Raw genomic sequence first — 288,358 nt, forward strand, 5'->3', positions numbered from 1 at the left:
ATGCTCAACCAACTGAGCCAACCCGGGCGGGCACTCCCTTTTTAAAGAAAGTTTAAAGCTTCTCACCCTCTGTACTGACTACAGATAGTTACAGGAAAAGGAAGCGGCCTGGGTAAGTGGTGTCCGAGAACTCGGTAGGCTGCCGAAGCCTGGATGGCGTGGGGGCTCCCCAGACCTCCGGCGGCCCGTCTCTGGGCGGGCGGCGAGGGCGAGGGCGCCTCGAGGTTCGTCGGGTGAAGTACGCAGCGGCCAGCGGCGAACGGGCGTGTGCCGGCTCTGCGGGGCGTCCACCGGGAAGGAAGCCGAGAACCGGGCAGAGAAGCCCGAGGTGCAGAGAGGGCGGAAGTCCTAAGCTCCGAGGTGAGGTGGGCGGTGGCTCTGGTTCATGCTCCCGCCCACTTTCGCGTCACACGGCTCCTCCCACTCTACTCCCGCCGATCGGGCCAATGAGAGGGGCGAACGGGTGCGCGGGGCGGGGCGTGGCTGGACGCGTGGCTGACGCGCAGGTGCAGCCCGGAGCCCCGCCCACCGGTTCTGCCGCCGCCGTCGTGCGTGCCGCCGGGCGGAGGGGCCGGGCTTGCGTGTCTCCTCCTTCCTCCCCGCCTCCCGCTGCCGGTGGGACCCGTCTGCCACCGCCTCTGGGACCCCGTGTCATCGCTTTGCCCCCAGCACGGTGAGCCCCGCAGGGAGGCTAGGAGCGCGCTCCCCGCCGCGGCTTCGGCGCCCCGGTCTGTTGCTCTGAGGCCGGCGTCAGGCCAGGTCCGGGCGGCCGGGACGGAGGGAGGGTGGCAGGCGGCGTGGGGCGTGCGGATGAATGAGACGCCCTCAGACTAGGCCGCGCGTCCCCAGCGGGCCCACGCCGCACGCCGCGCGCTCTGGGGCCAGCCTCGGACGGCCGTGGCCCTGTGCCGAGCGGGCACATGGTGGGTAGCGGCCCGCTCTGGCTGGGCGGCCGGCCATCCCTCGGTAGGAGGCGGCCGGAGGGCTGGCGGGGCTCTGCTCTGGCAGCTGTGCTCCGGAGGCCTGGGGTCTGGCCGGGAACAGGTGTGAATCAAGACCTGAGAAGGGGGATCCCTGGCTCCCGGCGTCAGGGATCTGAGGCTGGGATATCACTTCCTGAGCGGGGCCTCAGCATGGCCCCAGGAGGGCTAGCTGGACCCAGAAGGCAGGACGGTTTTAGATCCCAGCTTCTCCAACGGGAGGCTGGCAGTCCTCCTGAGTTCCGTCTGCAGTAGTTAAGTTAGGTTCATTCTGCACGGAGGAGCTTGGAGGAGCAGAGGCACGGGGACTGATCAAGTTTCGACTTGTAAATAAAAAAGGGTTGGTGGGTTCATTTACGGCTAGAGATTAGAGTTGTAGATTCCGGAGGTTGCTTGATGATGCTCAGTGCCAGAGTTGGGAGAGACTTGGTTGGGAAGACCTTGACACTTGGCGTGGTTCATCCACGTGAAAAATAGTGCTTTTGAGGGAGGGAATGGGAAAGAACAAATTCCAAATAAGAGAGATAGATGGTTTGGTGTAGGTGACTTGGTTACGGGTGGTTCTAGAATAGATTTTCTTCGACTCTCTTGTCTGCTCCTGCTTCCTAATGTTTTCATTCATTTGGCCTTACGTTAAGAAATAAAAAGTGTTTCTGAAGAGTCTAGATGCAGTTAAATTTACTTTTGACTTACGACGCCACATATTTTTTAGGTCAGTCTTTCCAGAACTTATCAGGAGCAATTGCTTTGACAACTATCAAAATCAAGTTTGTTTGTGAAACTTGAAGTTTGTTATTGTTGAAAAATAAAGTGGATTTAACTGCGTCAGTTTTTGATTGATATACACAGTATGCTGTATTCTTAATCTGTTATTCAGTAACATATTTTGTATGATGAAATGTATTCTTGGTTGATGGGGATGGTAATGAGTGTTGTTTATATATTTGCTTTGATATTTCAGATGCCCCCAAAAAAGGGAGGTGATGGAATTAAACCACTCCCAATCATTGGAAGATTTGGAACCTCTTTGAAAATTGGTATTGTTGGATTGCCAAATGTTGGGTAGGTGAATGTTGGGCTTTTTTCAATTTCATCTTACAAATATTTTGAGTCCTGTTGTAGAAATGGGAACTCATGAGGTAATTAAAATTTAAATTGAAGGAAAGAGTCTAGGTAGCTGGAATATTAATATATTGCAAAACAAGGTTTTTGTTTAGTTGTATTTTATATTTGGTTTTCTATATAGATACTATGTTGAAACTTGAGTTACTTATATTGTTTGTTTTGCTTAAACTCAGGAAGAAGCAACAGAGTTAAAACATTGAGTTGAAACAGATTAGCTATTTTTTCGAAGCTGTTGGGAGACACACAGTATTGAATTTAAATGTATATGGAGTAATTTAAATTTGATTTTGGTGTTGGCTGGCTATGTAGAATATCTTCCTAGCTACCCGACGCCATGTAGTAGAATACTTTAGGAAATAGTTTTAAAAGCCCCATTATAAATTTGATTAGATTTTTGGGAGATCAGGGATTGGATGGCTAAGTCTTTACTGGAGAAGGAAGTAATTTTAAATGAAATACTGGAAGCTGCTAGATAAAAGGGTGTTTGTTATAAAGTGGCTAAATTTGAAAGCAAAATTTGAGTTTTGTAATGTTTAAAATTTAAGTGAATCATTTATTTGTAAATAAGGCAGTGATAGGAAATATAGATGGGGTTTATCATATAAATCTATACACTGGCAACTTGAATGTTCAGTCTACTTCTTTTATTATTTTCCCTTCTATTTTAATACCTTTTATTAACTATCCTATATAATAAAAGCCTAATATGCAAATTGTCCCCTTGGGCAGTCGTTCCACTGGGAGACCGGGAGTTCGACCAACAGGGCTGGCACAGAACATGGCGGGCGTTGGTGACGCAGCGCTGGCAGTGGGCGGCAGTGGAGGCGCTGCCGGCCACCATGGGCCCTGATGAGAGCAGGACCATGGCGGGATGGTGGAGCAGGCCAAGGCAGGTGCGAGCAGGGGCCTGATCGCCCTGCTGATCACCTCACTGACCATTGATGGCGACCACAGGGGTAGGGTGTGGGGGGAGGAGGGGGATTAGGGGGTTAAGGCGGGGTAAGAGGCAGGGCTACCCCTTGGCTCCCAGGTGCTGAGGTGGCTGGGTGAGGCCCTGGCCCTGATCTGTCGCCCAGCAGGAAGGATGGTGGAGCAGGTGAGGGGACAGTGCCAGGCCAAGGCAGGGTGCCAGGCAGGGCTGCGGGGCTGTGAGGCTAGGGGAATGAAATGGAGCCCCATCTTCACAGGCCAACCCGAGAGCCCCCAGCCATGCATGAATTTGTGCACTGGGCCTCAAGTAAAATATAAAATGTCTCAAGAGTGATTAGGGTGTGGTAATGGATTTATTATGGTGACTGAAGTATTTTGACATGTGCTTTAGGCTTTCAGATTGGTGGCAGGTAGGGCAACATGTTCTTTCATGTGGAAAGAGCCCCTTGGAGCCCCTGTCAGAGAGATTGCTTAGTGAATGGAGCATGACACGATCAAATAAAACAGTTCTTAAATTTTTGTAATGTAAAACATAAACAAGTATGCCTGTCCTAATTTCTATTCTGAAGTCGGAGAGGTTTCCATTTTGAAGGGGCTTCTTGCTGTGATATAGGCTGCTTGCAAAGTAAAATGAAATAGAGAGCATGGAAATATAAAGCAAAACAAATAATTAAGCAAAGTACTGTAGGGTGCTGTCAACAAACTTGAAAGCATGATATCGTCATTATGTGTGTTTGAGCTCTATTGCACCTGAAAGCAAGACATAGTTTTTAGATATTAACATACTTCTCTTATTCTAGAATCACTGCAGTCAGTGCAAGTTGACATTAGATGGGAGTACTTTAAAATGGGCCACCTTAATAAGTATTTCCTATGAGATTTTAAATCATAAAGTATATGAGAATTAATCTCAAATATTTTATTGTCCAGTATAAATGTGCTATTTATGCTTTTAAATTAAATACACCTTCAACTACATCCCCCAATTTTATTGAGGTACTTTACAAACAGTAAAGTTCACTCATTTTAATAATGTACAGCTTGATGAATTTTGGCAATTGTGTTTGGTTGTGAACATACCCAGTATATGATGATTTGGTTCCTAGATTTGTTCTGCTTTTTCTTACCTGAGTGACAGTTTATAAATTATCTCCTCTTGGGCCAGTGTATTATTGTAAGTGGAAGTCTTGGATGTTACTTTAAAAGAAAAACCTCCTTAAAAAAAATTAATTTTCTTTAGAGCAGTTTTAGTTTCACAGCAGAATTGAAGGATGGATGGTGCAGAAATTTCCCATATACTGCTTGCCCTCGCACATACATAGCCTTACCCCTTTCAACACCCCCCAGCTGAGTGGTACATTTGTTATAATGGATGAACCTACATTAACACATCATAATCACCCAAAAGTCCATAGTTCGCCGTAGGGTATACTCTTGGTGTGGTACATTGTGTGGTTTGGGACAAATGTCTAATGGCATGTACCCACCATTGTAGTATCACACAGAATAGTTAAGTTTCCTCCATGTCTTTTCATGGCTTACGTAGTTCATTTCTTTTTAGTGCTGAATAATATTCCGTGGTCCAGGTGTATCATAAGTTTATCCATTTATCTTCTGTAGGACTTGTTGGTTACTTACAAGATTTAACAGTTTGAATAAAACTGCTGTAAACATCCATGTGCAGGTTTTTTGTGGACATAAAAACTTGTCCACAAGTTTGTTTGAGTGCATACCAAGGAGCACAATTGCTGGATTATATGGTCAGACTGTTTAATTTTATAAGAAACTTCTCAAGTGGTTATGACATTTTGCATTCCCACCAGTAGGGAATGAGAGTTTCTGTTGCTCCACTTCCATATCCTTGTCAGCATTTGGTTTTCAGTGTTCCGGATTTTGGATATATTAAACAGGTGTGTAGTTGTGCCCCACTGTTGTTTTAATGTGCATTTCCCTGATGACATATGGTGTGAGCATCTTTTCATATGCTTATTTGTTATTTATATATCTTTGATGAGGTCTCTGTTAAGATATTAGGCCCATTTTTTTTTTTTATCATGTTGTTTGTCTTCTTACTGTATATATTGTAGGAGTTCTTTGTACATTTTAGATAATAGTTCTTTATCAGGTGTGTCTTTACAAATATTTTCTCTTAGTCTGTGGCTTGTTTTCTCATTCTCTTGATGTAGTCTTTCACAGAGCAAAAGTTTTTAATTTTAATGAAGTCTAGTTTATTCTCACATGGATCATTTCTTTGGTGGTGTATATAAAAGTCACTACTATATCCTATGTCATCTAGGTTTTTCCCTTAGTTCTTAGGAATTGTATAGTTTTGGGTTTTTACATTAGGTCTGTGATCCATTTTTATTTTATTTATTTATTTATTTTAAATCTGTACGTACATACAGTTTTCTCTAATTTAAAAAAAATGTATTTTATTGATTTTTTACAGGGAAGAAGAGAGAGGGATAGACAGAAACATCGATGAGAGAGAATCATAGATCAGCTGCCTCTTGCACACCCCTACTGGGCACGCACCCGCAGCCAAGGTACATGCCCTTGACCGGAATCGAACCCGGGATCTTTCAATCCACAGGCCGACGCTCCCTATCCACTGAGCCAAACCGGTCTTGGCTGTGATCCATTTTTAGTTAAATTTTGTGAAGGGTGAAAGGCCTGTATCTAGATTCTGTGTGTGTGTGTGTGTGTGTGTGTGTGTGTGTGTGTGCGCGCGCGCTTTTGGATGTCCAGTTGTTCCAGCACCATTTATTGAAAAGACTATCTTTGTTCCATTGTATTACCTTTGCTCTAGAAACTACATTTTGATATTCCAGACTTCTTTGCTGTGTCATGGGACAGCTCTTCTTGTTACCATTGCACGAGGTGGGATTAGTTTCAATTAAGAGTGTTGGAAAACCCCAAATAACATTTGCTTAACCAGAAGTTTCTTTTTATGAAAAGTGTGAATTTTGCAGTTAGAGATTGGTATACTGACTCTGCTTGTGAACTCCGCAGGAACCCCAGCTGCTTTAATTTACACTTCGGTGATCCCAAAAGTGTGGGCTTCATCTTCGTGGTGCAAGGTACAATTTCCAGGCAGCTGGGTATCTGAAGGGTCAGATAGGGATTTTTCCCCCCATGTAAACTGTCACATCCTTTGCTAACTCCTGCTAACATCCCTTTGTCTAGATTTAGTTGCAAGAATTTATTTGCAAGGAAGGCTAGGAAATCTCTTTATTTCGATGCTCATACGTTCAGTTAGCAATTCCATTACCTGGAAAAGAGAGAATGGATATTGGACAACTGTATATTCTGTTTGAACACTAAGTAACTGTCCCAGGGAGTACTTGTCTTGCTTAGTAGATACTTCTGAGAATGTGCTTTGGTTGTTCATTCAACTTGCCTTTTCCCAATTTGACATAGACCAACCACAAATTCTTTTTTTCCCTATGCTGGTGACATTGATTTATATTGCAACCACAGAGTCTTTAAAAGCTATTTACTGCTGTTTAGGGAAAATATTGTAGGAAATGCTAAAAAAAAAAATAATAATCACAAGATAATTATGTTTAGTGTTTTAGATTTCTATTCTTGTGTAGCAAACCATTCTAGAGTTCATAGTTTAAACCAGGGGTGGGGAACCTTTTTTCTGCCAATAGCCATTTGAATATTTATAATATCATTCAAAGGCCATATAAAATTATCAACTTCAAAATTAGCCTGTTATATTTGGTCAAACATTTAATTAACTCACTCCTAATGCATGGCAGTGCCAGACCTAATTATTTTACAGGCCTTATATGGCCTGCAGACTGGACATACCCTACCCCTGGTTTAAATTATAATAATTTATTTCATGACTAGAGGCCTGATGCATGAAAATTTATGCAAGAGTAGGCCTTCCTTCCTTGGACTGCTGGCACCAGCTTCCCTCTGACACCTGAGACCCAGGCTTCCCTTCTCCGGCCGCTGGCAGGCACCCAGCACTCAGGCTGGCTTCCCTTAGGCTGCCCGCAGGCACCAGGGACCCAGGTTGGCTTCCTCCAGCCCTGGCTTGGTCAGGAAGGATGTGCAGAATGATGCTCGGTCTAATTAGCATATTACTCTTGTTATTATAGATTCTGTAGGGTAGTTGGGTGAGTCTTTGCTGGTTTCACTGTGGATTTCTCATGCATTGGAATGGTGGCTAGTCAGTATTAGAAGGTCCATGATGGCCACACCCACAGTCTGGGGTCTTATCAGGGTTGGCTGGAAGTCGGGCATTTCTGTCCTTTTTTACTGTCCTCTTTCTCTCCTAGTGGTCTCCAGCCCAATTTTTTTGTAGCATGGTGGCTAGCTCCCAAGAGAGTGACAGTGTGGCAAAGAAAAGATATTTTTTATTAAAATGTTCTATTTTACTTTAATGACTCATTTATTTCAGCCCTTTGTATTCAGCATGTCTCTATTGAAATAAACCCACCTTTCTATGAAAATTGAAGCTTTTGTTTTTTTGAGGCCCACATAAACTTAAAGCTTGTTTATTTGGCCCATGTTAGCCTTTGAGTTTGACTTGCTTGCTGTAGACTAGAGGCTCCATTCTATGCCCTGAAGGAAGATTATTCTTTAGGCTGCTAATACTGGTGATGAGAGCATTTTCATTATAAAGAGCTGATAAAGTTAAGCTGCAAAGCAGAGATTCCCATGTCTGTGAATGCACAGAGTAACAAGCTTTTAAAACATTTTAAAATGTATAAATTCATGCACTGGTGGGGTCCCTTGGGGTGGCCTTCAGAGACTGGGCCCCCACTCGTGCCTCCAGCTTTGTAGCCCCAGCTTGTGCCCTCAGCCTTGCAGCCCAGCAGCCCCGCCTGCCATCCTGCCTTGGCCTTGGCACCACCCCTTCACCTGGTCCACCATCCTGCTGCGGTCCTGCTCTCCTCAGGGCCCATGGGGGCCAACAGCACCTCCATTGCCGCCCACTGCCAGCGCCATGTCACCAATGTCCACTGTATTCTGTGATGCCCCCTGGTGGGCAGAGTCTGTCATATTGAGCAGTCAAACTCCTGGTTGAACTGCATATGGGACAATTTGCGTATTAGGCTTTGATTATATAGGATACTAGGTGATCAATAAGTATTTTTTTTCATGCTGACCAGATTTTCCCCCCAATATTTGATTATAAAAGATTTCACATATGGAAAAGCACTGAATTTTTATATGTAATAATGTTTATGTACATTATATACAAAGAACAATAAATAATTATGTTTATTCAATTATGTTTAAACTAAATTTTTATTTTATAGTTGTAAATCTTTTTTTTGAGAAAAATTTTTTAATTTAATAAATCTTTATTGTTCAGATTATTACCATTGTTTCTCTTTTTTCCCCCATAACTCGGCTCCACCTGGTTCCCACCCCACCCTCTGTCTTTACCCCCCACCACTGTCCTTATCCATAGGTGTATGATTTTTGTCCAGTCTCTTCCTGCACCCCCACACCCCTTTCACCCCCGAGAATTGTCAGTCTACTCTTTTTCTATGCCCCTGATTCTATCATATTCACCTGTTTATTCTCCATCAGATCTTTTATTTACTTAATTTTTAGATTCACTTGTTGATAGATATGTATTTGTTGTTCATATTTTTATCTTTACCTTTTTCTTCTTCCTCTTCTTAAAGAATACCTTTCAGCATTTCATATAATACTGGTTTGGTGGTGGTGAACTCCTTTAGTTTTTTCTTATCTGTGAAGTTCTTTATCTGCTCGTCAATTCTGAATAATAGTTTTGCTGGGTAGAGTAATCCTGGTTGTAGGTTCTTGCTATTCATCACTTTGAATATTTCTTGCCACTCCTGTCTGGCCTGCATAGTTTCTGTTGAGAAATCAGTTGACAATTGTATGAGTGCTCCATTGTAGAGAGCACTCATACAATTGTGCATACAATATTAAAAGCAGCAAGAGAAAAACAGTTAATTACCATTGTAGGTAATTAACTGTTTTTCTCTTGCTGCTTTTAATATTCTTTTTTTGTCTTTTGCTCTTGGCATTTTAATTATGATGTGTCTAAAAATTTTTTTAATTTAATAAATCTTTATTGTTCAGATTATTACCATTGTTTCTCTTTTTCCCCCCATAGCTCCCCTCCTTTAGATCCCTTTTGTGTGGGGTTCTGTGTGCTTCCTGGACTTGTAAGTCTATTTCTTTCACCAGGTGGGGAAGTTTTCTGTCATTATTTCTTCAAATAGGTTTTCAGTGTTTTGCTCTCTCTCTTCTTCTGGCACCCCCATAATTTAGATGTTGGCATGCTTGAAGTTGTCCCAGAGGCTCCTTACACTATCTTCGTGTTTTTGGATTATTTTTTTCTTTTTGCTTTTTTGGTTGAGTGGTTTTTGCTTCTTTGTATTTCAAATCTTTGACTTGATTCTTGCGATCTTCTAGTCTGCTGTTAGATCTCTGTATAATATTTTTTTATTTTAGTCAGTGTATGTCTAATTTCTAGTTGGTCCTTTTTCATATCCTCTAGGGTAGGGGTGTCGAACTCAATCAGAGAAGGGGCCAAAATCTAAAATCCAGCCTAAATCGCGGGCCGAATGGTTTACTGAACAGTCATAAACTGTCATTGTGATGGAAACGCAGCGGAGTGCAGTGATGACAGTGCGGTGCGGGCCACATTGCAAGGCCTGGCGGGATGGATTTGGCCCACGGGCCTTGTGTTTGACACGTGCTCTAGGGTCTCACTAAATTTATCAGCCTTTACTAGAAAATTTTGAAAAACCTTATAACCGTGGTTTTGAACTCTATATCCAGTGGTTTGCTTTCCTCCATTTCTTTCATTTGTGATCTGTTTCTTTCTTTCATTTGTGATGTTTCTTTGTCTCCGCATTTTGGCTTCTTCCCTGAGTTGATAGGGCACAGTGGCTCAGCCTCCCCAGTTACCTCCCCAGTTACTTTTGGTGCATGCACCCCTTTGTGGGCCGTGTGCACAGTCTTGTTGTAGTTAAGCCTTGATTGTTGTTGGTATCACTGGGAGGAATTGACCTCGCTGTGAGGATCAGCTGTGTCTATGCTGGGAGAACTTCTGTGCTGGAGTCACGCTTATGAGACAAGACTTGCAGAAGCCTCTGTGCTCAGCTTGGATGGGGTGGAGTCTCAGGGCGGAGCAGATAGCATTGATTTCTCATCAGCCCTGCCCTAATAGGTCCCTGTGTCTCAGTGTCCCATGGTATTCACTGCGAGCACCTCTGAGAGAAAGCCGCCCTTGTGTTCCACCCATTGCTAGACAGTCCAGTTTCTCCCTGAATGAGTCTGGGTCTCCAGAGTCTTGCCCAGAACTGGAGTTCAGTGCAGTCAGGAGCTTTTGTCTCGCTTCCATTGAGAAAGCAAGTGTGTATTTAGTTGCTTGCCCTTTCCATGTGTGCACCTCAGTACCTCTGCCTTCCACAGTTCCTCTGAGTCTCAGTGTGCTTTTCTCTTTCCTGACAGTCCAGTTTCACCCCAAATGAGTCTGAGTCCCCAGAGTCTCGCCCAGAACTGGAGTTCAGCGCAGTCGTGAGCTTTTGTTTCCTTCCAGCTAGAGGAAGCCAGCCACACACTCAGTTGCCAGTCCTCTCCACATGTGCGTCTCAGTACCTTTGTCTCCTACAGCTCCTCTGAGTCTCAGTGTGCTTTTCTCTTTCCTTCTAGTTATAGAATTTACACTCAGCCAGCCTTTCTGTGGTTCTGGATGATGTCAGTTTTGTCTTTTAGTTGTAGTTTTGAAATTGTTGTGTGAGGCAGCAGTTTTAAGTGTTTACCTGTGTCATCATCTTGGTTTCCTCACTAGTTGTAAATTATTAGCATTAATATCTTCCACTTATGACTACTGATTTTTTTGCAAAGAGTGCTTGCATGAACTAGTTTGAAATTGATGTGGAAGTGAAGGTACAGAGTGGTGCAAATTTTAGTTTTTAAAAAAAATTTTAGGTCTTTTAAGGCCTTTAAAAAATGTTTGCTTTTGGAAGAACTATAGCAAAAGACAATAGTGAACTGAATGCCAAAGCTGACACTTGTTTTAAGTAAGTACTTAACCAACTTAAACTCTGTGCCCTATTTGACATTGTCAGTAACTCCCCACCTCTTTTGCTCTTCCTTCAGTCTTTTGTTTGCTATACTTCCTGTATTTGCTCCTTAATAATAGGTTTCTGGTCTTGGTTGTCTTCTCTTTTATACTTTCTCCCTAGGTGGTCTCATCTTCTCCTGATTTTAATAATCTACTGGCTTCAATTTTCTAAATTTATACATTTTGCTCAGGTTGCATCTGAGTTCCAGATTCATGTATCTTCTCCCCTGAATATCTCCAGTTAAAATGTCTCCACTCATCATGATTAAGGCTAAGCTCATTGCCGCGTGTATTCCCTATTTTTGGCTAATAATACTACTTTCCATTCAGATATTATACTTGCGAGATTTATTTTTGCATCCTTTTCCTTTAACTCTATTTTTTTTAGTAGGGCACTAAACCTGTCTATTTTCCTCACATCTTCATTTCTTACTTGAAGTATTGTAGAGGCTTCTGCTTTCTTCTTTGTACTGCTCCAGTCAGTGAAAGGGAAACTTTATTGAGGCCCCAGGGACAAGGGTATTCAAAGGTATGCTGGCGGAGCGGGTGGTGTGTGGAGGGGCCTTATTTGACCTTCTTGGGACACAGGTTGTTGGTGTGACCCTCTGTCTTGTGGGAGTTGACAACACTGGGGTGCAGGTGGGCAAAACAGTTGAGATAGGTCATATTGTCACAGTTGTATTTTTAGGCCAGCTTATATGATTTGCAGTTATTTTTCTCCCATTCTGTAGGCTGTCTTTTTACTTGGTTAGTTGTTTCCTACAGAGGTTTAATTTTGTTATAGAGTCATTTTTCTATTTTTGCTTTTGTTTCCTGTGGTTCTAATATCTAAGAATCTAATAGCATGACTTCCCCCTGTTTTAGGAATTCTATAATTTTAGATTCTGTATTTTGAGTTAATTTTTGCATATGGTATAAGGTAAGGGTCCAAGTTCATTTTTTGTATTTGGTTATCCAGTTTTCTCAGCACCATTTGTTGAAGAAACACACTTTTCCCCATTGTGTGGTCTTGGAATACTTGTTAAAGGTCATTAAATCATGTATGGGAGGCTTAATTTCTGGGCTCTATTTATTCCCCTGGGCTATGTGTCTATCTTTATGCCAGTTTCACAGTTTTGATTACTATAGTTTTGTTATATGTTTTGATATCAAGAATCATGCTATAGACTTCTAGGAAAGAATACCATGGAGATAAAGTGTCTTTTCTTGTTGCATTATAATTGAAGGATATATAGTACCATCATGACATATTACTGGTGATAATAACCTTGATCACTTGGTTAAGGTGGTGTCTACCAGATTTTTTCACTGTAAAATTATCCCTTTTTCCTTTCCAAACTCTGTTCATTGGTAGCAGGTCACTAAGTCCAACCCAATAAGAAGGAAATTAAGCTCCATCTCCTGAAGTAAAAAAATATCAAAGAATTTGTAGACATTTGTTAGAACCACTACAGTAAATTAATTAGTATGTGGGGGAAAGATATTTTGAGTTATTCAAATATCGTGTTTTTCTTTAAAATTTCCCCTACTAAATTTTATCATTCCTCAGAACGGATTTTGCAACAATTATTAGTGGTGTTTTAATGGTGATATTTTAATTTCCTTATTTGTTTTACATTTGTTATTTGGAATTCTTCTATGGGAAAGATTTGTCTTGCCCCAACATTTTGTTATTTATTCACCCCACATTTCATTATTTATTCAATCATTTATATAGTTATGTTTGGGCTCACTGAATTTTGTTTTAGTCTTTGGGTTATAACCCAATATTATTAGTACTATTTATTTTGTTGCTAAGATTGTTCTGGCTTTGGCCATTAGGAGGTGTTCCTAAGAAGCAAGTCATTAAACCCAACCTCCACCCAATGGGAAGGGAATTAAGCTCCACCTCCTGAAGGAAGAAATATCAAAGAATTTGTAGACATTTGTTAGAACCACTACTGTAAATTAATTAATATGTGGGGAAAGGTATTTTGAGGTTATTCAAATATTGCCTCTTATATCCCTTTGACATATCTCCATCATATTTTCCCCCTTGTTTTAAACACTAAAAGGTATTTCAAACTAACATTGTATTTTTCCTGTCCCAACCTTGACTCAAGAGAGCCCAGGTTTCTTTTACTGGAGAATGGTAGTTAGAAACTAAGATCCAGGCTCTAGGTATTTGTGCTGCTGTATTGCTTTTGCCCTTTTTACTTATTAGGATACATAATGTGGTTATATTAACCTATGTATATACATATTGCTATTTACTATTTCTGTATCTAGCCGGTAGATATATTTTTTTTCTTAACAGTTTATTTGTAACCAAATTAAAATCATATTAAAAGAGCATTGTTCTTTTTTTCACGTTTTAGATGTGTGTTCTATTAATGTGGATTTGCATTGGTATCCTAACTTCCTAATACATATTATAATTTTGCATAAGATTTTAGATAAAACACCTATTTAGACAGATTTACTTATAACAGTAAACTATGCAATTTAAAAATAAAGTATTTAGGTCCTAAATGGAGGGGTCATACTAGTACATTAAGTCTAACACTTTTTTTTTTTAATGTTATCATTGCTGAAATAATAGTTATGTAAACCCATTCTTGCAAAATAGAGATATATACAATTTTGAACCTCCTACTTTCAAGTTTTAATAATAATCTTAAGGAAAAGAAAGACTTTACATGATCTAAATGTATGAGTGTGTGTCTGTGTGTGTGTGTGTGTGTGTGTGTGCCCGCGCAAAACCCTCATTTCACAAAAAGCCTTATTGGCTTTTAACACTTCAGGCTTAAGCCAAATTTTCAAATTCTTTGCTTTTGCAAGGCTTTTCTTTAATAGATTTGAATAGATCAAAATGTTTTAACTTACCACTGAAGCCTATAGTAATAATCTTTAGAAATTTTTCTTTTTTTTTCTTCTTTATTTCTTTGTGCCTTTTTTTTACTTACAAAGCTATTGGAAGGAATAGATAACTTTATGAAATTTAAAATCCATGCCCAAGATTAGATTATCTGTGAAAATGGAGATTTGTCTTTCATTTTAGTTGGTATGTAAGATTTTTTTTTTTGCTTAAGAAATAATGGAACTTTTTTTTACCTTATGATATGTTTGAAGAGTTAAACTTTTTTCTTTTTTAAAAAAAATTTTTATTCATGTAGACAATAAAAATTGATATACTTAATAGCCATAAATTTTAAAATAACTTCATAAATTTCTTGCAGTGTTTTTACATTTCAATTACTATGACTGTGGTAACAGCAGTGAGCACACTGCTATAGTTTTTAAAAACTAATGTACAAAAATACAGCTACACTTTTTTTTTGTCCCCTCCCTCACTCGAAAAAGGCACAAGTGTTCTATAAGTGTTTGGATTAATTAATATATTTAATCCTTTGCACTCCGCTGTCCCCTCTCAGGGGACATCGGAATTCTAGCATATCACTCGGATGTCCCCTCTCAGGGGGGACATTGCAGTTTATTAGTGATTACGGGGAATTGAGTTAATTCAGTGCACATGTCCGCCACAAAGCGTCGAGTAGCTGGTAGCCAATGTCCAGAATGGTTCGGAGTGCAAAGGGTTAAATTTTGTTTTAAGTACTTTTTTGGCAACATTATTGTGTAATGTTTTACAGGTATAGCTTATAAATAAAAGGCTAATAGGCTAATATACAAATTGACTGGACGGCAAAAAGACTGGTCGCTATGACGCACACTGACCACCAGGGGGCAGACGCTCAAAGCAGGAGCTGCCTCCTGGTGGTCAGTGCCACTCAGCCAGATGCGGGGCTCACAGCTGGCGAGTGCAGCGGTGGTGACAAGAGCCTCTCCCGCCTCCCCGGCAGTGCTAAGGATACCCAACTGCCAAGGGGCCCTAAGCCATCAGTCGGACATATCCCGAGGGCTCCTGGACTGCGAGAGGGCACTGATCGGCCTGAGGGGACCCCCAAACCCACCCCGTACACCCCACTCCCCACCCCCAAATGCACTAATTTCATGCACCGGGCCTCTATAATATATAAATAAGGACCCATGGACTATTCTGGCAACTTAAGTATCACTTTTTGCTTTTGTGGGAAGGGGAATAAGGAAGGGAGAGTGTCACCATTTACTTCACATTTTTGTAGTTTTCCCTCTTGGGGAAATATCCTAAGGATTCTAGTTGTGTTCTTGAGGTCCTCTTAAGTTTCCTCCGAACCCTTTGTTGGGTTCTCTGTCCTCCAGCATCAGCTTTCCATGAGTGTAAAGCCTCTTTTTCTGCCTAGAATGGGCATAAGGTTTCTAGGGTAAAAGACTGTGGAGGTCAGAAGCACTTCTTTGAGACTTTTTTCAAACATTTTCAGATTCCTAGCCCCTTCAGATGGCTTCTGTATTCTGCATGTATATGGCTTTTCTAGTTCTGGGTGGGAATTCTAATCTCCTGTTAGCTTTTGCATCTCCCCCAGAAGCAGAATTTCTTTCCTCCCCCACTTAAAAAAAAAAAATCTGGTTATTTGTCTACAGAATTTTCCAAAGTCTGAATTTTGTTGATTGCATCTGTGTGGTATCATTTAATATGCTCTTGTGTCCCCTTTATTTCCTGTAAAGTGGTAGTAATATCTATTAGTAAAGGCTTGATCTGATTAATATCAGATAATTTTTGATCAGATAATTTTGTCAACAGTATATGAATGATGATATATATATACTTGTATTGTTAGGTGGTACTATTTCCCCCCTCTTTTTGCAGTATTAACTATCATTGGTGATCATTACCCAGCTCCACTAATTCCTTAGGGGTTGCAGAATGGTAATAGTCTTAAGTTTTTGTTTTGTTTTTTTCATTTATTGCCTAGACTATGTCTATAAAATAATATCACTATCAACTCTTTGTTACCCTATCTTTAAGGATGCATCATCTAGCATCCTTAAAAGGTTATCAGAGAGGGTTTTTGTTTTGTTTTGTTAAGGTTTATTAACAATTCATGGATATAAAGTTACTGTTGACCCTTGAACAACAAGGGTCTGAGAGGATAGGCATGCTTAGAAGGACCCACCTACAGTTGAAAATCTGCCTCTAATTTAAATTGGCCCTTTGCATATGCAGAAACCCAACTTCGGATTGAAAATTGTTTTGTTACTGTTTATTGTAGCTATTCTTATTGATGCTCAGATTGATTCATTTTGGCCAACAAATCTATTCAAATTGGTTCCAGAGCGCTTTTGATAGGACTCTAAGGCTTTTTACCAATTTCCTTGTTTTCCCTTGGGAAAAATCATTTAAGACTCATCCATAATAATAAAAGCATAATATGCTAATTAGACCAGACAGCCACATCCATCAGCCAATCAGGGCAAGTATGCAAATTAATCCAACCAAGATGGTGGTTAATTTGCATATCCAGGCCAAAGCAAAGACTGAAGATGGCATAGAAAGAAGCCAAGTGCTGCAGAAGGGAGCAAAGCTGCCGAGAAGCAAGCAAGCAGGGCGGTGGAGAAGTAAGGGAAGCAGGCGGGTGGGGAGAAGGGAGAGAAGCCATTGGGCCTGCAGAGAAGGAAGGGAAGCAGGTGGGGCTGTGGTGAAGGGAGGGAAGCAGGTGACCACAGCAGGAATCTTCCTGCAAGGGACCTGCAATATATCTATATCTATGTCTATATCTATATCTATATATCTATATCTATATCTATATCTATGTCTATATCTATATCTATATATCTATATCTATATCTATATCTATATATCTATATATCTATCTACATACCTATATAGTCCAATGCTTTAAAAAAAAAATCTAGCTCTGTGGAAACAAGTGATGTCATCTTAATTATCATTCCTAGGGGTCTGGAATTGTTACCAGGCTCTTAGAGGTTGCCAGTATAAATTCTACAACAGTCAATATTTTTGAGTAGGTTGTTAGCTGAGGCTGAAACATCTGCATCACCTGAGATATTTTTAAAATATTAGGGCCTACACCACATCTTGAAAGAGGCATGCATGCCTTTACATTCTCAGCTGATTCTGTTATAGGCAGGCATTTGAAAGCTACTGGTTTGACCAATGGTGCTCTAAGCAACCAGTAATGACTTAAGTGGCTGTTTTATCCATTTCTACATTTTTCTGAAATGTTTTGTCTGAATGTGATATAAGAAGCAATAACACCAATATTTAAAGACATATAGGCTGTTTTAAGTATCTTGTTTCCAAACATGCTTCTCACCAGTAGTATTTAGATAAGCTTTGATTATTGGCTTTTGTTCTTTACTCTCTTATAAGATTCTCAGTTTTAAAAAAAAGGTCTGATTCTTTGGGTTAAAAGTTCAATCAAATGAGTTAACTTAGTGTGAGTTAATTTCTCCTGAAAAATGTACTGGTAGGCTTACATCTCATATTACTAGGCATTTTACGTTAAAAAATATTGGAAAAGAAAATAATAATTATCCATAATCCCATCATCCTAGCACAACCATTTTATTTTTGAATATTCTTTTGTTATCAAATTTAGTCTATATGCAAACATTTTTACATAATCATGTCTAGCTGGAGTTAGCAAGCATCAGTCTCAGAATTCTCATATAATCCTTTACTTTCTCAATTTCTCCAGTTATATATGATATTAATTTTTATTTTAAATTATCATGTGTGTTCTGTTTTTGGAGCAAGGAAAAAAAAGTCACTATAATGTGTCTGTATTACTGATGAAATTGAAAAGTAGTACAAAACAGATTAACAAACCTTTAAAATTCCATTTTTAAAAATTTTAATCTGTTTTTTGGCACTGCAATCATATTATTTATTTTTTAAATATTTGTTTTTATTGATTTTTTTATATAGAGAAAAAGGGAGATGTGGAGAGGGAGGGAGAGAGGGAGAAATATTGATGAGAAAGAAAATATCTTTGGCTATCTCCTGCAAGCCCCCTATTGGGGATCGAATTGTATCCTGGGCATGTGCCCTGACTTGAAATGCAACCAGGAACTTCTTGGTGCGTGGGATGGTACTCAATCAACTGAGGCACACTGGCCAGGGCTCATATTTTTTAAAATATGGTTGCTGTAGCCCAGCCAGTGTGGCTCAATGGTTGAGTGTGGACCTATGAACCGGGAAGTTGTGGTTCGATTTCAGCTTCAGGCATATGCCTGAGTTGTGGGCTCAATCCCCGGTGTCGGGTGTGCAGGAAAAAGCCAGTCAATGATCCTCTGTCATCATTGATGTTTCTATCTCCCTCTCTCTTCCTCTCTGAAACCAATTAAAAACATATATATATATATATATATATATATATGTATGTATAAAATAAAATGTGGCTTGTATTAATATGAGTTGGTATTCTCTGAGTATGTATTACCTGATAAAAATCAGATAATTAGAAAATTATCAACCAACTTATTAATTAGTAATAGATGTTAAAATTTGTTATACCTTGAAAAAAATTTACATTTTAACTTTCATAATTCACAATTCTAGACTTAGTATTAATCTTTATGTACTAATAATTAGAAGGAAGTCTGAGTTTTAAACTCCTATTTCCTATTAGACAATTAGCATCTAGTTAACCAATTCAGAATGCTTGGGAAGTGATTGACCTAACTAGATACACATCTATCTACACTTATGCTAGAGAAGATTATATTAGATATAGGTGAAGTGATAAATTGGTACTACCAGGTATTTTAGGAATTAAATAGATTTGTGGTGTGACATGGGACTAGCTATCATTTATAACAAAGATTCTTTGGGAAAATGCTTTTCAAGGTCCAAATACACTGAGATAGGAATATAACCTAATTATACATCATTGTTGTAAATTCCATTAATTTCTGTTAGTAAAATTGTATTCCTCCTCACCTGCATCCTAGATTGGTTTTATAAATCCTCATAAATCTTATTTGAGCATTGAAATTAGAGAATTTTTTTCTCAGTGTTAGTCTAAGAATTGATTCAATTGTTTTTATTCATTTTAGGAAATCTACATTCTTCAATGTATTAACCAATAGTCAGGCTTCAGCAGAGAATTTCCCATTCTGCACTATTGATCCCAATGAGAGCAGAGTACCTGTGCCAGATGAAAGGTTTGATTTTCTTTGCCAGTACCACAAACCAGTAAGGTAAGAAAGTCTTTATGCCATTTTTTATTTGGTCACCCTGTATAAACTGACTAAATATCTGTTAGTCATATATTTAAAATCATGTAGAAAGTTTTACTTCCCAAAATTAATATAGCAGTATTGTTTTGGGTTGCAAAATAAAGCAGAGCATGGACAAGGGTGAAGGATATATCTGGTTGTTAGCAATTGCAATTATTTTTTTCTGGGGAATATGAAGTAGAGGGAGTAACTAATCTTATATGATTTCATTTATGTAAAATTATACATATATGTGTATATTCATAGGAAAATGTATGAAATGAAGATAAAAAATTAATTGATGTTTATATCTGGGTAATAGAATTTTAAGGTGATTTTTACTTCATTTCTTAAATTCCTCTGCGTTTGAAATTTTTATTACAATACGAATTATTTCTTTAATTATAAAAAATAAGATAATACAGGTTTTTTTGTAGGAGGTTCAAACAATATGGAAATGTTTAAAGAGAGGAATAAAGGTCACCTATACTTTACCTTGATATAATAAACTAGAGGCCTGTTGCACGAAGATTCATGCAAGAATAGGCCTTCCTTCCCCTGACTGCTGGCACCAGTTGTCCTCCAGCACCTGGGACCCAGGCCTTTGCTCTGGCCGCTGCCTTCTGTCTTCACTTTGGCAGTTGGTTGGAGTGGGGGCACCAGACCAAGGTGGGGCATTGGTTGCTGTCATCTGGTGAGCCTCTGGTAGTTACTGAAAATTCTTCGCTCTTGCGTGCTGCAGTTCTGCCTGGTGCTCGTACCTGATACCAAGGCCGGCCCCGCTCATACCCACAGCCAGCACTGCCGCTTGCACTTGTTGCCTGGTGTCAGTCTTGATTGCTCGGCGCTGTCAGCAGGTGCGAGCAGTGGCTTCCGGCCTTGATTACCCCTGAGGGCTTCTCCACCTCCTCCTGCTCTTACTTTGTTTTAATATATTTTACTGATTTTTTACAGGGAGGAAGGGAGAGGGCTAGAGAGTTAGAAACATTGATGAGAGAGAAACATGGATCAGCTGCCTCCTGCACACCCCCCATTGGGAATGTGCCTGCAGCAACCAAGGTACGTGCGCTTAACTGGAATCGAGCCCAGGACCCTTGAATCCGCAGGCCGGCCACACCCTATCCACTGAGCCAAACCGGTTTCGGCCTCCCCTGCTCTTCAGGGGTGATCGGAGCAGCAGCTGATGCTCACACCTGCTGACGGCCCCACTTGCACCTGCTGCTGGCGCCAGCCCCAATTGCTTTGCGCAATCAGAGGGTGCAAGTGGGGCTAGCGCTGTCAGTGCATGGGAGTGGGAGCGGCAGGAGCAGGGCTGCTGGCATACGGGACTGGGGGCCACAGCAGGAGGGGCTGGGCAGGGGTGTGGAGGATGGGCTGAGTCCTGGCCCTGTGCCCACTGCAGCCTCCTGGCCCACAGTTTCTTTCAAGGTGCACGAATTTGTGCACTGGGCCCCTAGTTGTCTTATAATAGGTAGCAGGATGTTTAGTGTTGGTTTCAGCAACTCAATTGTGTTGAATTGGTGTCTTTTTCTCTTTCCATTTTACTCTCTTTATCAGGTTGATCATAAGATTGCTTTCTCCTTGTGGTCACAGGCTGTTTCTCAAATCTTGGAATAGGATACTTTCTCATCCATGTTCATTCAGAGGGAAGGAGGAGGGGTTTGCTTCTAGAAGCTCTCTCAGAAGACTCATGAGCCATAACACTGCTCAGCCCCTTTGGCAAATCTCAAGTCTTTCTAGGCAAATAGAATCATTAATCATGCCTAGGGGAGGAGATTAAACTGCCTGGTATAGGCCTAAAGTATATGCCACCCTTTTAGAGGTAGGGGTAGAGCCATCTTCTTCAAAGCTCTGGGTTATCTTGGGGAAGTATGGCTAGCGAAATGAATATCAATATAGTTACCAAGAGAAGGGGCAAAGGATTCTGGGGAGGCAACCACAATATCCAACAACAAAAACTAACCACATTTTGTGTGTATTTCCTGTGGATTTGTTAATAACAATTGCCATGTAATTACTATATGTATAAAAAATTTTTATAGAACAGTTTTTAAAGAATTACTTTTAAAAGATTCATTTTCCATACAGATAATAGGGAAATATTTTGTGGAACTTTTCATTTTGTATTTTATCATATGGTGAAACTCACATTCTAAAAAATGAATACTTCTTTAAAAATTGACGGAGATGACATACATGCACACATACATACATACACCTCTAGCATACACCTTTGTCAGATGATGTTAAAAACTATTTACTCTTAATTTCCATTTCTACATGGCTGATTGGTTTTTCTAACTTGGTTTCTGATTTGTGTTAACTGTGCCTTTACTTTGAGCAAAGCAAAGGTTATTTTATATATATGTTTAATTCGGTTGCTGTTGTTAACTGGATTATTACTATGATGGTAACTGGATCACATCATTACGTGCAGTTTTAGGCTATATAATCTATATGGTGATTAAATCCTGTGTTTGAATCCCCACAACTGGTTTCTTAACTCCTCTAAGGCTTAATTTCCTCATTTGTAAAGTAGGATTAATAAATAATATCTACCTGATAAAATTGTTTTGAACATTGAAATGATAATGCATGTAAAGCATTTAGTCTAGGGGTGTAGAACTCAATCAGAGAAGGGGCCAAAATCTAAAATCCAGCCTAAATCGTGAGCCGAATGCTTTACTGAACAGTCATAAACTGTCATTGTGATGGAAACGCAGCGGAGTGCAGTGATGACAGCGCGGTGCGGGCCACATTGCAAGGCCTGGCGGGACGGATTTGGCCCGCGGGCCTTGTGTTTGACACATGTGATTTAGTCCAATGCCTGACACAAGGTACATTGGCTTATTCTATGATGATTACCTTGCATTGAATCAGTGTATTCTTAAATGTTCTCTACTGCGTGTGTGTCTGTGTGTGCGTGCTCGGGTGTGCATATGCAGTGTATATACCAATTAGAATAGGATAATATTTGTTAATCTTTAGAGACACAATAAAAACAGCTACTCTGCTTTATAACACTTCCCTAGGTAAGGAAGTCCTAATGTAATAAAATATTATTTATTTTTTGTTTTGTTTTTGTTATTTATTTACTAAATAATTATTAAGAGTCTTCTAAGCATTATTTTAGAAAGGAAATAATTAGGCCCTGGCCAGGTAGCTTAATAGGGTAGAATGTCATCCCAATACACCAAGCTTTTGGGTTCACTCCCTAGTCAGGGCATATACAAGAAGCAACCAATGAATGTATAGGTAGTGGAACAGCAGATTGATATGCTATCTCTCTTTCTCTTCCTTACCCTCTCAAATCAATAAACAAGAAATTAAAAAAGAAAAGAAATACTTAATTCATGGGAAATGTTTGGGAAATCTATTTGGTTAACTAATAGATTTCTTTTTAAAAAATATAATTTTGTTGATTTTTTTTTTTTTCATTTTTAGAGAAAGAGAGGAAGGAGAGGGAGAGAGAAAGAGAAACATTGATGTGAGAGCAGAACATTAATTGACTGCCGCCTGTACATTTCCTACTGGGGCTGGAGCTTGCAACCCAGGCATATACCTGACCGGGGATTGAACCAGCAACTGTTTGGTGCATGGGAGGATGCCTGACCAACTGAGCCATACCTGCCAGGGCAATAATAAGTAGGTTCTTAGTACTGTTTTACAATAAAACCATCTTTCGTTTTTTTTCCTCAGTAAAATTCCTGCCTTTCTAAATGTAGTGGATATTGCTGGTCTTGTAAAAGGAGCTCACAATGGACAAGGCCTGGGAAATGCCTTTTTATCTCATATTAGTGCCTGTGATGGAATCTTTCATCTAACACGTAAGTACAGTTGCTTATATACTTGATTTCATTATGATCAGTTTTTTCTTTCCATTGCTCAAATAAAATTAGAAATGACTGTTTAATAGAAGATTTGCTTTACTTCACAAGATGAAATGTGGATTCATCTGTTAATTGTGACTCTAATGTTATTTAGTGTAATCTCCATATGAGAGTGCTTATTCCATAGCAAGTATATGATGTGTTGATATTATATTCTAATTTAATATTGACCCCTGTTTTGGATTAGATTCATTGAGAAGTTTTTATGTGGAAGTAATTTTGTTAATTATAGAGGCATTTTGAAATTTTCTTAACTTGTCAAACTTTTATTCATTCTTGCTTTTCCATGTGCCAAGAAGGTGGAATTGATAGAGGAGGGGATTCCATTATTTCAGAGGAAAGAAGGGTGCCAGGTTATTAATTAGACACGAGAAGATTAAGGAAAGATAGAAAGCTGAACAAATAGGTAGGATTATGTGTTGGCTTGTGTTCTTTTGATCATTAAAGTGAGCTAAAGGCATATATTAAGTAAATCTCTGACAGAATAGAAAGATTTAGGTTAAGATTCAAGTTAAGGCTGCACGTTAGATAATAGTATTATAATGAGAAAATTAATGCAAACAAAGGAAACAAATGAGAAGTAAGGGCTCGTGTGTTTTTGTTTTGTTATTGTTTTTGTTATTTACTGTGGTCTGGTTTAGTGTTTTGTTTTGTTTTTGTTACTGCTTCTTGACTATATACCTATAGCAATTGAAAATGAACATCTAGAAATAGATATGTCATTTGACTAATTTTTTTTTTGTCATTTGGATTTAATAAAATTGTGCTGGTTTTTAGAAAAAAATTCACTTGCATAGTAACTCATTTTTATTGTATTTTATAAAAGCTCGCCACTAATGGTTTGAGAAGCACTGATCTGGGTAGCTTTACCTTGGATGAAGGAATGGAGATATCTTCTGGAAGAGTTGTGGTACAGACAAAGAATAAGGTTATGGGTGGGGTAGAGATGGTGGAAATTTTGTTATATCATGTACATTGGTGAGAACCTCTTATTTTCTGACAGATTGTTTTTTTCATTGGTTCTGGTGACCCATATGAGAGTTTCAAAGAGAGGGTGGAATCAAGTGTGACTCCTGGGTTTCTGGGCTGGGCCATTGGAATTATTTTTTATGTTATTTACTGAGATATTAAATATAGAAGAAGAGAGAGTTGGGAGAGAGTTAATGAGTTCCATTTGGACAGTTTTTTTGAATTTGTATACCTAAGACATCCATATAGGAGATGTCTGTAAGGAAGTATGATTGATAGGGCAGGTATGACAGGAATATGGGGGCAAGGAAACTGAAGGTTTGGGTCTAAGCATGATTACACTGACAGGTAGAGTAGAACTTAACACAGGGTAGGAGTGAAAATAGGAGAGGGCTGAAAGGTGGAAGGCTCATTGATCTGATTTCCTGATGTGCTTCGAGAACAGATATGAGTATAAAGGGGGTATGTGGTTAGAGATGGATATTTGACTTAAATTTTCAAGAGCTGGAGCAATTTAGGATGATGGTAAGATCCTGATAATGGCCTGAAACCATTAATAAATGTAACCAAATCTTTTGTTTTATTGTCTTTTGTATAATATTTATCTGACTTGTTTTCCTAACTCTCAGGGGGAAATGAATTTATTTAGGATTATACATACTTTATTGTATTTCATTTAGGCTAAAGGTAGTGTTAACCCTACCAGACCTGAGGCCCTAAACGTAACTGTCCCCTATACCTGGTCTCCTGAGCATTAAAGAGAAAAAAATCAACATGATATAGGAAAATGTTAGTTACATGGAAACAAGAGGTTAGAATAAGATGGAAGAATTCGGAGACATTGTAGAAAATAGGTCTAGGCAAAGTACCGAAATTTAGGTACAGCGGTATAGTGGCAGATTCGGAAATTACTGAAAAATCGGTACAGCAGTCTGGAAAAATATTGCTAAGAAAGGAACAAAATAGATCAGAGACAGAGAAGCATGGAACAGACTGGCGAATCTCACAGGGAAGGCATGGGTGAAGAGAAATTAACCAAAGAAGTTATGCATACTAGAGGCCCGGTCAATGTTTCTCTCTCATCGATGTTTCTAGCTCTCTATTTCTCTCCCTTCCTCTCTGTAAAATATCAATAAAATATATTTTAGAAAGATAACTGTTCCCTTATAATAGGTTGAATTATATGCAGTTAGGGTACAAAAATTTGTGCGTTAGAAAAAATGAGTATCATTCCATAGTGCATATAAAATTATAATTTAATTTGTTTGCACCCTTTTCCTTCATATCTTATGAGTACCCAGTTTGTTTGTTTTTTATCAGATTTTACTCTATCTTTTAATTATAAATGGCCAGATGTTGTTACTTAAAAAATATTCATTATATATAAAAATTTCTTAATGATATAACGTTATTATGAACAAATTGGAAATAATTCAGATGTTCAAGTAAAATTTCATGTTTGTCCCCTTGTTCCGTCTCCAGAAGTAATTATGTTTCTTTTTTAAAAAATCAGAAAGGATATATGCTTTTTTTCTTCTACTGATTATATGCAAGAGGTTAGTTGCTATTTGAATTTATTCTTCAATGTTTATTTTCCTTAGAAAAGGGAGTCTACTTTATAAAATAGAGCATTTCAGTTTTTGGGATAACTGCTAATGGTACTGTTCGATTTTGATGTAATTTCTTTTTGTTTTGGAAGGTCTATCCAGTTTTATAATTCTTAGAAAATACTTGTCTTCTCCTGAGCCCCCCCAATGTGATTTTAAGTTATTCATTGATTTTATTTATATCTCAGCCTTCACCCTTCTTAAACTGGGCAGACAAGTTTTTACCCATAGAGAGCTAAGACAATCTATATAGATGATTTCTGTGCAGATGGTTAGAATTTTTGTCCAGGAAAAATAAAAGTCCTCTTCCTTCTACTTTGTTATTAATGACAGATGCATTTTCATTCTGTTTTATATTACTGTCTCTCTGTATCTCTTTGAATTTAAATATCTAAATTGCTTAGCCTTAGAGCTTTAATGTAAGATTCCAGTGAGCTCCTTTAGTTTTTTGTTGCCTATATTTGCTAAAAAGAGATGAAGGTAGCACTGATGGAAGAAATAGGTTTTAAGTTGCCTTTCTAGTTTATATGGAATTGGAGCCCTCTAGGCACTTCAACTTTATTGAACTGCTAAATGAGAAGGTAAAAATGCCTTCATTTAATTGCCACCCCCTCTTAGGTTAAGTTGGGTGTTTATATGTTTTGTAAATCACCTTTAATTACCACAAACATAAATTACTGTTTTCAAGTGCCCCCCCCCCCTGATAAGCACAGTCGTTTAAAAGTTTAAAATGAGTCACACATTTTTGCATAGACACAAATTGTCAATATAAAGCTGTCTTTGATTGTATCCTAAAATAATGGAGTTTTTTTTTGTTGGATCCTGTAATTTTCTTTTTCAGCAGTATTTATTAATTTAATCTAGTATCGGATTGCAGTAAACAATCTGACCAAAAATCATATGTTTTCTTTGTTTCTTTGGTACAAATTCAACGGATTAAGTAATTATGCAGTGGTTCTCGTCTACATATACAATGCATTCTAATAACCAATTCTGTTTACTGTGGAAAATATTGTAGCAGAAGGAAACTCTTCCTTCTACTTTGCATTGTAATATTGTATGAAGCTATTTAATCTACTAGCTATTTCCAGTTTAATTGCTTGAATATATCCTCATATTCATAGTGGTCTTATATCTACTTTAGGTACATGAACCATTCTCATTTTTTCTTGAATGTCTTTTTGACATGTTTTAGAGAGCTTGTGTCCTGTCCTCTTTGTTCAAAATAGCAACTATATGGATTCTTTTTAAAACTCTTCTTTCACTAATGAGTTGAAATTACTCAGGGATGTGAGGGCAACTTCTAAGGTCCTGGAGAGTCTCTTGATCTTTAAGCATCGAATTTTTGAACTGTATTTTTCTTAGTTGTCAAAACACTGTCATTATGTTAAGTTAAAAATGTAAGTATTGAGACTGATTTGGTTTTGAAAAACCAATGCATTCATTGTTACATTTAACTTGCATGAATGAAATCAGATGAGCACTTGTGTTTTATTACATGAGCCTTCAATTTCCTCAAACTTCTCCTTTTGCAAATTTTACACTGAAACCCTTAAACCATCCATTGTATCTTGGACACAGTTTTCGTACATCAGTGACTTATAATTTTTGAACCTGTGGTTTGGTAGTGTAACTTGTCAGCTCAGGCATTTGAAGAAAAGGTGGGGCTTCTGCCGAGACCGGTTTGGCTCATTGGATAGAGTGTCGGCTTGGGGACTGAAGGGTTCCAGGTTCGATTCTGGTCAAGAGCATGTACCTTGGTTGCGGGCATATCCCTAGTAGGGGGTGTGCAAGAGGCAGCTGATCGATGACTCTCTCTCATCGATGTTTCTAACTCTCTATCTCTCTCCCTTCCTCTCTGTACAAAATCAATAAAATATATTAAAAAAAGAAAAAGAAAAAGTGGGACTTCTTCTAAGGGCTACGGGTTGTGTAGCAGCACTGGTCCTTTAGAACCTTAAGTTTCCTCTCCTCTGCATTGGTGAAGTCAAGGTGTCCATTCAGAACTCCCAGACTGGCTCTGATATGGAATTTGCTTGTCTGATCTGTGATATCCTCTTCCTGGTCTACTTTCTCTGCTCCAAATCTGTCTTTGCTGTCCGTGCTCCCCCTGTGGGAGGAAAGAAGGAGCCTGCCTGGCTGGCCTGGACTTGAGTGACTCAGCTCTTACCATAGTACCTAAACAAACCCATTGTGCCACCAGACCTTCAGATATTTTGTACTTTGCATAGGTAAGGAGTTGGCTTAGGGGAAGATGGTTTTGTTTCTCTTCCCTTGAATCTGAGATGAAAGGGACAACAGTATTTACCTTCTCTTAAGGCCAGTTGGTCTTTTTCTATTTCATGCCAGGTTGTCAGATAGATAGAAAAACTGAAACTGTGGGTAATTTATAGCTTTCTGGGAATATTGGAATATGTTTTCAGTTATTCTGTTATGATAGACTAGTGGCCTGGTGCACAAAATTTGTGCACGGGGGTGGGGTGTCCCTCAGCCCAGCCTGCACTCTCTTCAATCTGGAACCCCTCAGGAGATGTCTGACTTCTGGTTTAGGCCCTATCCCACAGGGACATCCTTCTCGCAATCCAGAACCACTGGTTCATAACTACTTACCTGCCTGACTGCCTGATTGCTTCTACACTCTGCCTGCCGGCCTGATCAATCCCAACTGCCCCTCCCTCCTTTGTGGTCTGATCACCCCTAACTGCCTGCCCCTGCCGAACTGATTTCCCCCAACTGCCCCCCCTCCCCACAGGCCTGCTCACCACCAACTGCCTCCCCTGCCAGCCTGATCACCCCCGACTGCCTCCCCTGCCAGCCTGCTCACCCCCGACTGCCATCCCCTGCCAGCCTGATCACCCCTAACCATCTCTGCCTCGCCCCGCCACCATGGCTTTGTCCAGAAGGTCTCCTGGAAGGTCTCCCAGTCTAATTAGCATATTGCCCTTTTATTAGTATAGACAATTCTCCAGTGAATGACTTCATTATATATCTTTTTGCCTTTTCTGTATTACAATATTTCTTAAAGTATTTATTAAAGAAGAAATTGAGTCAAAGGATACTTATTTTACCGTATATTTAACTTTTGCTGGACATTGCCATGTTGATTTTCAAAAGGAATACTTGAATTTGATTTTAGTAGAATTACCATATCCTGTTTAAGCAACTATAAATGTAAATTATACAGTATATATTGGGAACAACAAGTGTATATAAATCAGTCAAATAAGACTACCACATAACTATTTACCCTATGGAGAGTAAAGGAAGAGCTGGGTGACTTGCGTAGGGAAACAGCTAGAAATGCCTGAAGAGTGAGACTTATTTCTAAAGCCTATATAACTAGGCAGTTGTTGGGAGAGAATAGAGAAGTCTGAATGCCCTGGAATTCATTAGGGTGATGGTTTGTACGTGGTCTGCTGTACTTGGCAGGGTTTTGCAATTGATCTCCGAGTTAAGTTTGATGTAAATTATGACCAGGCTATAATTTTAATCCTTCTCTGTGATAATTTCTGCTTTTTTTTTGTCAGCCTCTCTTTGCTAACTTTGTGATTAATGGATGAGAATTTAAAAGTTTGCCTATTTTACTTGTAAATAGAAGGTTTGTAGTGGGTATATGCATCAAAGGATTATTATATTATAAACACCACTACACATGTGTAGGAGCCAACCCATTGATGTGTCTCTCTCACATTGATATGTCTGTTTGTCTGTCTGTCTGTCTTTTTCTATTTACCCCTCCCTCTCTTCCATTCTCTAAAAATCAATGGAAAAAATATCCTAGAGTGAGGATTAACAAAAAATTAAAAAGTTTAGATTGAGGTGGTAGTTGTGGTGGGGCGTGCTAGTCATTTTGGCCATTTGTTTCATTTATTTGCATCAATGAGAAAACACCTCTAACACTGCTGACTGATAAGGCCTAAAGAACTTAGGTGTTTCTTTGTTTGCTTTTATGGGGATATTTTTTTCTCCAGCACTGAATCACAATATCCAGATGTCAATTAATAATGATAGATATTTTTATAAATTTTTGGAAATATTTTAACCTAAATTATGAAACTATGAAATACATTGGTAATATCAATACATTTTCTCTTATAAACATTTTTAGACCAGTATTAATCCTAGTGTGTGTGTGTGTAACTTATCCTCTTTTTTAATGTAAAGAATAGTATATTTTGCTGAAACCGGTTTGGCTCAGTGGTAGAGCGTCAGCCTGCGGACTGAAAGGTCCCAGGTTCGATTCCAGTCAGGGGCATGTACGTTGGTTGTGGGCACATCCCCGGTAGGGGGTATTCCTCTCTCATCGATGTTCCTTTCCCATCGACATTTCTAGCTCTCTATCTCTCTCCCTTCCTCTCTGTAAAAAAATCAATAAAATATATTTTTAAAAAAAGAATAGTATATTTTCCTGTATAAGATGTGCTTTATCTATTCAAATATCAAAGCAGATATTCTGACAAGACATTATAAAATGTTGATTATGAAAATTTTAAGAGCTTCTCTTCAGTATTTTCTTTTTATAAACCACCTGTTGTCTCAAATGCATAGTGTATACATTTGAACAAAGTGCTCATCACTTGTCAGCCGTCAGTGGCAGCATAGAAATTACTTGTGGTACTTGCTTTGCAAGAAGTTCTTTTGTATTTGTGACATCAGCTTTGTTTTATACAATTAAAGTGTTACACGCTAGAATAATCTAAATTGGAATCACTAAATGGAAACGTAGTTCTTGCCTTGAACTGAATTTGTTTACTGATTATATGCAGCTATTGACTACTATTTAACATGACAGTTCCATAAAAATTTTCTTTTCATAGCAAATAAGGAGGTGGTTATATTATTAAGGGTTTTTCTCAATTTTAAAATTTGCCTTTAATAAATATTACATTAAGAGATAAAATGTAGAAAACCCTGTGTGTGTGTAAAATCCTTCAATTATACGATTTGATTTTCAAATGAAGTTTAATGCTCTTAATATGATATATTCATGATCACTTTAATAGTATTGTTCTAATTTTTAAATTCCCAGTTAAAAAGATTTTGCATTCATTTTTATTCATTTTCTTCTATTAAAAATAAAAAAGTATAACTGATTAAGACTTAAGATTGATACTAGAATAAATATTTAGACTGTTAGATAACTTTTTTTATTCTTATGATAACATTACTCTGCATGGCAATCTGGGTTAGATAATTTTATCAATGTATTTTAAGGAATCTGAGTATTTTTCCTGTGGTGTCTTGTTAATAATTCTGTTGTAATTTATTTAACTAAGTTAATAACTCTAATATATTGGCATTATTTCAATTAACAAGATTTTTTTTAGATAAATTTTTAAATATATATATATTGATTGATTTTTTTTTTTTACAGAGAGGAAGGGAGAGAATTAGAAACATCAATGAGAGAGAAACATCGATCAGCTGCCTGATATTGGGAACCAAGGTAATGCCCTTGACCAGAATCGAACCTGGGACCCTTCAGTCTGCAGGCTGACGCTCTATCCACTGAGCCAAACCAGTTAGGGCGAGATACATTTTTTAGTGAACCTATTTTTAGAACTAATAGAATAAAATCACTCACTTAAAGCAAATTTATCTTGTGCTTTGTAAAAAGCTTTAGGAATATCACTATTTGGTATTTATTTTAATAATAAGTGAAAGGTAAAGTATAATGTAAGTGCCTTTTCTAAGATAGTCAGTTGTATATCTCAGCAATATAATTGGCTTGCTACACTTTGACAGTTGTTTTAAACACAAAATCTACATGAGTCCTGTGAGTCAGAAGCAGAAAACTGACGAATAAGACTTTTTTTGTTCTTTTCAGATACAGTCTAATGGGAACTTTATATTTGCAGGAGCAAAATTTGCAGTTTCTTTTTCACTGCTTTGTTGTTCTGATGTAAGTGATATAACATAGTGGACATTAGTATATAAGTAAATGACTAGATGAGTCATAATAAGATGGAACATCTGCCTCAGAAGGCCTTTCAGACTGCATAAGTTATGTTGTTTAAGTCTCTAATCAGTGCATCTGTCCCTGATACTTGAGTTGGTGCAAGGACAGTTTTCTATTTTAGATTAGTTACTATATGAAGACTGCATACTGAAAAAAACTTGTCATGCATGCAACTAAAAAATGTATGCCTGTGATATCTGAATTTAAAAAATTAGTTTAAAAAATATATATGTTTTATTGATTTTTTTACATAGAGGAAGAGAAAGGGATAGAGAATTAGAAACATCGATAAGAGAGAAACATCAATTAGGTACTTCCTGCACACCTCCTACTGGAGATGTGCCCACATCCAAGGTACATGCCCTTGTCAAATCATGTAAATCATGTAAATATTTGGGCACAGAGGCAATAGCAGATATAGGGGTCCTGAAGCCTAGAAGTTACTAAGTCAAAGGATGCATGCATTTTAAAGGCTTTGGCTACTTGTTAGTAAGCTGCCTCCTTACGAACACATGATATTAACATTTATTTTTAAGGCTTTAAGCATTTATTGTGAATACCTCTGAAATACTTTTACTATTTTATATTTGTATTTTTTCTCAAATTGTCAGGATCAAACTATATATGCCTGAATTCTAGTATAACTTGGAATTTCATAATTTAATATTCTGTCAGGGCTACTCTAATAGAAGAGAGTCTACCTGAACTTTTGCATTCAGAGTATTGGTGACTTAGAATATCTTGGAAGCAGCATTACTGTCTTTAGGAAAGAGATTTTAGCCATTATACTACATTCTGCCATCTTACCTGAGGAACAACACATTTACTAGAGGTGCTTTCTTTGAGATTGCTGTCCCAATCTGAGGTCGAGTACTGTGGTAACTACACTTTTGCTATATCGAAGAAACAGATCATTCTCCCTCTCTCTCTCTCTCTCTCTCTCTCTCTCTCTCTCTCTCTCTCTCTCTCTCTCTCTCACACACACACACACACACACACACACAGACACACAGACACACACAGTTATACTCTGATTATATGGCTGAATTTCTGATGCTGGACTTAAAAGCTGAATAGTCTAGTCCAGTTGAGTTACTTATATGTTCCCTAGGCTGCTATACTCAGTGGTTGTATATTAGCTTATTGTTAGGAACAGGTTTCTTGTACACTTTGAGAGAGAAGGGGAAGCTAAAAGTAAACAATAAAGAAATAGCAAGATATTTTCTTTCATTAAGCTTTCTCAATAAATAAATCTTTTTCCATTTCTGGTTCTCATTGGTATATAAAACGTAGTTTAGATATCAGTCCAGAATGTTTCAGGAACATGGCGTTTTTGAATTATAGCCATCACTACTATCTAATAATTGATAACTAACATTTATTAAGTGCCTTTAATTTCGGATATAAAGCCCTAAGGACTGGGTTAGTAAAATGTATAATATATCTGTCCTTTAAAAGTTTACAGTCAACTGGGAGAATCAAAGACTAATGATGGAATTCGTAACTCAGAATGAGGTGAATCTGCTTTGTATTCTAAGGGATATGTTGTTCTAGAAAGTTTATTGTAATATTACCAACAATATAAATGTCCATATAACCTTAATATGAGTCTCTGTCTGTTTTACTGATAGTTGAGCACAAATATTATAGGCTTCATATTTATTGATAGTGAAGAATTTTTAAGTATTCCTAAGTTAAGATAGATTGTCCATGAAAGAGCCTTATAGGTCAACAAAGATATTTATTTGAATATCCAGCATGATGGCATAAAATTTGGAATATTTAATAAACTGAACTCAGATTTTATGAGAAGAGTCTGTTTATTTAAACTTAATAGCCAGCAATTTTTCACTTTGATGTCAAAGAACCATTAAATTGTTCTTTGAGTAAGAATTAGTGAGAGTTTCACTAGTAAGTATTTTTGTTTTTATTTGTTTTTCTGATACCCTTGGTTGTACTTTTGCCCCTCCACCCCACCCTACCTCCCACCCCCGATCTGAGTAAAATAAACTACTGTTAAATAACAGAATTTCAAACAAGTTAAATTTAAGGACTAATTGGCTTTATTCAACAATTCATGAATCAGGCAGCATCCCATCTAACAAATAGTAAGGGGCTCCACCACACTGTAGAAAAGAATGTTTTAAAGGTGGAAAGGGGGTAGAAAAAAGTTATTAGCCAAGAATGTATCGTTTCAGGCAGGGTTGCCCTCCTAAAGAGAACAGAAGCGGCCTATTGGGCTGTAGTGCTGACCGGGTAATTCCATGTTGACTGGTTAAGATTGCATTCCTGGGAGGCTGAAACTTGGCTAAGTTTAAGTCTTAAATCTTGGTTTGCTAATGGGGTGACTCCATTTTGGGCCTGTTGTCTAATATTACGTACAGTTAAAACTAGAAACTGCATGAATAAATATATATAATTTTTCTTATTATTCTTTTAATTTGAGCAATATCTTTGGTTTAAATTTAAGTTAGATAGCTCAGATTATAAACTAAATGAGTCCAAAATAAGGCAGGTAAGCTTAATGTATGGCTTCTTCCTTACTCCACTCTTCTATACTTCCTGGTTGGTGGAAGTAGACATTTTGAAAGTAAGGGGATATTTCCAAGGAGGAAAGTTTAATGTTGCTATTTTTGAAATAATTGTTAAATTGTTTATTATTTCTAAAAAAAATTGAAATAGTTTTCAAAAGTCAGGAGTTTATCTAGTTTGTACCAGTTTTGTGGAACTGATTCTACAACATAAAATAATTTTGCTATCTTCTCTTTTTGTAATTAGACATTTAAACCGAACATAAAGGTTAGGTTAAAAATATTGGGCAGAAAATAAAATATATATGTGTTTGGAAATATAATTACTTTTTAGTTTTATATTAAGACAATTTAAATTAGCTGGCACAATTTATGCAGAAAGTAATAAGAGTTTGAGCATATGAAGTGTGTGTATGTCTGTGTCTATAATTTTGTCTTAAGGAAGTAGAATAAGTATGAAATTTTTTTGCTCATGAAATGATTAATTTTAGATCTTACTTTTTCCAGAGACCGAGGCTATGTAACTGCTGCTTGTTTATAATACTCCTTTGTGGAAGGAGATGGATTCATAAATTAAAATTGGCTTCGTTCAGCAGTCATTAACTATATGAAGACACTAGGTGGTCTCATTTAGAAAGCCATGTATATTTCCATGGTCTATTTTATATTTGAGGTTATGCAAAAATAGTTAATATTTATATTCTGATGTTTTTAAAAATTATCATCTGCTTTGGATTGATTTAGTGATTTATAGATTGTAGCTGTCTTGTTTTACCAGTGTTTTGTTTATTCTTAAAGTTAGTTTAGCTCTTCATTGGGAGCTATGTTTTAATTTGATTAGCAATATGCCACTAAACATCTGTAAGAAATATGGAAATAAATACCTATATTTTGTTTCTATATAATTCTGACAATTATTTATTTAATGAATTATTGCACATATTTCAGTTTTCAAGTATGAAAGGGTTTGTATAAAAACTTAAGTGTATTTATTAGCAATTTGAAAGTATAGCTTTTCTTATGATTAAACTCAATATTTTAAAGAAAAAAGGTAGTATATTTTGAAACCTTTGGAGAATTGGTTGAATTGGAGAAAAGTCAATGACTTTTTGTAAATTAAGATTTTTGTTTTAAGCTTTGCCTTTTCCTCTTAACTAGTATTAATTTCCTGAGGACTTGTTATTTTCTGATTAAGCATGTCAGGGGTTGCCCAAAATTTAAACGATCAAAATGTACTTGATTTATTAAACTGAGTTTATCAAAAGTCTATTGCCTTTTGCTTATGGTTTCTGACTCTTGCAAGCAGAGAATAATATTGCACTTAAATTAGATTTATGCTGACTTTCAAGAAACATTATTTGTTCCAAGCAGTCTAAGAAGTGCAAAGATTCATGTCAATATTCAGAAATCATATTTTCCTTGAACAGAAGGCTGTGATAAAATGGTACATGGTGTGTTTTCATTGCCTGTTGAAAGACTTTCATGCAGTTAAAATAAGCATTTTGATGGTGGTTGAATTAAGAGTTTTTTGTCAGTCTCTTCTCATCATGGATGATTAGACTAAAATGTCTGCTTGTCTTGACTTAAGATCACCACAGCTTCAGATAACATGCTTTGTGATTGAAGGTCGAAATATTTTGAATTCTAATAGGCTGCCAGATGAATTGCTTGAAATAGACTGTAAAATTTCAAGGCTTCCTTTTCCATCTGCTGTGAAAAGAACCATTGGGAATGGTTGAGCTTGATGATCATAGAATTACTGGATGGTGATTCTAAAACCCTCAAAGGGAAGTTGCTATGGAGATCTAGTTCCAAACTGTGAAATGATTCACCTTTGAAAGGATGCAGGGTCTGAGAAGCTGAACACATCATTGTTCAGGTGGTCATTGGTTAGGAAATTGCTAGTGCCTGTGTAATCAGCACTCCTGTGGTAGTTAACGATCTAAAAAGGTTTGTTCTGAATGATGTGGGACAACAGCAATGTGCATAGATGGCTTCTCTCAATCATGGTTTGCTCAGCCTGGTGCTTGTAAAAATACAGTGAACTAAAGAGCACAGAAATGAACTGCTTCATTGAGGAAATTTTTTGAAAAACAAAATTCTGCATTGATGAGTTTGCTATCTGAAATTGGTTCCTTTTGAAAATAAAGTTGTTACAAAAAATATGCTTTGTTTTCTTTGTTTTAATCCCCTCCCCCTTTTTTGTAATAAGAAGCTTTTTAAGTTCTTTATCTCTCTAAGACTAGGGTCTTACCTTGGTGAAATGTTCAGTTTTTAATATCTTAAGTAATATATCTTAAGCTCCAAAATCATAGGGAAGGGAATCTAGGAAAATTCCTAAAGCGCTAGGAGTAGCATGTTGTTCCCCTCTCTAGGAATCGTTCCCCTAAAATGTTCATTATTCAGTGTTTGTGACAACAGATATTTGAAATTGGTATTTTTAAAATAATTTTTCTTCTATTTTTACTAACTTGATTATCACCTTTCACTTTTTTTTTCCTCTAGAAACCTGAGACCAGAATAATTTGAAATTTGAAATGAATTGATGGCAAATCATTGTAAACTGTTCTCCCATATTAAGATTTCAGAATAGGTGAAATTCAGTCTCAATTTCTTAAAAAACTATAGTGTTGAGCTTTAATAATCAAGTATGAAACCTTAACATAGATAATTTTAAATATCAAGTTTTTCTAGATAATGGAGTTTTCACCACACATTTTATTGTTGTTGTTTTTAATCCTCACCCAAGGATATTTTTTTCCATTTATTTTTAGAGTAAAAAGAAGGGAGGGATAGAAGAAGGGAAGGAGGAATATCAGTGTGAGAGAGACACATGCAGTAAAGCCCCATTTTAAATAAGAATTGTATGAATTTCTTTTATAGTTATGTGTCCACCATCACAATAGATAAATACAATGTTTTAAGCATCCTAAAATGCTTCCTCATATTCTCTTAGTTGATTTCCTCCCTCAACTTGGTCCTCTGGCAACCCTGACCTGCTTTTTATCATTTGTAGCTTTGTCATTTTGAAAATTTCATGCAGTATCATATGGTATGTAGTCTTTTATGTTTGACTTTTTTTTTTTAATCTAGCATAATGTTTTTGTAATTCATTCATATTGTGTATATTAATATTTTTCCCTATTGGCTTGTAGCCTTCAATAGTATGGATTTATTATTTATTGCTTATCCATTTGTTAGTTGATGTACATTTGAATTTCAAGTTTCCAGTTCACTTATGAATAGTTGTGTAAAGTCTCTGTGTGAATATGTTTATTTTTATTTTTATAAATACCTAGAAGTGGAATTACTGAAGTGTCTGCTAAGTGTGTGTTTAGCTTTATAAGACACTGCCATATACTGTTTTCCAAATGGGTGTAATCTTTTGCTTTCTCACCAGCAATATGTAAATTCCAGGTACTCCACATCCTCTCCAACATTTGATATTGTCAGTCATTTAAACTTTAGATGTTCTAGAGGGTTTCTCATGTGGCTTTAATTTCTACTTTCCAGATGATTAGTGATGAGCATCTTATGTGCTTAATTGCCATCTATATATCTTCTCTCGTGAAGTATCTATTCAAGTCTTTTGCTTATATTTAATTGGATTGTTTGACTTCTTTGAGCTAAAAGAATTCTTTATATATTCTGGATACATGTGGCAGGTTCAATTCCAGGTCAGAGCACATACCCAGATTGGGGATTTGACTCCCTCAGTTAGGTTCCTGTCAGAACTTCCTAGTCCTCTGTTGTGTTTACCAATTCATAACTAATAAAGTGATATCTGTCTTTAGTCTGCTAGGAAACTGCTTCTCAGAGGCTTTGTTATATCTTTCTGCTGCACAAGAGGCAAATTTAGGTTTTACTTGTAAGTTACATTGGCTTATTTTTCATTGGTGAATTGAAATTCCCAAAGTTGAGTCAAAGGTAAAATATTCATTAGATACATAAAAAAACTTACAGGATGTAACATTTTAGCTATAAGTAATAATTTGCTAGAAAATGAAAAGAAGAAAGATAGTCTTAGTATCTTTATAAAGTACATTTTTTTTCTTCTGTTACTGATTTATTTAATTTGACAGACTAAGACAATTTATTTTTTTATTTGAATATTTTTATTGGTTCTTTTCTGTTTCTAAAAAATGGATTATGTTATATATAATACTAGAGGCCTGGTGCACGAAAATCGTACACAAGGTCCCTCAACCCGGCTGCATCCTCTCCAATCTGGGACCTCTCGGGGGATGTCCGACTGCTGGTTTAGGCTCGATCTCACATCCCTCTCATAATCTGGGACCGCTAGCTCTTACCCACTTGCTTGATTGCCTCTGGCTTCTGCCTGCCAGCTGATCACCTCCTAACCACTCCCCTGCTGGCCTGATCACCCCCAACTGCCTTCCCCCTACCGGCCATCTTATGGCAGCCATCTTGTGGCAGCCATGTTGTGATGACCCTTGTGCAAGGGTATGATGCCACCTAGGCTTTTATTATATAGGATATCATGTTGTTATTTACTTATTTTTTACCTAATATATCATGGACATTATTTCAGGTGAATATATCATTCTTTCCCTTTTGCTTATTGATTGATTCCTTTTTAATTTTTTAATTTTTCCTTTTTCTCTTTTTTAGATAGCCATGTAATATTCCAGAGAATGGAAGTAAAAAAACACACAACTAATAACTGACAAAGTGATGGACACTTAGTAACATGGTCTTTTAAAATTAAATTAGATCATCATGCCTTTTTCCTTCAAAGTCTTTTTTTCATAAAATAAGGTCTACATATCATAGCCTGCAACAGCTCTAGAATGACTTGGCCTTTGCCTCTCTTTAAATTCACCTTACCCCTTTTCTGCCCTTGCTCACCATTGCCCCCACAAGTTTCTTTCATAAGTGGTACTCTTGCATATGATCGATAAGTGCTTAAACATCATTTAAATGGATCATTTATGTTTAAAGAGGAAATAAAATTTGAACTTGATAGGCTTTGATTAGATGAAAGGGACCAAGAATTTCCTTAGCATGGAGTTTCCACTTGTTTTGTACCTTCTTTGTATCAGAGATTTTGCTACACAATTTTTTAATAGATAATATCTCTCTTTAGAGATGAGGAATCTAGGAGTCGGAAAAATTGCTATAGCTATAGGACCTTAGGCAAGTTCATGGCAGAACTGACAGTTTCTGAAGTTCGGACTGTTGGCTTGAACATACCCTTTCCACAATATTTTATACCAATTGGATGCATTATTTTTAAAATATGTGATAATAGATACTCATTATTACAGTGTTATGCTTATGGTAGGAAGCATAATTTCTGAGTTGTGATATTTCCAGGTACAATAGAATTTCATTTTGAAATGGCTTAAAAATAATCTATCAGAGTATACTGCTGAGCAGATAAAATATATAGTTTCAGAGCTGTCCCTAAGTACTTAATTTCTGTCTATGTCTGTCCTCTGCCTTGAACAACTTGATCTTATCCTAATAGGTGGCTTCCAGCATCTCACTGGCCATGTGGTTTATAGTTCCCATTTATTAGAGAAGAAAGAGTGACTTTGGCCTAGCCTTCCAATAAAAGGTCTTTAGATTACTTGGACCATGCTTAATCTTTGATCACTGTGGCAGATGGAATAATCTAATGTGGAACTGCTTAAACTGTAAGAAATAATTGGGAGGTGTGGGGAGATTGAAGATCTAGATTGGGGTTGGGGAGCTGACAACAAATGTGTATGCTCCAGAATCAAACTTGAACATTATTTACAACTAGAGACCCTCTCACAGTCCAGGACTGCTGGCTCCCAACTGCTCCCTGCCTACCTTCCTGATTGCCCCTAACTGCTTCTGCCTGCCAGTCTGATCACTCCCTAACCACTTCCCTGACAGCCTGATTGATACCTAACTGCTCCCCTGCCAGCCTGATTGCCCCTAACTGCCTTCCCCTGCAGGCCTGGTCCCTCCCAACTGCTCTACCCTGTAGGCCTGGATCCCCTCCAACTACCCTTTCCTGCAGGACCAGATGCCCCCATCTTCCCTCCTCTGCCAGCCTTGTCCCTCCCAACTACCCTCCCCTCTGGCCATCTTGTTGTGGCCATGTTGTGTCCACATGGGGGCAGCCATCTTTGACATATGGGGCAGCTATCTTGTGTGTTGGAGGAATGGTCAATTTGCATATTACTCTTTTATTAGATAAGATTCTGTTAATTTGGAACAGAGTAAAAATGCCTGTTAAATTTTATGTTTAAAATTTTTGAGGAACCTGTTTACTTTGTTTACTGAGAAGTTTCAACTTTTCATGCTAATACCTCATAATACTGGTTTAAAACATCTCATTATTGAGTTAAAACAGTATAATTCTGATGAAATTTCAAAACTAGAGCCATAATAAAAATGTTTCCTTTTCATCAATTATGTGGTGAAATTTATTGTTCATGAAAGTGAAACTGATCTGTTACTTGGTGGGATTAGCAGACATAAAGCAGAGTGATATTAGAGCCTCATATTGCTCTATGTTGGGTTAGAGAAAATTTTAAGAGTGTCTACATGAAAAAAGGCAGAGTACAAATATAAAGCTTCATTAAATGCCATGTTTTAAAGGTTTTATATTATACTATTTATTTTTTAATAGTTTTTGTTTATTTGGTTAAATGAAGTTCTGTTCTCCAAATGAAAAAAAATTTTTTTTCAAGTTAAAAAAAAAGTCTTCTGGTATCTATATTTTTTATTAGTTTTCTAAGTAGGCACCCATACTTTTGTTTAGAGGTAACAGTGATTTACTTTATATGTATTAGTGATATAATTGGTCATCAACTTCTGTTGGTGTTTTCTAGAATTACTTCTTTTTCTACTTCGTTCTATTTATACTGCTACTTCTTAGTTCAGGCTGTTATGCATTATCACTGACCTTAGTAATACGTTCTTGCTGGGACCCTCTGCTGATCATTGTAATCCTGGGATCATCTGCATCAGACACATTTTTTTTTAAATACAGAATTCTAAGCAGTACCCTAGTGATCCAGAATCATAGAGATGGCTGAAAATCATCTGTACCCTGGAGATTTTGAAAATATGTGTTTTAATCTCTCCAGTTTCATCCTTCAAGAGTAGTGGTTCTCAACCATTCTTATGCCCCATAGTGACTATGTCCAAGCATTTGGGTCCCATATCATGGAGGGAGAAAACAATGCCTGTTTTTCACAAAGCAGAAAATAATCGTGTGCATTTTGTTAAATTTCCTACTTCTGTTTTAATAACATTGCAGTGTTATTTAGAAGTATATATATTTGCTATGGTTTTAAAATATGCACAAATAAAAATCTATCAGTAGCTGAAAATTGTAGTGAATATTTTGTATTATGCTGATTCTAAGCCACAAGATAATGGATACATTAGGATTCAGTTATTAAGTAAGAAGCATTCCCTTCTTAGCCTGGTATGAGGCAAGAAGAGGGAGATATTGGTAGTATTTCAGAGGACCACATTTTTAGCTTATCACTTTTACTGGTGACATAGACATTGAGAAATTAGATGTATCACTGCTTGTGTGTGAGTCATGGCATTTGATTATGTTATTGCCGTTTATGAAACATTCATGCCTTCCTTGGGAATTCCATTTTCTGGCTAGTCCTCACTGCTTTTCATTGTCAAGCTTTAGTATGTTTTTCAGTGCTTTCTTTTCTGTTCTAAATTTTCCTCAGATGGATTTGTTCTTTGTGTTCTGAATGTACCTTATGCATGTCACCCTTGTCTTTGCTGTACCTCTAGCTAAGTATTATTCTCTAAGGTCCATATCCTCTGTGATCTTACTCCCTTACTCAACCCTTTTGCTCTTTCTTCCCTATCTTTGAGATCAGGAGCTCTCTACATTTCATGTAGTCGTGATTTAGTTACATATGCTTGTCTTATTTCTCCAGCTAGACTATAAGCTCCTTGAAGGTGTGAGCAATATTATATAATTTCATCTTTTCCCAGATACTGAAGTATGTTTTTCTACATTGTATTTAATAAAAGAAGGGTATCAGTTTCATTGCTAGAAATTTTTTTCCAGCTTTAGAGTAAGCTGGTTTAAATTGCGATCTAGCAAATTTCTTATCCTACTTTGTTTTTTTGTCTAAGAGAATATGCAAGGTTTAAATGGGAGTGCTTTTATTGTTTTCATACAAACCTGAGGATCAAGCAGTAAGATTTTAGGTAAATAAAAATAAAAATCTTGTGTTTTAATGTTTTACATTAATGCTAGGTTTCTGTTTTTTTCTGTATGCTAGTCACACAATGCAGATTTATCTATGACTATACATGTAAAATACATTTATCATTACATTTTTAATTTGTTTTTATTACTGTAACTTCAGTGTTATATTATCTCCAATATTATTAATACTTTTATTTAGGGTTAAAACTTACCTAGCAAAATAATTTATGATGTGTATACTATTGTGTTTGATATAGTTGGATGAATTCTTGTAGGTAAAAAAAGTATATGTTGGGAAGGAAATCTTGTTTAAGAAATGAACTGTACTATTTAAAATAGAAAACTGAGAGCTCTTTTTAACATTGCAGCTGAGTTAAACGAATAATCTTTCCACCATTACTAAGAAGTGCATGTAGTTAAAAATACATTTATACATATTATTTTTTTAAAAACCTAGTTAACTTTAAAATATGTAAGTTTTCTTGTCGTTTAGGGTTCTGTGAAGCTGATCATCAAGAGGGTTGCAAATCATTGGTGGTTTCTATTTTCAGATTTCCACATCCCGGAGTAATTTGCTTTAATTTCACCCAATTTAACCTATACTTCACACCATCACCATTCAGCTTTAATAGCTATGTTCTATGCATAAGAAAAGCAGATAAATGTCCACAATTAGGCTGCAAATGATTACAACTAGTTAGGGCTTTATGAAGACAAAACTTAAAGGACTATGGCGCCAAACAAAGCCACAAAAGACGGCTGAAAATGCTGTCTCCAGAAGTCAAGTCTACCATGGCATTTGATTTATCACTTTTGTAGTTGATTTTACTTATTTTAATATATTGGCAGGTGTGCCTACTCAGAAATATTCATCTTTAAAGAATATTAGTTGTCTTTTGTTAATGTTTAGTTTTTAATTTATATGCTTTCTTAAATTTCAGCATAGATAACCAAATTTAATATTTTAAATTTTTATTTAAATGGTAGTATATTTGTTTGGAAATTCAGCATAGTTGGTTTGAAATGTACTAACATTTATATACCTTCTCAAAAGCATTTGTGAAATTAAGACTTTCCTGAAATGTTTGTCTATGTCTTATAGTCCTATCAGACATTTGATGGAAGAATAATTTTACAATTCTGTATAAAATTTTATTTCTGGATGGAGTCTTAGCATGCAAAATATATGCCTATAGAGTATTATGCAAAGTTATATGCACACATATAAAAGATTCTGAAATTGTTTTAATCCTATTTATGCGTTATGTTTTTTTTTCCATATGTAAGTTCTTATTGATAGTTAATGACAGCATTATTTTAATGTATAAAGAATTTGGTTATGCTATAAGGCTTTTAAAAAGCCAAACTTTTCATTTTAATATAAAAGCGTTTCTTCTTCCTATAAAATAAAATTTGTTCTTTTTGTTAACATATTTTTATATTTAACAAATTAAAGGATTGGATCTCATCTCCAAGGTTTTGACATAAATCCTTTCTTATTTTTTAGTGACTAAATCAAGGTTTCAGCTTAGTGTGTAGATTTTACTACTTAATCATTTTGTTAAATATTCTTTCAGAAATTCTATATAAATAAGAGCAACAATACTGATGGATAATAATTTTATTTTACAATTTGTGCGCACCCAGAATTATTCTTGTAATTGAAATACTCCCCATTTTATAAATGTAATGTCTACTGTTTCATTATATGAAGGAGGGGTAACATTTATTTAAAACATGTATTCATTTTAGATAATCCTTATTTCTTAATAATCAAATAATTAAGTAATGTCCCTTTAGTTTATTGTTGCTTACAAGCCAAAATAAATGTAGATTAAAAACCCAAGCAATTGTAGTTTTATACACATGTAACAAGCTCACATGTGTATGTGTGCATACAGTTGCTGACTTTAAAATTAATGCTTAAGAATTAATAGCTTGTTGCCTTTTCTTATAAAACCAATGTATGAGGGAAAGTGTACTGAAACTATGTTTAACATATCCTTATTTTAAATAAATTAGTTAATTGTCTAGCCTACAAAGTAGACCAATATAGCCATGACAAGACAATATAGCCACAGTTTCACAGTTGTATTAAACTAGTTTCATATGCTATATCATAAAACTTTCAGTCCAATCAGCAACTAAATTTAAATACTGCAAATTGTAGCAGCAAAACAATAATTCTGCTGATTAGCCCCTTTCCATTTCTTGTAAGTGAACTGTTTATGCTGTTGAGTACCTTTTGAAAAAAGAAAAAGCCAAAACAGCCTTGATTAGTCAAGGAGTAATTGGATGACTTGATTTTAGCAAGAGAATGAATTGGTTGATGATAGCCTGTAACTAAGTGTAGTGGTTCTGTTCAGATGAATACATAACATACAGTCATCAGATCTTGACAGGTATAACATATGAGCATTGCTAAAATCTGGTGGTGGGGGAGATAGGATGGAGATGGAGAGTAGTAAGTTTGCCATGAAGTCTTGTACTGGAAAATTTGAGATGAATCTTAAAGAAATTAAAATTTGTTTTCATGTATATATATATATATTTTCACATTGGGGAAGGATATGGAGATTTGCCTTACTCTTATGATTGTAAGTCCCTATGTTTTGTGCTCTAAAGACGAAAGAGGTTTAGGATTTTTTAAATTTCTGCAAGGGGATCATTGATATTATATCCTTTCACTCTTGTTGAAGATTATGGTTCATTAGTAGAGCCATGTAAGAAAGTCTAGACGTTTTAATTGTGTTCATATTTAATTATTTAAAGTCTTGATTAGTCAGAAATTTTTGTACGCTGGATTCTTTATGATTTCCTGATTGTTTTTAAAACTTTACCTGAGTTTATATTAAATAAGTATGGCATCAAACAAAAAAAAAAATTAATTCATAAATAAACTCAAGCTGTCACCACCACCCCACCTCAAAGAATGTATATTACAACCACCTCCCCTCCTCTGCTATAATATGTTACATGGGTCCTAAAGCTTCCGCTGTATAAAATAAGAGGTAACTGTATTGCTAAATGAAAGAAGAGGTGAACCTGCATCACTAGCTTTTGGGGGTGAGGGTGTGGCAAGGTGCACGCCTAGCCAAATCCTTTCTAGGACTGGCTTTGATTTGGCACCACCTGGTGGTGATTGTTTGTTCAGGCTTAACTATTTAAGGTGATGACTAGATCTTGAAGACTAGGGTACTTTTAGGTAGTTGGTACCCATTTTGTTGAGCCAGTTAGAGTGGATTGGGTTGGAAGACTGCCGGGCATGCAGTGACTTTCCTTACACAGTCTGCTCCCAAAGATGTAGTTACTTGCCTGTTCTTGATCTCTCTAGGACTTACCCTTCCTTCCATGTTTCTGCCTTTTTTTTTTTTTTTTTTTTTTTTTTTTTTTTTTTTTTAGAAATGTGGATTGTTGTATTTAAGGGTGTAATTATTTTGTGAGGCATGTTATCTGGTTTAGAACATCTATCTTCATAGAACTTTTCATTTGGACTCAAGAATATGATTCCTATTGTGCAATGTGGATTTAGTTAAACCATCATTTTCCTATTGTAATACCAGATGTTGTAGGTGACTTTTCCCTTTTCCATCTTTCTATCCACTTTGCCTGCCTCAGTACAAGGTAAAAAGTCATAATCTGCCGAAACCAGTTTGCTCAGTGGATAGAGCATCGGCCTGCGGACTGAAAGGTCCCGGGTTCAATTCCGGTCAAGGGTGTGTACCTTGGTTGCGGGCACATCCCAGTAGAGGGTGTGCAAGAGGCAGCTGATCGATGATTCTCTCTTATTGATGTTTCTAACTCTCTATCTCTCACCCTTCCTCTCTGTAAAAAAAAAAGAAAAATCAATAAGATATATATTTTTTAAAGTACATACTCTAAAAAAAGTCATAATCTATTGATATTATGGATAAAGCTATAAAATAGTTATTTAAAAATTAATAGATAATTTATTTAACTATTTAATACCTGTCACATGTTACTTTTTTAAGCATTTAAACATTAGTTTCACACTTTAGTGGACCCAAGTGTACTTATCACAGCATCAGTACACTTAAATGTGGAATTAAAATATTTATACTTACTTCAAAACATGTACATGAATCTTAATCTAAATTTTAAATGGCATCTATACATCAATGTTCCAGTTTGATGCCTTGAAGCTGTCTTTTCCCAACGCATTGTACTGAATACTGACACTCTCTTTGCTCTCCTTCATCCTGGATTTACTTTTTTGTACTTATTATGTGCTGGTCTGTTTCCCCTTTTAGACTATAAACAGCTTTGGGGGAAGAAATTAATCTTTCAGCTTTTTCTCATCTGAAATTCCCTTTCCAGCTCCTGCACAACTCTCTTTGTGATTAGCATTCAGTAAACACTTGTTAAATATGCTACCTAAATAAATGTGTATCTTTAGGGATTATACACCTCCAATTACATGACTGACCATATTTCATTTCTTTTCCACTTGATATAATTCTTCCTAACTACTAGAAAAAGAAATCTTTGTAAAGATTTTCTTTAATTTCCTTTTTAGATTTGACCTTACTTTTGTTTTTATTTCTAAACTTGTACCCAATAATCAACTGCTTTGTTTGTGATCATCAGTCTTTCTCCAAGCTTTTAGATCTTGTACATAGTGAGCAAGAGCAAGATCACAAGAGCGCGTCTCTGAAAAATCTACATAAGAATTTTATAATAACCCTTCAGTCAGTGTTAGAACCTTCCCATCTGTTGATATCTGCACATTGGAACCTGTGGCAACATCTTTTGGTTGCTACCTTTGTATTTTAGTGCACACCAGTGCTTCTCATCTATGGCTTAGGGAAGTCTGGACACATATTTGGTCTTCACAGCTGGGGAGGGGGTGTCTGTATGCACATGCCCATGTGTGTTACTGGCATCTAGTTTGTAGAGGCCAGGGATGCTGTTAAAAAAACTACAGTACACAGGTCAACACTCCCCCGTCCCTACCTCCCCCCCCCACACACACACACACAGCAAAGTATTAATCTGGCCCAAAATATTAGTAGTGCCAAGGTTGACAAGTCCTATCAATAGTATATACTTTGTCTATAGGTTTTCATATGTAATCATAATTAATATTTTGGGTGCTTACTGTGTACTAGGCACCATTCTAAAATGTTTACATATATTATCACTTTCAATCTTCAAAACAATCTGTGAGGTAGGTATCATTGTCTATATTTTACAGACAAGAAAACTAAGCCACAGAGAAATTCAATAATTATACAATTAATGAATCAAACAGTCTGAAATTCAAATTTGAACCGAATAGTCTGATTTCAGTCTGTGCCTTTGGTATATTTACACTTCCATCCTGCCTGGAATGTTCTCTTAACTTTGCTTCCCTTTGCTAATATCTGTCTCAGAAAGATCTCATCTATATTTAAACTTTCCTTCCTTAAGTCTGATTCATGCTGATCCTTTGTCTTGATTTTTCTTGTATTGCTGTGTTTATTGGTCTTAGTTATAGTATACTAGAGGCCCAGTGCATGAAATTCGTGAACTCGTGGTGGGGTCCCTCAGCCAGGACTGGACCCTTTCACAGTCCAGGAGCCCTTGGCGGATGGATGTCTGGGAGTCTTTAGGGGATGGTAATTTACTTCCTCTTGGCCAGGATTTAGTTTTAAAGCTTTTCCCTGTATGAGAGAAGAGGAGGGGAAAGCTCTGGAAGAGAAGCAGAGCAAAAAGCAAATCTTTACACTACCCATAGTTCTATTTTCTATCCTGAAGCATTAAACAATTAGCCTGTGGCATAGACTGGATTATTTTAGGGTTTTTTTCCTATATCTCAAATAATAGGTTTTCCTCTGGAAAATGAAGGTTAAAGACTTTAAAGGCTACTTTTGATTGATTTGTTGTTGTAAATAAGTATAACCCACCAAATCTAGTTATGCTACTCCATTTATGCTAGTGCATCAAGTAATTAGCAGTTTACATTACTAGACCAATTATTTCCATTTTTATATGTTTACAAAATATTTTATTTTTCCAGAGGCCTATAAATATAACCACTTATAGTAATTAACATTTGATGGATACAACCCTTTTCATTTGCTTTAAATTCTGAAAGCTTAGAAATTTAAGCCTACATCCTTTTTAGCAGAATTTTGTTAGCAGAATGATTTATTAGTTCTTTTATGTGTTCCTGGATATTTTTAAGAAAGCAAATTGATTTTTGAAGTAAATATAATAAATTGAGGTGCTCTTCTCTCACTTTCTAACTTAAGAAAACTATTTAAAACTACACATTTCATTTAATATAAAGATTTTTTTAAATTACACAAGTTTGAGGTCCAGCTATGAATTAGGTTCTGGTTTTGCTCAAATCACTTTTACTGTCAAGATGAGAAGGGGCTTTATTTAGAATAAGACTAGAGTTTTAAAGTGCATCTGTAAATCTGTGCTTAAAGGGTATTTCTAAATCCAAGCATTCGGAGTGTGCAATAAACAGCTTTAACTCTCTCTTTAAACTACTCTTTTCCCCAGACAATAAAGAATTTTTGTCATGTCATTTATGGAAAGTAAATAGGAACTGGCATGTCCCCATGCTATGAATAAAGCTATAGACATTAAGTGAATTACCAATGTAAGTTTAGCTCTCTCCTGTCTCTTTAGAATGAATTAGGAATTTGAAAAGAAAGATTTTTTAGCAGTATATCTTTGCTTTCTAACACGTATTTAAAAATTTATCTTTTACTGGTTTAGGAATGTGGCGTTATTTTGGTAGTACTCTGGATTTGAATATAGATAAAAACATTATTTGCCACATAAGACAAGCTGGAAAGAATGTGAAGTCATATAGCATACAGGATGTTTTGGTGCCATGAATAAGATTCAATCTTTCTTCATCTTCTTTAGCCTATACTATTGTTTTCTATATTTAAGGACCTTACTAATTAATTATTGTTAAACCTATATTTAAAGTTCTTGCTAGTGAGTATTCTCATTTTTTTAAACTGGATTAAATTTGTTTACTTAATCAAGATTGTCCAATCATTGAGAGCAGGGTCTTACTATTTTGATATATCCTCACTTGAGAATATTTTTTTTCCATTGTTTTTCAGAGAGAGTGGAAGAGAGGGAATGAAGGGGAGATAGAAAGAGAAACATTGATGTGAGAGGGAGTGGTTGCCTCCCAAATACACCCCAATCAGGTCTGGGGAGTGCACCTGCAACCCAGGTACATGCCCTTGACTGGGAATCGAACTCATGATCCTTCTTTGTGCAGACTGATGCTTTAACCACTTAGTAACACTGGCCAGGACTTGATTTTTGTTTTTAATTCTCATAAGACTTAGCATATTGTTAGGTATGTAAGCAAACTTTCTTTAAGTAGAGAGCTTCTACTTAGCAAGGCATCTTGTGGTTTGCATATGTGTTAAGGGATGGCAGTTTGTGCATTGGTGTATATACCAAAGGATTCCTTATCTCTACACTGTATAGTGTTAAAGAATAGAAAAACATAATTATAATATTATTATTAATTAATCATAAATTCATCTTGACCACATATCTTATTTCCACCAAAACTCTATAGACATGCTATTTGGAATATCAAAGTTTCCATGACAGGTGGTTTATGAAGTATTGCTCTGGAATATGTACACTTAAATATATCATGTATTTAAAACTGTTTCTAATTCTAGCTGGGGATGTTTTCTTTCTAAGACAGCCTAAATTTAAGTAGCAGAGCAGTTAACTAAACTCTTGAATTTCCAAAGTATATTTTTATTTCTAAAGTTCTTTGCAGTTAGATTTAGCATCCTAAACAGAGTATAGATTTATCCTTCTTACTTATATCTTTATGGAATAAGATAGGTTTTGAATGAATGAGTAAATTGATCAATCTTCAATTGACGTATAATAATTGAAAACAGCTAACTCATTTCTGCCACATCATACCAAGAAATAAATATGCAGAATCTCAGTACATATGAATAGTCAAATGTGTCTCACCACAAGGTTAGCTTAAATATTCACTTAGTGAATGAATTTTTATAATATAAACTAGAGGCCTGTTGCAGGAAGATTCCTGCAAGCATAGGGCTTCCTTGGGCCTATTCCTGCAAGAATAGGGCTTTCTGCTGCCTGAGTGAAGTAGAGAAAGGAGCTTTCCTCCTTTCTCCACTGCCTTGCTCCCTCCTGTCTCTGCTGCCTTGCTCCCTTCTGTGCCACTTCGCTCCTTCTGCAGCGCTTGGCTTCCTTCTATGCCACCTTCAGTCTTCTCTCCGCACCTTTGTATGCAAATTAACCACCATCTTTGTTGAGTTGGTTTGCATACTTGCTCCTGATGGGCTGGTTGGCATAGTGGAGGGACAGTCAGTTTGCATGTTTCTCTTTTATTAGTGTAGATACTTTATATATAATAACTAAAATAATTTTTTTGACTCCTTTTATCTATTACTTCAAAGTATACTAAAGCTACTCGGGGGTTATTGGGTTACAAATTATGTTAATTAGTATATAATAGAGGGATAAGAGAGCTAAGGGAGATATCAGAGAAGAGAGCTAAGGGATATATCAACCTTTATGGGATAGTTGGAGCAAGAAAAGGAATGGTTTAAGAAGATAGAAGAAAGTTAGGATATGCCATTGGAAATAAGTAGTGAAAGAGACTTTATTGCTCTCAAATTAGATCCTACTGAGAGAGATCATTCATGATTCCTGAACAATGGCTCTTTGGTTTACCTCCATGAAGGCAAATTATTGGTGTCCTTTTTAAAAATCAATTTCTGATAGTATGGTAGGAGCATATTCCAAACTGCAGTGTGTTAATTTTTAAATGGGATATAAAGAATGGAGAGAGCAGATATAAACAGCCCTTTCAAGAAGTTTGACACTGAACTGGAGGAAAGAAAACAATAGCTGAAATGGGAATTAATGTCTAATGGTGACTGAAATGATTCATTTACTTTAGAATCTTAGATGTGAGAGTTATTAGTGGAGGTGAAGATGATACAAATGATATAGGAGAGGAAGGCATAATAGGTTGAGGTCTCAGGAAATACAAAGAAGTTTGTGGAGCAAACTTCCTTGGTAGAACATAAAGATCCAGAACAGAGATGGTAGAGAAATTGGTCATAATTAGTGAAAGGTGGTATTTTATTGCTGGAAAGAAAAAGAGATTGAGTAAAAACAAAAAGGGGTGTTGGTGCCGAGACTGGTTTGGCTCAGTGGATAGAGCATCGGCCTGGGGACTGAAAGGTCCCGGGTTTGATTCCGATCAAGGGCATGTATCTTGGTTGCAGGCACATCCCCGGTGGGGAGTGTGCAAGAGGCAGCTGATCGATGATTCTCTTTCATCGATGTTTCTAGCTCTCTGTCCCTCTTTCTTCCTCTCTATAAGAAATCAATATTATATATATATATATATAAAAGGGGTGTTGGTGTTCCAAAGATGATATGCATTTTTCCTGTGAAGTGGGAAATAGTAGGTTATCTCTGGGTAACAGGAAAGAAGAGGTTTTTTTGTGTTGTTTTTTTAAGTTAAGCGGAGTTATGTGTGTCTGCGTGTATGTTTAATTATTTTTATTGATTTTATTGATCTGATGCTTCTCTCCTACGAAGAAAGGGGGTAGGTGGAAGAGAGAGAGAGAGAGAAAGGAAAGCATTAGTTTGTTGTTCTACTTATTTATGCATTCATTGGTTAATTCTTGTATGTGCCCTGACTGGGTATGAACCTGCAGCCTTGGTGTATCGGGATGACGCTCTAACCAGTTGAGCTACCCAGCCAGGGCTGTGGTTTTGTTTTGAAAGCATTGTAAATGTGAGAGAAGTCACAAAAGTTTTGGAAAAGGTGCTTTGTTGTAAAAGGAAATGTTGTAGGATAGCTCTGTAAAAAATCTTTGTGATAGAATCCAGACTGAGGCTAGCTTATGGTTAATTTTCTCCTATAGCAAATCATTTAATGATGAAGGTTTACTATAATTAGTATTATTTTCAGCCACCCATTTATTTATTTTATATGTATATACTAGAGGCCCAGTGCATGAAATTAGTGCACGGGGTTAGGGAGTCCCCTTAGCCCAGCCTGCACCCTCTCCAATGCTGGGGATCGGGTCTAAACTAGCAGTTGGACATCCCTCTCACAATCGTGGACCATTGGCTCCTAATTGCTTACCTGCCTGCTGGCCTGGTCACCCCCAACTGCATCCTCCCCCCCCCTCCCCCCGCTGGCCTGGTCTCCTTACTGCCCCCTTTTCTGGCCTGGTTGCCCCCAACTTCCGGCTTGGTCACCCCTAACTGCTCTCCCTTGCTGGCCTGGTCACCCCCAACTATAGACCTGGTTGCCCCTCATGGCTCCCGTAGGCCTGGTCTCCCCACACAGCCTGCTGTTTAGTTGTTCGGTTGTCCCTCACTAACCCCCCTGCTGACCTGGTTGTCCCACTCAGCCTGCTTGTTCACTTGTTTGGTCATCCCTCATAACCCCCTTGCCAGCCTGGTTGTAGGCAGCCATCTTGTGAGGGTGTGACATTCAATTTGCATATTACTTCTTTATTATGTAGGATATGTATATATATATATATATATATATATATAGAGAGAGAGAGAGAGAGAGAGAGAGAGAGAGAGACATGTACACACACATGCATATGAGAGGGGAGAGAGACAGAGACAGAGAGAGAGAGAGAGAGAGAGAGAGAGAGAGAGAGAGAGAGAAATATGTATAGATATAAAATAAATTTCATGGTAATAGTGCTTTTCTCTTTGTGACTAGAAACTGCAAAACCAAAATGTTGACTAAGATTTGTGCAAATTTCTCTGTAAGTTATTTTTTATTGTGTTTCAAAAAGAATGACTTTTTAAAATGACTTGTTTTGGTCCTGCCTGGTGTGCTCAGTAGTTAGAGTGTCTGCCCGTGTATGGAAGGATCACAAGTTTGATTCCTGGTTTAGGCCACATATCTGGGTTGCAGGTTCGATCCCTGGCCCTCGTTTGGCACATACGAGAGACAACCAATTGACGGTTCTCTCTCACATCAATGATCTCTTTCTCTTTTTTTCCTCTCCCTTCCTCCCTACCAATCTCTAAAAATCAATGGGAAAAATATCCATGGGTGAGGATTAACAAAAAATAAAATAATACAAATGATTTGTTCTGTATGTACAATGCATGTTCATTATAAAAAGTTTAAGCAAGACAAAAACTTTTAAAGAAAATTAGCAAAATTGCTCACTGCCAAGGAATTATTTTCATTAACATTTGATCACTTTTATTAAGAATGATCTAAGATTTTATATAAATGTGATCATCAGTACATCTGTTATTTTAAATAGAACACTAAATTTTGTTTTTTAATTAAGTTTGAAAGAGAAAAAAAAAGAACTGGAGTAATATAGAAGAAATCAGTGAACTTAGATGATCCTACTATAGGATCATGGAAACACTAAAAGGTTGGAGAAAATATTTTAATTACATGTTTCATCTTTATATGGCATCTATTGATTCCTTACTCTGAAAGATGAGGAAATGAATACCATTATGTTTTTATTTCCCCTCTCCTCATCTTTGAGTTTTTATATTACTATTCCTAACTTTTCATAGTTTATAATACAGTACTTATGTTCTGTTTTGCTAACATAATTTCTGTAGTTGTTTAGTTTTATATGTTACAGAACATTAAGCTCAGAGTCTATTTGCCATTGGTTTCTATTTCTAACAGTAAAATACCAGTTGGCTGGATATAAAATTCTGGAGTAACAATTTCTTTCCTTTCGAACTTTGAAGACATTTTCCCACTGTTTTTTGGTATAGAGCTCCCTTGTAGAATTCTAAAGCCTTATATGTGACTTGATTTTACTGCTTTTGATATTGGTGACATGTGTGGTGTTGATGTTTCTCTATCTGGTTGACCAACTGCAAGTTTTATTTCGTTGTTTATTTATGCCAGCTTACCTAGGTTTGCAACTTTGAAAGTGACTATGATTTCTTCTTGATTGGTAGGATCTCTCTTAAAGATATGAGAAATCATATGCTGTTTTTACCTTATATCATCAGTCCACTTAGATTATATAGAGAGAGGAATACTTTTAAATACTGAGTGAACTTAGAGATGCTGAAATTTAGCCCTTTTGTACCCATGAGTTATAAGAAATAAGAGGATAGGTCCATGTTTTATGTCCTTGGGTCATAGTATTCACATCTCTTTTATATGGAAGAAATAGACAGTAGTAAAAAGGGATATAACTATTAAAGTATTTCTCAAAGAGCCACTTTTTACTATACTTATCTTTCTTTATCTCTAAACAGCATCTGACACAGTTGAATACTTCTTCCTTCTTAAAATATTTTCTTACTTTTACTCCCGGGGAAAGCATATTATTAATACTACCTTTTCTCTGACTTTGTCATCCCTTCTTATTCTCTTTTGCCAAGACTGCCTTCCCTATCAGACATCGAAGTGTTGGGGTGCTGTCTCTACAAGATGTCATCCAGACCCATAACTTTAAATAAAAATATCAGGTAACTCCTAATTTTATATCTACAGTCATGATCTTCCTTCCTACATCAAGTCTACCCTCAACAAAAACTTATAATTTTCTCTACATTTTCTGGTCATCTCTCATCTGCACTATTACAGCCACTTCCTAACTTAGTCTTTCTGTCATCACTCTTGTTCCTTCCTTAGAGTCTGTTCTTTTTAAAGTGCCAAGTGGCCCCTCTTAATCATAAATCTTAATTACCCACCCCTTTATTTAAAGCTCTCCAATCAATGGTTTCTCATTACAACTAGAACAAAATCCAAACTTCCATATCCTACAAACATATGTGAACTGCCTTAAACTCTATTTACCATACTCTGCTTGGTTCACCCATACTGATTTTATTCCTATTTCTGAACATTTCAATATTGTTCCCATTTTAAAATTTTTATATTTACTTCTTAGAACCCTCTTTTTCAGATCTTCATATTGCTACCATTCATATTCTGGCCATTCTGGTGTCAGCTCTAATGTCATCTCCTCAGAGGCCTCCCTGACTCTTTTAGCTGAAGTATTACACAGCAATGTGCCGTCCTCCCCATCCCCCAGCACATACAAGCTCTATTGTATTATACTATTTTACACAGAATAGTACAAAATTTTTTTTTAAGTTAGATAACATTCCACCACCAAAATGACCATCCTATATAATAAAATCCTAGTATGCAAATCGACCAAACGGCGGAATGACCAGTCACTAATACGCACACTGACCACCAGGGGATAGACACTTAACACAGCAGCTGCTCCCTGGTGGTCAGTGTGCTCCCACAGGGGAGTGCTGCTCAGCCAGAAGCCTGGCTCATGGCAGTGAGCAGGCCTAAGCCAGCAGGTGGCTATCCCCTGGGGGGCCCAGATTACAAGAGGGTGTGGGCGGGGCTGAGGAAACTACCCTCTTCCCCTATTCCCATGACAAATGTTGTGCACCGGGCCTCTAATAGTTAATACTTCTCGCATTTCGTGATTTTACTCCAAAATTTACTTAAACAGGAATTTTTGTCTCTAATGTAAGTGGAAAATGAGTATCGCCAATATTGAAGAAAATAAAAATACAGGGAAAACTACCGATTTATTACAGCTTTTAGTCTTTAGAAGCACAGAGGCTGAGGCCTGCTCTGTTCTTAAAAAGATAAATTTATAAACGTTAGCTATTAAAGACCAACAGCATCAAACTGAGACTTTCTTTGACATAGAAAGGCTGAAGGAGAATTGAAATGGAAATAACTTTCTCACCAGGCAATTCAGTATGCTATAGTATAGTCTTCAAGGTAAATGAAATTATCTTTACCAGTACAGTGTTTTTCTCAAAGGAGAATTGTGATAATTATTACAAATATTTATTAATTACAAAAATTATAACTGTTTTAGTAATGTGCAATTGAAATAAATAACTTTGGTCATAGAGTAGGGTAAAAATGATCTGCTGAACTAGCCAGAATTAGTGGGGTGGCAAAGGGGAAACCCTATAAACTCACAAGTTTCTTTTGACCAATTCTAAAATACTGAGTAACATGAAATGTTATTTCTCAAATTTAATGTTTGAGTGCATTACTTTGGAATTTCTTCTAAATTACTAATTCCTTCATCTTAAAAAAATTAGTATATGTTCCAGTTACTTAAAATAATTCTAAATGTTGGGCTCTTTGATTAGCACTTTGTTATCATGATTTAATCATATCCATTCTCTGAGAGGTAGAAAGATCTTCATTTTAAAAATGTGAAAATGAGGTCCTTAGAAGTTCAATGATTTAGCTAAAATTTTATGACCAGTAAGCCTGTCTGACTTTAAAGCCCTTTTTCTTAACCAATAAAGCTATAATAATGTAAGTGTACGGTAAAGTCTGTTAATGAACCAGGAGCATGTCTTTGAAAAGCTTATTCAATAATTTTTCAGTTCTAAGAAATGGTAAGTTGCCCAAATGGGCACCAAATTTTCTATAAGCTTAGTATATTAGGCTTTTATTATATAGGATAGCCAAGATTTGAAAGCAACCTAAGTGTCCATCAATAGATGAGTGGATAAAAAAGGGAAATTTTACCCTTTGTGACAACATGGATAGGATAGACCTTGGAGGTCATTATGCTAGGTAAAATAAGCCAATCAGAGAAAGACAAGTACCATATGATTGCACTCATATGGAAAATCTAATCAACAAAATGAACTAACAAGCAAAATAGAGATAGACATAGATAGAGAACTGACAGTTATCGGGTGGTGGTGGTGGTTGGTGGTGGAAATAAAGTTTTTATTCTTATAGAAGGGGCAATAGATTAGTGATGATCCAGTCACAACTCCTTTCCTAACCTAATCCTTGGCAGACACCAGGCAAGGTGCATTCTAGAGAATAATTTGAAGGTTGTAAGATAGACAAGTGATCCCCCAACCTTTATTCTAGGTTTTCTGTTTGGATTAGTTCAGATTATCAGAGTGCTTTATTTTCTTTGCTTCCAGGAGAGTTGGGATTATTGTTTCTCTCTGTTACCCACTTGGTTAAAATTGAGGGTTTTCATTAAGACATTGCCATTTAAAACCTGCTGATACATTTACTGTAGGGATGTTATTGAGGACATTACTATAGTAGTTGCTCATTGCCCCTACATAATGACAACTATTTAGGATATTTTTCATTTTGAGTGTCAGAAAAAGTTTAATTATTTCTATAAGTGAACTAACCCTGTTTTCTTTGTTGTTCAGACTGCCAGCAAGCTAACTTTTATTTTTATGTTCCTATTGTATTGTGCCATTTGTGTAAGATGCCTCAGATCATGACAAGAAATACATGATGCTGTCCTTCCAGGGAGACTTTTTGCATACTTTTAAAATACCGTATTTTTCGGACCATAAGATGCACTTTTTTCCCCCCAGAAGTGGGGGGGAAAAGTCCCTGCGTCTTATGGTCCAAATATAGCCTACACATATACTTTAAAAAAAAAAGTTTTTTTACTTGCCCGGCTCTGTGTGGTCTCTGTGTGCTTTCCCGGCTCTAAAATGGTTCTAAATGCTGCTGTTTACTTTACAGGGTTGATTACATGGGTTTATGACTGTGATGTTGGATTTTAATGCACATAAAATATTTTAGGACACTATTTGTTTCAGAATCTTTTTTTCTTCATTTCCCTTCTCTAAAAACTGGTGCGTCTTATGGTCCGGAGCATCTTATGGTCCGAAAAATACGGTAATTAAAAATTTACCTAAATCCTGATCTGTCTCATATGTTTATTAATAAGACATAATGCTGCCAAAACCGGTTTGGCTCAGTAGATAGAGCATCGGACTGCGGACTGAAAGGTCCCGGGTTTTATTCCGGTCAAGGGCATGTACCTTGGTTGTGGGCACATCCCCAGTGGGGGGTGTGCAAAAGGCAACTGATCGATGATTCTCTCTCATCGATGTTTCTAACTCTCTATCCCTCTCTCTTCCTCTCTGTAAAAAATCAATAAAATATATTAATTAAAAAAAAAGACATACTGCATCTTCTTCTTATTTCTTCCTACATCATTCAGTATTGTTCATATGAATTTGGCACTGTATAATAAAACCTCAGTTGTATGTCAAGAAAACTTAATTACTATTTTAAATACGTATGTTTTAATTGCAGTAATATATGTATGCTTTATTATTAATGAATAATTCCATATTGAGATACAAAGAGCTTAATTATTTTTAATTTGAGGAAATTATATTTTAAAACCCTTTGTAACCTGTAATGAGAATAGTTTGGTCTTTGGTATGTTGAATGAGCTATATTCATTGTTTTTCCATCAAACTCAAACTGTCTTATGATTCCTATGGTACCTCTATGTAAAATAACAATTCTTTATGTTTTAAAACATCTCATTTTGGGAGCATAATCTAATTTTTAATTTAATTAACAATTTGTTTATGAATTTGTTTATTGTTTATGGGTATGTCATTGCTCTCTATTTGTAATATTTCTTAGTATTTGTTCATTTTTGCAATGCTGTTCTTTATCTGGTAATTTGAGTAAATCCCAGTTGAATTATGTTGCCACATTATGTCTTCAAAAGGGCATAAAGTCAGTACACATGCTTCAGTAATATCTGGTTGTTTTACCCTTATGTTTCCAGTTGGCAATTTGAAATTATGGCTTCAACTGCACTTTAAATATGTGATAATAGCATGTGTTTCTAATAAGGGCCAGCACCATTTTGTTCAGATAGTGTGAATGGTTGTCACTCATATATGACAAATGCACCTTCATCTGCTTCTTTGATAGCCCCCTAAAAACCATACCCTCAAATCAGGCCGATGAAATTAGCTGCTGTGTAAATTGTGTGTCTGAGTGGTTCATTATCTAATCACCGTCAGAACCACAGTGATAAAGTAGATTGAAGCAGGGAAGAGGTCTGCCAGATGATTTTCCTGCCTCCCTCAAATTCGGTTTCCCTTGGAAACCCTAACAGTCTTAGAACTTCAGGCTCTCAGCCTGGAATTCAGTACCTTAATGTACCAAACCTGAAAATACCAATAGTTCTGGAGCATAATTTTCTTTTTGTAAAGATCATTATTTTAGTCAGTTTTTTAAATGTTGAAGCTCTTAAATTACTGTTTTGTTGCTAGTGCCCTAAATATTACTAAATAGAAAAAAATTGTTATATCTTACTTGCAAGAATTCAGAATAATTTATATAATTATTAACCTTACAGGGATTTTTATTCTAATAATGACTTTCTGGATTTTTAAAAATTATTTAATTTTTTCCTTTTAATTGATTTTAGGTGCTTTTGAAGATGATGACATCACACATGTTGAAGGAAGTGTAGATCCTATTCGAGATATAGAAATAATACATGAAGAACTTCAGCTTAAAGATGAAGAAATGATTGGGCCCATTATAGATAAACTAGAAAAAGTGGCTGTGAGAGGAGGAGATAAAAAACTAAAACCTGAATATGTAAGTAAAATTTATAGCTTTAGATACTGTAAGTTCATTTTTCTTGATTAAGATTTTAAAATAAAATATCTAATATCGGTATAGAATTTTACAATCCAAGGATCTCTTTTGTTAAAAAATTATTGAGAAACTTCATTTTCTTTTGGCAACCAAGTATTATGGTGACAGGCTATTTAAGGTGTTCATTAAAAAAGTCATGTTTAGCTGTAATCTTGAGTGTTTATATGGTTGCTATGTATATCTTCAAAGTGTTAGTGATAGAGAAGTGTGGTCATTGTAGATATAACATTTGTTAAAATAAATTTTTGTATTGATTTCAGAGAGGAAGGGAGAGGGAGAGAGAGAAATATCAATGATGACAGAGAATCATTGATTGGCTGCCTCCTGCACACTCATTACTGGGAATTGAGCCCAAAACTTGTGCATGTGCCCTTGACAGTAATTGAACCTGGGACCCTTCAGTATGTAGGTTGATGCTCTATCCACTGTACCAAACCAGCTAGGGTTGGAGAAATTATTGAAAATCACCTAGAAGGAAATGTTGTGATAAAAGAGGCTTAGGGAGGTAGAGTTACGAGTGCTTTCCCCTTAAATGTTTTTATATTTTGATTTTATTGCTTTTATAAAAATAAACTTGGAGAAATGAACCCCAAAGTTAAAACTGTTTATTAAATATAGCAGACCATTTGAAAATGCAGGAACCAGGAATGTGATTAGAAGTTAGGAAATGGGTTATAAAATTTTCAAAATAAAAATGACAAGTTGCTTAATTTGATTTGGGAATACCACTGTGGGAGTCAGACTGTGGTAGGTGGGACTACTTCATGGCTCCTGGAGAAACAGTTATCATAGTAATTATTCTCAGCATAAATGAGGGTTGTTTGTTTTTGTTTTTTTTTTACAATGATACTCCTAGGCCAGTGGGAAGGATTGAGATAGAATCTCCCTTTTCTTGAATGGGGATGAGAAGCATGAGAATCCATATATATAAAAAAAGGTTAATATGTAAAGTGTCCCCTCGGGAGTTCTACTGGGATACCTGGAGTTCGGTCACTCAATATGGCATACATTGACCACCAGGGGGCGATGCAGAGTGAAGGAAGGCCCCTGCTGGCACCCAGAAGGCCCTGATTGGCCCTGATTGCTGACCAGGACTAAGGACCCTACCCATGCATGAATTTCATGCACCATGCCTCCAGTGTAAGCATAATTGACCAGGATTAATTTAACACTGCATAAGAAATTTTACTTTATTGGCTTAGAGTAATTATTTTAAACAAATCATTGTGTTTAACCATAATGCATTTGTAATATAGCACTTTGATCTTCTCCTTATAGGAAATGTTGTTACATTAGCTACTTTTAAACATTTATGAGTGAAATTCACTTATAGCAGAGTAAAAGTGATTATTCTTAAGCATAACATGTTAGATTTCATTACAAATAGTTAGCTTGCCCCTTCCTTGTTAAAATTTGTGGAAAGTCCTTTTTCTAGAGTGTTTCAAGTCAGCATCTAAGGATATAGGACTTTTTCCTTATTTTTCTGTTGGTAACAAAATTTGGGAGAAAGATATACTAAATATCAAGGTAATTTATGTAAGTGGATAGTTATAGAAGAACTGATTTATGGTAAAAGAGGAAAATACATCACGATGAAAATAAAAAAAACACCCTATTATATCATGTGAACAAATAGGTATGATTTGATAGACTTAAATCTTAAGTCACTGAATCTGAGAAGAGTTGTTGTATTTTTTAATTGGGGGCTTTTTGTTGTAAGGAACAGAAACTCAGCTTAGACTGTTTTAAGAAATGAGTTTTTATTTTTAAAATGCAATGTGAGAAGGAAATCCAAAAATATTGAAGAGCAGGAAGTATGGTATAGTCAGGCCTTTTGGAGTTGAATTCTGTGTCATCCTAGGACAGCCCCAGGATGTTTCTCTGGCGGTGCTCTGCTGTTCATCTGCTGTTTTATATATTGCTTTTGTTCCTGATTTCTGCATCTTCGTTACTTCTGCTTACTTAGAGTCGGCTTATTTATCACATCAAGGTTGTGTGTGTGTGTGTGTGTGTGTGTGTGTGTGTGTGTGTGTGTTTAACGAGACCACTTCATAGGTCAAGTGCCCACTAGTTCTGGCCAGGAGACTATGTGGACTGAGTCAGATTTCTTTAGGAAAATACTGGGAGTAAAGCACCATGTTGAATAATGTATTTAATATACTGTGTAAAATGAGCAGCTGTACATTGTAAGTCCTCAGTGCTCACTGTTATTTGAGAATAGCAGTTCAGAAGTGCAACACTGCTTAAGACTTCCAGGATAATACAAAAGAATGTATTGTGTTTGAGGCAAGTGTCACAAGAATTAGACTCATTTGAGGCCAGACTACTTTATTTTTTTTTCTTAATTCCATTTTTTTTTGCATTTTTTATTTATTTATTTATTTATTTATTTATATTAATTTTATTTTATTTTCCCCCCTCCCTCCCTCCCACCCATCCCCTCCCTCCCCAGAGCTTTATGTCCATTGGTTGTACTTATATGCATGTATACAAGTCCTTCAGTTGATCTATTATCTCCCCCAGATCCTCCTCCCCTCCCCACTGAAATTTGACAATCTGCTTGTTGCTTTACTGTCTCTGTATCTATCTTTTGGTTCATCAGTTTATAATGATCTTTATTATCCACAAATGAGTGAGGTCATGTGGTGTTTCTCTTTCATTGATTGGCTTATTTCACTCAGCATGATGTTCTCCAATTCCATCCAGGTTGCTGCAAATGATGAGAATTCCTTCTTTTTTATGGCAGCATAGTATTCCATTGTGTAGATGTACCATAGTTTTTGGATCCAATCATCTGCTGACGGGCACCTAGGCTGTTTCCAAATTCTGGCTATTGTATATTGTGCTGCTATGAACATAGGGGTGCATATATCCTTTCTGATTGGTGTTTCTAGTTTCTTGGGATATATTCCTAGGAGTGGGATTACTGGATCAAATGGGAGTTCCATTTTCAGTTTTTTGAGGAAATTCCACACTGTTCTCCACAGTGGTTGCACCAGTCTGCATTCCCACCAGCAGTGCACGAGGGTTCCTTTTTCTCCACAACCTTGCCAACACTTGTCGTTTGTTGATTTGTTGATGTTGGACATTCTGACAGGTGTGAGATGGTACCGCATTGTTGTTTTGATTTGCATCTCTCGGATAATTAGTGACTTTGAGCATGTTTTCATGTGCCTTTTGGCCTTCCTTCTGTCTTCTTTTGAAAATATTCTATTTAGGTCCATTGCCCATTTCTTAATTGGATCATTCACCTTCCTTTTATTTAGTTGTATCAGCTGTCTGTAGATGTTGGAGATTAAACCTTTATCAGTGGTGTTATTAGCAAATATGTTCTCCCACACCGTGGGCTTTCTTGTTGTTTTGTTGATGGTTTCTTTTGCTGTAAAAAAGCTTTTTATTTTGATGTAGTCCCATTTGTTTATTTTCTCTTTAGCTTCCATTGCCCTAGGGGCAGTATCAGTGAAGAAGTTCTTTTGGCATACGTCTGAGATTTTGCTGCCTGTGGATGCTTCTAGTATTTTTATGGTTTCCCGTCTGATGTTTAAGTCCTGCATCCATTTTGAGTTTATTTTTGTGTATGGTGTAAGTTGGTGATCTAGTTTCATTCTTTTGCATGTGGAGGCCAGACTACTTTAGATCCATCTATGTATGTGCATCCTAAGGGAAATTAACTCAGATAAGAACTGATGCTATGGTGCATACACTAAAGGCATACTTTCTTGGATATTCCCACCTGTCTACTTTCTCTTTGCCTATAGCCAACCAAACACATGAAGAAAATTAAAAATAGGATGTTAGTATCTCCATAAACTCCTTATATTAGTTACCTTTCCTGTAGAAAGAGGAAGAGTCAGAGATCAGTTCTCTGATCTTTATAAACAGCAACACTCATCTAGTAGAGAGCAACAAATGCTTAATATTCTGATTCAGGCAGATCCTAAATCTTAACTTATTGATAGAATATACAATGGAAGTTTATTTTATGAGAGAAAGCCCAGCTTGATGTTGTCTCAATTTAGAATATTTAAAGGGAATACTTGGGCTGAAGCAGGAGAAAGCTGTATTAATGGACTTTCTAGCCAGACTATTTTGAGCCGAGGCCTTGCTGCCATTTTTCTAATCTGAATGCATTGTTGGCTGTGCTTTGTTAAAGCCACCCAGCCAGCACAGGTCAGCTCATCTGAGTGTCACCATCGGGTATTAAGGTAACGGGTTTAGCTAGAGAAAAGTATCAGGCTTGGAGGCTATAATTATCACAGAATAAGAGTGAGTCACCTTGATAAAATGCCAAGTCTATCCATTTAGCCATCAAATTTTAGGATTACAGATGGTGGGCAGAGAATAGATGAAGTCCTTCCTTTACCCTCATCCTATTAATACAGAATGTTTAATATCCATAGGCTTTTAAAAATAAGGCAGAAAAGGAGAGTCCTCTATAATCCAATCTTGTAAATGTTTCTGTTGTTGACAATTTGATATAGCTCCTATTCAGTTTCATTATTTGAGTACATTTACTATTACTTATTATATATAGTTTCAAACCACAAATGGAATCACATTATGTGTTCTGTCATAAATAGTAATACTTAATGTCTATTGAACTGTGGCAGTTACTTTACATGTATTTTCTCATTTAATTCTTAAAATCATCATATTTTAAATTGGGGTTATTCCCACTTTTATAGAAACAAACTTATGTTAAGTAGCAGCCCCAAAGTTACACAGTTAGAAACTGGCAGAGCCAGGGCTTATATCCAAATCTGTTAGATGATAAAATCCATATTCTTAAACTTATTCTGTTGTTCTGAACTTACTTTTTTCAATAAGCAATGTATTTTGGACATTTTTGCATGTGAATGTATATATAGATATATCTTGTCTGAATGGATAAAAACTGTTCTAAGAATACTCCATAATTTATTAGCAAATCTCCAGTTTATGGGTTTTTAGGTTGTTTCTATCTTTTTAAAAATTGATTTGAGAGAGAGAGAGAGAAAAAAAAAAGCGTTGATTTGTTGTTCTACTTATTTTATACATCCATTGTTTGCTTCTTGTATGTGCTGTGACTGGCAATTGAACCCACTACCTTGACATATCAAGACGATGCTCTAACCACCTGAGCTACTCAGCCAGGGCAAAGGTTGTTTCTAATTTATACCTCTCTTCTGGTGCTAGTATCATGCTGTTCTAATTACTGTAGCTTTGTGGTTTATTTTATTTTTTTAGTCTTTTTATTTATTTTTTATTTTTTGAATATATGTGTATGTGTGTGTGTATATATATTTTTTCTTTTATTGTTTAAAGTATTATAAATAGTAGTACATATGTCTTCTTTTTTTCCTCCCATTTACCTTCCCCTGGCCTCCCCTACCCACTGGCACAGACCCTCACTCCCCCATCCTCCAGTGTCTTGCATTCATTGGTTATGCTTATTTGTATTCATACAAGTCCTTCAGTTGATCTCCTCCTTTCCCCTAGCCTTCCTGCTGTAATTTGACAGTCTGTTTGATGCTTCTCTGCCTCTGTATCATATCTTTTTGTTCATTCTATATAATAAAAGGCTAATATGCAAATCGACTGAACAGAGGAATGACCAGTCACTGTGACACGCACTAACCACCAGGGGGCAGATGCTCAACCCAGGAGCTGCACTTTGGTGGTCAGTGCACTCCCACAGGAGAGCGCCGCTCAGCCAGAAGTCGGGCTCACAGCTGGCTAGCACAGTGGCGGTGGGGGGAGCCTCTCCCACCTCCACAGCAGCACTAAGAATGTCTGACTGCTGGCTTAGGTACACTTCCCATGGGCTCCCAGACATCCCCTGAGGGCTCCTGGACTGCAAGAGGGCCCAGGCCGGGCTAAGGAACCACCCAAGTGCATGAATATTGTGCACCAGGCCTCTAGTCAGTTTATAATGTTCTTTATTATCCATTAATGAGTGAGATCTTGTGGTATTTTTCTTTCACTGACTGGCTTATTTCACTTAGCATAATGCTCTCCAGTTTCATCCATGCTGCTACAAATGGTAAGAATTCCTTCTTTTTGTAGCAGCAGAGTATTTCATTGTGTAGGAGCATAGTATTCCATTGTATATTGTGGTTTATTTTAATATATAGTAAAGCAGGACACATTTTTCTCTCTAAACATTTTTATACTCTCACGCAAGTCATTCTTTCAGAGTAATGATATATTCAATTTGTAATGTTCTCCAACATCCCTATTGGGATTTAACTGGAATTATGTTAGATAAATGTAGAATTTTTATCTGCAAAGTGTTGATCAGGATAGATGAAAATTGAGTGCAGGGTCTGGCCGAAGCAAGTTTTAGGTCAGTGTCTGAACCTCACATCTGGGAGTCCATGGACCTGGAACATTTACTTTATTGGCTGTTGTTGCATTTGAGTATTGCCGCAGAAACACTCAAACCTTTGTTCTTCATTTTTTGGATAATAAATCCCTTTTAAAAGCATTTGGAAGAAATGCGCCATCATCCTTCAAAGGCACATAAACAGAGAACTTTAAATACAGTTTTAGCCCTAGTTGGTTTAGGTCAGTGGGTAGAACATTGGCCTGTGGACTGAAGGGTCCCACGTTTGATTCCTGTCAAGGGGCATATGCCCAGGTTGCGGGCTCAATCCCCAGTAGAGGTGTATAGAAGGCAGCCAATCAATTTTTCTCTCTCCTCATTGATGTATCTATCTCTCTCTCCCTTCCTCTCTGAAATCAATAAAAAATATATTTTAAAAAATTCAATTTCAGGGTGAGGGAACCACTGATTCCATGGATTACAGATGAATAATTTCTGCTATGGAAACTGAAGAATATCAAAATAGAGAAGACTAGTAATTATTCTTGGAATCTAATAAATAACTGGGTTGTATTATTTTATGCAGAGAAAAATATTATTTTTGTGATACATGAATTGACAGATTGTACCTAAAAAGTAAGGATATTGAATTTCTCTGATGACCTTGGGAAGAGAATGAAGACTGAATGACAACTTTGGAAATTGCTAGGCTAAAAAAGGAGCAATTTGAAAGGCAGTAAAGAAGACAAACAGACCAAGGTGATAGGATAGAACTTGAATTTCGAATCACTTAAATCTGAATTTTAGTCTCAGCTATGACACTTACTAGCTATAGGAATTTGAGCAAGTCACACATCCTCCCTGATTCTAAAAACATTACAGGTGCTATTAACAACAACAATATAAAATGCATAAAACATAGAGCATTTTAAAAGTGAAATATGAGGTTTTTGGTAAGATGAGTCAAAGTAGAAGAGCAAGGTATCTGAGTTGTGTTTGTATTAAGGTGTTTTTTTTTTTGCAGTTAAAAAATAGTTCAACAAAGCTAGCTAATTCTTATAGAATGTTAAGACTAGAAACCTGAATTGAGTTCACTGAGAAAGCCATTATTGTTGGTAACCTTCAGTAATTTGGAAAAAAGGACTACTGGACAATTGTTCATTTGTGAAAAATGTATACTTATTTGCTTTAAAGGAGTGCCCAAAGAAATATATTGCCATTTTGTAGATCACTAACATTTAATCTTTCAACAATCATAATAACAATAGCCACAACTCACATTGACTGAGAAGTTACTCTGTGCCCAAAACTGAACTAAACTCCTTATATGCATTATCTCTTTTGATGATCATAGCAACCCCTAGGAGAGTAGATAGTATTCCCATCTGAATTTTATCAGTGAAGTAATAGGTCACAGACCTGGTGAGTGGTAGACCTAGGATTTATTTCCACACTTATCATTAAGCTGTTAACTCTACAAATAGTAGTATACACACATCACTGCCTTGTAACAAAAAAAGTTCAAATGGCCAGGAATTTTTGTATAATCTCCATCATGTGCAGGATTTATTTTGAAAATGAGGAATTTGCTACAGTTATCAAAACAGTCCTTCTATATCTGTATTTCTACATCACAATTGTTACTAAAGAAATACAAAATCCTAAAATAACTTCTGAGTCATCAAGCATTAAAATGTTTTATTTTATGTTCTTGCCGTATTCTAATTGTTAAAAGTAAGTTAGGTATGTACTAGATTATTTTTTCAGTTAACGAAATTCGCTGAACTGGAACCCTTTCTTGTTCTAACCATAATTTTATATATACAAGCATAAGAAAAAAAATTCAGTTGATCCATTAAATATTATATACAAATAAGTCCAAATGTGTGTTGTTGTTGTTGTTGTTTTTTATCTAATTAGAAGTCTTTTAGATAAGGAACATAATATCTTTTAATTTCTTGCTAAAATTTAATTTTTACTAAAAGTAAGAAAAAACAATGCATTGCAACTGTACCATATAATGATCACGTATGTAACATAATCTTATCTGATCAGTCTATATTTTGTCTATAGTAAAACTGACATCTTTTGCTAATCTGTCTTTTCCTGGCTATTAAATATTTTGTGGGAATAATGAAGAGAGAACTGAGTACAAAATAAAATATCTTAAATTTTAAGGTATTTTTATTTTCAACTGTTCAAAGATAGTGACAAATTTTCTAAAAAGATTTCAGTGTGGCTTTAATTAATACACTATTTGGTAACTTTAGTTATGAGTTAATTCTCTTTAAAATTTGAGTGCTTCTAATTTACAATACAGTATTTAGGTGTAAGGAGGTGGGGGATGCTAAAAGCATTTGTGATAAGACTTTTATGTCTGAAGGGATGGTCTAGTTAATTTAAAATGAGCGAGATATACTGGAATTCCTTCACTGGCATCCAGCATTTATTGAATCCCATTCATTTTGTAAAAGTGTTTATAGTTATAAAAGTATTTTATACTTTTTACATAATTAAAATTTAATGTCCTTTATTTTTGGTTTGGCTTTCTTTTGTCTATTTTCTTCTCTTCTCTTTCTTTAATTGAAAAAAAAAAACTAATGAAACCAAATATAAGATGGCACCACTGTTTTCTTCTATCTTGTTGCGTATCCCTACATAAGCTGTGCTGGCCACTCATCATAGTAACCAGCTGGGCCATTTCACCTGCTGGAGCCATTAAAGAGGACTCTCTCCCCCTAGATTAATCCCCTCCGACATTAGTTTTTTACACTGACAACTGGAGCAGGCATTCAGAATTTGCAGGTGGCCAGTGTGACGCACATAATTGCCTACAATTTTAGGCAATGAATAAAAATGGTCTACATTACTTGTCAAAGGTTGTATATGCAGTGCCAAGTGAGATCTATGGGAAGCCTTTTAGGGTTTAAAGAACAGTTAATAGCAAGGCTGCACAGGGCTTTTTTAATCATAATGCATTTGTAATATAGCACTTTGATCTTCTCCTTGTAGGAAATGGTGTTACATTAGCCACTTTTAAACATTTATGAGTGAAATTCAGTTATAGAAGAGTAAAAGTGATTATTCTTAAGCAGAGCATGTTAGATTTCATTAAAAGTTTTTAGCTTGCCCCTTCCTTGTTAAAATCTGTGGGAAGTCCTTTTCCTGGAGTGTTTCAAATCAGGATCTAAGGATATAGGACTTTTTCCTTATTTTTTCTGTTATTAACAGCAAGATTTGGATGGAAGATATAGTAATATTGAGGTAAATTATATAAGTGGATATTTACATAAGAATAACTGATTTATGGTAAAGGAAAATGCATCGATGAAAATTAAAAAGACCTATTACTAATAATTGTGTATTACAGATTTTTTAAATTGCATGTTTTAAACATCCATAAATTATCTTTAACAACAAAAAACAGATGACTCTCAAATGCACTTCTTCTGGAAGAGCTAAGTTTGACCTTTCAGACCCTAGAGCCTTTTATTAACACCTGCCTGTAAGGGGAACCTTGCCACACGCAGCTTTTAGATTCAGAACCACAAAACTGATGAGGAAAGGCTTGAAGGGTTCAGTTTGTGTCACTTGCTGTTTGCCGTTTCCATTTCACAGATGATTAATCTTTCTGTGAAGAAAGGCCAGAGAAACAAAGCACATTGGGCTCTTCCTGCAGTTACTCCTTCTGAATGCACACTAGCTTGCTAACTAAAAGGCCTTTAGATTTCCAGCAGAGAGAGATGTTCTGAAAGTGAATGCAGCTGGTTGGAGGTCACCAGTGCAGGGCTCTTGCCATTGTGTAATGGAGGCTTTGGCAGGTTGGAGGGGGATTGTTGGAGTGGGGACAGGAGAAGTGGGCAGGGAGAAGGTGTTGGCAAAAAATTAATTCATATTAAAAAGGGTTATCAATAATAGATTCAAGTCCATCTATTTGTTTGGTTTTCTTTTTAAGAAAGAAATTATAATTCAGTCTCTCTCTAGTGTTCCCCCTCCCCCCGCCCCCAATTTCCTAATAGTATGTTTATCTTGCAAGTGGCATCACTTGGTAATGTTGAAATATTACTGTCTTTAATAGTTGAATTGTCTTAAAAATGTTAAGACCTTTACTAATTTTGCTAGTATTTCACATTTTATATATTAATATTTTAATGCTACAATGTTTCATTGAGATGAGATAATTATCTGTATGTCTTAGTTCCCCCTTTAATTTTAGTATTTAGTTGGATTTTAGTCTAAATGCTTAGTAGTATTCTTGTATTTACTTTTTCTCTCAATTGTATATAGGACATAATGTGCAAAGTCAAATCCTGGGTTATAGACCAAAAGAAACCTGTTCGCTTCTATCATGATTGGAATGACAAAGAGGTAAGTTATAAATATTATGCCATTTATTATTGCCTTTGCTTTGATTTCTTAGAAAACAAATTAGAGTTATTATTTTACACTAATTATTATATCTAGTTCTGTCAATGATTGTTTATTCCCAGGATTGTTAATTCTTTTCTCCTGTTCCTGATATTTTATAATAACTAATCTTTTAGAAAGAAGATTTATAAAAGTGCAAAGGCTACTTGTTTAAACAGTTAAATAGTTATCAAGTTTTAAAAGGGATTATTTTTCTGTTTCTCACTTTAGATTGAAGTGCTGAATAAATACTTATTTCTGACTTCAAAACCAATGGTCTACTTGGTTAATCTTTCTGAAAAAGATTACATTAGAAAGAAAAACAAATGGTAAGTTTTTCCTCCTCAGGTATCCAGACATATCATATCTGTATACAAACACATACATATGTATATACTGCTATGTTGGATTTTAATTCCCCCCCCCCCTTATTAAAAAATTTAAAATGGATGAGAAAGCTTTGCCTGGGTTTAAATTCTGAGATAAATATTTTAATTTATTTACACTGAGAGAACTAAAAAAAACAAACAACTAAATTAGATAATATTGAATCATACATATTTACTTTTCAAATTTAAATTTAAAGAACATTTGTTTTCTTTGCAAAATGAGAATAAATGTAGTTAGAGCAATAAAAAATTTTAAGCTAGGAATTTTAGCTGTGCTGATAAGTGACTTTAAAATATCTACTTGGGATTACAGTTGGACATAAATTTTAAAATCCAGATCGAATGCTTTAAAAAAGTTATTTTTAATTTAGAATAAAAACAACTGTGGGGCAGAGGGAGGACCAAATATATTTCAAATACTTTAAAAATGTGGCAAAGTTAAAAACTATGTATCCATGTATTGATTATAATTGTTGACATGCAACCAAAACGTGCAGTTTCCTTTCACTCACTAATAACTTCAAAAAAATCTATATTTTCATATAACATGTGAACATATACACATTTGGCATAATACTTGCTTTGACTTGCCCCTCTGGGCTCTCAGTATTTTATACAAACAAATTAAAACTATCCACAACAAAATATCTAAATTCCCCTAAAATATATTGTCGGTTTTTTCCTGTACTTCATTAAGTACTTAGATGCACATGGTTTCAATTTTCCATTAAAAATTCTCATTTCCATATGATATCAAAGAGTGAGAAGCTTTAAACTGAAAAATAAACATTCATAGACTGGAAGCCAAAACAATAATTAATGTCAGATGGTTAACTCCAATAAATCATTAGAATAAATTCTGTGAAATTACTGCAACTAAAAATGTCCTGTTAATATTACTATAAGATTTTGTGATCCTGATAGAAAGTTGAATTTGACCTCTTTATTGGTAATTCTAGAAAGCATAAACTTAACATGAAAATTTTGTTCTCACTGGTCAGTATCCTCCAATAGATAAATTTAAAATAAACACTTGTGTCTTATTTCAAATTCTTATAAATTTGATGATTAATGTGTTAAAAATTATTACCTTTGGGAAAGAATTTTAAATTTATTGACCTTAGTTAATAAATCTTCTCATTATGGTATAAATGGTAAGGTTTCCTGAGGTTCCGTGAAACAATACTGACATCAAAGTATCTATGAAAAGGGATGAGTCAGTTTCCTTGCCCAGAGGGGCTTCTCACACCTGTATTTGGATGATTACAGGTAGAACTCCCTGGCTCTAATTGTATAGTAAATACTATTTCCCATACCCTAATGGTAGACAGACTGCTTGGGAGACGCCAGTCTGTGATTTAGCTGTCGCCAGACACCCCATGTTTTTTTGTGAGACCAGTTGTGATGATGATATGGTTATAGCCAATTGAAAGTAAACCAGCTCTTGTCTAAATAGCAAATTTTAATTTATAAACATGTAGAGGAATGGATGGTCCTACTTATAAAATCAAATTTTAGATTTTTATGTATAATTAATGATCTGGTTTGGGTTGTGTGTAAGTTTGGGGGGCTGAAGGGGGGGTTAGCTCTTGTGGAAGTTAGTGTAATTGTAGCTGAAAGATCAAAGACTGGGTAACTGAGTGATGTTCCAGAAGAGAATTTACCACATAGCCATTTTCTGTACAGTTTCTGCCGCCTGCTGTTCCTATTTTCCCTCAGGCTAGCCATTGACTACCCCCTGTGCATCCCTGCTCGTAAAAAATGATTGCGGAAGTATTTGTCATGTATTTATGAGTGGGAAACATTGTGTGATAGGGAATGGCATCTACTGGAGCCAGAAAGATTGCCATTTGTCTTTCATTCACCCACTCTGCTACAGCTTTAAATCCTCTGTTTCTGCAACATAGCCTCTGTATTAAAGTGCAGAATAAATTTTTATTATGAAGGATTTGAACACTAGGTTTTCACCATTTATAACACTGCAAGCAGATGTAAATAGTTAAAATTCATTTTCAATACTAAAGCCTTTTAATTGTTGCTAGCATCTTGGTTTATTTATTTATTTATTTATTTGGTAATGTTTATATCTAAACTTCACTTGCATTAGCTGCTCCCTTAGCAAAAGAAAAGATTTTGCTTTTTAAGATTATTATGTAATGCTACTGAAGCAAATTAAGACTGATGTAGGAAGCAGCAATAAATATTTTCCTGGGTCTTTTAGGTCTATAAAGCTATTTTAAATGGTCAGGAAAGAGGAGACAGGGTTTGTGATTTTGGCCACAAGAGAAAGACTAAAACTGTATTTTCGTGTGTTCAGAAGTAATAAACAATTTAATTATTGAAGTTCACTTTAAATGGAATGTTATTTTTCTGTGTTAGAAAAATGGGACACATTTTGAAAGCTAAAATCTATTGTTAGTGAGTAGGTGTATTGACCCTTTGAAAGATGTAAAAACTGGAATGGCTCCAAGCATCTACTCCCTGGTTTTAACAATGTTGAATTAGTCATTCTATTGATTTAATACCTATCCCCTGAAGAGAAGCTGACATGATAGCAGAGTTACAATTATGTTATGATCAGTTGACAGTAATCAAGATGTAAGGGAATCCACAGAAAGAGGGTTTTTTTATATTATTATAAATTACTATTATTTGAATGAATAAAACTATAGGGAAGTAATTGTATTTTTCATTGGTGGGAGCCAGTGATTTTTTGAACACTTGAGGATTTCTTTTTTTTTTTTTTTTTAATCAGTATTACTTATATAATTAAGATGATATTATATGCAGTATTAATTTTCATTTGCGATTGCTACTGAGTCATGGTGTCAAGCAGGTATAGGACATTAGAACTCTGAAACCTTTGCTTAATTAGATTTAAATTCCAATCTTTGCATCTTTGCTATTCTGTTAATGGTATAGTCCATCCAATTATGAAATCTGTAAAACTAATTTTAGATATAGTAGTTCTCCTCTTATCAGCTGGATATGCATTCCAAGAGCCCCCAATGGATACCTGAAACTACAGATAGTATCAAACCCTATATATGCTGTTTTTACCCTACATACATACTCTCTGATAAAGTTTAATTTATACATCATACTGTAATAAAAGTTTTGCAAATGTAGTCTTTCTCTGAAGATATTTTATTATATTGCACTTACCTTTTCACTTAAAGGAAGCACTTTACAGCTCCTCTTTAACATATCTGATTTGACAGCATCACTAGTCTTGTGTTTTGGAGCTATTATTAAGTAAAGTAAAGGTACTTGAACATGAGCTTTGCAATACTGAGACAGTCAAACTGATAACCGAGATGGCTACTAAGTGACAATGGACAGGTAGTGTATACAGCGTGGCGATACTGGACAAAGGGATGGTACATGCCCAGGGCAGGCGAGCAGGATAGTGTGAGATTTTATCACACTACTCAGAGAAGTACACATTTTACAACTTGTGAATTTTTTTTCTGGCATTTTTCCATTTAATATTTTTGTTTGAAGGTTTATTGCTGCTAATTGAAACTGTGGGAAGCAAAACCTTGAAAAGGGGAACTATGTATTTTGTACACCTATGTGGCTTCCAGTTATGTTTCAATGTTGTATTCTCTTGCCCCCATCTGTCTTAAAAATTATTGATAAAAGATATTTTATTTTTTAACTACATGATCTTACTCAACTGAAAAATACAATTGATATTTAGGTTTTTGTATGTGTGTATAATACACATTTACATATGTCCTAATGGGCTTGTGGTCACTGAATATTATATATATATATATATATGTGTGTGTGTGTGTGTGTGTGTGTGTGTGTGTGTGTGTATATATATATATATATATATATATATATATATATATATATATATATATATAAAGCCAGTGTCTGTGATGACCAGGACGACCAAATGACTGGTCATCCTGAGGTACTTTGAGTACCTCTCCCCCCTGGCCTGTGAGTGGGTTGGGGTTGGGTGGGGAGGGACTGGGGCCTGGCGAGTGGGCTGAATGGCTGACCTGCTCCTGGCCTGTAGGCTCTTATGTATCAGTGGTGGTGAACAGGGGTGGGTGGCAGGAGGACTGGGCTGACTGTCAAGCCGTTGGGATCATCTCATACCTGGCTGCTTGGGCAAAAGCAGGCGCCAGCGACCTCACCTCCATGCTTGTGCACTGGGCCAGCCGCTGATGTAACACGCAGCTGGGGATGAGCTGGTGATCCCAACAGCCTGACAGCCCAACAGTGGAGGCGGCATTTGGCCTGCAGACAGCCATATAGGCAGAAGATGGTCCTGATCACAGGAGGCTAAGCCTTAGGGGCCCTACTCACAAGCCCTAGGGGCTCTACTCACACGATTTAATGCACTGGATCTCTAGCCTACACTAATAAAAGAGAAACATGCAAATTGACCATCACTCCGCTATGCCCTCCAGCCAATCAGGAGCAGGTTAACCCAACAAAGATGGCGCTGGAGTGTCTGAGCCTGTCAGCCTTGCTGGGGGCCACAGGAGCCCAGCAGCGAGGCTGGATCCACCGCTAGAGGGGGTGGATCCAGCCTCGCTGCTTGTCGCTGCTGAAGTGTTTGGGCCTGTTGGCCAGGCCAGGGATTGAGGGGACTAAGCAGCAAGGCTGGATCTGGGGATGGATCCAGACTCGCTGCTTCGCTGCTGCTGGAGTGTCCAGGCCTATTGACCTGCCCAGGGGCTGCGGGAGTCGTCCGGGCCTGTCTGCCTGGCTGGGGGCCACAGGACCAAGTGGCAAGGCTGGATCTGCTGCCGGAGGGGGCAGATCAAACCTTGCTGCTTCACCACTGCTGGAGTATCCAGCCTGTCAGCCTGGCCGAGGGCCATGGGAGCCCAGCAACGAGGCTAGATTTGCTGCTGTTGGAGTGTCTGGGCCTGTGAGCCCCTCCATGAGGCTGGGTGCTGTGTCCAGGGGGCACATGTAAATTGTCCCTTCAAGAGTTCTATCACTTGCTATGACATGCGCTGACCACCAGGGGATGGCGCAGAACGAAGGAATAACTCAGCTGTGGAAGGGAGGCCCTGGCTGGCAATCAGAAGGCCCCGATCAGCCCTGATCGCCGACTTGGCTTAGGGACCCTACCCATGCACGAATTTCTTGCACTGGGCCTCTAGTCTATAATAATAAAAGCGTAATATGCTAATTAGATCAGACATTCTTCCAGACAAAGCCAGGGCTACAGCCGGGGGATCCAAGCAGCTGCCGAGGCTGCGAGGGAGGTTATCCAGGCAGCCACCTTGGCTGTGAGGGAGGGATCAAGGCAGCCACTGTGGCTGTGAAGGCCTATTCTTGCACGAATTTAGTGCATCGGGCCGCTAGTATTATATAAGAGTCAATTAATCTGAGTGTTGAAATTGATTTAGAATAGGTGGACAAATATTTGTAAAGTCTTAAAATGTTGTATACTCAGGGGCAGTGTGTCAGGCTCACCAAACGAAATTTAAAAAGAAAAAAGTTTTATTAGTTTTTACTATACTATAATTCACTCTCCCCATGTCCACTTTTCTTTTTTTGTTAGTTTTCCACATAATTTGTATACAATAACTAAAAATAGTTTGGTGATACTTTACATTATGTGCTGGGTTAGTGGGAGAATTGTAGCGTAAATTCAATATTCTTCATTTCTTGAAGCATTTATAAGAATTGCAAGTACTATATCTCAGCAACTTTGTATGAAGGGGAAAGTATGTCTTTTTTTTTAACCTAACTTTATATGTACATTTATCTATAGATATATACACATATATCTATAAATAAAAAACTTTCTGTAAAATGATTTTAAGAAGTCATGAATTTCTGACAAGATTATTCATTGAAGCTAGAAATTTAACACATGTTGCTTTTTTATATAATCATATTGTTATATATTTGATTTACTTGAAACAAAATGGGAATGATTAATTATTTTTAAATAAGTTATTTATTTTAGTTCAGGGGGCTTCTTAAGTAGATTTGAAATTAGGTTCACTTTCATATAAAGTTCAGGATATTACATAAAGCAAGATTCACATGTATAAGATTTTTTAAATGTTTCATTTTAACATCCACTAGTCTGGCATAGTAAAAGTTCTGAAATATCCATGCAATGTTTCTTTGGGGTTATAATTTCTATTTTTTATCACTATGGTTCACAAAATTGGGAGAGGACGGGTTTGTGTTAGCTTCATGTTGACATACCTAACTTTATGAAGACTGTGGGAATGTGTTTCACCTACTTGAAATCTATATAAATAAAAGCCTAAGTGACCGTTTAACTGTTCGACCAGTAGCTATGATGTGCACTGACCACCAAGGGGCAGATGCTCAATGCACAGGCATGGAAACATGGAACAGACTGATAAATTTCAGAGGGAAGGGGGTGGGAAAGGGCGGGAATTGATTAACCAAGGATCTTATATGCATACTAGAGGCCCGCTGCACGGATTTGCACACCAGTGGGTCCCTCAGCCTGGCCTGCGGGGATCAGGCCAAAACCGGCAGTCTAATATCCCCTAAGGGGGTTCCAGATTGCAAGAGGGCACAGGCCAGGCTGAGGGACTCCACTGGTGCGCAAACGGAGCCTCTAGTTATAACATAATTTTGGTAGGTTTATTTTAACATGTGAGGAGGTTTTTAGTGGAACTACATTTTATAAGCTTTGATTTGTAAGTTTTTTCATAAATTAAATACTTTTTAGTGGTGATTTCTTTGTAGGGGTGAGTGCTTATTTGCTTCTTTGACAGATATTAAGAGGGTGAGAGAGCAGATGAGGAGTATTCTGGAATTCCAAATTGAGTAATTACCTTTTTAAAAAAAATGGGATTGATTAAATCAGTAACTCCTATACAAGGTATTTTTAGGTTTACTAAGGTAAGTTATAAATGAATCTAAAAAGAAAACCTTTAAGACCCTTTCTCCATGTTATAATTTCTTGTTTAGGCTACTGGATATTTTAAAGTTACATTTGCTTTTTAATTTGTATTATAATAAAACTTTGAAATAGTATCATATGCACTATGAGTTAGGATTTTTTAATTTAATTTTTTTTTTACAGAGAGGTGGGGGGATATTAATTTGTTGTTCCACTTATTTATACATTCATTGGTTGAATCTTGAATGTGCCCTGACTGGGAAACAAAACTGCAATCTTGGCATACTAGGACAAGTAACTGAGCTACCTGACCAGGGCTGAATTAGGATTATAAATAATTTCCGAATTTCCTTCTAATATATGGATTAAGTAATAAAATGCAATATATACACACACACACACACACACACACACACACACACAGTTGACCCTTAAGTGACACCAGGATTAGAGGTGCCAAACTCCCTCCCCATCATGCAGTGAAAATTTGTATAGAGCTTTTGACTCCCCCCAAATTTAACTATAATCGTCCTTAGTATCCAAGGGGGATTGCTTCTAGGACGCCTGCAGATGCTCAAATCCCTTAAATAGAATGGTGTAAAACAATGAATACAGTTGGACCTCCATACCCATGGACTTTCCAACCTCAAATCAAAAATTGTTTTCAATCTATAGTTTGTTGAATCTGAAAATGGAAACCAAAGGATATGAAGGGCTGACTGTAAACTTTTTTAAAAATAACCCACATATAAGTAGACCTGTACAGTTCAAACCCATGTTCTAGGGTCAATTGTATTTTACAACTGTAATTCCATGCTTTGAAACTATTGTCCTCCAAAACAAAACTAGCAACTGAGAGCCATCTTTATTGTGCAGTAACAGCAGTAACAATAAGACTTCCTTGATACAACCATTTTCCATGTGACTTTGCCCCATCTCGCTCTCAGATTGGGCCCTATGACTTCACCATTTGCAACTTAGAGGATTTTATCGTCACTCCTTGACTTTCATTAGAGTACATCATTCTTTAATTGTTACAATAGCATAATTTTATGAAACAGATGTGTACTTTTATAAAGCCTTCTAAAAGTTATATTGTGATCTCCTGCATCTGTTTCTATATTTTTTGAGTTTACCTATGTTTGTTGGAGGTAAAGGCAGTGAAGGTCAGTAAAGAATTAAAGGAGATCACTCCTAAGGTTTCATTCCAGTGCTAGAATTTAACTGTGGAACTATACAGAGTATTCCCAAGGTTGTAAATACACAATTTATGAGCAACTTCTCTGGTTGGGTTGGTGATAAGACTCTTATTTCATCTCTCATATCTCTACCCCTTGAAAATAAGTCTTTTTCTGGATCTCACTATGACTTTCTGTTTCCTCATAGTGGACACAGTTGTTGCTCTGGTTGGATTGAGAACAAAGTGGAAATAAAACCTATTTGTAGCATTGGCATATCTACATTTCATACTAGTTACATTTTTCAAACTATTATATTTCCTTATTCTAACTGAACTAGAAAGCATTTCCCTATCAAAAACATTAGCTTATGAAACATGCTCGAAAGGCTCCTTAATTCACAAGGTAGTAGAAATAGTGCAATTTGGGTGAGGCATATTTTGGTATTTGTGACCGTTTTTGTCACCAATTTTTAAATTCTGCTTTAAAATGTGTTCCAAAATAACTGACTTGGGAACTTTTAGCACACCCTGACTCTAAGTTTGGGGCTGCACAATAGTTTTTGTTCATTCTTTTTAATGTTTTATCAAGAAGAGAACTTAACTTTCAAATTTATGTTCCTTATGAAGACATGAGCTCACTGAGGAGGTATGTACTATGCTTTCTTTTTCCTTTTCTAAGCAAATAATCATTGATCCCTTTTTGTGTCACATATCGTATTAGGTAGTGAACAAGAAGAGCCTGCCTCCCTCCATAAGACATATAGTCTCATGGCATTATAGACGACCAACAACCAAATATTTAATATAGTGTCAGTAAGTGATTAGGTTGATGAATGAAAATAAAGCAGGGTAAGGGGGTGCTATTTTAGTTAGGGTGGTCAAAGAAGGCCTTTGTGAAGTTAGGGAGTGCAGTATGAGAGAATTTGAGGGAAGCTCAGTTCAGGGAGAGGGAACAGCAAATGCCAAGTCAAGTCCGATGGAGCATCAAAGAGAAGAAAACGTGAAGACACCCAATTGAAAATACCTTGAAATTCTTATTCACATACATTGTGGTTAAATATATATTAAAACATATCCTAAATTTGTTCTAAAATCTAATTTGGGGTTTTAAGAATGACCTTCATTTATCTTCTAGTTTGCTATAGTTAATCCTATATTTTGATTGCTGTGTTTTAAGCAACCTTTAAAGTAATATTTGCAATTATATAGATTTATTTTTAATTTCATCTTTTTTTTTTCATACTTGTCTAGAAACTTGCTGATCAACAATATCACTTAAAGCATTTTTATTTTTTTTTTTAAATCCCTAATGGCTCGGTCTGTGTTGCTCAGTAGTTGAGTGTCAACCTATGAACCAGGAGGTAAGGGTTTGATTCCTGGTCAGTGCACATGCCTTAGTTGTGGGCTTAATCCCCAGGAGGGAGTGTGTAAGAGGCAGCCAATCAGTGATTCTCTCTCACTAATAGAGCTTTTGATGTTTTTCTCTTCCTCTCCCTTCTCTCTGGGAAAAAAAAAAAAAAAAAAATATATATATATATATATATATATATATATATATATATATATATATATATATATAATATTTAAATCCCTTGATGTATGGCCTCAAAAAAGTAAATTGAACTGATACTAAGAATAATAATAACCTACATTTGTGAAAACTTTACAGTGTTTCAATTTACATTACTTCATTGGGTCTTCAGACAAATCCCGAGATGGCCCATTTGACACCATATTATTTTGGCCTTAAGTTGAATTTTTACTAAAATGAAGCATTTTCATCATTGATTTAAGCGATCTGCATTTGAGCTTAGGAATGAGGTAAGCTAGCAGAGAGATAAATAAGAGTTCTGTTTCCTGATAAAGACACAAAAAGTATATTTTCAATGCTTTAAATATTTGTCATGAAAATCAAGTGGCAGGGTTCTGAGTTGGTGAATATCCAGGGAGCATGGAGTGCCTGCAGAGGACATGGAAACTCCATGCTTTTCTGCATACTTTGCTCTGTGCATCTCTCCAATCTGTATTTTCCTGAATCATATACTTTATAATAATCTAGTGATTTAGTGGGGGAGGGGGTAGATTAAGGGGTAGTCATTAATAATTCTGAATGATTATCAACATTTTCCTTAGGAATTATTTAAAAAGAATAGCATACCCAGTAGAAAATACCTTGGGTTTAGTCCATTTTTAAATTTAAAAGGAAAAGATTGAATAATATGTCTGTTAGTAATTCTTTTTTAACTTTTTAAAAATAATTTTTCAGAAAAATTTTTCCAAATAGCATATCTGGATGTTTGAAATATGAAGGTCAGTAGTACTTTTCATACCTAACATATTTAAAACTAGAGGCCTGGTGCACAGATTCGTGCACCCGGGGGGTCCCTTAGCCTGGCCTGTGGGGTAAGTGTACCTCTGCGCCACCGCAGCCCAGCATTTTACCTGCCAGCTCGTTGGGCTCCAGCCTGCTGTCCCATCAGTCCTGCACAGCACCAAGTAGTACACAAAGTGGCAGGCAGCCGGGGAGGAGCCCAAGCCTGGGCTGGGCACTGTGCAGCTCCTGCTCATCCTGGCCCCGCACACCTGCTGCTGCTGCCCCTGCTCAGGTGTGTAGAGGAAGTATCTGCAGGAGAGGCTTGTGCTGCCGCACCTGTGCTCCCCAGCCATTAGCCCGCTGTCTGTCAGCTAAACAGCGCTCCTGCTGTGGGAGCGCACTGTCCACCAGGGGGCAGCACATGGGTTGTGCATCTACCCCCTGGTGGTCAGTGTGTGTCATAGCTACCAGCCAGTCATCTGGTCGTCCGGTTGCATAGGCTTTTATATATATAGATTGTTACCTTTCAAATTGTGCTATATTTCTTTTGTCTGTTCGCCCTATCCTCTTATTAAGTGACATTGACTTAGCTTTTTCTGTACCAAATCAAAAGACATATATAGCAAACCACCATGATTATTGAATTCCTGCAATGTGGCAGGTACCCTTGAGCTTACAAATTAGTGAGATGTTAATAGAATAGATGAACTTTATATGAAAATTTTACAAATATTTATTTTTAAGAGAGAATCTTTTTCTTTTTTTTAATATATTTTACTTATTTTTTACAAAGAGGAAGGGAGAGAGATAGAGAGCTAGAAACGTCAATGAGAGAGAAACATCGACCAGTTGCCTCTTGCACACCCCCTACCGTAGGGGTGTCGAACTCAATCAGAGAAGGGGCCAAAATCTAAAATCCAGCCTAAATCGCGGGCCGAATGGTTTACTGAACAGTCATAAACTGTCATTGTGATGGAAATGCAGCGGAGTGCAGTGATGACAGCGCGGTGCGGGCCACATTGCAAGGCCTGGCGGGACGGATTTGGCCCGCGGGCCTTGTGTTTGACACATGTGCCCTACTGGGAATATGCCCGCAACCAACGTACATGCCCTTGACCGGAATCGAACCCGCGACCTTTCAGTCCGCAGACCGACACTCTACCACTGAGCCAAACCAATTTTGGCAAATTTTACAAATATTTTTTAAAACAGGTATTATCATGACTATTTAGGGCAGTTGGAGAAATACAGAGTATGCCAAGTTCTTATAACAGCGAAATAGTAGAAATAGACACATTGACTTGAAAGTTTGTGCCTGTTCCACATATGACTGTACAAGCTATATTTGTGAATCTTTAGAAATCTTTGAAAATATTGCTTTCATTAATTTTTCCATTCTGCTACATTTTATCTCAGAAAATAACATCTCCACCAAATTGTTGTAGTTAATAAATGGAAACAGTTCTCAAGATGACAACCGTGCTTTTCTTAGGATAATAAGCTTCAACTGCTGTCGTTTTTGCCTTGCCTTATAATTTTGTTAACTATATAATATTGTTATAGCAATATATTTTAGCACCACTTTAGCATCTATTTTTAAACATACATAAAAATTTTGGTGGAGTAAATACAGTGGCTCGTATTGAAACCAAAACCAAAAATTGCATCATGTTGCCAAGTCTAAAGTAGTACTACAGAACCCCAGAAAACATAGCTACAACCACAGGTCAGTTTTTATATGTTAATATAAGTAGAATTTGATTTGTTTTTTTCCTGCTAGCATGCCATAACATTTGTTAAGGATAATTCTTCACTGCTGAGGGTGAGGGAGTTGTGTAAAGGAACAAGGAATTGAGAAAACATCATGAGATAGGACAGTGGCAGGTAGTTCATGTGCCTAACGTGTTATTGTATTAGTAGGCAGTATCATCAACATTTACTGAACACTTAACTACATGCCAGTTACACTTAAGACTACTAGTAGCTTTTCAAGTAGGTACCTTTATTATTTTAAGGAATGCAAAGCAAGTTAGAGAGATTGAGAAACCTGACCTAGGTTACATAGCCAGTCAGTGGTGCCAAGATTCAAATGGAAGCAGTTTAAAGCCACAGTTCATGCTCCTCACTACTATGCCATAGTACGACAGCATTGGGCCACTGGTGATGCTGGAAAAGTACACAAGGCCTGAAAAATAGGTCATATATTAGCCATTTTTCCTATGATTATGAAAATTTTATTGTTGTTAAATAGTTCATGCACTATAAAATTTGAGATTAAAATTCATTATAACATGATTAGAAAATGCCAACTGAGATAAATAAAATTTATATCTAATCTGTACCTTTATTTTCATGGACTTGTCACTGAAAACTATTTTCCAAACATGTTAAAATGTAATAGCTTTTTGTAGGCTTGCCAATTAAAATAGTTTCTATATTTTCCCATAGAAAATTACATATTATCAATTCTTTTTTTAAATAGAAAATTACATATTATCAATTCTTTTTTTAAATAAGTACTTTTTTCTACTATTTGGTTGTCTTGTTTTTAACCAAGTAGTGATTTGTTCCATTTCCTTGCATTTTCAGTAGCTTGGCTTTGTTTTTGAAACCTTCTTTTCAGTAAGGAGTTATGCATGTGTGCTTGTTTCTTTTTATTAGTTGAAGTAAAAACCGGTAATTTGTATAATCTGTTTAAATACTGTATTTGTACATAGCAATGTAATGGAAAGAACATATATACATACATACAAGTCTTGGACAAAATAATGGGTACTGTTTGTGGAGCATCCTATATAATAAAAATAATATGCAAAGTGACTGTACCTCTGCTACACACACAAGCCATGCCCACCAGCAAATCAGGAGCGAGTATGCAAATTAACTCAACCAAGATGGCTGCGGCCACAGAGCTGCAGCAAGCAGGAGGCTTGGGTTTCCCCAGCAATGGAGGAAGCCAAGCTTCTCTGCTGCCCTGGATAGCCCAGGCTTACACTTGAGGCTACAAATTTTCAATTAAAGAAAATAAATCAAACAAAAATGACAACAGTGACGGACCTGGAGAGAGCAGAAGGCTTGAGTTACCCCTGGTGATGGAAGAAGCCAAGCTTCCCTTGCCTCCCTGGCGGGCCCAGGCCTCCACTCAAGGCTACATAATTTTAATTATAGAAGATAAATAAATCCCAACAAAAATGGCTGCAGCCAGAGTGAGCAGGAGGCTTGGCTCCGCTCAAGGCTACAAAGTTTCAATTATAGAAGATAAACCCCAGATACCAGTGCCTCTGCTTGGGTTACCGGGGGCATGGCTGGCCTGCAAACCTCCACAGGCCCCTCACCCAGGTCGCCCCAGACTCCAAGGGAACTCCCACCCTGATCAGGGACACCCTTCAGGGCAAACCAGCTGGCCACCACCCATGCACCAGGCCTCTATCCTATCTAATAAAAGAGTAATATGCAAAATGACCACTAGTCCAACACAAGATGTGTGTCAAAGATGGCTGCCCCCATGTGGACACAAGATGGCCAGCAGAGTAGGGCAGTTGGGAGGGACCAGGTCTGCAAGGGAGGGCAGTTGTGGTTGACCAACCCTGCAGGGGAGGGCAGGCAGGGGAGGGCAGGGGAGCAGTTAGGCATCAATCAGGCTGTCAGGGGAGTGATCAGGGGGTGATCAGGCTGGCAGGCAGAAAAGGATAGGGGTAATCAGGAAGGCAGGCAGGCAAGCAGTTGGGAGTCAACAATCCTGGATTATGAGAGGGATGTCCACCTCCCAGGTAAGATCAGGCCTAAACGAGCAGTCAGAGATCCCTTGAGGGGTTCCAGATTGGAGAGGGTGCAAGCTGGGCTGACGGACACACACACCCCCATGCACAAATTTTGTTTACTAGGCCTCTAGTCTATTATATGCTGACTTTGGGGCAATTGTGTTCTTTATTTGATTAAAGCCTCATCACAATGTTGTAAGGCAAGTATCTACCCATTTACTCAGAGATATGAAGAAACCTAGTTAAACATTTTAGAGACTTCTTTTAACCCAAACTTATGAGAGAAAATATAAAACATTTTATTGCATGTATAGCATGATTTTCATGCAACAAAAAGTGCACAGAGTTTTCCTAGTGAAAATTACACAGGAACCTACACCACCTAGAGAGCAAAAATAAATGCAACATTTTATATAAATAGGATTCAAAATAGGTTTGCTGATTTCCTTATAGTTATTGTTCCCTCACCTGTCGAATAGAAAGATTTTCTTATAAATAATGAGAATTAAATATTTTATGTATACCAAGTGAAATTATTCTGTGGTAGAAATAGATAAACATATCTTAGAATTTAATTTTTATAATATGGTAAAAAAGAAAAAAGAAAAAAAGCACATATATGACAGATCTATAGTTAGTGTCTGGCAGTTGTAATTACATAGTAAATTCTCTTAACCAACCCAAGTCTTAATTATATAAACACTGCAAATTGTATTTGCTTTCCAGCAGGTACGGGTTTCTGTGTTATTTTTACTAGAGTATAACCAACATAGCCAACTTTTATTGCACATTTTGTCCATGAAAAGCATGCTACAACATGCAATAAAATGTTTTATACTTCTTTTCGTGAGGTCAAGTTGAAAGTCTAAATTTTTTATTTTAACCTAACCTCAAGAAATAAAGAATAACAGTCTTCCATTTTCTTCTGTTTCACCTAAATATACATGTTTTTGCTTCTTATAATATCACTAGAGGCCTGGTGCACGAAAATTCATGCACTGGAGGGAGTGTTCCTCAGTCTGGCCTGCCCCTTCTCACAGTCTGGGAGCCCTCAGGGGAGGGAGGTGACCCAGTGATCAGGGGAAAGCGATGCCCTCATCACACCTCTGCTGCTGCCACTTGTGGCAGCACAAACCTCAGCTGGCCTTGGTTGCCTGAGCCTTGGGCGTCAGCTGGGTAGCTGCCATCTGAGGCTTGCCTGCACCTCAGGCTGGCCCTGGGTGCCTGGGGGGCTGAGGGACTGGGGGGACTCTGGAGGCAGGTGCCCCGGCGGGGCTGAGGGACTGGGCGCCGCCATCTTTGAGGGCATACAGTCACTTAGCATATTCCCTTCTTATTGGCTGTGGGCAGCACTGCCTTTGTGAGGGTGTGATGATCAATTAGCATATTAACTCTTTATTAGATAAGCTGTTCTGTCTTCTGAAATTTATAAGGTCACTTATTTTTCCCTTTATTTCACTGTGCTTTTGTTTCCTTTCTCCTCCCTCAAAAAAAAATAAACTAAAATTTAAATTTGGGATCCAGTTAAAAGTTTGTTTAGAAATATAAGTACCAAACTTCATATTTGGAGAGATTTTACCATTTCTTGAATGTGTAAGACTTTTAAATGGAATAGCAGCACTTAAAAAATCTTGCTATGTTTCTCTTTTCATTAATCAAGCCTGATTCCTATATCTTTCCAACTCTCTCCAAATGGATTTTCACTAGTACTATAAGCAGCGCATTGTAACACTTACTAAATGACAAAATCAGTGGGTACAAAATAGTTCATAGATGTAGATTGGGGGAAAAAATTTGTAATAATGTTTTAATTATTTAAAAGTATTTTTGAGTATTATTTTGATGTTGCATGGAATAGTTTGTATGGAATATGTCTCACATCATAGAATTTACTTCAGGTCAAATCTGAGATAGAGGCAGAAGGGGAAAAAAGACCAAGAGAGAGAATATCAACCATTAGTCTTCCTTCCTATGTTCAGAGGAAAACATCTTAGTTACCTAGTTTTCTTAAAATTAATACTTTTTAAAGCTCTTAAGTATTACTTAGAATACATTGTTGAAATCATACCTGGTTAAGGTTTTCTGATTAAATATGATTAAGTAATTATGTTTCTACAATTACATATTTCATGATTATGATGTATGGTGAGACATTATTTTAAATCTATTAAGTGAAATTTGTTTGTGTGGCCAAATGGATATTGTAATATGACGTGGTATTACTTAGACGTTTTGGCTACAAAGTTTAAAGACCACTAGATTAGATTGGGAAATTCTATCAGCTTCAAAATCTTGAAATGCTGAAACAAGAGCAAAAGCAGTACTTAATAATCATTCTTAGCCATTTGCAGGAGAAGGTGCATGAATGTGGCTTAGCTAGTAATTTTCTGTGTATCACTTATAGAATTTTTTTCCTATGAAATACTTAACAGTTTTAAATTTGCTGTCTTATAGTTATTTTAGTGCCCTGTTGACATCAAGGTTTAGAGATTGTTGTATTGATGGTTTCTGACAAATAGAAATTATTTGATATGCTAAGCCATTTCTGACAGAAGATATAAAGTTTTGACAAACACATATGGCACAGCAAGTGTCCAATTTTAAAGAGCGAAAATGAATGCAAACCACCATTATGGTGAACCCAAACAGCCTGAAAGCAAGTTATCAGTAAGCAAATAATTGTTGAACTGTTATGAATGAAATAGGATGTTGAAATAGGGCATGATTGGCTGATGTTACATATGTCCTTGATTACCTTCCTTGTGCTTTTATCCTAATAAGTGACATTCTTTGTATTCCTTTGGATGGCTAGACAGTCTGACACTGAAGAAGAATAAATATTGCATGTGGTACACATTAAGCTGTCATCCAAGACAGCATTTATAAAAAGTAACTGGAGAAATTCATAAGAAATTCTGCACTGCTACAGTTTCCTGGCTCCAGTCATAATTGTCAAAGTTCTTGACACATTCAGGTCTTCAGAAATGATTTAGGTTTACAGTGGCTTGGTGTATGAATAATTATTATGGATTTGTGTTTTCATATTGCCTTAGAATGTTAATCTTAGTTACCAAAATGTTAGATTTTATGATAATTTTTATTTTAAGAAATATCTGTACATTGGTAATAGTGACAAATCTTCCATCTTATGTGATCTTTCATAAAAGGAACTTAGATAATTCATATGTTGGGGAGGAAGAATGGGAATTGTTAAGAGCTTAGTTTATCTTTAACCGGTTGGGAAATACTGCTAGCTTGTGTTTAGTGCTAACAAACAACTTTCAAAATAAGTATTTTTATTTTTCTTCTTCAGCAGCATTGGAAAATCATCAAATGGTGCCCAAATAAATACCATTTTAAAACCATTTCTAAAAATACCCAAATCACTACTTGATATTTTATTTTAAAATATTATATGCTTTTATTCACATACTTTTGTAACTTTAATATTGTACTCTGAGGCAGGGTAGTGTTTTATTTGTCCTAAGACTTATCTCTTAAATTTCATTTTGGAGGAAGATGGGTAAAAGACATAATATTGTACTAAAATAAACATAATTTCAAAAGGAGGTAAATTATGAATGCAAATTTTGCAAACATTTTTAAGCTCTTCTTTCTTTCATTAAACTAAAACACTTCTTTTCATCCTATCTATCTGATATGCCACATAAAACTAAAGGATGAAAAAAAAAAAAAGCCACCCATTCAAATCTTTTCTTTTTTTCTGTTTCTGTAGCTTGACAGTTATTCTAAACCATTTCAAAGTAATTAGTATTCCATTCTATAATCTAATCAAGAACATAGCATTCTATTAGCTGATTACTAGGAAAATGTGATTAAGTATCATAATGATTTAGGATCCAATAAAATGTGAAAATAAAGTACAGTGTTGAGTTCTAAATTTTGAGCTCTATTTTGGGGAGGACAAGAGGTCAGTCAAGGTTTCTATGACAACTAAATTTTATATATTGTTTTCAAATTATGTAATATTAATTTGGGAGTTGTTTTTAGGAAACTCTTTACTTTGAAATCTAAACCATCGATTTGGGTTGAAGAAACTTTTCTCTAGGTATAACACTGCTCAAATGTTACCTATAGCTTTTAACTCTCTAGACCACTACCGAGCACAAAATATTTGCCCAACTGGTAAATTGAACTGTAAGTCCCACTGTGGGAAATTGCTTTGCTGTGCTCCAAACAGCAGTTATCTTAGTAATTGTCCCCGAATTCTTTGTGGCTAATAGAGCATAGACGTGATTTTACAAGCAGAAATTATTTCTTTAAATACCTTTAATTAATAAAGATGCCAAAGAAAATGTAACTATAAGCTATAGTGAAGCATTAAACTGCATGATATTTAATTGTAAAAGCAGAAAGGTAAAATTCTTTTTTCCTTTTAGTGTAAAACTGTACATATACGACATTTCACATTCTAAACTGGAGCTCCCAACAAGGAGCTTATCAGAGCAAATTGTCTAGTCCATCCCCTTCCTCACTCAAAACCTAATGACCCTTTATCATCATGGTTTAGATTGCTGGACACAGATGTGAGAAAATACAAGTAATCTACAGGTAACTACAGTAGCTGCACTGATGTTCTCAGAACACTGACTGCTGGGAAGATAAAGAGCTTCCCACAGAGTCTGTGACTTTCCAGCAGCAAAGCACATCATGAGCTCATACATGAAGTTTTATTTGCTGAAGATTCACAATAAAATGCATTAGAACATTCAGCAGGGACTCTTTTTAGATGAGCACAGAAATTCTGGAGGGATATTAGTTGAGGCACCAGTGCAAAGCATCACACTAAAAATTTTAAGTTCAATAATATTAATTCTTTCTATGGGAATCAAAGATTATGGCTGTGGTGCAGCATTAATATTGAATTTCTTGATATTTATATAATTTACTACAGATTCCCATCTTTTTTTCCTTCATAAAAGGCTGAGCTTCATGTAAAAAGTTTTTAATATGAAAGAGGAAACAGTAATTTCTCAAACTTTAATACTAAATTGTATTTCAAAGGACTTGTTTATGGCCAGGTGCTCTGCTTTTGTTAGCTGCTTAGATTGTGATCAGTGATGTAAACTCATTTACTTGCATGCAGTTGAGTAATTTACCATGAAAAGGATGATCATGTTTGTTTTATAAAGGCACTGCACCTGTAGCTTACTAATTGTTAGTTTGACTATTATTTGCAATGATCATGGTTTCATAAAGCTTTATAAAACTACAATGCAACATATATTTATATTTTTTGCTTAATCTTTTTTTATGTTTGAAATGTTTTGTTTTTAGTTATTGAATTTGGGGTAAGTCACTAGATTGTAGTGAATCAATATGAATTAGACTACCTGAACATCAGGTGTGTATATCTTTTCAAAACTAATTTGCTTGTCATATTTTTCTGAAAGCTAATTAATATTGTTTCTATAAAAACTATAGCTACTGCATTAGGAATATTACATTCATAGGCCAAAATGAATTATAACCCTCAAATCATTTTTACAAATTATCATGTTAATATCTAAAAGATGAAGATTTTCAGCAACCAGTATTGGTTTAGCAGTTGACAACCAACAAAAAGGTATTACATCTAATTTTATATAATTATATACGTAGCTTAACTGTTATTCTTTATAGAAAATATTGAAATGCTCAGAAAATTAGAGAAGACACTACCTAAGTCTTTTTGGCTAGGCTCCTCATTTTTGTATCAAGAATGTTGTTAAAAACAATTATTTGCAAGTAGAGCACCAGAATTATCAAATATACCTGCAACTGAAGTAATTAATTTAATAATATTGTTTCAAGTGTAAATGACCAATGAACAAACTACATTTTATTTCAGAAAAGAAAAGACACATTATCTGTAAGTACTGCTAATCATTAGAATTCCCATTTTTCTGATAGCAATTAGCATCACTCTTCTTGGAGATTTTTATCAGTGAAAATTTTTTGTTGACATTAATATATTTGACATATTCATAGTTGCAAGGCATATATTAATCTAAAAAATACAATATTGAAGAATTGTTTGAGGCTGTATTGCGCATTAATTCTGTTTTTAGTTTACTATGAGATCTAAAGAGGGGGAAAACTGTATTTGTTTCCATTTAGCAGCAAATAGGAAACACAGAACTCAAAATTCTACAAAGCACATTTTCTTTTCCTCTTCGTGTTTAAAAGGCAAGAAACCAGAGGAGCATGTGCAGCATAATATTGTTTTGCATTTTTGTTTTTACATCACCAGATCAAGTATAATGAAACCCATCTGCAAATTGTAGGAACTACTCATTGGTTTTGGTCAAGGATTCTAGTATGTTTTTTCCCTTTTTCTTCTACAGTTTTTCTTTTTTAATTTCAACAAGATATTCAGAAAATTAAAAACCTTGTCTGTTAGAAAGTTTTGTTTGAGCTTTTTAAACTGAGTGATTAGCAGAAATAATGACCCTGTCAGCCTTAATCACATTAAAATGTAGTTAACATCATTTAATTTTTTCCACTTAATATGCAAAAATTTCCAGTAGATTTGCAGTGAAGGCCATTGAAATTCCATTAGAACAAGAATAAAAATTTCAGGCATCATTTATTCAGAGAAGGAATAAAGGTCTCGATTGAGAACTGCTGAATCTTTCTATTAGAGACACGATGAATCATTACATTGAATGTACCTTATGTTTCGATAGACCTGTGTCTAGCTTTTCAAATGGTTGAAAATAATGTTTTGTCATTTTTATAAGGGAAAATAAACTAGAATTGCATAATTTTATAAATATCTAAAAGATTACTGAACATTTTATTTTGTACTCCTTTTACCTCCTTAACTTTTAAGTAGAAAGGGGTTCATTTTTGCCCGAAAAGCAAGAAAATGAAAGAATTAATTATGGTAACATGGAACAAACTTTGCCTGGCCAACCCACAAAATATACAGGTTGTGTTTTAAATAGTTATGTTGGTATATGCTTAGTAAGAAATTTAGAATTAAGAACCAAATTACAGTCCCTGGCGTGTAGCTCAGTTGGTGGGAGTGTGGTCCCGATACACCAAGGTTGCAGGTTCGATCCCCAGTCAGGGCACATACAAGAAGCAACCAGTGAATGCATAAATAAGTGGAACAACAAATTGATGTCTGTCTCTCTCTCTCTCTCTCTCTCTCTCTCTCTCTCTCTCTCTCTCTCAAACTAAAATAAGAAAGAATCAAATGACACTCTTTCCCAAAGTTCATAGCTTATCATTTGTCAAGCTTAAACTGGTATGTTATGTTTCATTAACTATGTATGAATTACAACTGAAGAATATTCTATGATTTCTAGTATTGTTTATTCTTTTATGATCTTTTAAAAATATTTGTTGTGATATGTTCATAGAATTAAAGAGAGGAAAACTTAATTTTGTTTTAAGTAATTAAGAAATGCCTACCATTTATACTCTCCTTGGCATGTTTGTATTTGCCAATATCCTGTGAAACATTGTGTAGAATGTTTCTCCCCCATTAAAAAAACAAGACTGTTACTGTATATACCTGATAAGCGGAAATGGGTCTCTGGAACCATTCCTAACTCTTGGGTAATTAAGTAATTATACAGTGTGGGGGTTTTTTAATTTGTATTTTGTTCCCAAACCATTTGAACCCATTATATAATTACACTGTGTATACTTTGTAGTAAAAATACCATTGGAAAATTTATCAAAGTGTTCCATGTATGCACTACGCATAATGAATAAATTTCTGCAACCTTGCTTGTTTCTATATCTGTGGAAATCTAAGAACATTTAATTATCTGCTTCCCCTGTTTACCACACCCATGGGCCCGCCAAGGTTGGCTCCTGTGACTTCCTTAGAAACACCTTCCCTTACTACCCTGTCTCGAATAATCCCCTAGACTCCCTTTTGTTCATAGCATCATGTATATTTGCTTCAGATCACTACCACAAACAATTTAATCTCTTTTTTTTTTTTGTCTATCTGTCTCATAAGAATTTAAATTCTATGAGAATAAAGATCATGCCTATCTTTTTCATTTTGTTTTTAATTTTAAAAATATATTTTTATTGGTTTCAGAGAGGAAGGGCGGGGGAAGGGGAGGAAGAGATGGAAACATCAATGATGAGAGAGAATCATAGATTGGCTGCCTTCTGCATGCCCCCTGCTGGGGCACGAGCCTGAAACCCGCGTGTATGCCCTGTCTGGGATTCCAGGGACCTCCTGGTTCTTAGGTCAACACCTAACCACAGAGCGACACTGGCAGAGCTGTCTTGTTCATTTTATATTTCTCATTCTTGGCACTGGACTCAGTAAGTATTGATTAATTGAATGACTGGTTGGGTAAAATCAGTTGGATTCATTTATGGACACTGAAATTTGAGTTTCATGGGCACAAAATAGTCTTCTTTAAAAAAAATATTTTAAAGTATATTTTATTGATTTTTTACAGAGATGAAGGGAGAGGGATAGAGAGCTAGAAACATCGATGAGAGAGAAACATCGATTAGCTGCCTCCTGCACACCTCCACTGGAGATGAGCCCGCAACCAAGGCACGTGCCCCGTACCAGAATCAAACCCGGGACCCTTGAATCTGTAAGCCAATGCTCTATCCACTGAGCCATACTGTTTAGGGCTAAAAACAAAAAATTTTAATGTATTGAGAGGAGAGAGAGAGAGAGAGAGAGAGAGAGAGAGAGAGAGAGAGAGAGAGAGAGAGAGAGAGAGAGAGAGAGAGAGAGAGAGAGAGAGATTATTATTTCACTTATTTAAGCATTCATTGGTTGCTGCTTGTATGTGCCCACATGGGGATCAAACCCATTCTTGGCATATCGGGATGACGCCCTAACCAACTGAACTATCTGGCCAGGGCTTCCTTAATTATTTTTGAGAAGTCATTTTAAAATATAAAAGCCTGCCAAGTTAGAAGTTTCTCATAGTGGAAGCTTTGCTCACCGTGGTGGCACAACTTTTATTTGGAACATTTTTGTAGAAAGTATGTCTCCTCAAAAAGAAAAGAAGCCTATAATGCTCAAACTAACCCACACATTTATCTACCTACTTCCTGAGACTCAAAATGATTCACTTTTTTAAAAATGTAAAAACCATTCTCACCCTGTGGGCCATACAAAAATATGCATTGATTTACTGATCCCAGGTCTGCGCACTTAACCAAGACAGCCTTTCAGTTTTGCACGTGATTATACGTTCCCATTCACCTACTGCAGTGGTTCCTTCTCTCTCCCACATTGTCAGTTTTTCCCATCAGCATAGAGTAGGGGTGTCGAACTCAATCAGAGAAGGGGCCAAAATCTAAAATCCAGCCTAAATCGCGGGCCGAATGGTTTACTGAACAGTCATAAACTGTCATTGTGATGGAAACGCAGCGGAGTGCAGTGATGACAGCGCGGTGCGGGCCACATTGCAAGGCCTGGCGGGACAGATTTGGCCCGCGGGCCTTGTGTTTGACACATGTGGCATAGAGCATGGTGTTACTTCTCCAGTCCTTAGAACAACAACTTATTTTGACCCTGCTTGCCTTTTACACTGCAGCCCATTATCTGCTTTCCCTTTGAAAGAGTTATATAGGTATTACATGAAATTATATATGTAAGATAACTGTCAATTGCTCCTTCCTTTTAAAAGAAATGCGGTTGTATAGTAATATTTTTAATATAATACTTTGTTTGCAGATTTCCCTTATTTAAACAAAAACCAGTATGGAATATACATCCTGAGTAATATTTTTCCTCAAAACAATATTACCCCCATGGAGAGGAGGAGTGGAGGGGTCTAGCATAGATGAAAGAACACTCCATTCTGTGTACCTGTTTGTTTTTCTGTCGCTGCCCTTTCAGAATAAAATGTGCTTAGAAACATGATGGCATTCTCTTTTGCTTGGCTTTTGGGTAACAGGTATGTTAGTCTTCACTTGTAATCTCTTCTCTTTACTGATTTTTCTCTGCCACACCTCTTCCCTAGGGATCAGTAATTGAGTGACTATTAATTTTCCCCTGCCCTTGGCCTTCAGTGCCTTCAACTCTAATCTATATATCGGTGGTTCTCAGACTTTAGTAAACATCCAAATCATCTGGAGGATTTCTTAAAGCACAGATTGCTGTCATCCTCCCCTTCTTCCTCCCTCCCCTCCCGCCCCAAGTTTCTGATTCAATAGGTCTGGGATGGGGCCTGAGAATGGTCATGTCCAGCAAGTTCTAGGTGCTGCTGGTACATGGATGTAACTTTGAGAAGCACTGTTCTCAGCTAGTGATTCGCAAAGGTACAGCGATTTTAGTTTCACCTCTTAGCCCTTTTCAAGTTTATTTCTGACTGTCAATAAGAAAATTGTATTTGACTACATTATGGTGTAGTCAAGTTTATTTCTGACTGTCAATAAGATAATTGCATTATCACCATGAAGCTAAATATTTATAAAACTAAACTTATTTTTTTCCTATAATCCAGTCATAATGGAATCTACTTTCAGATTTTCTAATCTTTATTAGTCATCCTAGCACTCTCTGAATCTTTTAGGTATAAGTTCTTAAAATCCTTTTAAAATCTTTCATACACCATAGTCACTTAATCACTAAATTCTGTATTTTTTTTCTTCTAAATCTGGCCCTTCATCCCTTCCTCTTCAATTGCACTGCTTATCAACCAAGACTACACCCTCATAACTTCATCTTTGAGTTAGGGAGCAGTCTCCTAGCTTATCATCCTCAACTCTGCAGCTTCTTTTCATCTGTGGGGTATCCTGGTATGCTTTAAACATGTTCACTCTGCCTTTTCTAGGTCCATAGTCCTTCACTGAAACCCAGGAGCGGATCTTCACACGTTGGGATAGGCAAAGATATCTTGAATGAGAAACAAAATGCACTAACCATAAAAGGAAAAATTGGGCTTCATTATAATGAATAACTGTTCATCAGAAAGCACCATTAAAAAAATGAGTACACTTTTCAAGTGAATTTATTTAAAACAGTAGGTAAATATAGCAGGCAATGCATCAGGGTAGTAGAGAAAAACCTTTGAATTGGGAACGGGATCAAAGGAATAAATGTTCCATCAGTTTTGTCTTTTCCATTATGGTGAGTGAACAGGTTGTGAGAAGCTAGAGCCAAGAAACTAGACTGACTACTTTGAATAATATTATCTTAGAAATTATAGCAAAGTCAAGTATGCTTCCTACTTGGTTTATCTCAATTCTATTTTATATGTGATATCTACAACCTAAATAATTTTTTGCTCCTTAGAAAGCATGGGAATATCATTCAGCAATGAGTAGCAAAACTTGCCATTTTTCTTATACAGCAAACAGGACAGTTTTTAAGGAGGAAAATAAATAAATGCCTTTAAATAAATATTGTAATGGTTAGTACTTAGACCTGCGTTCTCAGGATAAATCTGATTAATAGCTGGATTACAGGTAAATAAACACAATTCTGCTTAAGAAATTGTGGTCTGAACATTGAGCCTTAAAAGAAACAAATACTTCGCTTTACAAATAATAATAGCTCATCTTCAGGTGTGAAAAAAATAGGGTTATAGTTGTACATATGGAAAATAATATAATAATTAATGAATAATAGTACAAGAATAAACTGTTTCATGTATTCACAGCTGTAAACCTACATTTGCCCCACCCTGTACATATAAGTTGAGCACTTACCTTGTGCCAGATACCAAGCTAAGCATTTCATATGCACTTCCTCATTGAATCTTCACAACCCCCTGAAGTAGATGGGTGTAACTATCTTCACTTAAAGGTGAGAAAACAGACTTGAGAAAGCTTCCATGATGCGACTAGGATCCCTGCTCTGTTTGGCCCCAGTTCTCTGTAACCATAGTCTATAATGCCTCCCTTTGCAAAGGTATTGCCTGTGAGAGTCCTTTTATTATAGGAACCTGCCATTACAATGAATTAACTTTTGTATTTTAAAAGTTAGTTTTGACCCAGCCAGGATGACTCAGTGGTTGAGCTCAACCTATGAACCAGGAGGTCATGGTTCAATTCCTAGTCAGGGCACATGCCCGGGTTGCAGGCTGGATCCCCACTGTGGGGCATGCAGGAGGCAGCCGACCAGTGATTCTCTCATCATTGATGTTCCTAACTCTCACTCCCTCTTCCTTCTTCTCTGAAATCAATAAAATATATATTTTTTAAAAAGTTGGTTTTGCATACAATGTCTTTTCAGTAAAATAATACACTCTGGCTTATTATTGTTTAATAGGACAAGCTATAACATCAACTACAAATTTTGATCGATGTGATTCTATGTCAATTATTCATTTTCTTCTGTTAAAAATATTCCATTAAGCAAATTTGCACTTTAAGACTATGCACACTGGATTTTGTTAAAGTAAACATTCCTACAATAGACAATAAGTTATTTTAGGAGCAGCTGAAAGTTTTGCCTCAAATTGCATACCACACTATAGGGAAAAGGCACTTCTTCTATTGTATAACATGGTGTCATTTAGCACTGTTTAAAGTATATGTTAAGCCGAAACCGGTTTGGCTCAGTGGATAGAGCATCGATCTGTGGACTGAAAAGTCCCGGGTTCGATTCCTGTCAAGGGTACGTACTTTCGTTGTGGGCACATCCCCAGTGGGGGGGGGGGGGGGGCAGGAGGCAGCTGGTCGATGTATCTCTCTCATCGATGTTTCTAACTCTCTATCCCTTTATTATATCAATAAAATATATTAAAATATATATATATATATATATATATATATATGTTAACTAGAGGCCCGGTGCATGAATTCATGCATGAGTGAGTTCTGGCCAGCCGCCCCAAGGGGGCCATTAGGCTGGGCCAGCAGGAAGAGGGACCATGGGTGGTTGGCCGCTGGCCCCTTCCCCTATCAGGGTGTTGGGGGCTGATCGGGGGCCGGGCTGACTGTGGGGAGGCCCATTAGGGCCCAGATCAGGCTGGTTGCCTGCTGCAGTGTATGTCATAGCCACCAGTCATTCTGGTCATTCTGCCGTTCCAGTCGCTGGGCTTTTATATGTATAGATAAGAAGAGTTTTGTGCACCTATTTGCAACTATTGAAGTTTACATAAAAGCTTTTCTCTTTTTTAGTGCTGCTTATTTCTTCCCTTCCCCCAAACCCCTTTTCTCAAAAGACACAGAAACAGTGACTTACCCTTTTCCACAATAACCATTTTTCTTAGGTGTGTATTCTTTTGTGTCTACTCCTTTGTGAAATTCACATGTTTCCCACATGGTAATAAAGGCTTGGATTAATGGAATCATGAGGGAATGGTCTTCTTTGTTGGAAGATGGAGGCATCCTCCAGAGCACATGTGTCAAACACAAGGCCCGCGGGCCAAATCCGTCCCGCCAGGCCTTGCAATGTGGCCCGCACCGCGCTGTCATCACTGCACTCCACTGCGTTTCCATCACAATGACAGTTTATGACTGTTCAGTAAACCATTCGGCCCGCGATTTAGGCTGGATTTTAGATTTTGGCCCCTTCTCTGATTGAGTTCGACACCCCTACTCCAGAGGCTGAATTAAGAACTACTTCAGGAAGAAGGATCCATTTGGGGAAGAAGTTCTGTGCAAATGAATTCTGACATACATACCCATATTAATTTTTCCCTTGGGGGTTTCTTACTTTTTTACTGGCCCCAGAGAATTTCATCTCTATCATGAAGAAACATTCTTTCCTTTTCTGCTTGTTCCATTATAACTAAATTAACTTGAGGAAATGTTATAATTATAATAGAGGCCTGGTGCATGGATTCGTGCACCAGTGGGGTCCGTTGTCCTGGCCTGTGGGAATCAGGCCAAAACTGGCTCTCCAACATCCCCCAAGGGATCCTGGGTTGTAAGAGGGCGGTTCTCGAGTGATGCAACCCAGAATTGGGCTCCCTCCTCTCTTGGTTCCAGGTATGTCACCCGAAAACCGCAGCTGCCAAGTCACTGCAGCTGGCATTGAGTGCCTGCCCCCTGATAGTGTGCATCATAGCTACTGGTTGGAGAGTCTGCCCCCTGGTGGTCATTGCGTCATAGCAACCAGTCAAATGGATGTATGCTCTCTTAGGCATAGATAGATAGATAGATAGATAGATAACTGAAAACATCATAAAGTGTATTGGTTTCTTTTTTCAAAATTCCTTGAGATTGTGCCCCCCTCTCCTCATTTTGTCTGTGGCACCTTACTTTCTGTCATATCACTTACGTTCTTTTATAATTATGTAGGTTTTCCTTCCCTCTCTACACCCCCCTTTTCAAAGTTGCATTCCCAAGATCTAGCATAATGTTTATTAGTACACACAGTTAATATATTTTTTTTTGCAGTCATTGTGCTTGAATTCTTTCCCTTCTAGTTACCTCCCTGTCTATAGAGAATTGTTTAGGCAAGACTTCTTCCCAGAAATACAGACCCGGTTTTTAAAAAGAACTCTCATTCTTTCCATGCAGGCAATCTAATTTTATCTCTGCAGTAATTATTGAGAATGAATGACCCCTCACTAATAGGAGACAGCTAAGATTAGGGACAAATGTTTGAAGGCCTCCTATGTTCTAGGCACCTTAAGACTATATTTACCTGTGAGGATTGGTATTATTTGTGTTACAGGTTATTAAACTAAAGTTCAGGAAGCTTTAATGTTTTTCCCAGGATCTTATAACTAGTATGCGATTTAGTTGGAATTTGAATTGATATTTTGCCTTACTTCAAACTCTATGCTTTTTCTACTAATCACTACTATCTCTACAAGAAGGACATAATATTCTTTCCCCATTTAATTGTTTTAGTACCCTTTTAAATATTGGTTGACTATAATATAAACTCAATAACAAACAAAAACAAACCAATTTAAAAAATGGTTAAAGGATTGAATAAACCTTTCTCCAAAGAAGAACTACAAGTGGCCAACAAGTATATGAAAAGATGTTCAACATTACTAATTATTAGAGAAATGTGAATCAAAACCATGAGATATAAATCATTTCACATCAGTTAAAATGGCCACTATAAAAAGAAAATAAGTGTTAGCAAAGATGTGGAGAAATTGGAACACTGATACAGTGTTGGTAGGAATGAAAAATGGTGTAACCACTATGAAAGACAGTATGGAGGTTTCTTTTAAAAGTAAAAATGTAATTACCATATAATCCAGCAATCCTACTTCTGGTTATATGTCCGAAAAAATTAAAACCAGGATTTTGAAGAGATATCTGCATACCCATGTTCTTTGGAGCCTTGTTCACAATAATTAACAAGTAAAACAATCCAAATGACCTCCAGTGAATGAGTGGATAAATAAAATGTGATCTATAAGCCTTAAAGTAGAAGGAAATCCTGTCATGCTACAGCATGAACCTTGAGGATATTATGCTAAGTGAAATAAGCCAATCGCAAAAACTATATAACTCTAACTGTAGGAGGTGTCTAAAATAGTTAAACTTATAGAAAGTCGAATGAGGGGCAGGACTGGGATAAGAAACAGGTAGATGTCCAATTGGTATAAAATTTCAGTTTGCAAGATGAAAAAGTTCTGATAATTCATTACACTACAGTGTGAATATAGTTAATGCTACTTAACTACATAATTAAGATGGTACATTTTATGGTTTTTTTCTACCACAATTAAAATATTTTTAAAAATCAATTGATTGCAGTTGTATGGAGTTTATTCCTGAACTCTCCATTCTGTCCCATTGATCTATATATCTAGCCTTATGCCAGTGCTATGAGGTCTTGATTATTGTAGTCTTATAGTAGTTTTTTACTAGAAAAATATGTCCCCAATTTTCTTTTTAAAAATAGTTTTGGTTACTTGGATTTTTTATTTTTTGTATAAGTTTTAGAATGAGCCTGTCAATTTCTGCCAAAAAGCAGCTGAAATTTTGATAGATTGCGTTGAATCTATTGATTAATTTGGGGAATATTGCCATCTTAACAATATTGTCATCAAATGCATAAACACACTTCTTTCCACTTACTGCCTTTAATGCCTTTCAACTATGCTTTGTAGTTTTTATGTACAAGTACATTTCTTTTGTTAAATATATTCCCATCTTTGTTTAGTTTTTATAATTTACTAGAGGCCCATGCACGGGTAGGGTCCCTACGCCTGGACTGTGATCAGGGCCTATTTATGGATTGACCGGCAGGGTGATTGGAGGGCCCCTGCTAGCACCTGCCTTGGCCAGCCTGGGGCCTGTGGGCTGGGGCAGCTCCTGCATTAAGCATCTTCCCCCTGGTGGTCAGTGTGCAACATAGCAAGCGGTTGTTCCGCTGGTCATTCCATTGTTTGGTCTTTTTGCATATTAGGTTTTTATTATATAGAATAGGGGTGTCGAACTCAATCAGAGAAGGGGCCAAAATCTAAAATCCAGCCTAAATCGCGTGCCGAATGGTTTACTGAACAGTCATAAACTGACAATGTTAACCAGAAATGTGAATTTAAAATGAGTGGAACAATCTTTTCCTTAACAGTGCTGTTAACCAACTCACATGCTATCAAGCAAAACAGTAATATTGGTATCAAGCAAAACAGTAATATTGGAATGTACCTAAAATGCTCATTGTTTTGTTTTCTGGCTAGATGTCTGACACCGTTTTCCCCGGATCAATGAGTCAATGTTCGGTTTTATTTCTTGGGCTGTAGCAACCCGCAAAACAGCATGGAGGTTGTCATCGGTAATGCGTGATCTGTGCTTGTTTTTGTTCAGATTCATTATTGAAAACATCTGTTCACAAAGATAGGTGCTCCCGAACATGGATAGAATACGGGCAGCATGAAGTCGGAGCTCTGGCATTGAGTCAGGGGGCAGTAGAGGGTAGAAGTCCTCAATTTCAACATCCTGAAACCTTGATTTCAGGCCACTGCCAGACTGAAGCTCGATTATCTCCATCTGAAGGTGATGGGGCACATTGTTGACATCAACTGTAAAAGGATTGGCAAAGATGTCAAAACCTGAGTGCTGTGTTCTAAAGTCAGAGAAGCGCCGCTCAATTCACTTAGTAAACGGCTAACTTTGGTAGCCAGCCGACTGCAAGGAAAAGTACCAGAAATAGTGGTTGAGATACTCAAACAAACGGGAAAGTGGGCAAGATTGTCCTGTTCCAGTTGGGACTTCCATAGTTGAAGTTTACGCTGGAATGCTGTGATCATGTCAGACATCTTCGTTATGACTTGTTTGCGTCCCTGCAGCTTCAGATTCAGTTGGGCGAGATGCTCGCATATGTCACACATCATAGCAAAATCACATAGCCAGGCGGGATCCGACAGTTCAGGCAAGGGCTTTCCTTTACTTTCCATGAAAAGAGCAATTTGTTCTCTGAGCTCAAAAAATCTTTTGAGGACTGCGCTCTTGCTCAGCCATCTTACTTCTGTGTGGTGTGGCACGTCTCCATGCTCTGCACCCACCTCCTGTAAAAACTGCTGGAACTGGCGATGATTCAGGCCACGTGCCCGTATAAAGTTAATAGTTTTAATGACTGTGGTCATTATGTCATTCATGTCCAGAACTTTTCCACACATAGCCTCTTGGTGGATAATGCAATGATAAGTAATCAAGGGTGTGTGGCAGTGACTTTTTTGCATTCTTTCCTTCATTAGTCCAACCAAGCCTTTCTTTTCTCCGCACATTGAAGGTGCGCCATCGGTAGTTAGCCCCACCAACTTTTCCCAGGGTAATTTAAAATTATTTATAGATTTCTCCACAGCCTCAAATATATCTCTACCAGTTGTCGTCCCATGCATGGCAGCTACATCCAAAAGTTCCTCAGTGACAGAGAGGTCGGTCTTCGTAGCACGTATAAAGATGGACAGCTGCGCTGTATCAGTGTTGTCTGTGCTTTCATCAATAGCAAGTGAAAAAGCGAGATAACTGCATGCCTGTTCAGCCAGCTGTGATGATAATGATAGATTTCCTGAGAGTTCTTGAACTCTATCTGCAATGGTGTTTCTTGACAAACTGACATTTTGAAAACTCTGTATCTGGTCTGGGCATACTTGCTCACACACTTTTAGCATGCATTGCTTCAAAAAGGCACCCTCTGAAAAACACCTTGAAGTACGGGCAATTTCTTCAGCCACTATAAAGCTTGCTTTCACTGCAGCATCATTTTTCGCTGTAGCCTTTGTAAACATTTGCTGCTGTGGTTGTAGTTTGCCTTTTAGTTCTTTAACAATTTTATGCTTTTCTTCCAAAGTATATTTGCCATACTTAACATTATGTTTGGTGTCAAAATGACGACGTATATTGTACTCTTTCATCACCGACACTGTCTCATAACACAATATACACACTGGTTTGCCCTCTCTAAGCACAAACATGTATTCATTTTCCCATTTGTCATTAAATTGTCTGCCTTCACCGTCAACTTTTCTTTTCCTGGACATTTTGGGATCCAAATATTGGCAGTAAAAGATGTAGTTTATTGGAAATCTGCGTTAGAAGGAAAAAGTTGAAAACCACAGGGATAGTTGATTTGGCAGATGGAGTGGAGAAAAAAAAAGTCAGTCAATAAATGCCTGGCTGGGTACAGATAGCAGATTCTGTTGTGATTTTTATGCCTGCACTTTATGCCAGGAACTGGCAGCTTCTGCTGTGTATTTTTTATGCCCGCACACTCACTCTCTCCTCTGCTCTGCCACCCGCACAACCACATCGGATGCCGGACTATAGGTCACGCCTCCTGAATCTCGAGTGACTTGTTATCTATGCGCATGCGTAATAGATAGCAAGTACAGCGGCCGGCGAGATCACAAGCCTCCTATGTCACCGCGCGTCATTGTGATGGAACGCAGCAGAGTGCAGTGATGACAGCGCGGTGCGGGCCACATTGCAAGGCCTGGCGGGCCGGATTTGGCCCGCGGGCCTTGTGTTTGACATGTGTGATATAGAATAAGCCCTTCATAAGTTTAGGCCAATCTCAAAAAGACTCAATACTGAAGTTTTTATCATGTTTATGATTCTGCATTTCTTGACACACTATGCACCACTATGACACGTTACAATGCACTCTCTCCTTCCCTCACTCACTCTCTCTTCCCTCATTCCCTCCCCTCCTCCTTTTTCTCTGTCCCTCTCCCTCCTCGTTACCTCCCCCTCCCTCTTTTTCTTTCTCCCTCTCTCTCCCTCATTTTATTCCTCTCTGTCTCTTTCTCCCTCCTTCCTTTCCTCTCTGTCCTCCCACCCCATATATACTACATGTACTCACTCTTATTTCAAGCATCCTTTCTCCTCCCTCTCTCAAGATATTAGAGGGTAGTCTTTATCTTCATAAGGAATCTGGATGTGGAAGTCTCATTTCTGATACCATCTACATTCTCTCAAAAAAAAATCTGTGATAGTTAAATAAAGATATATAACTCCCCTTAAAAGTTTATATTTTGATTATGGATTGTATAAACCTGGTGTCTTCCTCTTTGCACAAAAGTAGAAGGAAAAATAGTTTATCCCTGGGTCCCATGGCCAAGAATACTTCCCAACTATGTTAAGATCTATAAGATCTTAACATAGTTGGGAAGTATTCTTGCAGCTGACAATTTTTTTATGGTCTCAAGCTGTAAATAATTGGTTTCGTACCTCATGACAACTTTAATTACAAAATATTTCTATATGTAATATTTAAGACTAGAATATAGAATTGCAACAATAAAAAGAAGACAGAGATTCAAAAATAGTAGCTCTCAGCCATCAGAGTGCAAAGTGTTGTAAGGATTGGGTGCAAATCCTACTTCCAGAATTTATAAATCTAGGTTCTCTTATAGAGTTTTGGATTCACAGATGATCCAGAAACATATTTTGAGAAACAATGTTCTAAAGTGTCAAAAATGTACCCAGCTTGGGGCTACTTAAAATGAACACAAATCATAAATTAGTAGCCTGAGACTCAGGGAACATCTTAACATTTGAGATGCTCATTTTGGTACATTCATAATGAACCTTGATGTTCATATTTGAATTACAAGTAGATCAAGCCACAGATTATCTTGGGAATCAAAATAACCCCACTATACTATGAGTTTTTGTTCATATAATTGAACTTGAATTAGGTATGCTTCCTCCATTTCTGTTGGTATGATTTTAAACTTCACCATTCTAGCTTATAAATGTGCATATCTCCTGGTCAAGTCAACTATAGCTTATTAATGTCTATAGGTTGACTCTGCCAGAAAAGACAGGTAGCTAAGGTCTGTAAGGATCATATGTATGTACTTCCAAGTGTTTGTTTACCTATTATTTTTTAGATTACCTTTCAACTTAATTTACTCTTATTCATTGATCCCCCCCCAACGTTCACCTAGCATCTGCTGTGACAGGCACTATTATAAGTGTTGCTGGAGATAAGGCAGTGAACAAAATATTCAAAAGACTCCTTGCCCTAATAACTGGGATAAAGAGGGTTCACCAATGCTAGGAGGAAGACAGTAAACGCTAAGATCGTAAGTGCTATAAATAAAAGTAAGTCAAGGTGAGGGAATAGGGAGGGACAAAAAATAGAAAAGGAGAGGCTTTTATTAAAATATGGTAAAATGGCCCTATCTGGTTTGCTCATTGGTTATAATGTCAGCCTGCAGAATGAAGGGTCTCAGGTTTGATTCCAATCAAGGACATGTACCTGGGTTGCAGGTGTGATCTCTGGCCCTGGTCAGGTCCTGGGAGGCAACCAGTCTCACTCTCTCTTTCTGCCCCCTCCACCCCTCCCACTCTGGTATCCCAGCTGGCCTGACTCAGGGGTTGAACATTGACCTGTGAACTAGGAGATCACTGTGATTCTTGGTCAGGGCACATGCATGGGTTGTGGTCTAGATCCCCAGTGTGCAGGGAGTGTGCAGGAAGCAGCCAATCAGTGATTCTCTCTCATCATTTCTCTCTCCCTCTTCCTTTCTGAAATCAATAAAAATACATAAAATACTTATATACTATAAGCCCAGTGCACGAATTCATGTACATTGAAAATAAATTAATTAGAAGAAATATTTTAATATCACTATTGGCCCAATTCACAACCAACAATGACACATCGAAACACATGAATGCGATTGGCACCAGTGAGAGCTTTATATATATCACACATGTGCAAGTCAGCTTAGTCTTTTACTTATAGAAAATAAACTTGCTTAATTAGACCTGCTTTCTGATTTAGCTAAACTTTTTCCAGCCCAATGAAGCACTCCAACTTCTCTTTTAGGTAATTGTTAGCAACACAGAAGTAAATAGCAACATGAAGCAGATTATTATTATAGACTACACAGGGAGAAAAAGGGTAAAATATTTAACTGCAGCAGTGTTTGACTATATTCTGTGCAGTGAGAAAACCTGAAGTCATTTTCAAGGTCCACCATTTCTTACTTCTTTTCAGTTGGATCAAGTTTCTAAACTTTCTAAATCTCCATTTTCTGGGTAATGAAAAGAAAATAGGATCTACCTACTCTAGGACTTCTGTAAGGATCAAATGAAATGAGGCATGGGAAAACACTTCACAAACATTTGGTTACAGTGTGAAATGTTTGCACCTGGCTACAAAGCAAGTCATGTTCCTGGGCTGAAGAAACTGCAAGGAGGCTAGTCATTGCTAGGGAGAGGAAGCCAGGTGTTGCTACATGACATCTTCACCTGGTGTCCACAGCCACCATTTCTGGGCTAGGCTGGCCTGAGGGCTACATTTTGTACCATGGGGTCTCGACAGTGTCAGCTGCGATTTGGTGGGCTGTCGCTCAGGGTGGTGGCGGGGCCTGTGTCTCACTTGGGGGAAGCCAAGTGTTGCTTTGTGGGTGCTAGGTCCTTGTGCCGTTTCTCTGTGTACATCATGGCAGCTCCTGCATTGAACATCTGTCCCCTGGTGGTCAGTGTGTATCATAGTGATTGGTCGAATGGTCAGACACTTAACACATTAATCTTTTATATATATAGATTCATGTACATTGAAAGGAAGTTAATTAATTAGAAGCAATATTTTAGAGGCTGGGGAGGGAACCTCGGAGGGCTCCAGGGCGTGTCTGGCCTCATCTCGCCCAGTCCTGATCAGCCGAACCCCAGCAGCAAGCTAACCTACCAATTGGAGCGTCCGCTCCCTGGTGGTCAGTGCACATCATAGTGACTGGTTGAACGGTCCAACAACACTTAGCATATTAGGCTTTTATTACATAGGACTAGAGGCCCAGTGCATAAAATTCGTGCATGGGGGTGTGTGTCCCTCACCCAGCCTGCACCCTTTCGTAATCCGGGACCCCCTCGGGGGATCTCCAACTGCTAGTTTAGGCCCGATCCCACACCTGCCTGCCTCAATGCCCCTAACTCTGCCTGCCTACCTGATCGCCCCTAACTGCCTCTGCCTGTCTGCCTGATCTCCCCGACCACTTGCTTGCCTGCCTGATCACCCCTAACTGCTTGCCTGCTGCCTGATCGCCCCTAACCACCTCTGCTTCAGCCACCATGGCTTTGTCCAGAAGGTCGTTCAGCTATTGGGTCTAATTAGCATATTATACTTTTATTTTTATAGATATTCTCTGGTGAAGATTAACAACAAGGTAGTTTGTCTCCAGGGTTGGTTAATTCAATGTCCTGTTATATTATCAAGAAAAAGGTTTTTTTCTTATCTTTCCCCACTTCCACTCTTGAAGTCACAAAATTCTGGCATTACTGGGGTAAGATCCAGACAGAATGGACAGCAGAGACTCGTCTTTTTAAGAGCCAAATGAAACCTTTTGATCTTTCCCTAGGTTTTTCTTCTTGCCCCATTGACCATATCTGGTTCCTGTGCCCATTCTCAAAACAGTTGCCAGCTGGAGAATGTGATTACTATGATTTACTCAACTAATTCACCTTGATGTTTTCTCTTGTTTATTCATTGCAAGAGATTTATTAAGGGGGCCTTTTTATTATAGAAATTTTTTTTTCATACAGTTGTTACATGTTACACAGATTAATTGCATTTTTAAAAGCATATTAAGAGAAGAAATCCCAGAGTCATGGTGAGCCCAAAGTGTTGGGATCAATATATTCCAATTCTTCCAATTTGCTTTTAAGGTTGTTTGCTTGTCATAACACCTATCATTTCAATTTCCTCATAACTTTCTAGTTGCCATTAGAGTCAGAAAGCTTATTAATCCTTGAAACAGAAAACCTGAAACCCATTGTTTATTTGCTGCAAAAGTAATGTGCATTTCTCTAGAATTTTTCTTTCCTATGCATACACATATACATATATATATATAGTTATGTATGGATACAAATACCATTTTATCATAGTGACCACACAATGAATGTGGTTTTCCAGAGAGTGGTTCTGTGAGGCCCTCATAGCAAACAATTTGTGGTAATATCCCTTTTACTTGTTATGAACTCAGAGTCCATGAAAGTCCTCTCTGCTGGAATCACTTCTTGTAATTTGAATCTAGACTCTAAAGCTAACTTACTACATATGTTTTCCCAGGAATTAAGGCTTATTAGAATGAGAGAGGGATAATTGTGTCTCATAAAGTAAGAAACTCTAAATTAATTATTTTTAGATAATCTGTCAGTTAATTTTTCTTTGAATCTGAAACTTCTTTGACATTGCAGGGAATTCAGAGCAAACATTTCCCTCATACTTCCTGAAATTCTAGTGACTTTTCCTTCTTGTGGTTTTTGAACCTGGGAAATGTAAGCAGGAGTTTTTCTATTATTCTCGCTCCTCTCATATCAGTGGGGTCTGTGGGGTAGGTAGTCAGCATCTGCTTAGTTACCAGTTGGTCTTCAGAGTTATCTTAAACATTTTTATGCTTTCAGTTAATGTGCTTTTATTTTCAAAGTCCTTTACTAGTTCAGTGTTTCTGAAAGTTTAACATGCATAAGAAATACCTTATTAAAATGCAGATTATGAGATTCTGTGTTTCTAACTAGCACCCAAATGATGTGCCACACTCTGAGGAGCAAAGTTGTAATTGTTATTCTGTATAACTCTGTGAAGTACACTGAAATTTGAAGTTTATTACCTACATCAAAGATGGTAATCTCTTTTAGAAGAGAGATTAATTTCCAGACACTAATCAATTATACTAGAAAATTACCTTTTTGTTATGACTTCTTTCTCCCTTTCTCTCCCCACTGACTTCCTTAATAAACCCATTCTAATAACTTATTCAACAAAGAATTTTTAAGAGTTGGGAATTTTTTTATTTTCTAGAGCTAATTTATTTATTGTGAATGAATATTATTTATGGCATATGTTTTAGTTTGCATATAGTTTGTGCTATTACTTTTAGTGCAGGTTTTCAGTATTATTGCCATTTGTAAGATAATTGAGTTGACTAAATAATGTTTATGTAATCTTGAAAAAAATAACCTTACCTTCCATAAGCCTTAATTTTTTTGTGAGAGATTGATTTTAGAGAGAGAAAGGAAATGATCGGGATAGAAAGATAGAAACATCAATGAGAGAGAATCATTTATCCGCTGCCTCTTGGATGCCCTCTACTAGGGATCAAGCCTGCAGGGAATTGAAATCAACAACCTCTGGTGCATGAGTCGACACTCAACCACTGAGCCACCCCAGCTGGGCTGAACAGTTTTAATAGAAGTGAAAGTAAGCCACGTTTCTAAGAAAGGGGGAGACTGGAAATGACCTCACTGTTTATCCATGTCCCCTGGATTTATGGTGCATCCATACCATGAATAACTTGAGGGGAACTTGCTTAGTAAAGGTCAGGTCCTTCATAACATTTACTGAATGATGTCAAGTCACTGAATAAACCAGCTCTGGGTCCTCCTTTGTGTAAGTTGTATCTTTTTCTGAATATTAACACGTGGTCTTGCCAGCAGTTATATTCAGTCAGAAACATATCACTGCTGATTTTTTTTAAAAAGTCAAGACCTAGATTCACACACAAAACTATATAAGGTGTGTGTAAGACCTAATATTACCATATGTAACAACTTCAAAGATTTTAAACGTATTTTGATGTTGTAAAGTAGAATAAGCAGATTTGAGAGTTCTAATATTTAATGAAGATAGAAATGATAATATAACTCAGCTTTAGTACTAGATTGAGCCATCTTTAAAGGATTTTTAGAAAATATAATTAGAATTTGAGAAGCTGAGGGTAGTTGAATGGCTAGATGGACATGAAGTATAGAAAAGAATAAATTAAAGTTCTTATTAAAGTATATTAGAGCAATGGTATATATACACAGATAATAATTTAATTTAAAAAAAAGAAAAAATATATTAGAGAAAACTATTTCAGGGGTTTATTTTAAGTTGCAAGAATTTAGTTTTATTCAAAATATCAAATAGTCATTGGGATTATTTTATTTCCCATTATAAAGGTAAGTATTGTTTTGTGAAACCTGTATCAGTTTGGATGTGTATAAAAATAATGTCTGTGTACCATATGTTTAAGTCAAATATAAAATCCATTTCTTCCTGTGGGTGATGGTCAAAAAATGTTGAAAGCTATTGTATTAGAACACAATAAAATGAAGGATTTAACTCTAGTGTGGAGAGCTTTGAGTTAAGATGGTGGACTGAGCCAATATAAGAAATCCCCTTCTTGTTTCCAATATGTAGAAACACCAGAGAAAATAACCAGAAAAGGGTGGTGTTGATGATGGTATGGTATTTTTAGAACACATGGTGGGACTTGAAAGCAAGAAAAGATTCTCTAGATACCCAAAACAAAGAGGACCCATTGACAGCAGAGTTTATGGTCCTGAGGGAAAACTGCGATTATATGTCCATATAGGACTAAAAATTCAGCACAGGCCTTATGCTACGGGTGTTGCTGGAACAAGCCTAGAAAAGCTGTTGCTCATAAAGCCTAAAAAAAGCTATCCTTTCCATAATCAGTTACTAGAAAAAGGCCCCCACTCGCACCCCTTCTGAACAAGGGAGGAAACTGTTAATCTCAGGAAATTGCAGACCTGACTTCACTATAGGAGGTAGGGGCCCTTAATTTGCAGTACCAATAAACTCAGAGCTGAAACACTAAGCCTTAAAATGACTCAGAGCCCAAGACACTTTCTATAGGTCTTTCCCTAGAAGCAACAACCATAAAACTATCACGTAGATATGTATCTCAGCAACTTGGGGACCACACATTCCCTTGGAACATAACTATGTAACTGCTGCTGCCAAATGACCTCACACACCAAAATAACACAGCACATACACAAGAGCCAATTGTCAGAGGTTAGCAGATGACAAATGGTAGGGACAAAGTTATACCCAAGAAATTAGAAGTAATTAGAGCAGTCTGAAAGGAACTTTTAAATTAATCTGCTGAAGAGATTGAAAGGGATTAACAATTTATTAAACAAGAGTAAAATGTTCTCTAAAAAAAAAAAGAGCAGGTAGATTTGAAAGAGAAACAAACAGAATTTTTAGAAATAAAATTAGTATCTGGGAAGACAAATACAATGTAAACTAACCCTGGGAAAATCAAATTATAGAATCTGGATTTCAAGACCGGCTAAAACAGATCATAAAACTAAAGGTAAATTTGAGACACAGTCTTTGAGAAATCGAATTCTGACTTAATAATAAAGATCTTATTCTGCCAAAGAATCAAACATACCAGTGTATCTCAAAGCATCACCCTTTTAGTCTTAAAACTGATTGTCCCTGCTTTGTCCTTTTGCTTCATTACCAGGGAGAGAAATACAACTAGTGGCAGTTCCTCTTCCCATTTGTCACTCATAAGACTTTGAGGAAATCAATCTGGCTCCATAAGAGAAGAATGGATCCTCTTGCACTACTCTGTTCATAAAATTTGTAAAATGAATACATTTTATGAAAATCTTTACAGTTTAACTCTTTGGGAGTGTGTTGTCTTGAATGTTTCTTCTCCACTCGTAGATGGTCTATGACAATATTATCATTATTTTGATCACTAACAATTGCATAGGTTTCAGACATCTGCTAACGTTTGTATATGATGATTATTATTCAGTCACTTTGGTAAAATATACTTGAAATTGTTTTTTTAGTATTGATACTGAGCTCTACTTTGATTTTTTTCAATATCCCTCATATGCCAGTAGCCTACATTCTTTAGATGACTAACTACAGTTTGGGGCATGGTTTGTAACAATAGAATAGACATTTTTCTGCAAAAGGTAAATGGTCCCAATGGGGTTCAAACTTGTGATCTTGCCTCATTATCACACTTTTGTAACCATCAGGTTTAATAGTTGTGTTATGTATTTCAGTCAGTAATCATGAAATTGAGTTATATTTCTTAAATTACCCATTGTTTATTTCAAATATTTAATTAAAAATCACTTTGGGATATTTCTCACTTTTGTTTGATAGTAAAAGTAACAAAAGTAAAGCAGACAACCAAAGAACCTACCTCACTTTTCATCTTCCCTGTGTTTTCTGTGACAGTGAAAGTCACAAAAGTGAAGCTTGCAGGCAAAGAACCTAACTCACTTTACGGAGAGTGCTACGGTACCTTTTTCTTTTAGTGAGGCTATAGCAGGTCTGATGTCAGTCACTTTAGAGACCTTTAGACCTCAGTGCTCATTTATTGCTAAAATGTACCAGCTCTGCTTCTGCATTATGAAGATCATCTGTCAACACTTTGAGATATTCTCCTTTGTTATTAAGCTTGTGATGCTCTACACTGTCAGGTTTTTTGCCAATTATAGTTAAGGTACAATGGTGTATTCACCAGATCAAAGTCTCACATTGGCAGTAGAAAAATGATTTGTAAGTCTTTATTCATCTGAATTGTACAATAGAGCACCTGAGGAATGCAAATAATCTCTCTGAGGACTCTGCAGGAAAGGCTGTTAGAATGACAGGGTAGAATTATTGTTATTCTGAATTGATGTTTTAGCCAAAGTAATTATTTCTTATTGTTTCATAACAGTTCTAGCTTTATTAGTTATGTTGACCATATTTATGAAACAAAATGTATATGCTATTTTATCCTTTTACGTGGGCTTGCTTTGTTAAACTTTCATTGAATCTATATTTGGTATGTGATCTTTTTTTAATTATATACTTGATCGTATCTGATGTACCATAAATGTATGTTACATTTTAATATACAGTTTTGTTTGAATAGTGTAAGTCTGTGATATAACTTAGAATAGGCAAAATATCGAATTAAATTTTCCTTTTTTTCTCTTAGCCTGTCCTTCATCATTTTGGCAAGAAAATATCTAGCTTGGATTTCCTATTTAAAGGACACTAAGACAAATCTTTATTCATCTATTTATTGGGCTGGTGTGTGTGTGTGTGTGTGTGTGTGTGCTTTAAGGATATGACCAGAAGGAATAAATATTATGAAGAGCAAGAACCACTAATGACATATTAGATAAGTAAAGTATAGTTAGCCTTGTAAAACAAGCATATACCAAGCCTTTATCCCATTGTATTGATAAATCCTATTTAGTAGGCTACATATATTTTTAATTTTCTGATAACTCTGATTCTCATCCATTTTCTTTGGTAGGTTGAGTATTAATGACTGTGATTTAATTCCTTGTGTCTTTTCTTCTACAGTGACCTTCTTTTCCCCTAACGTGACCTTAGCATTGATTACTTAAAGGATTCCTGCCACAGTTTCTTTGCAATAGTAGCTATTAAAACCTTGGTTTAAATATGGGTGATGATCTGAGAATGAAAATTAATGATATTATTTCTGTTAATATTTGTTTACTATATGCTAGGCATTACTTTTCAAGGTTCTTTATAATATAATATAATATAATATAATATAATATAATATAATATAATATAATATAATATAATATATACTATTACTATCTCCATTTTTAGAGATGAGGAAACTGAGGCCTAGAAAGGTTCAATAACCTGCCCAAGGAAAAAAACTAGTAAAGTGGTAGGATCAGGACCTGATTAATATATTCATTATACTTAGTTCACTTATGTTCTCACTGCTACTTTATCAGAATACTCCATGATTTGGGGGAAGAGGGGTTCAAGTCATCTTTTTAAATAACACTTGGTATCAGTTTCCTAACTGATTTGGCTTTTCAATCCCTTTTGAATTCAAAGGAATTTCTTTCATCTGTAGTTCTATACTCAAGATCTACAAAAGTGAGATTTATAAGAGCAGTGTATACATAATCAACTAGGTTTGTTAATGTATATTTCTGGACATATTTGTTTTAATTAGCAAAAAATATCCCTCAAAAACAATACAAATGTAACTTATTGTTAATCTAAGAAGGAACTAAAGCAAGTATTATAGATATTTGGGTAGAAGAAATTGTTTTCCAAAGACTCTTCAAAATTGGCTGGTACTTTTAGATCTGATTTCTATACAAACAAACTTTGTCTTTCAAAAATTTGCTTTGTAAAGTAAGGAAAATAAATCATAAAATTGAGATTTTCAAGGGCATAGGTGTTAACACTGAACAAATTTAGTGTAACTTTTAAAAGTTTTAAAATATTTGTGTAATAGTTTCTATAGATAATGTGCTAAAGTAAAACTAAATTGCAGTAAAATATTATGGCATATACCTGAAGCAATTGCTGCCTGTTAATGCCTTGACCTTGGAAAGCTATACACAAAAAGATGGCATCATAAAACCGTGCAATTCTTATGAATATGTATGTGCTACTTGATAATAATGAATGTGGTACAGTCATGCATGCACTACAAGATAATGTTGTGCCCTTTTTTGTCTACAGGTTGATAAAAATCAAAGAGTGGGTGGACAAGTCTGACCCAGGTGCCTTGGTCATTCCTTTTAGTGGGGCCTTGGAACTCAAGTTGCAAGAATTGAGTGCTGAGGAGAGACAGCAGTATCTGGAAGCGAACACGACACAAAGGTTAATTTAGCATTCATTTTCCCTACACTTTATTATCAACTATTTCCTTGCAGTAATTTAATTGCTTGCGCTGATAGAATAATAAATGACAGAGTAATTACCATTATAAAGAGGGAATCTTCTCCTTTCTTTACCATGAGACAGAGTGAAAAGATTTATTTTAAATTAAGTTTTTAACTGTCATCTGTCATCTCTGTACAGTGTTTTAATTATAACATAGGTATTAGTTATGTATATTTTGAGAAGGAATGATCGCCAAAACTCTTTCGTCATGTTCAGTGGGGGAGGGGAAAGGGTGAATCAGTTGCCTGATTTTTTTCTGAGTAACGGTTAAAATATTGTTTAAACATTGGATTTCAATCAAATAATTTTGCTTTCATGACCTACATCCTGGAAATAATTAATATTGGGGGAAATCGTCATAGAATGGGTAGATTGGGTTTTTCTTTTTTTTATAGTAAACAATTCAAAATTATATATTTAGACTAATACAATTAGAATTGGTTTTAAAGGGGATTTTTAGCAATAGTTATATGCTTTCTGACCTCTTCAAGAGCATTAGAAAGATGAATGGTCATTTACTAGTATCTTTAACATTTTCTACTTGAAATGAATGATTTTAGCTCTGTACCAATCTGTGGTACAATTAACTTATATGTGAATTTGTTTCATTTTATTTCAGCGCTTTGCCAAAGATCATTAAGGCTGGGTTTGCAGCACTCCAACTAGAATACTTTTTCACTGCAGGCCCAGATGAAGTGCGTGCATGGACCATCAGGGTAAGATTCATACTTATTCATCAGCTATATCCAGTTCCACACTATTGAATTCAGATTGATATCACTGACTTTGAAGTTTGTCATGGTGGCGGTTAGCTAGTCATTACAGATGAGGTTTTTGTCCAGGATAACTTTAATTATTTGTGAGCTGCTGAACAGTGAAAGTGGAGCGGCATTGATTGAGGCAGGTAACAATTGATTCTGCCTATTACATAGTCTGAATTTCTTCATCCTGTAGAATCTGTCTACCCTCCTCCTGTGGTCAGAGATAAGACGCACCAGTATTGTGCTTGCTTAATCTGTGTGACTGGGTTTGTCTGCAGTGAAATTGATGTTGCTTTTCATTTTGTATTCGCTAAGTTTGTTTGGGTTGCGGGTGGTTCTTTCCTCCTTTGCTTTGCTCGGATTACATTTTCAGCAATAAAAGCAATATGACATCATTATGCTCTTCATAGATACACAGTTGGGCTCAAAGAGCTAAACTCAATGTGCAATAATTCATGCCTTTTTGTAATTTGAATTCATAGAGGTAGTGTTTATTTTTTCAATGTTATATATTCAAATTTTCTTCTTTAAAAATGGCTATGTATTTTAAATACTGATGTGTACTGATTAGGACCAAAAAGAATGACTAATTTATTCCCAGAGGACAATAGAAACTGAACTGTAATGGCTTGCTTTTAAATGTAAATGTATTATAATAAGGTAGTTACTATTGAAAAATGTTTTGAAATATATATAGTCTCACATAGTGTTATAGAATGTAAAAATTATGTCAGAACTTTTAGAAATATTTATTCATTCTTTTATTGTGCTTTTTAAATATATGCTACATGAGTAATTTTAGTGCTACTTTGATTTCTACCGCAATTCTACCGCAATTTATTGTTATATTTATTTTGATTTAATGTGGATAGAACGAGAAGGCAGTTCAACATAATGTTAAATGCGTTGTATGAATGTGAAATTCACTTTTCTTTTATCTCCTCTCCCCTTTGTAAAAAAAGAAAAATGTTTGATTAATTTCTAACCAAGGTCCTTTTATATAGACTTATAAAATAATGTCAAAGCAAATATAAGTTGGTAAATAAATTGTCAGGGTTTATTTTTACTATATATTTTAAAGCCTTAAAACTTCTGAACTTAAGTATTTGTAACAAGAAAGATAATGTGTTCTGGACTTGAAAATGTTGAAAGCTGGTTTATCTTAAGACTGATTGTAAGTATCCATGATTTAATGTGCTAAGAGATATTTAGTCAGGTAAGCATCAGTGAGTAGCCATATTAACCCAATACATCTTTTATTGTAAAAACTGTGCTTTATAGTGTCAGACTTCTTATCACTTTAACATGCTTTATTAAGCAGTCTTTAGGTCACCATTATTTCTCAGATTTCTCTCCATGGTTGTGTGTGTCTGAAATGTATGTCCTTGTAATTTAACATATGCGGTAATTACAAGACATTTCTCTTCCTACATCGACTTCAATTTTCCTATGTGATGGTTAGAAGCAGGGTGTGTAATGTAAAATGCTCAAAATTTTTATTATAAGAATTTCAAAATTATTTGCTAAACATGAATTTTATGTATACATTATATGTTGGAAAATACCTCTTAAATGTCTCTTTATATATTGATTTTTTATATTCTTTAGATGTACTAAAAATTTCAAGGCTTTTTCCTTTTAAAACCTTTGCTAATATATCTTAAAAATTACTTTTAAAATCCTTATTTTTTCCACTGTGAAGAATAGAAAATCGAAATGAAACCCAGACCAGAACCAAACCACTGCATCTAAATCAATAAAACTGTGGATGACTGACTGGTAGGGAAAAACAAAGCTGTGCTTCTTTAATATCGACTGATCTGTCTGTGCTAAATCTGCCACACAGATAGTGCCCAGTGTTGAAAAGGTACTAATTGTGTACCTGACATCTTCACTGATATTAAACTAAGTTTAAGTTGGCCACAACTACAGATTAAAAAAAAGAAACTCGACATTTACAATCCTCATCTTAAATGCAATTAGTTTTCTCTGGTCTTTCTTTTCAAAGAAAGGGACGAAGGCTCCTCAAGCTGCAGGAAAGATTCACACAGACTTTGAAAAAGGATTCATTATGGCTGAAGTAATGAAATATGATGATTTTAAAGAGGAAGGTTCTGAAAATGCAGTCAAGGTAAAGAATTATAGTTTTATATTTTGTAATTTTACTGATAGGAAAATACTCATGATTAAAATGAATAATCATCTTTTAAATTCTGTATCAGGGTTGTATTACTATCCACTGATTGAACAGCTGTAGATGTTTACATGCTTTTAGATAATTTTAAAAATGTGTGAATTGTGTTTTCCTAAAACTGAAAAAAATAGTTTTACGTAATTATAAATAATTTCAAAGAATTTGTTCACTGATGGCCAGTGAAAAATTATACTTATATAATACTACTTCTACTTTAGATATTCAAATGTAGTATCTAAAGTAGAAGTAGTATTATATCCTTTTTATTAATTCAAAGGGACAGAAAAATCTGTTCTTACTGAAACTTCATGGTTGTACTTTTTTTTTTTTTTTTTTTTTTAAGATATTTGGGGATTTGATTTGCTTTCTCAACACTAGAGGGCAGGTCCAAAATTGTGCTTTATTTTAGCTAATAAATGTAATTTGCTTTGCAGCTCTGACAGTAAAGCAATATTATATGTGGGTAATAAATTAATTTTTATAATGTAAATCCTTTTTCAGGCTTAGTTTTGTTTGACTTTATTATGTTTTCCTTAGCAGAATCTAGTTGGTATGTCATCTCTAATCGGTAGATAGGTCAAGTGATTAAACTGACATTGTAATAAGCAAGGCTTCTTTATCTTAGCTTAATCTGATATTTGAAGACTGCCATAGAAATGTTAAAGAATTTAAAGAGGTTTCTTGTTTTTACTATTCATAATTTGAAAGGAATGCAGAAAAGTTTATTTCAAATTTAGTGTATTCTCATTGATATCTTTGGAAAGATCATACGGAACAGCATGACTTTAATAGAACTTTTGGAACCCCAGGAAGAGGAGTCATTTTGTTTTTTAAAAATTAGTGAGAGAAGTTACAGTTTACAACCAAATGTCATTAACGTTCCAGTGGTTGTCATCTGTGTCGATAGAGAGGTATGCAAATACTCAAATTGAACTTTGTCACGAATACTAATTAGACTTGGAAACCTCAGGTTATTTTTTAACATGCTACATAATGTTAGCATATACATTTTTCATATAATAGGATAATTAAAAGAAGGATATTTTTCTATTATTAGAATTCAGAAATCAGATACTTTTTTTATACTCTGTGATAAGCCTGCACCAATTCTTGATAGATATGCTATTGTAATAAACTTGAAAGATATATAAATTGTGAATACTTCCTTTAACAACACCTGGAAACTTTATAATATACAATAAAGTAATATTTCCTGCTTGTAGAAATGCTTGGCACAAACTGGAGGCTTTTGTACTATAAGTTGGAAATTATTGACCTCTGGATTTTCAGCTTCAAATACCATTTAGTATTTTATGTGGTTTTTAACCTCTAAAACTAACTTTTCGGAATTTAAACTCCAAGTAAATAAAGCATTTATGAGTTGTCTTATACTCTTTTATTCAACAAATATTTACTTGCATATTATCAAGTAGGTTTTAGCTTCGAGAGCAAGATTAGTATATGTGTGTATGTATGTATATGTATTTCTAGTACCAGTGCAGCATAACTAATTTAATGCCAGTGCTGTGAACTATATACTGAATAGCTCTGTGTGGGCTTTGTAGTCTACAGGGATATCACATTATTAGCAATCATATCTGCTTAGGCAAAGCTGCCTTCTACAGATGGCTGCTTTCAAGTGCAAATGAACTGGTTAGACGTGTCTTGTTTAATACATACTCAAGATTCACAAATGGGTATTGATTTTTTTTTTTAAACCAGTGTTTCTGATAGCAGTGGAAATGGATTAAATGGTCTCTAGAGAATTTAAAGAAACACTGTCACCTTTAATTAATAGTAAACTTGAGTGGTAACAAAGTATATAAACTTTTATATTAATATGTCATGTCAGTATGTATTTGATTTAAATTGTATATTAATAGCTTTATAACTGTGAGTTTTATATTATCAGAATAAGTAGCAGACGGCCTATAATATATTATGTCTTTATAAAAATCATGTGAGAGAGTGGGTGTGTGGGGGGCAGTGTCTGTGCCATTTAGAATGTTAGAGTATCAAGGCTTTTTAAAAATTAGCTGTTTTAATAGTAGTTTTAATAATACATATTATTAGTAGGTGATTTTTGTATATGTAGGCTAGTATTTGAAAATTTGCTTACTACAACTCTGATCTGGTTTGTTAATTTTAACCTCAGATGTATGATCTTCGTTAGTGTTGTTTCTCATTAGTATAATTGCACTTGACTTTGAACATTCTTATCGATATGTTCAAAGGGAAGTAGTGATCTTGTTGGGCAAAGGTTTTGTGTTCTCAGTAAATTCTAACAGAAGGAAAATACTTTTGAGAGTTTTTTTCAAAAGATCACGTCCTCATTGTCGAGTGGTCGGTGATGGAGTCACACGGACCTATGTCAGTTTGTGCAGGTTTAAGTGTAGATGCTGAAGAGTCTGCTGCGCTCAGGGTGAAGTGTGTGTGCTGCGCCGTGCGGTGAACCTGGGTCTCTGGAACTGCCATGTGTTTGCATTAGGATTGCTGACTGATTGCATGTCTAAATCTGCATACCAGCAGGTGGAATCAATTGCTTTGCCAACTAATACACAAGTGGAAAAAAAAATCTGTCTTTGCAGTTCCAACCTGTTAGAGTCTGCTTGTGGCTAGGGCTGTTAGTACAGGCACACCTCGTTTTATTGCACTTCGCTTCATTGCGCTTCACAGATGTTGTGTTTTTTACAAATTGAAGGCCAGACCCTCCACCAGAAAAAAAGATTACAGCTGGCTTTATTGCAATACTTGCTTTATTGTGGCGATCTGGAACAAACCTGTGATATCTTTGAGGTGTGCTGGTAATCTTCATGATGCATTCTAATACAGAGCACTATGCATAGTCATTGTCAAGACCAATAAAAAACTACAAGGAAAAAAATTTAAAATCTGTGTATTTTTACACTTGATAGTAGTAGTTCTTGTAGGAAACCAGCTTTTTTGACATCACAGAATTTCTTTAAACAAAGAAACCTTTTACTAGTTATGTAGTTTTTGTGTTTTTTTTCCTGCCTGGCTTGATCTTGTTTTGTTACAGTGACTTACTGGATGTTTGCAGACACATCAGAAATGTACCATAAGCAGCATGTAATGAAACTTAATGATATTGGTATAATTACATTTATATACTAACAATTTAGTGGAGAATACATTATGATTATGTTTGTATAGAAAATCTAGTTCTGCCCAAATCAGGAATACTTTGCTTCTCTCAAATTCTAGTTTTAAACTTGTATGCCTTCCTATATTTATTTCTTTAAAACACACACACACACACACACACACACACACACACACATATATATATATATATATAACCTATGAGTATAATACCTTTTGCATCTGTTCCTACCATTTACCTTATGTCTTACACAATTAGTTGTACAATAACCCATTTATTCTATATTTTCTACTTGCAGGCCGCTGGAAAGTACAGACAACAAGGCAGAAATTATATTGTTGAAGACGGAGATATTATCTTCTTCAAATTTAATACACCTCAGCAACCGAAGAAAAAATAAATTTTAGTTATTGCTCAGATAAACATACGATTTCCAAAAAGCATATGATTTTTTTAATTAAAATTTCTGAAAACTGAAGGGACACACAAAGTTGGTGGATGGGAATCTTCTACAAACAGAATTATTTTTTATTTGTTTTAAAATTAAAATACTGTGTACCTTCAATGAAATGCAAGTTCTCTAATGTGAACAGCTTTGCTTTTCACGTGATTAAGACCCTACTCCAAATTGTGGAAGCTTTTCAGGAACCATATTACTCTCATGATACTTCATTAATCTCCATCATGTATGCCAAGCCTGACACATTTGACAGTGAGGACAATGTGGCTTGCTCCTTTTTGAATCTACAGATAATGCATGTTTTACAGTACTCCAGATGTCTACACTCAATAAAACATTTGACAAAACCAGCCTTGGTGTGTTTGGGGATGTCTGTATTGACTGACTGTGGTGTGCTGAATGCGATACGGCACCTGGTGGTTGCTGATTACTGCGTGTGTGACACAGTAACTGGCAGTGTGGGGCAGCTGCAATTGTATCTTAAAAGTGAGTCTTTCATGGGAATCAGAAGAATAGTTACCAAGGATTTGTCTCACGAAAGTTAATTAATTTGTAGATGGACATTTAGTGAAGGATGATAGCAATGATGCTACAAAGAATATAACATAGGTGACTGTGACCAAAAAAAAAAATGCTGAAAAAAAATCTACTTCAAAAGTAAGGGATTTGTTGTTGTTGTTGTTGTTGTTGTTGTTGTTGTTCTGACCATATTGAAGAGAATGTTTATTTTTAATTTTTCCTTTGAAATGATGAAATTATTGTGCGAACAACTCACTCATGTCTTTGGTGAGTTGTTTTTTTTTCAGTAGTGAGTGTAAAAGTTTATTACTAAGAAGATCAGTCCTTGAAAATAAAAAGAACCTGCTTTCATACTTGCTATCAAAATATTTTAGACCAGTTGAAGTTTTAGTGTGTATAAGTTAAGCCCTTCTAAAATTACGCTAGAAAATTCTGAAAGAAACTAATGACGAATTAGTTCTTTGGAGACCAATGGCACTTGGCCTTCTTCTCTAATGAGGACAGTCTTAGAGTCTCTCATCCCTGAGCCCTCCTTCTCCCACACTAACGCCTGCAAGGCCTCCCTTGTCCCCATCTGTGCCCTTTTGTTCTCTGTGATTACAGGATCATTTCAGTGGAATGCAGTCATACCTAGGTTAGCCCTTTATTCTACTGTATCACTGTGTCACATTAAAGATGAGGAAATATGAAAACACACACTTAAACTTAACATTGAAACAACATAGCACAAAAGATAAGAAAATAAGTGATCTTAAAGGAGCTTTGGCAGTCCATAAGAAAGGATGTTTAAAAAGGATTTAGTTGAATAGTGAATGTAATAGGAGCTCTTAAGTGAATATGCTCTTTTTGAGAATCAAATGCAGTAGTCCCCCCTTATCCTCGGGATATGTTCTAAGAACTCTGGTGGATGGCCGAAACGGAGGATACCCAACCTATGTATATTTTTCCCTATATGCACTTACCTATGAAAATGTTTAATAAATTATGCACAGTAAGATAGTAACAATAGTAAAATAGGACATTTATAATAAAAGTTATGTAAATATGGTCTCATAACCGATCTGATAACTAAGACAGTTACTAAGTAACTAATGGGCAGGTAGCATATACATGTACAGGGTGGATACACTGGATGAAGGGATGATTCATGTTTTAGACCAGCCAGAGTGAGACAGCGTAAGATTTCATTATGCTACTCCAAACAGCATGTAATTTAAAACTTCATTGTTAAAACTGGAATTTTTCTTTTAATATTTTTGATCTTCAGTTGACCACAGGTAACTGAAACAGCAGAAAGCGAAACCATGTGTAAGGAGGAACTATAGCAAGATATTCTTTAGCAAACATAAAAATTCATAAACTGCAGCAGAGAAATAATAAGACTAAGTGGAAAGTTGTGTGTGTGTTTTTGTGTGTGTTTTTTTTTTTTAAAGAACTAAATAAAACCTAAGTGAAACTCAAGTACAGGTGCAGTTGACCAAGTTTGCTATGAAAATTCATGTGTTTCTGTATTGGAGGAATGTATATAGATTAGTATATTGCTAGGGATTTAAAGAAATAAAATATTTTGCTTTTGAGTCTTCTCCAAAGTAAATTGCATAGACTTCTCACATACATTTGAAATCTTATTTAAAGGCCTTTACAGCTGTGTGATTTTACTTTTGCTGACTTCTAATGTGATAATTGCACATTGCAGAACAGAACCATTAAGAGAAAGGAATGAGTTTTGAGGTAACTGCATTTATTAGGGGTTGAAATTAAATGCTTAAAATGTTTAATTTGGTTAGAGGTTCTGCAACATTCTAAATATGTGTACAAAATTGTACTTCCTACAAAAGTTGAGAATTCCAAGAACTTTTGCATACAAATAACCAAGAGTATGCCTATATCTTCATATTTAATACTGGTGGTAATTATCTGTATTTTTAGGATTATAATTGAATGGTTGTTTTTTTTTTTGTTTGTTTGTTTTACCTATCTAGCTCCATTTTAATCATATACTTAATTTAAAAGATATTTTATTTTTGCCCAAAGCTTAGGAAAAGGTGTGTGATATCGTTGAGTTGAGTTGAGTTTTATCATGTTATCTCCCTAACTTGCACTTCGGCGTGGCTTACCAGAACCAGAATCCCCTGCCACCAAAAAAGGAACACAGATACTTTTCATCATTAACATCGTTTTGTGTGAAGCTTCTGTTTATGTGTAATTTGCCAGGTCCATTTGGGAAGTAAGTTTTCTTACTCATGATCAATCAACTTTATGGCATTAAAATCCAAATTGATATTTATTCCTAGTTGTCTCTGTATTGTATTCTCAAAGTTCCTCCCCTCAAAGAGAGACAGAAAAATTCCTTCTTTTCCTGTCTTATATTTTTCTGAGTAGTCTACTTAAATACACTTATGCTCTTTATTTTGCCAGATACTTCAGAAATATTCATTGTTTAATGGCAAACTGCTCTAGCTGGGAAAATGGGTCTCATCTATTTAAGCTAGTAAAAATACCCTGCTGGTAGACTAAAAGCTGGGTTAGACTTTTGAGTGACTTTTTTGTTTCCTAACTGATAAGGGGCCCCTTATAAAAACTGACAGTTCTTGAATCGCCTTTATTCTCTGAATATCCGGAACCACTTATAATTAGTGTCTCACTGAAAAGCCCCATGTTGCAATCAGGAAATATAAAAACGAGAGGCCTCACTTGACCCGGCAAGCAGCACTTCAGAGTTCTGAAACCACACATCCGATCTGGTCCTTGCAGGTCTAGAGACATGACTTTTTTTCAGTTCAGCTGATGCTGGGTGGAACACTTCCCAAACTTAAAAGGGCCTAATTTGTAAACTAGAATGTAAGTCCTTTCATTCACAGCAGAAGGTGCTCCCGGTATGTAATCAGATGGTGGCTAAGGCCCATACTCAGGAGTGAACAGGATCCAGCCCTCAAAGGAAGCAGGGTAGGAGCATCCCAGGCAGAAGGGAGGCAATGCAGAGGCTGGGAGGCAGGAAGGAGCCTGGTGTTTTGAGGAACAGACAGGAGGCTGGGTGGCTAGAGTGTAATGAGTACAAGACGCTCAGTTATGCAGTGCTTTGCATGTACAATGTAGTGCTGGGATTTTATTCTAACTTAAACGGATAGCCACTAGAGGGGTTTTTAGCAAGAGGCATATGATCTTATTTACATCTTTAAGGATCACCTAGAATCTTGACTCCTCTGCCACGTTACCTAGCTCACCCCCACCCCCACCCCCGTCCCGTTGATTGTGAGAGCCAGCTGAGAGGAGAAAGCAAAGTGCACAGAGGGCAGATGGAGCAGAGAGCCTAGGAGCAGCACAGGGGATGTCAGAGGCCAGAGAAGTGCACAGGGCAGGCAGCACTGTCCATAGAAATACAATGTGAGCCAGGTATGCATATAAATTTTTCTAGCAGCCTCATTTTTTAAAAAATATATATTTTATTGATTTTTTACAGAGAGGAAGAGAGAGAGACATCGATGAAAGAGAGACATCGATCAGCTGCCTCTTGCACACCCTTTACTGGGGATGTGCCCGCAACCAAGGTACATGCCCTTGACAAGAATCAAACCCAGGACCTTTCAGTCCGCAAGCCGACGCTCTATCCACTGAGCCAAACCGGTTTTGATGCAGCCTCATTTTTTAAAAGAAACAATTCATCTTAATGTATTTTTAACTCAAATCCAAATTTTAATATTTTAACATGTATTCAATTTAAAAATTATTAAGACATTTTAGATATATTTTTTTTCATATTGTCTTCAAAATCAGGAGTGTATTTTACACCTACAATCCATCTCAATTCAAACTAGCCACATTTCCACCATTCAGTAGCCACGTGTGGCTTAGTGGCTGCTGTAGTGGACAGTGTGGATCTAGGGGTTTACCTTCCCTCTCATTCCCATCGGATTCCAACAAATTTAATTAAAAACTCGCTTTGCTCAGATTGGATGTGTTTTCAGTTAAAGCTAAACGTAAAAAATGTATGCTAAATCCTCATTTCTAGGTTTGTTTGTTTTTTGTTTTTTTTTTAAGTGTAGAGCTTATTGCCTATGGCAAGGAGAGAGCAGTTATAGTAGTACCAATAAGACTGACTCTTAACTTGGACTACAAATGGAGAGATGCAACTTGATTTGATCTGCTTGCTGGAGGAAGACACATGGATGGATTGGATGAGAGGAGAGAAGGGAGGAATTAAGAATGATTCCTATGCTTGGAATATATGTGAAGAAGTGCAAAACACTAATGAATGCCCCCATGTTCATTGCAGCCAAGTTATGGAAGCAACCTGTGTGCCCATCAATAGAAAAGTGGATAAAAAAGTGCTGATATGTATGTATAATGGAATATTACTTGGCCTTAAAAAGGGATGAAATCTTACCTCTTCCAAGAGCATGGGTGGACCTTACGGGTATTGTGCTAAGTGAAATAAGTCAGATAGTGATTTCAGCTGTTTGGCTAACTATTTGTCATTTTTGGATGAATTCAAGGGACCTTGAGACATTTTTAAAAAATATATATTTTATTGATTTTTTACAGAGGAAGGGAGAGAGATACAGAGCTAGAAACATCGATGAAAGATAAACATCGACCAGCTGCCTCTTGCACACCCCCCACCGGGGATGTGCCCGCAACCAAAGTACATGCCCTTGACCGGAATCGAACCTGGGACCTTTCAGTCCGCAGACTGATGCTCTACCACTGAGCTAAACCGGTTTCGGCGAGACATTTCTTTTTTACTTGAAAGTAGATTTAATGAAAAACTGCTAAATTTGGCCAAGTTTTATTTTGAAGGAAAGAGCCTGTCCTGTGTCTTTTACAGTGCCACATAAGATATCTGATTTGCAGTATTTACCCAATTTAAACAATATAACAAAAGAATTTCCCTTTTTTTTTTGCGTCCTTTGAATAGTAATGACCAGCTCTGTCATTGGGAAATAATATCTTTTTTAAAATATATTTTATTGATTTTTTTTTTTTTATAGTGAGGAAGGGAGAGGGATAGAGAGTTAGAAACATCCATCAACTGCCTCCTGCACACCCCCTACTGGGTATGTGCCTGCAACCAAGGTACATGCCCTTGACCGTAATCAAACCTGGGCTCCTTTAGTCCGCAGGCCGACGCTCTATCTACCGAGCCAAACTGGGTACGGCAGGAAATGATGTCTTATCTTTCACCTGCTAAGGCTTCCAAATATCATAAACACTGCTTACTGTTTACCCATAGCCATCTCACATACCCAGCTCACCCCCTTTTCCTTGCTAACAAAATTTGGTTCCTCAGAGAGTTAATGTGCCCAGCTCTAGGAAATGAATCATTATTGGTCTGAACTCATCATGTGATCTCTCTTCCAGGCACAGGGATAGGCACGTGATCCATTGATTTTATTTTATTTTTTTATATAGTGAGGAAGGGAGAGGGTGGGGCGGTGGGAGAGAGGAGCAGAAAGAGTGACAAAAGAACAGGGACCAAGCACTCGAACTTATTTTCAAATTCCTGATTGCACCAGGCGAGAGGAATGAATTTATCTCCTGCATCAGTGGAGCACAACCACTCGTGTGAAACTTGTTTATGAAACTTAGCAAGCATGCCCAAGCCAGGCCTGCGCCAATCTGTGAGGACGCTAGCCCCCTGGAAACCTAGGCCTGTGGGGAGGCGTCTCAAAGTTGTCTGGACTAAACCCACTGGGTTTTAGTTTATGGAGGTGACTGGGTGACAGCACAAAGAGACTAATGCCAGTGAGGGAATATTGTTACTATTTGCATTTCCCGAGAGAAGGGCGCAGGGCCACGGGGGGAAACCCTAGGCTGATTCACAGGCAGAAGTAGTGAGGGGAAAGCATGGCCCTGAACCGCCCCTGTTTTCCACAGGAAAGGCAAGCAAGGCAGGGGAGCAGCTTAGGACGGGCTGGTTTGAGTCATGCAGGCAGGCTCTGGGCTGCAGGGGTGGTCGCTGGTTGTGTGCAGAGGAACATTGGCTTGGCAGGTGAGCGTTAGACAAAGGAGGTGTGTGTGGGGGAGGATGGACTCTGATTGGTGGGAGGGTCTGTAATAGTATTTTCATACACCCACAAAAGCTGGCTCACAGAGGAGATGTTAAACAACTTTGGCCATTAGTTTGGCCCTGAGATTAATGATGTCAAATAGACAAATATAGAATCTAAGAAAAAGAACAAAAAGCCACATCATCAGGCCATCCTCTTACATAAAAACACAACTCAGAAACTATAACTACCTACCAACAAACACATGGAAAAACCAACCACTTAGCTATTCCTATTCCAGATTTTAATTACAAAAATTTGTAGTAAAGAACTTGGCCTTGCTTGAAGAGAGGGCTGGTCTGGCTTCTGGGATTAATCTGTCACATCTGATCGGACTGTCTTTGCTAGGGCACAGGATGGCCACACTGGCTCTTAGGGTGGGGGCTGGTCTCTCCAGAAAGACCAGTGTAATTTAGGGTGGGGCTTTTGGTCCTGTAGTATCCGGCAGCTTTCAGGCCCTCAATCATGTGGCCAATTAGTGAATCATGCCTATGTCATGAAACCCCGTTAACAGCTGTGGGCGCTGGTGCTCAGGTGAGTTTCCCAGGTTGGCAGGACTCCACACCCATGGTCACACCGAGATGCCAGGAGGGTGATGCATCCCAGCTCCGCAGGAAGGACACGGGGACCTCATGCCTGGGACCCTCTCAGACCCAGCCCTGTATCTCTTCCTCTGGCTGGTTTTAATCTATTATATATCCTTTCCCTGCAGTAAATTGTAACCATGAATATGAAAACTCTCTGTGGGCTCTGTGAGCCCCTCTAGAGAATTTATCATCCCTGGCGATGATTTGGGGAACACCCCCACACATACAGCCCAAGTTAGAAGTAAAGAAATTCTTGGGATCTGAGACCTGAACCTTTGCATCTGTCTAACTTCAGGCAAAAATATATACACATGCATTGTAGGTAGATAAGTAGGTGAATAGATTGATAAATACATAGATGAAAAATTTGTACTATATTTTTATTGATTTCAGAGAGGAAGGGAGAGAGAGAGAGAAACATCAGTGTTGAGAGAGAATCATTGATCAGTTGCCTCCTGAAGATCAGGCCCAGAACCTAGGCATGTGCCCTTGAGCAGAATCAAACCTGGGACCCTTCAGTCCTCAGGCCCAGGCTCAATTCGCTGAGCCACACCAGCTAGGGCCACAGATGAAATTTAAAGTAAAGAAGGGGAGGCGGGAGGGAAGATAATGGTAAGCTATGTAGACAGATAATAATTTAATTTTAAAAAAATAAAGTAAAGAAGGTATTAAGTAAAATATGAAAAAGTCTCATCCCTTCTCTGGCTTCACCAGTCCCAATAATTTAGAGGATCCCATTATTAACTGTTTCTTTCTGGGTTATCATTCTAGACATTTTCTTTACTTTTTTTATTACTTTTTTTTTATCTTAAATGAGAATGTGCTCTACAGCCAGTTCTGAAAATTCCTTTATCCCTTGTATTTTTGGAGTAGTCTGTGTCAGCACACCTGGATCCACCCCTGTGCTTTTGGATGGCTGAACCATAATATGAAGTCTCAGGGTTCATGTCAGATCACGTGATTTCACATACATAGAGCTCTTAGAACAGTGCTGACACAAAATTAGAAAGCACCCTATGTTTATTATATACTTGTTTATTTAGTCAGCCCTCTGTTGTATACATTGCTATTTCTAATTTTTGTTGTTGTTGTTATTTCTAGCAAGGTGCAATGAATATCCTTGAGCTTGTACTTATACATTCACATGTAGGATAGATAAATCCTTAGGGCCCTGGCTGGGTAGCTCATTTGGTAGAGTGTCATCCTGATACATCTTCAGTTATGGCACATACAAGAAGCAACCAATGCATGCATAAATTAGTAGAACAACAACGTTTCTCTCTCTCAAATCAATCAATAAAAATTTTTTTTAAATATTGTTAGGAATGGAACTACTATGTCAAAGGGTTTGTACATTTAACATTTTGCTAGGTGTTGTCAAATTGCTTTTTAAAATTATTGTATCAATTTATATTCTTCCCCCTCACGTGTGATATTCCTGACTCCCCTTACTCCCTATTACTGAGCATTATCAGTCTTTTTAGTTTTTGCCAATCGGATAGAGGTTTTTAAATGGTATATCCTTGTAGTTTAGTTTGCATTTATTCAATTTTTGTGAGGATAAGTATATTTTTATATACTTATTCATTTATATTTCTTCCAGCTGCTTGATTCATGTGCTTTGATTTAAGCAAACTTCTTATGCCATTTGAAACTGATATCTTGAATGAGAATCAGGCAAAATGAAAAGATACCAGCATGCTTTTCCCTGCCATCATTTCACACCATCATGACTGGTTCTAAACTTCCGTAAAAGTAAAATTAAATAAGTAAATAAAGCAAAGCAAAATGAAAACAATAGGGTGGGAAGAGGCACTAATTTTCTTTGGGCTCTTATTTGTTTCTTTATTTCTTTCAACTAAATAGAAATCATTCCCTTCATTTCAGTTTATACACATTTATTTCTCCAGCATGGAAACCAGCTCATCAAGAACTAATCTTTTTATTCTTTAATTTAAACCCAGTCTTACAAGTAAATATTCTGTCATATCTCATATTGATAGCAAACTGGTAACAACTTTTATGTGCATCAGTAAGTTTTTGTGTAACTTTACTAAAAGCAAGTTGACTCATTTGTTGTTCTATAGACTCTTACAAACAACAGTGTGGTGATTACAAGAGGGAAAGGAGGGAAGGGGAGGTAAACGAGGGTAAATGGGGATAAGTGGCGAGGGAAAAGACTTGACTTTGGTGGTGAACACACAAACAATATACAGGTGATGTATTGGGGATTGTACACCTGAAACCTATATAATGTTATTGTCCAATGCCACCTCATTATATTAAATTAAAAATTTTATAAAGGATTTATTCTTTATTTTCAAGTGAATTTCACATTTTGCAAATAACACTTTCATAAACTTCTCAGAAATTTGATTTCTCCAAAAAGAAGAGATTCTAAAACATGCTCATGCCTTTCTTCAAATCTCTTTCTCTTTCAAAATTGACCCCCTGAAAGGGTCCCAAATAGGGCCTTTTGTTTTTCAGCTGTACAACCTCTTCCTTCCTTCCCATTTCTCAGAACTTGTAACAGGCAGCATCTGACATACACATCCTGGCCTATTTCACATATCGGTATATACCTATATCCCTCTTTGTTTCCCTGCTAAGTTATAGAACTCTTAGAGAATAGGTGCTCTGTTAGTTATAACAAATTACTCCTAAATTTAACAGCTTAAAATAACAATAAACATTTGTTATCTACCACAGTTTCTGCAGGCCAGAAATTTGGGAGCAGCTGAGCTGGCTGCAGTCACCTAAATAAAGGCCTGGGTGGAGCTGGAGAACATGCCTCAGAGATCCGACCCTTTCACGCTGGCAAATTGATACTCTAGTTTCTCACCACGTGAACTTCTCCATGGACCTACTCAAGAACCTTCATGACGTCATCCTGCTTAGCCCAGCGTGAGTGATCCAGAAAGGGCAAGGTGAAAGCCACAGCATCTTTTATGACCTAGCCTCAGAAGTCACACATCTATCCCCAAATTTCCTATTAGTCGGCGCTGCACAAGGGTGTGAGTACCAGGAGGCAGGAATCAGTGCAGCTGTGCTGGCTACCATGAGGCCCCTGTCTTATTTTTGTTTGTTTGTTTATGTTTTAATTAATTACTTAATTTGCTTGTTTATTTATTTATTTATTTATTTATTTATTTGAGAGAGAGAGAGAGAGAGAGAGAGAGAGAGAGAGAGAGAGAGAGAGAGAGAGAAAGAAGTGAGAAGGAAAGAGAAACATCGATTGGCTGCTTCTTGCTCAGACTCTACTGGGAATCAAGCCCACAACCTGGGCATGTGACCGGAAGTCAAACCAACAACCTTTGGGTGCATGGATGCACCTCTCTCCTGTGCCTCTGTCCACATCACTTCCTGTGGACTCTCAGGCTGTTGCACCCAGTCTGCCGGCTCCTGGAAGCTTCTGAATTTTAACCCTGGTCCACCAGCCTTAGACAGTTTCCTTTGCCTCCTCCTTGGTCTCCGCATAACCGCATGGACACGGCTCCCTCCCTTCCTCCCCTTCTCTGCCAGATCTTCTCCTTCCCTTTCCAGTTCCTCCTCCTCCTCCCGCTCCTCCCTCTCCTCCCCTCCATCCCTCCTGCCTTCACTCCACTCCTCCCCCTACCTCAGAACCTTTCCCTGCTGGACTAAACCCCTCAGTTCATCCAGACTTCGCTAGAGAACCTGCTGATTTCTCCTAAGGACTTAGGTTTGAATAACAGAAACCGGTTGTGGGCGGTTCTGTTTTCTGTCTTAAAAGAAGCCTCCCCTTCAGGCAGTGAGGGCAGCGCCCTCCATCAGCTGACAAGGGAAGAAAGTGTGGAACTGGGAGAGATGGGTGAACAAGCTCTTGTCTAAGAACACCTTTCACTCCATCACACCGGTGTGAACTGGGGCCAGTGTTGCAGGCACAGTTCAGGGACACTCTGGAGGAGGCTTCCCACATTGCCTGTGGAGAAGCCTGCTGGTGCCAAGGAGATGTGGGCTCAGGTCCAGTGAGAGTCCACTTGCAGACTCATCTGCCTTGCAGGGCAAAGTTGCCAACGTGGGGGGAAGGGAGCTGAGGGAATCCCAATTGCCTGGGGTAACCAGGCTGCTGGGGGCATGTGGCGGGGAGATGGCTGCTTTTGATGGTGTTTTGAAGATTTCTTACTGGATTGCACCTGTTCCACTGTGCTGTTTCCACAGGTACTGCTTTCTTTTTTTCTTTTTTTATTTTTTTACTATTATTATTTTTAATTTCTTTATTGATTATGATGTCACATAATTGTCCTCACCCCCCATTCCCATCCAAACCCCTCCCCATGTATGCCCACCGCCTGCTGTCCATGACCTCTGGTTAGGCTTATATGCATGCACACAAGTCCTTTGGTTGATCTCTCCCCTTTGCCCATACCCTCCCCTACCTTCCCTCTGAGGCCAGGGACTGCTTTCTGCAGGGCCGGAGGCACTTTTGAAAAGGCCCTGGTTCCCCACTGCGAGAGCAGAAGGCCCTGGGAGCATGTTAAATCCCCTGGAAGATTAATATATTGATTGAGAAGTGACACCAACATGCGAAGACTGAAATAAATTCAAACCCAGTTAAATAAGCCTGGTTTAATAGCAGGCTCCTTCTAAATTGTTTATTTTACATAGCCTTTCTATTGGCGGCAGCTAAGATAACACATCCTAGGGCCTGATAAGATCAACAAATTACCAAATGCTAATTGTTTCTGCCAGGTGTAAGGGAGGAGATAAATAGCTTATAAATTAAACAGCAGTGTCTGAGGGTGCCATCCCCAGACTCAGGGCTGTTCTATACTCTCCAGCAAAATAATTTCTTCTTATCCCATAATTAGACACCCTTACTTTAAAAAAAAAAAAAATGCACTCATTAATGAATATTATCCTTCCATTGCCAAATTTAGAAGGGAAGGAAAAAGATAAGGGGTCAGTAATCTAATAAATTGAGTGTCAGTGACATTTTGTCCTTAGGTTGTCATGACACCTGGGCTGTCTGTCTCGGTCCTCCAAGTGGTTCTCCCGGAGGAGCTGCTCTCCCAGCGCTGATGCGTGGTGGTCCCCGATCTGGTCCCTCTCGGTGGCCGCGCACTGCACAGCTGCTCGCTGCCACCGAGGCCCCTGCCTGCGGGTCACTGGCTCGCGTTGTTACACCACCCGCTCACTGCGCGTATGTCCATAGTGGCCCGCGCCGGCAATAGGTCTTCACTTCCTCAGGAATGGCCGTTGTTTCCTCCTCAGCCTCCCAGGTCCTGGGAAAAGTCGAGTTGAGATCGCCAAGGCTCGGCTACAGACGCCAGGCAGGGCGAAGGGTTGTTTTCGTCCCGTCCTTCTTCAGCCTCCGAACATCTGGCTGGAAGAGCTGTCTGGTCAATGTTATTTTCCACCCTGCCCGAGTCATAGGTTGTCAAACACGTTCGAGATCCCCAGGACACAAATGTGTTCGGTCCTCGTTATTCCATCCAGCCATTCATCCATCCACCCATCCAGGCATTTATCCAGGCATACGTCTCCTTCATTACGGATTACTCTCACGTCTACCAAATTCTGTTGTTGTTGTTCAGACTGGGTGCAGGGTGGAAGATAAAAGACAAAAGTGAGAAGGAACATTTCTTTCTGCTTAGCTCAGAGGGAGAGGCCCAAATTGTAAATCTGTAGCGATTACAGCAAGAAGCTGTGGGCAGGCCCCGCTCAGCTCGGGCTTAGAAAGGAAGATTCCAGCCAGGAGAGGACACAGCAAAGAGGAGCTCGCCTCAGAGACAAGGAAGTGCCTGCCAGGCTGGGGTGCTGAGTGCAGGCCTGGCCGGGGGTAGCCCGCAAAGGAGAGGTGCAGCACTTGACTGAGGTTACCCCTTTTTATTCTCCCAGGAACCCTGAGACTTGGGGAGTGAGAGGGCCAGAGGAGGAAAAATCCCAGCTGCCCCTGCCCGCTGTGACCTTGGGAAAGGAGCTTAACCTCTCTGGGCCTCAGGTTTCCCCCTCTGTTACATGGACACCAAAGCACTTTCTACTTCTCAGGCTTGTGAAGAGGAGGAAATGAATTTATACATGTAAACATATGTTTGATTATAGTAGCAATCCATATAGACTTAGAATAGAGGGTGAGCTCAGTAGATAGTGGCACTCCTGCTGATTAAGTTTAATGACTCTTATTAAGTGACCCAAATCTCCCAGCTAAAAGGAGCAGAGCTACGGGTCAACCCCCTTCCTTACCTGCAGTACTGTATGTAGTGCCCCACAGGATGGCCCCCTGACCCACACTGCTGCCGCTGGTACCAGCAAAACCGCACCAGAATGTCACTGGCGACTGGACTCCTGGTTAGCCACCTCAGTACTTGAGCTCTGGCTAAGAAAGAATTCAGAGCCAAGACTCAAATACAAGCAAAAGTTCATTTAGAAACCAAGGAGTGAGCCCTCGCAGGTTTGGCTCAGTGGATAAGCATCAGCCTGCAGACCAAAGGGACCCAGGCTTGATTCCAGCCAAGGGCATGTACCTTGGTTGCAGCCTCCTCCCCAGCCAAGGTCCTCCAGGCTCATGCAGGAGGCGACCAATCGATATGTTTCTCTCACATCAATGTCTTTCCCTCTCTCTTCCACGCTCCCTAAAAGGCGATGGAAAAATATCCCTGGACGAGGATAAAAAAAAAAAAGTCATGGCATTCGAAGTGAGCTGTGGAAGAAGTGAGCCAAATGTGCTGCATTGGCTCAGGAAACAAGCTTCAGGAGCAAAAGAAAGGCCCTTGGAACTCAAGAGAAAGAAAGGGAAGATGTAAGTGCCCAGAGGGAAGGAGAGAGGGAAATAAATCCATTTTTAAAGGAAATTTTATGTCACAAACATAAATGATGAGCTCACAGTGCCAGATGTGTTCAGGAACTTTAATTTTTTTTCTTCTGATTTTGAAAGGTAATATAGTGCTTACACCCAACATTGGTTGACAACCCTAGGGGGCAAGAGAATCAATGAATATTTCTGAAGAGAAATGTATGATTGTTTCTACAAAGTAGGATAAAGACTATCTATAGCTTGCCTCAAATCAGCTCTGGCTCCAAAATTACCAGAAACAAACAAACAACAACTCGGTTTTCAGAGCTTTTTGGATTTTAGAATAGGGAAGAACAGTCTCACTTGCTTGAAATAGAAGATAATAGAAAATATGTTCACTGCAGAAGAAGCAATGGGACTAAGGGCCAGCCCACCTGCTGGGGCTCCCCCGGCTCTGCTGGAAAGGAGAGTAGCCAGTGAGGTGCTCACAGCCCCTCTGGCAATGGCCCCGATGGGCTCGGCGCAGGGCACACAGAAGCTCTATGGGACATTCTTGTAACCTTTCTGTAACTCTACGTCTCTTCTAAAGTAAAAACTTTATTAAAACCGAAACCGGTTTGGCTCAGTGGATAGAGCGTTGGCCTGTGGACTGAAGGGTCCCAGGTTCGATTCCGATCAAGAGCGTGTACCTTGGTTGCGGGCACATCCCCAGTAGGAGGTGTGCAGGAGGCAGCTGATCGATGTTTCTCTCTCATCAATATTTCTGACTATCTCTTTCCTTTCCTCCCTGTAAAAAAAAAAAAATCAATAAAATATATTTTTTAAAAATACTTTATTAAAAAAAAAAGTCTATTGGCACAAAACTAAACTTTCTCCTTTTCATCAAGAAGTGAGAGAGAGAGAAAAGCAGAATCACTTTCTCACTCAGTCACTCCATCTTTGTGTTGCCTCCTCCTCATCCTAAAACATCCCCGGACCCCCTCCACCCCCGGGCGGGCTCCGGGCTCTGGACGCCAGGCCGAGGGCTTGGGCTTTTCTGTGGACAATGAGGTTTCAATAAAGATGTTTCCAGTGGATTTTGGGAGAGCCTTTGAGTTATCTGGGGATAGGAGTGAGCAGTTTGGCAGAAGCAGAAGAAAGTGGGTGGGGCTGGGGGAGGGACAGGCTGATGGTCATAAAGGGACAGATGTGGGACAGATGCGTGGACCACAGCATGCAAAGCAGCAGGGGTCCAGGGGTGCTCGGGCAGGGCTGCAGCACGGAGCAGAGTGTGTTAGGGGCTGGCTGGGCAGGATGCTGACTTGAGGGGCCGGGGGCACCTTATGGAAAATGCCCCTCCCCGGCTGGAGGCCAGAACTCTGAGCCAGAGACGCAGGTCTGGAGATCATCGCAGGGCCCTGGAGCTGATGACACCTCCAGGTGAGAGAAAAGAGCACTCCTGTCCCCCAACCCCCTGCCTCTCCCACCCTCACCCGCCCCTCCCTACCCGCTGAGCTCTAAAGGGGGAGACCCAGACTTTCTACAAATGAGGGAGTAGGCAGACAGCAAAGGAAGCCTGATTCCTGGGTGTTAACTGGGAAGCCTGTGGGACTGGGATGGAAGTGATGAAGGATGGAGACCCACCTTCATCACTAGAGGAGCCATGCCAAGGCTGACCGGCTTCCCAGGCAGGCCTGCAGCCGGCTGCCAGTCTAACAGCGGCAAAGGAACCAACACGCGCACACACACACACACTCTCACACTCATACTCTCACACACACTCATACACACATTCACACACACATTCACACACACACTCTCACATACACACACTCACCCACACACACTCTCACATACACAGTCACACACACACACACTCACACACACATTCACACTCATACTCTCACACACTCATACACACATTCACACACACATTCACACACACACTCTCACATACACACACTCACCCACACACACTCTCACATACACAGTCACACACACACACACTCACACACACATTCACACGCACACACTCTCACACACATACACATTCACACTCACATTCACACACACACACTGTCTCACACACACTCACACAAACTCACATACATACACACACTCACACTCACACACACATTCACACACACACTCACACACACACTCTCACATACACACACTCACCCACACACACTCTCACATACACACTCACACACTCACACACACACATTCACACACACACACTCTCACACACACACACATTCACACTCACACACACACACACACACACACACACCTGGAGATGACCACCTGGAGACATGCTGGTGAAAGCACGGAAACAGGACCTGCCCCTCGGGAGTCTGCGGCCTGCTGACACAGAGTTCATTGTCCCACCCACATGCCTATTGTGCCCCCACATTCTCTCCAGCCCAGCAGTCCCTCACCTGAGCCACCAACACCAGGGTTTCCGTGCCAGGCCTGTGCCAGTCTGGGGTTTAGCCCAGCTGCTGGGAGCAGGAGAGAAGCTAATCCAGACTGAGGGGGCGGCAGCCCTGAGCAGAGCCTGGGCCTGGTCTGCAGGGGGGGCCCTGGCGCCCCAGGGTCGGTGCCCTGCCCCCTTCCCCCCGCCCCCCGGGGTGGGGGACTGGCAGCCGGCTGCGGGCCTGCCTGGGAAGCCAGTCAGCCTGACATCCCCAGCAGATGTCAGTCTGGGAACAGGAAGCAGCTTGCGTGGGGCTTCTGGAATTAAATAAATAAATAAATAAATAAATAATAAGCACAACCGCAAGAACAGCCTTTTATTCCAAAGTAAAAAATAAAATAAAATAAAATAAATGCTTTAATGACTAGAGCATTTAACACATTGGGGGCTTTCATTGTTTTCAATTATGTGCCATTCTGAAAGGAGCGCACCAATTCCGAGCCTGAATGGGGAATGCGGGGCTGCGGGGCTGTGCTGTTTCAAACATTCCCTTTCCTACTTTAAGAGGAGAACTGTAAAATGGAAATAATGATATATTATTACAAGCAAATTACACCGTGGAGGAGCATTAATATTGCAGTTGAAACCTAGAATTTGAAATAAAGATGGAAATACTCATTTGTACATAGTTTTTGTTCTTAGAAAAATGATTGGGAATTAGGCAAGACGCTTCCTTCCGCGCGTCACCCGGCGGGGGGCTGAGCCCGGGCCCACACCTCCCGGCCAGCGGGCCCCCCCCCGGGGCAGGGAAGCGGCCCTCGGCCTCGGGGACAGGGGTGCTGAGTGGGAGCAGTAACGCAGAACAGAGATGCGTGACCCAGAAATCGGAAATCCCTGCCGCCTGGGCTGACGGGAGGACCCAACAGAACTGGGTGCTCGGGGACAGAGCCTGGACGAGGAGACGGTGGCCACAGGTGACAGACAAGCTTCACCCCCTCTCTTCTCCAAAGCAAGCCCCATTGCCAGGGCTGGTTGCTTCCTCTCCTTTTGGGAAGAGGGCTGCGAGGAGGGTGGCCGCTTACTTGTCAGTCCAGCTCTCCTCTAGGTCATGGTTTTCTAAATAAACCAGAAAAAGGCAGCCGAGCTCCGATGACGGCGCTCCGAACCAGACACCACGGCGTGGCCGGTCATCAGTGATGGTTGGGAATGCACCCGTTAGGGACACCCTTGTTGGGAGCCTGCAGAGTTGAGGCAAGCAACTCAGTCTTAATAGAATTAAGTTCCTTCTAGCAGAGGTTGTGTGGTGCCCAGAGGGCTTGGCCAGAAGATAAGATTAACCTGGGGCTTAGCATCTCCTGTCTTCCTGCCTCTTCCCCTTCCTGATCCTCCCCCCCTAGATAGCCCAGCCTTGGAATGTTGCACCTTGGAATGTCACACCGCCTCTGGCAATTAGTCAATCCTGTGTTGCCATACCAAAGACCCCCCTTCATAGGCAACCCTGCCCCCCTTTGTCTCTGCTGTATAAATACAGCCATTTCAGAGAATAAAACTGAGGCTTGATCAGAACCTTGTCTTGCCTTCATTCTTTCGCGTTCCTTGTTTGTTTCATTCTCTTAGGTGGTTCCTGCGTGCCCCCGTTGTTGTCCCGCTGGTCGGGACACACCCTTTCACCCTAGACCGGGCCCTTAACCATCTCCGGACCTGGCCCTGCCCACGCCCTGCCCGTGTGCAGGTCCCTCCCCTCCTCACCGCCCTGTGGGCCACACGCTCACGCCCCAGACCGCAGGGCCTGCTGGAGGTGTTCCCGGCTCCCGCTCGCCCCACGCCCCCGCGCTCCCAGAACACGCGGCCCTGACCTCAGAGCCTCTACCGCAGTGTGCTGCCCCTGAGTCCCCGGGTTAAGATGTGTCTCTTCCCTCGTGCAGGGGATTCTAAGTGGTTATTGATGGAACAAGGTGGCCGTGGGGGGTGGACCTGGGAGTTATGATTCCTAGAGCCCGTTACGACAACCCTGCAGGATAGGCGCGATCTCTCTTTCTACAAAGGAAGAAGCTGTGGGTCAGAGATGTGTAGTAACTTACGGTATATTAAAAATTATACTCAGAAGTCTTAGCCCCTTCCCTGATCCTTCCATTTTGTTCCTATCCATCCACTCGAGCCACTTAGTGTCTGGTTTATTCCTCCTCTGTTTCTTTCTCCTATACAAAAGTAGCACACTACATCCACTCCATTTTATTTTACTTTATTTTTTAAAATATATTTTGATTTTTTTACAGAGAGGAAGAGAGAGGGATAGAGAGTTAAAAACATCGATGAGAGAGAGACATGGATCAGCTGCCTCTTGCACACCCCCTGCTGGGGATGTGCCCGCAACCAAGGTCCATGCCCTTGACCGGGATCGAACCTGGGACCCCTCAGTCTACAGGCCACACTCTATCCACTGAGCCAAACTGGTTTTGGCTACATCCACTCTTTAGCACCTTGCTTTTTTTCACTTAATATATCTTCAAAATCACCACGTGTTAATTCATAGATGTATTCCTCAATCTTTTCAGCTTTACGGTAATCCACTGTGTGAATTCATCATAGTTTAACCAGCGAGTGTCCTACTGGGTAAACATATAGGCTTTTTCTAACATTTCGTTATTGTAAATATTGTCTTAGTGAATAACCTGGTAAGTATATTGCTTTATATTTGTGGAGTTGTACTTGCAGGGTGGATTTCTGAAATTAGAATAAAGCATGTGTAGTCTGGCTAGATGTCCCAAACCCCTCCCACACAGACTGCACCGCGCTGCACTCCCACCACGGATCATGAGAGTGCCGTGAAGACCGGGCAGTTCTAAGCCGAATCTCTAACATTCGGAGTGACGCTGAACATCTTTTCATACATGTGAGGTCCTTCTACATATGGGGTGTGTGTGTGTGTGTGTGTGTGTGTGAACTATTGATCATTTTGTCCAATTTTCTATCCAATTTTGGTCTTTTCCCCTCACTATTGAAATATTCCTTACACTCCTAATATTACAGATTAGCTTGTGTCTATGATAAATATTACAAAAACTTCTATCTGTTTGTTCTTCTTTCCTTTGCCACGAAGCTGGATTTTCTAAATTGTTTTAAATTTATTCCTTCTCTTTTATTGCCCCCGGACGTGTTGTTTTCCATTAGAAAGCCCTTCTCTGGGAGGTGCTGGGCGTGGACTGGGTCGCCTTTTTGGGAGGCACAGCAGTGAGACCTCTTTTCCCTTCCGCCAAGGAGGAGCCTGGGCGCTGACCTGAGCCAGTCTGGCTGGTGTTTAATCTCTTCCTCTCTCAGCAGTTACACACACACACACACACACACACACACACACACACACACACACACCCTGCCCCAGGGGACCCCAGCGGGCACAGTCACGCGCTGCCACCTGGGAGAGGAAGCTGCCCCATAGCTCCTGCACCAGCGGAGGCACAGGCTTGCAGGGGGTTTGAGTCATAGAAAGACTGTCCCCACACCCAGGGTGTGCATCCATCCGCCCATGCTTCCTTCCAACACCTGTGTGGTGGCTTCATGTTTCACAGAGTCCTGATCCATTCGGCATCATTCAGCCTGATGAGAGGTGAGACGTTTGGGTCCAGTTTTCCAAAGGGCTGGGTGGCCGGGGTGGGGGCTGGAGGGGGTAGCGTGGGGAAATAAGTGACGCACCTTAAGGTTTAGGCCACTAGGTGGCGGTGCTTCAGACGCCTTTCTGCGCGGCTGTAGGAGGAAACGCTGTGTGTCTTCGGAAGAAAAAGGAAATGACTTGTCAGTCTGATTGGCCAAGAGGAAGCCCCAGTGGGAAGTGCCCTCCCTGCCACACCACCTTGAGGCTGGCCTGGTGCTCCTTTCCCCGCATTCGGACACGTCACTTCCTCCACCACGGCTGTTCCCAGGAAGGCACGCGGTGTGTGCCGTGTGTGTGTGTGTGTGTGTGTGTGTGTGTGTGTGTGTGAGAGAGAGAGAGAGAGAGAGAGAGAGAGAGAGAGAGAGAGAGAGAGAGAGCGCGCGCTGGCCTGTGCAGTGTCTCCAGGCCCCGGGGAGGCGATGGGGAGAGAATCAAAGAGAAGTCGAGAGCCACTGCCACTGCCCTGGCCTGGGGGTGACCACACCTTGGTTCCTGTCCCAAAGGCCGCCCTCAGTGCCCCATCTCTAAAATGGGACGGCAATGCCTTCCCTACCCCTGTGCCAAGGATGCCAATGGGATAACCTAAGTGGACACACCTGTAAAAAAAAAAAAAAAAAAGGCCATGCAATGTGCTTTTACTATCATTGCGGTTACATTTTGCCAAGTAGAGATATATTTCTCTAGAAGGTATGATAATCATCAGGACTTGTATTTATATACTATTTCCTGTCTATACGGTGATTTTTCCACGTACCCTCTTTTTGAGGAAGCAGCACAGCCTCCGTGAGCAAACAGACTGATGTAAGGAAGACTGCCTAGCTAAGGACCTCCACAGCTCAGGGGGCACCCGAGGGGAAGAGGCTGGGCTGGCCTGCACCGCCAGTCAGGCTGGAGGGGCGGAGGCGCAGGTGGCTCACCCCGAGGATCCAGCCCGAGTGAGCAGGTGGATGTGTAATAACAGGGGGGCAGGAGGGCAAACCCCGTGAGGCAGGGGCCTTGGCTTTGCTGAGGGAACAACACGGGACCCCTTCCCGTCAGTGGCTGCGGCCAGGGCTGAGCGGCTCCTGCTGGCACCCCAGGAGGACCTACGTTAGAGCGAGTGGGAAAGCGTCCGTGGGCGGTTCGGGTAGCAATGTTTAAAGCCCTTTCTCCTGAAAACCGGTGCGTTTCCTGTGAGTTCTTACAATTAAGAATACCTATTTTTGATACCAAATGTCTAAAACTCATCTGCCCTCTAAAGATCACTTCATCTTGCACTATCTCAGCGGGAAAAAATGCTTCCTCCAAATGTGTCAGTTCTATTTTTAAAAAGGTTCGGTGACCTGTTTCTGTAATTCTCGCAGGCGCCGAGAGAACAGCAGTCTGTGAGGCTCAGCTCTGTCCCCGGAGAGTTACCCTGCCGGGTGCTGCCCAGAGGGCCACCATCTTGCTCTGCAGGGAAGAGGCATACTTAAGTGGGTGGGGGGGGGGGTTGTCCGAGTGAGGTCATGAGCACCAGCACACACACAGGCACAGACACACTTCCCCATCTTTGAACCATGCCATGATGACTACGGCCCAACTTTAGCCAAACTCGACATTGGGAGATTGCTTCAAGCCAACCATTTCCTGGACAAAGCACTTAACAAGACAGTTCACTAAAGAACTACGGTTCATCCACTAGACTAGTGCATGGAAAAATAGTGAGCTCCTCTAGCAATGAAGGGAATTAAAATTTACAATGCCGCTCTCCCAAACTAATCTACGGGGTAAAGTCAGGGTGGCGGTGCCCCTTGGGTGGGGGGAGAAGGGTAGAAGGGGAGGTGGTGGCAGGGTTTCTGGGATTCTGGTAATGTCCAGCTTCTTGACTGGGGTGCTGGCCACTTACTCTGTGGAAATTCACTTACGACTGGCGCCCCCCTCTGGCAGACCTCAGAGTAAGAAAATCGCGGGGCTGGAGTGGCTCAGTGGTTGAGCATCCACCCAAGAACCAGGAGGTCACGGCTGGTTTCCGAGTCAGGGCACACGCCATCGTTGATGTTCCTATCCTCTTCTCCCTCTCCCTCCCCCTCTCGGAAATCAACAAAAACATTTTTTTTTTTTTAAATAAGAGGAAAACAAAATCACTTACTATTAAGTCAGAAAAAAAAAATTTTTTTTTTGAGAGTAATAATTTTCAGTGCAGTCGAAGCCATAGGAAGCTGGAATTTTTTTTATTTTTTATTTGTCATTGATTTTACAGACAGAGAGAAACACATCAACCCACCCGTCCATCCATCCATGCACCCCTTGGCTGACCCCTACATGCGCCCTGGGTCCAAAGTGGGTGCCTCTGGTCCCGGGCCAGAGGGATGCTGGAAGTTTTGCCTGCTGCCCATTGCAGTGAACATTATACAACCCTCTTTCAGGAGGAATTTGGCAATATCAATTTTAAAGTATTTGAATCTTTCATATTTATTAACTCAATAACTCCATTTTTGAGACTCTGTCTTAAGAAATAATCCTAAATGTAAAAAAAAAAGGCTTACGTGCACATATGCACTGCATACCATTTATAAAAACAAAAACTTATAATAGCCAAACATTGAAGTCAACTTCAGTGTCCCGCTGCAGAGATAAACCCCATTGCATAAACGACTGAACCGAGTAACTCGCCAAGGACAGGGGGGACGGGAGTGAAGGCAGGGCCTCCCTCCACAGGCTGGATGCTTCCAGCGGTGCAGGCGCCAGGAGGGGGGTCCCTGGAAGCTGATGGTTAGAAAGCTCCGGCCCTGTGTCCGCGATGAGGCAGGGGAGCTGGTGAGTCTGCGGGGTGGGAAAGGGAGACGGGCAGGCACTCGTTCATGAGGCAAAGGGATGTCTGCAGCTTCACAAGCGCATTTGCCGTTTTCCCCATGTGAAAAGGCAATTGGCAGGCCATACTCTTACAGCTGGACTGTCTTATAAAAATCACCTTAGCTGTTTCCGGGTGGCACGTGGGGCTTGAGGCTGAGCCCGCCCTTGGCCTCTGACGTGAAGACTTTGTCCCAAATCCGGTGGTTCTTCTTCTTCTTCTTCTTCTTCTTCTTCTTCTTCTTCTTCTTCCTTTTCTTAATATATTTTATTGATTTTTTACAGAGAGGAAGGGAGAGGGATAGAGAGTTAGAAGCATCAGTGAGAGAGAATCCTCCTGCACATCTCCAACTAGGGATGTGCCCTCAACCAAGGTACATGCCCTTGACCGGAATCGAACCCGGGACCTTTCAGTCTTCAGGCTGATGCTCTATCCACTGAGCCAGCCCTGTTAGGGCTCAAGCTGAGACAGCTGGCTCTGGTGGGTGTGGCACTTCCTCACCGCAGGAAGTGGGCGCTGTGTCCCTGCCCACCTGCAAGTGCTGGTTCTGTGAAGTAAAGGACACGACCCAGGGGAGGCAAATGCAGGCTTACGCTTCCCTGCGTGTGCAGTAATACAGTAATTAGTAAATGATACTATGGGAGCAAACCAACAGCTGTAAACCTAGTTTGCCCTGTTTTGCAAGTACTCACATCCAGCTTCCTGTTGACACTGGGAGGTCAAGTTTCATAACCCTGCACCCAGCCGTCCAAAACCAATAGGTGTCTTCTGCCCGGCGGGTTTGTGTCCTGTCGAGTTTCTCCGTGGCTGGGGTGTGGGTGAGAATGAGAACCGCCAGGCTATCTGAGTGGTTCGAGAGCCTCTGGGGAGAAATCAGAAGATAATGGCAGAGCGCCTGCTGGTGAGGCTGTAAAGGCTGCACCAATATAACATGTGGGGGAGGGTGGACAGCAGCAGAAAGAAGCCTCCATGGAAAGATGGGAAGCATAGGAAAGCTGGGACTAGCCTGTCTCCTGGAAATCAAAGAGGAAGCTTCCCACAGTACTTTTTCCTGTCCACCTACACCGACGCCGATGATGCAAGTGGGGTTTTCTTAGTTTCTCATTTCTTAAAGAAAATATAGTCCATTTCTGCCACGAAAGTAAATACTTTTTTTTTTTTTACAACCCCCTTCGCAGTGTTCGGAGTTGACATTTTTATTCTCAGAAATTACTGTAAGGTCAGAAAGCAAGATCCCATAGGCGGAGAACTCTGAATGGCGGGTCGGTTTTCCCTGCCGTGTTTTTCTTTTAAACGGAGTGTGTGACAGTCCCGTACTCAGATACACATGTAGGGTTGTTTCCTGAACACTAAGACCTATGAAAGGAACAGAAATAAATCATTTTTCCAATTTAAAAAATTACCTCTGAATACAGCAGTGAAAACCCAGGCACGGCTCCATTACCTGTCTAGCTTTGTCCTTAATGCAGAACCGGCCGAAACCAACAGAGGAGGCCCTTCTGTTCATTATTCGACATCACGCATTTTTCTAATGTTTTCTTTGTCCACAGACAGAGCTGCGCCGTGTGCAGAGCCGCCTGGGAAAGTGAGGCGTGAGGGCAGCTCTGCCTGCAGGCCTTTGCCCAAAGCACCCTTCCCTCAGGAGCCACCCAGCTGGCTTCCCGCCTCCCTCCACTCTCCCTGCACCTCAGGGACCCCTGCCCCGACCGTCCTGTGACACTGCTGGCCCCGTCCCCAAACTCTGGAGCTTCTCATTTCCCCTTCTCTCTCTCTCTCTCTCTCTTTCTCTCTCTCTCTCTCTCTCTCTCTCTCAAAGCAAAGGTCAGCTACTAAGTAGTACTATTTACTCCTTATCTTTAGTGTTTGCTGCACACACACACACACACACACACACACACACACCACTATAGCGCAAGCTCCTTGAAGGCAGTCATCTTTACGTTTTGTTCTCTGAGCTATTCTGGGCACTTAGGCTCTCCTTTCATATATTTGGATTTTTTTTTATTTTTTTTTAATTATCTCCTGGCCTGTGGCTCCTTTGGCTGCAGCCAGCCCTTGGGCGGTGGTAGCCTCTCCATGAGAGACACGGGGACGGCGAGGGGCGAGGGGCGCGGCAGGAGCCCCCGCTGGCAGAGGGGAGGAAGGAAACGGCTTGGCGGTGCCAGGAGTCTGGCAGCAGTGCCAGCGTGAAGAGTGCGGATCTTCTGGATCTTCTCCGCAGACAAGAGGAGTGAAGGACTGGGTGACAGAAGGGCTTTAGCAGGGAAGGGCCTCCTGATATCGGGAACATTTTAGGGAGATTAAGCTGTGTGGGATGGGAGTGGTCCCTTCCAGATGTCTCCCTCGATCCCCGCCCTGTCTCCCTTTCCTGGTGAGTTGGCTTCGCTGTGCCCGTCTCCTCTGTGCTGTCAGTGCCACGCAGAGCCGGGGGCAGACCTGCAGGAGTGCTGCACGCCTGAGATCTGGAGGGAGGCGGCTTCAGCCCCGCCCGTCCTCCTTTCTCTGGGTGACGTCAGGGGGGGCGCTACCGGCCTCTGCTCAGAAATGGCAAGACGCTCCCTCCTGCTTCTGCATCTTCAAACCCAGGCCGTGGTCTCCAGAGGGAGGGATGGATGCTCTGAGATTCCCCTAAGCAACACGGACCTTTGCCGGGGACAGATTTAGAACCAGAGCCTGGTGTGGCAATCGCTGGTCCAACGCGAAGAGGGTAGCCAGCCCGTGAGCGCAGGCACCTGGAAGCTGACTCTTCTGCCATCTTTCTAAATGCACGCGCGCACACGAGCACACGTGTGCACACTCTCACACACACCCATTCCTCGGGCGCCGGCGAGATCAAGGCCGACTGCAAAGCGCTCATTCCCCAAGACTCCTCATTTATATTGGGACCCGGCTCTGAAGCTCCCCCGGCCCCCAGTCTTCCCTGGCGACGACAAAGAGCAGGTCTCACCGCACTAAATGCAACACTTAATCAAAACCCGTCTTCTTTCACAGACCCTCAGCCTCCCGCTCCCGGGAGCCTCCAAGGCCAAGGGCCGAGACCGGCCGCCGACTCAGGTGGCACACGCTTTGATTAAGATGACACAGGTTCCCTTTCATTCCACTGGCATCCGAGTTGTGCCATTCCAGCTCTGTCCCCCTTTTTGATTTGACAACCAGCACATTTCCGTAGAGGGTCACACCAAAAGGAGACCGGGACTGGTTCTCTCTTCAGCCCGGAGTCGGCGGTAATTTCTCTGAATCCTCTTCAGTAATGACCGTCAGTCAGAGCTTCTGATCTTCCCAAAAACGAGCCTCCCAGGGAACGCGGTTAAACGGAAGCGCACGCCCGGCTGGCACCTGGTCCTTCCGGGGCGTCCACACACCCTTCCTCTCCAGGCCCCGGGGAAATCTTCTCTGCCTCCTTCCTTGTGTCTCTCTTTTCCTGAGACTGAAATCCTCAAATGGATTCTTTGGCCAGATTTCTGGGGCCGGAAACCTGCTTCTGCCGCACGGGACTTCAGAACTGCCTGGGGGCCCCGGGGTTGTCCATTTCCAGAGCCGGGGCCCTGGATTTCCCCAGGAGCTCTGTGGGATTTTGTTCTAAAGTTATTTAATCCCTGGTGTGGTTGGCTCAATATGCTCAATGTACTACTGAACGTATTGAATCCCAATCATGATGATGTAGGTGGCATGAGAGACAAAAATGTACTTCTGCTTTGAGAAATCTCCAGTCTCCAAGTGCAATGCAATGGTGGTGACACCCGGTGCGGGGGGGGGGGGGGGGGGGGGGGGGGGGAGGGCAGTGGCAGCGAGAGCCTCACGCCCGGCAGCTCGCGTCTGAAGCACCTGCTGCGGGCCAGGCCCTGTCCCAGGCCTGGGTGCAGCCGCGTACAAACGGGAACCTTCCTGCCTGCAGGGCGCTGACATTCTGGGTGAGGCGGGCGACGTTTGTGACTTTGGATATTTGACCTCTCAGCAGCCCACTTTCAAACTCTTCCCGCTGGCCTTCCCCGGTCGCCTTCTGCGCCGGAGTTTGGGTTTCCACGTGCCCACGGACAAGCGGCACGTCTGAACCGCTATGCCATGTCACACCAGCAGAGCTCCCACTCAGTCCCTTCGGCGCGGGCGCAGGCGCTCCAGTTAGTCACTAAACATGAGCAGGAATCTAAAAAACACAAACCTTATATGCCATTGGTCAGCCTTGTATTCTCATTAACGTATAATTGAGACAAAGGTGGGAACCATGAGGAAGGACACAAGAGAAGCTATTTAAAATGCTGTAGAAAGGCATCAGATATTGAGCTTGATAGAGTGCAGTTCGGATTTTATTTTTTAACATATATATATTTATTTTTAATTTTTAAATAAATCTTTATTGTTCCGATTATTACAGGTGTTCTCCCCCCCATCCCCACCCCCACCCCCATAGCTCCCCTCCACCTGATTCCCCACCCTATAGTTAGGATTTAAAAATCGGTTTCTGGTTTCTGTGGGAGTGGTCTTCCTTATAACGTGTGCTGGCACAGGCTCAGGCAGGCTGCTCAGCACCAGCCTTTTCCACTCCAGCGGCCTGGGAGCGCGGGGCCCAGCCCAGCACCAGTAAAACGCACTTAGCTTATCCTCAAGAACTTACAGGAAAGTAGAATAACCAGCGTATTTCTTTCTTTTTTATTTTTACTTTTGATTTATTGATTTGAGAGAGAAACATTGATTTTTGTTCCACTTACAGTGCATTCCTTGATTGTTACTTATATATGGCCCGACTGGGGATTGAACCCACAACCCTGGTGTTCTGGGACGATGCTCTAAACCTCTGAGCTACCCAACCGGGGCTACCCAGCATAGTTCAAAGCAGAGGAGGTGGGGGCAGGGAATGGTTTTCTAGAAAAGCCTTTGTTTCAGCCACAAGCAGGTGATAGGAAAACAGCCAAGAATCCTCCTTCTCAAGATGAGTGAAGGCTCAGGCTCAAGACTGTAGAGTGACCTGGCCCGGGAGGGCCGGGGGCCAGCCCCAAGAAGGGAGTAAGGGTCTGGTCCGTCCTGCCTCTTCTGACTAGAGGCCTCTTCCGAGGCCCCTCAAGACAGTCTCCACCCCTCCCCGGCCTCGCAAGGCGCCTGGCACAGCACTATTCCTGGAGCAAGTCTGTGAGAATGAGGCAGGGTGGCCGCCAGCAAGCCAGCGGGGCAGGGCAGTGTGTTGGGGGGTGAGGGCAGCAAGAGCGGCCGGGAGCGGTGATAACAGGAACTCCGCGTGGTGGTTACTCAGGGGCACACGGTCTGTGTCACACCGGCCCTGAGCTGCTCGTGGAGCCACGTGGGAGGCGCACAGGAGGAAACACAGCCCTGCGGCCAGGGAGCGCGGGCGAGGATGGCTGTGTCTGCTCTGGCACAGAGGCTCCTTCCCCCTTCTTGGCGGGCAGAGGAGGCGAGGGTGGCACTGCAGCCCCTGGTCACAGCGTATAGGAGTTATCTCTGCCCTCCCTCTCTCATCACCTCCTGATTGTACTGGAGAGCCCACTCCCGCGTCTACGCGTCGGGATTAAGAACCTCTGTGCAGCCTGCTGGTGTGGCCCAGGGGCTGAGCACCGAACCAGGAACCAGAAAGTCACGGTTGATTTCCAGTCAGGGCACATGGCTGGGTTTTGGGCTCAATTCCCAGTACGGTTGTGCAGGAGGCAGCTGATCAATGATTCTCTCTCATCATTGATGTTTCTCCCTCTCCCTTCCTCTCTAAAAATAAATAAAAAAATATTTTTTAAAAAGAGTCTCTGTACAGGCCAGTGTGGCTCAGTAGGTTGGAGTACCTCTGGCATTGATGTTTCTCTCTCTCTCTCTCTCTCTCTCTCTCTCTCTCTCTCTCTCTCTCTCTCTCTCTCTCTCTCTCTCTCTCTCTCTCTCTCTTTTCCTCTATCTAAAATCAAGGAACATGACAAATATATGAGAACTTAATCAATAAAGAAATTTTAAAAATAATTTTTTTTTAAAAAATCAATGAACATGTCCTCGAGTGAGGATTTAAAAAAAGAAAAAGACCCTCGGTGGCTCAGTACAGAATTCAGTCACCATCAGGGGGGTAAACAGGTGGGTTTGGTTCCTCTCTGTGAGTTTCTGTGATAAAAATGATGCAGTTTCTGACCCCTGACTCCACACAGATGCTTTTTGCACCTGGAGGAGGGAGAGAGCGGAGTCCCGGGGTGGAAGCAGAACTGAGAGGGCGAGCACGAGCACCCGCGGCCTCCGCAGAGGCTCCTGCGGCCGGTGCTGCGGCGCTGGGCCCTGCACAGAGGCTCCTGCGGCCGGTGTGCGGAGCTGGGCCCGGCACAGAGGCTCCTGCGGCCGGTGTGCGGAGCTGGGTCCGGCACAGAGGCTCCTGCGGCGGGTGTGCGGAGCTGGGCCCGGCACAGAGGCTCCTGCGGCCGGTGCGCGGAGCTGGGCCCGGCACAGAGGCTCCTGCGGCGGGTGTGCGGAGCTGGGCCCGGCACAGAGGCTCCTGCGGCCGGTGCGCGGAGCTGGGCCCGGCGAGCACAGCCCTGGCAGGCCGGTGTGTGCCGTGGCAGGGCGCCCGCTTCTGCTGGGAGAACGTGGCAGTCAGAGCCCTCAGCACGGACGCCACTTCGTGCTACCTGGAGACTCGGGGGTGCTTTGGAGGGAGCCCTGCCACCCTGTCCCGCCCCCTCCCCTGGCCAGCACCTGCGGAGGCCTGCACACAGCTGGGCCGGGGACCCGGCCCTCTCCGGCCTCCGCAGAGGCTGCCTGGCCCCTGGCATGCTTGTGCTCCCTCTGAGCGTTCAGCTGCCTCTTTCCCCCAAACGTGAAACTTGCACCAAAAGAACAGCATTTCCACATGGGAGCGGGAGTGCTGCGGCCTGAGCTCCAGCTGGAACTGGGCGCGGGGCCTCTTGGCCCAGAGCTGAGCGTGCTGGTGGACAGAGCGGAGGGGGGCGCGCCAACAGCAGAGACAGCTGTGCGCCTGGCCCGGGCCGGCCTTTTCCGTCGGGGCTGTGTGAGAACGGCCCGAGGAGCACGTGTGGGGACACCCATCCCCGTTGGTGACCCAGCGGGTGCTCCTCGGGCGCTTGTCTCTTCATGGGCGTCCTCGGCGGCAGCGACAGGGGGCAGGCTCCGCTCTCCCTGCCCGCACCGGCGGTGGGAAGCGGGGAGCCGCGCGGGCCGGCCTCCACATGCGCCCCGAGCGCCTGGCCGCCGGCGGTCTGGTCTGCATCTGATCCATCTCATCTGCGAGGCATTCCGAAAATGTCTCCCCCAGAGAACACGCTGACCCTCGGGAGGAGGGGTGGCCGCGGGCCGCCTGTGTGAAGGCACTCCGGGTTCCGACGAGGCCTGTGCAGGGACCCCCGATAAGCCTCAGAACGTGAGCCAAGCGGGCGGGGAGGAGGCTCCCTGGCGACACCCCGCGCCGTCCCTGCCTTCCCTTTTACGTGTTTACCAGTCGTGAAAGCAGATCCAGCTGTTGGGAGGGATTGCTTCCAGATGACATTATGGGAAAGGAAAACACACTTTATTAAAAAAGCTGCGGAATAAAAAGCAGAGCATGCACGCTCTGCGGGCCAGCATTTCATATGGACTGTTTCCTGATATTGTGCAATCAGCCAGCTCCTGGGGTAATAACACCAGAGCCAATGTTCCCTGCGCCGGAGTCAGGACACCAGAGCTGGGGCTGGGCTTGGCGGGACCTGGCGGAAAATCATTTGACCTCCCTGGCCACCGTATTCCTCTCCCTCTGCACCCCACCTTCGGGGGGATCCCCGTGAAAGCCTCGGGAAACACCTCCGTGTGCCGAGTGACGTGAGACACGCCAGGAAAAAGGAAGGCGATGGATTCTGCTTTGGAAAACGGGATGTGTTTTCTCGCGCCCCCCCCCCCCCAGCACCAAAATGTGCTGCGTTGGCTTTCTCGGAGATTTTAGAAGCTCTCCAGCGAGCTGGAATGAAGTGTCCCTTTACTAATTCGGTTTTACAGGTCACCGGATAAAACCTACTTAGCGAGGTTTGGAAGAGGATTAGGACATTGGCGCATCTTGCAAGCTGACTTTGCAGGCAGGGTCAGCCCGCAGCTGGAGGCTCCCGGCTCACGGCCAGGGCTCTTTTGTAAGCTGCAGGTCTGTCAGGGCCTGGTGAGAACACCCACTCCGTGATCCCAGAAACAGAGAGTTTGCAGGGAAATGAGCATGTTCATGTATAAAAAAGCAAGGCACGCATGGCCAAGTCTGTGTGCAAAGAGAGGGGATGCCAGAAAGCCCAGACTTGCAATTAATTCCCGGGGGACAGTGGTCGGCAAACTCATTAGTCCACAGAACCAAATATCAACAGTACAATGACTGAAATTCCTTTGGAGAGCCGTATTTTTTTAAACGTAAACGTCTTCTCACACCACTTCTTCAACATAGGCTCGCCCGGGCCGTGGTATTTTGTGGAAGAGCCACACCCAAGGAGCCAAAGAGCCGCATGTGGCTCGCGAGCTGCAGTTTGCCGACCACGGCCCCAGGACGAGGGCAGCAGCCAGGGCCGTGGAGTTGCTCTTACGGGGCAGAGGGGGCAGAGTGGGCTCCCGTAGCTCGAGAACGGGCCTGGCACTCAGGAACCTCTTCGACGGGCGGCCCCGAGCCTCAGCCACAGGCACCGTATGAGATGAGATGGTCCGATCACATGAGCCTGCTCTCCCCGGGCCTGTGCCCTCAGTGCCACGGCCGTGAAGGAAGCATACACAACCTCTGCCCTCCTGGGGTTTATGTTCTGAAAGGAAAGACAAACCACAGACGATGAACATAATGAGTCACCTTTTCTGTCAGCTGTGGTCCCCGCAAGAAACCCACTCCAGTGGGTCATGGAGAGGTTTACCGAGACCTAGGCAGACTTCAGGGAAGCCGACAAGGAGTGGTGTAGCACCGGGAATTACCTGCCGTGAATCCACCGCCCACATCCAGGCCTGCCGGGCCAGGAGGAGGGGCAGCCGCCAGCCCCCGGGGAGGGGACCCGCGGCCTCGGCGAGAGGGACCTGGCCAGGGGAGGCACACGGTGGGCCAGGAGCCGAAGGATGCCAGCACCACCTCCTCTCTCGTCCCCTGGGGCCCAGGGCAGGGCAGAAAAGAGTGGAGAAGGAATCCTCGGGACAGACAGGATAGCCAGCATCTGTTCTGTGAGAAGGCAAGAGGCTTGGGAGGAAGAGGAGCAGGTGGGAGGGATGGAGGTGGAGGCGGGGCAGGCAGCCCAGTAAAACAATGGCCTGCCTTGCGGGATCTCCTTCATTGCTCCCCCACCACCCTCCTTTTCCTGTTCTGGAGGCTCATGGTGCCCTCTCCTCCAGGGCCTCTCATCATCTCCCTCTTCTGCCGCTTGTCCCACCCTCACAAGTCCCTTGGAGCCAAACCAGGTTGGAGCCAAACCAGGTAAGTCTCTGTGCTCTGCTCACTTCAGGAGCCTAGGTGGGGCGAAGGTTTATTTTAAATTTTTAATAGACTTTATTTTTTTTTTTTTAGAACAGTTTTCATTTTACAGAAAAACTGAGAAAGGAGCACAGAAAGTTTCCATCTACTTCCCACTCCACTTCCTGACTAGCATGGTTTGCTTGTTACAGTTAACGAGCCAACCATGATATATTTTTGTTGTATTTCCGTCCACTGGAGCTGTCTCCATGCCCACTCTGCCACTCCCATATCCGGCTACCTATTTTTCCAAATCTGGTAGAGAAAAACTATCAAACTAAGACGAGTTGTGGCGAGAGCACACAGAGGCACTGGGCACAGAGCAGTCCACGCATTGAAGGTATCCCCATGGCCTCCTGCCCAGCCCCTCAGCTTCTTACCGCTCCCCTCTTCACAGCCACCCAGGTGTCCCCCTCAGGCCCTCCCTCCAGCTGCCCTAATGGCAGCACCACGCCATGGCACAGTCATCCAAACGGAGAAACCAATATGGACACCAGGCTGCTAACTCAACTTCGGACCTTCTTCCGATTTCCTGGCCGATGTCCTCTTTCTGTTCTAGAATCCAGGCCAGGGCACCGTGTGGGCCTTACCTGTCGTGTCGCCATCGTCTCTCCAATCTGTGCCAGCTTCTCAGGCTTGCCTTCCTTCCTGACCTTGACACTTGTGAAGAGCATCGGTCATGTGTTTTGTAGAATGCCCCTCAAGTTGGGTTTGGGCCTGATGTTTTCTCGTTGGCTGGACTGGGGTTTGGGGGGAAATACCGCAGAGAGGAAGTGCCTTTCTCATGGCATCGTATCAGGGGGTTCACATATGAGCATGACATTCCAAATGATGCTAGTCTAACCTTAACCACTTGGTTGAGGTGGTATCTGCCAGGTTTCGCCATGTAGAGTTGCCACCTTTCTTTTCTTCTTTTTAAAAAAATATATTTTTATTGATTTCAAAGAGGAAGGGAGAGGGAGAGAGACATAGAAACATTAATGAGGAGAGAGAATCAAGGATAGGCTGCCTCCCACATTCCTCACCCCCCCCCCCCACACACACACACACACACTGGGATTGAGCCCACAACCCGGACATGTGCCCCAACCAGAACTGAAGTGTGACCTCCTGGTTCATAGGTTGACTCTCAACCACTGAACCACACCGGCCGGGAGCTTACTTTCTTTTTCCATACTCGTCTGTTACCAGCAAGCACTGCGTTCGGCCCACACTCAAAGGATAAGGGATTAAGCTCCTTCTTTGGAGGAAGGAGCATCAAATAATTTGGGGGTATATGTTAAAACCACCAGTGTAATTAATTAATAGTTTGGAATAGGTGCTTTGAGGCAATACTAAGATCCTGCTTCTCCTTAATGTTTCACGCACTACTTTTCTCATTCCTCAGTGGATCTCGCTGGCAGCAGTTATTACTGTGGGGCTGGAATGATTGTCTGCTTACCCCGCTCCTTCTACATTTGCAATCTGGAACCCTTCTGTGAGCACAGTTTGTTCTTCTGCTTATTTATCTGTGTATTCAAACATTTATTTATATCAATATGGACTCGTGGCTCTTTATTTCTTCTTTGAGTTACAATCGCACACAGTTGTTCGTTGGGTTGCTCGGTGGTTCCAGTTTGGACACTGGGAGCTCTTTCGGGGAGCGCCCGTCTCCGTGCGACGTCCATCCTGTCTGTGTTTTGCTTTGCTGGGGCACCATTTGCTGTCACCATGAAACACCCCAGGCTCACCGTGTGTGTTCAGCCCCAGCTGCCCCCACCCTAGAAGCTGCCATTTCCCCAGTGGGCCTTCCAGGGCACTTTACATTTCCCCGCTGACGACTTCGTATAGGGCCTGCTGCTCTGCCAGCGTCAGGGTCCTCTCCTTACAGGCACCTTCCATAGTGGCAGAGTCTGACAGACCCGTCGTCCCTGCCCTGGCACTTACCAGTCATGCCACCCAGTGTTCTCTCCCGTAAAATGGGACTGATCACACTTCCTCATGGGGTTGGTGAGGAAGACTGTGAAGCAGTTCGCATGTCTGCCCTACGTATTCAATACAAAGTTTTTGATGATCACGAAATGCTGCTGCTTCTGTTGGAGGGGGCAATTGGTTTTAAGGGTGTTCAAGGCAGACTGCCTGGCTATGTAACCTTAGTAAAGTGCCTCAAGGCCTCATCTGTAAAATGGGAATAATAACACTAACTGTCTCACAGATTTTTTGTTGGATTTAATGAGTCAATATACACAAAGCACTCAGAACAGGGCTTAGTGTGTAGGAGCATTTGTTAACTGTTAGCTATTATTGTTTATGTAATTACTAGAGGCCTGGTGCATGAATTTGTGTACCTGAGGGGGTGAGGGTGGGAGGGTTGTCCCGCAGCCCAGCCTGCACCCTCTCCTATCTGGGACCCCTAGAGGGATATCAGACTGCCCGATTAGGCCCAATCCCGGTGGGCAGTTGGACATCCCTCTCACAATCCAGGACTGCTGGCTCCCAACTGTTAGCCTGTCTGCCTTCTTGATTGCCCCTAACTGCTTCTGCCTGCCAACCTGATCACACCCTAACCACTCCCCTGCCAGCCTGACTGATGTCTAAATGCTCCCCTGCCAGCTTGTTTTCTTTAACTGCCCTCCTCTGCTGGCCCAGTTACCCCTAACTTTCCTCCCTTGCCAGCCTGGTCGCCCCCAACTGCCCTCCCCTGCAGGCCATCTTGTGTCTACATGGGGGTGGCCATCTTGTGTGTTAGATTGGTGGTCAATTTGCATATTACCTTTTTATTAGCTAGGATTGTTGTAGAATCAATCTCAGATTCCTTTGGTATTAACCTACCCATGGTTGGTAGAGCAAGAATTATGGTAGAAAAATTAAACTATCTAGTCTTGTTAATATGAAATTTAAAGAGAATAGATGGTTAACATCATATAGTTAAAATCTTTAGAAGGAGAACAGCTAAATCTAAATTTGTAACTAGTTTGACCACTGTCACGCGCTCCTGACAGTTTCTTCTCTGAGGTGCTGACAAATAGCTGGGCAGGATTCCTCAGCTCACGTTTGTCTGGCGCTGATGCCTGAGGCCCGGATGGCCAGCAGCGCTGGGCAAGCTCTGTAAACCCATCAGATTTGGCCATTAAACAGCGCTAACTATGATCAGCCCATGCCGAGGCACCCATTTTGTAGGGAAAAAACATGGAACAACACGGTTAGTGACACAATAATTAGGACGCAGGGGAGGCTGCTGACAATTTGGGGATGTTTTCTTGCAGAAACTACCAAATAACTCACAGTTGGCAGGACACCACTAGATCATTAAATTGGCGATTTATTGCTGCAGAGTGACAGCCATGCCGCTCTCCTCCATGCACACGGGGTCACACATCCCTGCCTTCCCTGTAGGACAGAGTGTCATAAAACTCCTTCCCTCCCACTGAAAACTCCAGGGAGTCTTCTTTTTTTTTTTTAATTAAATGCTTTATTTTAATATAACTGCAGAGTCACATACAATTGTAAGAAATTATCTCATGTAGCCTTTATCCAGTCCCCTCAATGATAAGATCATGCAAAAGCATAGCATACTCTTTACTGACACTGATACAATAGATAAGAATTTTCACATTGAAACTCATTTGGGTCACGGGAAATGCTGATCTTAACATCAGTAAAGTTTTGATATCTCCTGATGGAATTAATGGTTCAGTATTTTTCATTTTCTACCACTTCACCTCTACCCTGGAAACGATGAGTCTTTGAAACTACAAATTTATTTATTCAATAAATGCTTAGCCAAAACCGGTTTGGCTCAGTGGATAGGGCGTCGACTTGCGGACTGAAAGGTCCCAGGTTCGATTCCGGTCAAGGGCATGCACCTTGGTTGCGGGCATGTCCCAAGTGGAGGGTGTGCAGGAGGCAGCTGATCCATGATTCTCATTGATGTTTCTTTTCTTTTTTTTTTTTTTAATAAGTTTTTATTGTTCATATTATTACAAATGTTCCTTCCCCCCCCCCCCATTGCTCTCCTCCACCAGGTTCCCACCCCACCCTCTGCCCTTTCCCCTCTCCCCATTGTCCTCATCCATAGGTGCACAGTTTATGTTCAGTCTCTTCCCACTCCCCCCTCTCCCCTTTTCCCCAAGAATCATCAGTTGACTCCCCTTCCATACCTCTGATTCTATTATATTCAACAGTTAATATTGTTCATCAGATTTTTTTAATTTCCTTGGTTTTTAGATTCACTTGTTGATAGTTACGTATTTGTTGTTCATAATTTTTATCTTTGTTTGCTTTCTCTTCTGAAAGAACTCCCTTCAGCAATTCATATAATTCTGGTTTGGCGGTGATGAACTCCTTTAGCTTTTTTTTATTAGTGAAGCTCTTTATCTGGCCTTCGATTCTGAGTGATAGCTTTGCTGGGTAGATTATTTTTGGCTGTAGGTTCTTGCTATTCATCACTTTGAATATTTCTTGCCATTCCCTTCTGGCCTGCATGGTTTCTGTTGAGAAGTCAGCTGACAATCGTATAGGTGCTCCTTTATAGGTTACTACCTTCTTTGCTCTTGCTTCTTTTAATATTCTCTCTTTGTCTTTTGCTCTTGGAATTTTAATAATGATGTGTCTCGGTGTGGTCCTCTTTGGATTCCTTTTGTTTGGAGTTCTGTACGCTTCCTGGACTTGTAAGTCTAATTCTTTTACCAGGTGGGGGAAGTTTTCTGTCACTATTTCTTTCAGTATGTTTTCAATATCTTGCTCTCTCTCATCTTCTGGGACCCCCATAATTCTGATGTTGGTTCGCTTGAAGTTGTCCCAGAGATTTCTTACATTATCTTCAATTTTCTGGATTCTCTTGCCTTCTAGCTTCTGTGGAGGAGTGTCTTCTGGCTCTTTATGTTCCAAATCTTTGACTTGATTCTTGCGATCATCCCTCCTGTTTTTAGGACTCTGTAAAATATTTTTTATTTCAGACAATGTATTCTTTATTTCTTGTTGATCCCTTATCATTTCTTGTTGACTCCTTATTAATTCTAGTTGATCTCTTTTCATATCCTCATAGGCCTTATCCATCTTTTCTAGGAAATTCTTGAAAAACCTTATAAGCGTAGATTTGAACTCTATATCCAGACGCTTTTTGTCCTCCATTTCTTTCATTTGTGATCTATTTTGTTGTCTCATTTCGCAGTTACAGATGGGGCGGGGTTTCAGGGTGGAGCCTGCAGCTTTGGCTTCTGTCAGCCCCGCCCTATGCGGGTCCTTCAGTGCTCGCTGCCAGCGCCTCTGAGAGAAAGGTGCCCTCGATTTTCGCCTGCTGCCAAACAGTTTATGCTCTCCCCCAATGAGCCCGGTATTGGGGTTCAGTTCAGTTGGAAATGGAGTAGGAGGTGGCGTTCACAGCAGTCTGGAGCCCCAGTCTCCTTCCCGTCAGGGCAATCCCCCTGCACAGCCGACAGTCCCTTCTCTGCGCGCACTGCGCGCGCCTCCGGGACCTCCTTCCGCCTCTCCCCGGGGTTCCGCCTTACAGCCCGGCTCCCTATGGCTGAGCCTGAGTCCCCGGGGTCCGGCCTAGAACTGGGGTCCAGAGCAGTCGGGGGCCCAGCACAGTCGGAGTTTTATCTCCTTTCTGCTAGGGAACGCCCGCCAGGCACTCGGCCTCCCTCCTCTCAGGTCCGTCCTCTCCGCGCGCCGCGTCTCCGTACCTTGGGCTTTTCCAGCTCCTCCGCGCCTCCTTCTGGTTTTCTCCTTGCTTCTCGCTGTAGAATTTCCAGTCAGTCAACCTTCCTGTAGTTCTGGGCAATGTCCGTTTTATATTTTAGTTGTATTTTATTGAAATTGTTGTGTGCGGCTGCGGCTAGGTGTTCACCTGGGCGCAGCCATCTTGGATCTCTCCAGGGAGTCTTCTTGTCCAGAGTGTTAGGGCTTTCTTACTGCAGCCAAAGCTACACTCGGGGAAGAGTGTGGGGTGTGGTGACGTGAGGGAAGCCCCACCTGGCTCAGGCCAGTCCTCCAGGGTCCCCTTCCCCTTTCTCTCACTCATCCCAGTCCCGGCTCAGTGCCCTCCTTGATGCAGGCCTATGTTATTCACTGCACAGATGTTTCGCAACTACAGGCATTTGTGAACAGCCTTCATGATTTTGCCTTATCCTCAAACCATATGAGTTGTCATTTCTTTAATATTTTATTTTTATTTTTTAACTCTTACCGGAGGATGTGCTTAGAAAGAAGTATGTATGTGGGAGGGGGATGGGGAGAGGGAGGGGGAGGGGAAGGAGAGAGAGAGAGAGAGAGAGAGAGAGAGAGAGAGAGAGAGAGAGAGAGAGAGACATCGATCAGTTGCCTTCCATATGCTTCCCAATTGGGGATCAAACCTGAAACCCAGGTATGTTCTCTGACTGGGAATTGAACTAGCAACCTTTTAGTGCACAGACAACACTCAATCAGCTGAGCCACTCTGTCAGGGCTAATGTTTTTCTTTTAATAAGCACATGTTTGAGAAACATGAAAGCTCAAGCTAGCTTCATCCTCACCAACAATATCCGTGGAGCCACAGGGCTCTGATGATGGTGAGGTCAATTGACCTCAGCGGATGGCTAGGTGGGGTCTGCCCTGTCTATGCGGAAAGATCCACCGGGAGCAGAACCTGAAAGGACAAGAGCCTGTGTCAGAGGAACTAGGCTCTCTTCATGAAGGCAGTTTTCTCCAAAATAAGATGACACTGGCTGCAAGCCCTTCTGACCCTGACACACATCTGTTCACTATTGACAAACATCAGGGTTACCCGGGGCCCAAGAGGATGAAAGGCAAGGAGTCTGGCAACAGTGAGAGGGAGGCTGTTAAATGATCAACAGGGGAGGGTGCCCTAGCCGGTTTGGCTCAGTGGATACAGTATTGACCTGAGGACTGAGGATCTCAGGTTCGATTCCAGCCAGGGGCACAAGCCTTGGTTGCAGGCTCAGTCCTCATTAGGGGGCATGCAGAAGGCAGCCTATCACTGATTCTCATCATTGATGTTTCTATCTCTCTCTTCCTCTCTGAAATCAATAAAACAATATCTATTATTTAAAAGAAAGAGTCTGCAGGGTGGAGGCAGGCAGTGGCGCCTGCAAAGCCACCTCACGGATACTGTGCTAGGCGGCTCACTCTACCAGGAGGGGCCCCTGAGGTGAGGAAGATAGGAGTCTTTCTAGATAAGACGTGGTGCGGACAAAGATCCCGAGTTGCAAACATTTAGTTGCCACCACACGAGTACACAGTCATGGTTCTTGTCGGGGCATAACACGCAGAGAGCGAGGCAGTGAGAAGTGAGGCTGGAGAGGACCTTGCTTGCAAGGCAAAGTAGCTAGTAGTTTCGACTTGGTCCTGATGATGGCGGGAGGCCCTCCAGGACTTAAGCAGACAGTGATGTGAACGGTTGTGTGTCTCCTGTCATCCTGGTGATACTGTTGCTGCCGTCAGTAGACTGGAGGCGGAGTAAGCGGTGTTAGGATGGTAAGTGATGCTACTACTGAATGGCTGGTCCAGATGAGAGACGAGCTAACCCAAAGCTATGTGAAGTGAAGAGGAGATAAACTACTGAGATCCAACTTGATGGCTGACCCCCTTGGTGGGGGGGAGGAGGGGAAGGGGGAATGTGGAGGAAGAAGAGGAGCTTATGATGATGACCCCTGGGTTTCTCATGAGGTAACAACCATCATAACCAAGGGCAGGAATAGGCGAGGACAAGCAGGATTTGGGGTAAAGATGATGCACTCAGTCATTGACAGGTTGAGTGTGAGGGATCTGCAGGATTCCTTTTGGAGATATGTCTTGTCTTAGGACATATTGTGGACACGCTGACCTAGAATTCAGGACAGAGGGTGGGCTTGAGAAACGTGATTATAGACACTGTGGGCATGGAGAACTCATCCAGGAGGAAAAGAATTAACGTTTAATGATACAAGAGCAGAAGGAAAAGAGTTCGCTTTTAATGATACGAGGAAGGAGAGTGAGGAGCCCACGGAGGAGCCGGAGAAAGGGTTGCCAGAGAAATAGGAGAAACACACAAAACGGAAGACAGGGTGGTTCCAGGAGAGGAAGCTTGGGGAGGCAGTGTCAGGTGCTTCAGAAAAAGACTGAAAATTAATCACTGAGGGTTTGGCCAAAGAAAAGGTATTGGTGACTTTAACCGGAGCTCTTTCTCTAGAGAGGGGAGACAGAGCGGGGCCACGAATGGGAGATGTGGCTCCGGGGAGGAAGGCTCTACCTTTGTGATGAAGGCAAGGTAAAGGCAAATGCTGACTTCGCATGCACTTTGTCCCTGAAGTGGGCAGAGAGCGTGGTTATCTGCTGGGAGATAGGGGTGGGGTAAATCTCATGCCTATTTTACTCTCTGTGTCTGTAACACTTCCTCACAGCCTGCACATAGTAGGGGCTGTTAATTTTCACTCTCCCTCCTTTTTTTTTTACTTTTTTTTTTTTGTTCCTCGCCAATCTAGCACCCCTCCCAACAATTTGAAAATGAAAATAAATTATTTTTTGCTCTTGGCCAAATTAATCATCTGCCTGTTTATTTCTCCTTGAAGTAACCTTAGCCAAACTGGCTGGATGGTATTTGGGCCCCTCTTCTGTGACCCTATAGCATCTTTATCAAAACTCCATCCCTTAAAAAAGTAAATAAAAAAAACTATCGTTGGGTGACATGTCTGGCAAAATGGATGCAAACTGTACTGGGCAGCAGTTTTCAAACACAATTGGCAATTGCACAAATATAGTATGTGTGTAGACTGGGATTCCTCCCCGAACTCAAGTATTCTGAGAACCTGAAGGGGATGGGATCATAAAATAATATTTTGAATTCCACAGTTATGTCAGTTCCCCTCATTTGCTTTGCTGGGGAAATTTTAGTTTTTCGTTTTGTTTTGTTTTTGCTACTCAGGCAAAGCCAAGTTTTTAGTTTTTGTTTTCGTTTTATGGATAAACCAAAGTACAGTAGCCTGATGACTTATTCACATAGGTTATTACAGTCAAAACAATAAGGCCCGCACACATTGTGCCCATAATAACTATTTCTGGGTACTTAGGAAGATTAAATATTATTCACCTGGCACTTACACTTTTGTAGCTATCAAGCAGTGTTTCTCAACCTTCTTGCATTATTGTCATACTTCTGAGTGGTTTTTGGTGACATGGGTAGTTAGTTGCAGGCCCACAGAAAGAGTTTTGAGGTCCTTCACGTGCTTTTCTGCTAGTAAAAGTGTGAAACCGGGTGATTTCACACAAAAATTCAGACCTCTGGCTTCTCTTGAAAGATTAGTGGTAACCTGGCTTGGATGTCAGTGACATGCTCCATGGTGGCTCCCCATCTTCCTGGTTCTGCAGGCCCAGCCTCTCACCCTTATATATCCCTGCTCTTTCCTGGTAGGCATCTACCAGGGTTTGAGACCAGTCCCTGCCCTAAGCCAACTGACAGCTGCTTGTCTTCTCCTGAGACCTGGAGTACTGCTTGTATATGCTTGTGTACCTGTAGCCCCGCGCTGCGTCTGGCACAGAGGCATGCAATAGTTAGTGTAAGAATCTGAAAGGTTTAATTCTTTGCAAGCATTTGGCTACAGATGAGGAAGGTGAAATGCCCACGACTTGTTTCAAGTCCGAAAGCTTAGAACTTCTAGGATGAGCTTAGGACAGCCTGCCTGTGAGGCCGTGAGAAAGGACAGGCCTGGTGTTTGACAGAGCCGTCAGTCCTGACACGCTGGCTCCCGGGAGGCTCTCCGAGTCACGGTACGCATCCCGAAGGCTGCGAGGAATTCTGTAGCGACACAACAAACTGTTTTATTTGGTTTAACTGAATGCTTCATAATCTTCACCCATCTTTTCACTATTTCGATATAACCTTTAATTCATAACATTCCCTCCTCTCAGATGCACTCCACAACAAGCCATTTTTTTAATGATGGTGAAATACGAGTACCCTGGTTAAGACAATTGTGCAAGAATTGTGTAATAGTCACACAGGCCCCTGCGTCTCCTTCAGCCATTGCTCACAGTGTTGGGAAACAGGACTTTCACTGTGGTCTCCTTGGAAGGCAGGGTTAAGCCATCTGTTTTTCTCCTTAGAGTCTCCTAAGGCTTTTCTCCTAAGGCTTAGACGGATGGACGGATGGACGGGGCCATGAATCTGCGAAGACAGGAGAGTTTACAGTGTCACATGCGTCTTCAGCAGGGGTCACAGTTCCATTGGATAGATGAAGAAATGGCCTCGGAAAGCTTCAGTGACTCATCGAAGCCCTACATTCAGCCAGAGGCAGGGCCGAGGTTTAAGCGAATCTTTTTACTCTGGAAACTCATGAGTCCACAGAGCCAAATATCAACAGCACAACAATTGAAATTTCTTTTGAGAGCCAGATTTTTTAAACTTAAACTTCTCCCAACGCCACTTCTTCGAAATAGACTCGCCCAGGCTGTGGTATTTCGTGGAAGAGCCACACGCAAGGGGCCAAAGAGCCGCATGTGGCTCGCGAGCCGCAGTTTGCCGACCACGGTCCTTTACGGATTTTTTTTCCCCTTGAACACATCGTTTTTGCTTTTCGGTCAGTTCATCCTGTTGGCTCTAAATCCTTCGGGCTCAGGGCTGCAATCCCCTCCCCTAACCTAGCACACTGGCTCCCCTTTTCTCCCCCTTAGCCCGGGGCCCCAGGGGAAGGCGCTATGCGGGTTCTGGCAGCCCCGGGGCCTGGAGCGCGGGAGGGCGCGGCGCCCCGGGGAGAGGCCGGCTCCAGCAGCGGGGTGTGCCCGGGCCTTCAGCTGGCGACCTGCACCCTCCCCGCTGCCCTCGGCGCCTGGGCCCCGCTGCGCCCGGGCGCAGTCTGCACGGAGCTGCAATCGGGCCCCTGGTTCCCCGCCCGCAGGAAGGGCCGCGTGTGCAAACGCTGCATTGGCCTCAGGATCCTCCTGGGAAGCCCACGTGCGCCCTTAACCCGCTTGGCCGTCCCTGGCCCGGCGTCTGCAGACGTGGGTCCGAGCGGCGGGGCCTGGAGTTCTCAGCCTCCAGCTCCTGGGGGCGTGGGGGGGGGACCCACCGGGCCCCGCCGCCCCGGGAGCGCACCGAGTAGGAGGGAGGAGGGAGGCCATAGGGGCCAGAGCGGTGCAGGGAGGGCGGGGAGGGGGAGGAGGGGCGGGAGGAGGGAGGAGAAGGCGGGAAGAGGTTAGGCGGCCGAGTGGGGGATGGGAGGCAGGAAGGGGCGGAGGGGGAGGAGAGGAGGGAGGAGGGGGCGGAGATGGCGGGGAGCCGTGGGCCGTGGCCCAGCTGGCGCGCCGCCCGGAGGGGCCGGGCGGAGGCGGGAGCCTGAGGTCGGAGGGAGCGCGGCGCCTGCTTCCCGCGCTGACCCTGCTCCCATGCCTGGCGGGAGGGGTGCGCTGGGTTCTGGGCTCCGGTCTGGGTGCAGGGCTGCAGGGCCTCTCATGCCCCAGCCCACAACCACCCACCCGCCCAGGGCTCTGGTTCTGGACATGAGGTCGTTGCCGGTGCCCCGCGTGGGAAACCTGCAGGGGACCGGGTGGCAGCCCCTTCCAGGTGGAAGGGGTTGAGCGTCCCTGAAGGAGGAGGGCCTTCGCTCCAGCAACCACCCTCCCCGAACAGAGAAAGGTTAGGGTTCCCTGAAGGCCAAGCAGCTGGCCGAGCCCCAGAGGGCTGGAGGTCCCCAGGGGAGCACAGGCTTCCAATATGACCCCAAATTCTGAGAATCTCAACTAGGGCCCTGTCCTGCTCATGACCCTCTCCTGGGAATGTTATCATCAACGAGTGATGTTCATTGCATCAGTTCCCCCTCTCGCCTGTGGTTCTCCGCTCCCAGGCCCAGATTCCATGTGAACACGCCAGACACAGAGCTGATGCCCTGGTGTAGTTAGCTGGGTTATGAGTGGGTTCCCCCCTGCTGCTTTATAATGATTACTTCTCTCCAACTTCTTTCACAGTTGGTATGCATTCCTCTGTAACTCAGGGAAAATACTGTGTATATAATCTAGCTGATAAAAATGATCACATTTTGGATAGTTAGAGATAGAGAGGGGGAAATTTTGAGGATAAAGCAGTAGTTTTGCTCTGTTTATTTTCCCCAGACCAGCCAATCGTTTCTGACTTGTGCTAGAAAATCAGCTCATCAGTTTGAAGTGGAAAGACATTTCCTTTAGTCTTGCCTACTTAGGGGCTTACTTCTGCAGTTTCAAGTTCCCAGGCAGCGAAGCAAAACCACCGAAGGCTTCATAGTCAGGCCACAGTGAAGGCAAAGCGAGGGGAATGGTCTCAATGGTTATTCCAACCAAGCGGTGACAGTCCAGTGCACTGCGATCTCTCTGTGCCACGCCAGTGCCTCCCACCTTTATTACTAAACACTTTAATTTTTTTCCAAATGACTCCACTTACGTTCCATTTTATTGAAAATTAGGGCAGTACTTTATCTTTGCACAGAGTCATTCATGTACGAATATTTAGTAAGCACTTCCCAAGTGCCAGGCCCCAGGCTGGTGCTAAGAATACCAGGCAAGACTGGGTCCTTATCTTTCAGGAGCTTTGGGTCTGACTGATGGGCATGCATGTATAAACAGGGACATACAGAGAATCATGTCCGGGACTCTGGTAGCTCCCTCAGCAGACAGACTTGCAGCAGTCAGTGATACACGAAGGAGGAGCCAATTGTAGTGCGGCAAGAAGACAGTGCCAAGGAGTCAGGGAAAGATTGGCAGAAAATCAGTTATCTGGGCTGGTCATGAATCTTTAGCTTGTAAGAGCATAGTCCTACTTGGTGTGAACTTCCCCCCCCCCCCCCTGGCCCTTGCCCTAATCATGTCATTCTTTGATACATGTGATTTGTATCATTTGTATCTTTGATACATGTGATTCTTTGCTTGTGACTTCATTTGGTTGTTAACCCTTACCCAAGGATATTTTTTTCCATTGATATTTTTAGAGAAAGAGGAAGGTAGGAGTGTGTGTGTGTGGGGGGGGGGGGGAAGGGAGGAAGAGACACACGGCATTGACGTGGGAGAGACACATCAATCGGTTGCCTCTTGCATGCGCCCGGACCAGGGGACCAGGGGACCACGGGACCAGGATTGGGGATCAAATCTGCATGGCCTTGACCAGGAATCTAACAGGAGACCCTTCAGCCTGCGGGGCAATGCTTCAACCACTGAACACACTGGCCAAGGTAGTTGCTTTGTGATTTCTGTCTTCATTGATAGGTGCAATGAGTTTATAGTATTCAAATCCTATTTCATCATACTTTAAGATCTGGCCCAAATTTAAAAATATATGTATGTCCTTTTATCAGGTGTCATTGCAATTATAAAACATATTGAACTTTAAACTTTTTATTTTTACTTAAAGTACATACTTATACATTTATTCCCCAGTCTTTGGGTGTTGGGCTTACTGCGTGGGTGATCTGATTGAAATCACTCATTTTCTTCCTTGGGTTACCCCACTCTTGATGGACTGGGTTTACGACTTGTAGCCTTTGTGTCTCTACTGAGGAGAAAGAGCTAAGGACACATAGCACAGTGTCCACGTGGAGTTCTTTTAGGCTTTACAATTTCCTCCTCATCTCTTACAGTTTTCTAGCTCAAAACTAATTTAATGCCAGTTTTTATTATTTATTTTTAAGTGACCTGCCTTTATAGAGTCTTTTTAAAGCATTTGACTTTATTTTTGTATCATTTTCCATGTCTGTTTTTATTTGTTCGGGGTTTCCCCCCACTTATATTTCATTGTTTTATGAGGCAGTAAACACATTTTAGAAGAAATAAGTGATTCTAAGCATACTATTCAACCATTCTGCTCTGTTTCATTTTGAAAATGCTAGTCATGACCCAGTGAATTTATTTCAACCCAGTAAGTTGACATGAAGACTGACAGTTTGAAAAATACTGTGTTAAACAGTAGCCTCCTAGCATTCAGTACACCTGACCCCAGAGGGGGTTTGAGAGGGATAGAGAGTGAAGGCTAAGCCAGTGAGCTGGTTAAGTAGTGTTCTGGTAAGAGGGCTTCTACCTGTATTAAAACTTCATGGGATTAAATTCTGGGTCAACAACTAGGGTTTGGGAATCTCATTGTACTCAAGTTTTGGCTGTTGTGATTTGAGTTTTAAATAAAAACCTAAAACTCTCCCGCTTAGAATTAGTGTTAATGGCCCAGAGAGTTCATGTTACATATGTAACCAACCATAACTGAGCCATTTTAAGGCCATTTGATTATGTCCTTTTCTATGGATAGACAAGGAGATCAATTGATAAAATGTCTAAGCTTATCAAAGAAAACATTTTTCCTAGGTTATGACAATGCCTGGGCCTTCTGAGATCTTCCACAAAGTCTTAGCTCTGCATTCTTTTTAGGGGCGCGAGACCTGAAAGACAGCTGACGAAGCCAGAAAAGGATACTGACAGGCAAGAATATTGAAGCTGAAATCAAGACCTTTCTTCTCCTCGGCGGAGGCTCCCAGATACTAAAGGTACTTGGCTGTCTTGTCAGAGAGCTCAGTCAAGGCAGGTGGGCATTTTCCTGGGTTGACAGCTTTATTTACTCTGGCCCTAGGACGAGCTCTCAGAAGTTTACCACTTTTCAAAACACCTGTTGTTCGGGGAAGATGGACCAGTGAAAGGATGGACTGTCTGTGGTCGAATATCTGGGAATCCCCACCTGCGACTCAGATATCTCTACCCCCTTTGTAATGGCATCCATCATGTTTGTTAGATTGGGTTTGACAGCTGTGTAGTCCCCAAAACTCACACTGTCAGTGCAACTACAGTGGCCGGGCTCTCGGGAACTGATTCATGCTAGCCAGACTCTCGGAAGACTCTGAAGTGAACAGAATGACCACTCACCATGGGGACATGCATCTCCAGTGACTGAAAGACTCGTGGGTATGTTCTCCAGGACCCTCACTGCTCAGTCCCGGGCACCTGGGAACACTCCTGGGAACCAGAAAGTTGGTTGGTGAGATCTCACACTCACAACAGAGAAAAGGATGGTGCTATGGGTTGAATTGTGTCCCCTCCCAATTCACATGTTGGAGTCCTAACTTAGGGGTGTCGAACTCAATCAGAGAAGGGGCCAAAATCTAAAATCCAGCCTAAATCGCGGGCCGAATGGTTTACTGAACAGTCATAAACTGTCATTGTGATGGAAACGCAGCGGAGTGCAGTGATGACAGCGTGGTGCGGGCCACATTGCAAGGCCTGGCGGGACGGATTTGGCCCGCGGGCCTTGTGTTTGACACATGTGTTAACTCCTAATACCTCAGGATGTGACCTTATTTGGAAACAGATTCATTGCAGGTGTAATATATTAAGATGAAGAGTAGAGTGGCTCCTGATCCAAAATGACTGGTGTCCTTGTAAAAAAGGACAATGTGTCCACAGAGAGGGAGGGCATCATGTGAGGAGGAAGGCAGTGATCGGATGATGCCTCTATAAGCCCAGGAACCCCACAGATTGCCAGCAACCCACCAGAAGCCAGAAGGGAGCACAGAAGGAATTCCCCCTCACAGCCCGCACCGGGACCCACACCAGGAAGGAATCAATCCTGCTGGCACCTGATCTCCGACGTCTAGCCTCCAGCACTTTGAGACAAAAAGTAGTTTAACCCAGCTGTTAGGTTTAGCTTTTTACGGCAGCCCTAACAGACTAATACCGGTGGTTTTGTGGACCATTTCACGTTGCAGAGCTTGACAGGTTACCTCACAGCCCTGGCGAGGGGCCAGCTTATCTGCCATCCCTAGGTCTAGTCTTCGTCCCTTGGCCAGTGCTGGGAAAACACCCCCCAAATATTGGTCTTTGGGTTTCCTTTTGCTAAGTGCAAGAACATCTTTCCTCTCCTATGTACACACGCTCTCTTCTGTTTGCTCAGTACCACTCCTTATATCTCAGTTCTCTTTGTCGCAGCATAGTCGTGTTTCACAGTGCACCTGTGTTGAGCCTGCCAAGCACTGACACATTCTGCAAACTGTTCTCAGTTTTAGTGATTAGATGAATCGCCTAGGGCTGCTGATGAAAAAGATAAAAATGAAAAAGAACAAGAAAGAAAGAAACATTTTCAAAAGCAGATTGATTCTCCCGCCCCTCAAAATTTTGATTTGTATTGATAGTTTTGCGATGGGACCCAGGAATATTCAATATAAACACTACGAGTGCTGTTAACCTCATTACCTGTCGATTCTTACCAGTTTCTTTCTTGGAGCATAATCTAAACTCTAAGCTCTGGAGACACCCAGTTCAGTCCAGTTTGGTAGGTCCTCTTCCCAGCTTTACGGATTTAACTTTCCCGCCCAAGACTTCAGCAGTAGCCTGGGTGTCTAGGTCAGTCCAATGCATTTGTTCATTTCACAAAAAATTTTTTTTACCGCATGCTATCAGCTAAATACTAGTCTGGGGTCTGAGGAAACATCAGTCAAACAAATAGGCAAGAATACCTTCCATCCTAGCTGGAGGAAATGGTCGACAAAGCAATAAACATACTAGGTGGGCAGAACGGTGGGAAAAGATAATTAAGGGCGGGGATCCTGAGGGCAGGAGGCCTGTGGGCCTGGCGATTTCCAATGGGTGCCGTGGGCTGGCGTCACTGGCCACGTGATGTGAGAGTGGCTCTCTGGGAGAAGAGCACCCCCGACAGAGGGACAGCCAGTAGCACCCACAGCCATTAGCTGAGCGCACCTGGCTTGTTAATAGAAACCAGAGGCGAGGGGGGGTGGGTGGGAGGGAGGGTGTCAGGCGCTGAGGTCAGAAAGGTTACCAGGGAGCCAGATCACGCCCTGACAGGTTGTTGGCTTTCACTGGGTGAGATGGGAAGCCACAGGAGGACTCTGAGCAGTGGGACATGGTCTGACTTTCATTTGTCAAGAACCACTCGGGCTGCTGTGCCGAGGACAGGAGCAGAAGCAGGGAGGCCAGTTAGGAACTGACCCCAATAATCCAGTGACATGCCAGTGGCTGGCAATAGGCTGGTAACAGCGGCCGGGGCGAGGGGTGGTTGGATGCTAGATATATTGTGAAGGTAGACCCAACAACTTTCGGATAGATCGGATGGGGGATGTTGGAGAAGAGAGATGTCCAGGAGGACTCTAATCGGGGTACATCTTGGAGCTCTTGCTTGGAAAGCCGAGCCTAAGTAGCGCTCCGGATGAAGAACATGTAGCCTGCACATTGCTGACAGCCATCCTGCGCCCCTGAGGAGAGCCAGCCTGAGGGAGGGCCAAATGCTGTGCTTGGCAGGGCAGAGGGGCAGGAAGAGATTGACCTGAGGGCAGAACAGAGCCGCTGCCTCCACCCCTGAAGCCTGACCCACCCTGCACTCCCAGCTATAAGAGCCAATGAGTCCCCTCCATTACTTTGCAACTTGCATCCCAAGTGTTTACTGCAACTCCCAGACGCACTATTTGCCTAAAGAAACTTGGCTAGCTCCACCAGAGCTAGTCTCCAGACTTCAGGGATGACTTTCCCAATCGCTGTTCTTTCCCATGCCCCTCTGTTCTCATCTCATCAGATTGTAAGCCTCTGGAGTCCTGTGCCAGGAGTGGGGCTACACAGACTCAGTGTGACAGAAAGCCAGAAATTATTAGCACAACATCCCTCTGGGGCGGTGATGTAGCAGGAGTAGTAGTATTGCCTATATTTTATTGCCTAAATTTCAGAGCAGCGATTAAGGGTTTTAGGACCAAAAGCCTTTTATTTCAAATCTAAGGTTGGTTTCTCCGATTAACCAATCCCAATCCATCTGTCCTGCTAAGAGAGCAGAACTTTTCAGGGGACCATCTGGCTGCTTTACTGATCTGCAAAATATTGGTACAAATATGACAGATCTGATCCTCACCTTTACAGTCAGTGACTTCCGGGCCTCTTCCCTCTGAGTGGTTAAGCTGGAAAGGATCAGTTCATCAAAGCCAAACTTATGAGACGAATGTATAAGCCAGCCTGCTGGATTCTTTATAACAGCAACTCTTTCTCAAAATTGAAAACGTGTAGACTCTTGACTATATCCCAGTTTGGGTAACATTAAATTCACTCTTACATTATGAGACTTTAAAAACAGCCATAAAGGCAAGCCTAAGTAGCGCTCCGGATGCAGACCGGGCATTGCTATTACATGGTGTTACTCTGTAAAAAAAGGTGTCAATCCAGGTAATGCTTATGTTGAAATTTTTATTCATCTTGAAAATGAAAACACTAAATTTAAAGTTATTCTAAAGAATTCATGGACCTCTGTGAATGTGATTGAAGACTCCAATCTGAGAAACACCGCAGCAGGAGGAAGGCTTTGTTTGAAAACTGCTGGTTTGTACACAGGAGGCGCTAACACAGGTCCCCTCAGGAAACTGGGCTGCAGGTCCGAAGGCAGATGAAGGGCAGAGCGTGTGGGTGTTCGCAGGGAGCACAGCCCGCAGGCAGGGCAGCCAGTTACTCCATGTGCATTTGCTCTAGCAGGGGTCGACAAGCTTATCAATCAACAGAGCCCGATATCAACAGTACAACGACTGAAATTTCTTTTAAGAGCCAAGTTTTTTAAACTTAAACTTCTAACACCACTTCTTCAAAATAGACTCTCCCAGGCCGTGGTATTTTGTGGAAGAGCCGCACTCAAGGGGCCAAAGAGCCGCATGTGGCTCGAGAGCCACAGTTTGCCCACCACGGCTCTAAGGTATTTCTTGTTAGGACTCTATGGCTGGAGAACAGAGTACCGTCTTCCTGCATTATGGTGGAGAAGCACTGACAAACTGCTACTCACCGATTTCCCTTTTCCTAACTTCACCTTGCATCCATGCCCTCGCTGCCAATGCATCACTCTAGGGAAAGGACTTGAACCCGATTGGTGGAACCCTGAGCCGATGCTCTTACATTTAGTAGGTCACTAGTTTCTGTCATTCAACTAAAGTTATGAGGGACCCATCTACTCTAGAGGATGGAAAAACAACGTTCTAATCTCAATGGTGTCTGCATCCGACTCTGAGAATCAACCATCCCTCTCAGATGCCCTCTCCGGTGTTCTCTGCCTACTCCTACTTTAGGTCTGTCTTTACCAGCCCTCCTCTTCCCTCCTCCCGCCCACACTGAGTTAGTGCCAGGAGCACCCACCGCCATGGCCAAGCACCCCTCTGGCCCCAGAACCGGACTGGATCAGCGCCTGGGCTGCCTCCACGCCGCTGGGAGAATGCATCCTGTTCCCAGGCAGCGGGTCCAGGGGCAGCGGTCAGTGGCCAGCACTCGCCTGCCTCCTCAGAGCCAGGCAGGGACTGGATTTCCTCAGGCCACTGGGCAGATGCCGGCTTGCTCTTCAGTTTGGTGAGAACTGAGGGAGGGAGTGCCTGGCCAATTTGGAAATGAGAGGGCTCCCCAGGGAACTTGCCTTGAACTCCAGGGATCTCTCCCACCCCCTTACCTGTCTGCCACCTCCACTGAGGGCTGGCTACAACTGTGTGTTGCCTTTACTTATCTGACCCACCCTCCCTCCCTCCTTCCCTCCCTTCTTTACCATTTCTTACCTGCGTGTGCCACTTCTCTTCCCACAACCTGTCCCTTTTAGCTCTCACTCATAAAATCTTCCCCACCCTTTAAACTCCGTAGTTGAAATGAGCACTCCAGAAAAACCTTCTCCGATCAACAAGCAGAAAGATCCCTCCTTTTTTGTCTGCCACACCCATTTTCCTGGACCTATCTTAAAACACAGGCCGCTTTCTGGTATCTAGAGCAGCGACTGAGCTACATTTCTCATGTAGTCTACCAGGAAATAGGCTAAGCTGTGAGGGCATGTCTGACTGCCTCTGTTTTTCCCATGAGACTCTCCACATTGTAGGGATTTAATATTTGTCGAATGAATGACAAACCGAAAGCACTGTACACACAGTATACAAATGGCAGGAGGCTGGCCATCACAAGTTTCCCTTCCGAAGCTGCCTACCCAGAGCTTTCCTGAATCCCTGAGTCTACCCGCCCGCCCCCCAAGCCCACCCCCAGCTCCCTGACCCTTCAGTAGGTCGGTGCTTTGGGTCGTACCAGTTGTTAAATATGTTGAATATCATCCCTGCAGCTAAGACAGGCAGCGCTCAACCAAGAAGACTTAGAAGAGACACTGGCTGCAATGGCCTGTTCACAGACGTGAGATGTGTTGAGGGGAGCGGGGGAGGGCAGGAAGCTGGGCGTTGCTGGAAGCTGAAAAGCAGGACTCATTTACCTTCTGTCAGTTACATGCATGGCCTTGGGCAGAGCACTGGCCTGTTCCGGTGTCAGCAGACCTGAGCTCCAGTGTTGGCGCAGTCACGGCGCTTGGATCTTGGGCATATTGCTCCGTCTCATCACAGTGAATGCCTTCCCACAGCTGGGGGTGGTCGAGGTTATGGTGAGGTCAAGTTTGCTCTGTGGATGTGGAAAGTCCTGAGAGGAGCCTGGAGAATGGATAGGTCAAAGGGAAAATGTTTGCACACTGAGCCTTCCTGAGGGAGAAAACATCCATTTCTTCCTGTGTTTTAACAGATATATTTATTGGTTCCACCCCAAGCCTTGTAATTGAGTGTCTGGCAAAGATGGAGAAAATAAACAGGGCGCATTGTCAACATCAACCTGAGTGCTCAATGGTCTGAAGTAGTTTTGCTTGAAGCAGGAAGTGTTCCTTGTGAGGCAAATCACAATTAAGCCATACTCTTCTCCTCCTCTCCCCCGCCCCCCTCTCTTCCTTTCCTTCCTCCTTCTCCTCCCCTCCCCCCTTCTCCTCCTCCTCCTTTTTTTTCTTCTCTATTTGATAACATTTTTTTTAGTCATTTAAGTTGTTTATTTCCCCTCTGAAAGGGCTCACAACACATTTCTAGACGTGCCCAGTGAGCATGGTAGGTTATGTAAATGCCTGGCATATTTTAATATATTATCATTACTTTTAATACTTGGTTTAAAAAAAATCACTCGGTGGTTATATTTTTCTGTGCAAATAGATTGCTTAATAGAAGAAAAAGAAATAGAGCAACTGTTACTAAATGACCCAAAAGCAGAAGTTGAGTTCCTTCCTTTCACATGAATATTTAAGAGTGCCCCAGCCAAGCGCTCTGTGCTGGCAGCTCAGAATTGGGGAAGGCCTGAGCTGTGTGGAGCAGTCAGAAGTGAGATGTATGAGCTGCCAGAGGAAGGCGGGCAGGAGGGAGACACGCGGAGGTGGTGGCATTGGCTCTGACAGATGAATCTGTGAACAGAGCCACTTGGTAGCCATGAACACCACTCACACACTCAGTTCAAACATGTAACACACACTCACGTTACGGACTTTCTCATTTCTCGGACACGTGTTGTGTTTTAAGAATCGTGAACGCTCCCTGCAGGACCTTTCTCTAAGTTGGTTCTGTTCAAGACCAAATCCCTAGATTTGGGAGCCATTTGGAATCCGAAAGTCTTGAAAATAAGCATCTGTATTACAATTGCTTTCAATCTGGAAGAGAGGTTACATTTTAACAACATGCGCTTAGACATGACTTGTGATCACTGGTTGGACAGATATCAAATTTATAGAACACATAATTCCCCGCCTCTCCTCACTTCCCCCCTAAAAGCCAGAGTGTGGAACCAAGTGGGCAGTAAAGGTGGCTGGGTGAGCGGTGAGACAGCTGACGGTTTCTCTGGCAGAAGGAATTTTCCTAACTTCACATACCGCCAGATGAATGCTAAGGCTTGCTGTTGGCTAGTTAATTTTCTCCTGCAGATTCTGGTTTCTGTTTTGAGTCTTGATAAGGGAGTAGTTGTTATTGCAGTTTTCAGAGAAAGCTTGGCACTGCCGGGGAGGACCAGGATTTTAACCAGGGGAGCTTTTTACACGGACAGGGGTGTGGAGATGGTATTTTAACACGTTCTGCCTCAGGAAATTAAGTTTTCTGATTGCGTTTGTTGTGAAAAGGGAAATGTAGAAAATGAGTGTCTGATTAGCGTCATAAAGAAAGGACCTGTCTCCAAATTGGCTTATACCAGATAGAGGCTAGTGTTTTATTTTTACCTCAAGTTTGTGTTCTAAGACGGACTTTAAATTTAAGTATTCTCATTAAGGGACAACACAGACAGTCATGTCCTGCCGGTCTCTGACCAGTGCCACAATCTCAGCGAGGCCTACTCCAGCTTAATTAAAATTGTGATACTGTTCCCCCTCCCCACACTCCTTATTTCCTCCACAACACTTACCACTTTCCAACCTACTAATGTAGTTATTTGCTCTATTTGTTGTTTATTATCTGCCTCCTTCTAATAGAAGGTAACCTTCACGAAGGCAGGGTTGCCTGTGTTGTTCACAGATACGTTTTTAGTGGCATAAACAGTGCCTGGTATACAGTAGACAGCAAATACCTTGTTGAGTGATTGACTGGGCATCCACAGATCTGCACTTTCAAGTCCTTTTCTGTTCACAGTGTACTGCCAACATCTAAGAGCCCTCAAGTGCATTTTAAAAATATATATATTTTATTGATTTTTTTTTTTTTTTTTTTTTTTTTTTTTTTTTTTTTTTTTTTACGGAGAGGAAGGGAGATGGATAAAGAGTGAGAAACATCGATGAGAAAGAAACATCCGTCAGTTGCCTCCTGCACACCCCTCACTGGAGATGTGCCCTCAACTAAGATACATGCCCTTGACCAGAATCGAACCTGGGACCTTTCAGTCCACAGACCGACGCTCTATCCACTGAGCCAAACCGGTTAGGGCCTCAGGTGCATTTCTTAAAGACAAAACCCCTACGGGTGTATGGGATCAAAGTATAGCCAGAGAACTGAGGCTGGGCACACACGGAGCTTCAGCAGCTCTTTGAGCATTTCTTAGGAGCAGCTAAGTGCCAGCTCTGTATAGAACACAGAGGGAAAGCTCTCCCAGTGCCTCGGAAGTCAAGGCTCAGATCTTGGGAAGCCTCTGTTTCTGTGTCTCCAGTGCTGACCCTCCTGTGAGGTCCCTCAAAAGGAGAAGACCTGGCCTTGTTCCCAACAAGTTGGCCCTCTGACTGGGGAAGTTTCTATAGCAACGGGCACCTATGGTTCATGACTCTTATTAGCAAGAGGGTCCACCCAAGTTTGACAAAGGAACTGATTTAAAACAAAACAAAAAAGAAAAAAAGGAGAAAAAAAAAACCCAACACCTTAAGTCAATGAAGATCATTAAAAGCACTTACAACCACTTACTCAGACCAGTAGACAATCCCTTTAACCTGGAGATCAAAGATTTTAAAAAGTAACTCTTTGTGCAGTGAAGCTGCGCTGGATAGTTTCAGAATATCTCCCCATTCATGCTGTGGATGAAGAGAGTTTGTATGTTTCCTTACTGTCTTCTACTTGTAAACAGTTCAGTCAAGGTAGGATGCCTACCTCTCTTGTCTGTTAAATTAAGACACAGGTGTGTGCCTGGCTCTTCCTCTAGCTCACACTCACCCCCCCACAGCCCACTCCCCCGTGTTCCCACGTGATGGAAGCTGTTGTCTGCTGGTCTCCCTGTTTCTGGTCCCTCCACCTCCAGCCCCTCCTGCTCACTAGGTGAGATTAATCCTTCTAAATTATGGCTTTCACCTTGTCGGGCCCCTCTTTAGGGATTTATTTTACGACAATGGCTAGAACTAGATCTGAATTCCTCACCCCAGAATGCTAGCCCCCATTAAGTTGTTCCATCTGGTGGGGGTAAGCTCATATCCCACGCTTTGCCACAATGAGCACTGTGCTCCGATCTGGTCCTTTTGCTCTTCTTTCCTCTTCCACTTTCTCATTTTCCCTTTCCCAGCTCTTGCTCTCCAAATTATACCCATCTCCTTGCCTTTGTTTGTAGAGTTCCTCATTCATTCATTAAGTTGGTGTTGAGCTTCTGTCCTTATCCAGTTGGCCCTTGAATAACATGCCAATGCTGCATGCAGTAAAAAATCCACGTGTAACTTTGACTCTCTCCCACTTAACTGCTAATAGCTTACTGTTGACCAGAAAGAAGCCTTACTGATCACATAAACAATCAATGAACACGTACTTAGCATGTTATAAGTATGATATACTGTACTCTTATAATAAAGTAAGCTAGAGAAAAGAAAATGTTATTAAGAAAAATCATAAGGAAAGAAAACACATTGACAGTGTTGTATGTACGTATTGAAAAAAATGTGCGTATAAGTGGACCTGTGCATTTCAAACCTGTGTTGCTCACTGGCCAACTGCACCGGGCAGTGTTGTAAGCCAGAGGGATATAAACTCTATAATTGGGAACATGCCCTCTCAGCTTCCCCCTCACCCCAAGGCAGCCCAAACCATACACTGCCCACACGGTCCAGTTCCACCCCACCTTCCTGGAGGTTTCCCAGCTGACTCCCAGGACGATGGGAGGCAGCTGAGTTCGGTCGTAAAAAAGCAAAGGCTTGGGAATTGGATGAATCTAGGTTGAAATTTTTCTCTGGATTGTTAAGTTACTCAGCCTTTCTAAGCCTCCTATTGCCTCTTCTATAAAACGGGGATCATGGTACCTCATGGGTTTATTGTGAGGATGAAGAGGGGTAATAGACGATGGTGATGTTGCTGTTATTATCTTTTCCTACTCTGAAACTGTATAGCAAGCAGGTCAACCGTGCCTGGTCACTTAAGAAGTTGAATATTGCTTGTAATGCTTTTGTGTGTTTCATGCCACTCCTTCCTCACTCAGCACGCCTTAGATGTGTAGAGGAGGGATGTGTAGTAAGAGGATATGGGGTTGTCCTATTGTTTCTCTCCTATTGGATCCCCAGTGCCCCCAGCTGTCCTTTCTAAACCAACTCCTGTCAAGGCGAACCCTTCCTATGGACTGAAAACCATCACGACAGGAGGGCAGATGGGGCAGCCTGCCCAGGGGCTAATGAGAGGGGGCAGCTTCTGCAGACCGGGCGATGCCTGCATTTCCAGCGAGCGCTAAGCGGCTACAGCAAAGCATGAGCCATGGCTTCTATTTGGTCTGTCAGAGATGAAATTAAAAGTAAATTTGAAGTTTCACAACATAGTTCTCTCTATTATGGGTGCTGCTGTGCATTACAGTCGTCTGTGTGGGGCTCGTTGGTGTGGGCAGAGATTCAATCACTGCTAATGGCGTAAGGAAATGGGGTGGTGAGAATTAGGGTCATCCATCCCAATTGGGGCAAGAAGAGAACCAGGAAATGTGTTTTTCAATCTTGACATCTTGCCAGCTGGAGCCAGAGGGAAATGTTTTTTTGAACTCATTGAGCAGCCTATTCACAAATCATAGCGAGAGCTGTGTTCAGTGAGGGAAGACATGATTTTTATGTGGTCTAGTTAGAGGCCTGCACCACCCACTCAGAGTTGTGCACAGCACCCCTGTGGGACCCTGGGAACTACACCACACCTCTGGGTGGAAGCCACTTCGACCATGTCATGAAATCTGGATTTATTCAGTGAGGCTATTTACATACCCCAGCAACAGTTTGGAATACCGTAAGAAAAATGCAACATAGCAGATGTGCCCATCAAGTCTTACATATTTAGAGCTATCAATAGATAACTGAGCTATTCTTTACTAGGTTTATTTAGGTGTGGTATCTGGTATTGAATGTCTGTTGACATCAAGTAGCCTTCAAAAGAATGGACCATCTAAACAGGTTAAAAAACAATTTTATAGTTTCAAAAAAAACATAATCTCTTCTGGTTCTTATGACAACCAAGGGACAAGGGCAGGGTAGATACTTATCACTGCTTTGCAGGTGAAGAAAGAGAGAGGCTAAATGACTTGCCCAAGGTCACAAAACCTCTACCCAGAACCAGGATAAGAATTCTAGTAGCCATAATTACTTTTATGATTATCACGATAATTATCATACACACTCCCTGACACACTTCTCTGATTTTCCTGCTCTTCTGTCCCATACACAGACATTCCTAGGATGCATGTACCCCTGAGCTGCTCCCACCCACCCTGGGCTGGGGAGGAGGGTGTCCCAGACTGGGTCCTTAGCTTTCACAGGAGCGGAGGGGGGCCTGGCAGCCTGGCCTGGCCCATTTTCTAGTTTTGCCTGGAGCTCAGTAGAGAGGATTGGTTAGAACTGGAGCCCTTTTTTTACATTTCATGTTTTTCTGGTTCCTAATGATGAAACAGGGAGAGAAATCCCTGCAGCAGGACTGTTTCAGGCAGGTGTTCCCTGCTAGTCGCCTGCTGTTGGAGGATCTACCTTTGGGCGTTCCTATCTCTCGTGGTATGAGATCACTCCGACAAGGTTTAAAGATAAAGCACGTTCAGTGTCCAGACCTGACTGCTGGATTAGAATGCAAATACCGTAGGTTACCGTAGGTCTTCACTTCATTTAAAACACTCTTCTTGAAGTTGGAAGGCACACGTATGCATTAATATTATGCTGGCTCTTTAAGAAGGGGCTGTCCCCAGTCCCTGAGGAGTTAGGGTCTGGCCAGGATGGCCTGCATGTGGCTGACACATACGGGTTTGTTGCTGGGGCACAGCTCAAGCCGAGGCTCTGGTGGATCATTAGCTGGAAGACCGATCATTGACTCTCATTTGGTCTTTGCTTAAATTTCTTTTGAAAAAAATAAAAAGAAGAAACACATCCCAAATTCTAAGGAAGCGGACTTCACTAAGTTGGAAGCACCAAGGCTGAGTGAAGAAGGAGGCTGTAAGTGTAAAAGCCTGGTCCTTCGGAGTGGAACCCACCGAGGGGCTCCTCTGCATGAATCCTGTGGCTGGGCCCCTGCTCACAAGTCAGAACTTGGCCAGGGGAAACCCAGAAACATGAGCAGCTCTGCCCAGAGAATGCAAAACAGTCACATGCTCTCTCCCAGTCCCTTCCCACACCGCCTGGAGGCAGGGGACTCCGGAGGCTGTGGGGAGGGCAGGGCTTTGAGAGTCTCTTTAAGAGTCTGTAAGAACACGCTTTCCCACGTAAAGTCGGAGACATCTGGGGAGAGGGAGGTTGGGAGAAAGATGGGTGGAGGCAGGGAGGCCCTTCCTGCAGAAAACAAGCCAAGAGCTCCACAGCAGCGGCAGGCAGCCAGAGGAAGGCAGGCGGGTGGCCAAGAGCCTCCGAGCAAGAGCTGAGCACAGGCAGGCCCTCTCCCAGCGCTCACGGGCCTGCGAGAGTGAGATGGTGACCACAAGTTGCCTAAGCAACCAGGGGGTGTTGGGAACCCCTGTGGGTTGGCTAGAACTCTGGCTCCAAGGAGTGACCTCCCCCTTCTTTCCAAACTGCGGGAAAGGGGGGGGTGGGGAGGGCGGGGAGCGGTGATGGGACTGTGGAGGGTTGCAGCTTCAGGAACCCTTCCCTCCTCCCCTCTCCCCCAGAGGAGTCCTTGGCAGCCGCTGTGAGTCTCTCCACCATGATCTGCATGTACAGTCATCCTAGTTCCTGTTGCCTAAGCCTTCAGCAGAGATGTCACTGAACGTTTAAATTGTCCTGTGCTGGCTGAGGATCTTCTGCATCTCCCAGAGTCTGCATCACAGATCCCAAGTCTTCAGTGTCCCCATTCTGGAGTCCTTCCCTTCTCCCACCCCAGCATGCCTTCCCTTCCAAAGCTAACCCATATTCCCTAGGCCACTGTACTCAACTTCCTGGCTCCCAGAAATCTTTGGTGTGAGAACAGGCAGAGGAGTCTCCTGGGGAGCACTTGGAAGGGAGGGAGGAAGCTCAGGGTTGGATAACATCCACAGGCAGACTCTCAGGCAGGGGCTCCTCACCCTGCCGCACAACAGAATCACCGAGAGCTGTTAAAGGAACGGTGATGCCCAGGCCCTGGGAGTCAGTTCAATGGGCCTGGACAAACGTTCTTTTGTGTTGTGACAAAGGTATTTTGGGGAACCTTTCCCAGGAGATTCTGAGATGCAACCAGGGTTGAGAAGGACTGATGTCGAGGTGAGCTGCCTGGGCTACACAGTGGGTCCCCCCCTCGTTTCCATTCGTCTGGAGGAAGCCGCTCAGCTGGTGCCTGTCAGCCAGCGGCGCTGGAGACCTCTGTCCTCTCCTTATCCACCAACCTCACTCTCCAGCAGAGGAGAAATGCAGCTTTAGAGCACTTGGGGGGGGGGGGGTTTTTTTTCTTTTACATCTAAAATAGAACCCGAAGGAGGGGTGGGGCCAAGACAAAAGGAGGGAAGAAACAGAAGTGAAACGGCAGATGGAGGCATGAACGAAAATGAGAGGATCCAGGAAGATTAACCCCTCCTGCACACCTGTTCTGAGAGAATCTCAGGAGGTGGGGCTTTTGACGCAAACAATTCACATTGCAAGTGGCCTTCCTCCGAAGTCTATCCCCAACCTGTGAGAAGCTGCGGGCCTGGCATCTGCTCTGGGACAGTTATGTCAGTGTCCCAGAGGAAAGATATTTTGGGGCTTAGTCCTTGCCAGATATAAGAAGCTAAGGGAAAAGCAGAAACATCGCAGAATTTCCAAAAGTATTTTGATAGCAACGCAAAACTCTGCGGAGGCTTCAAGAAAAATTAAAGTACCCTTTTTCTTTAAGGATGCCTAGTGGACTGGCGTTGTATTTGGTTGGTAGATTACATGATCCTGTGTCATCATCTGTGGACGGGCCTGTAAAGACAGACCTGTGGGAGTGCATTGTGGGTATGTGCATGCATGTGTATGCTTATTGATACATTTTTACTTAGTGTTAGGATTACTACATGTGCAGTAGGTGAGTATCCTTTTGGTTTTAAAGTAATACAGAACCTTTCCTATTTGGAAAATAAGGCAGAGGACATGAGGTCTAAGACTGATAGGAAAGAGAAGCAGAGAAGACTTCAGTGAGTGGCTTATACATGTCAAGGAAGGGTCATCTCAAATCTGCCCCTGCTCACCGCTGGTCATCAGGACAGTGCTGGCCCATTCCCATAACTGGGGAACCGTTTGTGGGCCTGCTGGGGAAAATGCGTTTCTGATCAACTAATAAAACCTGCTGTTCTCCAATTCTCCCTCCACCAGCGCCTGCTCCTATTGCATTGTCTAGGAAAAGTCCCTTCTTACTGAGGTGTCCCAGTCTCAGTGGTTTAAGGACTTTGCTCCTCCCCAGGGGCCCAGCAATAGACTACTTAATGGGTTCTTAACAAGTACTCCAAGCTATTAGTTGTTGTTCTGTGATATTTTATTCGTTTCAATGTGCTCATTGTCTCTACAGACACCCAAGGGCTGTGCTGAGCAAGGTGTAATTTTAAAAATAAAACAAAATAATGATGCCCTGGAGGTCAGCAGATGTGGACTTCAGAATCACTGCATTGTCAGGGCATCCCTCCGGACTGTTCGTACTCATAAGTGTCTGGCCATCCGTCAGCTCGTGGGGGTGGCCAAGTCTGTAGAGTCAGCTTGGGATCAAAGATACAAAAGTGGCCAAGCTTTGCTTATCTCAGCAAAGAAGGTCTTCATGCATCTTGGGACCAAGCAACAGGCATTTCCATGGTGGAAATGAAAGCAGAGGCTCAGAAGAAGCAGGTTTTCCCAGGAGTCCACAGTGTGGGCCCATGTGGAGGGCGAGCAGCTAGTGCTGATTCTTGTTCCCATCTTTCAGCAATTAAGAAAACAATGTCCGTCTGCTCATAAAGTGTGTAGTTTCTCTTTAAGCTTTTCCTTGCTTGATAAAGGAGAAAAATGTGTTTTTTGTTTAAAAAAGAAAAAGTATGTTTGTTCATATGATTATACCTGTAGGAATTTGTTTTCTTTCTTTGAATTTTAGAAGATTGATGCTGCAACATATGAAATCCTCAAAGCAGCCGAAACCAGTTTGACTCAGTGGTAGAGCGTCTGTCTGCAGACTGAAAGGTCCCGGGTTCGATTCCGGTCAAGGGCATGTACGTTGGTTGCGGGCACATCTCCGGTAGGGGATGTGCAAAAGGCAGCTGGTCGATGTTTCTCTCTCATCGACGTTTCTAGCTCTCTATCTCTCTCCCTTCCTCTCTGTAAAAAATCAATAAAATATATTTAAAAAAAAAAAAAGAAAGAAAGAAAGAAAGAAAAGAAATCCCCAAAGCAGAGTTTCGGGTTCATATTGTTACTAAATGTAAGATTGGGTTTAATTAAGAAAGTCTTCAAGTTGAATGTTTATTAATAAAGATCATTCAAATGTTACAGTGCTTTATAGTTTATGAAGAGTGCTCACATTAAATTTTCACAATGCAGAGAGGAAGATGAGGCAGATCTTATCTCCATTTTATGAGTGGAGAGGCCAAGGCTCAAAAAGTTAAGGCTCTCACTCCAAGTCATGAAACTGATACGTGGAGAATCTAAGTCTTCTGACCCCAAACCCATGCTCTTACTTAACTGCTAATTGATGAGATGGTAAGGATTGTTGAAAACTAAAGAATCATATGGTTTCTTATTAAAGTTTTACATTTTGTAGGAATTCTTTTTTTTAATCCTTATCTAAGGGATATTTTTCTTCCATTGCTTTTTTTGTTTTTAAAGAGAGAAAGTGGAAGGGATTGAGAGAGAGAGAGAGAGAGAGAGAGAGAGAGAGAGAGAGAGAGAGATATCAATGTAAGAGAAACACATTGTTTCATTTTTTTGAATTTTAAAAGACTAATGTTATAATATGTAAAACCCCTAAATGCACAGACTGATGCTCCAACCACTGAGCAACACTGGCCAGGGCTGTGGGAGTTCTTTAAGATGGTAAACAAGCTTGAGTTTTCTGTGATTTCACTCTCTCTGTCCTAGATTCATAGCCTTGTTGGCTCGGAAACTTGTGTTTGGAATCCCAATATTGAATAAGATCTAGAAAAAATTCTTTTTTCCTCTTAGTGTAGTCCAGCCCAGCTGTGACAACAATGAACCCTTTCAAAATTGGCTCATGCTGGTAAACAGAAAACAATTACTTAAAAAAAAAAACACACCCTGTATAAATGGATTGTTAAATTCTAACTTTAGTCTGGCCTATGGCCACGGTAGCTTTCGGGACAGCCAGCTCCAGTTCCTATGCCCTGTCCTGTTCGGGGTGACGGAGAGGAGGTGACACAATGTGCTCGTACACCTAGCTTAGAGCGGATTTCAGGTCTAACAAGACACTCAGTTCTCCCTGGCATTATTTTCAAGTGTGAGCTCCCTGACCGTGTGTCCTGCGGCCCCCTGTCCTGTAGCCACTTCTAGCTCTTCTGGCCTTTGGAGCCCACAGGGTGTGTCTCACGGGGTGATGGAAAAGCACTTGCCTGGGAGGGAGTGGCCGGGATAAGCCCAGGTCCCCCTGTGTCGTGATGCTGGCAAAGCACTTTGCTTTTCCGAGTCTCAGTCTGGGAGGTGAGTGGATTAAACCAGATGGTCTCCTATTTTCCCCAACCTCTGTCCTAGAAGTCTCTCTCTGTAGGCACAGACTCCCGAGGGCCAGAACCTAAGAAGATGCAGGCTGCGGTGGTGGGGGAAATGCCCGGTTAAGCCGTGCACGTGCACATAGGGAGAAGTTCAGATCGGACACGGGACCCGGAAACGCAGAGACCCAGCCCCTCCAAAGACTTGGGGAGCTGAAAACAAACTCCTCTGGGGCCCAGGGAATGAAGTAACCGAGGCAAGCAAGATAATGACCTCCAGCAGTTCAGACCGAGAGAAGGTGCAAAGCTGCCACAAGGACTGACAGATGATGCCCAGATGGGGCTCTGTTTTGCTAGGATGTAGACTGCACCAGGGCAGGGATTTTTATTCTGTTTGGGAATGGGTCCCTCATATTGGCACTCAATACATGCTGTTGAATGACCAGTGAATACTTTAAACATGTGGTAAGCTAAATGAGCACTGTGAGGTTATCTAATTTACCTAACTGCATTCACCCTCAAATTGCCCCTGTGTGCAAGGGCCAGTCTCTGGGCAGGAGGGGCTCATTTAGAGTCACTAGCTGAACTACTAGCCATGTAGCCAATCCCTCATTGGCCTTCCCTCCTACTATGCACACTCGCTAGTTTGACCCTTGCCCATGGGTGTTTGGTCTGACATTTGTGAACCTGCACGTCATCTGTTAATAAACATCCATCCCCAGGGTAACCATAATGTAACCACTCAGTCATTAAGCTGAAATGGCCAGCAAAGTCATGCAACCCTGGAGACTCTGATTGAGGAGAACTAAGGGTGTGTTAATGTGTAAGTGAATATGCAAGTAAATATTAAACTGAGAGGAAACGAAGAAAACAGGGAGAAAGCTGCCAGGTCTCCATGCAGGGATAACCAGGGATAGGCTCAGATCTGTTTAAAAACACTCTGCTCTGCCTGTGACAAGCAGACTAAGTATAAAATGATTCCATGAACATCATTTTACATAGAGTGGTGCAGTCAGGGGTGTTTTTTTTTGGACACGAGAAAAGCTCCACACAAACAGGAAACAAACCAGATCGGGTACTGGGGCTAGAAAAAACCCTCGCAGCTCTTGCAAAACCTGCCTGGAGCCAACACCAGGGTTCTGCAGGGCGGGCCCCCAGCCCCACCCTATCGGCGCAGGGCTGTTTCTTGTTTGCACTCTCCTGCAGGCAGGTTCAGGCTGCTCTCTCTGGTTTATCTCCTCTTCAGAATTCAGGTCCAGAATCTGTTGGTTTTGCTCTTCTACTTAACTCTCTGGTTTATCTCCTCTTCAGAATTCAGGTCCAGAATCTGTTGGTTTTGCTCTTCTACTTAACTCCTACTAATACTAGTAGTTGTTTTTTAATAGTTTTCTTTTTCTTTTCTTTTTTTCTACCAACCTCTGTGTATTCAGGTCTGTGTCTTCTTAGGACACAGTTCCTCCTGGGTGTGCTGGTCCGGGCACTGAACTCACTGTTAGCGCCATATCTTCCTCCCCAAGAGGCATGTAGGTTTACAGGGTTTGGATTCTATGTGATCTTTGCCCTCTAAGTGGTTTATGACCAAGTAAGCAGATAAGACAGGTAAATATCAGATGATGTATAAAGAAGTACAATAAATCAATTACCACAACAACACACATTATAAGGAATACAGTTAAAGCACACAACTTGCAAAGAAATGGGACTTAGTTGCTGTTAGAAGGTCTGGCAGATAGGATGGATTTATGGTTTGTTCATTCCTTCATCCAGTGATAACTAAGTAAATATGTTCTGCTGGACACCGTAAGAAAGAACGTGGGCAAGACACGATTCCTACTCTCCAAGCTCATAGTTTGCAGAAGAGACATGGTGTGTGTACACATATCTAAAATACAAGGTATAAGGTGTTGTGTTATGAGTGAGACACAAGGCTTAGGCAAAGGAACGATAATTTTTGGCTGAGGAGGAGGTGGGAGCATTTGAGGTGGGCTTGAAGCACAGGTGGGATTTCATATTTTTTCACATAACCATTGTTTCAGCAGGCCACTGGTGGGAGGCGGTAAATATGTCACATTAACGGAAAGAGCAGGAGTATTTTTCCAGCTTTGCCCCATGTCTACCATAGTGGCTTTCTCAGAATCTTAGAAAATCTGCTTACCCCAATATCACTTTTGGCTTACCCCAATATAACTTTTGAGGATCACATCCTCTTTTCAGGATCTGGGAAACTTATAGGATCTATTTCCAGAAAAATAAACATACACACAAAGTAAGTTGTGTGCAGTTTTCAGGAGTAGCCTATTCTTGGACTCCCAGGACTCATGGTACCTAGTTGTTGTTTTTTAAATCTATTTTTTGTTGTTGTTGTTGATTTCAGAGAGGAAGGCAGAGGGAAAGAGAGATAGAAGCATCAATGATGAGAGAGAATCACCACTCGGCTGCCTCCCACCCATCCCCACTGGGGATTGAGCCCACAACCTGGGTATGTGGGCTCAGAATCAAACTTAGGACCCTTCAGTTCACAGGCCGATGCTCTATCCACTGAGCCAAATCAGCGAGGGTAAATGGTACCTGGTTTAAGAATTCCCCATGCAAACAGCTCCAGAAATGCAGAAGCCATAGGAGTTCAGAACTACCTCGCAGGGCCACACTGCCAGAGCCTTGGGGACTCTCGTGTATAGAAGCCACCCCAGTGCTCTGTCTGGAGTCCCCAGAGCAGGCCGATCTGCATAACTCTGAGGTGCCAAAGCAGTGCTCTTTGGTAGTGTGCACCACACACACACACACACACACACACACACACACACACAGATGGGGGATACATTTGTACATAGTGTACATATTTTTTAAGTTTCCCTGGAGATTTTGGGATCTGTGATGCGTCCCCTGACACTCACTGCCTTAGGATGTTATTTCCTATGTGCCTCCCGAATCCCTCATGCTGAGAGACTCCTGGCAAGCCCATCAGGCATGCCCAGACGAATCTGAATCCTGGCTCTGAGCCCAGCTTAAGCTCAGGCTGGGACATCTCTCCATCCCCTTCCATGCTGAATTAATATTGAAGCTGGATGGCAAAATAAGGTCACCAACAAGGAAACTCTATAAAGCAGGCAGGCAGTTTACAAGTGTTCGAGAAAATATTTCTATACACAGCTTTATTGAGTAAGTGCTAGGTTAGCGCCTTTTAGAATCAGGGATGTGACCTGGGGATTGTTGCCTGAAAGTTGAATTGTTCTTTTTTTTTTTTTTAGAGTGAGTGGAAGTGGGGCTGGAGAGAGAGATTGATGTGAGAGACACATTGACTTGTTCCCTCCTTCTTACGCCCTGACTGGGGCTGAGGATTGAACCTGCAACCTAGGTACGTGCCCTTGACCGAAAATCGAACCTGTGACCCTTTGTACTTCATTCCGACACTGTAACTACTGAGCCAAACCAGCTGTGTTTGTGGGGAGCCCTGTGGGCTTATTAATTTGTCCTTTCTATGCATTCACATTTAACATACATTAACTAGGTCTTATAAAGTTTGTACTTCTCTCCATTCCACTGCTTTATCTGTGATTTTACCTACCTTTCAAAAGATTCTTTTCTACTTGTATGCTCTGATCTCTTCAAAAGTTTCTATGATTAAACTCTGTTCAACTCTACTATGTACAGTCCGTATGCTATTCTCAGTCTTTCACTCAGTATTGTATGAGATTTTTAAAATGAAGATTCTCTCTACTTTTTTCTTCCATTTAAAAAAGTAAGCTATTAGCTCAGCTGGTGTGGCTCAGTGGTTGAGCGTCGACCTATGAACCAACAGGTCATGGTTCAATTCTTGGTCAGCACACATGCCTAGGTTAAGGGCTTATTCACCAATGTGGGGTGTATAGGAGGCAGCCAATCAATGATTCTCTCTCATCATTGATTTTTCCCCCCTCTTTCTCCCTTCCTCTCTGAAATCAATTAATATATATTATATATATATATATAAAATATTTATTTTTAAAAGTAAGCTATAATTTACATATGGTAAAACTTTCCTTTTTATGTATCATTCTATAAATTTTTTATTACTCTACTAGATTTTGACTCTCATAATTTAAATATTTTCTTTTTCATTCTTAGTAGATTTTGAACTAATCAATAATGACAAAGTTGACTTTATCTTTGACTGTGTCTATATCAGTTATAATAAATAAAATCCACATTAAATTATTGCCCATTCCCTAAATATCCCTTTTCACTTGAGTACAAAATGCAGAATTACTAAGATTAACTTCAATGGATGACAGGGTATTGTAAATTTTCTAGAAAATCCATTATTGGAAGTGCCAGAAAGTTATGATTTAATTTAAAGAGCTGTCAGGGACTCACAGCTTACCTGCCTCAGTGTTGTGAAATGAGCTGTCAGGGACTCACAGCTTACCTCCCTCAGCCTTGGGCCTAATGACAAATATTAGCTGAGGAAAGCTATGAACCAATTACTTGAGATAAAGCACCATGAAAGGAATACCATATAAACAACCAATCTAGGAGTTAGAGAAGTATGGTATAGGGATGAACCACTTAAGTAGATTAAACATTGACTTTGATATCAAAGTGTGGCATAGTTTGGAATGGAGTGGATTACAAAGCTTCAGGGATCAATATTAGGACCAATTTTATATGTCAGTGACTTAGAAGAAGGAACATTCAGTAAGCTACTATACAAAACCAGACAGAGGGACAGTCAATACAAAGAAGGAATGAAATGACGAGAGTAGACTAGGAGCATAAGCAGGTAAGTAGTTTATTCAATTCAGTGTGGAGGAAATATGAAGTAGAAAGATTATCTTACCATAATGTGAAATCAGAATGTTCAAAATAGAGTAAAAACTCAAGAGATGAGTAAATAAGCATACTAGAAATAAATTAAAATAATTAAAATGCTATAAGAAAGGAATATTGACCATAGCATTTAAATATTAACAAGTAATAATTTTAAATTTAAAAATTAAGTCTATTTTTTTAATAAGTCTATTTTTTTAATATACTAGGCTAAAAAATTATATGGAATACATATAATTAGAGAAAAAATAATAATACACTGTCAAGGATGATAGAACCCTTAAATTATGGGTAGTTATCAATACCGGGGGAATATTTTAAATTAAGTGATAGGATCACCCCATTTATATCTTATTAAGCTTTATAACTTGCATATATATTACACATACTTTATATGTCGAATATTTGATTAAATATTTAAAAACATTTAAATATTTCCTTATAAGATTTTGATAATTTGTCCAGTTGACGAATATTAGATTTCTGGCCCTTTTATAATTGCCAGGTCATACTATCAGCAGTTTGTCCATTAAAATAGGAAGTCTGAAACTTCAGTCCTAACAGAATCCAAATTCGTGGCTTAATGAAATCAGTGAGTTAATTCAATAGATATTTTTTAAAATATATTTTATTGATTTTTTTGCCCCCTCCATCCCTCCCTCCCATACATACCCTTCAATAGATATTTGTTGATTATATTCTATCTGCTCATATAGAACTCTTGTTAAACAATATGTCTCCCTTCATAAAGCATAGAAATCTAATATTCTCCTTTAATACTTGAAAGTCAACTAAGTTAATGTGATAGCTTTAAAAAAAATGTCCTAGTGGGACAAATGAAGAGCTGTTTTGTTTGCAAACCATACTGCTCTCCTTCCTTGAGAATGGCTGCCTACGAATGCCAGAAGGGTGAGGGGTGCTTGTGCACAAAATGCTAATGATTAAAACAGTGGTGACAATGCCGCCATGAATTACAAGGGTAACGGAAAGCTAAAGGCGAGGCTGTTATTAATTGCTGGAAGCAATGGCTTTATGGAAAGAGGTTAAGACTTGAATTGAAGCTTGAAGGCTTGTTAGAATTTGCATGAGCCCTGGGGTTGGGTGTAGGGAAGGACGATGCTGGCGGCAGGGTGAGTTCACTGCTCAGAGGAAAGAATGATTAAATATAGGGTAGCGAGGAGTTGTGAGAGAGGGACCCTTGCGTACAGTAAGTAAATCATGGGCATCACTGACATTTTTTGAGCAGTAGGGGAAGAGTTATTTGGTGGCAGATGCAGAATGGAGCAGGAAAGTCCAGCCAGGGCTAGCGTGCTGTGATCTCTTGGGGGAGCTGACTGATCCTCAGTGGTTTCTGAGTTCCGAGCACACCTTTTAATGCATCTAGAGTACTTTAGACTTTATCTATCTTCTGTAATATCTGATTTTGTTTATGTTTCTAGTTGGTTTCTTAATTGGTTTATCTGCTTCTAGTGGGTAGGGGCCATGCAATATCTTGCCGAATGGGGTTCAATACATTTTGTGGTTTCAGTGAACGGGCAGCTGAGAGAGAGTCTGCAGGAAAACGTGTTAGCACCAGGTAAACGGCTGCCAATGGGCCAGTGGGAGAAGGAGAGGAATGTGTGAGGTAACGTCACCTCTGGGCCCCTGAGAAAACAAAGAGGACATTGTTGTCGGAGACAGGAATGTCCTAAGGGAGAGGGGAGCTGGTCTGCAGAAAAAGTTATGTGTTTAACTTTGAACATTCTTAGTTTGAAGTAAAAGTGAGACATTCAAAAGGAATTTACAGTGCTTGAGGATATGGAACTGGAATTCTGGTAACAACTAAAGATAAGATTTGGGACTAATTTTATTTTTAAAAATATATATTTTATTGACTTTTGCCAAAACTGGTTTGGCTCAGTGGATAGAGCATTGGTCTGCGGACTGAAAGGTCTCAAGTTCAATTCTGGTCAAGGGCATGTACATTGGTTGCAATCACATCCCCAGGAGGGGATGTGCAGGAGGCAGCTGGTCGATGTTTCTCTCTCATTGACGTTTCTAGCTCTCTATCCCTCTTCCTTCCTCTCTGTGGAAAATCAATAAAATATATTAAATATATATATACATACATACACACACACACACACACACACACACACACACACACACATATATATTATTGACTTTTACAGAGAGGAAGGGAGAGGGATAGAGAGTTAGAAATGTCGATGAGAGAGAAACATTGATCAGCTGCCTCCTGCACACTTCCTATTGGGGATGTGCCCAAAACCAAGGTACATGCCCTTGACTGGAATAGAATCTGGGACCTTTCAGTCTGCAGGCCTATGCTCTATCCCACTGAGCCAAACCAGTTTTGGCAAGATTTGGGACTGATTTTAGAGGCAGGGCTGGAGTTTTGGGGATGGTTGAGCTTCCAGGGAATGAATTTGTAAAGAAAAGCTCGGAAATAAAAAACTGAATCTGGAGTAATGTTCACATTTAGGGGCTGGAAGGAGCAAAAGAAACCTTAAAGTTGCAGTGTCCATTTAGGTGGCCACTGGCTACTTGTGGCCATTTTAACTAGAGGCCTGGTGCATGAAATTCATGCTTGGGTAGGGGAGGGGTGTTGGGGGGGGAGGAGAGGGGAAGTTCTCAGCCAGTCCTGCATCCTCTTGCAATCCGGGACCCCTCAGGGGATAGCCAACTGCTGGTTTAGACCCAATCCTGTGCAATAAGACATCCCTCTCACAATCCAGGACCATTGGCTCCTAACTGCTCCCCTGCCGGCCTGCCAGATCACCCTAACCACTCTGCCTGTCTGCCTGATTGCCTCTAACTGCCTCTGCCTTGGCCCCCACCACTGTAGCTTCGTCCGGAAGAACGTTCAGAATGACATCTGGAAGGTGGTTCGGCTGCTTCTAATTAGCATATTATGCTTTTATTATTATTATAGATTATTTAAAATTAAATAATTGAAAATTCAGTTCCTTGATCACACTAGCCACATTCCAAGTCTCAAGAGTCACAGCGGGTTAGTGGCCACTGTCATAACAGTACAAATAAAGCGTTTCCATCATCACAGATCGTTTCATTGGGCAGCATTGCAAAGATACAGAGAAATACTCATTTTAGGAAAAAACAGAGAGCAGATGGCCTTGCAAGGGAAGACAGAGTTTTAAAGAGGAAATGTATAGAGTGTCAACTGCTGAAAAAAGCTGAAAAGGAATAAAAATGAGGGTGGGAGGAACCCATGGATTTGGCAATAAGGAAATCATTGGCAACTATTAAGATAGCAATTTTGAGTAGCTTGGTAAGACAGAAATTGAGTGTCGTATTAAATTAGGAAGGCAGTGGGCAGCAAGTTATTGAGACCTTGGACAAAGAAAGGAAAGAAAGAAAGACTATAATGAACAATTTGGAGGGTTTTTGAAGATGGAGAGACTTGTTGCTGTTTGAAGAGAAATGGACAGAGGCCTATGAAGATGGTAAGGGATCTGCCTAGGAAAAACTCCCTGTTTCTCTCTGTACTTGCACACTCGAATAATCTTATCTTCTGGTTAACAACTGTGTGTGATTATTACATTAAACAATTCTCTGACACCAGCTGGGTCAACTCAATTCAGTTCTGACACTGTCTACCTGGAATTAGTGTCAGCACTCACAGGCTAAGGGCTCAGTCCTACAAGTCTGTCTTCCACTTCAGACACTAGCCACAAGTCCTAGATTGTCACCAATCCTTTTGAGCGAGCAGCTGTAAATTGAGGTTCCCACATTCCCTTCTTGGGTTGGATAATGTGCTAGAATGGCTCACAGGATTCAGGCAAATATGATTACATATACCATAAAGGATGTATGGGGGACGCCAGGCCCGCAGACCTTGGCCAAGTCATTATGGGTGAGTTAATTAAATGTGTGACCAAATATAGCAGGCTAATTTTAAAATTGATAATTTTGTATGGCCCTCGAATTATGTTATAAACAGCCCAACGGCCCTTGGCCAAAAAAAAAAAAGGTTCCCAATCCCTGATATAGATGAACAGCCAGATGAAGAGGACATGGGGTCAGGTATGGGGAAGGAGTGTAGGCACCCTCTCCAGCATGCCACCTTCCTAGCACTTTCATGTGTTCAGTAACCTGGAAGCTTTCCAAACTTTGGGGAATGTTATGGAGACTCTACCATGTAAGCATGACTGATTAGCTCTCTCTGGAGGATTGGGGGCGGGGAGGGGGGTGTAAGTGGGAGGACGGGGACTGAAAGTTCCAAGTTTCTAATCATGGCCTGTCTTTCTAGTGACCAGCCCCCATCCAGGGGCCCACGCAAAGTTGCCTCATTAGGAAAAAAGATGCTCCTATCATCCAGGAAATTCCAAGGGATTTAGGAGCTCTCTGTCAAGATTCTGGGTCAAAGACCAAGCATTTGAACAAAAACTCACTTGGTGCTTCTATCACTTAGGCAGCTTTGTGCTAGGAACCAGGGGTCTAGTCCTGATACATCAAGGTTTCTGGTTGGATTCCAGGTTAGGGCACATACAGGAATCAATCAATGAATGCATAAGTGGAACAAACACCAATGTTTCTCCTTTTTCTCATTCCCCCTTTTCTCTCTCTAAAATCAATCAATAAATAAAATTTTTTAAAAATTAAATTCAATTATATACACATAATACATATATGTATAATAATATCTAGTGTTGTGGTAATCCACAATGATTCATAAATTATGTTATATTCATTAAATAACATTTAAAATAAGTGAAAAGAGAAATGATTCATCATGGATACATTTCAAAAATAATGAGTGGAAGAAGCTATTATAGCAGGATAAACAGTATAATACCATTTACATAAAGTTTTAAAACATACAAACATATTCTGTACTCTATGTGGATATGTACATGTGAAATAAAACTATAAAATATTGCATGGGAATGATAAATGCTAAATTTTAAGTGGTAATTGCCCTTGGTATGGAGAGGAGACTGAGATTTGAATGGGTATCCATTTGTATTTGCAAGGTTTCCTTAAACTAGGTCAAGTATATTATTATTATGATATTGTTCTCTATTACTTCTCTGTTTGCCTGAAAAAGTGCATAATCATTTTTTTAAACAAAAAGAATAAATTAATAAGTGAGTCCATGGCAGAGGAAGTAAAATAAACATGCCCAGGCAACTGATTGACTGAAGGAGTGGAGGGGAGCAAGAGAATGATGCTCTAACCAACTGAGCTACCCAGCCAGGGACATTTATTTTTTTACTCCACTTCTTGGGTTGAAATGGAATGATGAGATAGTGCAGGATTTCAGCCATTTCAGAGGTAAATGAAAAAATTCTGTTCCTTCAAGGCAGGTAAAAATAGTTTTCAATTCAATTTCCCCCCTGCCACCTTATTCTTTTAAAATATATATATATATATATATATTATTGATTTTTTACAGAGAGGAAAGTAGAGAGATAGAGAGTTAGAAACATTGATGAGAGAGAAACATCGATCAGCTGCCTCCTGCACACACCCCACTAGGGATGTGCCCGCAACCAAGTTACATGCCCCTGACCGGAATCAAACCTGGATCCTTTCAGTCTGCAGGCTGACGCTCTATCCACTGAGCCAAACCTGTCTCAGAGCCACCTTATTCTTTATCTAACTCCCCGCTCTCTACTTCCTCTTACATTCTGTAAGCCTTGGTTCTTTTGGGACTAGTTAATGAATATGTCTAATTTGTAGGGTTAAAGGATAGAAAAAAATTCATTATGAGATTGAATCATGAAGCATGAATATACTTCATAGTGAAGGTTGTTGCTCATCATTTAAAATATATATTTTATTGATTTCAGAGAGGAAGGGAGAGGGAGAGAGAGATAGAAATGCTGGGGGATGGAGCCTACAGCATGAACCTTCGTAACTGAACTGTGACCTCCTGGTTCATAAGTCAATGCTCAGCTACTTAGCCGCGCCAGTCAGGCTCTTGCTCATCATTTAAGGCAGTGTTTTTCAACCTTTTTTGGGCAAAGGCACACTTGTTTCATGAAAAAAATCACGAGGCACACCACCATTAGAAAATGTTAAAAAATTTAACTCTGTGCCTATATTGACTATATATAAAGTAATTCTCTTGAATAGGAATCAAATAAACACAAAGAAAGTATTTTATAATTACTTTATTATGAAATATTAAGTAAACAAAATAGTGAAAAATTATAAAATTCTTGTCTTGTCTGCACCTACGGCACACCAGGCAACATCTCGAGGCACACTAGTGTGCCACGGAACAGCGGTTGAAAAACGCTGATTTAAGGACAACACACCTCAGTGGCATCTAAGGTTGTTTATTAATAACCTTAGATCATTTGTTAGTATTATTAAGTAAAGTTCCTCGAAACATTTGCTAATTTACAAAATAATTTCTAGAATTCTATATTATTCTAAGAAAGGTAATTAATAAGACACTTTCTAGCATTCTAAATCCTTCTAAGACAGATTATTAACATAGAAATTCGTAAACCATCTTTTCTCAGAAAGTTGCACCAACTCAGAAAACTGTCAGTGGACTAAACTTCCTGGATTGACATGAAGATGATTTTGGAAGTGTTATGAATAACTAGGAAATTTAGAGTACCCATGGATATCAATAGCCTGGATGAAGAGAATAGGATTTCTTGAATTATAAAAACATCAGTCCTTTTTGGGCCATGATGTTGTTGTTGGTGTGGAGTTTGAGTGGAAACGAGGGCCTAACTCATTTGGGAAATAAATATTGAACGAGGTGACTATTACAAGGTCAAATAAATTTTTTCATACAGCTTAATTGTAATTTTCTATTCATCCTTTATTTTCCCACAAGATAACTGTATTGACGATCTTTCTGCTTAATATTAAATATCAACATGTTTGATATTTAGAGCATGATCTCTAACACAAGGAGCTCACATTCTAAAGACTTGCTTTAAAAATGACCTTCCTTATAAATATGTACCTGTTTTATCTACTTTATTTTTTATCTTTTTAATTTTTTTACATGGTGGGTACGTAGTTGAATTTTTTAAGCGGATCATTTAAGACTTGGTATATTGACTGGTAAGACTGATACATATGGGTTTGAATCTGCCACGTATTTGAAAATGAAACTGAACAAGTCCCATAATCTTACTGAGCATCAGGTTCCTCACCTATAAAGTGATAAACTTATGATACTTAACTCCTAGGGCTGAACAGAGTAAATATGTGAAAGAGTTGGCATGCAGTAAAAGTTCAAAATTTTACCTCTTCTTTTTGGTAGATTAAGAAAAAATAAGACAAACTCGGCTGGTATGGCTCAGTGGTTGAGCATTGACCTATGAACCAGAAAGTCAGAGCTCAATCCCCAGTTGGGGAGGGAGGGGGCATGCAAGGAGGCAGCCGATCAATTACTCTCATTATTGGTGTTTCTCTCTCTCTCCCTCTCCCTTCCTCTCTGAAATCAATAAAAATATATTTAAAAGAAAATATAAGACAAGAGATATGATTTTTAAGGTATATTTTTGAGAAAGTAGGGAAGATACAAAATATAAAGGGGGTTAAGTATACTTAATCATGTCAGCTAGAATGCTTCTGAAATATGGTAGTGATTATGTAAACAGAACAAACTTGAAGAATCCTGAAATTCAATGTTAACAGGTTAGAGACCTGGGGGAGGGAATGGGGCGGGGGCAGGTCAAAAAGGAGGGTCACAATCACAAAAACAAAAGTTAAATAAAAAAAATCAAACATTGGCCCTGGCTAGTTTGGCTCACTGGATAGAGAGTCGGCCTGGGGACTGAAGGGTCCCAGGTTCAATTTCAGTCAAGGGCATGTACCTTGGTTGTGGGCACATCCCCAGTAGGGAGGTGTACAGGAGGCAGCTGATCAATGCTTGTCTCTCATTGATGTTCCTAACTCTATCCCTCTCCTTTCCTCTCTATAAAAAAAATCAATAAAAATATATTTTAAAAACCCCACATTGATTTAGGTAAAACTATACATAACAGCTACTTTTTCTAGATTAAAAAAAAAAAAAAGGTTGAATATTGGCAATTTCATGTGGTCCATGTAATAGATGCTCAGGAGGCAAGCAGTAGGGGCTGGGAGGAAAGGCAATCCTTTAGGGGTGAGTTAACCAGAGCTTTGGCTGTATCTATTTATTTATTTGTCAAAATGTCAGATGGCAGAATTTTGATTTTAGTAACACAAATACTACATTTAAACCATCTGTCTAATCATTTTCTTCACTGCGCAGCCTGGCATTGGGATTGGTGACTCTGATGGCCAGCTGGGCTGCTCTTTCCACAATGGCCTTGCGGTTGTTCGAGAAGACAGTGTGAGCCACCTCAGCACAGTGAGGTCTGCTGCCCATCAGCAGCACTTCAAGCTCCTTGGGGACCTGAAACTTCTGAAAGCCACTGGGCAGCATGCACTTTGTTTTCTTGTTGCTCCCAGAACCAATGTTGGGCATCAAGATCTGGCCCTGGAATCTTCTACGCACCCTATTGTCAATGCCTCTGGGTTTCCGCCAGTTCCGCTTAATTTTGACATGTGGGTCTGACTAGTGCTGGATGAACTTCCTGCTCCCCTTTTTGACAATCTTGGGTTTCACGAGGGGTCTGCGGGCAGCTGTGGTGTTGAGAAGGAGGTGGCTGCCACCTGCGTCGCTTTGGCTGTTTTTAATACGGAATGGCTGGTCTCTTGTAGATGTGAACCAAGCATTACCTAGTGGTCTCTTCTCTTTGTAGAGAAAAAGGGGATTGAAAATGGGTGAAAGAGTTCATGCAGATCTATAGAAGTCTTCAGGGCCTTTAGATATTCATTGGTTTCCAAAGGATTTAAGAAAATTACATAACATATAAGATTTAAAAAAATTAAGTCTTTATTGTTGAAAGTATTACATATGTCCCCTCTCCCCTTACTCCCCCAATTGACCCCTTCTAGCCCACCCATCCTCTGCCCTAGGCCTTCACCATGGTCTACATGGGTTATGTATATATGGTTGATCTCTCCTCACCCGCCCTCCCCTGCCTTCCCTCTGACATTCTGCAGTCTTTTCTATGCTTCTATATCTCTGGATCTATTAAAAAATATTTTTATTGACTTCAGAGAGGAAGGGAGGAGATAGAAACATCATTGATTTGTGGCCCACAACCCAGGTTTGTGCCCTGACAAGGAATCGAAGTGACCTCCAGGTTCATAGGTCTATGCTCAACCACTGAGCCACACCGGCTAGGCTCTCTGGATCTATTTCGTTCATTAGATTCCACATATGAGTGAGAGCATGTGATAATGTCTCTCTCTTACTGGCTTATTTCACTTAGCATAATATTCTCCAAGTGAGGAAATTGAGGATGAGGGAAAAGCAATTGACACCCAGATCTCCTACTGTGATGTAAACAGTGGCCAGCACAGAACTTCCTCAAATCATCTTCGGAAAGGAAAAAGTATAAATAATTTTCAGCACAGTACTTTTCTGATAAGGAACTGCTATTCTGGACTCCTATATGATATAGCAGTAGGTATCATTGTGAGGGTAACCTCTGCTGAGAAAACAGGCAGCTTTTAATGAACATAAACTGTATTTCAAGGTTTGACTGTAGTACTGGAATAGTTAAGAAAAGGTGTTTTTTGCAGAGACCATTTCCAACCTTCTTAATATTCCATGGCAATCACCCTTTTAAGTGTGATCTGAGAGGGTCCTCTGAATTTGAGTGTGATGCTTTCAGCACATATATCTTTTAAAACCATCATATTAACAGCAGAATTGCTATATCTGGTAAGTTACTTTTTTTTCCAGAAAGATTAAAAGTCTTTGCATTTTGTCAGAATGGTCTACGGACCAAAAAAGTTTCAAAATGGTTTCATTTGTCAGGTGGTATCAATGAAGAAATGAATTCTTGTGGCCAAATACTTTACTCTCTACGGGTGGCTGGACTAAGACTGTAAAAGGGGCATGGAGGTGGTATCTTAGACCCATAACATATGTCCCTATTCCTGGAAAAATAGCTGGGGAAAAAACAACAACTCTTCTAGGGAGAGCTATTTTCTATCCCACAGATCTATAGGCTAAGAAGAGAGACAATACTATGATTTCCCTCCTCTGCAACTCCACTTGTCTTCCTCTTCAGTCCCCTCTTTTTCTACCCCCCCCCCCCAAATCAGCTTATTTTCTTTAAAATGAAAGTGTAAAATAGTATAGTGTTTATGCTACTTAGCTTTTAAAATTATTCTTCTACTTATGAGACTAAAATGTGTTTTGGAAGAGATCAAGCCCTTTGTTGGATTCATATGGTCTTGCTTTGCCTGCTTGTGATTTTTAGGTCACTTCCCTGGAAGTCTATCTTTTGTACAAATGGGTGCCAAGTAACCATATGACTTCTCTTATCCTATGAGAACAGGTCAAAAGTATGTGCTTTAGAACTGGGAATCACTCACAAATGGATTACGAGTTCCTTTTCAGTTGGCACACACAAATGTAGTTTAAGTGCCGGGCTTTACAACCCCATCCCTTGGCACAGTGTTGTCACACAAAATATAATCCCAGCAACTGGATTCTTGCTTGAGTCAGATTTCTAGAAAAAGGCTATTGTGGACAGCATTTCCACCTCTTTAACATAACCTTTCTTGGCAATTAGATTTAAAGGTAATAGGCAGAGATAGATTTCTCTTAGTTGGCAAAACACACACAAAAACCCCAGCATTTTCCTCTCCAGGATGACAGCAACATAGCAAGGATGCCAAAGAGAAAAGGAGTATTTACTTAATCTAATAAGTGAGACGAGATTTTAAAGTATAACTAAAATGTTCCCAGAAAAAAAAAATACTCGCTGAGATTCAGTATTTAAAACATGTAGGCATGTGTTGGTTTTTTTTTTTTTTTCACATTTGACTTGTTACCAAGACGAGTAAGAAACAGAGAATATGATGTGACTGAATTTTTAAATAAAAAGTATCCTGCACCTCTTATAATTATATATATACATTATATGTATAAAATATATGTGTATTTACATATACACACATGCCACGTTTTAAATATACTTGAAAGTGGCTGCTTCGGTGCCATTGGCAAGAAGGAAAGCTCTGCTCTCTGTGAGGTGGATTATTTCTTTGTTTTTAAGTGCCTGCTTCCAGGGTACACAAAAGTGGGAGATGAAGTGGAAGGAAACCTGGGACTAAGGGGGATGGGGCCGAGATGACTGGGACTGAATCTAGGCGCTGAAAGTCAGAGAAAATCCTCCTCCAGCCTCGGAAGGGGTGTCTCCCCCAATACCAGCTCCCTCCCCCCGGGCTCGCGGGGCGGGTCCGGTTCGCTCAGTAGCGGCGGCGGCCGCGGCAGCAGCCCCGGGGCTGAGCGGCAGCGGCGGCGGCCTCCCGGCAGCGCAGGGAAGCGGCGACTCCGAGCGCGCGAGGCCCAGGGGAGATCCGGCCGAGATGGAGGAAGCGTCGAGTGGAGCCGAGCCCCCGGGGAAAGATTTCCTCCTCAGCCCAGCTCGGCAAGGCCCGCTTCGGGCGCCCGCGAGGCGGAAGAGGCCTGCGCCTCGGGTCTGGCAGCGGCAGCGGGCGAGCAAGTCGGGCCCAGCGGGGCGATAGGCCAGCGGTAGCGGCTTTCGGGAACCTACACCGCCTAGGCCGCTCATTGTCTCTCCCCTCCACCCGCGGGGCAAACAGGAAGCGCGCAGCCGGGCTGAGCGACGGACGGGCGCCCGGGCCAATGAGCACCGCCGACGGCGAGCGTGGCGGCGAATGGACGCGGAGAAGAGGGGCGGGACTTCCGGGCGGGCTGTCACCCTCTTCCCCCCTTTTGGGCTGGAGGCTCCACCTTTTGTGTTTCCCGCACAGTCAATCAAAATAGGAAAAAAAATTTCCCCGGACCGCTCCGGCCGTGTCCGCCGCCGCTTCCCGCATCCTCTCCCGCCGCCGCCGCCTTCGCTCCTCACCATGTGTAAGGCGGCGGGGAGCCCCGCCTGAGGTGCCCTAAACACACTATGACCGGTACGTAAAAGCCGAGAGAGCAACCCTTGCTGCTGCTGCCGCCGCCGCCGCCGCCCACAGCCCGCTCCGGGCCGCCGCCGCCGCCGGCTCCCGGCCCCGTGTGTGCGACCGAGTGTCTGTGAGAGGCAGAAAGCCGCAGTCCCCTCCCCGCCAGCCGCCACGGTCCGCCCCTCCAGCCCCAGCAGCGCCGTGTCCCCGCCGGGCCCCAGGCGGGCGGCCGGCCCGGTCCGCTGGGAGCGCATCCCCTCGCGCGCGGGCGCGGGCGGCGGGCGGGCGTGTGAGTGACTGACGGTGCGAGAGGAGCGAGCGCGAGTGCGAGCGAGCGGCGCGGAGGGAAAGGGGAGGAGAGGAGAGGAGAGGGGGCAGGGGCAGCGCGGGGAGGAGGAGGAGGGATAGAGGAGGAGGAGGAGGGTTACAGCGCGGCGGGCGGGGGCAGCCGCGGGAGGGGAGGAGGGAGCCGCCGCCGCCGCCGCCGCCGCCGCGGGGCGGGTGGGGGAGGGGAAGGGGAGCGGGTCCGGGCTTTCGGAATAATTTCGACTCGGCCCGCGGGCCCCCTCCCTCTCCTCCACCCGCCTTCCTCCCCCTTTTCCCCCCTCCCCCCCCGCGCTGTGCCTGCAGCTCCTGAAAAGCCCGTGAAACAAGAGGAAATGGCTGCCTTAGACGTGGACAGCGGCGGCGGCGGCAGCGGCGGCGGCCACGGCGAGTATCTGCAGCAGCAGCAGCAGCAGCAGCAGCACGGAAACGGCGCGGTGGCGGCGGCGGCGGCCCAGGTGAGGCGCGGCCGAGCCCTGGCCGGCTCCCCCCTCGCGCCGCTTTCTCCTCCCCTCGCTCTGCCCTCCCTCCCTCCGCGCCTCTCTCCTCCCCTCCCCTCCCCCAGCCCCGGAGCGGCCGCCCGAGGCGCCAACGCTCCGACCCCGCCCGCTCTCCCCCGCCCGCCGCCCGCCGCCCGCCTTTTTGTGTGTGAGTGTGCGTGTGCGTGTGTGTGTGAGCGCGCGCCCTCCCGGAGGTGGGCTCGGGCTGAAGGTGGAGGCCCGGCGCGCTGCCCGCCGCCCGCCTTCCCGCGGACGCCCGAGCGGGAGTGCGTGCGAGCGGGAGGACACGAGCCGGCGTGCGGGAGGAGGAGGAGGAGGAAGAGGAGGAGGAGGCCGTGAGCGCGGGCTGGCGCTCGCCCGGGCGCCGCCTGCGAGGACCGGTCGCACTTCCTGTGCGAGCGGCGGGCCCGGCCCTAACCGCCACCCCTCCCCCTGTCTCCCTCTCTGAACCCGCCCCTCGGGGGTAGGACACTCAGCCGTCACCGCTCGCTCTGCTGGCCGCTACCTGCAGCAAGATTGGGCCCACCTCGCCGGGCGACGACGACGAGGAGGAGGCGGCCGCCGCCGCCGGGGACCCCGCCGCCGTAGCCGGAGCGGTAAGTCCCGCGCGCGCGCGCGGCCCGCCCCCGCCGAGGCCCGGCGCCCGCCATCCCAGGCCCGCGGCGCTCCCGCCGCCCCGAGGCCGCCCTCCCCGGCGCCCGCGCCTTCCCGGATCGCGCGGCCAGCGCGCCCTTTCCTGCTCCTCCGCAGGCTTGTTTGGGGCCCGAAGCCAGCCCAGGCTTTCCCTACATGGTCGCTGCGGAACCTCGATCCACGTTCACTACAAAATGAGGCCTGGGAGGGCGGGGGTGGGAGACTCCAAAATGGATGTTTGAGTAATTCATATCGCCGCCGAGAACTCCTTGCCTGCACACCACAGAATTTCCAAGCACAGCCTATCGGCCATAGATAGTATCAGCCAGAGGCACAGCGTCTGTAGTTTTTAGGGTTTTTGAACCTGGAGCCTTTTCGGTTGGAAGTTACTAGAGCTTACTGATTTAAACCGTAAATTGTTTAAAAAGAAAAGAAAAGAAAAAAGGAAGGTTTACTCTTTGAATTATCTTTTTGTATGCAGGAGTGGGTACTTTGAAGTGCTTTTTCAGTGGCCATTCTAAATGGTCGAATTTTAGTTTTTGCAGACTTATTTTGCAGTAATTTTTCACAAGTCGAATAAATAAGTGAAACATTTAATTAGCGGCTGTTGGAGTCGCTGAAGTTAGATAATATTTTGGCTTTTGAAATTGAACCTGGATACCAGTGTTAAAAACAAAAGTATATGTAAGAAGTTGTACTTCCATGCATGCTAATGCACACCACACTTAAAACAGCTGAATTTAGTTAGTAAAGCCCTGTTACCATTGCTAGTCTGATGGGACATGGTAAGACGCTTTTTTGTAGTGTTTTTAGAGTGTCTGGAGCAGGGGGAGGAGCTGATGGGTTATCTGAGGGCTTAATTCAAAAACAGCTTTTAGCACTGTTGCTTGTGACTTTTATATTTGCTGGAATCATTGCTGTTGCATTAGTGTAACACGTAGATGTATTTACTTATTAAAGTAATTGATGCATTTTCCTTTGAGGTGGATTATAAAAATTGACTTGTGTGTAGTGATATTTGGAAGTAGTCACAGAAGACAAAAACCGTTTGATATTTGATATAGTCTGCTGGATATTCTTAATATTTCTAGGCATTAAAAGTGAAGCCAAAGTTAAGCTATGTTGTTAAATGTTGTATTTGTAATTTTAGTGCTTCAAGTTATAGTGTAGAGAGAGATGAATGGTTTTAGTGTCTTAAAAAAAAGTATGACTTTTAAGTTTTAAACTTAATTTTTGATTGATTGATAAACCTTAACTACATCTCTCTAGCTCTACAATGACAAGACAGAATGAAACTACTGCATAAGTAAAATTGCAAGCCAGATTGCTTCTACTTTTTAATATTTTCAGTTAGAACAAAAAACTTTTTGTAGTTGCAACTTAACCATGTTTAGGTATCAGGTCACCGATGGGGGAGGGGAGAAGTAAAGGAGGAAGTGAAGGTGAAAATATGTGTATGTACATGTATGTGTGAATCTTACATGAATCTCAGTCCCAGGAATGGAATATTATCTCCAGCTTTAGCCTACTGTGGCCATATATCACTTGTAGAAAAGTTGTTTCCATTCCTCTTCAACTCATACTCCGAACTACTCTCTACTGATATATATTTCCTGTAGATGAACATGAACTAGAATAAGTTGGAGCATTTTTTTTCTTCGTTTGGTAACTGTACAGAAAATTTTTCACTGAGTAAAATTGGTAAGACTGGCTTGAATATATTTGCCTTAGGAAATGGGAAAATTATTTTTCTTGTTCAGATGAATTTCCAACATGTGCATCTCAGAAAATGAGAATTTACAGTAATGATTTTATGGGCAATTTTTTTTTCCCACCTGAAAATGTGCGTAGGTCATCTGCTTTAATTACTCAAATTACTGGGAATCTTGAGACATCTACAGACAACTTTATTTTGTAGCTGTGTTTTTTTTTTTTTTTTTTTAAATTCTTATTTTGGAAGAATTTTAAATTTACAGAAAAGTTGCAAAGATAGAACTTGAGGGTTACCCTTCATCCAGCTTCTCCTAATATTAATATAGACATGTTAGTTGCAACTTAACCAAGTTTAGGTATGAAATTAGGAAATTAACAATGATACAGTATTATTAACGACAAATTTTATTCTTATTTTACCAGTTTTTCTACTATTGTCCATTTTTTGTTCCAGAATCCAGTCCAGGGTACCACATTGCATATAGTATTGTTATATTTAAAGTCAGTTAAATACATATATATATTTCAATCTTATGCCAGTTTAGTTTGGTATTTTAGGATTAAAAGGTTATTGAAAAGTCAATCACCTGCACTGGAGATTTGCTTTAAATATTTCAAATTTAGAATTTGTTTTAATATTATATGGATTCATCCTGGATCCTGACCAAGAATGGATAGATACCCTTAGTACTATTCTAAATAGATCTAATCACAAAACAATCTCACCTGTATTGCCCTACACCAGGGACTCTGATGGCAAGGCTCTTTTCTTACTTTATTATTAAAAGTTGTGTAGTTAATTTAAAAAAAAATTTTTATTGTTGGAAGAATTACATAGGTCCTCCTTTTTTGTGTAATTTTTGTAATAAATCAGGGAACAAAGTATAAGTAAAGTAGACCTTTGTGACATATTAACTTGTCTGTTTTGCATTTGTGTGTACTTACGGATTATTAATTTATTTCATTTGTACTATAGTGTAATAAGCTGTACAACTACATATTATAAAAGTTGTTGCTTGACCTTCACTTTAGGTTGTAAATTAAGTGTTCATTTAGTATACAAATGTTGGTGAGCTAAAAAATAAATAGCTTATTTTTAAAAAAGGTTATTTTTACCATTACTTAAAAAAAATCTACATTGTCATTGTAATGAATTCATTAGGTATTTGTTTTTATTTGAAGTCTGAGTTCTTTAGTGTTCCTTGATGATTTCAAGAAACTTACCTAAGAATGGTTTTTCATTTGTTTCTACCTTAGCTTCATACTTTCTTGTTTCTGGTTACACTCTTTGCTTGCCTCTTTGGTTTTCATATAAAGCTATTTGTGGGAAGTGAGAAGTTAAAATCCTTTTCAAATGCTATGCAGTAAGTGGTATGAATTTTTTATTTTTCCCTATCTACACATATTATCTGAGAAGATAAACCTTTTTTTCTTTTCTCTTATCCCCAGGTCCCCACCTCCACCCCATTTTTATATCCTGGTTGTACTGGAGAATGTCCTTGTAATGAACTGCTGTAGTAATGTTTCAGGGCTACTCTGGGTTGTGGTCCTGTCACTGTAATTACTATTGTGTGTTTATATGCAGAAGGAACCTCAGAGTACCTTCAGTTAAAACTTTTTACAGTAATGCCAACTTCCACCTAAATACAGGAAGTGTTTAGATAGTATTTTGTTGTCCAATGAGAATATTAAAAGTTACTGAGAGAAACACAGGTGGATTTTTCTTTTAGTCTAAAGCTTATGTGAAGGGTTATCTTGATCCTAAACCAAATACTAGTTCTTGCCTTGGTTATGTGATTTTATGGCCTCTCTTTTGTTTTGTATAGTATTTCCAGATAGCCTAACGGCAGAGTTTTTACAGCTCTTTTTGGTCTTAGATGATTTTCTAATTTAGCCCTTTCCCTTCTGGTATGGAGAGTATTTTATGTGTTTTAGTGGTATGCTGCTGATGAAATTTCTTACAAATGAATGGTCTTAGTAGGCTTTGTAGTTTGAAATATTTGGGATTTATTCATTGTGGAATTATGGAAATAAATAGGTTTAAAATTGTTGTAGAGTTTTTTGCAGAAGTCTAATATCTCAGGGTCAGTTTTGTTGATCCATTTTTTTTTCCTGTCATTTTCTTTGCAATGGTTCTAAAGTAAGATACCTTTAACTATTCACTCAACAAATACTGATCCAGGAATTGTGCTAGTCACTTAATGGGTGCTTTTCAAATCTGTCCTTAAAATCTTAGTAATCATAATGATGCCTTAGGGTTGTATAATGCCGTATAGTTTATAAAGGTTAGCAGTTTTGACTCTTACAACTCTCTAAGGTAATATTTCCCCCCATTTTTAACAGAAGTTCTGCTCTAAGTAATACACAATTCTATAGTTCTAGCTAGGACCAGAACTCAGTTCTGAGTTCTTTTTGCTATTGCAATATATTCCTCTTTCCCCAGCACAATCTTAGCTTAAATCATGGAAGTCTATTAGTTTTCTCATTCAGTATTTTCCCCCATTCCATTAAAAAACAACAACAACAACAACAAAAAAAACAGCTCTGAGTGGCTCACTTGTTTGGAGCATCTGATTCCCCATTAGAGGACATACCTAGGTTGCAGGTGTGATCCCAAGTTGGGCCCGGGTTTGGGCTTGTAGTGGGGCAAACTGATCGTTTCTTTCTCACATTGATGTTTCTCCCTTCCTCTCTCTAAAAATCAGTTTAAAAAAAGATTCTGTAGTGAGGGTTTTAAAAATTAACATTTAGTAAATCTTTTAAAACTAAATTATTTCATTAAAGAAAAACATTTTTTATTGCTTTCTTCTTTTTGTTAATCCACACCCAAGAATATTTAGAGTGAAAGACTTAAAGAGAAACATCAATGTGAGTGAGACACATTGATTGGCTGCCTCCCCCATGCCCTGACCAGGACCAGGATTGAGCCTGCTACTGAAGTACAGGCTCTTGCTCAGAATTGAACTCTGGACTCTTCAGTCCAGAAGAGTCCTAACGCTCTATTCACTGAGCCAAACCAGCTAGCTTATTGCTGTTTTTTTCCCCCCTCCTTTATATTAAATTATCTCTTGCTATTCCTATATATTTTCCCCACCCCCTGGCTTGGGCCAAATAAACAAATAAGCCACATTAATAAATGCATTGGGCCAAATAAACCACATTAATAAATGCATAAATACATAATACATACATAAATTTTAATCCTCGCTTGAGGTCATTTTTTTCCATTGATTTCAAAGAGAGAGGAAGGGAAAGGGAGGGGGGAGAGAGAGAAAGAGAGAAACAATGATGTGATAGAGAAACATCAATTGGTTGCCTCATGCATGCCCCCCAATTGGGATCAAACCCTCAACCTGCTTATGTGCCCATTCCTGGAATTATCTATCTTTCAGTGCAAGGGCGGTTGCTTAAACACCTGAGACACATGCCAGGGCATAAATATTTTTATATGTTTTTCACCTTCAGTTAATTAAAAAATGTTCAAATCATTTTTGTCCTAGGTTTGAGGATTTCCCTTTTTTTTTTTTTTTTTTTTTTTTTTTGTAGTTTCTTTTTTGAGAAGGGATTTCCCTTCAATTAATAACCTGCTTTGTTGGGAAAACGTGGTACTACAGTTTATTTTTATTTAGCTTCTGCAGAGGGAAGGGGGTGCCTGGGTAGTATTTACTCAGAATTGTCATTTGAGTAGTTGTATTTATTTTCAAAGAATTTCTTGACTAGAAAGCAGTTCACTGATGGTTGAATATCTGCCCTTTTATTTTTCTGAGAAATGAATACTTTATATGTCATAAGTTAACTTTTTAAAAGATGATAAAAGGCCTAAATGCTAGTAATATATAGTTAATCTGTATCTGAGACACTATATTCTTTTATATAGGTTAAATAATTATAAATTTAATGGTGGTCAGAAAAAATTTCAACAGTTGATTCTTTAAAGATGATCAATAATCTTAACAAGGATTGGATTTTAGATATTATACTGTACTGCAGGTTTCAATATAAAGTACAGACTAACATATCTTTAGCTTATTTAAAATGCCAAGAGAGACTGAAATGAAATGTGAATTGTTACTTTAACATAAGAAAAGATGATTTAACCTTCTAATTTTTATACCATATAGAAGTTGAATGATGTGTGACATTAATGGTTGGTTCTTCATTTTAATGACTTAAGTTTGATAGATTTAAAAGACTGTATTTATTTATTTATTTATTTATTTATTTATTTATTTATTTATATTTTTTGTTTGTTAATCCTCACCTGAGGATATTTTTTCATTGATTTTTAGGGAGAGTGGAAGGGAGAGGGAAAGACAGAAACATAGATGTGTCTTACATTGATTGGTTGCCTCCTGCATGAGCCCACAACCAAGGTACATGCTCTTCACTGGACTTGAACCCGGGATCCCTGGGTCCTCAGGCTGACGCACTATCCACTGAGCCAAACCGGCTAGGACAAAGATTGTATTTAAGTGATCATTGTTTTAGTTCAGGCTTAGATGTTTGTAATGAGTCCCAGTTTTTCTGCTTGTATTCTTTTCCGCCTTTCAGTCTCCTTCACTGGGCCTTAGTTTATCTTTATGAAACAGATCTGATTGTACCACTTGTTTAAAAACCTTTTATAGCTTTCATTTACTGTCTGCAGAATAAAGTCTAAACTCCTTACTAGAATATACAAAGCCATTTACTACAGGCCCTGACAAAAATGTCTAGTCCTGTTATCCTTTTCTCTGAATCTGAGCCTTTTCTGGATCTTCTCTTGAACATCAAACTACATGTTTCTTTTTGTCTGTGACTTACTCTATCTTTAGTAATTCCTCTGTCTCTATTTTCTAATTACCCAAATGAATTATTAAATTTTATTCTAAAATTACTTTAAATATATCTTATGTGAGATAATAGTTTTTTTAGGCTTCTATGTTCCCAAATAGTGTTTTGATCATATGGCTAGTATATACTTTTCACATGTAGTAGCATGTATGTGTTTTTCTGCTTAGATAGATGTGAGCCATTTGACGAAAAAGATAGTTTATTTCATGGAATTTCTCATCTGCTTATTTCATTTTGACAGATATGCACAAATACCTTGAGTTGTGTCATTAATACTGTGGTTTTATCCATTGAAATATATATTAACTATTCCGATATGAAAATTAGGTAGTGAGTTTCTTTAATAAACTTTTAAAATATTCTGGTTCGGTAATATTTGTAATAGAAATGTGGAATGGGTTATGTTGCGAGAACAGTACTTGTCTAACCTTTTTTTATGGTCATAGACCCCTTTTGAGAATATGATTAAGCCCTATCATCCCCTCCCCCATTGTACTTTTCACTTTCTCAAAAAGTTGGTACTGTATTAGAGGATTCAAAGATCCTTTGAAATGCAGGCATGGATCCTGGGTTTAGAATGCTGGGCTAGATATGCTTCTGCTCTCATTGCCTAGTTATTTGTGGTGGTTTAGGAAATCACATAGATCTAGAAGGAAGTGGGATAGGAATTATTTTATTTTGATGGTAATTAATACAGGATTTCATTAGTCATGTGTTTATCCCATTTCTTAGTGGGTGACAGTATGGAATAGTATGTAAGGGTCTGGGTTCTGTAGTTAGACTTGGCCTAGTTTTATATCTTGTCTTGGCACTTGATAGCTCTGTGATTTGTCCCTCAATTTTCTCCTCTGTGAAATATGAATAATGCTAACACTACCTCAGTATTGTTGAAAGGAGTAAGTAATAAAATCTTATAAACCCCAATTAGAGTTCTTGGCATTAAAAAAAAGCTAAAATGCTAGACATTGTTACTATGCCCTAAAAAGAATTCTGTCCTTTGACATTGACATGTAGGATTTTATTGCTTTTTGCTTTTCTACACTGGTGTTTTTCCAATCTAATTTTAAAGTATTGGGATGATACCTGAGATTCCAACAGGTCACAGATTGCAAAATGTAAGTACTGGGCACTTGACTATAAACTTAAATAGAATAGTAGGTAAAGCCACAGTTCCTTGTTAAGTTTTTAAAAAGGTGTCATTTTTTAAAAAGTAATTCATGGGAAAAATAAAGAATTGCTAATAGAATAATCCTAGACAGGAGTTTGTTCTGGAGTGCATTAAAACATGCCATCAAAGAGTCACTTGAATTATTTGATTAAAGATTTAGATTAATAATATTCAAACCTAATTCACATGGTTTGATAATACTGCACTAGTAATGTTTCTTTTTTTCTCATATATAATACACCTGATATTTTTAGTGCATTGTATATTTTTTGAATTCAGTGTTTGAGGTATGTCTGGTTTGAGCTGTTTATACTTTTTTCTAGCCACTTCTATTATTTTTAACTGTATAGCATTAGAGATCATAGATGAGGGAATAAAAGATCAGTTAGCGGTCATAAAGCAAAGACTGCTTACTGAAAAATTTTCCTGCTCAAATAGCATGGGTTATTTTTACAATAAAAAAGTTGGAAATGATAATTATTGTAGTTTATTTTCTGAAATTTTAAAATATTCTGTGGGGGAAGGGGCGAGAAAGAGAGCCCGAACTCCGACTCACCTATCAAGATCCATTTGTTGTTCTACTTATTCGTTCATTCATTGGTTGATTCTTGTATGTGCTTTGTTGGGGGATCCAACCTGCAACTGTGGCGTATCAGGTGATGCTCTAACCAACTGGCCAAGGCTGTAGGTTATATAGTACTGCTTCTGTATTTGAACTCCACTGTGTTATTAAGAGAACTTTTATTTTTAGGTAGTAGGATTTATGTCAGTTTGTAGAGTTTTGAGGACTGGTTTAACTCTACAAGTATATATCTCAAAACAGTTTTTGTTTTCTTCATCCAGACAGGTGATTTGGCTGCTGTACAGTTAGGAGGAGCACCAAACCGGTGGGAGGTTTTGTCAGCCACACCTACAACTATAAAAGATGAAGCGGGTAATCTAGTACAGATTCCAAGTGCTGCTACTTCGAGTGGGCAGTATGTTCTTCCCCTTCAGAATTTGCAGAATCAACAAATATTTTCAGTTGCACCAGGATCAGAGTCATCGAATGGTACAGTGTCCAATGTTCAATATCAAGTAATACCACAGATTCAGTCAACAGATGGTCAACAGGTTCAGATTGGCTTCACAGGAACTTCAGATAATGGCGGTATAAATCAAGAAAGTGGTCAAATTCAGGTCATTCCTGGCTCTAATCAAACCTTGCTTGCCTCTGGAACACCTCCTGCTAATATTCAGAATCTCATACCACAGACTGGTCAAGTCCAGGTTCAGGGAGTTACAATTGGTGGTTCATCTTTTCCTGGCCAAACCCAAGTAGTTGCTAATGTGCCTCTTGGTCTGCCAGGAAATATTACCTTTGTACCAATCAACAGTGTCGATCTAGATTCTTTGGGACTCTCGGGCAGTTCTCAGACAATGACTGCAGGCATTAATGCCGATGGACATTTGATAAATACAGGACAAGCTATGGATAGTTCAGACAATTCAGAAAGGACTGGTGAGCGGGTTTCTCCTGATATTAATGAAACTAATACTGATACAGATTTATTTGTGCCAACGTCCTCTTCATCACAGTTGCCTGTTACTATAGACAGTACAGGTATATTGCAACAAAACACAAATAGCTTGACTACTTCTAGTGGGCAAGTCCATTCTTCAGATCTTCAGGGAAATTACATCCAGTCGCCTGTTTCTGAAGAGACACAGGCTCAGAATATTCAGGTTTCTACAGCACAGCCTGTTGTACAACATTTACAACTTCAAGAGTCTCAGCAGCCAACCAGTCAAGCCCAAATTGTGCAAGGTATTACACCACAGACAATCCATGGTGTGCAAGCAAGTGGTCAAAATATATCACAACAGGCTTTGCAAAATCTTCAGTTGCAGCTGAATCCTGGAACCTTTTTAATTCAGGCACAGACAGTGACCCCTTCTGGACAAATAACTTGGCAAACATTTCAAGTACAAGGGGTCCAGAACTTGCAGAATTTGCAAATACAGAATACTGCTGCCCAACAAATAACTTTGACACCTGTTCAGACACTTACGCTTGGCCAGGTTGCAGCAGGTGGAGCCTTGACTTCAACTCCAGTTAGTCTAAGCACTGGTCAGTTGCCAAATCTACAGACAGTTACAGTAAACTCTATAGATTCTACTGGTATACAGCTACACCCAGGAGAGAATGCTGACAGTCCTGCAGGTAAGTCTTAAGTCATATTGTAACCATAGATAGGTTCACTGATTTGTCAGTATGTAGGGAAATATTTTGCTTTAGATGTTTATCAGTTATCTTTAGAGATGTTGCCCTAAATTTGTATGAAAAGTAGACATCGAAGTGTCTTCCAATTCTTCATTGAAATTTTGTAGTTTTTGAAGTCAAGGATTTATTTCTCCATTATGCTATTATATTTGTAATTTTTCCTTTCTCAATTCTGTATTTGTTTTCACATATGATTGGTGGTGTCAAACATTACAAAATTTTTATTTGGCAGATAAAGTGTCTTGGTCATCCTTGGTGTGATGTAAGTTCAGTGTTTTCTGCACTATATCTAATTGGGGAATCTGATTGGCATAGTAAAAATAAAAACATGGTACTGTTGTCTCAGCTAGTAGCTAGCTAGCTGTGCTATTTTGGCCAAGTTACTTTTTCTCTTGCAAACTCAGTTTCCTCATCATGTAAAATTGGGTTGTTAGACTAAGTAACTATTAATATATCTAAGTTAGCTTCCCAGACCTAAAATTCTTTGATTCTCTGACAGTTTATTCTTACAAGTGTGTAGTGGCTTTGAACTTACTTGTGCTAGACATGTTATTTATAGTATGGGGTAGAAATATCAGAAGTCTACTCTTTTTGTGTGCAAGAATTAAATAGTATAGTTTTAAAAGAAATGCTATAAACATTATGTGTTATAATGTTTATTTAGAAAGCATCTTACTGTGTTGTACTAAATCCTTTTGCTCTTCTACTTTTAATTTGTTCTTTCGTGAAGATTTTAATTTTTTTAATATTTAAATTCTTACCCATTGAGTCTAGAGAGACAGGAAAGAAGAGGGGGAAGAAAGAGAAAAACAACAATGTGAGAGGGAAACTTGGATAGGTTACTGTTCATATTCTAGAACCTGCAACCTGGATATATACCCTGACTGGGAATTAGCCTGTCAATCTTTTGGTGCACAGCTCAACCAATTAAGTCACTCTGGCAGGGAGAGATTTTGTGGCGATTTTAACCTTCCATTAAGTTAGTGATTCTAAATTCTTAAATTGGGATGCTTAAATTTAATTTACTGAAATAATTTCCATCACAATAAAGACTGCCTTTTTTCTTTTGAGAAATTAGTGATATATGCTTAGAAAATTGGAATTGTCTTAAAGCCTCAGGTCTGTTCTTGGACAGCTTTTAATTGCACTTGCATCTTCGGAAGCTGTGGTGTAGAGCAACAGTTCTCAAAGTGTGGTCTGTGGACCCCTGGGGGATCTCTATCACTCTTTTAAGAGGTCCTTGATGTCAAACTCCTTTTCATAGTAATACTGAAGTTATTTGTCTTTTTATTGTGTTGACATTTTCGTTGATGGTGGCTAAAACTGCTTGTGTCTTAGCACAAATCAAAGCAGTGGCACAAAACTATACTACTTATATTCTTTATGATATTGCACTTAAATGCAGTTAAACACGCATTTCACTAAAGAATGTTCTTGTTAAACCCATCTAAATGGTTATTTTTACTAAATCTTGAACCTTGAGTGTTAAATGTTTAAAAAAAAATAGTTTTATTGAAATGTAAATCACAACCCATAAATTTACCCTTTAAAGTATACAACTCAATGATTTTTAATATAGTCACAGACTTGTACAACCATCACCACTATCTAATTTTAGAGCATTTTCACCCCCCCAACACACACCACACCTTAGCCCTTGGCAGTCACTAATCTATTTTCTGTCTTTCTGGATTTGCGTTTCATATCAGTGGAATTCTATTTCATATTAATGAAATCATATAATAAATGGCTTTTTGCATCTGGCTTTCATTTAGCATAATATTTTTGAGATTCTATTTGTGGTTGAATAATATTCTATTGTTTGAATACCCCACATTTTATTCATTTATCTGTTGATGGACAAGGTTTCTATGTTTTGGCTATCTATATATATAAAAGCCTAAGCAACTGAACGATCGGTTGCTATGATGTGCACTGACCACCAGGGAGCAGATGCTCAACATAGGAGCTGCCCCTTGGTGGTCAGTGTGCTCCCACAGCGGGAGCACCGCTCAGCTGACAGGGACATCAGATGCTGGGCTTACAGCTGGCGATCACAGCTGTGGCGGCACGAGCCTCTCCCTCCTCTGCGGTAGTGCTACCAGCAGCAGTTGTAGTGGCAGTGGCAGTGGCAGCAGGCACAGGGGGGCCAGGATGAGCCTGAGTGGTATAGCGCCCGCCCAGGGCTCGAGCCCTCAGGATATTAGATTGCTGTTTTCAGCTCAGGCCTGCGGGGATGGGGCCCGAAACTGGTAGTCCAATATCCCCCGAAGGATTCCGGTTTGCCAGAGTGCACAGGCCAGGTTAAGGTACCCCATTGGTGCACAAATTCGTGTACTGGGCCTCTAGTTATGAATAATGCTACTGTGAATATTATGTGTACATATTTTGTGTGTGAACATGCTTTTTTTTTGATATATACTTAGCAGTAGAATTGCTAGATTGTATAGTAAATCTGTGTTTAACATTTTGAGGATCTTCCAAAATGGTTTTGTAAAGTGACTGCACTTTGTACGCCCAGCAATATATGAGGATTCCAGTTTTTCCACATCCTTACCAATACTTATCGTTATCCTTTTTTTTTTTTTTTTAATAGTTAGTATGAAGTGGTACCTTGGGTTTTTGATTTGCAGTTCCTGCTGCATGTCTTTATAATATTATTTTGTGTTAAAAAGTATGCTTTAATAAAGTACTGTAAAATGATTGTATTAGAAAAAAATATTTTTTTATTTTTTTAAAAATATATTTTATTGATTTTCCACAGAGAGGAAGAGAGGGGGATAGAGAGCTAGAAACATTGATGAGAGAGAAACATCGACCAGCTGCCTCCCGCACTCCCCCCACTGGGGATGTGCCTGTAACCAGTGCACATGCCCTTGACCAGAATTGAACCCAGGACCTTTCAGTCCTCAGACTGATGCTCTATCCACTGAGCCAAACCGGTTTCGGCAAATATTTAATAAGAGTTTAGAAGGGGTATTGAGACTAAAAAGTTTGAGAACTGGTAGAATGACAGACTTCTGAAGACACAAGAGATGGTTTTTAGAAATGTTTTTAAAGCTTCTACAAAGTTAAGATTATAGAATTCTATAAATGTTAGAAAAACATCTCTAGAGAATTTGTGATTTTGTGAATTTATGTTGGTCATGAAATTAAAGCACTGAGTATTTCAGTATAGCAGTTTACTTTAAATACTATCAAAATAGCAATTCTTTATGAATTAGGTAAAAAAAATTTAAAAAGTAGTAATTTAGTTTATTGAATTTGGCAAGGAAGTTTATCTGGAAGGCCATTAAATTTGAATTTTGTCCCAATTTTAAGGAATCAGGAAAGAATTTAGAAAAGTTAAAATGCTGCCATGTACTCAGCAGTGTACCTATAATAATCTATAATATCAAAAGGATAATATGCAAATCGACTGGAGGACAGAACAGCTGAACGACCCATCTGGACGACCTTTCAGACGACCACACTATGACATGCACTGGTGTCAGGCCAGCCAAGGCCCGTGCCATGTGATTGGCTGGTGGGGGGGGTCTACCATCACCCCACGATTGCCCCACAGGGAAAGACCTAGGTCATTCTCTGTGGGGGGCTTGATGGGGGGGAGGGGGGGTCTCGCGATCCATTGCCCCAAAGAGGAGTCCCACGTCACCCTCTATGTGGCGATCGATTATGGAGCCCCACAATTGATCACCTCAAAGAGGGAGGCCCAGGCCACTAGCTAGTGATGCTGTGGCGGGTGTGTGGGACTGACTAGAGATTGCTCTGCAGAGGGACGCCCAGGCCAGCCAAGCAATCACATCCCATGCCTGTCACCTGCAGAGGGAGGCAACTAATAGTGGGGAAGGGGTTGGGGGGCAGCCCTGCACAGATGGCAAGCAGTGGCAGCAGCAAGGATGGGGCCAGCTGCTAGCAGCTGGCGGAAGGAAAGCCCCCAATAGGCCTTGATCTCTGACCTACCTGAGGTGTCCCAGATTGCGAGAGGGCACAAGCCGGGATGAGGGACCCCTCCCCCCCTTTCCCCAGCAGGAATTTCATGCACTGGGCCTCTAGTTTAGTAATAAAAACCAGGAAATTTTAATTTTGGGACTATTTGGTAATAGGAAAATCAGCCCTTGGATTGTACTGTCTTTTAATTGGTACGAAGGGAGATAAATTATTTTAGGATGTGTGTGTGTGGTTTTTTCTTTTCCCCCACCTGAAAATCAGGGTAAAATTTTAATCTATTAAGACATAGTATTGCTAGATGAAATGCTAAAAACATTGACATAATTGCATTGCATTTTTATTTTTGTTAAGTATGGAATTAATGTAACAATTTCCCACATACACAAGATTGCACATTTTGGGACTTTGGAATTTCTTTGACTTCTAAGCTCCCTTTTAACAAAAATGACCCTCTACTCTAGTCTGTTTTAAGTAGTGAATCTGACTCTGGGCCCCTCCTTATCAAAAGGAGTTACTTACATTGAGAGCCTCTTATGCCTTAGAAATCAAACCCTCATCTTTCTTGAAACATAGAGCTCATCAGACCCAAAACTACAGTCACATTCACTGCTTTTATTTCTGTTCACTTCTTGCCCATTGAGAATGTATGTTGTTTTAGAGGATTTCTTTTTTTTAAAGTTTATTTTTACTTTGTCTGCTGTTATATATATATATATTTGGGGGAGGAGACAAAGTGAATTTACATATCTTCCAATGTCTTTTCTAGTTAGAAAACTTCTCCCTAATTCAAGCCAAGACTTTGTGTCAAATTTTAGACTTCTACCAGATTTTGTTTTATCTAAATACAGAGTTATCCTCTAACAATGGCCATATTTAAAATGCAGTTAGGTGATTGAGTTAGGAAGAGAGGGTTATAGAAATCAATACTTATTTAAAGCAAAAACCTAATATTTAGAATTTCTATTACTCGTGGAAAACTGCATAGTTGTAGACTAAGTTGTAGCTGTGTTTTTTATTTATTTATTTATTTATTTATTTATTTATTTATTTATTTATTTTGCTTTCCCAAACTTTATTAAAGAAAAAGCAATGATGGAAATCTCTACAACATAATCAATTTTCTGGGATTCTTCCCTTGAAAATGTGATGTGTGATTCTGTAACACATGCCACAGTGTGCATGGTTCCCAACTCTACTAAATAGGTGAGAGGCTAAAATCCTAAAAGATTCATCTTCCAACTTTCCCCAGTCTGTGGTGTCTTTGGATCAGCAATAATTTCCTGAACAGCTACTATGGCTTCATTAATTGTTGTCTGTAGCTCTCTGAGCTCTTCTACAATATATGCAGCAATCGAAGAATTTGAGCAGTTTCATTAAGAACTGCATCTCCTGTGTCAAAACCAAGAATATGCTTGTCTAAAGCAACAGGCAACCCCTCTTTTGCTTGATTTGCTTTAGCAACTGCATTCTGTGTCAGGCGTTCCTGGACTAAAATGCGAATTACCTTAAGCATTACCAGGTAATCATCATGACGTTGAATCTGAAGAAGGTTAGCCAAAGCCATTATGCCAGCCTTAAAATCAGGATTATTAACATCCAAATTGATCAATGGCTCTGCATTTTTTTGCTGCATTGTCAACATTTTTTGTATTATCAGATACTGAGTCCTTATATTTTTCAGTGTTATCTCCATATTCAAGTCGAACTGCTAAACCAAGAAGCCATTCAATTGCTTCTTGTCGATCTTGAATCTTGAAAGGACAGCTAACATCTGTAAGATACTTTTCAAAGAAATTGGGCCAGTAATTGCTGTGGATGTTTCTTAAATTACCTCTGTCTTCAATCTTGTAGTGTCTGATTTTCTGGTCTTCAAGCCAAACAATTAAGTTTCTAAATTCTGTTTCATCTTTGCAGTTGAAGCCGGCGGGGTTGTGGTAGTCGAGGGCCGTCAGCTTGTGGTGGAACATGGTCCTGGGGTCCCGCTCTGCCCCCGGGCTGCGGCTGGGAGAGGAGGGGAGAGGAGCCTGTAGCTGTGTTTTTTAAAATTAGTAATGAGAGAAAAGAATCACCACAAAATTGGATTTTTAAACTTTATACTTAATTAAGAATTAAAGGGCACTTCAGTCATTCTCCTTCATGCTTATTCTCTGGTGAATAGGTATAACTCACATAAACAAAAGTCCTTTAAGATCTCTGCAATTTTTAACATACAAAGCAATTCTGGTGTCAAATTAAGTTTTAGAACTGCTGTTCTAATGAATAAGGGATTTTAAAAAGCATATGGACAGTACATTATTTACAATACCATAAACTTATAGCAATCCCTTAATATTAATTCTTAATATCCTTGCAATGTTCTGTTTGCCACAATTGATTTAAAAATTGATTTGTTGAAATTAAGATTCAAACAAGGACTGTGTATTTAAATTGGTTGATGTGCCTCCTAGTCTCAGATTTTCAACTATTGGCTATAGTAACTTTAAAAAAAAAATACATTTTATTGATTTTTTACAGAGAGGAAGGGAGAGGGATAGAGCTCTAGAAATATCGATGATGAGAGAAACAATGACCAGCTGCCTCCGCACATCCCTCACCAGGGATGTGCCTGCAACCAATGTACATGCCCTTGACCGGAATTGAACCTGGGACCTTTCAGTCTGCAGACCGATGCTCTATTCCACTGAGCCAAACCGGTTTTGGCTATAGTAACTTTTTATTGTTATTTGGGTTCATTTACTTCATTAAGTTGGCAAAATGGGGATTTTTCTACATCCCCCAATCCTTTTGTGATTCCTCAATAAAGAACTTTCTCTTACTACCTATTTGTATTTAGTATTCTAAAATACAGTTTGTACAAGAAAGGCAAAATAAACTATTAAATTCATCTTTTTACTTATTTTCGGAATGAGTTGGTGTCTAAGCTGTCATTAGAGATTCTCTTTCTTTTTGGAGTATTGTCATGAACTCAATTTTTTTTCTATTGTGTTTTAAATCATGGCAGTAATTCTTGGTAGTTACTGTCTATATTGTTAAAGAAGAAATGGAATGCTAAGCATGCAAACAAAGAAATAGAGGTGTGGGATGGGGTAGAAGGGTCTGTGGGTAAAGGGTGCTGTGATTTTTAGGAAGATAATTTTATAAAGGATAGTTTTAGCCTTTTTACAGAATTTATAATGTGAATATAAGTAACTGTCCTATATAATAAAAGACTAATATGCAAATTGACTGAATGGCCAGTTGCTATGATGCGTACTAACCACCAGGGGCAGACGCTCAACTCAGGAGCTGCCCCCTGGTGTTCAGTGCACCCCTTCAGGGAGTCTGTTATATTGAAATTTAGAGGAAAGAGTATTCAAAGAAGAGAGAATGAGGCAATGTGGCTGGAGCTTACTGGTGTTAGAAAATGAGATTGGATGTTGGCAGAGGCCATAATATAGACATGGTAAGGACTTTGGATTTTTGTTTGTTAATCCTCACTGAGGGTATTTTTCCATTAAAAATATTTTTCTTGAGACAGTAGAAGGGAGGGGGAGAGACAGAGAGGGAGAAACATTGATGTGAGAGAGACACATTGATTGGTTGCCTTCCACATGCATACTGAGAGGGGCCAGGGATAGAACCTGCAACTGAGGTAAGTGCCCTTGATCAGAATCAAACCCAGGACTCTATAGTCCTTGGGCTGATGCTCTATCCACTGAACCAAACTGGCTAGGGTGAGTTTTACTATTTAATAGGAAAATATTGGAGGGTTTTGATTGGGGAAATGATATAATTTTATTTGTTACTTTTTGGTCAGTGAAACAATAAGTATGTAGTACTTTTTTATTTTAATGATACTAGTACTGATGTCCTCCATTTCCTCCCACCTTTGTTCAGTTCCACCCAGCCCCTGCCCACCCCTGGCCTTCACCACACTGTTGTTTTGTGTCCATGAGCTATGCATATACATTCTTTGGCTAATCTCTTCTTTTATCCATTTCTCCATCCCCCTCATCCCCCTTCCCCCCGCCCCCATCTGTCAGTCTATTCCATGTATTTGTGCTTTTGGTTCTGTTTTGTTCATTAGTTTATTTTGTTCATTCATTAGATTCTACATATGAATGAGATCATATGGTATTCGTCTTTCTCTGACTGGTTTGGTTTACTTAGCATAATAATCTCCAGGTCCATCCGTCTATGCTGTCGCTAAGGGGAAGAGTACTTTTTTCTACACTCATCTACTGATGGGCACTTCGACTATTTGTAGATCCTATTGTAAACAACACTGCTATGAACATAGGGGTGCATATATTTTTTCTGTTTGGTGTTTCAGGATTCTTAGGATATATTCCTAGAAGTGAGATTACTGGGTCAAATGGCAGTTCATTTTTAATTTTTTGAGGAAACTCCATATTGTTTTTTTCCACGGTGGCTGCACCATTCTGCATTCCCACCAACAGTGCACTTGGGTTTCCCTTTTCTCCACATCCCCACTAGCTCTTTTTGTTTGTTGATTATATTTTATTTTATTTTTTAAACTTCTTTATTGATTAAGGTATCACATACTTGTCCTCAACCCCCATTCCAATTCCCCCACTCCCCTTTATGCCCCCATTCCTCTATTGTCCTTGACCACTGGTTAGGCTCATATGTGTGCACATAAGTCCTTTGGTTGATCTCTCCCTTTTATCCCCTGTTGATGATTATATTTTAAAAAGATCCTTGTGGCAGATAGGGATGAAGGAGGTGGGAGTTTTAATGACCATGAATTGAAAAGACTAATGCAGTAATACTTGAAAAAGAAGATAGATTGGCTAGACTGGGTATATGGAAAGTCTGGGGAAGAACAGGGTAAAGGGAGAATTAAGACTTCTGTTTTGGCTTTGTTAAATTTTGAGATGCCTGTTAGATATCCAAGTGGATGGTTCAAGAGCACAGTTGGATATCAGAATGTAAAGGTCAGGTTGGGCAAAAGATAAAATTTTTGGAGTTATTGTAAATAGATGTGACCAGATGAAAAAATCGGGGTAATAGTTTTGCAGCATTTTGCTGCATGGTAGAATCTCACAGGGATCTTTTTAAAAATGCCATCAGTTTGTGTTCATTTTCCTCCCAATTCTAATTTAATGCGAAAGACGTATTTTAAAAGTCTCCAAGTGATTTTGAAGTGAAACTGGTTTGAAAGTTAATAATTTAGTAGAGGAAGAATATATTAATAGATAGAGATTAGAAATATCATAGATAATATCATTCTGAGCTTTAAGTTATTCTAGGTTTTCCAAATGCAGTGTCCAGCACAGAATCAAGTGACTAGGCATTTGAGGCTATGAGACACCAGGAGTGACAACCAGGAGAAACAATAGAGGACAGGAATAATAAGACATTGTAACTCCAGACACTAGAATGTTTACTATGGTCTAGGTCAGCAATTTGCAATTGATGGGCTGCAAGGAGCACACTGGTATGCCGTAAGAATTTTTAAGACATACAATACCTGACTATATTGTCAGGGGTGCTGACCTCTTTTCCCTTATAATGTCAAATTAAAAATATGACAGCAGTCAACGCAACAATAGTTGTCCAGTGAAGGAATCAAGATTATACCTAATTTTTTATCACATCAGCAAAAAATATATTTTTTGGTGTGCTACAGAATTTCAGTAATTAGTTTATGTGTGCCATGAGATGAAAAAGGTTAAAAATTGTTGGTTTAGGTGGTAAAAGCCAAGCTTGAACAAATTTTAACAGAATTAGAAACAATCATTTTGTTTCCTCTGAAGCAAAAATTGCATAGCAGATTTGTTAAAGAAGCGAATAGAAATTCAGGAATGGAAACAACCAAATTGAGAAAATCCTTAGTGCTGAACACTAAAACAACTTCAACATTTAAAGGGCAAGAGAGAGAAAGCTGGCAAAGGAAACAAGGAGTTCCCAGGAGAGAGTGATAATTCTGAAAGCCAACTGAATAAACTACTTAAAGTAGGAGAGCATTCTTAATTTTTCAGATATTGTGGAGGGTACATAAGATGATAGAGAATGAGATTCTGGTTGTTGATGACAAGTGGTTTCAGTAGATTGCTGGGAAGTAAAGCCTGAGTAGAAAAAGAGGTTAAGGGAAGAAAAGAAGTATCTACAGTAATTATAGACAAATACTTTAAGTTTTTTCCCCCCTCTGTTAAGAGAAATATTGAAATAGAAGATGGTAGCTGGAGGTGGACTTGAGGTCACAGAAGGGCTTTTCTGGAAATGTCAGTAAAGAGTAGACATTGAGGCAGGAAGAGGAAGTTTTTAAGAAGGCAAGCAAAATGAAATATAGGATACAGGTATAGTGGTTGACCACATAATATTGTGGATAATCATGTTTTAATGGGAAAGACATCGATAGGATAGAGCTTTGCAGATGCAGATAAGTTGGTAGGAAGATAAGGTAATTATTGTCAGATTTCTTCTTTCCTTTTGTATTAAGAAACAAGCTGAGATGGATGAGTAGGGCAATGGTTAGAAATTTAAGAAGAAAGGAGGTCTGAACTGGTTATCTTGAGAGAACTGGAAAGTGAAATTGCTGGTGAGATGTAGAATTGCAAGGGTTACTGGGTGTCACCCCAAGTAATTAGCACAATTGTGTTATTTCTCCAGTTACTTTTAGCTGCTCAACTTAACCTCCAGTCATGACAATAAAAAATGGCTTCAGGCATCCCCTGGGGATCTTGAAACATATACATCACAGATAAAAGAGAGACTACTATAAATTTTTTTAAAAAAAACTTTAAATGCACCAGAGAGAGTAGAGGCTTGAAAACAGTTTCAATGTTATTATAATAGCCTAGGAAAATAGTAAAAGCCAGATTAACAGCCAAAATCGGTTTGGCTCAGCAGTAGAGCGTCGGTCTGCGGACTGAAAGGTCCCAGGTTCGATTCCAGCCAAGGGCATGTGCATTGGTTGCGGGCACATCCCGGGTGATGAACACAAACTGATGAACACAAACTGATGGCATTTTTAAAAAGATCCCTGTGAGATTCTACCATGCAGCAAAATGCTGCAAAACTATTACCCCGATTTTTTCATCTGGTCACATCTATTTACAATAACTCCAAAAATTTTATCTTTTGCCCAACCTGACCTTTACATTCTGATATCCAACTGTGCTCTTGAAGCTGCTCAGAATGCAGATGTAGGGTTAACTTCTCTGTTTCCTGTTAGAAAAATATAGGCCCTTTTTGTTTTATGTCTGCCATACATTTTTTGTTGTTGTTAATCCTCACCTGAGGATATTTTTCCGTTGATTCTTAGAGATAGTGAAAGGGAGGGGGGAGAGTCCTAGAGAAACTGTCAGTGGATTGGTTGCCTCCTGCACATGCCCCCACTAGGGCTGGGATCAAGCTTGCTATTGAGATGGTGCCCTTTCACCAGAATTGAACCAGGTACTCTTCAGTCCGAAGACCAATGCTCTATCCATTGAGCCAAATCAGCTAGGGCTCTGCCATATTTTTGTGACCTGTTCTCCTCTTCATTCTCCTTTTGTTAATCTGGCTTTTTTTTTTTTTTTTTTTTTTTTAAATATATATTTTATTGATTTTTCTTACAGAGAGGAAGGGAGAGGGAGAGAGAGCTAGAAACGTCGATGAGAGAGAAACATCGACCAGCTGCCTCTTGCACACCCCCTACCCGGGATGTGCCCGCAACCAATGCACATGCCCTTGGCTGGAATCGAACCTGGGACCTTTCAGTCCGCAGACCGACGCTCTACTGCTGAGCCAAACCGATTTTGGCTGTTAATCTGGCTTTTACTATTTTCCTAGGCTATTATAATAACATTGAAACTGTTTTCAAGCCTCTACTCTCTCTGGTGCATTTAAAGTTTTTTTTAAAAAAATTTATAGTAGTCTCTCTTTTATCTGTGATGTATATGTTTCAAGATCCCCAGGGGATGCCTGAAACCACGGATAACACCAAACTCTCCATATACTATGTTTTTTCCTGTACATATATACCTATGATAAAGTTTAACTTATAAACTAAGTACATTAAGAGATTAACAACAATAAAATAGAACAATGACAACAATATACTGTATTAAGATCTATGAATGTGGTCCCAAAATATTTTATTGTAATATATTCACCTTCTTTTGATGATCTGAGTTGATAAATATCAATGTGATGAGATGAAGTGAGGTGAATGATGTGAGCAGCATCTTCTACACAATTAGATGAAAGGAGCACCCCTTAACCTCCAGTCATGACAATAAAAAATGGCTTCAGATATAGCCAAATGTCCTCTGGATAGCAAAATTCCCTTTTCCCTTTGAGAACCATGTGGTAAATGGTATGTATGTATCTTAGTATTGAACTTTAGTAACAGAGAGTAGAGATTTAATCTTCCCACTAATGTCTTTTAAGACTTAGCTCAGATACTTTCTTGTCCCATTGCCTTTCCTGACCCCCTGCTTGTTTTTAAATTGCTGCCACTTTAATAGCACCCATATTCTTCTGTGTTTTACATAACATGTTTGTCTTTTTTTGGAATTCAGCAATAATTTCTTATTCAATTTTCTGTTTTTTTGTGTTTTTTTTGTGTTTTTAAGAAATGAAGAAATATCAGTAATAGACAGAATAAATATAGATTTGTGGGATAACACATAATGTAAATTTTGCCTACTTGCTTTTGAAATAATTAACATTGTTCAGATGCATGGTACCTGTTTATTTCATTCAATTGTGTAATTGTATTAATTTTTACCTTTTTAAAACCTACTGCCATTTAGAATTATTTCAGAAACCATCCTATATAAGGAGGGGAGGAGATGGGAGACAAGAGAAGTAAAAAGAATTTTAAATTTAGTCTTGCTTACATATGAGGGAATTTAGAAGACTTAAATGTCTCCACTATAACTTTCATGTATTGTAGAATAACATGATGAGAGAATTTAAAAATGTAAGTTTTTTAATCTTTGAGCAGTACATACTGGAATATTTGTGGATGAAATGTTATGTCTGGTATTTGTTTCAGAATAGCACAAGAGGTAGTGTGGGATGTAGCTGAACAATTGTCACAACTGGGTAATGGATACCCTGGGCTTTGTTATAATCTACTTTCATATAAATTTAAGGTTTTGCTATAATAAAAAGGTTTTATCCTCTCCTGTTTTTGGTTAGTGGACATTTTGGATTATAATTTTTAAAAAGAAAACAATATGCAAGAAAGATTAGACTTTAATTTTGATATCAAAATTCCCTGTGATGTTTGGGTTAGTGAGTCTTGCTCATAGTTAACAGCTTGGTTTGGGTGTGAATACTTGTTTTACAAGTGTCAAGAGCATTTTATGGTTCTATGAAAACCTTGAAGATGGATTTTGATTGTTTAGACTATTTTCTGCTTTATCACCTATAATATGTTGAAGGCAGTTGATCAGTTTCAGAGTATATCTAGTAGTATTAAATTAAGTTTTTGGTTTTTACTGAATATGAAGGAGAAAGACATTTTTTTTTATTTTTTTTTTAAAGAAATGCCCTTGGTACTTAAATTTTGGCAGCCTGCTTGGGAGAAAGGGTTAGCAAAAGCTCATGAACTTTAGAGAAAGGAGAAGTTGATGATGGAACTGTATTTAGTGAAATAATTAGCACTTTAAAAAAATTGTGCGGCCTAAAAGAGAAGTATGTACATGTTCATATTCTCTAGAGACTTACTTGTTGGGGGTATTTAAAGCAGACACATGGAGCAGTAATCAACAATATAAACCAATGTGAAATTGACAATATAAGTCAATGTAATGTTACTAATTGCATGATACATATAATTGTTTAGAAGTTCAGAGAAGTGGAAAATCAAAGAGGGCTCCAGGTATCAGGGAAAACTATACATAGAGAATAGAGAACTTCAGTGGATGAATTTAGATTTGGATAGGAAGAGAGATGAGGGGAAGATGTTTACTAATAAGACAAAAAGCAATATAATTGAGAATAGAGGCAGCCTATCCAGGAGGCAGCTTAATAGCCTAACATTCCACTCAAAAATGTTTAAGATATTTATAGGCACTATTAAATAAGTTAACTGCTAAGGCAAGGAAGCAGCATCCCTTTTCATTTTTAGATTACACATCTCCAGAGATTAGTATTTCATTGGGTTAATTGTGAGGACCACTTTGGGAAATGATGTAATGGTATGAGTAGAGGGCTAACAGGACACAGTTTGTAAGAGTGGAGAGCACTGAATACTACGACTAGTGAGGATTTTAATATTTTTAACTTAAGGAGCCCTTAAAAGTTTTTGAGTAGATGAATTACATGAATAAATAAGTGTAAAGAGTAGTAGATAACTTGTTGTTTTAATGAAGAGGGACCAAACCTGGACCCGATAGGTTATTTCCCTATCATCCATAGACCCTTTGCCTTTGGGCTTGCTGCTATAACTAGATGGGATTTTCTGGTTATCTTCTGCAGGGGAGGGACAGGTGTATTCTGGGAAGTAGAATAAACTATTTTTTTTTTTTGCTTGTTTATACTCATTTTTAAACATTTATTTTTATTGAATTTATTAGGGTCATCTTGGTTAATAAAATTATAGGTTTCAGGTATACATTTCTACAATACATCATCTATATATTGTATGTTTACCACTCCAAGTCAAGTCTCCTTCCATCATTACTTAATCTCCCTTCACCCTCTCTTACCTCCCCTTTTCCCCTCTTCCCTCTGGTATTCACCATCCTGTTGTCTGTGTCCATGAGTCTTTTTTTTTTTTTTTTTTTTAACAACAGCCAACAAAAAGTATTTATTGATTTAGAGAGAGATTGGTTGCCTCTTTCTATCCTGACCAGGGCCAGGGAACGAACCTGCACCCCAGGTTAAGGTATGTGCCCTTGACCAGGAATTAAAAACCCAAGACCCATCAGTGTTCAGGTGGATACTAACCACTGGGCAAGGATTTCCTTTTAAAGGTCACACAGTATTCCATTGTATTATATATGCCATTTTCTTTGTCCTCCCCAGATTTTTAAATTTAGATTAATTTGATCAAACTACAATTAAAACCACATATTCATAGGGGAAGCTAATTTAAGCCTGCTATTTCTGGAAACTATCCCTGGTAGGGAACTGATGATCTATAGCAACACTTGCAATATGGTTTCACATAATTCTTTGTCTTGTATCCTGGCTCTATCCATTTTCAACTGTGTGACTTAAGGCAAAGTACTTAACATCTTTGTTTTCTCATTTAGAAAGTGGGAAAAAAATATTACTATATTAAACTCAGGGTAGTTGGGAGCATGAAGTTAATATATATTAAATGCTTACAATGGTGTCTGACAAGTAGTAATTCTTACATGTACATAATCATCATCATCTAATAGAACAATGTTCCCTTAAAAAGTACTTCAAATTAAAGTTAATATTTCACTGTTTACAGTATATTAATTGAAAATCACATTTACTTTTTCTCATATATTTGTGGTTTGACTATAAAATGAGGCCTTCTATAAGTCATATTAATTAAAAGATCAGTTACTATTTCTAGTTATGCTTCTTTCCTTTTTTTTTTTTTTTAGAATTTAAAAAAATATATTTTATTGATTTTTTTTTACAGAGAGGAAGGGAGAGTGATAGTTAGAAACATCAATGGGAGAGAAACATCGATCAGCTGCTTCCTGCGCACCTCCTACAGGGGATGTGCCCGCAACCAAGGTACATGCCCTTGACTGGAATTGAACCTGGGACCTTTCAGTCCATAGGCTAATGTTCTATCCACTAAGCCAAAAATGGTTACGGCTCCTGTTATGTTTCTTAACTGAATCCTATAAATTTTTTACTTCTAGATTTAATAGGAAGAATAATCCTATTACTGTATAGTCCCCAATTGGGTAGAAAAGCTTTGGAAAACTGCTGTAAAAAAATAGAAGGGGAAGCCCTTGCTGGCATGGCTCGGTTGCCATTTTTACAACACTTGCTTTCCTAACAAAATTCTTGTTTCCAATTCATCCCCTTCCAGTCTCTTGAATCTATTCTAGGCAGGGTTGTGTCCTCACTTCTCTACTGTTGAACAGCTCTTGTCAAGATGACCAGTGATTATCACATTGTAACATCCAAAATAATTTCTCAGCCCTATTTTACTTCACTTAATCTTCTCTACTTAACTTTGAAGTGCCCCAGCGGTACTTCCTATCTACACTCCATTCCAGTTGACTCTCAGTAACCCAACTCTATATGCTGATGATGCCCAAATTTATATCTGCAGGATATATTTCTATCTGAGCTGCAGACTCACTCATCACCTGCCTGATCATCATTTGGATATTTCATAGGCATCTCAAAACTTTCATATCCAAAAATGGGCCCTTGATTGAGACTCTTCTCCTACAATCTTTTCTACCTTCAGCCTATCCTATTTCCATTAATGACAACTTCATCTAGTAGCTTAGGACAAAAATCTTAGAATTGTTGTAGCTTCTTGTTTTGTCACCTCACATAAAATCTTATTGTCAAATCTATTATATCAAATATCTTTGACTCTACCTATAGAATATTTCTTTTTTTTAATAATTTTCTTTTAAAAAAATACATATTTTATTGATTTTTTTTACAGAGAGGAAGGGAAAGAGATAGAGTTAGAAACATCGATGAGAGAGACTTCGATCAGCTGCCTCCTGCATACCCTCTACTGGGTATGTGCTCGCAACCAAGGTATATGCCCTTGACTGGAATTGAATCTGGGGTCCCTCAGTCTGCAGGCTGACACACTATCCACTGAGCCAAACCAGTTAAGGCCAGAATATTTCTTGACTAACCATTCCTCATCACTTCCACATCAACCCTAGTTTTAGGCCACTGTCATCTTTTGCTTTGATGATATAGTAGCCACCTAATTTATTTAGTCACCGTACTCTTACTTCCTAGCAGTAGTCTCTCTAATATAGTACCTGGAGTGATTCAGGATTTATTTTAACAAAATGTAATTTAAATTATATTACTCTTAAAATTCCAGTGGTTTCCCTTACTCTGAATGAAATGTAAAGCTTTTACAATGGCTTATGAGGTAATATACAATGTATAAGGTCATATATGATTTGATCCTACCTGTTCCCTCCTATGATCTTATTACTTATTAGAGGTGCAGTGATGAAATTCATGCATGGGTAGGGTCTCGTAGTGGCTGCTGCTGGCTGGGGCCTCCCTTCCCCAAGCTGCCTGTCTCCTCCGCTGGCTGGGGCGGGGCCAGTGGGGGCAAGGGGCTGCAGGCGGTTGGCTGGCGGGCCCTGCCCCCTGGTCAAACTCCTGGTCCAGGGGACAATTTGCATATTAGACTTTTATTATATAGGATTTCTCTTCCACATTAATTTCATTCTAGCCACACAGGCTTCCTTGCTATTCCCTGAACCCACCAAGCACAAACATATCCAACTTGCTTTTTCTTCTGCTTGCAATACTTTACCCCTTGCTTGCTCCTTTGCCTTCTTAAGGGTCAAAGGTCATCACTTTGGCAAAGCTTTCTCTGACCTTCCCTTCTTTCGCTTCCTACCTTTGCTTACCCTGCTGGTTACCATAACACTTTACCACCACATAAAATATTGTATATTTACTTGTTTATTTGTTTTTTCTTCCAACTAAAAAACTCGATAAAGGCATAAACTTAATTAACTCTTAACTGTTTTATCCTTAGAACGTAGAACCATGACCAGCACATTGTAGTCATTCTCATGTATGTTTAGTGAATTTTTTATTCTAAATTTCAAATTATGGACTTAAGTTTAGAGTACATTCATCTTAAGTGTTGCCCCCTCCCCCTCTTTTTTAAAATTGTTATTGTGGGGTAGGGTCTAATTGATGATATAAGAACTAGAGATGAAGCCACAACCAAAGGTGTTGATTGACTGTCTTTAACAGAATTCTTAGTAATGTCTTATAAATTACTTAAAAATTTTTTCTTTAGAATAATCTTTATGTTGAAGAATGATATACATTCAGAAAAATGTATAAACCATGTGTGTGTAAATTGATGAGTTTTTATAAAATGACCATATAGGAAAAATTACCACCCAGATTAAAAAATGGTGTATTACCAGTAACTCAGAAATCTCCCTGTACTCATTCATTACCTCTGTTAAAGGTAGGCGGTCACCATAAAGTAGTGTTGCCGATTTTGAGCTTAATGGGCAACGCTACTTTATTTATATAAACAATTTTAAAATTGACATTCATTCCTGTTGTTGCCTATAAGCTAATTTTCATTCTTTTAACATATTTCATTGTATGAATGACTGTGTCATGATTTATTTTCTTTTAAAAAATATATTTAATTTTTTTATTGATTTCAGGGAGGAAGGAAGAGGGAGAGGGAGAGAGATAGAAATGTCAATGATAGGAGAGAATCATTGATTGGCTGCCTCCTGCACACCCCCCTACTGGGGATCGAGTCAGGAACCCAGGCATGTGCCCTTAACTGGAATCAAACCTGGGACCCTTCAGTCCGAAGGCTGATGTTGTACTGAGTCAAATGGCCAGGGCTCATGATTTATTTTCCCTTTCAGTACTAGTGGATATGAATTGTTTACAGTTTAGGGTGAATTTTTGTACTTTTATGTCGTGTTTATGCATTTCTCTTGGAATGAAATTGCATGGGTTATAAGGTATACATACATAAGTTCAGCTTTAGAAGATATGGTCATTAGATTTTCCAAAGTTGTTACATCTATTTACACACCTGCTCACCAGGTGGGAATGTTTCAGTTGTTCCATTACTTTGCTAACAATTGGCCTGGTCTGTTTTAAAGGTTCTAGCTGTTTTGGTGGGTGTATCGGATATCTCATTGTTATTTAATTTTTCTGGTATCTATAATATCGAGTATCTTTTAATGAGTTGTTTTGATGGATTATTATTTCCTATTCTCCTAAGTCTTATAAATAGTAGTTATTCTAAGAATAGCTGGGGGCTATTAATACAGCACAGTAAAAAAATTTTTCCTGTCGTTTATATTAAGATATCGAGAAAGAAGTAAATTTGATTGCCTAGTACTGAAGACTTACATTTAAGGTGTCTGTATAAAATTGGTATGCATTTGGCAAAGGGGATTTATTTAAAACTTATTAAATTAATTAATTTTGTGATTAAAATTCTAAAATATCCTAGATATATATGAACAAGTGAAATGGTTAAAAATTGGGTGTAACCTTGTGTCTTTAGGGTGGACCTGTGCATATGAATTGACTCTTTAAGTTATAAAATTTTTCTCTTTATATAACTTGCAGAAAGCATGGAAAAGCAGAAGGCAAAATCTTTCCAGGAACTTCTATATCTATATTGGAAGTTCCTCCTTAGGGGAGGTTTGTTCAGTCAGATTGTATTTTCTAAGCACTTTTGAATGAAGCATTCATTATCTAAAGGGATATATGAGCCAGTAATTATAATTAATTCTACCAGAAGCTTGAATAAAGGAGATAACATTTGAACTAGTCTTAAAGGATAAATAGAGGTTAGTTAGATGAAAAAAGAAAGAGCAGTCCAGGCAAAAGGCATGACATTGGGAAAGAACATGTATTCTGAAAAGGATGAGAATTCCATTGTTTCAGTACTCAAGTTGGAAGAGTAGGCTGGGGCCAAATTGACTATCAAGTTAATGAGTTTGGACTTTACACTGTAGGAAATAGGAAATTAGTGTAAGTATTAAATCAGGAAAGTGATGCCATTGAGTTTATATTAGGAAGAAAATTTGGGAGGCTGTTCGAACATGGATTGGCAAAAGAGAGATGGGAATGGACTGACAGGACTCACCTGAAGGTCCCTTCTTTTCTCATATTTCCCCCTGATTCTTGATTGTGGTTTTTCTGATAAAATACACTAGTTTTAAACTATTTGAGCCATTTTTCTTGATTGTTGGTTATATATTTTAGTTTACTTTAGTATAAATTTAGGAGTTTTGGGGTACATTTGGTATTTTGAGTTATTTTTGCCAATTATTAGTGACATAGATCTAAAATGGTAAATTTTCATTAAGATTTTTAGCATTCTTAAATCAAGATAAAAGTTTATAGGTTTATTTTACTGAAAATTGTTATATTCAGTGTTGTAAATTATGTATTATTTCTTTAAAATAGAATCAGTTTTCTAAGAAAAATATACAACTCTTAGTTTCTAGTAGAAAATGATACATCATTGTTGAATAACTAAAGATGTTTAGCTCTTCTGAGTAAAATGATAAAACTTCCTGCCATATTTACCATTGCTCTTTTTGTTTACCAAACAGAAACTGACTTTCATACTTCTCTATACCTCCTTCTACAGTGATGTGGCCATTTTAGATATTTTAGTAATGATTGATTCCAAAATTTAAGTATGTGACTAACAGTTTCAAGTGAATGCCATCCTTTTTTTTGCATTCACATAGTACCTACAGACTATGCATATTTGATATAGGTTGTAAAAGAGAGGTTTAAGGTTTAAAATTTATTCCAATCTGAATTGACCATTAGATATTTTTGCCTGATTGAACAATTACAATTGAAGTTTCAGATTGTTTATGATTGAGTTTGCTTTAAAAAAAATCCACTTGCTTTTCTTAATGAATCTTTTAAAGTGAGCTGATTGTGGTTTTATTCCCCTGTTGGCTTCAATTTTGGTATTTGGAATAAAGAGATTGTTTTGAAAGGATAAGCCACAATAAGGAGCAATTTTACATAGTACAGTACTCACTTTACCCTAGGGTGGCTCAGATCTCATGCTTTCTTTTTTGGGCCATTTTGCTGCTGCTGATCTGTATTTGTTTTCATCTTTAGATATTAGGATCAAGGAAGAAGAACCTGATCCTGAAGAGTGGCAGCTCAGTGGTGATTCTACATTGAATACCAACGACCTAACACATTTAAGAGTACAGGTGGTAGATGAAGAAGGGGACCAACAACATCAAGAAGGAAAAAGACTTCGGAGGGTAGCTTGCACCTGTCCCAACTGTAAAGATGGTGGTGGGAGGTATGCACACATTAAACATTTTTTTTTAAAGACTGCTTATATCATCACCCTAATTTTTGAAATAGTGCATGCTATATCACTTAATTATGGGATATTATTCATTACATGATTATTTTGTGTGTATGTATGTATGAGTGTTGCAGAAAAAGTTAACAAAATGTATGAAATTAAAATTTTCAGATCTAAACATTGTTTTTAAAACTAAAATTACTTGGTTGGCTATGTAGGTTTTTTTGTTATTTAAAACAACAGTGTAACAGATGCCATTTGACAGGCTCATGTCAGAAATCAGCCTATTTGCAAATTGGCAGTGGAATTTGCATAAATACAGATAAAATTTGATTCTAGGCTTGAGAATAGTTGTATAAACATACATTCAGAAATAGTTGTAACCATAAGCATTTTTATTTTCAACAAATAATAAGCCTAATGATTGAAGCCTTTAAAAAGTAGAACTGTAATATTTCAATTTAGAGTTTTTAAAAATAAACATTAAGACAGAATAACATGACAAGAATAAACTCAAAACAGACCAGTAATTATATTAAATATGCATGGATAAAGCTTAGTAATTAAGGCATGGAGACTCAGATCATATTTAAAGAACATAAAATCCAGCTAAAAGGATGGAAAAAGATTGATTAAGCAAATGTTAACAAAGAGAACTTGGACAGCAAGGTAGGATTAAGGTAAAAATCATCAATTGGATAGATAGGGGTATATTGCTTAATAACATAAAGTTTTCACCAAGATTTAATAGTCATGGTATCTTTCCCCCACATCTTTGAAATATATATAGCAAAAGCTGAGAACTATAAAGATATACTAACCAAATTCCCAGTCATAGGGAAAGGCCTTAACATACCTCTCTCAAAAATGCACTGTTTAAACAGACAAAAATGCTATTGATAGTTAATGAGTTTGAGATAAAGAGACTTTGCCTTTGAGTAAATCTTATTAGTTGATTTGAACATTGGACAGTCAGTTAGCAATAAATAACTTCTAACAGTGAGAGATTAGATAGTTTTATAAGTGAGGCATAGAGAAGTGAGTGCTTGGATGAGCACATATAACAGATATCTGGTTCCAGATTCTTGATCCAGAACTTTACCTCTATACTGCCTCTTAAGTGGATTTACTTCTGCATCTGATGCTTAGATATTTGTATTTACTGGTAATTATTCAGTTATTTGAAATTGCATTTATTTGAAATAGTTTGGTCAGTTTAAGTAAATGGAACTTTTTAGTTAGGCAATAACTTCTGAAATTAACTTATTTTTAGAGGAACTTTCAAGATAATTGTTTATGCAAGTCAAATTGAGGATCAAGGTCTGGCTTGTTTTACTTATTCTTTAAAATGAAAATCTTTTAAAAATGTTTATTAAACTAATGCATGCTCATAAAAATTCAGAAGTAGAGGAGAGTATTAAAAGAATACCCAAATCCTATTTCACCTCAAGATAATGGTTGTGACATTTATATATATATATATCCTTCCAGACTTTATAAGTATTTTAAAGTATAATTATTTTATTCTCACTACTTTACATGTCTCTTATTTTGAAAATTTTTGTGACCACATTTTTCACGTCTATATATTTTGCATCAGTTTTTTTTTTTTTTTTTTTTTTTTTTTATGGCTGTATAGTAGTCTATTGTATGGGTGCATAAAAATTTAACGTCTTTTTTGGGGGGGATTTTATTGTCATTTTGATTCTCATGCATACATCTTTGTACATTTGTTTGATTGTTTCATCAGTGTAAGTTGGTAAAAATGGAATTCTTGGATCAAAGGGATTTGTGTACTAGAAAGGCTTTACCAATTTATTACTTCCACCAGTGGTATATGAGAATATCTGCTTTTCCACACCCTTGCCAATAATGGATTTTATAATTTTTTTCAAGCCTTTTAAAGTCTGATAGATGAAAAGTAATACCTCAGTATTATTTTATTTATTTAGTATATTTGTTATTTGTGAGATTGAACATTATTTTACCTTTTTAAAATTTATTTTGTGCATTGTTTCTTTATGTCTTCTGTGAATCTGTTAATTTGTGTGTTTGTCATACACAGACATTTTTTCTGATTTTACATTGACTTTCAACTTTATGACTGTGGTTCGCAAAATGCATTGTTATACAAGTGAAGAATGAGTTTCATTACTTAGTTTGCAAACATTTTTAAGCCCAGTCTTTTTTAGTTAAGAGTTTTTGTATGATGTCTTTAAAATCTTTTCAGTCTGAGAATTATAAAAGCACTTATATTTTTTCTAGAAGTTTTGTAAGTTCATTTTAAAATAATTTATTCTAAGAAATCAAAATTGATGTTTGTAAGACATCTTTTACATTGTTTCTTAGAACTCATTTGAACATATGAGTTCTGTATGTTCATATGTATATAGTAGGCACAATTGTATCATTGACAATTGCTGTCTCTAATAAAATCATAACATATATATATATATATATATATATATATATATATATAGTAAATCCCAAATATTCCAAAATGTTTGGCATTGGTGAGACAGGTGGTACTTTAAAAAATTTAGGTTATTAGCCATTTTTCTCTGTCATATTCTTTAAATAAAATATGTGTAATTTAGAGAACTAAATTTCATTTGTTTGCCCTTTTGAACAGGATGTAAAATATAATGAGGTATTAAAAAACAGTATTTATTTGGCCATTTAGCCAATATTTGTTAAGTAGAACAAGCCTTCAGAAATTTTTTACTTTAATGGAAGAGACAAAAAATTTTAATAAAGGGAAATACATTCTAAAGGCATTGTTATGTCGATTTTGTGTAGATTAAACATCAATCCATATTTAGAAAAATTAAGTTATTTTGCAAAAATCTGTTTTCTTTGTCAGCTCAGTCTGTGTCCCATTTCTTCCATCCCAAGCAAAAGAAAGACTTGGTTATTTAGCTTTTCTTAATCCCTCTACCTTTAGTTTATTTATTCTATTCACTCTATCTTGGCATGATTAAATTATTTGGAGCATGCTTAGGCACTCAAAAATAGTAGAAATTTAAAATTCTTCGGTTTTTCAGATTATATAGTAAGTATTATAGGTATGATTATGATGAAAACGTATGGCTAAATCTTTTGTTACCTGAAGTTTGTTGAGAAATTTACTTCAATTCTTTTCCTTCCTTTACATCATCACATACCATAAATTCATGCCTAGCACATTTAGTTCTTATCTGGAATAGAATTTCCTTTTTAAATGGAAATTTGGACTGCATTTTGAGCTTTTCCCTTAAATTATATATTTATGTGTGCCCATCTCTATTTTTATTTTCTTTCTTAGATGCTTGTCCTATTTCCAAATAATGAATATTTCTTATTTCCTTATAATGAGGAATACCTTTAATATCTTTAATAATGAGGAATATCTTTATCTTTCTCTGGCTTCTTGGTTCTTTGAGAACCCAAATTTGTTGCTGCATTTTGTTACAATTTTGTGCTTTGTTAGTGTTCTCAAGCTAAATTTTTGCTAAGTTAGTAAAATAGCACTTTTGAGTTTATAAAAGCACATGATTCACCTGAGTTGGTAGTCTTAGGAGAGTATAACAGTGAACCAGATGGGGTTCTCTGTGAAATTGCTATGGTGAACACGATATATAAAATTGGTTTGCACACCAGGAGCCACAAGCATTGCTCTTTTTCTTAGGGCTATTTAAGAATATGCTAAATTTAAAAAAACGAAATTAAAGGAAACATATTGGCTTTGGTTAAGACTTTGGCATTACAGGTGAGCCAGAAAGACCTGTTTCACTCAACTCAGCTCTTTAAAGAGAGTTGTAGAAATTGGGGGTGGACTGGAGCAGAAACTAGAATTGTGTTAGATTATGACATCCTTGCCCTTGAGACAACAGCATGATTCCTCCTTGTCTTTACTTATGCTATTCCTCTGCCTGGAATGCCTTCCCTCCTTTCTATCTAAATCCTACCCACCTCCTCCACGAAGCCTTCTCTAACTACTGGAGCCCACATTGATGTCTCCCTGTTCAGAACACCTATGGCATCTAACAGCCAGCACTGCACCGTTTAGCACTGTTTGTCCTATGGCAATTTCACATGCTACTGAGTGTGAGTACATTAAAATATAAATGTGGGGAAATACGCATTTTTCTAGTAAAATTTGAAAAATATAGGTGTATTATATACAGGAGGATTTTCAGGCTTATGGAAGTTTTGCAGGCTATAAGCTAGACTGAGATTGGGGGAGGACGGGAAGTTGGGGGTTCTTAAATGTACCTTTGTTAATCTCAAAAACATTGCAAATTTTATATAATATGGTTTTGACAATTGTGAGTCTGAAATGTTACATGTTTTTTATAAACTCATTTTTATTCAGTAACTAGTCTAATTTTTTAAAAGCTGTAGTAGTATCATTTTGTAGTGTTTAAGATTATTTGAATATCAGTTATGGAATAAAAAAGTTTTCTTCTTGCTTAGTATAAGATACCTCTGTTCACCCATCTAAGCATATATCTCCCAAACCCTGTTCTTGATATCAATACTGAAATACAACAAATGTTAAATTTTGTGATGTGGAGAAATTGTATTTTATTATATCGTTGATGTATAATTTGGGGTATCTTTGCATGGTTAATATGAAAGAAATTTTAACTGTAAAGATAATTTTTATTTATATTTATTTCATGTAATGCTAAGGGAGCTAAGAAAGCTTTGTCCAAAATTTTTTAAAAAACTTTCTTCAGTGTATATTCAGGGTGTGGCCATATAAATATATGAGTAAATATGCATAATGTGCCTATCTACCTTTTAATTGTACCTGTGATTAGTTTTGTATTCATGCTTGGTTTATTTCCTTTTTAAATTAGCCAATAGCATGACTTTGAGTAGACCACTTAGTTTCCCATACTACTAAATTGGGATTGGGCTTATGCATAGAATTTGTGAATGGTTCTGACAGAATAATCAATAACTTTGTTACACTTTTTAAAATATGTAAAATACCCTTTTAAATTATGTAATACTTTAACATACTTACATTTGGGCAGCAATTTAATTATTGAGTAAAATCAACATGTAAAATTAACATGTTTGAAAATTTTTTTATTGAAATTGATGTTAATTGGTCTTGGTTTCTGATTGATCTCATGGTGATAATGTCTTCTATATGAGATGTAACATGATGATATGTAAGTGGTAATATCCATTTGAATATTTACATGTAAGTATATATTATTCTGTGTGTTTTTTAGAGGTACCAATCTTGGGAAAAAGAAGCAACACATTTGTCATATACCAGGATGCGGTAAAGTCTATGGGAAGACCTCACATCTGAGAGCTCATCTACGTTGGCATTCTGGGGAGCGCCCTTTTGTTTGTAACTGGATGTTCTGTGGTAAAAGATTTACTCGAAGTGATGAATTACAGAGGCACAGAAGAACACATACAGGTTACTAATATTTACTTTTAACAGACAAAAATGAATTATAGGGCTATATACTATCTTGAAAGTTTTTTGTTTTTTAGAACACATACCTGAACTGAATTTTAAAAATGTGACCAATCACATCAAATTCTTATCTTTATTAACAACAAGCTAATATGACTTATAAAATAACATTTGTTTTATGCAGACATTGGTTAACTTTTCTTTTTTAGTTAGTGCTTTGTTTTTAATGTTATTGAGTATCTTAAGCCACATTTATGCTATTATTTTTTATGTTAAACCTTTCAAGTTAGTTGTCTGCTTTTGTTGCTTATCTATCTTAACTCTTTCATCTTCCGCAACACTTTAATAAAAAATAATTCCTTTTCCTCTGACAAAGTTAGACATTTCACCTTTTCTCTGTTTTAATGTCTGATGTAAGCAAAAGATATTTCATTGAGAAATAACAAAGGCATTGTTGATATTAAGATTCTTTCATTTAATTGTTTTTATATAGTATGTGGTTGTTACATGAAATGGGCCTACGAATGACCCAAACTTAATCCTGATTTATAATTTAGAGATTTCTTCTGCTACCATGTAATGATCAATGTGTTCAGTCTATGTTCAACACTGAAGAATTGAAAAAAATATGTAATGTACTTACAGTCCTAGAGAGCTTAGAAAGAAGAAGCATGGTGAAATGGAGGACATTATGGATCCTGAAGTCTCCTAGATCTGGATTCAAATCCATGAACTCTGTTAGATTAAGTAAATAAGCTGTCTCTGACCTGCTTTCACACCTCTTGTATTGCTTTAAATATTACATAAAATAACCTGTGAAGTATTTAGTATTATACATATTAGATGCTCTACTTGTTTTATAGTTTCTGTCTCACTCTTCAGGTAGGTAGGTAGACAGATGAGTTGTTTATAACTGCAACAGAAAATGCAAGAAAGTATGCTTAGAGATAGAGATCATGATTGCTTGGGATAGTAAGGGATTTTGGGGCAATGGATTGGTTTTATGGCCCTATAACAGACTTTTCCTCAGTGGAATTTGGTCAGCAGGATATAAAAGTCAATGAAATGGGGGGAGGGGGGTGTGCAGGGGAAGGTTTGTGACCAAATGTGTGGAAAACACTGGGTAAAAGATGTTTCAAGGCAGCATCTTTTACGACCTTTAATTAAACGTTAACAAGCACCATGCACCTCTGTGGAGGGGTGTAGTTTGTGTAGCATTTCCCAAATATCTTTGATCTTTGTGCCATTTGCCATGGAACATCTCTCAGAACTAATGTTCCAAGAGAAACTTTGGGAAATACCGTCTCAGAAGAATAGTATGTGAATAAAAGAGGTGAGGGATCATTTGATATGAAGAAGATGAGATTTTAGATATTAGAATTGAGCCATAATCTTAGTTATCTCAAGTTAGCCTTGCATTCCCATACCACTTACTTACAGTGGTAAAGTTTTGTATTGTAATAATATTTGGTATTTAAGGAATATTTGTCTGGTATTGATTTGTTAAGTTAGAAGAGTAAAGACAAGGGTGTTCTTGCAATGTAATTCAGACGTGAGGTCTGTTGAGAACTTACCTCGAGTAGAGGTGCTGGAACAGGAGATGGATAAGGCATGTTAAAATAAATTAAGAAAAGACTAGATTTGTTGATGGATTTCTCTGTAGATTCTTTTCAGGCTGGCCTTTTGCCTTCTAATCCTCTTACATATTAAGTCTTCATAATAGAATTTAGTCTGTCTTTTGTATTAAAAATGTTTTATTCATCAGGGTCTTATTAACTTTAACATGATATATTGGGTTTGCTCTTAATTATTCCAGATGAAGTCGTCAGCTAGCCATTTCTTGGGGTTTTAATCTCAGTGGACCTCAAGTTTGCATTTTTACTTTTATCTAGAAGTACTCTGTGTACTTGAATTCAGGTTGAAGAGTTGGAGGTTTAATATCATGGGTATAACATGTTAATAATAACCTTAAATATAGCTTAAAACTATAAACTTCTTTAAAGGAATACAGTGAGTCCTCAATGACATCAGTAGAAACTGAGACTTTTAAGTGTGAAATGATGTTTATCAAAAACAATTTACCACAGCTGGCTGACATAAGTGAGAGTTAATAAGTTCCTATGGCATATTTCTGATCACAAAAACATCACTACATCGGGGACAGCCTAACAGGGATCAATGGGGGGAAAGTAGACATCTGATACTTTCAACAATAAAGATAAAAACACACACACACACACACACCAAAAAACATCGCTACACACACACCAAAAAACATCGCTACACTGCTAATATTAAACATTGGAATACATTGAAATACACATATTCTCTCTCTCTCTCTCTCTCTCTCTCTCTCTCTCTCTCTCTCTCTCTCTCTCTCTCACACACACACACACACACACACACACACACACACACACACACACGACTTTCCAACCTGCTTATGTTAGGTTCAGGGTTGCAGGTGGCTTGGCTGGAGCTTCTCTCAGCAGCTCTGTGTGAAAGGTGGAAACCAGCCCTGGGCAAGACCCTCTTCCATTGCAGGGTGCCCTCACACCTACATCCCCACTCACTCAGACTGGGACAGTGCAGACAGACACACCTGTATATCTTTGGGGTGTGGGAGGAAACCAGACTACCTGGAGAAAATCCACGCAGACAAGGGGAAAACAGTGGCTCTATTAGAAGTCAATTTTTTTTTTCTTCTCGTTATTAAAAGAAAACAACTGAACAAAACAATTTTACTTATGTTGCAGATTATCATTTTTTAGCTGATACCTTGTAACATGCTTTAAAACAAACTATTAGCATAGTTGAGGTATTAAAATATCTGAATGACAGACTATAATAAGTTTAGAAGACTGCTTTTCATAAAAAAGTAAAGATGACATTTATTTTGAGGGGAAATATTCTATCAGAAAATTGCAGAGGCAGTTCATGAAACTAACACAATGTTATTTGAACTCTGTTCCCTGTCCTTGCCTGTCAATGTTAGGTTATTTTCTTTCTCAGGGAATTATCAGTCTATTGTTGAATTCAGAAAATTAAGTTACTTAATTTTATTTCTAACAGGTGAGAAGAAATTTGTTTGTCCAGAATGTTCAAAACGCTTTATGAGAAGTGATCACCTTGCCAAACATATTAAAACACATCAGAATAAAAAAGGTATTCACTCTAGCAGTACAGTGCTGGCATCTGTGGAAACTGCACGAGATGATACTTTGATTACTGCAGGAGGAACAACACTTATCCTTGCAAATATTCAACAAGGTTCTGTTTCAGGGATAGGAACTGTTAATACTTCCACCACCAGCAATCAAGATATCCTTACCAACACTGAAATACCTTTACAGCTTGTCACAGTTTCTGGAAATGAGACAATGGAGTAAATATTACACAAATACTTATTCATTGTGGTTATTTTTATACAGTAGTGAGAAGAATATTGTTCCTAAGTTCTTAGATATCTTTTTATTGATGTGCAAAAATTTTTGGATTGACAGTAACTTGGTTATACATGACACTGAAATGCCTTACTTTGTATGATATTCCATAGTATATTAAAAATGGTAAAATTGCATGGGTTTTGTAGGTACTTTTGGAATCTAGAAGAAATGAAATTTTACCAAGTTATATAAAGAAAATTGAATTTAATGCGAATGGTAGTCTAACCAAATGCATCAATCCTGTGTGGTTTAGTGTAAAAATGAGAACATGTTGGTATTTATCTATTGTAAGATAAAAAAGTTGGTGGGTGAAAGAAATCATGTTATGATAAAAAAAATTTTTGTAATTTTCTTGATGACTGGAATTTTTATTATGCATAACTGACAAATCAAGTTTCCAAGCAAATGTTACATAGTGTAGGCTTTACTTAGCTTATCAATTTGTCATTTTGAAGCTAATTATTTTAATTAGGTTAACTGTGTACAATATTTTAAGCATTACTCTTGTAAGATTTTGAAAACTACATTTTAACATGGAACTCTAGGGATAGTCACCTTTTAAATCCTGTTGAAAAGCCATGTTTAAGATTTAATTTGCCAAAATAATGTCTTGTTAATATTCTTTCAATAACGAAGTTGGGCAATATAACCAATGTTTAAAAAAGTTAAAAATGTATAGGTTGAGGCATTTGGGTGGTAAGAAAATGTTCTAGTGAGATATCCCTTTTCTTGCATATTGGAGGACCAAAAAAAATAAGGTGTATTGCGTCTTAGCAGTGACTTTTTTATTCAATCTTGTTTCCAAAAACCATGTCTGCCAGGGCCTTAAAAGCCATCATGTAAATTACCAGTAAAGTATAACATATGCAAACATAACAAAATCACTTCCATAGTGACAATACTCCAACCATATGGATATTAGTCATAGAAAACTAGTGGTTTTATGATATTTTTTTTAAGTATTTTTTTTTTTTTGTCTAGGTAGTCAGTCTGCACTTAAATATCAACCATTTTCTTTTTTTTGCTTCTTCCCTTAAAATTTGTATGTATTCAGTACATTTAATTGAGAAACGTATGTTTTTTTATTACGCTGTATTTTCTTTTTATTTTTTAATTATTGTTTATATTTTCAATTATTAAAAATGTACAAAATAAAGTTTCATTGCTGGTCTTGTAAGAGCTATACAATTTTCCTAAATGTATACCTATAACTGCAGCAGTTCACCTATTTCAAAATTTGGAATTTTGTTCATTTGTTTTTCTTAAGACCACCTCAAATTTAAAGGCTACCTTATTGTATGTTTAAAGTGTATTATAACAGTGTGATAGTTAATAAAACACTATTTTTTTTTTCCTTTTGAGTTTGTTGTATTCCTATGCATTTAAAATATTGCAGTGGTATGGGGAAGAAAGTCTGTGTGGTTTTTTCTTCAATTTAGCCTTTTATTTGCTGTAGTGTTGATTTCAGACATCAAAATTTTCTTAAACAGGTATATTTGCTTATAAAGGAGAATAGAGGAACCAGCAGATTACTAATTTTTTTACTGATGAATGTGATTATTATTAAGACTTTGGAAAAAATATATTTTATCTCTGCCCAAATTGAGTAATATCAATGCCATTTTGCAAGTCTTGTTTTTTATTTGTTTATTCTCCCTGTTAAAGCAATGTGCAGTATATTTTAATTTATCAAAAACTTGAATTTACATGAAGATTCTTGAAAAAAATAACAAGTTTTGGTAATATAGCAAGAATTATTAAAAGTTATATTTTGAATTTATGTATGTAATTATGATAAAGGCAGGGTAGGAGGAAAGGAAAATTTAACAATTTAACAAAAAACAAATGTTAAAATTTAACATTAAAATTTAACAAACAAATGACTATATTTTAGGTAATTTTAAGTTAAAAATCCAGTTCTCCACATGCATACAATGGAGTAAAGATTTCCATTGTTTTCCAGGCTCAATGTGACACTCAATAATATCTTCGAATGCATAGGACAACCCTGGATACACATGTAAACATAAGTAAAGTTTTTCTTAACGAAACTTCAGCTTGTCATATGAAATATAAGGTCTTGGAATTACAGAAATCAATGAAATGTACAATTATTTTGAAGTAAGGAATAGAATTTGAATCTTCAAACTCAAGTAATTTTTTTAGGATGTATGAAAAGGATTATGTTAGGAGATTGTTTACTAAGCAAAATACTCATTAAGTATTAAACTTAAGGGATGGTATAGATGTTTTTAAGTATTGAAATTTTACAGGTTGTGTGTAAAATTTAAATACTTTTTGATCTACGAGTTTTCAAGCATATTTTATCAGTTCTTAGAGCATGAATGCAATGAAGAAAGTAAGTAGTCTTGAAAATTATTTAAATAAGTGTTTGGAGTTTTTGGAGTGCTCACTAGAAATATACCAGTGAACTTTGGATCTTTACCTAACAAGAAGTCAAAGTTGGTATTCATCCTCAGAATATGTGGTTTTAAAATATTTCTATTGTATATTTGTGTTAAAAAAAAACATGGAATATAATCTGGAAACAATATTTGAAGAATTATCTTAAAGTCTTTTTTTTCCTAGTTATAAAATTTATTGTGTAGATACAGAGGTCGGCAAAAATAGGCTTATAGTTCATATGGTAAATAATATAAAAATAAACCCATGTATTCACAGCTATGAGCCTATTTTTGCTCACCCCTGTATATTCTTTAATAGTATATTTTTTGTAATTGCTTTATTTTTGTAAATGCTAGAGTTAAGATACATTCAGTATATTTACATAGAAATAATTCCTACTTATCAGAATATACTCATCTAGAGGACTAGGTGTCTGTACTCTATGCCTTAATTTAAAGAAAATATCACTTATGAAAATTGCATTTTTTTGTGAATTGAGAGTCAAGGACTTTAAAAAGCAATTCCGTTAACAAAAAAGCATGTGAAGTTTTAATGGCATAAACTTGTTGCAGAAAGTCAGGTTCTCTGTAACTTCGGGCAAAATAGCTTAAGATATTTTAAATAGTGAAGTTGCTTAGAAATTAAACATACATGTACATATAAAACTGAAGGCATGTCATACATTTCATGGAAAGTAGTTCTTAGGCAATATTCTGCAGAAAATGCTGGGAGTATTTTAAAATGTCCACATAGCTTCATCCATGACCTACTAGGTCTACATGTCTGGGTATGGGAATGTGTAACAGCTTCTCTAGTGAATGATGAACAGTCCTGGGTTAGAATGATCTAAATGGAGCAAGTATCCCCTTCGTGTCTTAATTGTAGTTCAGATCCTCATACTGACTGCTCATGATCCCAAAATGTTTTATTAAAATTTTTGTATTTAATATTGTTTGAAATTTGGGGTTATTAAGTAGTAACATTTGGTTTTAAAATACGTAAATTGACATATTCATCTGCCTATGAGTAGATAATTTGGTTTTTGTTTTATGCTATTAACTTGATAAAAGTTGTTTTCGGTGTAAAAGATGTTTAAAACTTTTTGCCATCAATGAGTAGTAGTTCTTCTTTTTCCCTCCCTCAAGGATATGTTTGCTTGTTTTTAATAAATGTTTTGAGAGGAAGCGGGGGAGAGGAGAGAGAGAAACATTGGTTGGTTGCCTCTCATACATGCTCTGGTGCCCCAATGGGAAATGGAACCCAAAACCTGGATATTTGCCCTGACTGAGAATCGAACGTATGGCTCTTCAGTGCACACCATGGCACTCCAACCAACTGAGCCATACCAGCCAGGGCTATTAATTCCTTTGTTGTCAATGAGCACAAAACAAATTGGTGGATATCTTGGAACAAGATTTGATATTTTAGTAAAATCACCTCCTTTATTTAGTGTTGGAGACACAAAGATAATATTGATTTGGCCTAGTTTCTTGTTCAGGTAGACTTGCATATCACATGCATTGTGATAAATTTATACTAGCAGCAGATACAAAATGCTCTAGAAACTTGGTGGATTCTGCATGGAGGAGTTTTGGAAACTCGGGCAGAGACATTAGCAAAAAGGGAAGAATAGAGGTACACAGGAATTTGTGAGAGAGGGAGTGTCAACGTTTTGGAGGAGTTGAACAAGCGGTTCAGAATTTAATCTTTACCAGTGATTCCCAATCTTTTGGGGGTCACAGTAATTGACAGGGCACAAGACAAGAGGCTTTAGAGACAGCAAGCAGACAATAGTAAGTTTGGTCATGAAGAGGAGAAGGATGCACAGATCGTGGCTGAGTCAGGATTGAGAAAAAGGTTGAAAACGTCTCTAAAAAGGATACTTAAATTGATGAATATTGCCAGAGAATAGAACTTAAATGACCACTAAGCTACCCAGATACAAATGCATAACAAAATTGGAGTTGAAGTTTAAGAAAATGTAACATGATTCATATAATTTAATTATATATTTAAAAGTTTTTTTTTTAAGTATTAAAAATGATATACTGAAATGGGGTGGGAGGTCCTCTATTTCCTTCAGACTTTCCTCCCCACCTCCCAGCCTTTAACTTCCTTGCTTCTCTTCTAAGTCCATATTAAACTACATACTAGATGTGATATTGGGTAGTTTCTTGCCTTGAAATTTTCATCATTATAAAAAGGATATCTAATAATAGTACACATCAAAATTGTTTTGATTAAAATGTAAGCATTTAGCAGTGTCTGGCTTATAGTAAAGACTCAATAAATGGTTTGTATTTTTCCACACCTGCTAATTCTTGAGATTTTATTTTTCTGTAGTAAAGACCATTATTTTGCATTTTTCCATTTGACTATGGTTCATGCATTTTCTTTTTCAGAATAAGGGATAATTTTTGTTTATTTTAATGTTTTTATTTCAGAGGAAGGGAGAGGGAGAAACATCAATAATGAGAGAATCATTGATTGGCTGCCTCCTGCACACCCCCTACTTGGTATCCAGCCCACAATCCGGGTATGTGCCTTTGACCAGGGACCCTTTAGTCCACAGTTTGATGCTCTATCCACTGAGCAAAACCAGCTAAGGCGGTTATTTTGTCTTTAATGCAAAAATGTGGAAGGTGAACTTTAGAATCTAAATTATAGTGGACAATGTTTCTGATGTGACTGCTTCTTACAAAGGATGGAATCTGAAGAAAAAAATACTGTCTTGAAGAAATCACACCCTGATGTAGAATTCTTTCCTATTTTAATGTTTCTAGGAGCCAACCAAAGACTCTAGGTTCATTTCAATTGAAAGAAAATTTAGCATGTAATGGTTCCAACCTTAAATTGGAAAAGGCCGTCAAAGAACTGCACCTTTTTTTTCCAAATAAAGATAAGTCCAAGCCTCCAATTACTAGAAACAGGGAAATACTAACTTTTGGCCCATTTTTTGAATATTACTTTTAAAAGTAATATTTAGGGATGAGCTGTTTAGGTGATCCAACAAGGAGTGGACATCTGGTCAAATCTGAGCCAAGTAAATGATTTCTGGGAATTTGGAATCGGAAAGCTGATGTCTTGGGAGGTTGCATTTGGAACATGTATGTGAAGCAGAAAGAGTAAGGCAAAGATGAGAGAGATACAACCCCAAGAGAAAAAGATGAAGAAAACGGTCCCAGGAGTCCTGAAAACCACTTTTCCAGTGTTTTGTGCCATTTTGCATTTCCTTTTCCTGATTTCCTGAAGACACCTTTTAAACCTTACAGAGACTGCTTCACTTCCACCTTCAGTTTTTTTAAGTTTGGGAAGCTGTTATTTGCTACCAAATAATGCCAACTAAAACATCTGAGATACAGTTCTTTCTCTACAGTGGTTTGAAATCAATGACTTGGTCCTGTAGAAAATAACAAAGCTGTGGTTAGTGCCGGGTGAGTCAGGCTTAGAGGAGTCAGGAATTTAGTTTTGCTGTGTGAGTCAGGATGGACCTTGAAGAACCAGTGAAATGTTTCCAAGAGAACTGATTAGAAGGCTTAGAAGTCCATCTTAGTCTGAGCGCACACTTATCAAAGGGCAGTGTCTGTGTTTGGTCTTAAGGAATGACTTTCTGCCAACATTAGTTTTATTTTATTGCAAAAGTGGAAATTTATTGGAGAACACGTACAGACTCCCACACGGGGAGAGGGAAAGAATCCCACAGAACGGACTCCCATGTAGGGAGGGGGACGAGTCCTCCCAAGATTAGTTTTGTAGTTAATCTCTAACTCCACATAATCTTTTCTTTATATTTTCACTAGGTATTTAGACTCAGGTTTGGTTTGGGCCTTACCTTTAATTGTGTAAACCCACTTAGTTTTCCTCACCCTGATCCTTTACAAATTCTTAGCTAATTGCATCTTCCTCACTTTTGGTAACTTTCTGTGGCTTTTTCATTCTTAATCATTTAATAACTTTCACTATAATGTAGTGCATAGGTTTTAGACTTAGCACACCTGGGTTTATGTCCTGGCCCTGCTGTTTCAAGTTATATAACTGTGACTACCTTTCCACTCAGCCTCAGTTTTCTAATCTGTACAATGGGGATAATAGTTGCATCTTCTTAGGGTGATGGAGATTAAATAAGTTCACTCATGCAAAATACATCCATAATACCTGGCCCATAGTTAAGTATTAGTAAATAAGCCTCAGAGAAATCAATATTCCTCCCACACCTGGAAATAATCTCCATTCTGTATTAATGTGTTCATTCACTTCGATCCACCTAGTTGTCAGCAAACATTTGTTTACAAAATGGTTAGCATTCATCAATATTCAACATTTGCAGTTACCGTTTTATAAGTATTTGCTTGTTTTCTTTTAAAAAGAAATGACGATAGCTATAATTGAAATCTATAGAGCCCTGATTCCATTTTTTCCCCTTCACCCACAGAGATTACTGCTGCTCTGAATTTGATGTTTATCCAAATAATATCATGAATGGATTTGTATGCTTACATGTGTGCATGGAATTGCTTTCATTTTTTTTTTGTTTTTTTTTTTTAAACTGAATGGCACACTGTATACAACGTTTTGGGACTTGGTTTTTTTGTTTTTGGTTTTTTTTTACTCATTTTTGAAATGTATCCATGTTACAAGTTTCTCTAAATTATTCATTTTAAATGCTGTAACTCACTGAATAAGTATATCACAATTTATCCATTTGCTTTGCATATTTTAGTTATTTCCAATTTTTGACTACTATAAACAGTGATATATTTACTTGTGCATGGTGTGTGTCTCTGAAGTATGTATCTAGAACTTCACTCACTGGCCAATAGAATATTCTTCAGATTACCAGATATTTATTGCCATATTGATCTTTACAGTGTACACACTCCTACCAGCAGTATATAGGAGTCACATTTTCCCACACTTTTCCCCACTCCTTGGCCTTGGAAGATAATTTTTTTTCCAATGAAAAACAATGTAATTTTATTTTGGAATTTGACAAAATGTTTTAAAATTCATCTGGGAGAAAAACAAGCCAGTGTAACTAAGACGTTAAAGAGGAATCAGAAGAACTAAGCCTTGTACATATGAGCCTTGTACCACTAGGCTTAACCAAACCTTCACTAACTAGCAGAAACAATGCATGTTTTTCCTACTGGTTCCACTTTTTTTTTTTTTAAACTCATTCAGCCCCTGCCCTAGTATGGTGCTCCTCCGGATTCTCGCTGCAAGGATCTCTTCACGCAGTACACAGCCCTTTGGGATCAGATGTAAAGAAGGTTCAAGCCAGCTCGCTGCCTTCTATGGTGCTCTCTTCATCCAAGGGCTGGGAGTATAGTGTCTCTACCCTCTTGTCTCTTACCCTGTTCTCTCTCCCTCCATCCCCACCCCAACACAAGTAGTCACTAAGCAACCAGCCAGCTGCCTAACCTGACTTCAAATGGGAAACTTCCTTGCAGAGACCCCCAATATTGCCATTGCTATATATATAAAGTGTGTGTGTGTGTCCATATGATGGGTGTGAAATGCTAATTCCTGATTTCGAGTCTCATTTCCCTGCATACTAGTGAGGTTGAGCATGTTTTCATCAAGTGTGTAATTCATTTATGTTTCCTCTGAAGGGAATTGCCTATTTGAATTTTTTGTCCTCTTGCTTCTTGGGGGTTATTTGCACTTTAGCAATGATTTTTAAACACTTTTAATAAGTTCCAGGTACATGATTTATAGATATATGGACCGATGATATCTTTTCCCAGTCAGAGGCTTACCCTTGAACTTTGTTTATATGTGTGTTATTGTTTTACTGATGTTTTATTTCTTTGGGCTGGAACTTTGTGTCTTTCTGAAGAAATTCTTTGCCTACTGTCATAAAAATATTTTTCTCTACAAGTTTATATTTTTTACCTTTCAATTTATCTTGTTAATCCACTTTGAAATAATATTTTTCTTGTGTTAAGTATATACTTTCCATAGGGATAGCCAATTGTCTTAGCAAAGTTTATTGAATGGCCCAACATTCCCCACTTATAGTGCTATCTCTGCCATTTATCAGAGTTTCCATTTTTGTGTCAATCTATTCCTTTATTTCTTTCTGTCTTTCCTGTGCTGAGACCATAAGATCAATGCCATGTCTTGCATGTTTTGACATTTAGTAGGGCAAATCTCCACCCACTTCTTAACCTGCCCTTCAAAATAGTTTTGACTGTTTTTGAACTCTGACTCTTTCCATTAGTTATAGGATTCAGTTGTCAAGTCCCATTGAAAAGTCAAGTGCCATTGAAATAAAAGTTAGGATTTTTTTTGAATTACATTGAGTTTGTAGATTAATTTGGAGGAAGAATGTTATCTTCCTACCCATAAACATTCTTTATCTCCATTTATTCAAATCTACTTTAATATTCTTTTATAAGTTATTTTCTCTTTGAAAGGTCTTACATATAATTTCTTACATTTATCTCTATGCAGTTTTTGTTTAGTTGTTGCTTTGGGGAGTAGGTTTTTTTTAAGTTAAGTGTGTAAATTGATCAATGCTGGACCATAAAATGTTATTGGTTTTTGTAAATTTGATTTTATCTACATCTTTTGCTAATTTTAATAATTTATAGGTTCTATAAAATTTTTATTTTTATTTTTTTATTTGTTATGGAGACAGTCTATTTGAAAATAGGAAAAGGTCTGTCTCTTCATTTTCAGTTCTGATAATCTCTTTTAAAAAATATTGCATTGGCCGAAACCGGTTTGGCTCAGTGGATAGAGTGTCAGCTTGGGGACTGAGAGGTCCCAGTTTCGATTCCGGTCAAGGACATGTACCTTGGTTGCGGGCATATCCCCAGTAGGGGGTGTGCAAGAGGCAGCTGATCAATGACTCTCTCATCGATGTTTCTAGCTCTCTATCTCTCTCCCTTCCTCTCTGTACAAAATAAAAAAAAATATATTTAAAAATAATAATAAAAAATACTGCATTGGCAGCTTAATGTTAAATGGAAGTGTTAAATAGACCTCTGTCCTCTTTCTGACTACCATTTACTTTTCTTTCCCACATACAACCTTATTTGATCTTTCTGATGTTATGGATAAAGCAGAATAGGCATTATCTTCACTTATAGTTAAGGCCTAGGTAAAGTATCACACAAAGTCGTAACAAATGCTAGAGAATGTGGACTCAATTCCAGATCTCTGAATCACCTGGGTGATTATCCCAAGTACTATATCTGTCTTCATAGAATTAATAGGATTGATGGCATTTTTTCCTTCCTCTAACAAACATTTGGGATAAAATGATGTTTCTATCCTGAAGGACCTAATCAGAGAGGCAGGACATTCTTACTACTACTTACCTTCCTGACATTTAGGAAAAAAAAAATTATCTGTACTCTTTAAAAAATATATTTTTATTGATTTCAGAGAGGAAGGGAGAGGGAGAGATAGAAACATCAATGATGAGAGAGAAAAATTAATCGGCTGCCTCCTGCACAGCCCCTACTGGGGATTAAGCCCACAATCCGGGCATGTGCCCTGGCTGAGCCACGCCAAACTGCGCTCCTGTACTCTTTCTATTAGAAGAACATATTCCCTTTCATTTCAAAGTTTGGAGAAGAGTAGCTCCCCCTCCACCACCCCCCTTAACCCCCAAACTCTTTAAACATGATCATCTTAAGAGCTACAGGATACGTCTGCTAAGTGTCCAGAGTTACAATATCTGTGGCACGGATTATGTACATGAAGGCACCTTATGACATTCAAACGGGGCTTACTTGCTCAGGCTCAAGTGTTAGGCTCAAGGATAACGTGATAGGTGAAATCCAGGGCAGGTAAAAGCAGCTAAGAAAAGTTGCTTATAGGGTGTCTTTCTGGCCAAAGTTTCAAATCTACTCTAATCCTGGAGACGGTGAGTCCACCCTGAAATGGAAACCAGAGACTACAAGGCAGTAACACATGCATCCACCTTTCTAGTCGTAGTTGGTGAAGAAAGGGAAGGTACTACTTGGCCCTGAAAAATCATATTTGACTGATGATACACAGCAGGAGGGGAAAACCCGCCCACAGCCAGGGGCTTTGTGTTATCTGGGCTCCTCTCTATGGGGCTGGTTCCCTTTTCAATTGGCAAAGGATAAAAGGCCAGTTTTTGAGACATTCTTGTGTCCCAGACTTTAAACTTAGGACACGGGCAGGAGTGGTTTGGAGGAAGGCAGTGAGCAGTTTCAGAGCAGCTGGTCTGGAGGAATGGGCAGGAGAATCGGACCGGCTCAGCTTTTAGCATCGAGTGCTGGGCGTCCTCCTGATCCGTACATGGAGAACCGCTCAAGTTCACAAGACGCAACTTCTTGCTTTTTGAGCCAACATCATTTGAAGGTAGCTTTTTGGACTCCGGCCCAGTGTGATCATACCCTCTCTGTTCTCTGCTTTGCCCCAAAACTCAAGAGCTGCTGGGAGCATGCTGCAAACTTAAAATTCCTCTTTGGTTTTGCTGTGCCTGGTCAGGGAAGATGATCCCTTTGCAAACCGTCATAAAATGAACAAGATCACAGCGTGGCTTCTATCATGCTGCTAGACAGACAGGCCTCCAGCTGCAGAGGGCCTAGGCCATGTTTGTCGCTGGTGTCTGAGAATTAGCACTAAGTTGCTAACCCCTTTGTTTTTGGCCAAGTTTCTTGTGCCTTGCTGTCCCTCTTGTGAGGTGGGCAGGCAGCACGGCTAGGGGAAGCCAGGAACTGGCTTGTCTCCCCGTCACCTACTCCTCTCCTTCGCAATGAGCTTCTTCAAAGAGTTGGCCGTTCTCTGTCCACTTTTTCTCTTGCTTTCTTCAGTTTACTCTCATCTCGTGTCTGCCCCATCGCTCCACCGAAAGTGCTCTTGGAAAAGTAAGAGAGGCCTCCATGTCGCTAAGCCTTGTAACATGAAACGTTCGCATCCTGCTTGACCTCAGGCGCGTTCGGGTCGGCCGGCCGTTCTCCGCGTCTTGAAGCGGTCTGTGTGACAGCCCCGGCCCTCCTGACGTCCCCTCTGCCTCTTCCCACCTTTCCCCTCTCTCCTTTGCCCGCTTTTCTCCTCACAACTGACACTTAAATGTCAGATTTCTCAAGACTTGATCCTGAGCGGATTTCCCACTTATTTTTATTTTTTTACTGGACGATCTCATTCATCCTGGGAATTTCCTTTTATTCCATATATGAAAAAGCTTCCAATTAAAAAAAAATTTTTTTTTTATCTCCACTGCTCACTTGAGTTGCAGCCAAGACACTGAACTACCCATTTGGCCCCTCTATTGGATGTTTCGCAAGTGCCTCAAATTGCATGTGTTCAAAGCCCAGTTTCTGAATGTCTGCCCCTCGCCCAGTATTTACCTTAATGAATAGCATCATTATAGGATCTAACTGTTCATGCCAGAAAGTGAAAATTCACCTTGACAGCCCTGGCCCTCTCACCCCCACTATTGGTTCTGTTGATATTCCAGGTGTCTCCAAGGCCATGGATCTCTCTACACCTCTCTGGGCAGCCTGGCTAGCAATGCACTCTAACTTGGGCTGCTCACAACCACTCGTCATGACACTTAACTAGTCCAATCTCTGCATAGCAGCCCAGAGTGATCTTTTATAAATATAATCTCCTTAAAACATTGCTGGCACTTCAGATGGCATCCTGAGTCTTGCTGGTGGCCCCGTTGGTCCTCGGCTGGCTTTGTCAGCCCCTCAGATAAGTGGCCCTTCACGTGCAGTGGCAGCCACGCTGCCTGCTCTCATGCCTTGCCTCTGGGCTTCGCTGTCTGTCAGAGCTGCATTATGACTTCTGTGCGCTCTGGGGCTTTTGCCTGTGGGTCCTTTTCTAATTTTTGTTTTTTTAAAAAGTATATTTTATGTCCAGCCAGAATGGCTCAGTGATTGAGCATCGGCCTATGAACCAGGAGTCATAGTTCAATTCCCAGTCAGGGCGTATGCCTGGGTTTTGGGCTCAGTTCCCAGTGGGGGGTATGCATGAGGCAGCTGATCAATGATTCTCATCACTGATGTTTCTCTCTCTCTTTCTCCCTCTTGAAAAGTTGTTTTTTATGACTGTATTGTACAGAGATTAATATAACCCAGGTTGGGTTCACTGTTTTCTTTTTTTCTATCAAGATAAAATTTACACAACATAAATTTGGCCACTTTAAAATATGTAACTCAGTGGCATTAATACAGTCATAATGTTGTGCAACCACCACCTCTATCTAGTTACAAAGCATTACCCAAAAAGGAAACCCTGTACCAGTGAAGCAATTGTTCTCCATTACCCTCTCCTCCCAGTCTCTGAGAACCACTAACATGCTTTCTGTCTTTCTAAGTTTATTTATTCTGGACTTTTCATATAAATGGTTTCTTTCACTTAGCATACAGTCTTGGAGGTTTATCCACACTGTAGCATGTACCAGTGCTCATTCCTTTTTTTAAAAAAATAAACACAACTTTTTAAAAAAATTCTTACCTGAGAGAGAATATGTTTATTGATTGATTTTTAAAATATTTTTAGTTAATCCTCACCTGAGGATATTTTCCCCATTGATTTTTAGAAAGAGTGGAAGGGAGGAGAAGAGACACAGAGACATATTCATGTGAGAGGCACACATTGATTGATTGCCTCCTGCACTTGCCTCCACTGGCCTGCAGTTGAGGTACATGCCTCTGACTGGAACTGAACCCATGACCCTTCAGTCCATGAGCCAATTCTCTATTCACTGAGCCAAAGCAGCCAGGGCTGTTTACTGATTTTTTAAAATTTTATGAAATTTTATTATAGAAAGAGAGAGGGGAAGGAGAAGAGAGAAAGAGAGAGAGAGAGGAGAGAGAGAGAGGCATCGATTGGTTGACTTCCGTACACACCCTGATCAGGAGCAAACCTTCAACCCGACTGGGAATCAGACCCACAACTTGTGGTGTAGGGGATGAAGCTCCAGCCAAGTGAGCCACCTGGCCAGAGCAGTAGTTCATTCCTTTTTAAGGCTGAATAATATTGCATTTTATATGGATATACCACATTTTGCTTATACAGTTATCAATTAATGGGCATGTTGTCACAAGTGCTGCTATAGATGTTGTGTGCTGTGCAAGTATTTATTTGAGTGCCTGTTTTAGTTATCTTGGGTTTATACCTAGGAGTGTAATTTCTGGATTAATTATTCAGCTGATTTAAATATATATATTTATATATATAAAATCAATATGTATAATTGATTTTTTTACAGAGAGGAAGGGATAGGGATAGAGAACTAGAAACATCGATGATGAGAGAAACATCGACCAGCTGCCTCCTGCACATTCCCTTCTGGGGATGTGCCCAAAACCAAGGTACATACCCTTGACTGGAATCTAACCTGGGACCCTTGAGTCTGCAGGCTGACGCTCTATGCACTGAGCCAAACTGGTTAGGGCTATTCTGCTGATTTTAAGAGAAATTAAAAACATTTTCATGGACCCCTCATCCTATTGTGAACATAGGCACTGTGCCTACGGTGCCTGATGAGTAAGAGAACCCTGCATTCTGGTCCTTCCACCTGGGATGCTTCTGTTCCATTTTCACTGCTCCAGAAGAGGGGCAGCCCAGCCAGCAAAACCTACTACTGGGAAGACCTACTGTGCCTTGTAGAGCAGATGAGGCCCACTGAGTAGAATTTATTCTCAATTCCCACCCTAGAGAGATAGATGAATTGATGGCACTAGTGAGTCTGAGCTCAAAGAAAAAGACTACTTTATACACCTGCATAATCAAGTCACTCCGTGGCGCCTCCAGCCCCTGTCTCAGCTCCTGGCGCCAGAGACCTGTTGGTTCTCATGCTCTCACCCCACCTCAGCTACCTCCTGTTGGAGAACCCGACCTCAGCAAAAGGAAAATAACGGATCCCTCTTGCTTTGACTATCACATCGGTGATATGCGATGGTAAAACATGACCTAGTTATGCTGACATTATTGCTTCAAGACCCTGGGGCTGTCTTCTCGTCTTAACTGGAAAGTGTGATCTGCCATTGTTTCATGTTCTTTGCATCAGTGTACTTCTTTATGCTGACATTTGTAACAAGAGAAGGTTATGTAGTCAGTAAGAAAAGTCCCTACCCAAATTTCTTAGTCAAACCCACAATGTTTTCCATTCCCCCTTTTAATTACACTTGCTCTGTGGTTTGGGTAAGCAGACCACATTGCTTGCTGCATAAATTATTTTCCAACTATCAAATTGCTACGTCCCTGAACACATTCCCCCAAATCATCTCCTACATGCGTTCAGGCAAGCTGCCTTTTAGGACATTGAATTATTGTATATCCTTTATCATGATATATAATTACAGCATCCATGTCTCTACACCTTTCGTTACTAATACATGCTAATTACTTTTCCTGTTTCAAGATGACTGAAACAATCCTTAGGCATTAAAGGGAACTGTCAACAGAGTAAGTACTGAGCAGAAGACTGGGGTGGGGAAACCCAGAGGAAGCCACGTTTTCACAGATGAACCTACTAACTCCTCACTAGCCGCGATGCTTCATAATATGCCTTTGACAGTGAGTAAGTGGTGGATTTCCCTACCTCCCTTTGAATTATTTTGTGAAATCCAGTGGGTCACTATGAAGCCTAGATACGCAGTAATCTTATTTTATTTTATCATCTCAAAATTAGCCCTGCTTGGAGATGTGCAAATGGATTTTGTCAGCACTTATCAAACGTTTCTCCATGCTGGAAAATGGTCTCTACTTTTGTGTCAAGACCTCAAGCTGATACTGAATACCATGGTAATCCTAATGGCTAATGGATCCGCGAAACCTGAGAACATAGGATTAAAAAAAAAATGCAAGGAGGAGAAAGAATAAAAAGGGCTTTCGGAATCTAGATACTATGAATTTCCCCAAGACTCCATATTTTATGAGATAAACTAGACATAAAAGGGTTTTCTTAACCTGTTGGATAATTTTTTTCTCTTTAGTTTCACTTTCATTTCACATCTTTCATTATGATTTATAGGTCTGGCTTTAATTTCAAATTTTGAACATGGGACTTGGGAACCTTGATTCTCAATGATAAGCTCTATTCATCGAAATTATTCTAATGGGTAACCCCAAGTGTGCAAGACATAAGAGGGTGCAACAGGTCTAGTCCTCGGGTGAAGGAGGCGTGAGTGGAGGCGCGTGTGGAGGGGTACCATGCCTGATTAAGGTAATAAAGAGGAGCCTGTCCCACCTTGGCCAGAGTTAATTAGCTCTCCCCATTACCCGATGTTTCATTACCATCTAAAGTTTCTCACGCAAAGTCTCGCAAGAGGTGTTTTATGAACAAGTTGTAACCATTTTTATGGATTTCAGTGATGTAGATCAGGTTCATGACCCACAGCCACATTTGCCGTTATGAGCAATATAGACTTGGTTTGTTTTTTTTTTGAGATTTTTGTGCAATGAATATCCATTTCCCCCCTCCTTTGAGTAGTGCAGAAAACATCGTTTTAAAAGTTATTTTTATGTGGTCCTTGACAACAAAAATGAAAATGAAAGGAGATCTTGAGACATAAACTAACCTTTGCCCCTATTTGAGATTCTGGGAATGGGGAGTTCCCTTTCGGTGGTGAGTGGACAGGGGTACCCATACAGCATCATGGGAGAAGGGGAGAGGGTTCTTCAGGCAGAGATGGGCTCATGGAAGGCTTCCTGCAGGAGTGAAAGTAGCTGAAGATGAGAACAAATGGATCGATAAGAAAGGCCCGAGATAGGCTCCCAGCGTCTATTGCTGCCACCACGGCTTCCTCTGGCGCAGCAGAGGCCTGGCTGGGTAGAGCTGGCAGCCACTAACTGTTTGTTGTCTGACTGAGCAAAGGACTACTAATGTGCTGCCCTTCCCATGGATGCCGCTTGCATTTAGCAGGCCATTTGGAGACAGGATAGCGGAACCTAGGCAAATACTTTGGGCAGGAGCAGACCACTGGGAAGGAAAGCTGGGCGGCAGATGGTGCCTCAGATTAAAAGCTCCTAGGCGGCTGCCCCCTCTCTGCTCGGCACCTGTGTTATGTCACTGAGGGGGAACACTGCAAGAACAGCCCAAGGAAATGCATGCTGCTGACAATCTCCTACGCTCCTGTGATGAGTGGAATGTGCACCCTCCCCCGGGCTCACGGAGGGCGTGCGGGGCTCTGCGGAGGGGGAGGCAGCTCACAGGCCCACAGTGAGCCTCGGCCGCAGCCGGTGGCCAGAGCGAAAGCGGCAGAAGAGTTCGGGCGAAACCCAAGTGGGCATCAGCTCCCTGTCCTCGTCAGGTAAGACAGGCCGCCGAGGCCAGGCGGGATTTCCTCCGAGCCTCTCTGCACTGCTCTAACGAGAGATGTACTGATTTGTCACTTTCTCTTGTCAAAATATGTTAGATGCCATCCTGCCAAGTCACCCCGTCCGGAAAGCAGTAGGGGGACATAACAGTGCCTTCCCTATCGTTGACCCCAGTACTTTTTTTTTTTTTAAGTAAATAATGTAGCCGGAAATAGGCTAAAGATGTCTTATTTTGGATTTTTGTTCTCAAGGTAGAAGGGAAGCTTCCTCCATTGCCCTCGCCTCTAGCCACCTGAACAACCGATCAGTTCACACCGTTTCCGGTGGAGACTTTGCTCCAGCAGCTCCATCATTAAAATAATGGACAACCGCTGCTAAGTCCTTTCCTGAGCTGCAGCCTCCTGTCCCCTGTCTCCTGCCCCATCCAAGACAAGCCTGAGTGTCAGGACGGCGACTGTGTGACAGTGGCTGGGTGCACAGTTGGGGTGGAAGGCAACGAGGCCCCTTGTCTCATTCCCCAAAGTGTAAGTGTCAAGTGGAAGTGTGCTCTTGCCCCTCCATGTGAAACAGGCTTGAAAATCATCTTGACGCAGGGCTGGGACTGCAAACACTTGCAATAATTAGAGAAAAGCATCATTCTGGGCGGAGGCAGCCCCCTCCAGGATGCAGGGCATGGCAAGGGGAGCTTATGCTTGTGCGGAACAGGCTGCAGAGCTGTGCCCCATGCCCTGCTCTGATGTGCGCCGTAAACCAGGCTGACACTGTTACTGCAAAGGGTGGCTGCAGATAGGAATGCTGGGTAGATTTGTTCTTGGTTCAGTGGCATTCTTCTTTTCTTTCTGCTCCTCTTACTTCTTTCTACCCAGGACCTTGGAGCTGGCCCGCCCAAATCAGCACAGTATCCGGGTCTCTCTTCTTAGACTTCAACTTCTTCCTCCTATCCTTTATTTGAAATTGCTTGTTCCATTTCTCCAAAACCTTCGCAGGGAGCAGGAATTAATCTGGTTAATAAGTTGGTGCTAAGTTGCTAATGATTGATAACATACCACTCTTCTAGTAGAACCTCGGTGAATGTTTATAGACAGGGCTACAGCATATATATATATATATATATATATATATATATATATATATATATATATATAATTGATTTTTTACAGAGAGAAAGAGAGGGATAGAGAGAAACATCGATGAGAGAGAATCATTGATCAGCTGCCTCTTGCACACCCCCTACTGGGGATGTGCCCACAACCAAGGTACGTGCCCTTGACCGGAATCGAACCTGGAACCTTTCAGTCCGAAGGCTGATGCTCTATCCACTGAGCCAAACCGGTTTCAGCAACAGCATGTACTTTTTAGTGGAGACTTTCAAGACTTTAACTCAAAGAGATGGACGCTGTGAACTTCATGCCCTGTGGCATGGACAATAGAAAGGTATTTTAGGCTGAGTTTCTTGCATGTCTCAGGAACACTATTTAGGTAGGTAACATCCTTATACAAGGCATGAATTCAGTTGATAACCCAAAGTGGTCTTCAGAAGAGTTGAGCAAATTGGAGAGGCATTCTTACAAACATTGCAAGGTTTTGTTTTTAAATATTAATGATGCCATTCTAACATTTTGTAGAATGCAAACTGTATTTGCTTTTCTTGCTATACCTTTTTATTCAATGGCCTGTGATTCTGCTCTACTTATTTAAATTTAGGGTTAGGTATAGTAACATTATCTGCACTCTTGTCCCTAAGGCCTCAAAGTCCTGGAGTTTCTTCTCAGTTGTAGCTGGATCCAGAAGCTCTTATGATGTGATCAGGCGCTGCTCTCCTCCCCTTTGCTCCTCTATTGCCTTTGATCTCCAGCGACCCTCTATTTTTACCCTCTACAGTTTTTTAAAATTATTTTTTTTATTTTTAATTTTTATTAAATTATTATCTGTGTACATATTTTAACATTGCCCCCCCCATACATACCCTCCCTCCCCAGAGTTTTGTGTCCATTGGTTGTACTTATATGCATGCATACAAGTCCTTCGGTTGATCTCTTATCTCCCCCAGATATCCCTACCCTCCCTTCTGTAATTTGACAGTCTGCTTGTTGCTTTACTGTCTTTATATCTGTCTTCTGGTTCATCAGTTTATAATGTTCTTTATTATCCATAAATGAGTGAGGTCATGTGGTGTTTTGCTTTCATTGACTGGCTTATTTCACTCAGCATGATGTTCTCTAGTTCTATCCAGGTTGCTGCAAATGATGAGAATTCCTTCTTTTTTATGGCAGCATAGTATTCCATTGTATAGATGTACCATAGTACCCTCTACAGTTTTTGACAAATTGTTTTGAAATAACTTTAAACTTATAGAAAAGTTGCAAAAATGGTAATAGTGGAACAAGTCCCTTACCCAACCTCCACTAACATTAATATCTTGGATGCCAATAGCACAATGATCAAAACTAAGAAATTATATTGGGACAATACAAACAAACTAAGGACTTTATTTGAATTTCACCAATTTTTCCACCAAAGTTTGTCCTCGCATCCAATCAAGGATCTCACATCTCATTTAGATGTCATTGCTGCTCGATTCTGTGACATTTTCTTAAATTTTTTTTTTTTTTTGTGTGTGTGTGTCTCTCATGACCTTGACCCTTTTAAAGAATACTGGTCAATTATTTTGTAGACCATCCTTCAATTTGGGTTTGTCTGATGTTTTCTCATGATTAGACTGAGGTCATACATTTGTGATAAGAATACCTCAAAAATGACATTCTCTTTTCAGTTTACCATATGATGTCAGATGTCATGTTCTGGTAATGTCTATCTGAAGTGTTATCTAGTGACTTTCTTCAATGAAAAGGTCTTATATCTCCCTTTATAATTAATAGATATATGGGAGGGGGGGGAGAGATACTTTGATACTATGCAAATTTCTTTTTCTCCTCAAACTTTTGCCCACTTATTTTATTTTATTTTAGCTTCTTTTATTACAAAAAGATGTTTTCATATACATGATTAATAACTTAAAATTCACCATACATTTACTTCATTTTTTAGCTTGACCATCTAGTAAATCTTTAGCTTCATTGATTTTGACTGCTATATAAGGAGATCCTCCCTTGTCTGGGTGATTTAACAGCGTAATTCTTCGGTGAGCATCTCTTATTTTCCCTTTATTGGCAGTAGGGCTAACACCTGATACTAATGCTGCTTCTTGTTTTGTCATTTCAGGTTCAAACCCACCTCTGTAATAGCCACCACTGAAGGCAGATTTTGGTAGACTTTGAAAAACTTGTTTTACTTGAGGCTCCATATGCTTTATGGCTTGCAAAACATAATGGCCTGCACATCCCGCAGCAGCAATGGTCAATCCAACTGCTACCACTGCCCTGGCCATGGCTCCGGCCCGGCTCCCCTGCCTCCGCCGAGAGTGCGGCAAATTCCAGCCCCGAAGGCCGAGGCCACCAGCTCCCCGCCCACCAGCTCTCAGCCGCTACCAGAAAGCCAGGGCACTGCCAGCAGGGACCAAAATGCCCTCCAATTTTAGAAACCATTGGTGAATATTGCCTGCAATAGTAATATCATGTTTCCCCAAAAATAAGACATCCTCCGAAAATAAGACCTACTTACAGGTTTCCTTCTGAGTGAAATATAAGGCATCCCCCGAAAATAAGGCCCCCGTAGGCTAAACATGAGAGATTTGGTCCACTGATTCTGAAAGAAATGGAGTCACAAGAAATTCACCAGGAAATTCAGGAACTGGATTGTTATGATGATGTTCCAGAAGATGATGACATGATTGTCATTGAATAAATGAGTAAATTCTTGGTACTGTAGGATTCACAGTTTGTCTGGTTTGTGTTGACAAGTATCGTACTACCATACCGTACACAGGTAATAAATTTCCTTTATTTTCATTTAACAATAAATGTACCATATTCTTCTTCATGGAAAAATAAGACATCCCCTGAAAATAAGACCTAGCGCATCTTTGGGAGCAAAAATTAATATAAGACACTGTCCTATTTTCGGGGAAACAGGGTAATTATATTATTCCTTTAAAAACTTTACTTTTATTATTGAAAGTTATACAGATATGCCCCTTTACCCCCATTGACCCCTTCTAGCTCATTCTCTCCCCCCTCCCTAAGCCTTCACCATACTATTTGTGACAATGGGTTATGCATATATGTATACTAGAGACCCAATGCACGAAATTCATGCAAGGGGCTCGGCCCTCCCAGCCCCGGCTTCGTCTGGAAGGCTGTCTGGTCTAATTAGCATATTACACTTTTATTATTATAGATAAGTTATTGGGTTAATCACTTCTCACCCACTCAACTCCCCCACCTTCCCTCTGAGATTCCTCCGTCTTTTCCATGTTTCTATGTCTCTGGATCTATTTTGTTCATCAGCTTATTTTGTTCTTTAGATTCCACATATGAGTGAGATCAATTATTCTAATAGTAATTTTCAATTTCCCTTTCTTCATCTACATTATTGATTGAAATTTTTCTGTAAGAAAGAGCTGTCCCTTCTCCACTTTTTAATTCAATTATTTATTGGTATAATTATGGACTTATGGATTGCTTTAATTCTAAGGTTATAATCCAGGACTCTCATTATTTACCTTCTTGCTCATATTGGTCCAGTGTTAGCCCAGGGGAGTTCTTTCATGCCCTCTGATTTGCCTCCATCCTTTATGGACCTTCCTCTGCTGTTTAGCACCATGAGCTACTACAGACTCACGTTTTCTCTACCTCAGCTATGAAATCAATTGCTTCTCCAAGGAGCCCTGGTTCCTTTTCTTGGAGAATGATAATTAGAATCTAAGAGCTGGGTGGTGGGTGTGCTCATTACTATTGGGGTGCTGTTGCATCCAGGCCTCCTCAGAAGACAAGGCTAGGAAGTATCCTAATCCATGCACACACAAACATCTATATTTCTCTGTCTGTCTATATATTAAAACAAAACATGAATTTATACTAGTACCTCCAATTCCAAATCAAAATCTCAGGACTGTTCAGTTAACTTCCCCTCTTCCCTTATTTTTAAGTTCTTTTTCTGACAGCAAGAAACTTGCCTTTAAAAAAAAAAAAATTCTACAATATGTTTGCCTATTTGCTCAATTCCAGTAAAAAACATAGTCACCAAGTTGTTAAGCTCTGCCCCCCCTGAAGGACCACCCCTTCTATTTTGACTCTACGTTGCTTTTTGCAAGCCCCTCTCAGTCAGGTTCTCTCCATGTGGTGGCCCTGTGTCTTTGAGTTTATATTCTCCTAATAACTCCTTTTTTTTTTTTTGTTAAATATTTTATTGATTCTTTACAGAGAGGAAGGGAGAGAGATAGTTAGAAATATCGATCAGCTGCCTCCTGCACAACCCTCACAAATCAAGTGTCTGCAGCCAAGGTACATGCCCTTGACCAGAATTGAACCTGGGACCTTTCAGTCCACAGGCTGACTCTCTATCCACTGAGCCAAACCGGTTTCGGCTCTCCTAATAACTCTTAATGAAAATGTTTCTTTTTCTTTTCTGGGAGTTCCAGATAAAGTTCCACGATGGGTTCTTACTGGACTGATGGGGTTCAATGATCACCCTTGATCCATTTACTGTGGCCAGAGGAATGGAACTACTTGGCTGGTCATGCCCAAGAGATGTGCCCACCCCTGAGCCTGGGAGGCGGTGACTGTCCTACTCAACCCATGGGGAACAGTGTATACAAGGGGTGGTTTTCCAAAGGTTTCCATGGAGTGCAGTTTTCAGGAGAAAGGAAATAATTTGGGGCGTGTTAAACCTACTCAAGCCCCTGTGCCAACCAGTGGGGCAGTAGTGCCCATAATTGAGAGGCATCGATCGGGATGACCACAAAAAGGTGAATTTTTAAAGGTATAAATAGAGTTGATAAGAAAGGAATATTGTACCAATTTATTAAGAGTTATTCCCAGGCTTGACTTAATTTAAGAGGAAATAAAGAGAAACTTAATAACATGAATGCTTTTTGTCCAAATTCATGCAGAAACGAAGGTATAACTCAGAGCTTCTAACTCTGTTTAGTTTCAGCAGGCAGTCCACCCAAGATTTGTGCAGCTGATACTTGGTGGCCAAGATGGCCCCTTGAGGTTGGAGAGGCCCGTTGGGCCTTGAGCTGCTCCCGCAGAGTTTGATATCAGTTTTTATGCTACTAATCAAATGGCTACAGTAGAAAAACTTCGAAATTCAATCTGTTCTTGCAAAATTGGAAAGCCACAGAAAACTTAAGTAAGAGGTAGAGGTTATTTTTAGATATAGCATTAACAATTACTATTCAGTCTTGGGCTGTGAATTTATTCAAATTTTTTTAGGATAGACTTCTTTGGGGTTGTACTTGGTCTGATCTCTAACCCTAAAAAGAAACCAGCTCTGAATCTCAGAGAGAGAGAGAGAGAGAGAGAGAGAGAGAGAGAGAGAGAGAGAGAGATAGTTCCAGGGACAGATATGGGTTCTATTAGCCTCATTCTAAGCAGGGCTACTATTTCCCTCGGTTTGCTTGGTAACCATTCTGCTAACTATCTCTCCCTCTTTTACAGCCTTCTATCCAATCAGTACTTTGCTTACACAGAAAGAAACTTCTTTAGTTAAACACGGCATTTAACATTTTAACAAGACTTTGCATCTCCTGGCCTCTTTTAAAGTCACTATCTTTACAGGGGCTTGTCCCTTCTCGCCTCTGAATAGTTAGAATGCACCGACCATAGAACACAGCAGTTTTTATGCAACTACTCGGTGGTTTAATCACAATGCAAAAGCAACATTGCTAATCTGGATGATCTACATGGATGACAACTCATGAAAATAGCTATCAATTAACAGCATAATTGTCACTTATACGCTGCCAACATTAAAATAGGCAACTGTTACTTCCATGAGGCTTTGTACTTTTTCCCTTCTTCTCTTCACAGGGCTTAAATATAGGGCAGGGGCCAGGATTGAAGCGTTTAAACTGATGACCAAGTTCATTGTTGGTTTAATCATTAGATCATCTTTCCTACGGGTTATACAGAAGTGAAAACAGTGGTGCTAGTCATAAAATTTCACTGCAGGCATGGCGGGTCAGCTGTGCTTTGGCTCTGAAATCTCTACAGCATCAAATGTGCTGCCAGGTCTATAGTCTCTCTAATAGGGGCCATTGTAGACAGAGCGTGACATGTGAGTTCTCTCCTATTTTGTTCCATCAAGATCGTGTCAAAGAAAAGCCAGCCTCTAAGGCAAAGCCCATTTTCGCTAAAGCAGCTGGAAAGAATTTAGTCCAGCACCATTGGGAGGATAGCCTCAGTGTCCTCCTCTCTCCGCTGTTTCAGTCTAGCACACCCTACCTCCCACCTTTGTGAGCGTGGGCCAACATAACAGAAGGAGGGCACCGTGAAGATCAAAAGTGCCGTGACCACCTCCGGGTTGCATAGCTCTCACCTGGCAGAAGATAGGTGTCAGGTGGAAGCATTTCATGGTCATGCAGGAACTACATAAACTGCTTGAAGTCTGGCAACGTTGATCTATGAACCAGGACACAGTTCGATTTCTAGGCAGGGCACATGCCCAGGTTGCGGGGTCAATCCTCGGTAGTGGGTGTGCAGTAGGCAGCAATCAATTATTTTCTCTCATCATTGATGTTTCTCTCTCTCTCTTCCTCTCTGAAATCAATATATATATCGATATATGTATATATATGTGTGTGTGTATACACATATATATTATTGATTATTTTATATATATTTATATTTTATAAAGAACTGCATAAAAGCTACAATTCCACCTCACACTAGGGCACAAGTCACTTGATGCTGCACAATCACACTCCATGAGCCCTGGAACGAGCTAAAATAGGAACTAGAACATCAATCCACTGGCTCTTTGGCACTGGGACAGTTCATCTGCGTGTCATCAGGTGGCACTTCCCACTTGGAGACAAAAGTTTGACTTGGAACTTCAAGAAGCCCACTCACTCCCTCTTGGGGGATCACTGCGATGGAGTGGAGAGAAAACAGGCTTTCCAGTCAGACCCGAGTGGGAATAGCCGTGCTGTGAGTTTCTGCCAGAATTGGCCAGATTCCTTTCTTGGATTTAAAAAAAAAATTTTTTTTATCCTCACTTGAGGATATGTTGTTTTTTTAATTGATTTTTAGAGAGAGACTGTGGTAGAGAAACATCGATCAGTTGCCTCTTGCACATGCACTGACCAGGGACAGACCCCACAACCTTTTGGTGTATGGCAGTGGTCGGCAAACTGTGGCTTGCGAGTCACATGCGGCTCTTTGGCCCCTTGAATGTGGCTCTCCCACAAAATACCACGTGCGGGCACACGTACAGTGCAATTGAAACTTTGTGGCCCACGCGCAGAAATCAGTTTTCAGCCTGGGCGAGTCTATTTCGAAGAAGTGGTGTTAGAACACTCAAGGGGCCAAAGAGGCGCATGTGGCTCACAAGCCACAGTTTGCCGACGCACTGGTGTAGGGGATGACGCACCAACCAACTGAGCTACTCTGCTAGGGCTTTTCTTGGATCTTTAATTTCTTTCCTCTAAAGTGATGAGAGCAATTCCACTTCTCAGGGTTATAGAGGATTAAGTGCGTTGGTAAAGTATGAGGTACATTGTTGGTGCTTACACCAGGTGGCTGGTTACTATTAATTCAAAGAAACAACAACAAAGGCGCTTTTACCTAAAAATATGTGTTAATGAACTAGATTTGCTCTTATGATCTTGATGAAAGGGAATTTAATTTCCTTAAAAACTTTTAAAAAGTCATCTACTAGTGTTTACCTCTTCTTTGTTAATTTTAAACTTTATATCTCTTGTTTGCATTATCACAGGTGTCCCCGTTCCCCACCCCCTTTGCCCACCTCAGTGTTTATACTGCAAAAGCAGCTTTTAAAACCCAGTGGGTTGTGATTATTTCTGTACATGATAACTTCATTAGTTACCAACTTCTGAATCAGGCTTTCCTGCGCAGCACGGTAGGTGCTGTTTGTAAGCGAGCCAGCTTTGCAAATAAACCGACATGTGCAGGTGGCGTTGAATAACAGCATAGCACACATCCTTTGTCTCCCCTCGTGGTTACATCACTTACTGTTTATAGTATGGCCAGCATTCCTGGGTTACTAATTAGCAATCATGTCTTGCTTGGAGGAGATATGGTTCTGCTCTTCACGCCCACTGGCTTAGGTCATTGGGGGGCACTTTTTAGGTGCCAAAGAACAAGGTTTCCAGTCATTTAATGTTTTGCATATTTTCCTTCTCTAAATGCCTCCCTCACGCCAGCCCATCCTCGTGCTTGTCACTGGCTGCTTCGGTGACCCTAGACGTGGGCATGCTTCTCCAGCCGTGCGGGAGACACCCTTCTCCTTGGGGCCCCGCCCTCCCAAGGTCACGCTTGCTGCACGAAGAACCGGTTGACTCTGCCCGTAGGGAACGTCTCATTGCACCCCTTTTCCACACCATCTGTCTGGCCTGGACCCATTCCAAACACGCCGGCTTTGCTGGCAGAATGATCTTCCTGCTACAGAAGTTTTGTAATCTACTAATTGACAGGGTAAGGAAAATTTATATTTGGGTTACAGCTGAAAAGTTGGATGTTTCTTTGATGGGGATTTAAATACTGACATATGCTGCACTGGTTTTTGATTTTAGGCATTCCCATTTGTGCACGATCACGCCCTCTCCCCTGTGTTCTCTGCCTCATTGAGAATTTGGCATCCTTTGGAGGAGAACATCAATATGATCTACCAGGGAATTATCCTCTACTTAGTTTACTCATTAAGCAATGATTTTATTATTATTATTATCTCTTTGTAGTATGAGACAGATGGCAAGGAAGGAGTTTGCTTTATTGAACAAGATGCAGTCTCGGGCATGGCCGGTCTCCCTGAATGGTTAATCCCTTAGTGATCATTCTGTCTAGTAAGTGTCCTTGCTTTTGTGCAAGGCCTGGTCCTACACTCACCTCTCATGTTAAGTGCGAAGTTGTCACCAATCCTCTTTTTGTACACTAGAGCTGAGGGATCCCAGAGAAGGGAATACCGTGAAAACCGTGCTATGTGAGTTGACATTTGTGGTTCTCCTCATCTTAAAGTTGTGCTTTAAAAGCCAGTGTGGACTAGCCCCACATCAGTGAGTACAGTCATGCTCACCGATCCAGACCCGCGCCCCTGGAACACGGGTCCTCTCTGCACGGAAGCTGCATGCATGTGCCGGGGGTAGTGCATACCTGTGGTGTGATGCTGTGCCTTGGTCTCCATGGGCCCCGCTCCCATGCAGCCCCCTCAGCTTGCCCTGAACAATGCTTAGCATGAGGAAAGATGAGGATAAAAGAGGGTTTCTTCCCTACCTTTGAAAACTTCAAAGAAAATGTTCTCAATCTGGTTCTGATGATCCCAGCCTCAGTGCAAAGCGTACATAAAGATCTGAAATCCTTGCACTGATCGGAAATGGTTTTTGGAAAGTCAGATTTAATCCCACGAGCCAAATGATCACTACCAACAGAGATCAGGAAAACCCAAAGTCCACAGCAAATTTTAATTTGGCGAATGCATAAAATGTTCAAAAGAGCAGAGGTCTCATTTACATTCCTCCCTCTTATATGGGATTTTCTTCCATATTAGTAATTAAAGGATGCAGGCTCTAGAGCGCAACTATATCACATAATAGCCATCGGGGACACACTAACAACTTCCTTGAAGTAACGCACACTAGGGTGTTTATGGTTCAGTGTCACATAGACTCTCTTTGATCTAAATTAGGATTCATTGGCAAACTCACAATAGGCTCCACATGTACCCCTCTCAACCTCTTTCTTTTAATCATGGAAATTAGAGATGGAAAATACCCATTAAGTCACTTAGTCCACTTTCCTGCCAGGGTGAAATTGTTGCCTGTGATACATGGGTAATGCTTGGTCCAGCTTCAATTTAAATGTCTCAGGGAATAGGTAGGCTCCTGATGTTATAATGTTCCCCATTTCCCTAAAAACTCAGAGGGAGAAAAATATAAAACAGAGGAAGAGCTTTCCTTTGCTCCTTCTAGGTTGGAGGTAAATGTCGGTGGGTGAGTGTCCGCTTTATGTCAGTTTCATCACCCATAAGGTACACAGATCCCACCCCTGCCCCAACATGTTGTAGGGTGCAGCTCTATGGGACTCTCCAGACTCCTGGACTTCCTCTGTCAACTTGGGCAAGCAAGCAGTGCTGGTCTGGTGAGGGAGGTGAGGCTCAGCAAAGGAGAAGCTGTCTCTTTTCAGCTTCCTGGTTGGTTGGCTCTGAACTGCACAGGCCCTCCTGGCTGGCGTGTGATGTCACTGCCGTGGTGTGAGCTCATGGATGGAGCGCTGCCAAGCCTACCCGGTGAGTGACCAGCTGAGGTCTTTTATGCTTTGAACATTTGGCATCTGAGAGATGAGAAATGTGTGCGTTGCACTATGAATTCTCTCCCTGACTCATGTTCAGCAGCAGAAGACTGTCACTCAGCATCTGCCCACATCTCCAGCTGTTGGAGCCAGTTAATGGGAAAGAAGCAAAAATCCCATGACCATTTCCCCAGTGGGATCGCCGTGAGACGCAGGGCAGTGGCTGGGGCGAGGCTTCAAAAGGGAAATGCTGAGATTTGTATCATGAGATTTGTATTTCTGGTTTGTTTCAAAGGCTTTCTCTTAGTCATCGGTGAGATCGCACCAATTCAGAAAGTCTGATCAGTGGACAATTCAAAGTTGGATACAGATGTGTTCGAGTGTGATTATTCACATATAAGATGGGTTTCACTAAATGGCTAACTTCAGCGCAGGTTTCATTAAATAGCTAACTTAATGCATTTGAAGGGGGATCAGGTTTGCAAAATCGGGTGTATTTTCAGAGGTCTTCTGAAGATACCTAGTCTGATTTCTATGAGACAGAAAAGGTCTTCGGGGATGTCTACATCAACCACATTCCCAGAGACATTTTCAGGGCTTCTACAATGGACAATGGACAATGATTTCTGGAATGATTCTTATTGTAAATACTCCGGGGTGATAACAGATAATGGGTCTGAAATAGAGAGGGGAGGCAGGGAGGGAAAGGGCAGAATCATTTCTAAGTTGATGGTCTAGAATTAGAATTCTACTGAATGCAGTTCTAATACTGGGGCCTGGGCTTTGCTGATGGAAAAGCAGATAAGGCAGAGACCGCTTGTGGTTATCCCCACATCCATCCTCCTGATGGGCACTGCCTGTGTTTCCCACCCAACCTCAGGCTGCCTCCCGGTAGCCTGGCTGTGGTGATGTAAGGGAAGTGATGTGGCGCCCCCTGCAGTGTGTAGCTGGAGGCTCCCTGCCCCTCTTTCCCTCGCTGCCAGCCTGGGAAGTGGACATGATGGCTGGAGCTCCAGCTGCCACCGTATATCCCCGGGAGGCAGACCATGTCCTAGAAGTGCCTGAAGGTGGTCAGGTCCCAGATAATTTCCCAAAGATGCCAGTCTAACCCTGCGAAACCTCCTCTGGACTTCTTTTGAAATAAGAGGACAAAATTCTGTATGTTAAAGTCACTGTTTTCTGCACCAAAGCTGCCCTGATTTGGTAGATACTTAACATCTTCTTAAAGTCTAAATATCACAGGTTCAGTTCGTAATCATTGCCAGCTCACATTTATTCCTCTGAATATGATCTTGAAATGTTTGGAGAGATGGGTCCATGGAATAACCCCAACTTACAGATTCCCACACGTATGATGAGCTGAAACAACCAAATGCACACTCAGAAGGAGTCCTTCAGGTTTGTGTCTGTTCTGTTCACTAGACATAGGAAGGTATGCACTCCCATTTCCTAAAGGATTTCATGAGAACACAGCCCCCAAATAAAGTAGTGTGATTGGAAACAGAGGGAGGCCAAGGAATAGAGTGAGTAGGAGGTGAGGGCCAGGAAAAGGTAGAAATGGACAGGGATATATTATAGAAAGGCGGGTTCCAAACGGGTGAGTACACCTGAGACCAACTGAGATGTGAAGAGAACACACATAGGATGTTTAGCTAGGAATGCTTTTCTTCCTAAAATGAGAGGCATTGGGATTTAGAGCTAGGGTTTGGGGCTGTTGATCACGCACTTGTCACTTTTCCTTCCCTTTGCTGCCTCTCCCCAGGGGAATCTCCAGGAGACACAGGGCAGAGGCTGAAACGCAGGTATCCTGAGGCCACAGCCCCTCCTCCATAGCTCCGTTGCTCTGGGCAGGCTGTGACATCTCGCTTCCCACGTGTGTCCAGTTGCGTGGATTCCTGCTTTATGTCACCCAGGTAAGCACAGCCTCGCAGAAGGAGCACAGGAGCTTCCAAATATTCCTGCAAAGAAACAGCAGCTTTTTGCTCGTCATCTGGTCTCATCTCCAGGGGAAGAGAAACATGGCAAAGCTGGTGCTCCTTGTGCTCCTTGGACGAGCTCCTTGTCAGCGTCGTTAAACATAAATGCAATGACAGCTCAGTCTGGTCGGGGCTGAGAGAAGCTAAAACCGTTTTTTAATTTCTTAAGAAGGCTCTCCGAGCCCTGGCCAATTTGGCTTAGTGGATAGAGCATCAGCCTGGGAACTGAAGGGTCCTGAGTTTTATTCCAGCAGGCTCGATCCCCAGGAGGGGGTGTGCAGGAGGCAGCCACTCAATCTCTCATCATTGATGTTCCTGTCTCTCTTTTCCTCTCCCTTCCTCCATGAAGTCAATAGAAGTATATTGATTAAAAAAAAAGAGAAAAGCTTTTTGAAACATGGATTTATATCCTCAGTCATTAGCAATGAACTTGGCCTTTGTGTATATTACATTTTAAAATATCAGGTAATAATATGTAATCAGGTAGATGCATATAATTCATAAATAAATAGATAGGTATATAAACATTTACTAGAGAGTTGTTCTTAAATTGTTCCCTATGGAGATGATGAGATAAACAAAGTTTTAGGCCCGGTACAGGCTACAAATGCCCTAGCAGCTTTAAAAAATGAGAATGTGTGTGTGTGAGAGAGAGAGAGAGAGAGAGAGAGAGAGGGGAAGAGGGGAGAAAAGAGCCATTAGGACATAATTTTTATCCTAAAAAAATGACAAGACATAGTAGTTCCTCAAGGTAAATAAATGTTTTCTCAGCTTAAAATAAGTTTTTTATATGGTCTTTCCTATGGGGACTGGATCATATCCCCTCAATTTTTCCCATTGCAGATGCTGCAAGAGTTTCATTTGACTGCATCACAAAGGATTTTTAATAAATGTTCACAGCAAAATATCTAACTGCAACTCAAGGAAATAAATTCTGCCAGCTACCAGGACAACACCACCCAGGTACTCTGCTCTCCAGCACTTCATCTAAATGCAAGGATTGGTCCTAGAACAAGCATGTCCTCTATAATCGTGCTTCCTCCAGAGGGGATTGGGGGGGGGGGAGCTGCTGGCAGCCGGCCTGCTCTACGGCTGCCTGGTGAGGGCTGGAGTGCTCTGCGCCTGAGGTGCTCGTCAGGGCAGACCCACGTGCTGGTTAAAGTAAACAGAGACGCTATCTTGTTGAGACAACAAAGGGAATGGCCTGACCTGGGTGGAGAACCATCCCACCTGTGCCAAGAGGGTGGTTCCCAGGGCAATGCCACATCTGATATATTGGGCCCCAGCTCATACGGATCCCCGTGTCCCTCATGTAGGCAGCCAGATGGAAGTTTGCCCACTCATGGTCTTGATCGGAGTTCAGGGAGCAGAATTCTCGAATGTTTTCAGGTCTCAATGACTGCTTTCCCTCAACCCTGAGGTGTGTTTCTTAGGCAGGAGCATGAATCCCGGCTACGAGTTTTGAAGTCTGGCTCCACCAACTACTAAATGTGAGATCTTGGGAATTTACCTCTCTTTTCCGTGCCTTCGTTTTCCCATTTGTCAAAATAAGTAAACAAGTAAATAAAAGAAGAGAATAATATCTCATAACAATGAGAATTAAATAAGAAAGCCACCTGTAAACCACTTAGGACAGTGTTTGGAACATAGGAAGTGCCGAGGAAATGTTGGTGATTGACATTATCAGCAAAAGGGCACATAAACAGGAGATGCTGGGCTCTGGAACCCGGCTGTCTGAGTCAGACCTTGACTGGCCATGCACCATCGTGTGGTCTCCTTGGTTCCTTCTTTGTAACACGGGACTAGGGGGCGTGCAGTGGGGCCCTGGGTCAGGGTGGACTGCGGGCAGGATGGAGGCGACTTTGGAGAACAGACACAATGAAGTTGAGCAGATTCCCAAGGACGTGGCCTGGCTGCCTAGGACCCTGTCAGATGAGCATGTTGGGTGATATCTGTTCTGGCCCAGCAAGCACCTGAGCTAACCTCAGACCCCACAGACACTCCTGGGTGTGTCTAGAGTCAGATAATGGGAACTTTATGACCCAGAAACATGACGGCATCACAGTGGCCATGCACAGAATGGACCCCTTGATGCCTCTAGCAGTTCTCCAGCAGCCTGTCCTAGGGACTCAGGCCTGTTGGTGAACCCTCTCACACACTGCTCAAGTTTCAGTGCAACGCTATTCACTGAACGTGCTTTAGGATAAGTCGCTTTTGGACGCTCTATGGCACATGTGTCAAACACAAGGCCCGCGGGCCAAATCCGTCCCGCCAGGCCTTGCAATGTGGCCCGCACCGCGCTGTCATCACTGCACTCCGCTGCGTTTCCATCACAATGACAGTTTATGACTGTTCAGTAAACCATTCGGCCCGCGATTTAGGCTGGATTTTAGATTTTGGCCCCTTCTCTGATTGAGTTCGACACCCCTACTCTATGGCCTGACATTTAAATATTCGTAAGGATCTTGTTTTGCAGCAGCAGATCCACGTGACTGTCTATAGATTCCTATTATGTACCATAACTCAGGTTGGAGGAAAAACACAAACAAACAAACAAACCAACAAAAGCACATGGTTCTAGGGCTGGCACGTTGCATGTGATGGCATCTAGAATCCTGTCAGGACAGGAGCCATGCATGGTGAGCGGTGAGTGCTGGCTGTTCCTACTGCAAATGCTGTGTCCATAACTAGGGTCTTTGCAGTGCAGACCTTCAGCTTTTGGGTGGATTTACTTGGGAAGAGCTCAGTTTTTATTGTTACCCTCTGAGTATTGACTGATGGCTTGATGTTTGGCTTAAATTCAAGCCAGGCCTCTTACCCGTTTGCCTGACACTGGCATTGGCCTCCTTTCCTTGTGCTGAGTTCCTTCGGTCAGTGCACAGTGACCGCCAGAGCATTGCCTAGACAAGCGATAGCAGCCCATGTTTTTCTTCACGAATTTTCCTTTCGGAATTTGGTTAACATCTCTGAAGCAGCAAACTCGTGATTTGTTTTCACTGTAACCTCCTGAGGCACCCAGCTCTGCCGAAATCTTCTGACCTTCCTTTGGGCTTCCTCCAGCCTCCTCTCCCTGCTCCCTCCTCCCTCTCTCACCTCTCCTTCCTTCCTCTTTCCTGTCTCTCTCCCTCTTTGCGCCCCTGCGTGTGGATGACATTTTCTCAGAAGCTGCCCAAACTGTGATACTGCCCAGCAGACTGAAAACGTGCGACACAAGCAGTGAGCTGTGCTTCTTGGTTACATGCTGGGCGTGTTTCTCCCAGCTCAGATGTGAAGTTTGAAATAAACCTGGATGCTGTGTTAGGCAGCTCCTCGCCCCCTACCATTCTACTTGCCAGGTTCTTCACATGCAGCAATGACTGGCCTCGGCTGCCAAACAGAGCCCGGGGTGGCCTTGTGGTGCAGGGAGGACGAGCCATGGATGCAGTTTGTTGTGCTTGTGCTGGTGGCCCCGCTGAGACACCTGGGACCTCATTAAAGATGGATTGAAGAGGATGCCAAAGGGCTTTTTAAAAATTTAAATCTCCTAAACCACAAAGATCTTATGCACTGTATTTGCATCACAGTTTGCTGGTTGTTTGAAGGTGGAAATCTGTCTGTGCCCATTGGTAGATTGCCCCTGCCCCAAGCCCTGTGCCATCCCCCCACCCCCCAAGCTGGCTGCTCTGGAACCCAGAGGAACCCCCTCATCGTGTTCCCATGATCCAGAATATCACACGTGGATCAGTTGAATTCTGAAGGGCCTCATCGTACTACAGATCTGGCCCCAGCAAGCCTCTGGACTTCTCCATCTGCTCTCTCAGTGCCTCTTTCTTGCCCCCTAGCATCCTTGCCCCTTTTACATCTGGATTAGCGAGTGCTTCTGCCACTCACAGAGGTGACCAGAGGCAAGTTCCTAACCTGCCCTGGCCTCAGACTGTGCACTGCCCACTGGGAAATGGAGTTGCTGTGTGAGGTGAGATAAGAAAGTGACTGAGGTTAGCTCTCCTCCTTCTCCCCCTGGGCCTTTCCTCCCCTTCTCTTCCTTCTTCTCCTCCTCCTCATCATTCTGCACCCAGGGACCCAGTCTGCCCAGTAGCTATTTACCAAACCCCATTAGGGAGTCAGATGATAATGACAATGCTGATAGTGCTCCAGGTGGGGGTGGGGGGTAAGGGGAGCGACCTTTGCCCTTCCTGTTTTGACCTACCCACTTTCTTGCTGACTCTGGCCCGTCATTCAAGGGGGTGAGTGTGTGTTCTCAATCCTCCAGGGACTTTTGGGAGCAGCTTCTAATCATTTCATTCTGGAAAGGATTGCTCCCCTAGCCTCGCGTCTGTATTTTGTTGTTCTTATATTTTCTGGGAAGTCTGATCTCAGGGGCATTATTGCGTGATACGGCAGTGGTTCCCAAACTTCTCTACACACTGGAATTGTGTACATGTTGGCGGCAAAACGACACCAGTTGTTATCAGCGAAGTTGGACGACGGTGCAAGAATTCAGAGCCAAGAATTCAAATTATAAGAGAAAGTTTATTTAGCAAGTTGCCGAGGTAGTAAAAGTGAGCCGTAGAAGAAATGGGCTCAGGAAACAAGTTACAGAGACAAAAGACAGGCTCCTGAAGCTTAGGAGAGGGAAAGGCAAAGATCATGCCTGGCAAGAAGAGGGGGTAGGGAAAAGCTCAGGTCGCTCCAGAGAAGGAGAGATGCACTGGGCCCTTCCTCTGAAGGGTTTTAAAAGCTGGCAGTTTTGGGGGAGGATCTCAATAGACTATTCATTAGCTTTATGGTAATGTGCCAAAATGAGATTAATTTCCCTGACTTTATCCATCCTTGGTTGTGGTTGGCACAAATGACAAGAATTGGATTTTTGTTATCTGTCTCTCTGAGCCAGGTAATTTAAGCTATTTGCCCTCTGGTTGGGGAGAAGTGTAAACCATGTACTCTTAAGTGTCCTTGGTTTAGGGCAGATAGGATTTTGCGATTTGCTAAATCCTGCTTGGCTGGTTAACTGTCTGTCTCAGTTTCCCTGTCCCTCTTGTCCTGGATCACTGCCTGTCTCAGAATCCCTTGAGCACCTTTAATCTTGTTCTCATTTGATCCGAATAGGGTGCTACCTGAGCAGCTGGAGCTTCAGGACCTTCCCAGGTCTGGTGCTCTCCCTCTCTGGGATGCTGTACAACAAGCATGTCAAACTCAAAGGCTAATATGGGCCGAATAAACAAGGTTTAAGTTTATGTGGGCCGCAAAACAACAGAAGTTTCTATTTTCATAGAAACAGGTTTTTTTTGCAATAGAGACATGCTGAATACAAAGGGCTAAAATAAATGCATCATTGTTAACATAAAATAATAGGACATTTTAATAAAAATTAATATTTGTCTTGAACATTAACTTTACCAGACACTGAATGACTGCACATATTAATAAGCACAATGCAAATAAAACCATTTTTCTTGTTCTCCAAAAGTGAAGTATTTCCTGTTGCACGCACCAAGCAAGTCAGTCCAAGACTAATGACATGGCAATCGGCTGCTAAAATATTCAGCTAGTATTGGTGGCGAGAAATGGTGTGCCTGCGCGTAAGTGTGGAAGGGAAATGAATGCAACACAAAACCAGTCATTAGCGAACCTTGTAGTTCATTATTAATAACTAGAGACCCAATGCACGAAATTCACGCAAAGGGCTCAGCCCCCCACGACTGCGCAACTGCCTCTACCTTGGCCCCCACCCACCACTGTGGCTGCCTCTGCCTCAGCTCCCGAAGCCACAACTTTATCCGGAAAGTCATCTGGAAGGACATCTGGTCTAGTTATTATATATAACAGGATATTGTAAAGATTAAGTTACGAAATTTTTATTAAAATATTTCTTACCTACTGTTATATTGCTGGGCCACAAAAATATTCGTTGAGGGCCACATGTGGCCTATGGGCCACCAGTTCGACATGCTTGCTGTACAAGATGCCACACACCTCAGAAAAGGAGGATTGTGACCACTGCCATGAGTAGCCCACATGGGTCTAGGGAAATGGGGGTCTGGAGCAGGTGAGTTCTAGTGAGTTGTCAGGCATCATGGCCACTTACCAACCAGAGAGGCAGACACTATGGGGAACATTGAAAAAAAGGAACGAGGAGCAAGGAGAGGGGTGGAGTTTGATTCCTCACCACCATGAAGACATTACATTTTATATTATTTTATCAAGAACAGATGCTGGTGTGAGTCAAATTGATTCAAATACCAAAAAATGCCGAATCTTAGATGTACTGAACTCTCTAGGCTTTGGGAAAACTGGAGACTTTATGACCTCTTGATTTCAGCGCTCCATTGGCAGAGCGATCTTACCTAAGAAATGTATAATATGAAGCCTATTTTTCCTCTCATAAAACTTAAGGATGAGATGTATGAGGGAAGACAACACAGGGAATATTTTAGGAGAACTAGTAGTAAATTTAAGTTATCCTCGCACAGCTGGGTATGCTCATTGGCCTGACTCCAATAAGTTATAAAGGGAGTTATGAGCAAATGCAGCTTTTGCTCCTCAGAGTTCATCAAAGCCCAAACCTTTTACAATTCTTTTTATGTGGGCCCTAAAACGTTACTGGACTGAGATAATCTTCCCCTCGACAGCGAAGAATGTCTCACAAGCTGCAGATTAATTGGTCAACTTGACATCCTAGGTTCCCAATAGCCAATTCTGGTCCTCCTTTTTCTAGAATATAGATCTTGTGGGTGATTTATGAGTGGGAGTGATTTAAGGCTCAATTACCCTCCTTTTAACAACTCCTGTAGTGCCTCTTACTCTGAATTGTATATCATTTCCCATTCAGTTCCCTGTGATCCAAATAATTTTCCTCTCTATTTGAACATGCTGACTTCTTCCTTGACTTTAAGACTCACCTTGAAAGAAAAATGAACGTTTATTGATGTTTCATACAAATCAGACACTGCACCAGCTTTTGACATTGGCTATCTATGTAAAATGATCAATAGCTCTTTGAAGAAGGTATTATTTTTGCTCCATTCAAACTTTTTCATTTTATGGGGCTCAGGAAAGTTAAGGAAATTAAATGAAGGTGACTGTGGAGCTTCGATGAGTTCCCCTCTTCTGAGAAAGCCCTCCAACACCCAGAGGTAGGAGTAGCACATGCCCCTCATCAGGCCAATCGAGTCATTCGTTAGGGTTTGTGCGTCTGGAATTGGGAAGAGGAATCGAATTTCTCCTGGGTCGTTGAGCTGGAGATGAAGGCAAGCTCACGGTTTCACTGTGTGGACAAAGCTGGCCTGGGAGAACTAATGCTGTCTCAGAGAGAGCTGCAGAGAAAAGAGCATTCTGGGTGCGTGCGGTCCCTGGTCCCAGCCTAGCCCAGCTGTCTCTGATGTTCAAAGGCTTCTATGTTCTTCCCAGATGAGGTTATTAGTCTTCCAATTTTTTTTCCTTTTGTTCAAGCTAGTTTAGGTCTCTATCTTTGACAATGGAGAGCCTTTATCTTCCTAGTGAGTGAGACAGGGATTCCAGAACACCTTCTCTTTCTGGGCCAAATGACACACATAAGGTTGTCTTCATCAGGCCATTCCTGGCTTCATCTCGTGGATGACCTGTTTGTGATTTCATCTGGTCACACCTGTCCCATGGCCTTCTTACATTTGGAGAAACAGGAAGAAAGGCAAGAGTTTGACAATACAAAACCAAATTCCATGCTATGGCCACAATGAATGCTGGGCTCTGTGCCATGTAAGTTATCTGAGCACAGAGAGCAGAACTTTAGAATTATTATACACTAGGGGCCCAGGGCATGAATTCGTGCACCTTGAAGGAACTGTGGGCTGCCAGGGGTTGGTCTCAGCCCATCCTTTGCACCCCTTCCCACCCTTTCTGCCATGGACCTAATCCTCTGTCTGCCAGCAGCCCCGCTCTGCAGCTGCTCCCATGTGCTGATCAGCGCTGGCCTCGCTCACACTGGCTGACAGTGTAGAGCGATTGGGGCTGGCACCAGTAGCAAGTGCAAGTTGGGCTGGTGCCATCAGCGGATGCAAGTGGCAGCTGCTTCCCTGATCGCCCCTCAGGACCAGGGGGAGATGAAAAAGCCCTCAGGGGTGATCTAAGTCAGCAGCCATCTCTCACACAAGCCTAGCAATTAGGACTGGTGCTGGGCACCAGCAGCAGGTGCAAGAGGCGGTTGCTGGCCCCAATCATCCCTCAGGAGCAGGGGAAGTGGAGAAGCCCTGAGGGGCATTTTGGGCTGGCAGCTGCCACTCATACCCACTGATAGTACTGAGTGATCAGAGCTGGTGCCAGCAGCAGGTGTAAGCACTGGGTGGGACCAGGGCATGCGGCACCAAATAACTTTTAGTAACCGCCAGAGGCTGGCCCTGATTACAGAGACCAGCCTCAATCCCCCCCCCCCCCCCCGGTCTGGCGCCCCTACTCACCTGCTCCATCATCCCACTGAGGCCAATGCCCGCCATTTTCCACATGCGCCCCCCAGTGGTCAGCACACATCATAGCAACCATTCTATTTGTATATTAGCCTTTTATTATATAGGATGGTAATAGAACATCTTTACGGTAAACACATTGAATACTGCAACTTTAAAGACTGAATTTAAATAAAGCATAGGAAGTAAATCTGGAGTTAACAAACAGGGGAGTACACACCCATTCAAGCTCGTTGAATGTGCACAAGGCTAAATATGACTGAGAGAGAGACAATATCATTGGAAAGGAGGTGAACTGAAACAAGAGTGTATGGGAGACCAACTAAGAGCCCAGAGGCATCTATTTGGCCTGCGAGTTCCTGAGAACTTGAGGAGCAGAACATACAAGGTGGGGCCTCACTTGAAGGAACTCTCTGTTGAATTTGACTGTTAGGGCAGCTAAGAAATGTGGAAGCAACAGACAGGCTCAGTGATGAGAAGGTGGGAATGGAGAGACCTCAACAGGCTGGACCCTCTCCGTCACCTCCCTTGGCCTTGGTCTCCTTCCTATAGTCACAGAACATATAGTCAAGTTTCCTTCCAGCTCTACAATACAGTCATTCTGTGAGCTGGAAAAAGAAGAACAGCATATGCGGTTCCCCAATGGAATCCCAGTTAGACATCTGCTTAGACAATGCGCATCTTCTGGGGAAGGCAGAGGAGCCTTAATTAGCATTGTTGCTTCTCTGCTCATTTGTTGCTGATGGAGGAAATATATGAATGGGAGCCAGCAAGACATGGTGACTCCTATTATTTTCCATGACTGAGTTGTCTTTGTCATCTGTTTTTAATTAAAAAGAAACAAAATTCTCCCCATCCCCACCCCTGGCCTTTTATATTCTTAAAGGGAAATCAAATCTAAAAATAATAGGAGAGGGCAGCTCCAACTGACAAGGAAACCCTGGAAAATCAGAAGTGGAGCCTGGAAGAGGCTCAGTTGGAAGTATCTGCCTGGGAATTGCCTGCACTGGAACAGATGATACAACCTATGAGATCATCCTAGTGACCTCGGGACTGCATTTCAGATTTCAGCGTCGGCTCTCAATGGAGGGTGGCTGATTCCTTTACAGTAGAAGAGAGAGAAATGCAGGAATATGAGTGTTTACTTATGGACAGAGGGAGAAAATAGCACCTCTAGCAAGTACTGAGGTGAGTCTTAGACTGCTTTTTAAAAAAACTGTTTGTAAATTGAATTCATTGAATGGGCTGGAGAGGATCCAGGAGGCCAGCCCAAGGACGGGATACTTTCCTAAGGGAGCTGGAGTCTGGGCATGAGCCGCCTGGGGGGAGGGTCCTGGAAGTGAGTCCTGGCTGCACCCGGCATTGCCAGCAATGGTCTTCCCTGAATGCCCATGAGTATGTTTGGAAGCGCTGGAGAGGTGTGTGGCGTGGGCCAGAGGCAGGTGGCATTTCTTGAGGTAGAAGGCACCTCCTGGAGGAGTCCCGGGTTTGTGCACCTGGATTTGTGTGTCCTTCCCCGGGGCTTGAGCATGGGGCTTACTGGAAAGTGTGCAGGACATTTATAGGGGGATACCTGGTTCAAGTGGTTTTGAAACAATACCAGCTACAGTCAGTGGGCTCCTTAGAATACTGTAGAAACAAGCATCCCCAGTGCTCAGCCGTTTCACACAGTCACTTTCATTTCTAGCTCCATTTATGTCCCAGCCAAAGTGGCAGGGCACTCTGCTCCACAGTCACTTCAACCCACAGTGCCAGAGGCTCCACCCTCTCGTAGCTGAATCACTGCAGTATGTTGCCTCCTCATCACCCTGGAGGATCCCACCTGGGCTTCTTGGCGCTGGGTCCAGAAATGACACTCCCTCCTTTTCACAAGGTCACACAGCCATGTGCACTTCAAGGGCCTGAGACTTGAGAAGTCTTCTGTGTGCTCCAATCAAGGAATGGAGAGGTGTTATGTGGCATGCAGCACTGGTCACTGGTCAGTACTGCAGGGTGACCTATTAGAGGACCGTTTAGCATAGACTCTGACAATACGGAAGAAGATGAAGGGATGGATAAGCAGTACAAGATGTACTTATCAACACAGTACAATATTCCAGAAATTCACGGACAGGCAAAAGAATGCCCCCCTTTGTGTGTTAAAGGGGCAGGAATCCAGGCTAGAATGATTCCCAGGGTATTGTTTTAATGAATATTTCTGGAAACTCACATAATTCATTTGTAGGGGATTAGAGTGTTTGTGTGTGGATGTGCGTGTTTGTGAATGAAGAGTAGCAAAAGTTTGATTTTATGAAAAACATATTGTGTAAGTTATTTGGGGTTGCCTGAGTAATATTGATTGCCTATCCATATGATACGATACTCTATGGACCATTCATCCTTCCTTACCCCAAAAGAAAGAAGTAGAAGAGCTTAAATATAAGAGCAGAAATAAAACTTTTAACCAAATAACGTTTTAAAGAAATCAAGTATGCTGTGTACAATGGAAATTCCGTGAGAATTCATAGAGGGTCAAAGTGTGTAAGCTTGCCTAATGGACAGTTGCATATTTCTAACTAGAGGGCTTTGCCAGTGTTTCAAATGTTACAGTAATTTCAGTAGTTTAAGAAACAAGGTCAAAGTTTTCTCTGCAAGAATTGGTGGACACTGCCAGTTATTGGCCTATCTGTAGCACACCTGTAGCTTGTGGTGAGCTGCTGGGCAGGGTCCCGAAGATCACTGTGACAGGGTTGGCAGAGTCAGCAGGGTGGGAATTTTGTTTCAGCTCTGCCCCTAACCAACTGTGTAACTAACTCTGGCTAACCTATATATTCTTTTTCACTATCTATAAACTCATAAAATTGATGATTTTTAAAAAGTATTCCAGTGCCGAAATCCTATCTAATAAAAGCGTAATGTGCAAATTGATTCCAACACTCAAGATGGATGCCCCCATGTGGTCAAAGATGGCTGCCCCATGTGGACACAAGATGGCCACCACAAGATGGCCAGCAGGGGAGGGAACTTAGGAGGGACCAGGCCTGCAAGGGAGGGCAGTGAAAGTCAATCAAGCCTTCAGGGGAAGGCAGTTAGGGGTGATCAGGCCATCAGAGGAGGGAAGTTGGGAGCAACCGGACCTGCAGGGAAGGGCCATTGAGGGGACCAGGCCTGCAGGGGAGGGCAGTTAGGGGCAATCAGACTGGCAGGGGAGCAGTTAGGCATCAATCAGGCTGTCAGGGGAGTGGTTAGGGGGTGATCAGGCTGGCAGACAGAAGCGGTTAGGGGCCATCAGGAAAACAGGCAGGCTTGCAGTTGGGAGCCAGCAGACCTGGATTGTGAGAGGGCAGTCAGACATCCCTCGAGGGGTCCCAGATTGGAAAGGGTGCAGGCTGGGCTGAGGGACACCCTCTCTTCCACTCCCCCTGCACAAATTTTGTGCACCAGGCCTCTAGTTGTATAATATAAGCCAAATGTTCTTCAGAGGGTGGTATATAAAATTAAGTGATTTTTTTTTTTTTTAAAGAGGACAACCAGATTTGAATGTCAGAGGCTCTTGGCATATTTCTTGCTGATTTTCAAGAAGGTTCAATAAAGAGGCCTTCAGCTGCCAAGAATACTCAGTGGGGAAGGGACAGTCTCTTCAATTTCCTCAATAGTGCTGGGAAAACTGGATATTCACATGCACAAGAATGAAACTGAACCCCTATATGATACCACTCACAAAAATTAACTTGAAATGGACTAAGGACTTAACATAAGTACTAAAACAGAAAAACTAGAAGAAAGCATAGGAAGAAAGCTTCTTGTCATCAGTCTTAGCAATGATTTTTTTTTTTTTTATCAAACACCAAAAGCATAAGCAATGAAAGGAAAAATCAGTGTGACTACATCAAGCTCAAAACCTTCTGCCCAGCAAAAGGAACAATAAAAAAGAAAAAGAAAAAGAAAAAGAAACCTATAAAATGAGAGAAAATATTTGCAAACCATCTATCTGATAAGTTTAATATCCATAATACATAAGGCACTCATACAACTCAGTAGCAAAAGCAAAACAAAATAAAAAAACACCACCAACAAACAATCCAATTAAAAAATGGGCAGAGTACTTGACATTTTTCCAAAGAAGACATACAAATGGCTAACACATACATGAAAAGGTGCTCAACATCACTAGTCATTAGGGAAATACATATCAAAGCCTTAGTGAGATTTCATCTCACACCTGTTAGAATGGCTATTACCCAAAAGATAAGATATTACAAATGAGAATGTGGAGAAAAGGGAACCCTTGTGCACTGCTGATGAATGTAAATTGGTGCAGCCATTATGGAAAACAGAATGGAGGTTCCTCAAAAAATTAAAAATAGAGTCTGGCCAGTGTGAGTCAGTGCTTGAGCATTGACCTCTGAACCAGGAGATCACAGTTCAATTCCCAGTCAGGGCACATACTCAGATTGCAGGCTTTGTCTCCAATAGGGGGCGTGCAGGAGGCAGCCAATCAATGATGTTTCTCTCTCTCATTATTGACTAGAGGCCTAGTGCATGAAATTCATGCATAGGGGGTGTGTGGGGGGTTGTCCCTCAGCCCAGCCTGCACCCTCTCTAATCTGGGATCCCTTGAGGGATGTCCGACTGCCCATTTAGTCCCTATCCCACTGGGATCAAGCCTAAATGGGCAGTCAGACATCCCTATCACAGTCCAGGACTGCTGCCTCCCAAATGCTCACCTGCCTGCTTTTCTGATTGCCCCTAACTGCTTCTGCCTGCCAGCCTGATCACCCCCTAACCACTCCCCTGACAGCCTGATTGATGCCTAACTGCTCCCCTGTTGGCCTGGTCTCCCCAACTGCCCTCCCTACTGGTCTGGTTTCCCCAACTGCCCTTCCCTGCAGGCCTGGTTGCTCCCAACTGCCCTCCCCTGCTGGCCTGGTTCTTCCCAACTGCCCTCCCTTGTAGGCCTCATCCTCTCCAGCTGCCCTCCCCTGCAGGCCTGGTTGTCCCCAACTGTCCTCTCCTGCTGGCCTGGTTGTCCCCAACTGCCCTCCCTTGCAGGCCTGGTCCTCCCCAGCTGCCCTCCCCTGCAGGCCTGATCATCCACAACTACCCTCCTCTGCTGGCCATCTTGTGTTGGCCATCTTGTGTCCACATAGGGGGAGCCATTTTTGACCACATGAGGGCGGCCATCTTGTGTGTTGGAGTGATGGTCAATTTACATATTACTCTTTTATTAGATAGCATGTCTCTCTCTCTCTCTCTCTCTCTCTCTCTCTCTCTCTCTCCCCCTCCCCTCTCTGAAACCAATATAAATATATATTTTAAAAAAATTATAAGTAGAACTATCACATGACCCAGTAACTCCACTTCTGGGTACATATCCAAAGGATAGAAAATCACTATCTTGAAAAGATACCGACTCTCCCATATTCACTGCAGCATTATTCAAAATAGCCAGGACATGCAAACACCCTAAGTGCCCACTGAGAGATGAATGAATAAAGGAAATGTGGCATACACATACAATGGGATATTACTCAGCCATAGAAAAGAAGGAAACGCTGCCATTTGCAACAATATGGTTGGACCTCGAGGGCGTTATAATAAGTGAAATACGTCAGACAGGGAAAGACAAATATCCCATGACCTCACTTATCTGTTGAATCTAAAAACATTGAGCTCCTACAAACAGGGCAGAATGGTGGTTGCCAGGGGCCAAGGGATGGGGAGATGGGGAGATGTTAATGAGAGGGTGCAATCTTCCAGTTACCAGGTGAGTTAGCTTCAGGAATGTGTTGTGCTGCTCGGTGATTGTAGGAACAATACCGCGCTGTGTACTTGAAAGTTGCTGTGAGAGCAGAGCTTTACTGTCCTCACCATAGCAACAACTTACAACAAAATGGTAATTATGTGAGGTGTTAAGCAACCTTACTGCGGTAAACGTTTCACAACACATTGCACACCTTAAGCTTACACGATGTTATATGTCAATTATATCTCAGGGGGCGGGGAGAGAAGGGTTCTCCAACTGCCAATCAGCCTGGCCGCGTTGTCCCCTGGACAGGTCTTCTCCTGGCCCCACTGGGGGCCTTGTAGGCACAGAAAGGCTTTTCTCAGTTGGGACTGAAGATGCCACGTACTAAAGGTTTGTTCTGAGGGAACCGCGATGCTGCAGGGGTGCAGGAAGCATGACTGATGGTGCTCAGCCGGGTTCCGGTTAGATCCAGCCCACGGTTTCCCTTGCAGGGAGCTGGTCTTCACTGCTTGTGCCCAGGGCGATGGATGTACTGGCTCAGAAGCTTTTGGTGCCAGCTCCCTGTTGACATTTGGCAACAGCTTGGTAATCTGAAACGTTCATGCTTTTAAGGAGGGGAGAGGAAACACCTAACTTACCTTTCCCAGCGAAAACGAAAAACGACTTGCTCCTGGAACAGGTGAGATTAGAACATGACGTGCTTTTCCTCAAGCGCTTTGCAGCATGTTCTGTTGTTCCAGATTCTTTTCTTTGGCTTGATCCGCCTGCAGTCTTTCTCGTTTCAGATGATGGCAACTTCAGCTTTGCAGTGACTCAGGCAAAACACCCTGGAGTCATTCCACAGTAAACTGGCCAGGAAATCCTCTTGGCTCCACCTTCAACTCCATATCCAGAATCCAGCCTCTCCTCGCCACAGCCGCTGCATCACCCATCTCCAATCCCTGGGCTGGACTCTCAGCAGCTCCCAGGGGCTCTCCCTGCTTCTGCCTCTCCTTGACCCAGCAGCCAGAGTGATCCTGTTACAACATAAGTCAGACTACATCACGCCTCTGCTCTAAACCCTCTTTGCTTTGCCAACTCACTCATGGTAAAAGCAAAAATTCTGACTGTGCTCTGTAAGGCCCAGCAGCCTCTGGCCTTGTGCGTCTCTGACCAACTCTCCTAACTTCTCTCGTTTACTCTTCTCGGGCCATACAGGAATCCTTCCTTAAGCAAGCCAGCCTCCCTCCTGGTCCAGGGCCCAGCACTGGCTGTTACTCTGTCTGCAACGCTCTTCCATGAAGATACCTGTCTAGCTTGCTCTGTCACCTCCTTTGGGTCTTGACCTAATGCCACCTTCTCAGAGAAGCCGACAGAGCTCCACTATCTAAAAGTACAAGCTACCACCCAGCTGTGAGGAGCATTCACCATGGCCTGCAGGCTGGGCACAGCCTTGGTGCCAGCCACGC

At 40.4% G+C, this 288,358-nt stretch overlaps 3 protein-coding genes, 3 long non-coding RNA genes and 2 pseudogenes across 15 annotated transcripts; 5 read left to right on the forward strand and 3 right to left on the reverse strand.

Annotated features, from left to right (window-relative positions):
- The first annotated feature begins 505 nt into the window (after window positions 1-505).
- On the forward strand, window positions 506-121,771 carry OLA1 (Obg like ATPase 1). Of its 6 annotated transcripts, none has more exons than XM_036421364.2 (11): window positions 506-673; window positions 1,942-2,042; window positions 19,048-19,191; window positions 22,909-23,036; window positions 59,606-59,781; window positions 70,433-70,513; window positions 70,784-70,881; window positions 114,679-114,819; window positions 115,502-115,598; window positions 117,652-117,774; window positions 121,260-121,771. In XM_036421364.2, the coding sequence occupies exons 2-11, from the start codon at window positions 1,942-1,944 to the stop codon at window positions 121,359-121,361; spliced, it is 1,191 nt and encodes a 396-aa protein (XP_036277257.1). In that variant the 5' UTR covers window positions 506-673; the 3' UTR covers window positions 121,362-121,771. The 6 variants fall into 6 exon arrangements, with proteins under 6 accessions (XP_036277257.1, XP_036277262.1, XP_036277258.1 ...); XM_036421365.2 differs by having other exon boundaries at window positions 537-754; XM_036421366.2 differs by lacking the exon at window positions 506-673 and adding an exon at window positions 708-728.
- Window positions 121,772-166,586: 44,815 nt separating this feature from the next.
- Window positions 166,587-168,607, forward strand: LOC123651657. The gene is made up of 3 exons (XR_006740518.1): window positions 166,587-166,756; window positions 167,940-168,055; window positions 168,139-168,607. It is a non-coding gene; the product is annotated as an uncharacterized LOC123651657 (long non-coding RNA).
- Window positions 168,608-197,790: 29,183 nt separating this feature from the next.
- On the reverse strand, window positions 197,791-198,339 carry LOC118709282 (annotated as a pseudogene).
- Window positions 198,340-200,905: 2,566 nt separating this feature from the next.
- SP3 (Sp3 transcription factor) lies at window positions 200,906-244,119 on the forward strand. 5 transcript variants are annotated; one of them, XR_004984792.2, is made up of 8 exons: window positions 200,910-201,572; window positions 202,191-202,342; window positions 202,852-202,980; window positions 211,572-212,931; window positions 221,107-221,223; window positions 233,686-233,878; window positions 237,852-237,973; window positions 239,116-239,255. XR_004984792.2 is itself a non-coding variant. In XM_036420658.2 (8 exons), exons 1-8 carry the CDS (start codon window positions 201,566-201,568, stop codon window positions 242,699-242,701), a joined length of 2,472 nt encoding a protein of 823 aa, XP_036276551.1. In that variant the 5' UTR covers window positions 200,916-201,565; the 3' UTR covers window positions 242,702-244,119. The 5 variants fall into 5 exon arrangements, 4 of the variants coding, with proteins under 4 accessions (XP_036276554.1, XP_036276551.1, XP_036276552.1 ...); XM_036420658.2 differs by lacking the exon at window positions 237,852-237,973 and adding an exon at window positions 242,385-244,119 and having other exon boundaries at window positions 200,916-201,572; window positions 239,116-239,312; XM_036420659.2 differs by lacking the exon at window positions 237,852-237,973 and adding an exon at window positions 242,385-244,119 and having other exon boundaries at window positions 200,917-201,572; window positions 202,202-202,342; window positions 239,116-239,312.
- On the reverse strand, window positions 218,171-218,966 carry LOC118708986 (annotated as a pseudogene).
- LOC118708987 lies at window positions 239,319-240,794 on the forward strand. Its single transcript, XR_004984793.2, has 2 exons — window positions 239,319-240,435; window positions 240,511-240,794. It is a non-coding gene; the product is annotated as an uncharacterized LOC118708987 (long non-coding RNA).
- Window positions 244,120-262,389: 18,270 nt separating the features above from the next.
- Window positions 262,390-262,835, reverse strand: LOC118709561 (mitochondrial import inner membrane translocase subunit TIM14-like). The gene has a single exon (XM_036421735.2). It carries the CDS (start codon window positions 262,809-262,811, stop codon window positions 262,461-262,463), a length of 351 nt encoding a protein of 116 aa, XP_036277628.1. The 5' UTR covers window positions 262,812-262,835; the 3' UTR covers window positions 262,390-262,460.
- Window positions 262,836-273,417: 10,582 nt separating this feature from the next.
- Window positions 273,418-287,746, forward strand: LOC123651636. The gene is made up of 2 exons (XR_006740480.1): window positions 273,418-273,728; window positions 287,651-287,746. It is a non-coding gene; the product is annotated as an uncharacterized LOC123651636 (long non-coding RNA).
- Window positions 287,747-288,358: the final 612 nt, after the last annotated feature.

This window comes from Pipistrellus kuhlii, unplaced genomic scaffold (genome assembly GCF_014108245.1).
Source record: "Pipistrellus kuhlii isolate mPipKuh1 unplaced genomic scaffold, mPipKuh1.p scaffold_m20_p_7, whole genome shotgun sequence".
NCBI lineage: Eukaryota > Metazoa > Chordata > Mammalia > Chiroptera > Vespertilionidae > Pipistrellus > Pipistrellus kuhlii.

Coding starts and splice junctions, on each gene's coding strand:
- OLA1 (XM_036421364.2), top strand. CDS start 1,942: ATGCCCCCAAAAAAGGGAGGTGATGGAATTAAACCACTCCCAATCATT. Junction 2,043..19,047: donor GTTGGATTGCCAAATGTTGG/GTAGGTGAATGT, acceptor TATTCATTTTAG/GAAATCTACATTCTTCAATG. Junction 115,599..117,651: donor TGCGTGCATGGACCATCAGG/GTAAGATTCATA, acceptor TTCTTTTCAAAG/AAAGGGACGAAGGCTCCTCA.
- SP3 (XM_036420658.2), top strand. Junction 202,343..202,851: donor TGGCGGCGGCGGCGGCCCAG/GTGAGGCGCGGC, acceptor CCTCGGGGGTAG/GACACTCAGCCGTCACCGCT. Junction 202,981..211,571: donor CCGCCGCCGTAGCCGGAGCG/GTAAGTCCCGCG, acceptor TTCTTCATCCAG/ACAGGTGATTTGGCTGCTGT.
- LOC118709561 (XM_036421735.2), bottom strand. CDS start 262,811: ATGGCCAGGGCAGTGGTAGCAGTTGGATTGACCATTGCTGCTGCGGGA.